General features: G+C 38.4%; 2 protein-coding genes, 2 long non-coding RNA genes, 1 other non-coding gene and 2 pseudogenes across 16 annotated transcripts, besides 9 other annotated features; 3 read left to right on the top strand and 4 right to left on the bottom strand.

The window, feature by feature from the left end:
• Positions 41,444 to 41,966: an enhancer, noted in NCBI's record as "NANOG hESC enhancer chr2:184156752-184157274 (GRCh37/hg19 assembly coordinates)". NCBI's record gives its function as "activates a minimal SCP1, AML or CMV promoter by ChIP-STARR-seq in naive H9 embryonic stem cells {active_cell/tissue: H9 hESC(naive)}" and the evidence as "EXISTENCE:reporter gene assay evidence [ECO:0000049][PMID:30033119]".
• Positions 50,672 to 51,269: an enhancer, noted in NCBI's record as "OCT4-NANOG hESC enhancer chr2:184147449-184148046 (GRCh37/hg19 assembly coordinates)". NCBI's record gives its function as "activates a minimal SCP1, AML or CMV promoter by ChIP-STARR-seq in primed H9 embryonic stem cells {active_cell/tissue: H9 hESC(primed)}" and the evidence as "EXISTENCE:reporter gene assay evidence [ECO:0000049][PMID:30033119]".
• LIN28AP1 (LIN28A pseudogene 1) lies at positions 72,527 to 73,421 on the bottom strand (annotated as a pseudogene).
• Positions 118,576 to 159,651, bottom strand: LOC124906103 (uncharacterized). The gene is made up of 2 exons (XR_007087332.1): positions 155,083 to 159,651; positions 118,576 to 154,764 (listed from the first exon to the last, which is right to left on the bottom strand). It is a non-coding gene; the product is annotated as an uncharacterized LOC124906103 (long non-coding RNA).
• Positions 161,102 to 161,688: an enhancer, noted in NCBI's record as "H3K27ac-H3K4me1 hESC enhancer chr2:184037030-184037616 (GRCh37/hg19 assembly coordinates)". NCBI's record gives its function as "activates a minimal SCP1, AML or CMV promoter by ChIP-STARR-seq in naive H9 embryonic stem cells {active_cell/tissue: H9 hESC(naive)}" and the evidence as "EXISTENCE:reporter gene assay evidence [ECO:0000049][PMID:30033119]".
• On the bottom strand, positions 172,310 to 216,476 carry NUP35 (nucleoporin 35). Of its 9 annotated transcripts, none has more exons than XM_011510577.3 (11): positions 216,364 to 216,476; positions 215,051 to 215,399; positions 213,876 to 213,984; positions 205,533 to 205,703; positions 203,445 to 203,572; positions 200,367 to 200,424; positions 182,341 to 182,482; positions 176,477 to 176,546; positions 175,579 to 175,707; positions 174,338 to 174,502; positions 172,310 to 172,936 (listed from the first exon to the last, which is right to left on the bottom strand). In XM_011510577.3, exons 4-11 carry the CDS (start codon positions 205,690 to 205,692, stop codon positions 172,859 to 172,861), a joined length of 930 nt encoding a protein of 309 aa, XP_011508879.1. In that variant the 5' UTR covers positions 205,693 to 205,703; positions 213,876 to 213,984; positions 215,051 to 215,399; positions 216,364 to 216,476; the 3' UTR covers positions 172,310 to 172,858. The 9 variants fall into 9 exon arrangements, 8 of the variants coding, with proteins under 8 accessions (XP_011508879.1, XP_011508878.1, XP_047299226.1 ...); XM_011510576.4 differs by having other exon boundaries at positions 215,248 to 215,399; XM_047443270.1 differs by lacking the exon at positions 213,876 to 213,984 and having other exon boundaries at positions 215,248 to 215,399.
• Positions 208,729 to 209,497: an enhancer, noted in NCBI's record as "NANOG-H3K27ac-H3K4me1 hESC enhancer chr2:183989221-183989989 (GRCh37/hg19 assembly coordinates)". NCBI's record gives its function as "activates a minimal SCP1, AML or CMV promoter by ChIP-STARR-seq in primed H9 embryonic stem cells {active_cell/tissue: H9 hESC(primed)}" and the evidence as "EXISTENCE:reporter gene assay evidence [ECO:0000049][PMID:30033119]".
• LOC124907917 (uncharacterized) lies at positions 209,033 to 210,073 on the top strand. The gene is made up of 2 exons (XR_007087331.1): positions 209,033 to 209,197; positions 209,283 to 210,073. It is a non-coding gene; the product is annotated as an uncharacterized LOC124907917 (long non-coding RNA).
• Positions 216,477 to 233,981: 17,505 nt separating the features above from the next.
• On the bottom strand, positions 233,982 to 255,243 carry DUSP19 (dual specificity phosphatase 19). Of its 4 annotated transcripts, none has more exons than NM_080876.4 (4): positions 254,831 to 255,243; positions 250,436 to 250,482; positions 246,798 to 246,950; positions 233,982 to 238,559 (listed from the first exon to the last, which is right to left on the bottom strand). In NM_080876.4, the coding sequence occupies exons 1-4, from the start codon at positions 255,054 to 255,056 to the stop codon at positions 238,332 to 238,334; spliced, it is 654 nt and encodes a 217-aa protein (NP_543152.1). In that variant the 5' UTR covers positions 255,057 to 255,243; the 3' UTR covers positions 233,982 to 238,331. The 4 variants fall into 4 exon arrangements, 3 of the variants coding, with proteins under 3 accessions (NP_543152.1, NP_001308448.1, NP_001135786.1); NM_001321519.2 differs by having other exon boundaries at positions 246,798 to 246,832; NR_135688.2 differs by lacking the exon at positions 250,436 to 250,482.
• Positions 244,274 to 244,473: an enhancer, noted in NCBI's record as "active region_16838". NCBI's record gives its function as "activates an Ori minimal core promoter by ATAC-STARR-seq in GM12878 lymphoblastoid cells {active_cell/tissue: GM12878}" and the evidence as "EXISTENCE:reporter gene assay evidence [ECO:0000049][PMID:35858748]".
• KRT8P10 (keratin 8 pseudogene 10) lies at positions 261,428 to 263,194 on the top strand (annotated as a pseudogene).
• Positions 262,297 to 262,865: an enhancer, noted in NCBI's record as "NANOG-H3K4me1 hESC enhancer chr2:183935853-183936421 (GRCh37/hg19 assembly coordinates)". NCBI's record gives its function as "activates a minimal SCP1, AML or CMV promoter by ChIP-STARR-seq in naive H9 embryonic stem cells {active_cell/tissue: H9 hESC(naive)}" and the evidence as "EXISTENCE:reporter gene assay evidence [ECO:0000049][PMID:30033119]".
• Positions 264,066 to 264,567: an enhancer, noted in NCBI's record as "H3K4me1 hESC enhancer chr2:183934151-183934652 (GRCh37/hg19 assembly coordinates)". NCBI's record gives its function as "activates a minimal SCP1, AML or CMV promoter by ChIP-STARR-seq in naive H9 embryonic stem cells {active_cell/tissue: H9 hESC(naive)}" and the evidence as "EXISTENCE:reporter gene assay evidence [ECO:0000049][PMID:30033119]".
• LOC124900540 (small nucleolar RNA SNORA77) lies at positions 269,644 to 269,755 on the top strand. The gene has a single exon (XR_007088731.1). It is a non-coding gene; the product is annotated as a small nucleolar RNA SNORA77 (small nucleolar RNA).
• Positions 283,191 to 283,692: an enhancer, noted in NCBI's record as "NANOG hESC enhancer chr2:183915026-183915527 (GRCh37/hg19 assembly coordinates)". NCBI's record gives its function as "activates a minimal SCP1, AML or CMV promoter by ChIP-STARR-seq in naive H9 embryonic stem cells {active_cell/tissue: H9 hESC(naive)}" and the evidence as "EXISTENCE:reporter gene assay evidence [ECO:0000049][PMID:30033119]".
• Positions 284,232 to 285,197: an enhancer, noted in NCBI's record as "NANOG-H3K27ac-H3K4me1 hESC enhancer chr2:183913521-183914486 (GRCh37/hg19 assembly coordinates)". NCBI's record gives its function as "activates a minimal SCP1, AML or CMV promoter by ChIP-STARR-seq in primed H9 embryonic stem cells {active_cell/tissue: H9 hESC(primed)}" and the evidence as "EXISTENCE:reporter gene assay evidence [ECO:0000049][PMID:30033119]".

Genomic DNA, 288,358 nt, shown 5'->3' with positions numbered 1-288,358 from the left:
TTGGATATGACCCCAACGGCACAGGCAATAAAATCAAAAATAGACAAATGAGATGGCATTAAACTAAAAGCTACTGCACAGCAAAGGAAAAAAAGGGAAGAGACAACTTACAGAATGCAAGAATATTGAAAAGTATATATCTGATAAGGGATTAATGTCCAAAATATAAAAGGGACTCAACTCAATAGCAAGGAAACAAATAGCTCAATTAAAAGATGGGCAAAGGACCTGAACAAATATTTCTTAAAAGAAGATATATATGAATGACAAATAAGTACATGATAAATATCCATTACTAATCATTAGGGAAATACAAATTAAAACAATGAGATATCATCTCCCATCTGCTAGAATGGCTTTTATCAAAAAGATGAATGGTAACAAGTATGGGAGAGGAGGCAGAAAAAATAGAACTCTTATACAGGCATATCTTGGAGATATTGCAGTTTTGATTCCAGACCATGGTAATAAAGCACGTATTGCAACAATAGAGGCACAAGAGTGTTTTGGTTTCTGAGTGCATATAAAGTCATGTTTACAGTATACTGTAGTTTATTAAGTATGCCATAGCATTATGGCTAAAAAGACAATGTACATATCTCAGTTAAAAGTACTTCATTGGCTGGGTGTGGTGGCTCATGCCTGTAATCCCAGCACTTTGGGAGGCTGAGGCAGGTGGATCACAAGGTCAGGAGTTCAAAACCAGCCTGACCAACATGGTAAAACACCATCTCTACTAAAAATACAAAAATTAGCGGGGTGTGGTGGTGTATGCCTGTAATCCCAGCTACTCAGGAGGTTGAGACAGGAGAATCGCTTGAACCTGGGAGGCGGAGGTCGCAGTGAGCCAAGATCATGCCACTGCACTTTAGCCTGGACAACAGAGTGAGACTCCATCTCAAAAAAAAAAAAAAGTACTTTATTATAAAAAATGCTAACAATCATCTGAGCCTTCAGAGAGTCATAATTTTTTTTGCCGGTGGAGGATCTTGCTTCAATGTTGATGGCTGCGAAATAATCAGGATGGTGGTTACTGAAGGTCAGGGTGGCTGTAACAAATTAGTAAAATAACACAACAACAAATTTTGCTACAACCATTGATCCTTCCTTTCACAAAGAATTTTTTTATTATTATAATTTAAGTTCTGGGATACACGTACAGAACGTGCTGGTTACATAGGTATACATGAGCCATGGTGGTTGGCTGCGTCCATCAACCCATCACCTGCATTAGGTATTTCTCCTAATGCTATCCCTCCCCTAACCCCCCCCACACCCCGACAGGACCCAGAGTGTGATGTTCCCCTCCCTGTGTCCATGTGTTCTCATTGTTCAACTCCCACTTATGAGTGAGACCATGTGGTGTTTGGTTTTCTGTTCTCGTGTTAGTTTGCTGAAAATGATGGTTTCCAGTTTCATCCATGTCCCGGCAAAGAACATGAACTCATCCTTTTTTATGGCTGCATAGTGTATGCATGGTGCAAATGTGCCACAGTTTCTTTATCCAGTCTATCATTGATGGGCATTTGGGTTGGTTCCAAGTCTTTGCTATTGTGAACAGTGCCGCAGCAAACATACATGTGTATGTGTCTTTATAGTAGAATGACTTATAATCCTTTGGGTATATACCCAATAATGGGATTGCTGGGTCAAATGGTATTTCTGATTCTAGATACTTGAGGAATCGCCACACTGTTTTCCACGACGGGTGAACTAATTTACACTGTCACCAACAGTGTAAAAGCATTCCTATTTCTCCACATCCTCTCCAGCATCTGTTGTTTCCTGACTTTTTAATGATTGCCATTCTAACTGGCCTGAGATGGTATCTCATTGTGGTTTTGATTTGCATTTCTCTAATGACCAGTGATGATGAGCTTTTTTTTCACATATTTGTTGGCTGCATAAATGTCTTCTTTTGAGAAGTGACTGTTCATATCCTTCACCCATTTGTTGATGGAGTTGTTTATTTTTCTTGTAAATTTGCTTAAGTTCTTTGTAGATTCTGGTTATTAGCCCTTTGTCAGATGGATAGATTGCCAAAATTTTCTTACATTCAGTAAGTTGCCTGTTCACTCATGATAGTTTCTTTTGCTGTGCAGAACTCGTTAGTTTAATTAGATCCCATTTGTCAATTTTGGCTTTTGTTGCCATTGCTTTTGGTGTTTTAGTCATTAAGTCTTTGCCCATGCCTAGGTCCTGAATGGTATTGTCTAGGGTTTCTTCTAGGGTTTTTATGGTTCTAGGTTTACATTTAAGTCTCTAATCCACTTTGAGTTAATTTTTGTAGAAGGTGTAAGGAAGGGGTCCAGTTTCAATTTTCTACATATGGATAGCCAGTTTTTCCCAACACCATTTATTAAATAGGGAATCCCTTCCCCATTGCTTGTTTTTGTCAGGTTTGTCAAAGATCAGATGGTTGTAGATGTGTGGCATTATTTCTGAGGCCTCTGTTCTGTTACATTGGCCTATATATCTGTTTTGGTACCAGTACCATGCAGTTTTAGTTACTGCAGCCTTGCAGTAGAGTTTGAAGTCAGGTAGCATGATGCCTCTAGCTTTGTTCTTTTTGCTTAGGATTGTCTTGGCTATACGCGCTCTTTTTGGTTCCATATGAAATTTAAAGTAGTTTTTTCTAATTCTGTGAAGAAAGTCAATGGTAGCTTGATGGGGAGAGCATTGAATCTATAAATTACTTTGGGCAGTATGGCCGTTTTCACGTTATTGATTCTTCCTATCCATGAGCATGGAATGTTTTTCCATTTATTTGTGTCCTCTCTTATTTCCTTGAGCAGTGGTTTGTAGTTATCCTTGAGGAGGTCCTTCACATCCCTTGTACGTTGTATTCCTAGGTATTTCATTTTCTTTGTAACAATTGTCAATGTGAATTCACTCATGATTTGGCTCTCTGTGTGTCTATTATTGGCATATAGGAATGCTTGTGATTTTTGCACACTGACTTTGTATCTTTAGACTGCTGAAGTTGCTTATCAGCTTAAGGAGTTTTTGAACTGAGATGATGGGGTTTTCCAAATATACAATTATATCATCTGCACACAGAGACAATTTGACTTCCTCTCTTCCTATCATGTGATTCTATTTGATAACTTTTGATTCATAGACCTTCCTTCAAATATGAAGTCTATCCTCTCAAAACTTGATGCTGTCTTATCAACTAAGTTTATACAATATTTTCAAGTTTTTGTCACCATTTCAATAATGTTCACAGCATCTTCAGCAGGAGTAGTTTCCATCTCAAAAATCACTCTCTTTGCATAATCATAAGAAGCAACACTTTATCCATTCAAGTTTTATCATGAGACTGTAGCAATTCAATCACCTCTTCAGGCTCCATCTCTATTTCTACTTATCTTGCTATTTCCAACACATATGCAGTTACTTCTTCCACTAAAGTCTTCATCTTCTCAAAATTATCCACGAGGGCAGGAATCAACTTCTTCCAAACTCATGGTAATGCTAATATCTTCCTTCTCCTGTAAATCTCAAATATTCTTAGTGACATCTAGAATAATGAATTCTTTCCAGTAGGCTTTGAATTTACTTTGCCCAGATCCATCAGAGAAATCACTATCTATGGTAACTGTAGTCTTACAAAATGTATTTATTAAATAATAATACCTGAAAGTCAAAATAACTCTTTGATCCATGGGCTGCAGAATAGATGTTGTGTTAGCAGACGTGAAAACAACATTAATCTCCTTGTATATCTCTATTGGAGCCCTTAGGTGACCAGGTGCATTGTCAGTGAGCAATAATGTTTTCAAAGAAATCTATTTTTCTGAGCAACAGGTCTCAACAGTGGGCTTAAAATATTCAGTACACCATGCTACAAATAAACGTACTATCATCCGCGTTTTGTTGTTCCATCTATAGAACACAGGCGGAGTAAATTTAGCATAATTACAGAACTCTTAAGATTTTCAGAATGATAAGAGAGCATTGGCTTTTACTTAAAATCACCAGCTACATTAGCCCCTAACAAGAGAGTCAGCCTGTTCTTTAAAGGTTTGGAGCCAACCACTGAATTTTTTTTCTCTAGCTGTGAAAGTCTTAGATGATAACCTTCTTCCAATATAAGGCTGTTTCATCTACATTAAAAATCTGTTCTTTAGTGTAGTCACTTTCATCACTTATCTTAGCTACATCTTCTGGACAGCTTGCTGCAGCTTCTCCATCAGCACTTGATGCTTCACCTTACACTTACATGTTATGGATAAGTGTCTTTCCCAAAACTTCATGAACCAGCATCTGCTACCTTTAAACTTTTCCTCTGCAGCTTCCTCACTTCTCTCAGCCTTCTTAGTATTGAACAGAGTTAGGGCCTTTCTTTGGATTAGGCTTTGGCTTGAGGGAATGTTGTGACTGCTTTGATCTTCTATTAAGATCACTCAAACTTTATCCCTATCAGTAATGAAGCTGTTTTGCTTTCTTATCATCTGTGTATTCACTGGAGTAACATTTTTAATTTCCTTCAAGAACTTTTCCTTTTATTCACAACTTTGCTGATGATTTGGCACAAGAGGTCTACCTTTCAGCATATAGCAGTTTTCAACATGCCTTCCTCACTAAGCTTAATCATTTGTAGCTTTTGAGACATGTAACGCTTTATTTTACTTGAACACTTACAGTCCTTGCAGGTTATTAATTAGTCTAATTTTCTGCTGTGTGTCTCAAGGAATAGGAATGCCTGAGGAGAGGGAAACAGGTGGGGGAGTGACCCATTGGTGGAGCAGTCAGAACATACACAACATTTATTGATTAAATTCACCATCTTATATGAGTGCAATTCGTGGTGCACCAAAACAATTACAATAGTAATATCAAAAATAACTCATCAGCCGGGCTCAGTGGCTCACGCCTGTAATCCCAGCACTTTGGGAGGCCGAGGTGGGCGGATCACAAGGTCACGGGTTCAAGACCAGCCTGGCCAACATGGCAAAACCCAGTGTCTACTAAATACAAAAATTAGCTGGGCATGGTGGCAGGTGCCTGTAATTCCAGCTACTCGGGAGGCTGAGGCAGGAGAATAGATTGAACCCAGGAGGCGGAGTTTGTGGTGAGCCGAGATCATGCCACTGCACTCCGGACTGGGTGACAAAGTGAGACTCCATCTCAAAAAAAAAAAAAAAAAAAAACTCATCACAGATCACCATAACAGATATAAAAATAATTTTAAATTTATAGATAGTTCAAGAATGACCAAAATGTAACACAGAGATACAAAGTGAGCACATGCTGTTGGAAAAATGTCACCGATAGACTTGCTCAATGCAGTCTTTGCACAAACTTCCAATTTGTAAAAAAAACATGTATCTGTGAAGCACAATAAAGCAAAGCACGATAAGATAAAATGAATTAAGCTTGTATATTATTGGGGGGAATGTAAATTAGTAGAGTCATTATGGAAAACCTTATGGAGGTTCCTCAAAAAACTAAAAAGAGAACTACCATGTGATCCAGTAATCCCATTTCTGCATCTATATCTAAAGAAAGTGAAATCAATATGTTGAAGAGATCTTTGCACATCCGTGTTCATTGTAGCTATTCACAATAGCCAAGATATGGATTAAACCCAAGTGTTCATCAATGGATAAATGGATAAAGAAACTATGGTCTATATATACAATGGAATACTAGTCAGCCTTAAAAGGCAAGGAAATCCTGTTATTTGGGACAACATGGATAAATCTGAAGGACACTAAGCTAAGTGAAATAAAACAGGAACAGAGAGAGAAATACCTCATGATCTCACTAATCTGTGGAATCTAACAAAGTTGAACTCAGAGAAGTAGAAAGTAAAATGATGGTTATCAGAGGCTGAAGGTGGTGGCGGGTAAGAGGATAGGAATGGCGAGTTGCTGATCAAAGGGTACAAAGATTCACATAGGAGGAATAGGTTTTGAGGTCTTTTGCACAGCAGGGTGACTATAGTCAATAATATTGTATTAAGTATTTCAAAATAGTTAAGAGAGTAAATTCCAAATGTCTCACCATAAAAAATAGGTAAACAATGTGAAGAATATGTTAATTAGCTTGATTTAATCATTCCACATTGTATACATCTATTAAAACATCACACTGTGCCTCATAAATGTATACAACGATTAACCAAAAATAACATTTTTGGATATATTCTTGCAAGTATTTCAGAAATTATATTAGACATTTCTTGATCTGACCAAAGAGGAAACATCTTGCTAAATGAAACACATGTAAATTTAACCTTACAACTAATTTGATGGCGGTACCATCTAATGTTGTTACAACAGTTTAATTTAGGCAGGAGGCAAAATGTACTACAAGACTTAAACAAAACAGAAGATCCTCAAAAACAGTTGATGTTTACACACATGTTTTATAGTATACTATTATAAAAATAATTTTATCTCTCCACAGTATTTTGCATGAATTTTGGCTTGCTATTACTAATAATTTTAGCAAAAATTGGTTATAAAAGCCAAACAAATCTAAATTTGGCTTTTAATAAGATTTTCAATTTGTTTTTAATTTTTAGCATAAGTAATTTTTCCAGATTGAAACAAATTGCATGTGAATATGTAACAGAAGTGACAATTCAGTAAAATACTTTAAAAATTATAAGGGAAACATTTGCATGACTAGAAAATATTTGCATATAATGAATCCCAGTACTAATTTCTACAGAAACTGTGCTCTGGTCCTTATCAATCAAAACACAACCTCATTCTTTATAATATCCCAGCATTGAAAAATATAAAAAGATGATCTTTAAAATGTTGCATGGCTCTAGGTACTGACGTAAGAGATAGTAAAATTGCAATATAAGTGACAGTGCCTTATAAAATGTTAGAATTTTTTCTAATATTTTCCAAAATAAAGATCATTTATCATATTTGAACCTATCACAATGCTTGAGCATGTTATATATAAAACATGGTTCACTCCTGAATGCTTTAAGAATTCCAATAAAAATTTCAACGGCAACTGCGTAAGCAGGTGTGATCCAGTTTAGGTGAATTAAGTAGAACCAGAAAGAAAAAGCCTACGATCAGAAAAAGAAAACACAGATAAAAATAATTCTAAAGTTTCTGTGAATTGGGATCGTAGGAGACAAGGCTAACATCCGAAGGGGCTCGGGGCAAACAGCCCTCTTGTTGAGAAAGTCTGTTCTCATGCTTAGGGATGTTTCTGCTTCCCTGTACTGACCAGGCTCCCGCATGCATATACTGAGTGCCTGTTATGCCTCATAGAGAATCCTAACACTGGGCATACAGGCTGATTTCAAGGAACTCACACAAAAGTGGCAGAGACAGTTATGAGGAGCCCAGAACTACAAAGAGTACAGACAGGGTTATAATGGAGGTAAGTAGAGGAAATGTGATTGCAAAGGGGGCTCTCCCGAGACAATATTAGTGGATCTAAGGTTTACCTGAAGATTCTTGATCTCAACCTTAACAAGCAAGAGTAAGCCAAGTGAAAGAGAAGGATAAAGATGTTCGGGGGATATGCAATGGCACCATGGCAAAAAAAAAAAAAAAAAAAAAAAAAGAAAGATCATAATATGGGTCTTTTGATACGGCTGGCAGTCCAGTGTATACGGGGAAATAAAAAGGGATGAGTCCTAGGTATTTTATTCTCTTTGTACCAATTGTGAATGGGAGTTTGCTCATGATCTGGCTCTCTGTCTATTATTGGTGTATAAGAATGCTTGTGATTTTTGCACATTGATTTTGTATCCTGAGACTTTGCCAAAGTTGCTTATCAGCTTAATGAGATTTGGGGCTGAGCCAATGGGTTTTCTAAATGTACAATCATGTCATCTGCAAACAAAGACAATTTGACTTCCTCTCGTCCTATTTGAATACCGTTTATTTCTTTCTCTTGTCTGATTGCCCTGGCCAGAACTTCCAATACTATGTTGAATAGGAGTGTTGAGAGAGGCCTTCCTTTTCTTGTGCCGGTTTTCAAAGGGAATGCTTCCAGGTTTTGCCTATTCAGTGTGATATTGGCTGTGGGTGTGTCATAAATAGCTCTTATTATTTTGAGATATGTTCCACCAATACTTAGTTTATTGAGAGTTTTTAGCATAAAGGGGTGTTGAATTTTATTGAAGGCCTTTTCTGCATCTATTGAGATGCAGATGAGATCATGTAGTTTTTGTCATTGGTTCTGTTTATAAGCTGGATTACGTTTATTGATTTGCATGGGTTGAACCAGCCTTGCATCCCAGGGAGGAAGCGGACTTGATCGAGGTGGATAAACTTTTTGATGTGCTGCTGGATTCAGTTTGCCAGTATTTTATTAAGGATTTTCACATCAATGTTCATCTAAACACTGCTTTAGCTGTGTCCCAGATATTCTGGTACATTGTGTCTTTGTTCTCATTGGTTTCAAAGAACTTATTTATTTCTGCTTTAATTTTGTTATTTACCTGGCAGTCATTCAGGAGCAGGTTGTTCAGTTTCCATGTAGTTGTGTGGTTTTGAGTGAGATTCTTAATCCTGAGTTCTAATTTCATTGCACTGTGGTCTGAAAGACTGTTATGATTTCCATTCTTTTGCATTTGCTGAGGAGTGTTTTACTTCCAACTATGTGGTCAATTTTAGAATAAGTGTGATGTGGTTCTGAGAAGAATGTATATTCTGTTGATTTGGGGTGGAGAGTTCTGTAGATGTCTACTAGGTCTGCTTGGTCCAGAGCTGAGTTCAAGTCCTGAATATCCCTGTTAATTTTCTGTCTCATTGGTCTAATATTGACACGGGGGTGTTAAAGTCTCCCACTATTATTGTGTGGGAGTCTAAGTCTCTTTGTAGGTCTCTAAGAACTTGCTTTATGAATCTGAGTGCTACTGTATTGGGTGCATATATATGTAGGATAGAGAGCTCTTCTTGTTGCATTGATCCCTTTACTATTATTTAATGCCCTTCTTTGTCTTTTTAGATCTTTGTTGGTTCAAATTCTGTTTTATCAGAGACTAGGATTGCAACCCCTGCTTTTTTTTTTTCTTTCCATTTGCTTGGTAAATATTCCTCCACCCCTTTATTTTGAGCCTATGCATGTCTCTGCACGTGAGATGGGTCTCCTGAATACAGCACACTGATGGGTCTTGATTCTTTATCCAATTTGCCAGTCTGTGTCTTTTATTTGGGGCATTTAGCCTGTTTACACTTAAGGTTAATATTGTTATGTGTGAATTTGATCCTGTCATTATGATGCTAGCTGGTTATTTCGCCTGTTAGTTGATGTAGTTTCTTCATAGTGTTGATGGTCTTTACAATTTGGTATGTTTTTGCATTGGCTGGTACCAGCTTTTACTTTCCATATTTAGTGCTTTCTTCAGGAACTCTTGTAAGGCAGGCCTGGTGGTGACAAAATATCTCAGCATTTGCTCATCTGTAAAATATTTTATTTCTCCTTTGCTTATGAAGCTTAGTTTGGCTGGATATGAAATTCTGGGTTAAAAACTCTTTTCTTTAAAAATGTTGAATATTGGCCCCCACTCTCTTCTGACTTGTAGGGTGTTTTGCAGAGATATCCGCTATTAGTCTGATGGGCTTCCCTTTGTGACCCAACCTTTCTCTCTGGCTGCCCTTAATATTTTTTCCTTCATTTCAACCTTGATGAATCTGACGATTATGTGTCTTGGGGTTGCTCTTCTCAACCACTGCTATTCAACATAGTATTGGAAGTTCTGGTCAGGGCAATTGGCAAGAGAAAGATATAAAGTCTGTTCAGATGGGAAGAGAGGAAGTCAAATTGTCTCTGCAGATGACACGATTGTATATTTAGAAAACCCTATCATCTCAGCCCAAAATCTCCTTAAGCTGATAAGCAATTTCAGCAAAGTCTCAGGATACAAAATCAATGTGCAAAAATCACAAGCATTCCTATACACCAATAATAGACATACAGAGAGCCAAATCCTGAGTCAATTCCATTCACAATTGCCACAAAGAGAATAAAATATCTAGGAATACAACTTACAAGGAATATGAAGGACTTCTTTAAGGAGAACTACAAACCACTGCTCAAGGAAATAAGAGAGGACACAAACAAATGGGAAAATATTCCATGCTCATAGATAGGAAGAATCAATATCATGAAAATGACCATACTGCCTGAAGTATTTTATAAATTCAATGCTATCCCCATCAAGCTACCATTGACTTTCTTCACAGAATTAGAGAAAACTACGTTAAATTTCATATGGAACCAAAAAACCAAAAAAGAGCACGTATAGCCAAGACAATCCTAAGCAAAAAGAACAAAACTAGAGACATCCTGCTACCTGACTTCAAACTACACTACAAGGCTACAGTATTAAAGCAGCATGGTACCAGTACCAAAACAGATATATAGACCAATGGAAAGAGCAGAGTCCTCAGGAATAATGCCACACATCTACAACCAACTGATCTTTGACAACCCTGACAAAAAGAGCAATGGGAAAAAGCTTCCCTATTTAATAAGTGGTGTTGGGAAAACTGGCTAGCCATATGCAGAAAACTGAAACTGGACCCCTTCCTTACACCTTCTACAAAAATTAACTCAAGATGAATTAGAGACTTAAACATAAACCTAAAGCCATAAAAATCCTAGAAGAAACCCTAGGCAATACCATTCAGGACCTAGGCATGGGCAAAGACTTAATGACTAAAACACCAAAAGCAATGGCAACAAAAGCCAAAATTGACAAATGGGATCTAATTAAACTAACGAGTTCTGCACAGCAAAAGAAACTATCATGAGCGAACAGGCAACTTACTGAACGTAAGAAAATTTTGGCAATCTATCCATCTGACAAAGGGCTAATAACCAGAATCTACAAAGAATTTAAGCAAATTTACAAGAAAAATAAACAACTCCATCAAAAAATGGGTGAAGGATATGAACAGTCACTTCTCAAAAGAAGACATTTATGCAGCCAACAAACATATGAAAAAAAAGCTCATCATCACTGGTAATTAGAGAAATGCAAACCAAAACCACAATGAGATACCATCTCAGGCCAGTTAGAATGGCAATCATTAAAAAGTCAGGAAACAACAGATGCTGGAGAGGATGTGGAGAAATAGGAATGCTTTTACACTGTTGGTGACAGGGTAAATTAGTTCACCCGTCGTGGAAAACAGTGTGGCGATTCCTCAAGTATCTAGAATCAGAAATACCATTTGACCCAGCAATCCCATTATTGGGTATATACCCAAAGGATTATAAGTCATTCTACTATAAAGACACATATACATGTATGTTTGCTGCGGCACTGTTCACAATAGCAAAGACTTGGAGCCAACCCAAATGCCCATCAATGATAGACTGGATAAAGAAACTGTGGCACATTTGCACCATGCATACACTATGCAGCCATAAAAAAGGATGAGTTCATGTTCTTTGCCGGAACATGGATGAAACTGGAAACCATCATTTTCAGCAAACTAACACGAGAACAGAAAACCAAACACCACATGGTCTCACTCATAAGTGGGAGTTGAACAATGAGAACACATGGACACAGGGAGGGGAACATCACACACTGGGGCCTGTTGGGGTGTGGGAGGCTAGTGGAGAGATAGCATTAGGAGAAATGCCCAATGTAGGTGGTGGGTTGATGGGTGCAGCAAACCACCATGGCACATGTGTACCTATGTAACAAACCTGCACATTCTGCCCATATACCCCAGAACTTAAAGTAAAAAAAAAAAAAAAAAAAAAAGTGGCACATATACATCATGGAATACTATGCAGCCATAAAAAAGGATCAGTTCATGTCCTTTGCAGGGACATAGATGAAGCTGGAAACTATCATTCTCAGCAAACTAACACAGGAACAGAAAACCAAACACTGTATGTTCACTCATAATTGGGAGTTGATCAATGAGAACACATGGACACAGGGAGGAGAACATCACACCTTGGGGCCTGTCGGGGTGTGGGGGGTAGGGGAGGAATAGCATTAGAAGAAATACCTAATGTAGATGACAGGTTGATGGGTGCAGCCAACCACCATGGCATGTGTATACTTATGTAACAAATCTGCATGTTCTGCACATGTGTCCCAGAACTTAAAATATATAAAAAAAAAAAAGAGGCCAAAAGTGAAAGAAAAGCTTCAATCAACTAGATGCTAAGTGCTTGCCTAAATTAAGGCAGTTGCAATGGGGAAAAAAGAGGAGATGCAATAATGAAGAAATTTTTTTAAAAAGCAATTGACTTTGATAGTTGGTGGCATGTGTGAGCTAAGGAAGGTAAGTCTAGGATGATTCCTTATTTCTGAATTGAGGGAGGAGTAAATAGCAGTTCCACCTATCAAGATAGGGAATAAAGAGAAAAAGTTGGAATTTAATTCACATCAACTTTATTTTAATGGGATCTCATATTTAATTTTGTTCTGAGTTTTCCCACTGAATTTCCAACAACTCTATTATCACTGACTTCATTGGATAAAGTGTCTGTCAAATCTGTATGCTGAGACTCCACAGTAAGCATCCTGAAATATGGAGGGTAAAACATTTGTGGGTTTGTGGAATCACGTTGCTATCAACAATAGGATTGTCCTCGATAGAAAGAAATACAAAAAGCTGCTCTTGCTTTCTCTTTCACCATAACATATATTTTTGGGCTCAAAATATAATCATGTCATCTGAAAGGATTCTGGGTAGAAAACTCTTCAATCAAAATTACTTATTTCTCTAGCTCTGTCACAAGTTTGCAGTGGTTTTGTCACAATGCTGAATTTTCCAAGCAACAAAACCAAAAGGTTACTTACTAAACATTAAGATGCCAACTGTTTTTCTTCCTTTGTTGATTTCCCTCTTGAAACTGTAAACAGACACCCTATTCCCTGAAAACTTGTTATCAGTCAGCTCCTTTCATACCATACTTCATACCATATGCTCCTCTAGTAAGTTGATTCAATCATTCTAAAGGGCAACATCTATTTCTTTCCCTTCTGCTCAAAATCTTTGCAAACTATAAATTTATATAATTCAAGAGCTAGGAAAAACTGCAAGGCAAAAATCCTCTACACATGAAACAGGATCATGGCAAATAAATGAGTGTATCTGTAATTGTGCATTAAAAAGTTTATCTGTAACTGTGCATTAAAATAACCAAACACAGGCATATTTAAAAGGAAATAAAAGAGGCAAGACAAATAATGGCTAGTGATAGATAAGAGTAAACCCTAAGAAATCCTGACAATTATTTCATGTGGAAGTCAATTAAGATTTCTCAAAATGAAGTAAAGATGAATGTGTCTTAAACGTGATAGTGAGTAAAAGAATAATGCATAAAAATATTCCATGTAGCCTGGTTCCATTTACATAAATTTCCAAAACTGTATTGTCTAGGAATGCACACATAGGTGGCTAAACAAGAAAGATAATCAAGGGCATTTTAACCACAGAATTAATTTTGTGATATCTACTCTCTGAGATGAAAGAATATCTGGGAGAAAGGAACTTCTGAAAGCTGTTGATGTTCTCGTTTTTAATCTGGGATGCTTTAAAGAGATATTTGCTTTGTAACAATTCATTATACTATACCTTGATTTTTTTGCACTTATCTGTGTCTTATATTTCATAATAGATATTTTCTTAATTAAACAAATAAAAGAACATAGCACAGATAAGTACACTCAAAAAACGTTTCTTCCTATAGGTCATCATCAAGCTGTGAAAAAGTTCTTACCCGAAAAGTTTATTGGAGCAATTTCAATAGACTCATTCAGAAAAAAAAAAAATAGATAAAGCCATGGAGGACAATATATAACAAAAGAAAATGAGCCAAAGAATTTTTCATTTTTCTGAAAAACATTACTTGCATGAACATTTTTCAAAAAATAGGAAGCAAGAGCCTGAAACTTTATAAGTTTCTCTAATTCTCAACAATGCATATGTCAAACTCTGTTTAATTCTATCACCCCCAGATTGCTGAATTTCAATATTCTGACCAGAACCTCTTGGCCAGATTCTGGTCTGAATTTCAATATTCTGACCAGAACCTATTTTGACCAGAAACAAAATATTTGTTTAACTTAATGATAAAGGGTACACATATACATAAAGGGTATACATAATGATAAAGGGTATACACTTTACATATTTCCTATAAAACAATGTTATTACAGGTTGAAGCCAAGATATGCAATATGTCTTTGTCATCCTGAGTTTCATATTATTCTATTTATAATATAACCAAAAAACCTCAAATTATTTCCATGGAAAATTGTATTAATCATACCATAAAAATATAAACTGTAATAAGAAATTACATTAAAATAATCTTTGAAACATCAAGACCGAAAATGATTATTCCCAGTAAAAAACAGAAGCAAACATCAAAGGATGGTTTGGGCACTTTAGCTTGCCCCTCTACCACACCCCACAATTTCTCTCAGTACTCATCTGTCTCTCCTAAGTAAAAAAGTCAAAATTGAATGAATGAATGAATGAAGGTACAGTTGGTACACAGCTTAAGGCAAGAGATGCAGTACTCTTGTGTACACTGTTTATGTCCTGCTATATCTGAAATTATTTGGTAAGTACACACCAATCGATCTTTATTAAACATGCTATATTTTAAAAATTAATCTCCTCCTCCATATAGTTCAGGCACAAGGTCTAATTTTGAGTCTATTTTAAACTACCCTCTAAAATTATGATAGGTATGATCTGACAGTTACGGTTTATAGAGATCTTCACAAATAAATTCACTAAAACTTCAGTCCTGTGGCTTGGTAATCACCAGATCATAGACAATTCATTAAAGAGTTCACAGATTTAATTAATGAAAATGAACTTGGAAAAGCTTCTTTGGTATTCAAACATATACATCAGTTGCCTACCACGTTTGGTTACAATTTGCCTCCACCCTGCAATAAGGCCCAATATGCAGTGAAAGAAAACACACTTAAGAGCAACCATTTTTCTTCATAGGATTAGTCCATTTTCTATGAACTAGAATATTTCTTTGGTCCAGACGTACCAGATCCGGAGAACACTGAATAATTTCAGGTGACATGAATATCAAAGGCCAAAGGAAAACAGATTCTTAGGGTTAAAAGACACTTTAAAATCATCAAGTCAAATTATCAATTCAACATTGTACCATATTTGAGTCATTCAGCCTTTATGGAACTTAACATTTTTGGAGTTGATTAGTATGTATAGTTATATATGCAGTATGATTCCATTTACATAAATTTCAAAAACTGAGACACTTGTTTGCAAATGATCACTTTAGCATGTGAAGAAGAGATGGCTAGTCAGAGCCATTCCTTCATTAGCCCTTGTTTTGTTGGTAGGCAGGCTACTACCCCTTAAAGCAGCACCAGGGACTGGTTTCATGGAAGACAATTTTTCCACAGATGGGAGACAGATAGTTTCCGGATGAAACTGTCCCACCTCAGATCATCAGGCATTAGTTAGTCTCATAAGGAGTGCACAACCTAGATCCCTTACATGTGCAGTTCACCATAGGGTTCTCATTTCTATGAGAATCTAATGCCCCTGCTGATCTAACAGGAGGCGGAGCTCAGGTGGTAATGCTGGCTGGCCCCTGCTCACTTCCTGCAGTGCTGCCCAGTTCCTAACAGCCCGCACACTGGTATCTGGCCATGGCCCACAGGTTGGGGAGCCCTGCCTTCAAGGCAGGAAGTTGGCCCCTCACTTCCTATCCTATTTTATGGGCTTTCTTCCACTACCTGTATTGAACCACATGGTTCATTGTCTATTTGCCTGTGACAGAGTGAAAACTGAGGTCAAACCTGTAGTACAAAACCTATCACCAATTCAGTGGGTAGAAAGTAAAAAAACTTCCTGACCCATGCTCTGTTCCCCATCTAGCTTCTTTGAGATATTTGAAGAGTCATAAAAGCAACACTTGTTCGTATCTGTATAGCAAACCTTATGTGTGTAACTAAATCTCAAAACGAAGGTGAGAGGTACCTCAAACTCCTAACAGACATGCTGTGATAGACATGACTGAGGTCTTAATAGTAGAACATAATGCCCCTACCCTCAAATAATTTACAGACTAAATGAGGCACAAAGAATTGCAGCTGATAAGAAAAAACTGTGTACTGGATACAGCAGTTGGCTCTACCTGTAGGAGACACAAAGTTTTGATAAGAGAAAACATTTAATTCAAATCCTGAAAGATCTGTAGATATTACAGGTGAATGAGAAGAGAAAGGGCAACCCCAGTCAAAGAGACATGTGCAAAGGCGAGAGGCATGAATCAGCAGGTAAAAGTTAGAATGTTTCCTTTTATCTTCACTTGCTACTCTCCACTGCACATTGATGGTGAGCAGTAACTCCATATAAAAGATCCTGGGACAAACTGATAGAACTGTTTACAGAACAGACTATAAAGTTAAGCACATTTTCAGTGGAAAAAAATAACTAAAAAGTATAGGGGATGGGGGTAGTAAGTGGTAGTAAGTGATCATTTTTCCATTCATATCAGGTGGACAATAGATAGGGCTCCTAAGCAATATTAACTACTTTTGGGTAATTGAAAGTCTTCTGGCCTATTTCTGGAACTTTTCACATATTTGAACTATTGTCTTCCCATTGCCCTTTTCCCTCATGTTTCCCACCTCTCAGTGCATCCTTCAGTCACAGTTGAACACCTCCTCCAGGAAGTCTTCCCTAATCCCAGGTGTATGTTATATGACACTGCCCATTGCTTTCATAGTCCCTTGTACTTCCCCAAGACAGAATCTCTGCTTTGGAATTCTGTTATTCATCTCCTCAATCAAGCAATAAGGTTCACAGGGGAGTTGACCTTATCCTTTCTAGTGTGTATCCAGAGACAAAAACATCGCTTGGCTCGCAGTAGGAGCCCAATAAATATTTATGGACTTAATATTAAGCAATAAGTTAGATAGATAATGTTCCAAGAAAACAAATATTTTAGGTAGAATATTTAATGACAAATTATACAAGTGTTTTTCAATGGGTAGGGAAATATAAAATTCCCCATTAAATTTTTACTAGAATTGTGATATAAATGGAATAAACTGAAACAGAGCTAGAAAATGTATCTTGACAGACAAAACAATTTATTAATAGTAATGCTTAGTAACTTTGCATGTAGATATAAAGGGCTGATATTTAGCTGAAGCATACCTGTAAGATGTTTCAAATGTTTATACCTGGAATTTCCTCTGATTGGTCAGTGCTGGTCAGGTGCCTGTATTACATCAATTGTCTAATATTTTCAATATGACCCCTATATAGACATAAATGAAAAAACACAGATAAGTATCTTCTGAAAAAATTAGTAATGGTCATGCTATAAAGTGATTTGAATCCCATTATTGATTTTTATATCAGTGCTTTTCAAACTACCTGCTTGTGACCCAAGGGAGTTACAGAGACATCACTGAAGCATGGGAAAGTTGAGGCTCTCATCTCAAACCCACAACCCCCTGTCAGAGCAGCTGGGTCACTAGCTGATCTCATCCTCCTGACTCAGTCACCTCTCTCTCAGAGAGCCGAATACAAAGCTGTTTCTTTGCTATTCCTTTCCTTATTAGATTAGGAGGCACTCTGGGCCATGTGTATGTGTGTGTGTGTGTGTGTGTGTGTGTGTGTGTGTGTGTGTGTGTGTGTGTGTGTGTGTATGTTTGTATGTGTGTATAATAAGAGTTGCTTGATTCCACAAGGATGATTACAAGCTGGTAGAACTTTTTTAAACATTCATTTAAATAGATTTATAAATGCAAATAACTATTAACTAACTATAAATTTGCTGCCTTTATACTGCTAATAAAGACTGTCTATACTCATTCATTATTGGAAATGGTGAAGATGTATTTTCTTATTTTGTATCAATCTGCTTTTTTATCCTACAGGGATCATACAAAATTAATAAATTCAGTGTTATCTAAATTTTAAAGCATTAATCTATTACTTTTCCATACTGAAGATCACTATCTCAGAGAAACAAAACTATAAGTAGTAAATACAAGCAAAAATTGTATTTATATATTTCATATCAGATCAAAGAAGTGTTCTCATTTGGGATCCTATAAAACCGAGAGCCCCCAAGAGTTTTTTTATTACAGTGGGACAGAAAGCACCCTAGGGAAAAACCACCTTCAGATCAGCTACTAAGTCAGGCTTAAGTTTTTCCTACTCTCATTTCATCGAGCTATCTGAATTTTTATATTCATTGAAGTAGACCTTTGACTGTCTGCCAAGTATGCTTTTCCTTTAGGGAATCACTTTCTCCATAGTAATCCTTTCATTCATATGATTCATGTGAAGCTGACTCAGCTTCAGGAAGGAACACTTGCCTCAAGCCAGAACAATCAAAAATGCCTCTGGAACTTTTCCTAAAGCTATCTATAAAGGCACTCTAGGATCCTATAAGATCTTTAAATTAAGGATCGTGTACCCTGAAGCTGCAGGGGCGTTTCCCACTATACAAAGTGTGTGCCTGAGAATGAAGCCAACACAGAGAAATGTGGATCTGAGAGATGGTACACAATGTGTTCAACAGTAAGTCAGTAAGAACTAGCATGGACTAGAGAAAGATTAATTAGTTAGTTAGAGACAGAGTCTCGCTCTGTCGCCCAGGCTGGAGTGCAGTGGCATGATCTTGGCTCACTGCAACTTCTGCCTCCCAGGTTCAAGTGATTCTCCTGTCTCAGCCTCCCAAGTAGCTGGGATTACAGGCGCCTGCAACCATGCCCCGCTAATTTTTGTATTTTTAGTAGAGATGAGGTTTCACCATGTTTGCCAGGATGGTCTCAAACTCCTGACCTCCGATGATCCACCCACCTCAGCCTCCCAAAGTACTGAGATTACAGGTGTGAGCCACCCACGCCCGGCTGAAAGATACTTTTTATAAAATGTCTTGGAAGCATCACTTTTGTGGGTTTTTTTTTAATCTATAAAAGGAAGTTTTCTTCTCTTATTAGAATATAATTTTATATGTTTCAAAATGGGAAGGTATCATATTAGCCATCCATAGTGACCATGTAAATATATAAAGAGAAGAGGGAAAATAAATGCCCTCTTAAAGGAAAAGGGCATTTCTGATTTGAACAGCACTGTCATTGAGCAGCCTGCCACAGACATACATGATTAAATCATTCCTTAAGAGCCATTAGTATGGCAAAAACAATTGGTACCAAGGTTAATTTCTTTAGTAACCTTTAAATTTATTCTAGACATAAGTCACCAAGTATATATCAGTAATTATTTGATTTGTAGATGTTTCTGACAAAGCAGAATAAAGAACCATCTTTCAAGATACATGATAAATGAAACAACAGACCCAAAGAGTGACTGGAATATTCCTTCTTAGCCTAAAGTAGGAAAATTTAAAAGTTATTGATTCTCATGGTCAAGAGATTATCGCCATAATTTCCAAAAAACTAAGTTCATGGATCGTGATATCAGTCTCATTTTGATGCAAAGAAGTGAGAAAATACATAAAGCAAACAAATGTGCCAGTGTCGCAAAGTAAACTAATGAACAGAGACATTTAAACAACTTCACAGGTTTTCATTATGGAAAACCAAAATAATTAGCAGTTTCCACTGAAAATGCCTCCTACTTCTTTTACAAATCATTAAACAGAAGCACTTTTGTCATGAAATTACTGTGCAATTCTATTTTTCTTTCATAATGTTCTTTTTCTTTTGCTGTTTCAAAATAATGGCTTAAGTAGCCATTAATGCTTTAAATCTTGTGTCACTTTCACAATTTAAATTCAGAAGATACGCACTCATGTCTGTAGAGGAAACTGTGAAATTAAGGCGGAGCAAAGGCAGAATGTTGAGGAAAAGGGTGGAATGATTAGAAAACTCGCTCTCCAGGATGGAAACCCCACCTTACATGATGTGGTAATTACACATTGCGTGTCTGTATCAAAACATCTCCTGTACCCAATAAATATATACAACTACTATATACCAAAGAAATTAAAATAAGAAATGTTTTAAAAAAGAAAAGAAAACTCATCTTCCAAAGAAACTAGGTTGCATTTTTAACCTAGCTCCTTTTAGGCCTGTACTGCCTTGAGATAAATAAATGATTTTGGAGGCAAAAACTCTTGATTTGAAGTCGCTGTATGTTGTTAGACATTCCTGCAATAGTAAATTTTATCTATCAACTTGACTGGATCGCAGGATGCGTAGATAATTGAGTTAAACATTTTTCCTGAGCATGTCTGTGAGGATGTTTCCAGAAGAGATCAACATTTGATCAGTACTGAGTAAAGCAGATGGCCCTCCCCAAGTGGGCAAGTATTGTCCTATTTGTTGAGGGCCTGAATAGACAAAAAGGTGGAAGGAGAAACTCGCCCTCTCTCTGCCTGACGCTTTAGCTGGGACATTGATTTTCTGCCCTTGTTGTTCCTGGTTCTTAGGTCTTCTGTCTCAGACTGGAATCTGCAGCACTGGCTCTCTGGCTCTTAGGCCTTCAAACTGCACCACCAGTTTTCCAAGTTTTCCACCTTATGGGGTATCTCAGCCTCTATAATTGTGTAAGCCAATACCTTATAATAAGTCTTTCTATATACAGTATATTATCTATAGGTAGGTATAACTATATCTGTCTTCTACTAGTTTTGTTTGTTCTTCTTCTGGTTTTGTTTCTCTGGAGAACCCTGATTAATACAATTCCTGATAGTCAGTATCTATGTTTTTGTTTCTCTTAAGAGGAGATGTGTGCTTAGGTCTGAACAAGCTATTTTTTTTTAGTAACCTAAAAAAAGAACAACTTATTAAAAGTTACATTATAACTCTAAATGTTAATATCACCAAGCCATAGCTTCTTAGCAATTACAAACTGAAGAGATGTATACCTCTTATAATTTCAGAGATTAAACCAAATGATTCATCTGTTTTAAGGGAATCAAAGCAGATACATGATTGTCTGATAGAACTCAAAGTTGACATTACTTTGAGAAATTTCACCTCTTGCAAGCAGTGCCACTAAATGAACGGCATACCATATTCAATTTTGATTGATACGGTAATTGTTAAAGGCTATATTTCAAAGGAGTGCACATGTCACCAGTGTCAGAGCTATGGTTCCCTAGAAATATCTACTGAACAACAACAACAAAGGTATTGCCATTGAGAAAAAAAGCAGAAGTAAAAGCAGTCTTGATTTCCTGGAATCAAAACCCCCTCCCTCACTGTGCCATTACTGCCACTGTCATAATTCCGATCCCCATCCCCATAACTGACCGATCTCAAGTACTTCCAATTGCCTTTCCTGGTTTCTTACACTCAGTCTTGTTTCCCACCGCAGCCACTTTCAATTCTTTCTGCATACAACCACTAGATTCACTGTGGAAAACAGATTGCCTTACTATTATCTGAATCCCTTTGTCAAATATAATATAATATATATAGAATGGGCAATGGTGTAGGACTTTAGCAATTGTATATAGCTCTAAGGCATGTGGTCTTGCATTCAAAGTCTCCCTCTGACTCCATCTTATTATTCTAGCTCTATTTTCTATTCATACTTATTCATCTCTTTACTCCTTACATTTTGCATGTTTGCAGAAGTGCCATAAGATCATTTGCTTCAAATCCTTTTGGAAATGTTATTGGGTAATTTATTAAATAATTATTCATTCTTTTAGGTCCAGCTCCAATGTTACCAACTCTGTGAACCTTTTCTGCTCTCCTCCAGGGAGTCACTCATACCCCTTTATGCCACTGAATTATTTCATACACGCCTCTGTTAAAGCACTTGCCCCATATTCTTGAGAATATTGGTTCCACTTAACTGTGACAGGAACTCGTCACAGGAACTCCGTCATCACTGTGTTTATCTCCAACATCTTACACTTTGATTAGTGGGCACACAATAAATATTTTTGAATAAATGTGTGGTTCCTGTTCTTAGGTAACTAATTATCTACCTCAAAGTGTCATTAGGATCAAATGAAGAGTGAGCAAGTCAAAGGTGCAAGGAGTCCAGTGTTTATTGAGCCTTCACTACCTGCAGGTGCTGTTCTAGTTGCTGGAGAGGGATGAACAACAGGTTTCTTCAGGCCTCTTGGAGTTTATAGGCCATCAGGGAAGAAAGACAAAAATATATATACACAAATACCATATTACTTCAGTTGGCATGGCTAGGACAAGAACCAGGTCTAACTCTGAAGTTTGTACCTTAACAATTGCATAGCAATTTTTATAAGCAAAATCATTCACAATTTGTGGGAAATAATCCCTGATTCTAAATGCCAAAAATAAAGCTGTACTTAAAGGAATATATAATTAATAAATTCATGCCCAACACACTTCCAAAAGCAAATTGAAAGATGCCTTCAATTATAAGAGACAATAAATATTCCATGATATTTCATGGAATTATCCATGTTTCAATAAATTCTCCATGATAAAAAGAAATTACTACATAAAATGATTTTTTCAATTATAACATCACAAATTTTTAAGTGTTAAAAATGTTGAAACAGAGCATGTCTTAAGATTGAAGAAATACAGAAATGACTTAAATAATTATGTGTTAAAGTCTGCAAGAAAGAAGTACAGAGTGCTATGGAGGCATAGAATAAACGACCCTCAATCACTTGTGGGGAAGGGTCAGGAAAGTCATTCCCACTGAGTGCTACATTTAGGCTGGAATCTAAGAGACTGTAAGGGAAGAAAGTATTGGCAATTTTGCCAATGTGGGAAGATGCATCGTTAGTAGAATCAATGACAACTCCATAATGGGCATTAGCAGCAGCTGCACTAGAGCTTATGTGTGGAAGAGCAAACCAAAGTGGAAAACATGAACCTACTTGTATCTGAGTATACAGAACCCTAAGGGATCCCTCAGTGCTATTTAAGGAGGTTTGGATATGTGACCCCAAGCTCTGGAAATGCCAGTTAATTTGGCCATTAATCTGAGATCATCTGTGTTCAAGGGCTGGTAAATCTGGGACCCAGGGTTACATCAAGGTATATTTACCAACACCATTATATTCTAAGACTTAAAGGAGGTTATCCCAGGCTCTTCGCAAAGAATCTCAATTTTCACAATGAGATTTTGATGCTAAGAGTGGGGAGATTGGCCTAATGTCTAACTGATGGATATTTTAATTTTGAAAATTCATTAGTAGTTAGACATGTCCATTTTAAAGTGCATTAATTTTAGGGACACCAGGCATCAGCCTAAATTGCTTTAGTTATGCTCAACTTTACTCTTTCAAACCCTTTTATACAAACCTGTGCCTATTCTCCTTCAAACATATAATAGTTTCCCCCAAACCACAGGGATTTGGGTCCAGAAGAATTCCTGTAACATAATTTATAATCAATAAACTAAAGCCATAGAAGAAGAACACAGCTGGGGAAACAATGTCATAGCTAAATCTGTAAGAAACCTAACACATACTTTCACATTTGTAAAACAATATACTAAGTGAAGATATTAGCCATGCAATATATACACCTAAATTAACGATAATGTGAATTATACCTTTGCATGCTAGAAGTTTTCAGGAGCTCCCTCTCTTGCCACCTCTTTTCTTCAGTATTAACGACATGCTTACAAGTAACTTTTGTTTTGTTACAGAAAACAAATATTTCAAAGCAACTCTTTTTCAATTTATCTGTGTCTACATCTCAAAGACCATCACCTTTTCAATTTTATGACTCAGAATTGGCCCTGTGGCCGCACCTGCTGCCTCCCGGTCTCTCCAGTTTCCAGGCCCAGTCCTTAGCTCACTGAGGCCTCAATCAGTTACCCCTTTTCTTCCTCCTAAGGAGTACTGGGGAGCTTTCCAATCTTTCAGTATCTTTCCCAGTTGTTATAAAAATTCGTACTTCTCCGCCATCAGCTTTACTTCCTTTTAAATATTCCTAACTTCCAGTTGCCTTTTCTCAACTCAGAATTATTGCTCACAATTCAAATGCAAATAAATTCAAAATCTTTTGATTGACAAAAGGAGCTACAAGGTAACCACATCTCACTTTAAATTTTTACTGGAATCTCATGTTTAGGAAGGGATTATTGTATTTCATTCAATCTTGCTACATGTTTGCTGTGCAGGCACTAAATATATGTATAGTTAAATATTCCTGTCCAAATTTAGATCTTACTGAACATCTTCACTTTTGACTGTCTCCAGTTTCATTTAGAAAAAGACATAGATGTGGCATGATCTAGAACAGAAAGTTAAGAAATCCTGGGAGAAAAAATACATGGTAGTATAAAATAAAAAGTTGCCATTAGATGTAGGGGCCCAGGTTTCATATCTGTAGTAAATCTCTATCTACTGTACAAACTATATTCTTAAAAAATTAGAGCAGTTAACAACATGCATTAAACTCCACTATCCAAAATAAGAACAATGTAAAAATAGTTTTAATATGAAACAGTAATTGAACAAAATAGTTGATAAATGTATCTGGGTTTAAATTTCTTTAGATTTTATCTTTAAAAATCCTACCCCATTAAAAAGTGGTCAAAGGACATGAACAGACACTTCTCAAAAGAAGACATACATGCAGCCAACAAACATGAAAAAAAGCTCAACATCACTGATCATTAGAGAAATGCAAACCAAAACTACAGTGAGATACCATCTCACGCCAGTCAGAATGGCAATTATTAAAAAGTCAAGAAACAACAGATCCTGGCAAGGTTGCAGAGAAAAGGAATGCTTTTATGCTGTTGGTGGGAATGTAAATTAGTTCAACCATTGTGGAAGACAGTGTGGTGATTCCTCAAAGATTTAGAACCAGAAATATCATTTGACCCAGCAATCTCATTACTGGGTATATACCCAAACAAATATAAATTATTCTATTATAAAGATATATGCACACATATGTTCATTGCAGCACTATTCACAATAGCAAAGACATGAAATCAACCCAGATGCCCATGAATGATAGACTGAATAAAGCAAATGTACATATGCACCATGGAATACCAGGCAATCATGAAAAGGAAAGAGATCAGGTCCTTTACAGGGATCTGGTTGGAGCTAGAAGCCATTATCCTCAGCAAACTAACACAGGAACAGAAAACCAAACACTGCATGTTCTCACTTACAAGTGGGAGAGGAACAATGAGAACACATGGACACAGGGAGGGGAACAACACACATTGGGGCCTATAGAGAGGGTGGGAAAGGGGGAACATCAGGAAAAATAGCTAATTCATGCCAGGCTTAATACCTAGGTGATGGATTGATAGGTGCAGCAAACCACCATGGCACACATTTACCTATGTAACAAACCCACACATACTGCACATGTACCCCAGAACTTTAAATAAAAATAAAAATAAAAATCTTGATATCAACCTTCACAAGCATTTCATAAAGTTTAGGAAGTTATTTACATATGGAAAAAAATCAACATCATTTCTGTTGACTTATATTATGATGTCTAAAATCAAGTATAAAATATTAAATCTACCATTTGACAGTACATATGAAGACATGTAAAAAGCAGTAGGAAGCTCTCAGGAAAACTACATTTTAGAAGTTAATTCCATGTTCCAGTAACAGATATAAAAAATGAAAATGATGTTAACTTTGAATGTCAAGAGTTCACAGTAAACCTACTAAACTGCTTATTAAAATCTTCACACATCTAAAGCAGTAATATAATTCACACCTCTCTCTATTCTCACCAATTAAAACAAAAAACACTATGCTTAAAGACTTCTCTTTCTTTTTTTCCAAATTGTTTCAGGAAATGATGATCCTGTGTTTCAAATTATCTTAATTAGAACTACTAAGTCAGTCTTCTCTGAAAATAAATCTCTTTTGTCTACTTATCAAAATCTATTTCCTTTTTCTTTGGGGGTATACTTTTCAGAGAAAGTAAAGAACATTAATCCAATTCCTTTACACTCTAAGAATTCTGCTTAACAAAATATCGGTGAAAATTTAACACCATAAAAAAATGAAGATTATACAAATCAAAGGGAACTTGATATTTTCACAAATTGTAAGTGATTTTTAATATATCTATTTAAGGTTATTTGGCCAAGTTATGTGTATTTACTAGGATTTGTTTCTTTATATATTAGGAAATATGGAAAACCATGCTCTGACCAACCTCTAGGAATGTCTCCTACCCTCATTCCTACAGGACTGGGGAACAAAATGTAATAGATCTCCTGCGCCCATGTTACAAGGAGTATCACATTTCTCCTTAAAGATCTTTCAACAACAACAACCGAATTTATTGTAGTTGTTAAAATTAGCCACCTCCTAATTTTTGAAACTGAATTCTCTTCTCACACTTTTCTGATTTTCCTGCTTCCAGGCCAGCCAGATCCTTCAGGCCTACATTGCCTGTACTGACTCCCACCCCCTGTTCTTTCCCCCTAGAGGTAGGTGTTTCCCAAAGCTCACCCACTATATTCCATTCTCAGAGTCTAGTCCCATTGTCACATCTCAACTACCACTTTTTATGCAGATAATTCTCAAATCTGTGTCTTTAGCTCATGATCTCTTTACTGAAGATGTCTTCCTGGCTACCTTCCATGGGTTTCCACTGAGATCTTGCCCACACACTTGAAGCCCAACACAATTATCACCCTCTGACTTTTCCTTTTCTGCTCATGGTAGTTCATTTCTCATTGTTTTGTCCATCAAGTCTCAAACTTGTGTCTCCCTTGCCTGCAGCTTCTTTCTCACCTCCTTAATCCAACCTGTCATTAATTTCTATTCATCCTTCAAGAGTTCCCCCATCTATACCTCTCTTTTAATTTCTATACCTACCATATCCGTTTGGGCTGTAATCATAATACCTAAACTGCTTCAATAACCTCCTACTTGACCATCTCATTTTAGTTTCTCACACATTACAATCAGTCCTGCTCTCCACTATAACATGAATCTCCCTAAAATGTTTTACTCTTTAGTTGTATTTCCAAGTCTTACTTCCCAGTACTATTCAACAGGAGGAAGCACCTGCCTTATTCATATCTACCTAATCCCCGATCTCCTAATCTGTCCCATCTGGTTTCCTTGGAAAGCTCTTTCCATACCCTTTACCTAAATATGAATTACCTTTCAAGGGCCAGCTCAGATTTTACCTCCTCCATGGTCTTTTCTCAAAATACTGTGACTTTTCATTCTTGGAACATATTGAACTAACAGTCTGCCCACTCCTATAGCAGCTCAGTATTGTAAAGCAGAAAAGCACTCAACCAGGCACCATACCCCACCCCACCCCCAGGTCTAAGCACAACTCTGCTATTAAGATGCCTTGGGATGCCCATTACAAGTCATTTTACCTCTCCACCTTTGGATTCTCACTGAAAAAAAGAAAAAAGTGGGAAGGACTAAAAGAGATCTCAGCTTTAAGGATGCAGTGACCCAACTGCCTTATGATACTGGAATGTTATTGTAAATTGAACATTTTCAATAAATCTTGTCTGCAGAAGTGGACCGTAAAGTTCCTTAGAGAGCAGCAATGTTTGCTACTTGTTGATGCATGGTGCCTAATACCATACTTTGCATTTTCTAGGCCCCTAAGAAATATTTTGCACATTGCTGGGTAAGAAACTTGTTGAAGGTAGCATGCTTCCTGAATTAAAAGAACCCAAATTAGAACCCATTGATGTTCATTTTTGGGTTTGATTGTTTAAGTGTACACCAAGCCACCAAGGAACAATTTTCCTCAAATTCTTTCAGAAGAGTAATTATAAATAACTAAATCAAGATTCACCTTTGATGGGGACAACAATGAGAAATGTACTACCATCAACAGAAAAGGAAAAGTCAGAAGGGAAAGTCAGTTTTAAGGGGAAGGTGATAATTGTTTTGGGCTTCAAGTAAGCAGATGACATCTAACCGGAAACTTTTGGAAAGTAGCCAGAAAGGCATCTTAAGTTCACTGAAGAGATCACAAGCTAAGGATCACAAGGACTCTACTGTGGGAAAACTGAATTTTAACCTGATTTTCTGACATTGGATAGCCATATAAATTAACTTCCAATGTGGTCTTGTCTGAGAAATCATGACTGAAAACTCCTGCAATGCTTATTAAGACACGGCGTAAATGGTAAAATACTGTGGAATGTAAAGTTATTGTTATTGTTTCATAAATCCAAATGGTACCCTGCACTTAATTACAGGTCTACAAATGCTAACTTCATCTACCTAGCCCTCCTGCTATGAAAAGTTGTTTGATTGTACTTGTTCATTATCGGTGAAATCATTTAAAGACACATATTTCTAAACACAAGAACTCTGCTCCAAGAGAGAAACAAGTGCAGTCTTCCGCATGGAGAAGCTTTTCTATCAGAATAGGATGAAAAGATCACACCTTAAGCCAGGCAAATCTGAATTTCCACGCTCTTCTGAGATATAGATGCTGATGTTTTGGGGCATTTTAATTTTTGCCAAGACAACCAAGTCATTGAATTTTGGAAAGACAACTGTATAACATGGTTTTAAAAATCAATTTGTTCTAAGAGACTATTTCTTTCTTTCCCGTCAAAGGAATTACATGCATGGGTTATTTCATGACATATAAGAAAACATCCCTCATTTTTATGATGTATATGGCACCACTTGTGACTTTGGTGCTCATGTCTTAAAGACTATAACTTGCTCATAAAAATAAATCAGATGTTTCTGCAGAGTTTCTGCATGTAATGCTGCTGCCGTCTGCTTACCCCCAGTACCTAATGAGGCATGAGACAGGCTCTGAGCACAATCAAGTTGTTTACTTTCCTCTGGCCAATAAAGAACTACAAAAAGGTATTAGAGTTTATATTCAGCTATATCATAGACAAAATGGACACGGCGGGGTGGGCAGAGGAAAGAAAGTTCTTCAACATTAAAATGCTTCCAAGTTTTTTCTATGTAACGAGACAAAAAAAAAGTAAGTGAGGATGAACAAGAATGAATTCAAGCAATGGTGCTATCAATAGCATCAAGATGAAGAACATAATATGTATCAGAAGCAGCTAAAGATGCTATCCTCATGTCTCTGGGATCCTCTTAGTCATCCAAAAACAGCCTTTTCTCTTAACATGAAAGGAAGAACAGTCCTAGAAAAGAAAAGAATTGCCTCTTAATAGACGGCACAAAAAAAAGATAGGAATCCTGTTATGCATACAACCCTAGCTTTGGAAATGTCTTCTTTAAAATTAAAACACTTAAAGCTTGGTTTTGCAAGAAAAATGTCAACTCTGGCAGCAATAACATTTTCATTGTGTCATAATTTAAAATATTCTGGTAATTTTGGGGAGTATTTAAGGGGAAAGTAAGACTACTCTGGCAAAACTTTTACATGTTTATATTGAAAAACATCATTTATTAGCAACCTTGGTGATAATGCAAACCTCTCCCCCTTCCAGGTCTTCAGCAGCAGCAAGGGCAGAAGACCAAATGAGGAAGGGGCTGCCACAATGGTGGATAGTCTACTGCTCACAAAAGCACCTGCTGAGCTTCTCCCAATTCTGGATTCCTGCCATGCAGCAAAGGTGAAGAGTCAGGCAAGCAAGGCCACAGGGCTTCATAAACATTTGATTTACTCATAGTAGTTGCAGCCCTGCTGGTTAGTGAAACAAGCTTATACAGTGTACAAATTTCTCTTAAACATACAGAATCAGTATATCCCTTTATTTACCTTTCAATTTATTTTTGATGCAGCCCCCAATGCAACCCCAGTCACTTCCCTAAGACAGTTCAGAAAACCTCACATAGTTCCACTCTTGAAATACTTTTATTCCTCTGGTGAGGTTTTGCTTACTGAACTACTCATGTTTTAACTGATAGACACTGCCAGTTTTCCAAACTGGTTGTACCAACTCCCACAGGCTACATATGTCAGCTGCAGTTGCTCAACATTCTTGTTAACAGTCTTGTATTTTCAGTCTTTATAATTTTAGCCACTCTGATGTCTGTGTAGGGGTAACTTGTTGTGCTATGTCATCTCCCTAGTAACTGATGATGTTGAACACCTTTCTACATGCTATGGCTTTTGGATAGCCACTTTTGTGAAATGCTCAAACATTTTGCCCACGTTTTTATGGAGCTATTTTTTCCTTACAGATTTGTAGGAGTTATTTACATATTCTAGATACAAGTCTCATGTTTAATATATGCACTCCAGAGATCTCCTCTCAGTCTAAGACTTGCCTTAGAGAAAATACATCTTTTCCTCACCCATTACAAGGTTTGTGGCTGAAAACCCTATAATAATAAACAGATTAACAGTAGAAAAGCATACAAATTTATTTAATGTAAGTTTAATGTGACACAGGGGCCTTCAAAAATGAAGTTCCAAAGAAGCAGAAAACTGCATATATTTTATGCTAAGTCTGATGAAAAAGTGAATAGTTGTGGAGAAACATGATTGGACAAAAAGAGGTATAATCTCACAGTAATTAACTGGGGAGAACATAGTAAGGCTGGTTTGCTTAGATTATTTTCCATGTCTCTGTAGTCCTTAAAGCTAAGAATATTCTTTTCCTCTGAGTGTAAGGAAGACTCCCCATTGAATGAGGATTTTACAATCTATTTTTAGGGTAAGGTCAGTTAAATTTTACAGTCCCCTTCAGGGCAAAAGGGGCAAGAGGAATTCCTCCTAGTTCATATGGACTGCTTCTGCTGTTTCCTCAAATCCCAAAGTGTCTTATTTTGGGGTAGCATGTCCTGAACCCCATCAACTTCAATTAATAGATGTTCTTATCATAGGGAAGTCAAATTTATCAACTATTTCTTTTAGGAATTATGCTTTCTTGTGTCTTGTTTAAGAACTGTCTGCTTACCTCAAGGTCATGAATATATTCTCCTATATTTTCTTCCAGAAGCATTACTTTTCTCTCCTTTTAGATTTAGTTCTATCATTCAGCTAGCCATAATTTGTGTATGGTATCAGTTAGAGAAACAAAGTTTGATTTTTCTTTCCCATATAGATATCGAATTGATTCAACATTATTTAGTGAAAATGCTTTCTTTTACCCTAAGTTAGTTGATAGTGTGTATGTGTGTCTGTTTCTGGACTCTTTTGTTCCATTGATAAAGAAAAGAGTCCAAAGTTGGTAAAGAACTAGGAGTAGATTCTGTTTGACATACCTATTCAGGATAAATCTATCATATAGCCCCACAATTCCATTCTTTTGTCATGAACATACCCAAGAGAAATGAGTATTTATATCCACCAAAAAGATATGTACAAAAATGTTCATTAAATCTTTACTCACAATAGTAAAAAAATACAATCCAAATATTCATCAATGGAATGGGTAAATTATAGTATATTCATATAATGAAAAGCAATTTTAAAAGCTGCATAGCAGATGCACATTATTGCATATCAATAAAAAAGAATAAGTGAACAAACTCTATAGGAAAAAAATCTAATAATCTAATTAAAAAACAGTTGAAAGTCCACATGTCCTCACTCATAAGTGAGAGTTGAACAGTGAGAACACATGGACACAGGAAGGGGAACATCACACACCAGGGCCTGTTGGGAGGTGGGGGGAAAGGAGAGGGGGGGCATTAGGATAAATACTTAATGCATGCGGGGCTTAAAACCTAGATGATGGGTTGATAGGTGCAGCAAACCACCATGGCACATGTATATACCTATGTAACAAACCTGCACATTCTGCACATGTATCTCAGCACTTATAGTAAAATTTTAAAAAAAGAAATGTGTGATTTTTAAATAGAAAATATGGAAAGCTACCCAATATTTTAAAAGTTAACTTAATATTCAAAAAGCTGCTAAAAAATAGGTGAAAGATTTGGGTACGCGTTTCTCAAAAGAAGACATACAAATGGCAAACAAGTATGTGAAAAGATGCTCATCATCATTAATAATCAGAGAAACACAAATTAAAACACAGTGAAATGGCATCTCACCCCAGTTAAAATGGCTTTTATCCAAAAGATAGGCAATAACAAATGCTAGTGAGGATGTGAAGAAAAGGGAACCCTCATACATTGTTGGTGAGAATGTAAATTAGTACAGCCACTATGGAGAACAGTTTGGAGGTTCCTCAAAAAACTAAAAATAGAGTTACCATATGATCTAGCAATTAAATTTCACTGCTGGGTATATACCCAAAAGAAAGGAAATCAGTATATGAACAGATATCTGCACTCCCAAGTTTATTGCAGCACTATTCACAATAGCTAAGATTTGGAAGCAACCTAAGTGTCCATCAACAGGGAAATGGATAAAGAAAATGTCATGCATATACACAATGGAGCACTATTCAGCCATAAAAAAAGAATGAGCTTCTGTCATTTGCAACAAAATGAACACAACTGAATAAAGTTAATAATGTTAAATGAAACAAATCAAGAACAGAAAGGCAAACCTCACATGTTCTCACTTATTTGTGGGAGCTAAAAATTAAAACAATTGAACTCATGGAGATAGAGGGTAGAATGATGGTAAACAGAGGCTGGGAAAGGTAGTGGAGAGGCATGGAGAAGTGGGGATGGTTAATGGAAACAAAAATATAGTTAGTATGAATAAAATCTAGTATTTGATAGCACAACAGGGCGACTACAGTTGACAATAATTTATTGCACATTTTAAAATAACAAAAAGTATAGGTGGAATATTTTTAACACATAGAAAGGATAAATGATTAAGGTGATGGATATCTCATGTACCCAGATATGATTATTACACATTCTATACCTGTATTAAAATACCTCATATATCCCATAAATATATGTACCCACTATGTACCTACAAAAATTAAAAATAAAAAAATTTTTAAAGATTTGCTGGCAAGATGGCTGAATAGGAACAGCTCCGGTCTGCAGCTCCCAGCGAGATCAACGCAGAAGATGGGTGATTTCTGCATTTCCAACTGAGGTACCCATTTCGTCTTATTGGGACTGGTTGGACAGTGGGTTCAGCCCATGGAGGGCGAGCTTAAGCAGGGTGGGGCATTGCCTCACCCGAGAAGCACAAGGGATCAGGGGATTGCCCTTCCCCAGGCAAGGGAAGCCGTGACAGACTGTACCGGGAAGAATGGTGCACTCCAGCCCAGATACTGTGCTTTTCCCACGGTCTTCTCAACCAGCGAACCAGGAGATTCCCTCTGGTGCCTACTCCACCAGAGCCCTGGGTTTCAAGCAAAAAACTGGGCAGCCATTTGGGCAGACACCGAGCTAGCTGTAGGAGTTTTTATGTTTGTTTGTTTCATACCCCAGTGGCACCTGGAACACCAGCAAAACAGAACCATTCACTCCCCTGGAAAAAGGGCTGAAGCCAGGGAGCCAAGTGGCCTGGCTTGGCAGGTCCCATCCTCCTGGAGCCCAGCAAGCTTAGATCCACTGGCATGAAACTCTTGCTGCTAGCACAGCAGGCTAAGTTCTACCTGGGATGCTGGAGCTTGGTGAGGGGAGGGGCACCCACCATTGCTGAGGCTTGAGTAGGCGGTTTTACCCTCACAGTGTAAACAAAGCCACCAGGAAGTTCAAACTGGGCAGAGCCCACCGCAGCAGAGCAAGGCCACTGCAGCCAGACTGACTCTCTAGATTCCTCCTCTTTGGGCAGGGCATCTCTGAAAAAAAGGCAGCAGCCCCAGACAGGGACTTACAGATATCACCCCCATCTCTCTGGGACAGAGCACCTGGGGTAAGGGGCAGCTGTGGGCACAGCTTCAGCAGACTTAAGCGTCCTTACCTGACAGCTCTGAAGAGAGCAGCAGATCTCCCAGCACATTGTTTGAGCTCTGATAAGGGGCAGACTGCCTCCTCAAGTGCCTCCCTGACCCCCGGGTATCCTGACTGCAAGACTCCTCCCAGTAGGCCAACAGACACCTCATACATGACAGCTCTGGCTGGCATCTGGCAGGAGCCCCTCTGGGACAAAGCTTCCAGAGGAAGGAACAGGCAGCAATCTTTGCTGTTCTGCAGCGTCTGCTGGAGATACCCAGGAAAACAGGGTCTGGAGTGGACCTCCAGCAAACTCCAGCAGACCTGCAGCACAGGGACCTGACTGTTAGAAGAAAAACTAACAAACAGAAAAGAATAGTATCAACATCACCAAAAATGGACGTCCACTCAGAGACCCCATCCAAAGGTCACCAATGTGAAAGACCAAAGACAGATAAATCCACGAAGATGGGGAGAAACCAGTGCAAAAAGGCTGAAAATTCCAAAAACCGGGACACGTCTTCTCCTCCAAAGGATCTAACTCCTTGCTAGCAAGGGAACAACACGGGATAGAGAATGAATTTGACAAATCGACAGAAGTAGACTTCAGAAGTTGGGTAATAATGAACTCCTCTGAGCTAAAGGAGCATGTTCTAGCCCAATGCAACGAAGCTAAGAACCTTGAAAAAACGGTTAGAGGAATTTCTAACTAGAATAACCAGTTTAGAGAAGAACATAAATGACCTGATGGAGCTGAAAAACACAGCATGAGAACTTCATGAAGCATACACAAGTATCAATAGCCCAATCAATTAAGCAGAAGAAAGGATATCAGAGATTGAAGATCAACTCAATGAAATAAAGTGAGGAGAAAAATGAGTGAAAAGAAACACACAAAGCCTCCAAGAAATATGGAAATATGTGAAAAAGACCAACTCTATACTTGACTTGGGTACCTGAAAGTGATGGGGAGAATGGAACCAAGTTGGAAAATGCTCTTCAGGATATTCACCAGGAGAATTTCCCCCACCTAGCAAGGCAAGCCAACATTCAAATTCAGGAAATACGGAGAACACCACAAAGATACTTTGCAAGAATAGCAACCCCAAGACACATAATCGTCAGATTCACTAAGGTTGAAATGAAGGAAAAAATGTTAAGGGCAGCCAGAGAGAAAGGCCAGGTTTACTCACAAAGGGAAGCCCATCAGACTAACAACACATCTCTCTGCAAAAACTCTTAAACCCAGAAGATAGTAGGGGCCAATATTCATCATTCTTAAAGAATTTTCAACCCAGAGTTTTATATCCAGCCAAACTAAGCTTCATAAGCGAAGGAGAAATAAAATCCTATACCGAGAAGAAAATGCTGAGAGATTTTTTTCACCACCAGGCCTGCCTTACAAGAGCTCCTGAAGGAAGTATCAAATATGGAAAGCAAAAACTGGTACCAGCCAATGCAAAAACCTACCAAATTGTAAAGACCATAAGGGCTATGAAGAAACTGCATCAACTAATGAGCAAAATAAACAGATAGCATTATGACAGGATCAAATGCACACATAACAATATTAACCTTAAATGTAAACAGGCTAAATGCCCCAATTAAAAGACACAGACTGGCAAATTGGATAAAGAATCAAGACCCATAAGCGTGCTGTATTCAGGAGACCCTTCTCATATGCAAAGACACATGTAGGCTCAAAATAAAGGGATGGAGGAATATTTACCAAGCAAATGGAAAGCAAACAAGCAAGGTTGCAATCCTAGTCTCTGATAAAATAGAATTTAAACCAACAAAGATCAAAAGAGACAAAGAAGGGCATTACATAACGGTAAAGGGATCAATACAACAAGAAGAGCTAACTATCCTAAATAAATATGGACCCAATACAAGAGCACTCAGATTCATAAAGCAAGTTCTTAGAGACCTGCAAAGAGACTTAGATTCCCACACAATAATAGTGGGAGACTTTAACACCCCACAGTCAATATTAGACAGATCAATGAGACAGAAAATTAACAAGGATATTCAGGACTCGAACTCAGCTCTGGACTAAGCAGACCTAATACACATCTACAGAACTCTCCACCCCAAATCAACAGAATATACATTCTTCCCAGAACCATATTGCACTAATTCTAAAGCTGACCACATAATTGGAAGTAAAACACTCCTGAACAAATGCAAAATAATGGAAATCATAACAAGCAGTCTTTCAGACCACAGTGCAATCAAATTAGAAGTCAGTATTAAGAAACTCACTCAAAACCACACAACTACATGGAAACTGAACAACCTGCTCCTGAATGACTACTGGGTAAATAAATCCGTGAGTAGACCAATAACAAGTTCTGAAACTGAGGCAGTATTTAATAGCCTACCAACCAAAAAAAGCCCAGCACCAGACAGATTCATAGCCAAATTCTACCAGAGGTACAAAGAGGAGCTGGTACCATTCCTTCTGAAACTATTCCAAACCATAGAAAAGGAGGGACTCTTCCCTAACTCATTTTATGAGGCCAGCATCATCCTGATACCAAAACCTAGCAGAGACACAACAAAAAAAGAAAATTTCAGGCTAATATCCCTGATGAACATCAATGGGAAAATCCTCAATAAAATACTGGCAAACCAAATCCAAAAGCACATCAAAAAGCTTATCCACTATGATCAAGTCGGCTTCATCCCTGGGATTCAACGCTTGTTCAATATATGCAAATCAATAAACATAATCCATCACATGAACAGAGCCAATGACAAAAACCACATGATTATCACAATAGATGCAGAAAAGGCCTTCGACAAAATTCAACTAGGCATTGATGGAACTAGGTATTGATGGAACATACCTCAAAATAATGAGAGCTATTTATGACAAACCCACAGCCAATATCATACCGACTGGGCAAAAACTGGAAGCATTCCCTTTCAAAACCGGCACAAGACAAGGATGCCCTCTCTCACCACTCCTATTCAACATAGTATTGGAAGTTCTGGCCAGGGAAATCAGGCAAGAGAAAGAAATAAAGGGTATTCAATTAGGAAAAGAGGAAGTCAAATTGTCTCTGTTTGCAGATGACATGACTGTATATTTAGAAAACCCCATCGTCTTAGCCCAAAATCTCCTTAAGCTGATAAGCAACTTCAGCAAAGTCTCAAGATACAAAATCAATGTGCAAAAATCACAAGTGTTCCTATACACCAATGACAGACAGAGAGCCAAATCGTGAGTGAACTCCCATTCACAATTGCTACAAAGAGAATAAAATGCCTAGGAATACAACTTACAAGGGATGTGAAGGACCCTCTACAAGCAGAACTACCAATCACTGCTCAAGGAAATAAGAGAGGACACAAACAAATGGAAAAACATTTCATGCTCATGGATAGGAAGAATCAATATCGTGAAAATGGCCATACTGCCCAAAGGAATTTATAGATTCAATGCTATCCCCAATCAAGCTACCACTGACCTTCTTCACAGAATTAGAAAAAACTACTTTAAATTTCATATGGAACCAAAAGGGAGCCCATATAGCCAAGACAATCCTAAGCAAAAAGAACAAAGCTGGAGGCATCATGCTACCTGACTTCAAACTATACTACAAGGCTCAAGTAGCCAAAACAGCATGGTACTGGTACCAAAACAGAAATATAGACCAATGGAACAGAAGAGAGGCCTCAGAAATAACACTACACATCTACAACCATCTGATCTTTGACAAACCTGACAAAAACAAGCAATAGGGAAAGGATTCCCTATTTAATAAACGGTGTTGGGAAAACTGGCTAGCCATATGCAGAAAGCTGAAACTGGATCCCTTCCTTAAACCTTATACAAAAATTAACTCAAGATGGATTAAAGACTTAAATGTAAGACCCAAAACCATAAAAACCGCAGAAGAAAACCTATGCAGTACCATCTAAAACATAGGCATGGGCAAAGACTTCATGCCTAAAACACCAAAGGCAATGGCAACAAAAACCAAAATTGACAAATGGAATCTAATTAAACTAAAGAGCTTCTGCACAGCAAAAGAAACTATCTTAAGAGTGAACAGGCAACCTACAGAGTGGGAGAAAATTTTTGCAGTCTATCCATCTGACAAAGGGCCAATATCCAGAATCTACAAAGAACTTAAATTTACAAGAAAAAAAACAAACAACCCCATCAAAAAGTGGGCGAATGATACGAACAGACACTTCTCCCAAGAAGACAATTATGTGGCCAACAAACATATGAAAAAAAGCTCATCATCACTGGTCATTAGAGAAATGCAAATCAAAACCACAATGAGATACCATCTCGTGCCAGTTAGAATGGCAATCATTAAAAAGTCAGGAAATAGATGCTGGAGAGGATGTGGAGAAATAGGAACACTCTTACACTGTTGGTGGCAGTGTAAATTACTTCAACCATTGTGGAAGAAGACAGTGTGGCAATTCCTCAAGGATCTAGAACCAGAAATACCATTTGACCCAGCAATCCCTTTACTGGGTATATACCTGTAGGGACCAGCCCTACAGGGTCTGTGGGTTTTTCTCCTCCTGTGCAGAGACAAGAGATCATAGAAATAAAGACACAAGACAAAGAGAAAAAAAGACAGCTGGGCCCTGGGGGACCACTACCACCAAGACGCGGAGACGAGTAGTGGCCCCGAATGCCAGGCTGAGCTGTTATTTATTGGATAGAAGGCAAAGGGGCAGGGTAAGGAGTGTGAGCCATCTCCAATGATAGGTAAGGTGACGCGAGTCACGTGTCCACTGGACAGGGGGCCCTTCCCTGTTTGGCAGTGGAGGCGGAGAGAGAGAGAGGAGACAGCTTACGCCATTACTTCTGCATTTCAAAGACTTTTAGTACTTTCACTAATTCTGCTACTGCCGTCTAAAAGGCGGAGCCAGGTGTACAGGGTGGAACATGAAAGCAGACCAGGAGCGTGACCACTGAAACACAGCATCACAGTCAGGGCCTGACTGATATCAGGCCCTCCACAAGAGGTGGTGGAGCAGAGTCTTCTCTAACTCCCGGGGGGAAAGGGAAGCTCCCTTTCCTGGTCTGCTAAGTAATGGGTGTCTTCTCTAGGCACTGACGCTACTGCTAGACCAAGGTCCGCTAGGTAAGGGGCGTCTTCCAAGACGCTGGCGTTACCGCTAGACCAAGGAGCCCTCTAGTGGCCCTGTCCAGGCATAACAGAAGGCTCACACTTGCCTTCTGGTCACTTTTCACTGTGTCCCTTCAGCTCCTATCTCTGTTTGGCCTCGTTTTTCCTAGGTTATAATTGTAGAGCAACAATTATTATAATACTGGAATAAAGAGTAGTGCTACAAACTAATGATTAATGATATTCATATGTAAACATATCTATAATCTATTTCTAGTACAACTATTCTTATTCTACATATTTTCTTCATTATACTGGAACGGCTCGTGCCCTCGGTCTCTTGCCTCGGCACCTGGGTGACTTTCCGCCCACAATACCCAAAGGATTATAAATCATTCTATTATAAAGACACATGCACACGTATGTTTATTGCGGCACTGTTCACAATAGCAAAGTCTTGGAACCAACCCAAATGCCCATCAATGATAGACTGGATAAAGAAGATGTGGCACATATACACCATGGGACACTATATAGCCATAAAAAAGGATGAGTTCGTGTCCTTTGCAGGGACATGGATGAAGCTGGAAACCACCATTTTTAGCAAACTAACACAAAAACAGAAAACCAGACACCGCATGTTCTCACTCATAAGTGGGAGTTGAACAATGAGAACACATGGACACAGAGATGGGGGGCATCACACACTGGGGCCTGTCAGGGGGTGGTGGGCTGGGGGAGGGATAGCATTAGGAGAAATACCTAATGTAGATGACAGATTGATGGCTGCAGCAAACTACCGTGGCACATGTATACCTATGTAACCAACCTGCATGTCCTGCACATGTACCCTAGAACTTAAAGTATAATAAAATAATAAATTTTAAAAAACAGAAATATTGCTATGTACAACACTGAATCCTTACAGACATAATGATGAATAAAATAAGCCAGACACAAGAGTACATATACGATTTCTTTATATGAAGCTTAAAAACAGACAAAATTAATCTGTGGAAGAAAGTCAGAATAGTAATTACCTCTGGGGAAAGACAGAAGGATATTGACTGGAAAAAAAACAGGAGGGAGCTTTCTAAGGTTCTGGAAATATTCCATATCTTGACTTGGGTGGTGGTTACATGGCACTATAGATGTTGAAAAATTCATCAAGATGTACACATATGATGTGTGCATTTTACTATACACTACTATATAAGTCTCTATCACTACCCGAATTAGTTACCACAAATTCAGCAGCCTAAAACAACACAAACTTACTATCTCACAGTTCTGTAGATAACAAGTCCAGGTTCGCTCAGCTGGTTTCTCTGATTTGGGTTTTACAGGGCAATAATCAAAATGCTGGTAAGCTAGGTTCCAACTGAGAATCTCTGGGAAGAAGCCGCTTCCAAGCTCATTCAGGTTTTTTGTTTGCTTGTTTTGCAGGATCCAGTTCCTTGATTTTGTAGGACTGAGGCCCCCATTTCCTTGCAGGCTGTTTCCAGGAGCCACCCCGTAGCTCATGGGGTCTCTTTCTAGTCCTTGTACATAGCTCCTGCATTTCAAAGCCAGTTACGGTACATTAAATCCTTCTTAGATCCTTGTTCCCCTTCTTTACCATCCCCTCTTTCTTCCTCTTCTACCACGTCTCTGACTCCTGTGCCTTCTTCTTTTGCTTTTAAGGGCTCATGTGATTACACTGGGTTTACCCAGATAATCCAGTATAATCTCCTTAAGGTTCATACCCTTATTTACATCTGCAAAGTCCTTTATGACATGTAACATAATATGTTCATAGGATGTGGGGGTTAGAGTATAGACATATTTGGGGGGCCATTATCTGAAAAACTACAGTTGTCTTCAATAACTTTTTAATATAGTCACATGAAAAGACAGATCTCTTTACCAAAGAAACGAGGAATGAGCCTGTGCAGTTCATTTTTAGCCTAAATTTCTCTCCCATTTGATCTTATTCCAATTATGTCCTTGACTCACTTCGTATTTAGGGTCTCAAGAAAGTAGAATATTCATAGTGTACTCCTCCGTATCCAACTGTATTATAGATATAGATACATAGATATATTACTGATAAATATATGTGCTATGAAACCCACTGAGTTATTACATTTCAATAATAGCATGGCATAAAAAATATTTCTAAGATATAATACAACATTTTTATACATACCAGTCATACCAACCAACACATTTTATATGGTAAGCTATTGAAGTAATTCATTACATTTTCCTTTGGTCAGTTCTGTCAGTTAGCATAACTTCTTTAAAGATTAAAAACAATATTTCACTATTACTTAGGGCACTATGTCAAACAGATTACATAACTGTGTTCTCAAAGAGCAAGCATGTTTAAGAAGTTATTTGGAATATTGACTTATTCCTTCCAATTTTCTTCAGAACTCATCTTTGCAACTATTATTTTTACTTGAAGATTCATGGAGAAAAATTACTCAAACTACTTGATAATTTACGCAGTTTTACTGTCAAAATCTGATGTACTTTCAACTTCCAAAGCACGTATATTCTTTGCTGTTTTCCACATAATACAGCATCAGATAAAGGCATCAGTAATTTTGACTTGATTGCACTGTAATTATTCAAATATCTTTAATTTTATGCTCTGGTCTAATTTCCATATTTGTTATCATTTAAAATTATTATTATAGATAATATACCTAAAGTACTTCCATTAATTGGAAAATGCAATTCTTGAACAATAATAGTCATCACAAAAACAACTCAACATAAAGGCCACAATGGCAATGTAGCTGTATTTACTATCAGCATCGATCATGACCAGCACCATAATCTCAGCACTTAGTGAGTGGTCCCCTCTAAACTTGGCATAATCATTCCTCAGTGGATCTGACCACATCTGACCAATGGCCATTTCAGTTCACCAAGTCATCCTTCCTTACACCTTGCAAATAAGGCAAAATCTCAGGTTGAGATCAATGCCTTAAGAGTACTCACTTCTTCTGAAGCAGGGATTTGCTTTTTGCAGCTGCTCAGCAGGGCTCTGCACCTCTTATCAATCAAGAAGGAGCTGCAACATTTCCTCCCTGCTGCAGGAAACAGTGTCTCTAGCTGAGACTTATCAGCAGGGATTCTAGCAGTTCCACCAGATAAGAAAAGAATTCAGGGTCAAAGAGAAAAGAAAAAGGTATAAAGGAAGCCAAGAGAGGAGACAAAATACAAACAAAGAATTACAGACCCTGTTTATCATAGACCCCTTTGCAGCACAACACAGGAGGTTTCAGCAGGAAACTATTGGGGGTTGAAGAATCTTTGAATATTACACATTTAAAAAAAACTTCAAAAACTATTGCCCCTCATAAGAAAAGAAGCTTTAAGCAGGATGTAGAATAAAAATACTTTAAGTGCTAAATATTTTATTAACTTTGATTTTCACCAAAATGTCCTATATTCCTCTGAACACCAAAACAGCCAAAACCTGAACCAACAATGCGTTGTTTTAAGGTATTATAAAGTCCATCAAATTAAAGATTATCAAATTGCTTTTGTTTAATTCTAACTTACATTTTAGGGTAATTGAACAATAGCATTAAGTCATTAGCAAGCTATTGAGAGCCTGGAGAATACATACATACCTGGGAGACATTGTGAGCTCGGTTCCAGATGACCACAAAAAAATGAGTCACATTTTTTTTTGTTTCCCAGCTCATATAAAATTTATGTTTATACTATACTGTAGTCTATTAAGTGTGTAGTAGCATTATGTCTAAAAAGACAATGCATATGCTTTATTTAAAAATACTTTATTTCTAAAACATGCTAACAATTATCTGAGCCTTAAGAGAGTCTTAATCTTTCTGCTAGTGGAGGATCTTGCTTCAATGTTGATGGTTCCTGACTGATCAGGGTAGGATAGTGGTTGCTGAAGGTTGGGGTGGCTACAACAATTTATTAAAATGATAAAAAAAAATGAAGTGTACTGCAATGATTGACTCTTTCACAAAAGATTTCTCTGTAGCATGTGATACTGTTTGATAGCATTTGACTCACAGAAGAACTTTCAAAATTGGAGTTGATCCTCTCAAACCCTGCTGCTGTTTTATCAACTAAGTTACTTGCTAATTTTTTTTTTCACTTCAGCAATGTTCACAGCATCATTACCAGGAGTAGGTTCCATCTCACGAAACTACTTTATTTGCTCTTTCATAAGAAGCAACACCTTATCTATTCAAGTTGCTCATAAGATTGCAGCAATTCAGTCACATGTTTAGGCTCTATTTACAACTCTAATTCTCTTGCTATTTTCACCACATCTACAGTTACTTCCTCCACTGAGGTCTTCAACCCATCAAAGTAATCTGTGAGGTTGGAGTTAACTTCTTACAAAGTTCTGTTAATGTTGACATACTGACCTACTCCCGTGTTCTTAATCACATATGTTCTTAATGGCATCTAAAATGGTGAATCCTTTCCAGAAGTTTTTTGATTTACCTTGCCCAGATTCAGAGAAATCACTATGTATGGCAGCTATAGCCTTACACTATGTATGGCAGCTATAGCCTTACAAAATATATTTCTTAAATAAGACTAGAAAGTCAAAATTACTCCTTGATCCATGGGATGCTAAACAGATGTTGTGTTCGCATGAGATTGGTTTGGCTCTGTGACTCCACCCAAATCTCATCTTGAATTATAATCCCCAGGTATTGAAGGAGGTACCTGATGGGAGGTGATTGGATCATGGGGGCAGTTTTCTCCATGCTGTTCTTGTGATAGTGAGGGAGTTCTCACGAGATCTGATGGGTTTATAAGTGTTTGCAGTTCCTCCTTCACACACTCTGTCACCTGCTGCTATGTAAGATGTCCCTCTTCCCCTTCTGCCATGATTCTAAGATTCCTGAGCCCTCCCCAGCCATGCAAAACTGTTCATCAATTAAACCTCCTTTCTTTATAAATTTCCCCATTTCAGGTAGTGTCTTTATAGCAGTGTGAGAACGAGCTAATACAGCAGGCATGAAAACAACATTAATCTCCTTCAGAACTTCTGCATGACCAGATGCGTTGTCAAGGAGCAATGATCTTTTGAAAGAAAACTCCTTTTCTGAGCAGATCTCAACAACGGGTTTTTAATATTCAGCAAACCATACTGTGAGCAGATATACTGTCACCCAAGCTTTGTTGATTCATTTATAGAGCACAGACAGAGTACATTTAGCATCATTATTAAGGGCTCTAGGCATCATTATTAAGAGCTCTAGGATTTTCAGAATGGTAAATGAGGATGGGCTTCAACTTAAAGTCGTCAGTTATATTAGTGTCTAACAAGGGACTCAGCCCATCCTTTGAAGCTTTGCAGCCACGTATTGACTTTTCCTCTCAGCTATGAGCCCAGGGTGGCATCTTCTTCCAATAGAAGGCTATTTTGTCTGTATTGAAAATCTGTTATTTAGTGTAGCCACTTTCATCAATTATTTTAGCTAGATTGTCTGGATAACTTATTGCAGCTTCTCCATCAGCACTTGATGATTCACCTTACATTTTTATGTATGGAGACAGCTTCTTTCCTTAAACCTCATGAACCAACCTCTGCTAGCTTCCAACTTTTCTTCTGCAGCATCCTCACCTCTCTCAGCCTTCATGGAATTGAAGAAAGTTGGAAGTTTCCTCTGGATTAGGCTTTGGTTTAGGGGAATGTTGTGGCTGGTTTGATCTTCTGTTCAGACCACTAAAACTTTCTCCCTGTCATCGATAAGATTGCTTATGGCTTTTTATCATTTTATTTGAGTAACACTTTTAACTTCCTTCAAGAACTCTTTGTATTCACAACTTGGTTAACTGTCTGTCTCAAGACACCTAGCTTTTGGCCTATCTCAGCTTTCCACTTGCCTTCCTCATTAAATTTAATTATTTGTAGCTTTTGATTTAAGGTGAGAGATTTGCAACTCTTCTTTCACTTAAACACTTGGAGTCATGGTAGGGTTATGAATTAGCCTAATTTTATACTATGTGTCTCAAGGAATAGGGAGGCCTGAGGGGAAAGAAAGGGAAATAGCCAATGGGTGGAGCAGTCAGAACACACACAACATTTATCAATTAAGTTCACCATCTTTTATAGGCACAATTCATGGTGCCCCTAAACAATGACAATAGTATCATCAAAGATCACTCATCACAGATCACCATAATCAGTATGATAATAATGAAAATATTTGAAATATTATGAGGCATACCAAAACGTGACACAGAGACACAAAGTGAGCACATGCTGTTAGAAAAATATCACCAATAGACTTGCTTGATGTAGGGTTGCCACAAACCTTCAGTTTGTAAAAAATGCAATATTTTCAAAGTGCAATAAAACAAGATAAGCCTGTATTGTGACAGTGCCCAAAGCCTAAGAAAATAGAGATATAAGAGTGCCTGTCTTTGAAAGTGAAGAAAAATGCCAACATTGGGGCAAAAATGCATGCTACCTTTCCTCACCCATTACAGCCAACATTTGTATAGCAATAGACAAAACAAATTTATTTAATCAAAGTTTTACATGATGTGGGAGACTTCAGAAATAAAGTTTTTATTTTTATGTGTAGATTTGATGAAGAATGGACAGCCATGTAGGAATGTAATTCAACAGAGGGTATGGTCTATAAGGTCTGGTCAGCTGAGATTCCTCTTGATCTCTCCGTGTAACATTCCTTCCTCCAGGATGTGGGGTAGGACACTCAAACAAGTCAAAAAACCTAGAGAGGTCACTCCCTTCTCCTTTCTCCCTAGGTCCTTGAAGAGAGTCTAGTTTCTCCTTTCTCCCTAGGAGAGAGAGAGTCTCCTTTCTCCCTAGGAAAGAGAATCTAGTTTCTATGACTCCTTCTGGGGAAAAAGTTCTGGTTTCTATAACTCACTTCAAAGGGAGAAAGAGCAGTGGAAGACAGGAGGGCAGAAAGTCAGAAAGACCTTGCTTCTGAAACTGTTCCCATCTCCTTCAGTTCAAAGTACTCAGCTTGCCGATGCACTGTGGGGATCATGTTCTGAGCCCCCAATATCGACAAAAAGGATTATATATTCCTACGAGAGATTTAAAATTGTCAGTCTGCCAGTTTACTAAACTTAAATTTTTACTATCTCAATCTTCTAAGAAAAAGGCAGATATTTTTTTCTGCAAAAAAATAATAAACATCATATATTACGTAAAAGGGAGAAAAAGTAAACTAGACGAAAACCTATCTAGAAGCCCAAGTTGTACATGAAATAAAAATTCAAGAAATGTTGCCAAAGCTCTGATCCTCAGCTCTGCCAGTGATTAAAATAAAGGTAACACAGGCCAGCGTGGTGGCTCATGCCTGTAATCCCAGCACTTTGGGAGGCCTAGGCAGGTAGATCATGAGGTCAGGAGATCGAGACCATCCTGGCTAACACGGTGAAACCCTGTCTCTACTAAAAATACAAAAAAATTAGCTGGGCATGGTGGCGGGTGCCTGTAGTCCCAGTTACTCGAGAGACTGAGGCAGGAGAATGGCGTGACCCCGGGAGGCGGAGCTTGCAGTGAGCCAAGATGGCACCACTGCACTCCAGCCTGGGCGACAGAGCAAGACTCTGTCTCAAAAAAAAAAATTAAATAAAATAAAAAATAAAGATAACACTACTCTTACCTCAGGATAAATGATGATAGTTTGGTATAATCTTTGAGCTCTGTAGGAGAAAGCAAATTTATATGCTTCTAGGAAGAATAAAATACCATTATTTAAATGAAGGGTATATGTCCTTCATTTAAATGTATTCCTACATTCCTACATTAAATGTATTCCTCTCACAAGTGAATTACAGTGGAAGAATTAAAAAATAATTTAACTACTAACCATGATCTTAACTCTAGTTATTTTGGTCAAACATAATATGCAATTCTACCTGTGAGTAGAATCTAAGTCAGTACTGCAATCTGTACACAGTGGTCATAACATAGTTTTCTACAAGCCACAATAACCAGCAGGTATTAAAACAGAGTTGACACAGTGACTTCACAATCCATGTATCAGAGTGGGAAAAAAAGTTCTATAGCTATAAGACGATCTACAAAGATGTCAAAAAATCTCAGAGAAACTAACCACCCCATCAGCGACGTAGAATTTACTGTTAGGAACACCTGCTCCCTTGTACCAGTCACTAGGAAAAAAAAAAAAAAAAAAAAAGCTAGTAAAAGACAGAGTGGCACAAAGGTATAAGAAGATAAAAAGAACAAAATGCCCCCAAGTTTGTAATGAGAGGAGTTTTCTTCACTTGCTTAATAACAAAGAATACCTTGCCAAATTTCCAGGGTTCATTTTATATTTAATTTCACACACAGGAAACCTTAATTTTGCATAAATTCCATAATTTATAGCTTAGGGCTAAAAAAAAAAAAAAAAAAAAAAAAAAAAAAGGACCCCCTGCCGAACATCAGCCCAGAAAAGTCAGATTTGTCTGAGTGTCAGCATGAACAATGCATCTGAAGGTTAATATTTAATCTCCTCGTCTCTGATCCCTAAAATCATGTGGATAAGGTGAAGTTATTTTGAAATTGCTGAAAGCAAGGTTTCATTCACCATGAAACAGAAGTTATGTTGGGAAAGGCGAAGAAATGAGAAAGCCATGAAGAATCTATAGAGGCTGAATAAATTTGTTGTACTGGCAACATATTAAAGAGGCCAACTAATTCGAAAGCATAAAGAATCTACTTTAATCTTGGCTTTTCACAGGAATAAACCCTTCAGATATTTCGCTTCCTAGGTATTTATGCTGAGCTAACTCAGAAACAACCAAAAGAACAGGAAGGCCACGTAAAAGATAAAAAGAAAAAACGTCAGGCATAAAGGGGAGATGCGGGCTAATTTCAGTCTAAAATGTTTGATTCACTATAAGAAAATGTCTGAATATGTTTTGCTTTCCTTTTAAATATTTATATATAATTATATATTATATATATTTATATATAATTATATATTATATTTATATATAATTATATATTATATATATATATAATTATATATTATATATATATAATTATATATTATATATTATATAATTATATATTATATACTATATAATTATATATTATATATATTTATATATATATTATATATATTTATATATTATATATTGTATTATATATAAATATATATAATATATAATATATAAATATATATAAAGAATTCATGTATATATGAATTCATTTCTTCACAGCACCTATTCCTGAGTCTAGATTGTTAACTTTCCCAGGGTTCCCTATCAAGAGAACTTTCCTTCCTTCTTTTCTTGTAGGTTTCAAATGCCTGATTGTCCATTCTTTCATTTGGTCATGAAAGTAAATATTTAAATCCATCCACAAAAATTCCATGTATTGGAATCAATGATCCCATTAATTGCAAGTTATTCCCCCGTTTTGGCAAAAAAAAAAAAAAAGTGCAATATAAACTGGAGGATTAAAGTACCACATCCACCCAATTTTATAATTCAAAATCATGAGTCAAGCATGAAAAAGTATTCATTTTGGCTTTGGAGAATAACGTAGTTTTGTAAAACCATAATGAAATGAATTCCCAAGACATGAAAAGGAGACGGGTCAAAATAGGCAATCGATAATTCTTTGAGGGTAGATTCCATTTTCAATGTACTACTTAACATCTACCGTAAAAGATGTTGGGCTAAATACATTTTTAAACCTTTTTAAAAAAATTTCTTCAGAGTTTTTAGACGCGAGGATTGAGCTGAAAAATATATATAGCCAATTGCCATTCTAATATTGGTGCTTTGTTGTTTCTTGTCCTTTTGAAATCCCATAATATTGTACTATCTCAGTGAATTTACAAGTGTCACCTTAGATTTACATTTTTCAGAATATTTTCTGCCTCTCCTTCTGAGTTATGAAATCCTTGCTGTTGGCCCTTTAATTTTAAGGTTAATTAGAGATCACATCTTTCTGAGGGTCTGGCAAAATGCACAAGTGTAACCAGGGAAACTAGCCCACAAAGTGCTACATGTACTACACGGCTTCTTGAGGCTACGGGAAAAGAGAATTCAACCAAACACTCAGATTTCACAGCTATAAGCTCAGTTGAGTTCAGTTTGATCTACAAAGAAACTAGATGAAAAAAAAAACACAGAAAGGAAAATCGTTATAAATTAAAGCTATGATTAGAATAGTTTAATTGCACAGTTAAATTTCCAAATATTAGTCAGAGCCTTGCAGTAATGGTTGTGTAATTCCTGCACTTCCTGGGTTATGAGCAGATGTGTGTGTATCTCTGTAGATGGAGACCGTGTCAAACCAATTTTTGCATCTCCAAAGCCTTCCCAAAGCCAAGGACACAGTAAGTGTTCAAAAAATATTTGCTTGAACAAGTACAAGAGTCATAAGACTCATCTCTAATAGAATGTACAGGAAATAAGTCACAGATACAAGGTGGTAACCATTGACTGTGGAGGCAGATTACTCAGCCCACATAATCCCTCAGGGGCCATTTCTGAGGAATGTCTACCAGTGCCCCATTCCCTTCTTTTGAGTAATATCATCTTCCACAACATGCAATCTAAATGGGAACTACTTAGACTGGGTAGTTTGTAAACAAGTTTTTTGCTCACAGTTCTGGAGGCTGAGAAGTCCAAGATCAAGGCACCAGCAGATTGTCTGGTGATGGCTCTGTTTCATAGATGGTGACTTGTTTCTTTGTCCTCACCTGGCAGATGGGCAAGAAAGCTCTCTGGGGCCTCTTTTATAAGGCCATTAGTCCCATTCAGGAGGTGCAGAGCCTTTATGACCTAATGACCTCCAGAAAGCCCCATTTCTAAGACCATCATGTTACTGATTAGGCTTCAAGATAGGAATTTTGCAGGAGGCACAAACTTTCATACCATAGCAGGAACTAACCTCGTCTTCATGATTAATGGCTAAGTTTGTGAAAGAAACCAGAATCCAGCCGAAGGACTTTTCAAATTGGAAATAAAAGGATGTGCTTTACCTGGCTTTCACCTCTTTGCAGTGGAAAAGAATGAAATCAACAAGTATAGAGAAACAAAGACAAATGTTGAAAGAGAAATTTGGGGCTGGGTACAGTGGCTCACGCCTGTAATCCCAGCACTTTAGGAGGCCAAGGTGGGTGGATCACCTGAGGTCAGGAGTTCAAGCCCAGCCTGGCCAACATGGTGAAACGCTGTCTCTACTAAAATTACAAAAATTAGCCAGGCGTAGTGGCGAGTGCCTGTAATCCCAGCTACTCAGGAGGCTGAGACAGGAGAATTGCTTGAACCCAGGGGGCAGAGGTTGCAGTGAGCAGAGATGGTGCCATTACACTCCAGCCTGGGCGACAAGAGCAAAAACTCCATTGAAAGAAAGAAAGAAAGAGAAAGAAAGAGAAAGAAAGAAAGAAAGAAAGAAAGAAAGAAAGAAAGAAAGAAAGAAAGAAAGAAAGAAAGAAAGAAAGAAAGAAAGAAAGAAAGTTGGTGTGGCATAGCTTCTGGTCTGGGCATCTAGTTACACTCCTGCCCTTCCCAGTTTTATGAGTGCATAAATTCACCTCTTGGCCTAGTTAATTCAAATTGAATTGAACTAAAAGAACCTGACTTATAAAATGAGTGACCCCTTCTGCAGCAAAAATACATCACCTGAGTCTCTCCCCAAGGAGAAGCGCTCAGGCTGGAAGTGGGGATATAATGACAGAGGGCATTGCATTTGGAAAGATCACCTGTTGTTGCTTGATTGGAATTTGTTCTCTTTTTGATAATAAATGCCTCCGTGGAGGCCAGAGATTGTGAATATGCTTATACACCCCACACTTCCAGAAAAACCTATGAATAATTTCCTCATTAGAAATAACAGCTTCTAACACACAAGGCATCTGAGTCAGCTGGGAAAGTTATCCTGTCACCCTTTGTCACTATTGCGAAAAATAAAAGGCCATGGGGCAGGCTAGAATTTCTGTAGAAATTTGACCCAATTATGTCTTGAACCTTAAGTTATTCTCTCAGACTAAGGTGGTTACTCATCTCATCATCAGAGCCTACTCTATGAGTTATTGGTTTTATCTTACCACTCAGTAAGCAATTCACCAAATACCATGGTCCACTGTGCCTCCATGCCAGGGTCTGTCCCGCAGACCCCAGCTGCACAACGGATGAATAACATACTCAGACACCAATACTCAGCGAAAGAGCAGGCCAGGGGACCAGGCTGCTGACCAAAAGAGTTGTAGCAGCAACAGCCCTGACTAGCTGGCCCTACCAGCATTTATTCAGCATACATTAAATCACAAAGGCTTTCAGTCAACAACACTAGAGGGTAATTAACCTGGTCACCTTCCCCTTGAGAGAGCCATCTTGCCCACAAATGATCAAAGATTAGTTTTAGGACCACATGAGTAAACAAGCTATTTAGATAAACTCCCTTACATTCCTTTGTTCCTACTCTAAGTTATTTATTCAAGGTAAAGATTAGGCTGCCTTCAGCCAGATCTATTACTGGAGCTTATGAAACCCCCTGGCCTTCCAAGAAGGTTTATTCCTATTTCTTATAGTTATCTTTGACTTGGAACCAACCCAAATGTCCAACAATGATAGACTGAATTAAGAAAATGTGGCACATATACACCATGGAATACTAAGCAGCCATAAAAAATGATGAGTTCATGTCCTTTGCAGGGACATGGATGAAGCTGGAAACCATCATTCTCAGCAAACTATCGCAAGGACAAAAAACCAAACACCACGTTCTCACTCATAGGTGGGAATTGAACAATGAGAACACTTGGACACAGGAAGGGGAACATCACACACCAGGGCCTGTTGTGGAATGGGGGGAGTGGGGAGAGATAGCATTAGGAGATATACCTAATGTAAATGACAAGTTAATGGGTGCAGCACACCAACATGGCACATGTATACATATGTAAAAACCTGCACGTTGTGCACATGTACCCTAAAACTTAAAGTATAATTAAAAATGTATATATAAAATAAATTAAATTAAAAAAATTAAAAAAAAAAACTTTTCTCACAAGCCTGACTGAACTCTCACACCTCCACAGCATGATTCTTCCCTAACTGTCTCCAGCTTGGTATGTTAACCCTCTGTAAAGGTCAGCACCTCCATTTTGCCTTGCCCCTTCTCAGTTGACTATCCTATATTCTGGCTAACTTTGATGATGTCAATTTTATAACATCAAAGCAATAAATGATTAACTTTTCAAGTTTAGACCAAAAAGAAGTGGCATTTTTTTCCTTATCCAGAGGCTATCTGGAAAATAACAACATAATAATAACTGCTATTTACTAAAGGCTAAACACTTGATACACACCCTGCAGTAGTTCTCTCTTGTCCTCACAACAGCTCTGGAAGACAGAGATTTTAAGACCGACAGATGAGGAAATGAGGAGCCAGGAGGTAAATTAATTCAACTGCTATTTTATCCAAGTATATGTCAGGTTCCTGGCACTATTCTTGGCACCCAGCACATATAATTACCTCCTATGCCTGTGACTCACCAATAAACAAGGTATAATGATTTCATCTTATAAATAAAGAAACCAGACTGGGCTCAGTGGCACACACTGTAATCCCAACACCTTGGGAAGTAGAGGTGAGAGGATGGCTTGAGGCCAGGAGTTCAAGACAAGCCTGGGCAACATAGCAAGACCCCATCTCTACAAAAAAATTAAAATAATAAAAATTAGCTGGGCATGGCACCTGTAGTCCCAGCTCCTCAGTAGACTGAGGAGAGAGGATCCCTTGAGCCCAGGAGTTCAAGTTTACAGTGAGCTATGATCACGCCATTGCACTCTAGTCTCTAGTGTGGGCAACAGAGCAAGGCCCTATCTCTAAAAAAGAAAAAGAAAAGAATAAAAAAGATGGGGGTGTCTTAGAGCAGTCAAATGCTTTATCCGAGGCCATACAGCTATTAAATAGTGGGGCGAGGATAGAGGTGTGTGTCTCTCTCATTTCATAGCCCCTGATCTTTTCCCACTACACTATGCTGCACTTCATGAACTGTTTTTGGTTCAACTGCTGAAAGTTCCCTTCATAAACACGGAATGATTGAGGTTTACCCTTCACAAGCTCTCTTTTTATCTTTCTTATGGGTCTATTTTCAGGGCAGGAATAAGTTTTTATTTCGAAAATTAAGTCTCATGTTTGCTTTAGGCCCTTTTATTCTAAAAGGAAGCTTCGGTAAAGGTACAGATGGAAGAGGCATACTAACATTCATTAATTTCAGAGCTATGACTCCTTAGTTATCTGGTTTGTATTACCGTAGTAGTCCCTCCTTACCCACAAGGGTTATGTTCCAAGACCCCCAGCAAATGCCTGCAGGTAGCACCAAACCCTATATATAATTTTTTTGTGTATATATACACATACTTGAAGTTTAATTTATAAATCAGACACTGTAAGAGATTAACAACACTAATATTCAAATAAAACAATTATAACAATATAGTATAATAAAGGTTATGTGAATGTGATCTCTCTTTCTCTTTCTCCCAAAATATCTTATTGTAGTATACCGTAACTGAAACTGTGGGAAGCAAAACCGTGGATAAGAGGGGACTACTGCATAATAAGATGCATGCTTTCTACATTTAAAAATGCCTAAAACTGCCATGCGTTTCATAATCTAATTTCAAGAAAATGTACCTATTATCACCCAGATGAATAAATTAAAATAGTCCCAAGTGTTCTAAGACATCCATATAATCTGCTTTCTGATTATCATCCTCAGTTGAGGTTTTTTTAAGTTCATAACACCAGAACAGGTTTAATTTTAACTTAAATTTGAATTCTTAACGGTTACAACACTATCTTCAAAGAATGCACATGATGCTGCAATAAAAATAAAAGTTATTTTTTAAGTGTAGAAGATAGTCACACACTAGGACTGCAATTAAAGGGAGTAGACATTTCTAAATCTTCTGAAATATTTATGTCATAGAATATTCAAATGCAGGAGAAGTCTGCATACATCACCAGGATACAAAGTCTCAAAACTGATTCAGATTAGTTACATTCTGAATGTGAAAAAGGCTTAGTTCCATACTTTAATAATATTGGAAAAAAAGAGGTATTGGTGCTATTGACCATTAATTTAAAAATCAGATGCGATAGGAAGAGGGAGACCAAAATAACCATTGCCACATAATCTTTCTGCAGAAATGAGGACTACAGTATACATCCAAAATTTCTATTTATTTTAATGTTTATAGCTATAATTTTTTTAATTTTCTTCTATTCACTTTTTTCTGCTCTTTTATGTGAAGCATATTGTTGGTTTTTACTTTACAATTTAGTCCATATGTTATAGAAAATCAACACAGGGCCAGGTGCCCTGGCTCATGCCTGTAATCCCAGCACTCTGGGAGGCCGAGGCACATAGATCATTGAGGTCAGGATTCAAGACTAGCCTGGCCAACATGGTAAAACCCTGTCCCAACTAAAAATACAAAAATCATCAGGGGTGATGGCATGCACCTGAAATCCCAGCTACTCGAGAGGCTGAGACAGGAGAATTGCTTCATCCTGTAAGGTAGAGGTTGCAGTGAGCCAAGGTCATGCCACTATGCTCCAGCCTGGGTTATAGAGCAAGACTCCCCCTCGAAAAATAAAAATAAAAATAGAAAATCAACACAGGATCACGATGAAGGTAGGGGAGAAATGGTCACAAGCTAAAGATGCTGGACATGGAACTGGACGTGAAAACCAATGAATTTTATACTGTCTTCCTTTTGGAGAAAGGGTGTATCAGATTTGTTTGGGAGTTTGTTGCACTAACTCAGATTAGAACACTTAGTTTTTGCTATTGTTGATATTGGTTACAAGTCTTAAAAAAAGAGAGAGAGAAAGAGGGACAATAGACATAGGACAGTCAAGGGAAAATTTTGGTGGACATTTTTCATGCTTTGGGCTCACTAGTACTTTTTAAAGTGCTTCTATCTGAAGAATTTGACACATTTTGAGTCTATGCCAGGAACTTATTTTCCCAGTTTCTCCTGCAGTCAGGGTACAAGGATGATTTGGCTATGATATCAGAATCACCCTTGCGAATATGCTATTCAAATGCAATGTGAAAAGGTAGACATCTCACAGGACATGTTCTATCTGCTAAGGTGAGAGCAGACACATCGAGCTGTCAGAAGTACTGACAGAAGTTCACTGGTACACTTTGCAGTACCTGTGCCTGATGGGAGCTGTGGGGTTGCTAAAAGAGCAGCCCAGTAGTAAACTTTTTTTTTTTTCTGCTTAAATCAGCTATATGTTGTCACATGGGATCTCAAGAACGCACAGAAAGTTTATCAGCTTATGAATTGCTTTTTATAGAAATGCAGCTTTTTACCCCTACCAACCCCTCTTTTTCATACTTCTGCACCCCACCCACATACCCTTCCCAGGCTCTGGTGTCTATCATTCTATTCTCTACCTCTATGAGATCAGGAATGTTTTAGCTCCTACATGTGAGTGAAAACATGTGGCTTCTGTCTTTCTGTGCCTGACTTACTTCACTTAACATAATGTCCCTTAGACTCATCCACATTGCTGCAAAGGATCAGATCTGATTCTTTCTTATGGCTGAATAGCATTCCATTGTGTGTATATACCACATTTTCTTTATCCATTTATCTGTTGATGGACATTTAAGTTGATTCCATATCTTGCTTATTGTAAATAGTGCTACAATAAACACAGGGTACAGGTATCCCTTTGAAATACTGATTTCCTTTCCTTTGTATATATACTCAGAAGTGGGATTGCTGGATCTTATGGTAGTTCTTTTTTTTCTCTACATCCTCATAAGCATTTGCTATTTTTTATAACAGCCATTCTAACAAGGGTGGGATGATATCTCATTGTGGTTTTGATTTGATTGCAACTTTCTAACTCATTTAAAAAGAGAAACACTAAATGAAAATGTTAGCAGTGTTTTTATTTGTGTAGTGGATTTGTAGTAATTCTTTCCCCTAGTTTCTTCTCAATATTCTTTAAACTATTTTGCATTTCCTTGGTTTTAAACATGTATTTATTTTATAAGCTTAAAGATACATATTTTTCAATGTTAAAATGAAAAAACACAAAACCTTAAGAAGGGAAAAGCAGAATGTAATCAGCCTGGAATGACAGATCATTCTGGAGATTAACAGTAAAAAGGTATCATGCAATTTCCCAGCATTTGGATCAGTGAATGAACAGAAAATGGATAAGTGAATGAATGGATGGATGGAGGGATAGATGGGTGGATGGATGAATGGATAATATTGATGTGAATGCATGCATATGATGGACAGATATTCCAATAATGGACATTTTTGAATATGTAATTATCAGAGTGAGACACATATTCTAGTAGAGAAATTCCCTTTCCATTCCTCCCCCTCTCTCATTCCTCTCCAAGTAAGGTCACTGGACTTCCCATCGTTTACAGCCTGTAGAACAACCATTTCCATCTCTCTCAGGATTTTTTCTGCACCTGTATATTGAAACCACACACACACACACACACACACACACACACACACTCACACACACATGGCCATGACCCAAGTATTATCTCCCCAACATGCATGTTCTGGACACTAGTCTCCAAGATGGAAATTCCCTTTAACAGTGATCAAGATTTCAGTTAACTTGCAAAGGTCTGAACCTGATACTGTCCCATTGCCTTCCTATTATCCTCCACTGTTACTGACCCAGCACTGACATAAGAATTTTTCCCACTCTTCTTTCTGTGCCCACACCAACCATATACATTGTTACAAGAGAATATAGTAAGAATATTATTATACTGACATTTTAAAATATTCTGCAAATTTTATCTTTAAAAGATTTTATTTCATAAAAGTATCAAATCATACAAGTAATGAATACTATAGTTCATGATCCCTAACACACAGGGCAAAAATATAATTGAAAAAATATAGAATAAACTGCTGCAGTTCTAGAGCACTGTTCTTATTTTTTTGCTAAGACAGGCAGGTTCATAAGAGGATTCATAAGCCAAGAAATTGCGGGTGGGGTGGGTTCAATAAAAATTCATTTAAAATCAAATTTGCAAGTGAAAAACCTTTGACTTTCTGTGGATTAACATTGGTATAATATCAAGCAAGAGAGTTTACTGGGCCATAATTTTAAGACTCTTCAATGCCTTTGGCAGATATCAAATAATAGCCTATTTAAAGGCAATCCTACTTACTTGAATCAAGGGATGGACTTGAAAATAACATAACTACAACCTCTGGAAAAAGACTTTTAAAATGCTATCCTTTACTAGGACATAGAAATCAGAAAAGAAATACAAAGTAAATTGTATAAATTATGACCTGAACCAACATTAAACTCTTATAAACAAAAAAGTTAGAAAGAAAAGAAAGGGGGTGGTAAGGGAGGGAGGGAGGAAAGAAGGAAAGGAAGAATGAAAGAAGGGAGGGAGAGAGAGGAAGGAACCCTGAAGAGAAATGACCTAAACAATTCCTTAAATATAATTTTAAAAAATTACTCACTAAACAAGTATTTATTAAGATACATCAGAATATATAGAACTGTATAAAATATTAATATTAAATATTAAATTTCAGATTAAATAGTGCATATTAAATAAAAGATACAGGCTCTGTCTTTAAGTATTTTATAATCCAACAGAAGGGATATACAGTCAAGTACACAGTTCAGTATAAATGTATGTGAGAGGTGTGTGGGTGGGCGGGTGGGGAAATGAACAGGTCTACCCATGAAAAGAGAAGGACTAGAGAAGATGAGGTTCTTAGAGTCCTCGTGAGTTGCCCACGCTGAATTTCGTCCCTCAGTCACGTGCCCTTCTGTGACTACAACTATGCCATGAACCACTGCTCACTCTCCTGCTGCCTGGATTTCCTGAACACACATCCTTGACAGCTGCTACCCTATCTACAGGGACCCTACCCCTGGCTGAATTGGGGACAGACCAAAATTCCATTTGAGCACCTCTATTTGTTCTCTACACACAAATTCACTACATACAAATGAATGAATGATCTCAAATTTCCTGAAGTTGGTTAATTAAAGACAATTCAAGGTAATATTGAAACCATGTATAGTGAATGCTAAACATGACTTCTCCCGTAGTACCAGGAAAAAGTAAGCAAATGTTGTATATTCATGATGTCCCTAGTTCTCCATCTTGATGCCTTGTTGTACAGTCTGTGCTACTGTCAAGAATTTATCCTTCCTTCAACTCTCTCTAGTGTTCAAGAAACTTCTAACTAACACTCACCAGAGGTGATACCATTCTATCATCCATGCTTTTCCCTCAAGAAGTTCATTTTTGCCAGTGAGTTCAGTTTAAAAAAAAAAAAGCCCTGAGCCTCTAACAGGATACTTTGTGGTGATCTTTGACAACCCAAATCCCCCAGAACAATCCAGGATCAGTATGGGCTCTCCGGGTTTAGTTTTATATGCAGTTCCCTCCCAGTGAATGTTTCAAATACACATGCATGCATACACACACACACACACACACACACACACACACACACCCCACATAGAAACACATCTTTCAAAGGAAAATATTAATTTTTAAAGACAGTATGGCCTAATCCTATAACAAGGAGCAAAAGGAGTTTTCTTCATTTGAAAGCTCCTTCTCACCATGGGGTTATTGATTTGCATTATTATACAGAATTGTATTTATCCCTTTCGCTCTCCTCTACCCCTCTTCAGCATATGTCCCCTTGGCCTGCCAAGGGCCTCGCTGAAAGTGATAGTCTCTAAATATCTGTCTGTTCTTAACCAAGAGATTAAAATACTACCTTGATATTACTACTTGTAAAAGCTCTTATAAGAATCCCTTATATTCTCCAGGATGAGGCTATCTCATGGGGAAAAACCTTGTTTCTTCAGTTTTACACATATGCATGTATGCCTGTTAATGAACATGGATGGACACACACACACACCCACACAGATGCACATATTAACACATCACTATGAAACTGACTTTGAAAAAATAAAATGGGTCAAAGATTTTGTCAGAGGTTTGAAGAGTATGTTGAATTATTTGGAGCACAGATTTTTCATGGGAGTCCATCAATCTTGGTTTGAAATTTGAAGATGGAGAATGTCACATTTTGTACAAGAAGAGGAAATGTTTCACTATGATTGCTACGGTAAAAGTGTGAAAATTGTAAAAAGTTAACCTTGTCAGGTATATAGAATGACAATATAGAAGCTTATTTCTATATTTTATAAATATGTTAGCAAATGGTAAAAAAAAAATAACTTTGAAGAAAGCAGTGTTACCTTTGATCTATAAAAACAGGAGAAAAAATAATAAATTACAAATGTATTGCTCTAGTTCAGAACCATCATTCTATAAACTTTTTAATCCACAGATGTCTATATTTCTATTGCAATTTTAATTACAAAAGTCTAAACCTTTTTAATTGTATTAAAGTTATAATTAAAAGTTGATTATTTAATTATAATAAAATGGATAAACCTCTAGTTAGACTAATCAAGAAAAAAGAAAAGACACAAATTTTCAATATCAGAAATGAAAAAGGGAATATTACTGGAGATTCTACAAACGTTAAAATAATAAAGTAATATTATAAACAACTTACACTAATGAATTCAACAACTTAGCTTCAATAACAACAAAATCACTGAAAGATACAAACTACCAGAGCCACTAGAGAAGAGATGTATAACCTGAATAGCCTTATATCAGTTAAAGTAATTGAATTTGTAGTTAAAACCCTTTCCTCAAATAGAACTCCTTTCTACAAAACAATTAAGGGATAAGTAATACTAATTCCACACTAACTCATTTAAAAATAAAAAAGAGAATACTTCCTAATTCATTTTGAGAAGAAACCAATAGCTTGTTAGCAAAACTAGACCAAGATGTCAGTTCTCTCCAAATTGACTACAGATCCAGTGCAATAACAATCAGAATCTTAGCACATTGAACAAAAAAAAACTATAGACCAATATCTCTCATGAAAATAGACACAAAATCCTTAATAAAATATTAACAAAATGGATACAACAATATATAAATAGAATAATATGCTATGACCAAGTGATGTTTATCCCAGATATGGTTTAACTTTTTTAATCAATAAATGTAATTCATCATAATTAGTGAGTAAAGAAGAAAAACCATAAAATCATCTTGATAGATGCAGAAAATGCATTTAACAAAATTCAATATCCACTGATAAAAAAAAACTCTCAGCAAATTAGGAAAAGAAGGGAATTTTGTCAACCTGATAGAGTGTATTTAAAAAAAAACTGATTGACATTATTCTTAATAGTAGAAAGCTGTATACTTTCCTCTTGAGACTGGAAATAAGAATGTCCACTGTCACCATTTATATTCAGCACTGTACTAAAGGAACTAGCCTAGGCAATAAGAGAACTAAAAGAAATAAAAGACATACAGATTGAAAAGGAAGAACTACACCAGCTTTATTTGCAGATGGCATGATTATCTATGTAGGAAGAAATCTACAAAAAAAACTCATAACTAATAAGATGTGTATTACAAGATCAATACACAAATATCAATTACACTCTAGCAGGAAACAACTGGAAATCCATCAATTGATGAATGAACAAATAATGTATTATATCCATATAATAGAATATTTTCAACAATAAAAAGGAAAGGGGCTGGGCATGGTGGCTCACGCCTGTAATCTCAACATTTTGGGAGACCAAGGTGAGTCAATAGCTTGAGTCTGGGAGTTCAAGACCAGCCTGTGCAATATGGTGAAACCCTGTCTCTACAAAAAATACAAAAATTAGTGGGGTGTGATACCTGTAGTCCCAGCTTCTTGGGATGCTGACGTAGGAGGATGGCTTGAGCCCAGGAGGCAGAGGCTATAGTGAGCCAAGATTGTGCCACTGCACTCCAGCTTAGGCAACAGAGTAAGACTCTGTCTCAAAAAAAAAAAAGAAAGAAAGAAAGAAAGAAAGAAAGAAAGAAAGAAAGAAAGAAAGAAAGAAAGAAAGAAAGAACGGCTAATGCAGTACAACAATGTGGATGAAACTCAAAGGATTATACTAAGTGAATAAAGCCAGTCAAAAAAGACTACATACTGTATGACTTCATTTCTATGAAATCCTAGAAAAAAACAAAGCTTTAGTAATAGAAAGCAGATCAGTGGTTGTCAGGAACTAGGAAGTAAATAAAAGAGATTGACTGCAAAGAGGCACTAGAGAACTTTTGGGGATGCTGAAATAGTCTACATCATGACTGTAGTGATTGAAACTTAAGTATATAAGTTCATAAAAATTCATCAAACTACACTTAAAATGCTTACTTTTACTTTTTGTAATTACACATTAATAAAGCAGATAAAATTATATTTAATGTCAGTCATTTTTATTAATATTTTCCTTATATTGGTATTTATCTTTCATTTCTAAAATAGAAAGCTATTTTTTTATTTTCTGTCACCATCCCATTCTTCTGAAAATATCATTCCAAAACTTTCTTCTAGAAACTGTCCTTTACCTTCAACAGGGACTCACATTCTATCTTGTGGTTTCTATAAGAACTACTATGCCAGCATTAATTGACCCAGGAGTTGGCAGCTGACCCAACTGGGTCAATGAGTTACTTTCCAAGAGATTCACCTTGACTCTTTATAGTACCTGAAGCTTTAATATGTTAAGTTTGGAAGCCATCAGTAGCCCTACCAGAGAGAACAGTGAAAGGAATCCAGTTTGCTGAGAGAAAAATACTGATGCAGGTAAACTGAGTGGTACAGAGAAAAGTGATGAAAAGTTCTAACATTTTAAAACATATTTTCTCAAAAATTTGTTGTATAATAGTCCTTCTCTGATCACTCATTCCTCTGACTGTATCTTAGAATCTCCTCCCGACAAGAAGTATCTATTTACTTTATACCGATTGGGGTTTTTGCAACATGCAACCAAGAGAGTACTAACTCATACATCATTCAAGTTAGTATGTTTGTATTATGATCCTGCTTAAATACCATGCACATGAAATAAAACCTTCATTAACTGCCAATGAAGGTTTTATTTCACTGGCTATTCCACGTGCATATGAGTATAGACATATAAAAATAAAATGGTAGGCTTTTGATAAGTATTTTTAAATACCAATTTCTACCAACTAATCTTTGAAATGTGTCACAGTTGACATGAACAGAATAGGATATATTATGTATTAAAATATCTTTACAAAATGGATTTGCTGCTCCTGGTCCACTTCTGCTCATGGTTTTGTCTCAATACTCAAATCAAAAGCAAGTTTTAACAAGGACAAATTAAAGTGTACTTTCCTGTCAGGAATCAAGACAAAGAAAATTATGAAAAGCACAGATTCAGGACTGGTATGAAATATAGACATAGATATAGATATTTATTTAATGTCTGTTAGCTTTACATCATCTTTAACAAATATTGAAATATTTAACTTTTTAAAAAACAAAGAGAATCTGAAGTTAGGTTGCCTGGATGTAATTTCTAGTTATCCCACTTCCTACCTGAGTGTCCTTGAGCAATTGCATAATCTCTTTGTTCCTCAGATTCCTCATCTACAAAGTGGGAATAATAATAGTACCTGGTATGTCAAAGACATATTTGTACTCCCATGTTCACTGCAGCATTATTCATAATAGCCAAGACATTGGAATTACATTAGTCTGCTTTCATATTGCTATAAAGAGCTACCTGAGACTGAGTAATTTATGAGGGAAAGGAGTTTAATTGACTCACAGTTCAGCATACTTGGAGAGACCTCAGGAAACTTACAATCATGGCAGAAGGCAAAGAGGAAGCAAGGCACCTTCTTCACAAGGCAGCAGGAAGGATGAGTGCTGAGCAAAGGGGAGAAGAGCCCTTTATGAAACCAACAGATCTCATGAGAACCCTCTATCACAAGAATAGCATGGGGGAAACCACCCCTATGATTCAATTACCTCCAGCTGGTTTCTCTCTTGACACATGGGGATTATAGGGATTATAATTCAAGAGACTTGGGTGGAGACACAAAGCCTAACCATATCAGGAATCAAACCTAAGCGTCCATCAATGAATGAATGGATAAAGAAAATGTCATATATATGCATACACAATGGAATACTATTCAGCCTTAAAAAAGAAGGAAATCCTGCCTGTAATCCCAGCACTTTGGGAGGCTAAGGCAGGCGGATAATGAGGTCAAGAGATGGAGACCATCCTGGCCAATATGGTGAAACCCCATCTCTACGAAAAATACAAAAATTAGCCAGGCGTGGTGGCATGCACCTGTAGTGCCAGCTACTCGGGAGGCTGAGGAAGGAAAATCGCTTGAACCCTGGAGGCAGAGGTTGCAGTGAGCCGAGATCACGCCACTGCACTCCTCCCTGGAGACAGAGAAAGACTCCATCTCAAAAAAAAGAAAAAAGAAGGAAATCCTGTCATTTGTAATAACATGGATGAACCAGAGGACATTAAGTTAAGTGAAATGAGCCAAGCACAGAAAGACAAGTACCATATGATGTCAATTATATGTGGAATCTAAAAAGTAAAACTCACAGAAGCATAGAGTAGAAAGATGGTTACCAGAGGCTAGGGAGTGGGAACATGTTGATCAAAGGATAGAAAGTTTCAATTAAACAAGAGAAGTTAGTTCAAGAGATCTATTTTACAACATGGTGACTATATTTAATAACAATGTATTGTACTCTTGAAAATTGCTAAAAGGGTAGATTTAAAGTGTTCTCACCACAAAGAAAAGTACGTGAGGTAATGTATATGTTAATTACCTCAATTTAGCCATTCCACAACGTATAAATATTTTAAAACAACATATTATACAAAATAAATATACAAAATGTTTATTAGTCAAAACTATATATTTATATTTGAAAAACTATATATGATACTGCTTGGAAAAAACTTGAGAACATTGCCTGGCATGCCATAGTGTTATATAAGAACACTTTTTTTGTAGCAAGATCCTATGTAACTGAGTAATCAATTCATTTATTGCTATAATTTTTTTGTTTTGTAACGAAGTTTTTAATGATTTAAACGCTTCTTAGAGTCATGCCCTTAAACATAGCTTATGTGATTAGTTCCGTTGTTTTTTTGTTTTTTTTTTTTTTGAACAGGCAAAAGCTGGAAGCATTCCCAGAACTGGAACAAGACAAGGATGCCTACTCTCACCATTCCTATTCAACATAGTACAGGAAGTCCTAGCAAGAGCAATCTGTCAAGAGAAAGAAATAAAAGGCATAGAACTAGGAGAGGAAGTCAAATCATCTCTATTCACGGAGGATATGATCCTGTACCTAGAAAACCCTAAAGACTCTGCCAAAAGTCTCCTAGAACTGATAAAATGGCTTCAGTAAAGTTTCAGGACATAAGATCAATATGCAAATCGCTAGCATTTCTGTACACCAATAATATTCAAGCTGAGGGCCAAATCAAGAATACAACCCCATTTACAATAGCCATAAAAAAAAATATCTAGGAATACATCTAACCAAGAAGGTGACATATCTTTATGAGGAGAACTAAAAAACGGTGCTGAAAGAAATCATAGATGACATAAATGGGAAAACATTCCATGCTGATGGATTGGAAGAATTAATATCATTATAATGTCCATACTACCCAAAGCAATCTAGAGATTAAACATTACTCCTATCAAGCTACCAACATTATTTCCCACAGAATTAGAAAAACCATTCTAAAATTAATATTGAACCAAAAAGAGGCTTGAATCTGAAGCAAATAAAAAAACAACAAAGCCAGGCCAGGCGTGATGGCTCTCTCCTGTAATCCCAACACTGTGTGAGGCCAAAGTGGTTGGATCACTTGAGGCCAGGAGTTCTAGACAAGCATGGCCAACATGGGAAAACCCTGTCTCTACTAAAAAATACAAAAACTTAGCTGGGCATGGTGGTGCACACCTGTAGTCCCAACTACTGGGAGGCTGAGGCACAAGAATTGATTCAACCAGGGAGGCAAATGTTGCACTGAGCCAAGATGGCACCACTGTACTCCAGCCTGGGTAATAGAGTGAGACTCTGTATCCAAAAAAAAAAAAAAAAAAAAAAAGAACAAATCCAGAGTAATCACATTACCCAACTTCAAACTATACTACAAAGCTACAGTAACCAAAACGGCATGATACTAGTATAAAAACAGACACGTAGAACAATGGAACAGCAGGGAAAACCCAGGAATAAAGCTGCACACCTACAACCAACTAATCTTTGACGAAGTCAACAAAATAAGCAGCAGGGAAAGGACTCCCTATTCAAAATGGTGCTAGGATAACTGGCTAACCATATATAGAGATTGAAGCTAGACCTCTACCTATAATCATATATAAAAATTAACTCAAGATGGATTAAAGACTTAAATGTAAAACTTCAAATTATAAAAATCCTAAAAGAAATTGTAGAAAATACCCTTCTGGACACTGGCATTGGTAAAAATTTATGACTAAGTCCTCAAAAGTAATTGCAAGAAAACAAAAATTGAAAGATGGGACCTAATTAAAGAGCTGCTACACAGCAAAAGAAACTATCAACAGAGTAAAGAGAGCCTACAGAATAGGAGAAAATATTCTCAAACTATGCATCCAACAAAGGTCTCATATCTAGAATCTCTAAGGAACTTAAATCAACAAGCAAAAAACAACCCTATTAAAAAGAGGGCAAAGAACATGAACAGATACTTCTCAAAAGAAGACATATGAGAAGCCAACAAACATATGCAAAAGTGTTCAACCTCACTAATCAGAGAGACGCAAATCAAAACCACAATGAGATACCATTTCACACCAGTCAAAATGGCTGCTATTAAAAAGTCAAAAAATAACAAATGTTGGTGAGGTTGCAAAGAAATGAGAATAGTTATATGCTGTTGGTAGGAATGTAAATTAGTCCAGCCACTGTGGAAAGCAGTTTGGAGGTTTCTCAAATAGCTAAAAATAGAACTACCATTTGATGAAGCAATCCCATTACAGGGTATATGGTTTAGCTCTGTGTCCCTACCTAAATCTCACCTTGAATTGTAATCCCTATAATCCCCACATGTCAAGAGCCAGACCAGGTGCAGGTAATTAGATCATGGGGACGGTTTCCCCTGTACTGTTCTTGTGATAGTGAGTGAGTCTCACGAGATGTGATGGTTTTATAAGTGTCTGGCATTTCCCCTGCTTGCACTCATTCTCTCTCCTGCCACCCTGTGAAGAGGTGCCTTCTGCCATGATTGTAAGTTTCCTGAGGCCTCCCCAGCCATACGGAACTGTGAGTCGATTAACTCTTTTCTTTATAAATTACCCAGTCTTGGGTATTTCTTCATAGCAGCATGAGAATGGACTAACACACTAGGTATCTACCCAAAGGAAAATAAATCGTTCTACCAAAAAGATACATGCACTTATATGTTCATCGCAGCATTATTCACAATAACAAAGACAAGGAATCAGCCTAGTGCCTATCAATGGTAGACTGGACAAAGAAAATGTGGCACATGCACACTATGGAATAGTGCCATGGGGCAGGCTGGTCTAGACAGCAGGGGGATGTTTTCAGGATTAAAGGTTCCCCCAACCTAGTCCTGAACACATCAGGTGCTGGAGCACCTGTGTTCCCATGAGGGCAGCGTGGGCCATGCATGACTTCAGAAGACCCTCAAGGCTTGACTAAGTACACCAGTTTCATTCTGAACATGCTGCTCTAAAACACATCCCTGTTGAACCACAGCAGGATCAGATATGTGAGCTTCTGGCCTACTGATGCTCAAGAGCCAGGGCATGCAGGGAAGACTCCAGAACTCCTAACTCTTGCTAACCTTACATCTGGGATTCTTACGCCCTCAGCTAAAGAACTCAATGAATTTCAACTTTGAAGAGGTTCTTCTAACACTTGGCCATTTCAACCAGGTTTTGCTAAAGTCCTCTGAAATTGGGGAACTGAAAGCCAATTACTTGGATCACAAGTTGCCTGTGAAATCTGCAAGGACCTGCTGTCGGGGCTCATTAAACCCCAAAGTATGGCACCTTGGCATGCGGACTATTCTGACCCAGAGGAGACTGGAAGGCCTCAGAAGCCAGGTCTTTGTCCTTCCCTCCTGGTTCCTGCCCCCTTTTCTCCCCGAAAGTGAGTCACAGAAACCAGAATTCTTTTTCCCCAAGGCAGGTCATAGAAACCAGAACTCCTCTCTCCCAAAGCCAGCCATAAAACCTAGCAAGGTCACTCTCTCCCTTCTCCCTGGAAGACCCTCATTCCCGAGGGGTCCCGCCCCATACCCAGGGGAAGGGGAATTGTACAGAGTGGCCTTGCTGGGTTTCCCCCACTCCATCCATCACTGTTAGGCCAGATCCTTTGTGTCCAATCACATTTCTGCATGGCTGTTCATTCATCGAACCTAAATATAAAAATACAGGTTTTCCCTGGGTTTAAAAAAAAAAGAAAGAAAAGAAAAGAAAACATGGTATGTACATACTATGGAATACTACACAATAATAAAAAAGAATGAAATCAATCATGTCCTTTGTGGTAGTGGATGCAGCTGGAGGCCATTATCCTAAGCAAATTAATGCAGAAACAGAAAACCAAATACCGCATGTTCTCACTTACAAGAGGGAGCTAAGTATTGGGTACACATGGACATAAAGATGGAAACAATAGATACTGGAGACTACTAGAGCAAGGAGGGAAGTGGGGTAAGGGATGAGAAACTACCTACTGGATACTATGCTCACTATCTGGATAACGGGTTCAGTGGTTCCCCAAGTCTCAGCGCCATGCAATATACCCTTATAACAATCTTGTACATGTATTCCCTAAATCAAAAACAAAAGTTGGAAGTTTTTTTAAAATGAATACAGTTTTTACTGTATTGTTAGCTGAACACTTTAATAATTTTCATGTGTCTGTTTTAAATGTATCTAGTGTTTGGTGTTTTGGGAATTTTTTCTTTTTTTTAGAGAGTACAAGTGCAGGTTTCACATTCATTGTGTCGTGGTGAAGTCTGGGCTTTTAGCATACCCATCTTCTGAATAGCGAACGTTGTACCCAACAGGTAATTTTTTTGAGCCTGACCCTCCTCTTACCCTCCCACCTTCTGTAATCGCCAGTGTCTATTATTTCACTCTGTAGGACCACATGTACCCATTGTTTAGCTCCCACTTATAAGTGGAAACATGAAGTATTTGACTTTCTGTTTCTGAGATATTTCAGTTAGGATAATGGCCTCCAGTTCCATTAACTAAAATATTTGTATATATGTTCATATGTTTGACCTTGCTAACTCCTTGGGGGAAATTTTGACTGTTTTATAATATATTAGAAGTTTTTTAACATCTGAATTTTTTTTTACAGTATGAGTACCAATAAGCCTTTATTTATTCATTGTATTTTCCCAGGGAAAGGAGAAGGAAATGGAAGCGTCAGCATGTGTTAAAAAAATGACTAGAAAATGGGAAAGGAAATACCCAGTACAGCAAAATCAACCATCAAATAAACACACCCCAGTGATGGGGTCACCAAAGCCCAAAGGGGCTCAGTCTCCTGCAGTTCAGGAATGAGGGAAAGGGATCAGGAAAAGAACAGACAGCTACAGGCTTTCCTACCCTCCCTCCCCATAAATTCAAGATTTTACACAAAGCTTTGGTTTCTAGCAGTAAATATAGAGTTATATTCATTTGTCTCCTATTAAACAATCTTGTGGCCACTTTGACATAAGTTTCTGTATAAAAGTTCCTGAGTGACTTGTATATACATTCATATTCTCTTTCTTGGCCTGCTGACCTCAATTTCTACATGGAAGGCCCCCAGTTGCATCTCTCTACTTTAGGAGTAAAAATTAAGTAGGTTTGAGCCATCCAAAATACAGCAGTGTCTTTTTTTTTTTTTTTTTTTGAGACGGAGTCCCGCTCTGTTGCCAAGCTGGAGTGCGGTGGCGCGAACTCAGCCCACTGCAACCTCCATGCGCCTACCCTCCACCGCCTGGCCCAAGCGATTCCCCTGCCCCAGCCTCCCTCCCGAGCAGCTGAGACCACAGGCATGCGCCACCACACCTGGCTAATCTTCTGTATTTTAGCAGAGATGGGGTTTCACCATGCTGGCCAGGATGGTCCCGAACTCCCGAACACATGATCCGCCCACCTCAGCCTGTGAAAGTGCTGGGACCACAGGTGTGAGCCACCATGCCCGGGCTACAGCAGTGTCTTAAGTGTTTGGCATGAATACATCAAGAAATGGTCAGCCCGGCACGGTGGCTCACACCTGCAATCCCAGCACCCTGGGAGGCTGAGGCGGGCAGATCACTTGAGGTCAGGAGCTTAAGACCAGCCTGGACAACAGGACGAAACCCCATCTCCACTAAAAATACAAAAATTAGCTGGGTGTGGCGGGCGCGTGTAATCCCAGCCACTCAGGAGGCTGAGGCAGGAGAACCACCTGAACCCAAGAGGCGGAGGCTGCAGTGAGCCAAGAGCATGCCACTGCACTCCAGCCTGGGCAACAGAGCAAGATGAAGGGAAGGGAAGGGGAAGGGGAAAGGGAAGGGAAAGGATGGGTAATGGTCTTGACTCAGGAAGTTGGGAACAAGGGATGGAGGGTTTTCTTAGCTTCTTCAGGATTTTTGCATACATCGTTTAAGAGTTGTGGAGACTTTCCAAGCATTAAATGTGTATGTGTGTGGGTGTGTAAGTTTTCTTTTGGGGGATGAACAGAAAAGAGGGCAGGATAGAAGACAAGTTTTTAGGACAGAAGATCTGGTCTAATAGGTAATAGGGGAAGGGGAATACAAAACAAAGGACAGTTCAAGATCCCCACTTTAAGAAGAGGGCCCCCCAAACTAATGTTTCAGATCTTTTTGCCTGGTATAGAACCTTCTGTCAAAGATGCTTTAGCTATTTTTCTTTCAATACAAAAAGAAGTTTGTAAACAAAACCCCCAAAGAACACGGAGAAAGACTAATACATTATATTTATACAAACTAGGCCACCTAGCAATCACCAATTTAGTGAAATCCTATAAAGCCCAGACAAATACAATAACTGGGGGGGGGGGGGCAGCATTTAGGGGAGACAAGAACCCAGGATCAGACACACACCACCCAATGCGTTCTATTGCATTTGTCCTGTTTCAACACAGTGAGGTAGGTTTGCGGTGATCTCACAGCATATAAACGAAATCCCCTTTTTCTCCTTTAGCTACCGTGACAATATTAATCACTACTGCAGCAGGGCGGGACGCAGGTCCCAGGCACCACAAAGCCCTTGCTTATGTGTCTACCTGGAACCCATGAATTTTGAAAGGTTAAGGATACCTTACTTCATATATCCATCCCTCGACAGCACAGGATTAAGTATAAGGGTACTGGTCTTAAAACTTATCCTTACCAACTCCAGTTTTATGAGCACACATACCCTGTCGTGCATGGAAGGCCTAGCCTAATCTGGTGAAGAATGGAACTGGGGTGTAAAGCATGTCCTGTGCCCTAGGATTAGTCACCCCTCACCTAATCGTGGCTTCCTCTCTGGGCCTTTCACCTGGCCCAGTCTCTCCTAGCCTCTCTGTACCACCATTTACTGTTTAGACTAATTCCCAATCTTCCAGTAGGAGGCAATCAAGTCATGGGGCAACCCAGTTAAAACCTAGTCTCCCATAAAACATTTTCAAGGCAGAGGGGGTTTCAAGAGGACACTATGGCAGAAAAGCCAGCTCTCATTGGTAGAAATGAGGTAGTTCAATAGGCTGTGCACTCCAAATAATAAATCTCCACAGTGGCAAAAACAACAAAAAGTATAGTTTTAGTCTCTGGTGTGTGATGTTCCCCTTCCCGTGTCCAGGTGTTCTCATTGTTCAATTCCCACCTATGAGTGAGAATATGTGGTGTTTGGTTTTCTGTCCTTGTGATAGTTTGCTGAGAATGATGGTTTCCAGCTTCATCCATGTCCCTACAAAGGACATGAACTCATCATTTTTTATGGCTGCATAGTATACCATGGAGTATATATGCCACATTTTCTTAATCCAGTCTATCATTGATGGGCATTTGGGTTGATTCCAAGTCTTTGCTATTGTAAATACTGCCACAATAAACATACGTGTACATGTGTCTTTATAGTAGCATGATTTATAATCCTTTGGATATATACCCAGTAATGGGATGGCTGGGTCAAATGGTATTTCTAGTTCTAGATCCTTGAGGAATTGCCACACTATCTTCCACAATGGTTGAACTAGTCTACAGTCCCACCAACAGTGTAAAAGTGTTCCTATTTCTCCACATCCTCTCCAGCACCTGTTGTTTCCTGACTTTTTAATGGCCATTCTAACTGGTGTGAGATGGTATCTCATTGTGGTTTTGATTTGCATTTCTCTGATGGCCAGTGATGATGAGCATTTTTTCATGTGTCTGTTGGCTTCATAAATGTCTTCTTTTGAGACGTGTCTGTTCATATCCTTCGCCCACTTGTTGATGAGGTTGTTTGATTTTTTCTTGTAAATGTGTTTAAGTTCTTTGTAGATTCTGGATATTAGCCATTTGTCAGATGGGTAGACTGCAAAAATTTTCTCCCATTCTGTAGGTTGCCTGTTCACTCTGATGGTAGTTTCTTTTGCTGTGCAGAAGCTCTTTAGTTTAATTAGATCCCATTTGTCAATTTTGGCTTTTGCTGCCATTGCTTTTGGTGTTTTAGACATGAAGTCCTTGCCCATGCCTATGTCCTGAATGGTATTGCCTAGGTTTTCTTCTAGGGTTTTTATGGTTGTAGGTCTAATATTTAAGTCTTTAATCCTGAATTAATTTTTGTATAAGGTATAAGGAAGGGATCCAGTTTCAGCTTTCTACATATGGCTAGCCAGTTTTCCCAGCACCATTTATTAAATAGGGAATCCTTTCCCCATTTCTTGTTTTTGTCAGGTTTGTCCAAGATCAGATGGTTGTAGATGTGTGGTATTATTTCTGAGGGCTCTGTTCTGTTCCATTGGTCTATATCTCTGTTTTGGTACCAGAACCATGCTGTTTTGGTTACTGTAGCCTTGTAGTATAGTTGGGTCAGGAGAGGGGCAAGGGATAGCATTAGGAGATATACCTAATGTAAATGACAAGTTAACAGGTGCAGCACACCAACATGGCACATGTATACATATGTAACAAACCTGCATGTTGTGCATATGTACCCTAGAACTTAAAGTATAATAATAAGTATTCCTGCTGTGCAGAACTCAAGCTGCTGCCGACTTATCCCTGAGATTGCTCATGCACCTGAGAATACAGTGCAGGAAATGATGGCCTCAGACTAAAATATACAAAAATACAAAACCAGAATATTTATATTAAGGAAAAAAAAGTTAAACTGCACAAGATACATCATTTGCACACAGCTAGTTCAGTTGGCATCCTGGAGAAAGTGGGACTCAAGGTGCAGTATCAAAGGGAGCAAATAAATAAAATCACATTGGCCTAGAATGGGGCAGGGGTAAGCATAGGAGCAGCAGGTCTGCAGCTGTTCCCCCAAACATCCTTTTTGCCATCATCAGTACCCATTGCTTGGGACAGTTGCCAGCACCCTATCCCAAAAGTGGGTATATGGATACAAGATGTGAAAAAAACACTGCCTTACTCCTGATAGATTTCCTTCCACAGGATGCAGTGGCTTGGCTCCATGAATCTGGTCTTATACTTAATCATTTCACTCTGGCATGGGAATTATTACATATCCTTCTTTAAAGGAAAACAACTTCCCTATCCAGGCCACTTTCAAAAGCTGGAAATTCTGGGGATGGAGCCTCAGATAAAGCATGCAGATTGTAGGGTGATTCCCACCTCCTGGTTGCCCCCAGAACCCTCACTTGTATTTGGACAGAGCACGGTTGGAGTTCCTTTGACTCACCCTTTCCCCCAACAGAGAGAAGAAAGGGTGATGGTGTGAACCCCAGCCTGAGAAACATGGCAGTGCCAACTAGCCCCAATGTACCCTATTCCCACTTTCTCCACTCTGCCTGCTCCTCAAAACTTCCTGATAGCAAAAGAATAGCCTCCACCCATTGTGGCTCAATTCTGTGCCTCCGGGAGCAGGGCAGGGCTGTGGATTTCTTCTTCCTCCCGAAAGTAGGTTGGCTTTCCCTGTGCACTAGGGCCCTGCTGGGCCTTCAGTGGACATGAAGCTACCATATGACTGATGCTCTGGCAGAAGTGGCACTTCTTGGCCTGGGGTGGCATCTTGCATTCCTTGGCATGATGGTCTAGACCTCCACAGTTGTAGCACCTGTCTTTTGATCTGCGCTTCTTGCATGTTCTTCCCCTTTGGCTACCTCTCACTCCCAATACGGAACGCCCCACCAGGTCCGGTGACACGGATGGATTCCAGACCCTTGGCTGACTTCTTAAAGGTGAACTCCACTGCCTCACCCTCCTTCAAGCTCCGGAAGCCTTCCATGGGCAGCTTACTCTGGTGCACAAAGACGTCCACTGGTGGGTCGAGCGCGACCACGGCGCGGGCAGTCACGGACAGTAAGCCGAATCCCATGCGCAAGTTGAACCACTTACAGATGCCCTCACCGTGCAGCAGCTGAGCCTCGTCCGCCGCCCGGGCCGCATCCTCCGGCGCCTCCTCGGGTGCCTCTTCTGCCGCCTTGGCGCAGCCACTTGCAAACTGCTGGGTGGACACGGAGCCTATGGTCGTCGGCTGAGCCCGTGGCCCCGGGCCCCTGGTCAGGCAGCTGCTGGCCCCGGAGAACTCCGAAGACCAACATCTGAATTTACTAGAATCCTGATTGTTAAGTATATACTGTCAGGAACAAATTTTTTATTACAGAGTTCATAGAACAATGCTGAATTTACCAAACTTAGTATTTTGCTGCAACTAGAAGCTCCAAGGGTTAAGAGGAGGCACGGTTGATCTAGCTAATCTCAGATTTAAAAGGTAAGAATGTCCTATTTAGGAGACCCTTCCTTATACACCTATCACTCATTAATTTTCCCAAATAATTTTTGATTAAATAGACATTTTCTTACTTTTATACACAATTCCCATAAAGTATACACAAAAGTCAAAAAATAAATTTTCTTGTCACAAATGGTTAGGTATAGTATTAATCATATCTCATGTTACACAAAATCTGTGAATTTTGCTTGTTCCCTTTACAACTGAACCTACAGACAACTGATTAAGTCCTGTGGGCATCAAGTTGTGGTTAGTTTCTATTCTTCATTTCTAATCTTTTTACACCTTTGAGTCAATTGTGTTATATTTATAAGACATGAGCTTTCATCACTTCTATCAGTACCTTTAATTTTCCTCACTTTCATTCTCCTTCTTGTACTTGTCCATTCTTGTCCAGAAGGTTCAAAGCGGTTGTTTATAGCCATGGCTTCTTTGGGGCCACCAGCTTTAAAGATCACACAAGCTTGGATCTGTCAGGGCCCACCATCCCAACAGATAGAGAATGACTAAAAGTGAAGATAATGTGGGGAAGGTCAATGGAGAGAGTCAAACAATTATGAGAAAAAGACTTCATCCTAGTGTGATCATTTGAACCCCGGAATTCAGACAATTCTATGACCTACTCCTGGAATATTTGGATATATAGTACATAAAAAAATCCCTTTTTTGCTTAACTCTTAACCTTTTATTTTAAAATACAACAGATACAGAGAGTCACACAAAATACCACTCTTGAAATCACCAGCGAAGTCAAGAAATAAAAATTTGCCAATTGTCTCAGAAGCCCCTTGTATTAGTCTGTTTTCACTCTAATAAAAACACACCCGAGACTGGCCAATTTGTAAAGAAAAATAGGTTTAATGGACTCACTGTTCCACATGGCTGGAGAGGCCTCACAATCATGGTGGAAGGAGAAAAGTTTGTCTTACATGGTAGCAGACGAGAGACAATGAGAGCCAAGTGAAAGCAGAAAACTCTTATAAAACCATCAGATCTCAAGAGACTTATTCACTACCAGGAGAACAGTATGGGGGAAACTACCCCCATGATTCAATTATCACCCACTGGGTCCTTCCCACATGTGGGAATTATGGGAGCTACAATTCAAGATGAGATTTGGGTGGGGACACAGCAAAACTGCATCACCCCTCTATGTGCCCTTCCTCTATCTCAAAAAAGTAATCACTATCTTGACTTTTATAGCAATAATTTCCTCATTTCTTTATAGTTTTGCCACCCAAATGTGCATCCCAAGCCACTATAGTTTATTGTTGTCCATTAAATTTTATTATCATTTAAATCCCTTTCATCTATGTGTTCTCCCCACCCTCTTTCTTTACATTTGATCTGTATTCGACCTGTCTGCTTTCCCAGTGAAGTTTGCCAATTACATATTCATGACACAGTTCAGCATGTTCCTCTGTACTCTGTCTTCTGTCTTCTGTTTCCAATTTCCAGCAAATTGGCAGCTAGAGTGAAAGGCTTGATCAGACTCAGGTTCAATGCCTTTAGCAAGACCACAGGTGGTATGGATCTTTAGTGAAATATAATGTCTAGTGGCCTCTTTCAATTGTGATACAAGCAGCTATTGTGGTTCAGTCTCATGTTGTAAGCAGACAATTTCTCCAAAGAAACCCTGGTTTCAAGACGACATATTTGACATTAGGAATACACATTACTACTGAGCTGGTCATTGTTTCTAGAATTCATCTCAGTCTTTCTCTCCATATTCATGAGTTCATGCTGACACTTCGAATTCAAATTCAAAGCTACAGAGTTTTTATTGTTGTTGTTTTAACTCAATCTTTTCTCAAACTTCTCTTTTCTAGTCTCAGTTATCTCTATTTTGCTTGACTTGCTCTGACTCTATTCCAAGCTGTTTCATCTTAGAGTGGGGCACTGTCCTGGAAAAGAATCCTTGCAAGTCTGTTTCAGTGGTGAATCTAGAAGCTAAACGATTCCAGATCCTTCAGCACACACTGTCATTCCCTTGCACTCACCCAATACCAGATTGAACAAAACCCTCTCAGTATTCATTGCTGTTCTCAAATTGGTCTGCTCACTTTATGGTGAACTTCTGTGACTATTTGGTTCTCCTCTTCTCCACTGATTCCTCTGCTCTGTCTCACTGTACAGGTCTTGGGTCAAGTGGTTTGTCTTCATATACTGTCTTTGGTTTGTGGGGATAGCCTGTCTCCCGGTTTTGTGGTAAATATTGTCAATAGGTTTTTAGTGTTGCTATCTAGCTGTCTACTTTTATGTAGGCATTTGGAGACACAACAACGCCTTCACTGCTGCCATATTCCCGGGATCACCCAAACTATTTTAAGTAGATTTTTGCCATTGTAAGTCAAGAGCGTATTGACTAACACAGCCCCCAGTTCTTTTTTTGTTTGTTTGTTTGTTTTGTTTGTTTGTTTTGTTTTGAGACGGAGTCTCGCTCTGTCGCCCAGGCTGGAGTGCAGTGGCGCGATCTCGGCTCACTGCAGGCTCTGCCTCCCGGGTTCACGCCATTCTCCTGCCTCAGCCTCCGGAGTAGCTGGGACTACAGGCGCCCGCCACCACGGCCGGCTAATTTTTTTTTTTGTATTCTTAGTAGAGACAGGGTTTCACCATGTTAGCCAGGATGGTCTCGATCTCCTGACCTCGTGATCCGCCCTCCTCGGCCTCCCAAAGTGCTGGGATTACAGGGGTGAGCCACCGCGCCCGGCCTCACAGCCCCCAGTCATTTATCTCATTAAAAGCTACCTTACATACACTAACATCAAACCATTAAATTAAAAGAAAATAGCATAATGATAATTTTAAATGCTTATAGTAAATATAGACTCTAAATGAATGGCTAAAAGTGAACAATATACTTTGAAATAAACCTTTTTGTTAGCTATTTTTTTATGGTCTTTAGTCCTTTAGTGGGTGCGCCTAACATTTTAAAGAAAAATGTCCAGCAGGAGATTTGCAAGTTTTCTTTAGCATAGGGCCCATGCCCTAGTTCTGTTAATCAATAGATTTGAGAACACAAACTCAAATCATGTTAAATTATTTCCCTAACACAACTGTTTACAGCAGTTATCTCATCTATTGATTAAAGAAATAAACTGAAAACTTACTCTACTGTGATCCGTAGCGTCAATGCTGCAGGTGAAACAACTTTATAAGGAAGTATTCAGGAAGAGAACCTCCTCAGACATGGTTCAAAATCGCTGGCTTTATATTAAGTTATGGTAAGTTTTTAGTACAAAATATGAACTAATTTTGAAAATTATCAGTGTTATTAATGAGGAAATGAGTAACCCACTGGTTCTATTTTATTAAATAGTAATTTAAAGTAACTTGAAATAAATCCAATGATCCTAAAGTCAAGTGCTACTGCCTAGGCTTATCTTTTTTCATTGGGCCAAAAATGGCCACCACTGCTGTTTACAAACAAAAACAGCTTATATTGTGAAAGCTTATAAGCCTCTATCATCTTAAAATCAATAACATTTAAATAATATTGTTGGGTGAAATTGAGAGAAAAGCCCTGCAGTTAACTCACCATCTCTGCTTTAATTTGTGAAGGAAGTTTCATGCTTGTAGGAATTCAATTGCAACAATCATGAGATTATTACTCTCCATTAATATATTTTTCAGAGCTTCTCATAGGCTTTAGTTAAAAGGAGCTACACAGATGTAGGAAATGACAAGATACTGCTTGGTCTCCATCACAACAGAATACTCCAAAGACCTCTCAAACGACACATGTCCCATTACATTATCCCTCGCACCCTTCCACGTTTATTTGTGGTGTTGAGACACTATATAGCTTCTTGTTGACTTTGCCCTTTTTGCTCAGGGCAAACCTCACCTTTTTTAAGATCTCTGCAGCAACTGCTGCAATAAACTGCTGCCTGCTGGGCCATCAAATCGAGATGCCTTGTGAAAAAGAAATGTTTTTTTCTTTTTCAGCTCTTCATTCACATTCCATTATGTGCCATACACAAGACAATTTTTATTTTTAGGCTCGCCCATTATATTAAAAGTAAAGGGCTAATGGTGGAGAGAAAGAACTGAAACAATAGGAACTTTGTAATAGTGGCTTTTTCTAATTGTTGGTTATAAGAAAATGAAATATAAAAATCGTAACTCTTTTTAAGAAAAGTGCAGAAGGAAACGGGGCTTAATAGCAACAAAATGATGTTTTAAACACTTGACTTATTTTCTGCCATTTTAATGTACTGAATTATGTCAAAGACCTTGTAGAAAACTTTAAAAAATCATTTTCTGATGTTACTAAATGAAAACTAATTTCTGCCTATGCATTTGGAACTGTGCCTCGCACAGAGTAAGCAGTCAGTAAATATTAGCTATTATTATTTATATTATTATGACAAACTTAGTTGTATTTTTTTGTTTTTGTGCCTCTAATCTCAGAAGCAGCAGCAGTCCAATCAATTTTGTATTCCGTGTCATCTCACCAACTCAGGCCCTTGCATTCTCCCCCTCTTTTCTCTGCTGGCTATCTCCTCTCTGCTGTAATCCTAATTAGTTCTAATTTCAAGCCCTACTCTTTATCTCCATTCTATCTACCACCCAACTTCTCATCTTCTTTTCAAGACCAAGCTGGCTCTAATTTCTCACCACCTATACACTCCATAGACCACCAAAATAAACAGTTGGTCATAGAAAGAGGAGCTAGCAGTGCCTGAGATGCAATTGTGAAGTTGGATCACTTTCCAGCCAGATGGCAACTAGGACACCCTCTCTAGTGTGAAATGAGTATTGAAGGCCTCTGGCACGCTGCAGCACAGCAATTACCAAGAATTTCACCTGTGGTGACTTGGAATGGATGACAGGTTGAAGGGATGCAATGGCTTCTGTGATATCTTTGGCATTGTGAAGTATGATAGAAATAGTAATTATAAGGGCTGGGGGATCTGTTTGGTTGTTGCTAAGTGTTACTGATGCACCGAAGAGAGAAAATAACAAGCTCCATTCAGCCAATTAGCCACGTAAGGCAAAATGTGAAAGTTAGAAGGCTCCCAGGGCAGTGTTTACAGACACCTTCCTCTCTTATGACCAAAAAACAGACCATGCTAGAGACAAGACCTTCATCCTAATTGTTAGAGAAGTAAGAGTTGAGATAATCCTGAATTCAGAGCCCCAACAAGTCTCCTACATTATCAGGGAAGGAGTGGGACCCCAAGGCTAGGGGTAGAGATATCCAGGTGGATACACTCAAGAACATTGAACTCTCAGACTCTCCAGAACACTCTGGGCTTGCAGAGGCAGCCCCCTCCCTCTTGTTAGACGACGGTAGACCTTACTGCATTGCGTAGACTACGCAGAGACCTCAACTTAGGCAGATGCTACATAAGACAATATCAGCTCTCCTCAAGAACCGTCCATTTTTTTCCTTCTGACCAAGATGAATAGCTAGAGTCACAGATCACTATGGCTCTGGCTAAAGGAATAAAAGGGATTATTCACTGAAAGTGCTGAAGGACGTGGTTAATATGTAGCAGGAGAATCCAGAAAAGCCATTTGTAAGTGCAGCTTCTGGAGGACCCAACATGAGGCAAATATAGACATTTTGCGGATCCCCCAAATCAAATGTGGGCATAATAACTAAGCATATGAGAAGAATCATTGAACTTGGAAATGGAATGATTCAAATCTAACCTTGACTTCCAGTGTCGGTTTTGTTACGTTTTTTTCTTTTGAGACAGACTCTCTGTCACCCAGGCTGGAGTGCAGTGACACGATCTCAGCTCACTGCAACCTCCGCCTCCCGGGTTCAAGCTATTCACGTACCTCAGCCACCGGAGTAGCTGGGATTACAGGCATGTGCCATCACACCTGGCTAATTTTTTGTACTTTTAGTACAGACAAGGTTTTGCCATGTTGGCGAGGTTAGTCTCGAACTCCTGGCCTCATGTGATCTGCCCACCTTGACCTCCCAAAGTTCTGGGATTACAGGCATGAGCCACCACGCCTGGCCCCTACTGCCTTTTTTGTTTTGTTAACAAGAAACAATTTGGCAAGTAGTACATACTTAATAAATGTTTGTTGAAAGAAATAAAGAATAAACATACATCATTTTAAATCATAAAATATTCCCCAAATCAGTCATTAAGGCAATACCTGTTTTTTATAAATTCATATTTTCATGTTCAATTATATGCAGACTAAATATCCTAATTAATGAAAACTAAGAAGGACAGATGCGTCAGGCTCTTCTGACTGCAAGTTTGGTAGGCAGAAAATCACTCGGGCTACCTCAAGAAAGATGGATTTGTTCTCAGGAAACACATGGAAGCAGAGGAAATCGGAATCGCACGGAAACCCTGCTCAGCGTTCAACTGAGCCTCACAGAGGGGGAAATGCAGCGGTAAAATGAAATGCTCTGATACATTTCCAGGCCTGAATTATCTTGCTGCCCCCTCAGCAGCAAGAGGCGGGAGAACATATGCCATGATGACTCAGTCCTCTTTGCCCCTGCTTCTGCTACTCTCCCAACTGACCAACTTCCTCTACATGTATAGCATCTGCTTATTCGTAACTTTGTCTCCTACCTCAGGTCCGTCTCGCCGTGTCTCTTTTTACTTCTGCTCCCACAGCCAAATGTCAGCTTTCCATATATATATCTCTCTCACATCCAAATCCTCAATAAAGTAGAATGTTGTTGGTCAGAAAAACTCTCTCTTTGAGCAGCCTTTTGTACTCGGCACCTTAATGCTGATTGGATAGTTCTGTGACAGATGACCCTTGTCTGATTAGACACGGGAAAGAAGACAGCTGCTTGATTGGTGGTTGATAACTGATGAGTGCATGGATGCCCCTGGATGCAAAAGGGCCTAAGAAAAGCAGCACCTGGCTGGGAAGCTGACCCCCAGCAATAACCCCAGGCCAGGAAATGAGAAAATGAGTTTTCAGTGTATAGTTGATCGTCTCTGCCCGTTTGTTTTAGCTTGTTTGTGTTGCTGTCTGTTCATTAATTTGTTCATTTGTTTTTAAGTGTAGAAGATGAGAGCAGGGGAGCTCCCAGAACAGAGTTTAAGTAAATTAAAGGAAGTTTCTATCTGGAACTAATAAGGATTATGGAGATGAAGATGAATTGTCAGGGCAAAGCAAAATAATTAGGAAAAGACTAGACTAAAACTGGCAGGAGTTTTTGCATCAAACTCTGGTTTTGTCTTCAACTAGTTATATGTTTTGGGGGCATTCTGGGGGGTAGGTACCTATCACAATAATTGCTAAAGTAGTTTAGCAAACAACCCAGGTGCTCACTCACCTCCCGTCCCCCCTCACTCCCACTGCCACTGTAACATGGTTGCCATACCAGAATTCTTCCAGAAGATAGGGAGGCTGTTATTGGAAAAGTGCTTCAGAAGTGATTTAGATAAACCCACTACCACTCCACCACCCTGGTTTACAGTCATTGGACTAGCTGACATCTCAGATAATGCTTTGATTCTTTTATAACTTACGAGTTTCAGAAGTAATAAAAAATTAAAAACTCTTTGGAAGATAATCATGAGACTGTACAGGCCGGGGATGGTGACTCATGCCTGGAATCCTAGCACTCTGGGAGGCCGAGGCAGGTGGATCACCTGAGGTCAGGGGTTCGAGACCAGCCTGGCCAACATGGCAAAACCTGTCTCTACTAAAAATACAAAAATTAGCCAGGCATGGTGGTGGGTGCCTATAATCCCAGCTACTTGGGAGACTGAGGCAAGAGAATCACTTGAACCCAGGGGACAGAGGTGGCAGTGAGCTGAGATTGCACCACTACACTCCAGCCTGGGCAAAAGAGCAAAACTCTTTTTTTTAAAATCTGTAATATAAATTATAAACATAATTTTATAATAGTAAGAAGTTTAGAAACCATCTGAATGTCTATCATAACAGTATAGCTGGATCTCTATGATACATTAAATGAGGGAAAAAATGAACACTATAATACTGATGCAAATATTTATTAAATAAGCAAAACAACAATTTAGAGTTCCAACATTTTCTATATATACATATCTAAATATATTAACAAAGCCTGGAAGGATCTTTGGGGAGTGGAAAGGAGGAAACAAAGATGGGGAAGTGGCCCAAAGGAACTCTATTCTCTCTAGATCAGAGCTTTATGTTTTTAAAAAGGAGAATGTACTCATGCAGTGTATGTATAATTTAGTTAATTTGTAAAGGAAACAGATCAAAATAAGTTATTTGGAGGCTCCTGCCTGACTGGCACACCTGAGCTTCTTAGAGGATATGTCACACCCACAGCCCCTGCTGAAAATTTTCATTCACTATTCCACCCATATTTAGTGAGCACCTGCCATGTACTAGGCTTTGTTCAATCTAGGCAGTGGTGGTGCTGCTGCGAGCAACTGCTCGGTGTTCTTCCCCATATACTTGCTTCTTCTGCTAACTCATCATTCTGCCTCTCCTACTCCATAACTTTGAGTTGCGTGTGGCTTTGGTTTGCTATAGAACCAGCTCCCCACTCTAACACTTTGAAGACAGTGTCATATAGTGGCTAGGCACAGGCTCTGGAGTCAGACTGACTGGGTTCCAGTACCAGCTCTACTACATCTTTTGTCAACTTGTATAAGCTATTTTACTTTTTAGTCATGCCTCCATTCTTTATTTGTAAAATGGAATCACACTGATCCATATCATACAGTTGTGACGATTAATGCATTAAAACATGAAAAAAGCCTAGGACAAGAGCTGACACACAGTAAGCTCTTGACAAATATTAAATGTTATTACCAGTATTTTAAGAGCCAGTCACAAATAACCAATGTCTCAGGTCAATTTTTTAAGAGAAAATCCAATCAGCTCAGTTCATTTGAGGGCTTTACTTCTCCTTCTCATGTTGTTCACATATGGCCACAAGATTATCCCTGACCATAACCTCAAGACCTTATATGATCCAGCTTTGGCTGGTGTGATGGTTAATACTGAGTGCCAACTTGTTTGGACTGAAGGATGCGAAGTATTGATCCTGGGTGTGTCTGTGAGGGTGTTGCCAAAGGAGATTCACATTTGAGTCAGTGGGCAGGGAAAGGCAGACCCACCCTCAGTCTGGGTGGACACCATCTAATCAGCTGCCAGCACAGCCAGAATATAAAGCAGAAAAACGTGAAAAGGCTAGACTGGCTTAGCCTCCCAGCCTACATCTTTCTCCCATAGTGGATGCTTCCTGCCCTTGAACCTTGGACTCCAAGTTCTTCAGCTTTGGGATTCAGACTGGCTTCCTTGCTCCTCAGCCTGCATAAGGCCTATATTGTGGGACCTTGTGATCATGTGAATTAATACTACTTAATAAACTCATAAATATATATAATATCATATATATATATATATATATATCCATCCTATTAGTTCTGTACCTCTAGAGAATCCTGACTAATACAGCTGGCCCCGCCTGACCTCCTCAAGTTCACCTGGGACCATTTGTTAAAAGTAACTTACAAAATAAAAAGAGAAAGAAAATAGAATTCTGACATTCATTATAAAACCTGACTATTGTTCTTGTATTTTCTATTCATGAATTTCTCTCTTTTTTAAATAATCACTTTTTTCTTGAACCATTTGAGTGGGTTCCTGTTCCTTGCAACCAAAGAGCCTAGAATAGAACAATTCCTTCAAGTAAATGGGTCACACACAAAATATCCTCATACTCATTGCTTATGCGCAAGTGTTGTACAAGTGACTTATTATATAGGAATGATGTTCGAGAGAAGTAAAAGCAGAAAGCCAAGTCTTTTTTGTGGTTCAAGAAGAGAAAAGATGCTCTGGGTGGTAACAGCAGAGTGTCATTCAGATGCAAAATCTAACCAACCCTTTGTGTGAGAATCTGTTTTATTACCTTAAGTTCTATTCTGTATTCATTAAATTGAACCCTGAAGGGACTTCGATTTTGCAATATGTCATTAGTTACAATGCTAACCTGAAAGTCAAAACTATATTTTGTTTTAGAGTATTCTATAATTCTAATTTCTCAGAAATTTAAACTGCATTTCTTTGCAGTCTGATAAAGTGAAATTTTTATCTGTTTACTAGGATGATAGGAATGATGTGGGCATCCCCTACCTGTTCAAACCCGCACATAACCTGCTCCATGGCAACTTTGCCCATACTGAAGAAATAAAAACACTTCTCCCTGGAGTCAGCAATTGGCAGCTGCTTTGCCTCAAGGACAAGGTCTATGTCTTTTTTAACTCAATCAGCTCAGCACCACGCCAGTGCCCTGCACAGACAGATGCTCCATAAATGCTTTTGAATCGACTAAGATGGCCAGAAAATGTAGTGTCTTCTCTCCTTTCTTCACCTGCTGCCTAAAGTGAGCTGAGAATTGGTAGGAACATGTTGGGAGAGAGAATGATAAAGGCAGAACTTAGATGCTGAGCCTAGCATTTAGAATAATAATGAAATTTTCTGAGAAGATTCTTCCTAAAATCCACATGTATTCAGATAATCCCACCAGGAAATATTACAGGTGATAAATTCAGCACAATTGCATTTTCCCCAGGTTCCCAGGAACATTTTATCCATCTCAGTGTGGTAGCCAGAAATCAAAAGAAGAGAGTGCAGAATTAACACCTGCACATTTTTAAGGATTTAATGAAATATTTATAGACTATTTCAGCCTTCTAATAAAAGTTATTACCCTTTGGTTGGTAAGTGTGACCTCCAGGGGACAATAACATTCTATTACATCTTAAAATTCTATAAAGTTATTAGTTATCTCCTATGGAAAACAATCCTTTATTGACAAGAGATAGGATGGATAGTCTAATAACTGAAATGATTCCATAAATAAATTTCAACTTGAAAGCTCTGTTGGATACACTTACCAAATCAGAACTTTAACATTTGTTATTACAGGACTCTCAAAATTATAGCTAAGTATTGCTGAATTACATGGGCACATCAGAACCAGCTTTACTCTTGTCTTGCAGGACATGTGATTATGAATTGTGTAAGAAAACTGATCAAAAAGAAATTATATATTTCCTGTCATGACTAATAGTCTCCTCTCATGTCTTCCTTTTAGGTCTATAAAGCTAATAAAATATAAGTCTGAATCATTAACAAAACTCTAAAAAATGAACACTGCTTTTCTAAAAGGAGATAAATTATGTTAAATAGGTTGTTTCCGAATAGATAAAAAGTTTTGAAACATACACTTAAATTTGTACATATGAATGAGATTGAAACATATTATGTGTGTGTATGTATATAGAATAGTCTAATGCTTTTTCATTTGAGATGGAGTATAAATAAAGTAAATTGCACCATCTGCTGGCTATATTTGGAAACAGACTCTAATTCTAAGCTCCAAGGAAAGGAGGTAAGAATTGAGAGTTACCTCCAAATATCAGGAAAAAGGCTACATCCAGCAAACAATGAAAAACATCAGTGCACTTCCATTCAAAGCCTTGAGGGTTCACTAGAAAGCCACTCAATATTGTAGAATCAGTTGCCATCTCAGTCCTACCAAGTGTTTCTGCCCTGGTGCTGGCATTATCAAAACAGTGAAATTCATGTCAGTATTTCTCATCATACACTGCAGACCCAACAATAAATACTAAACTTTAATGTTGGGAAATCCAAAGCCCATTCACACAAACAGAATTGCCAGGCTCACAGCATTTGGAGCTCATATTTTGGTAAAAGAAGTTCGCAACTCATCAAATTTATAAATCTTTTAGCCAGCCAAATTCTGAGTAATGTAGTACATTTGAATACACTTTAATAAAAAGAAGAGAGTCTCCAAATTTGGAACTGGAGGCCTGTTGAGTCCTACCTATGAGCTGAGATTTATAGTTATATTTCCTAAGTTTTAATCCAGCACTCTTAAAAAAGATACATCCATACCACAGCTTTCAGCGACTTCACTAAGTTTATCATTCCAAAGGTAAAATATTGTCCTATATTCTCCTTGCTCACTAGTCCTCTTACTCAGCCTGGTATTATTTTCTCTTTCACTGTTAAATTAGGTGAGTGAGGAGCTTTCCTATCTCAAGATGTCTGAACACTACCCCGTATTAATATTCACTCCCTACTAATTTTTCTAACTTGTTCAATCACTGTTGCATTTGAAATATTTTATCCTTGTTCCATCTACTACACTAAATCACATCTTGAAAAATTCAATTACAAGTTCAGGTGAATGATTTGAACTTGGGTTTTGTTGTTTATGATGCCACTGGAACGCATCAACTGTGCTGCATTCAATACAGGGAGCACATTACTCTTTACACAGTAATAGCTTCTTGTGAGGCTCTGGCTTACTGTAGACCTGGAGCTTATCTGTAAAATCTTTTTCTTTCCTAGTGTATTTTTCATGTTGTGAACCTGAATCATTTTTCTATTCTATTATGAAGTACTAAAGTAACTTGTATCTTGTTGTAAAGAGGAAAATCAACTTATCTTTTGAAGGAGTCCAAGTTTTATATTGAATGTAAACTATTAAATGCAGTTTTCCAACTGGATGTGACAATGTAGGACAAATGTTCTTGTCAATGATTATTTTCAAGGTGATTTAATCTTTCTCAAAAAGCAAGTTATATTTAGCCATTACTTTGGGGGAAAGGTAATTTTTTCAGTTAACATTTCCTCAACCCTGACATTTTCTTGCTTTTATGTATTTATTATTTGAAATCTCTCCATTATTTCAACAGTTCTTTGAATACACAATTCAACCCAACAATTTAATAAATGTTACTAAAGTCTTCTTGGCAGGAGCTTGTAATCTAATAGGGAAAAAATACAAAAACAGCTATTACAGCACAATGTGGTAAGAACAATAGTGGAGATATACTGTGTGCAAAGGCCCTTGTCGCATCCTTTACAGACTGAGAAAGACATCAGGCAAGAAGTGACTTGAGCTGAGCTGGCCCCTGAAGGATGGACAAGAATTTACCACCTGGCAAGGGACAGATGGGGAAGAGATTTCAGGCAAAGAAAAAGCATGTGAAAAACTCAAGATGTGAAAGAATGTGTAAAGTTTCCTTTTTTCCATTCCCAGTTCCTGCGACATTTTAGATGAAAGGTTCCACATGGAGAACTGATTTTCTAATAATGTCAAATATAAACTAAGGAAAGTTTAAATTTTTATAAATGAAATACCTTTTAGTAAACATGTCTTCAAATATAAAATCTTTATTACCAAAAAATATATATTCAACTGTATTTTATAAATGTTTTCAGATTTCTATACATGGTCAGTGGCAGGGAAGGAGGGGTTCCTGAAGGAATAATTAGGTGCCATGGAGTCAAGTTTAGTGTGATTACAAAATAACCTGAGAAAGATCAGTATAGGTATATCCTTGTAGAGTTCGCTGGCAAGAAAAAAAAAAACTAGCTTTGCTTTGTACTCAGAATAATCCACAGTCAGGTTGGATAGCAGGGCTATGACCTTGTCAATGACTTTATTTTCTAAAATAAGATAGGTAATTAGTTGTTCCTTTTGCTTTTATTAGGATAGACACAATTGGGAATTTCTGCATTTATTTTCATAGGAAGTTTCACCTGATTCTTAGCTTGTGGCACCCTGTGCTATTGAAACTGAGATTTAATGATGAGGAAATGAATAGAAACATGGGCTAAATACTCCTGGAAATAAATGCATGCACTTTAGTGCCACTGAGCAATTGGAAGTTTTGACAACTTAGGGCTTCAGGGTCACACGTTTACACTGCAGGAGATCTGCATTTTATTTCCACCAATTTTCCCTATGAGTGTGGGGTCAGAGGACAGAAGTATATGTGTTTCAAACATATGGGTATTTTTTAATTAGGAAAATTTCAAATGTATACAGAAAAATTAAGATTATTATCAACATAATCAAGTTTGTTTCATCTATAACTTCCCTCCTCTTGCCCAGATCGTTTTTGAACCAGTCCCAAACGTCAGATTATTTTCTCTGTAAACATATTAGTATGTATCCCTAAAATATAACTCTTTGAAAACAAGACCACAATACCCTCAAGAGATATTTTTACAGTATTAGAGATTAAACTTTATATAACTTCTATATCCAATTTATGTTATGTAATTACTAAATAACCTCTAGAAACATATATTTTGTCTTTTTCATGAATGAAAAGAAACTTACTAGCTAAACAGATCTTCAATAACAAAGCATTTTTAGACTACATATAGAGTATATATTTATAGGAAGAGAAAGCGTAGTATAACATATATATGCGTGTATACATATTCATTATACATATATATACACATATGTGTGTACATACATGTATATTTATTTACTCTTTATGTAAAATATATCCTAAATGACAAATAGTAACTCTTTAAGAATTTTTCTCAGTGGGACTTAGAATAAATTGGCAGAGTTTATGGGTCACTCATAGAGCAGAAACCAGAACCGTGCTCCCAGAGTGCCAGGAGAATTAGCAGAACCTTAGACGAAAGTGAACCTTCTGAGAAGGTTCTGAGAAGATGTAACACAAGAGGCCAAGAGTTTCAGCCCTAGCAAAAATTCCCACTCTGAGCTTAGTACAAAATGTATAGAGCTACTCTCTTTAAGGAATCAAATGGGATTGGACTGAAGAGCAAAGGATTGCCCCCCAAAAGCTATGAATGCATTAATTCAAGTACTGTGGACAAAATTTATACCTGCTTCAGGTATTCCCATATTTATTTGACTAAAGCTGGAATGGTCATCTACAACAGAAGGAAGCTTCCCTACTGTCTGAAGTCAGTCTACTGTAGAAGTAGAAGTAGAAGTCTGTCTACTGTACCCTGCAAGCTTACACAGTCTATTAAAAAGGGTTGAGAAACACTGGCCTGACATATAAATTCTCCCCTCCCAAAAGAGTTATGAATATGTGTGGATGATAAATTTACATATCATACCCAGTTATAATAAATTGAATTGTACTTTGACCATTTAATTCAATATTAAGTTGGCTAATTTTGAGAAGTGGAGTATTCTCACCTTATAAATTAATATTTAGAACAGATGAAACTGATTGAGCGTTAAAGTAATAGTCCTCTCAGCCCTGCTTTGAGGACACCAGGAAGCTATATAGAAAGTTTATCAATCTGTGAATTGCTTTTTATATAAATTCAGCTTTGTAACTATAGATTATTCAGTAAATCTATAGATGAAACCATAATAATGATTAAATTGTCCTATAGATTCAAAATCTGTGCATATGGGAAAAGAAAGTAGGTGACACCATTTAAAATATCCACTTATGAAAAGTAGTTTTTGAAATAACTGTTACAGAAAAGTAGGAGTCATATATTGCAGAAGTTAGTTAAATGAATCTTGATGGGATGGGAGTCAGTCACTAAATAGGATAAGGATAGCAAGAGGAGAGGGAAGAGAGCTCTGTGTGCTATTAATCTCCCTAACCAGATGTCTTCATCTCATTGGAAAACAGGTACCATGGTGTTTTATGTCAAAAAAAAAAAAAAGTGTGGTTCTTTCTCCATCTTTCTTTATTATGAGCTAAAAAGGGAAAAATTAAAATACCAAAAATGAAATTTTGGAAATCTAACCAAAAAGTCATTGTAGTGTGGTGGAATACATTTTAGATAAAGAATCAAGAGACCTGAGCTCAGCCCTGACACAGATCCTTCCCTTAAAACAGTCAATTTTCCCTGGTGAAAGAATTTCACTCAGCTGTCGGTAACTATGTGGGAACCTAGCTCTCTGGCCTGGCCTGCTTGCTCCACTGAGCCTCCTGCTGGGCCTTTCCATCTGCTTTCTCTATCAGCAGGGCTATACCAAATTAGCGAATTTTATATGTATCTGAATCTCCTCCTTGCAAAGAACCAGGTGAGCCATTAAGGGTGCCATCTGTTTGGGTCTTCTTGTACTCATTCATCAATATTTACTCAATTGAGCATCTACTGTGTGCCAGGAACTCTGTTAGGTGCTGGGAATACAGAAGTAAACAAGACAGACACAGTCTCTGCTTTAATGTGGTTTACAGTTTAACAAGGGAGGCTATTATAATTGTGATATCTGCTACAAAGAAAACTACAAAAATATAACAGAAGTGCCAACTGTAATTATAAGAGCTACAAAGGAAAACAATATGAAGACCAGTGCTTTTGAAACTAAAGTTGCAAATCATTAGTGAGTCATGAAATCAATTATGTTAGCCAAGACCACCAAGCTTTTATTTAATGGAATGAATTGAGATAGAAATAAATAAAAAAAGGAAATATGAGAGTGTATCACATGTAATAAGGGAAAGTACTGTTTCAAGAATTTATACATAGATGAATGCTGGAATGGGATTTAAAAACGTATTTATTCCTCTGGGTTGTGGTGGAAAAAGTTTTAAGGCCATGGATTTAGACACAGCATAGGGACTGTAATAGACACAAGTATGAATGTCTACTCAAACCACAACTACTTCAATAGAGACTACCTCATTCAAGTCTGCATGACCATACTTGTTAATCCTTGAACACATCAGAGTAGTCAGGGAGGGGCTCCTGAGCTAAGCTCAGCTGCATATTGCTAACAATTAATAAGATTTATCTGTAAGGATTTTAGAATTGAGGCACTGGAAGTCTGAGTCCATCTGACACAAGGATTTAAGCTAAAAGATCATGTATCGTCAATGTTGAGATGGCCGTATAGCCTTCTGTGCAAGAGGAATATACTCAGGAAACTAACTGTGAGAAAGAAGAATGGAGAAAACACTGAAAAAGAAGGAGCAAGGAAACTCAGTTCTTGACTTCAGTTATAAAAGCCCAAATCTTCATTTGCTCTTCTCAGATTCATAAGATCTTAGCATTTTTCAGTAAATACCATCCCCCCTTCAGTTGAGCTATTTGAATAGGTTAATTTTTGTACAACTAAGAATCTCCTCTAGGAAAAAACAATTGGCAAAAAGTTTATGTTACCTTCTTTTTAATGTCGGTAACAATGTGTCCAGAAAAAACAAAGCAAGCCGAATAACATTTGTTTAAAGACATCAAGGAAAGAATATTAGTCCTTTAGCCAAGAATGCTCTGCAAATAAGTCCTCAGTCATTTACAGTCTAATGTCTAGATTGAGAATTTTTCAGCCTAAAGACTGCACCTTTCCAAAAGAAGTGATTTTCTACATTGGCTTCACAGTATTCTCAGCGGTACAGTCATCCATTTTTAGATAGAGCAGAGAATCTGGCTCTCTTCCAGGTCACTCTCATGTTAATGACACATCAACAATATCTGAACGAACTAAACTGAGAGATTCAGTGTTCACTTACAACAGAGTCTGTCTGTTGCCTTTATTTTGAATGGCATAATAACTCAAATATGGAGATGCCACTGATAGATGACACCCTTGTGTTCATTCACATTGAGCTTTGTTTGCTACTTGAACTTGATTACAACAGACATCCATTGAGGAATATAAAAACATCCGTGCTCCCTTTAGTCATTCAGGCACATTATGAGTTTCAATGAAACACAGAGGAATCCAAGAATCTGCATCGCCCAGACAGTGCCCTTGAAATGAAGCCTTACCTTTCATTAGAACAAAATGTTATCCACATTAAGAGGAAACCTGGAAATGCGTATGCAGCAGTTGAGGTTTTAATTAGACTTGTCCTATTTTTCCTGTGCCTATAAAATGTAAATCAAAGACATCAAAATTATTAAGTAAAATACAGAGAATGTTGTTTCTTAAGGGTAAAGGATGAGATGGAGTGGGGTATAAATTAGTCCCAAATTTAAAAAGACAAATTTTTCAAGCTGACTTCAGAAAATAATTTCTTTTCAACCTAAAAGAAGCGAAGGAATGTAAGGACACAAAATAAAGAATAGAAAGCCTGAAATCCCAGCACTTTGGGAAGCCAAAGTGGGCCAATCTCTTGAGCCCGAGCCCAGGAGTTCAAGACCAGCCTGGGCAACACGGTGAAAACCTGTCTCTGCCAAAAAAAAAAAAATATATATATATATATATATATATACAAAAATTAACTAGCATGGTGGCATGCACCTGCAGTCCCAGTTACTGGGGAACTTGAGGTGGGAGGATTGCTTGAATCCAGGAGGGATTGGCTGCAGTAAGCCGAGATCATGCCACTGCACTCCAGCATGGGTGGCAGAGCAAGACACTTTCTCAAAAAAAAATAAATAAATAATAGAAAAGTGTAGGAAAGAAAAAGAAATATCAATCTAGAAAAACATATATGTCCAGATGGACCAGCAACTAGTTGCATTAGAGAGACAGCCACAGGCTGTGTAGACCCTGATGCTAATATGCTAATATGACCAAGACTGAATGTCTCCTTCAGGTTAGTCCACATTCTCAGACAAAATCTCAACCCATACTAGCCATCCTCCAACCACATGTAAGGATGTAAAAATAAATGAAAACCTCAATGCTGTTATCAAAAAATAATTAAGATATTGCCCCAAAGCAATATCTTAGTGTATAATAAAAGCCAATTATGGTTAGAGCAAAATAAAGCTTTATAATCTTATTTGTCACTTATTAAGCATCAAGAAGAACCTGAGAAATATCCATAATTGCGTATTATTTTGATGCCCCTTGTTTTTTTCTAATTGATGTATTCTGAAGAAGCAATGGGGAAACCAAGTGCCTAATTACCCTGGTGCAGGACTAATAGTTCAACTAGGCAATGTGGTTCTGCGGAGCCTCAGTTTAAACGGAGGAAAGATCTTTTTAGCCCGGAGTCTCTTTCAGCCCATTTCCTTTTTCTCTTATTCTCAGGATTTATTCTAAGCCTGGTCTGAATGTTATACTATACTCAGAAAAGAATTAAAGGTCTTTGGATTCCTAGTTGATTATAATGAACTCAGTATCCAGTATCAATCATGTTTGATCAATGCTACTACTCAGACCTACTAAAGGCCATTTAACTAAGTCAGGGAAGGGTCTGTGAAACTCAGGCTTGGGCTTTCTTTTCTAGCAGTAGACCTCTTAAGTCGGGTCCGGAAGTGAAACGAAAGCTGAGAAATATCCAATGTCAATCAGATATCATTTTAATATTTATAAGGAGATTAAAAAGAAAATGGAGATTCTAAGCTTTCATCAGGTTCAAACACCTTAAAATTTACTTGGAAAAACATTTTATACCTTAGAATTTCATTAAGTTCAAAAGTCTTTAGAGTTGAAATGATATATACAAGTAATCATCCTGATTAGAGTTTGTAGATTTCTCTAACACACCAAAGAATTAAGCAATGTATAAAACTCAAACAACTCAAATCCAGGGTGGTGGGCTCTGTGATCACCTGTTGGAATTATTGATACAGAAACTACAAATGTGGTTCACTGTGCCCCTCAGCGTCTCCAACAAGAATCTGGACAGTGAGCAGACACAAGTATCTAGTCATAAATAAATTCAATGCTATGAACTAAATGTTCGTGTCTCCCAAGATTATATGTTGAAATCCTAACTTCCGATGTGATGATATTATAAGGTAAGGCTTCAGGGAGGTGATTAGGTCATGAGACCAGAGCCATACAATTAGTGCCTTATAAAACAGATCCCAGAGAGCACCCTCATCCTTTTCTTCATGTGAGAACATGAACCAGAATGTGGCCCCTGACCAAACACCTAAATCTGACAGCAACTTGATTTTGACCTTTGCAGACTTCCAGAACTGTGAGAAATAAAATTCTGTTGTTTAAGCCACCTAGTCTATGATAGTTTGTTACTGCAGCCCCAAATTGACTGAGACACTCAGTTAACTGGGGTGATAACCACCTGACTTAAGGAGTTCACATTTTTCAGCTCCAAGAAGATTTAAAAGTATAGAAAGGTATTTAAGAAAATCAAAACCATAATAATAATATTTTTATGTTAGAAAGTAGTCTAAACATATTTGCCATTTTCTGTGCTTGTTTAAAAATGGCCTATTAGAGTGACAGCCTCATGATTCTAATTTAAAATGTATAACTGAATGATTGACTTAGATTAATAATTTTCAGTCAATGCTTTATACGAAGCATTGAACATATATGTTTACCATATTTTTAAGTTTAATTAGAGAGTTTTTAAAAAACAGTGCTTTGGAAGACTTTATTAAGTCAAAGAATTATTTTTAAAGGAAATAAAGTATATCAAATATATAAAAACACTTGGAAATAAATATGTTTAAATTGAACTAAATATTATTCAAAGGGTCTTTAAATATATGTAACCTTTTCTAGACTTATAAACAAAATAATAAGATATGGAAGCTAAACTTAAGAGGCTAAGAACCAGGTATTACTAATTTTTTAAACTAAAAGTAAACTCTGAATAGTCTTCTCTGAACACAAAAAGTCACACTGAATAACACAAAAAATCACATATCCACATTTTATTCAGGGCTGTAAGTATAGACATTGGGAGGTGCTTATAACCCCGACAACTATTTATATCAGAGTTTAAGAGTGAGCCTCTCATACCAAAGAATGGACAGGGTGATTATGCATGCTTATTTAATATCTCACGTGTAAAACCAATGCTTTCTCTTTATGGGAGTTCAGTCTAATATTCACAAACTGAGGGAAATGAAGCAAACTGAAGTTGCATAGAACATAGTGACTTCTGAGAACGCTAAGTAGCTTAGTGAGGCTGACCATAAAGTACAGTGCAGCACAACTTTAAATCTCATAACATATTTGAACACAGAGATCAGAAATCGAGGAACACAGTTTGTTTTTTGTTTTGGGAGAGGTTTTCTTAGAGCTAGAAGCAACTCTAGAGAGATTACCTGTTTCGTTTTACCAATAGCAGAACTGCCTATGTCCAGTCTAACAGTCAATTAAATGCAAAGCCCAAATAAGCTATAGCTCTGTTATATGTTGTTAAAAAATTTTTCAGTGACTGGAATAACTTTCCCATAGAACACTTGACAATTCTTGATTGGAAGGCAAATACAATTACAGTATCATGATTAACAAATAAAAACAAAGGAACAGCAAAAGGTGCTTGAAAAGATGTTGAGAATAACTAGTTGAGTCCTCCAAGTAGAATGAAAAAGAGCCCTCAGATCTGCCGAACATTAGTGAAAGCAGCTGGAAATTTAAAGAATATTTTCTTTCTCTTTTTCTTTTTCTTTTTTCTTTTTTTTTTTTTTTTTTTTTTTTTTGAGACGGAGTCTCGCTCTGTCGCCCAGGCTGGAGTGCAGTGGTGCGATCTCGGTTCACTGCAGGCTCCGCCTCCCGGGTTCACGCCCTTCTCCTGCCTCAGCCTCCCGAGTAGCTGGGACCACAGGCGCCCGCCACCGAGCCCAGCTAAGAATATTTTCAAACTGGAATAATCTACATAAAGAAACTAAGTACTTGCCACTTGGTAGAAATGTAAATTAATAGAGTCATTATGGAAAACAGTATAGAGATTCCTCAAAAAATTAAAAACAGAACTACCATATGATCCGGCATGCTCACTATTGGGTATACATCCTAAGGAGATAAAAATCAGTATGTCAAAGAGATGTTTGCACTCCCATGTTCATTGCAGCATTATTCACAATAGCCAAGATATCTAATCAAACTAACTGTCCATCAGTGAATCAATGGATAAAAGAAACACAATGGAATACTATTCAGCCTTTAAAAGGAAGGAAACCCTGCCATTTAAGACAATATGGATGGACCTAGAGGACATTATATTGAGTGAAATAAACCAGTCAAAAGACAACTAATGCATTATCTTATTTAAATGTGGAATCTGAAAAAGCCTAAGTCATAGAAGCAGAGAATAGTCTAACAGCTAATTAAATGCAAAGCCTAAATAAGAAGCTATAGCGCTGTTATATGTTGTTTAAAAAATTTTTAACAAAAAAACAGGGAATGGGAATGGGGAGTGCGGATTGAAGAGATTTTGGTCAAAGGTTTAAAAATTTCAGTTAGACAGGAGGAATAAATTCAGGAGATATATTGTACAACATGGTAACAATAGTTAATAACAACGTATGGTATACTTGAAAATGTCAAGAGAATAGATTTTAAATGTTCCCACCACAAAACAAGGTTACGTATGTGAAGTAATTAGCTGTTAATTAGCTTCTTTTATCCATTCCACAATGTACACATATATTAAAACATTCTGAGCTGTGCGTGGTGGCTCATGCCTATAATCCCAGCACGTTGGGAGGCCGAGGCAGGTGGATCACTTGCGCTAGGAGTTCAAGACCAGTCTGTGCAACATGGAGAAACCCTGTCTCTACATAAAAAATTAAAAATTAGCCAGGCATGGTGGTGCATGCCTGTAGCCCTAGCTACTTGGGAGGCTGAGATGGAAGGATCACTTGAGCCCAGAAGGTCAAGGCTGCATTGAACAGTATTTGCCTCACTGTATTCCAGCGCTGGGTAACAAAGCAAGATCTTGTCTCAAAAAAAACCACAAAACATTATGTTGTACACCATAAATATATATATATATAATTTCATCAACTAACAATTTAAAAATAAAAATTAATTTTTAAAAAGAAATTAAGTACTTGCTTCTACATGAAAGGAAGTAAGAAAAAAGGTAGAAAAGGTACTGACACCCCTTGCCCATTCCAGGAAATCTGACAAAGTTGTGTTTTCAAACCTTTGTCATTCAGGTTCAACTTCTACAGTGTTTGATGTATCCTAATAACATTTGTCTCATTATTTACTTAATCTTTTTCTTTACATTGAATTTGGCCTTTTTCTATACAGTAATATTCTTGGGATCAAAACTCTGATGTGTTAGTTATATTATTTTTACTAATACACATTAAAATAAATACATTTCTATTAATTTGTCCTATTTTATCCATGCCTCAGCTGAAATCACCATACATGCGTCTAGTGATAATTATACATTACCACACACAGGAAAACACTAGCAAGTAGAAAAATGGTGCCTTTGATCAGGAATTTCCAAATACACAGAAGTTTTCTCTAGCTCCCAGCAAGAAAAATTTTCTGCATTTGGCCTTCCTCTAAAAGAATTATTCATCCTAAAAGTGTAGTTCAACAAGCATGAGCATTTACTCCATGTCAAGTCCAATACTGTGCCCTGGTGGTACCAAAGACTCATCCTTGCCCTCCAGGAACCTAGAATTTAATGCCAAGGGAACAAATGCCACCCCTACCACTGAAAAAATTACTTATCATATCCTAACAAATATTCCTATCATGACCCAACCTTAGCAACTACTTCCTCTTGTGACCATTTAAAGTACCATTTGAACAAAACTAATTCCTGACAAAACAGACTGGGGAGCATAGAATCAAATGTTCCCCAAAAGGAGCCAGGTCAGATCAATCCTGTTTTTTTATTTTTTGGGTTTCTTATTTTTATTAAATAAAATAGAGACAAGGTCTCACTATATTGCCCAGGCTGGTCTCAAACTCCTGGGCTTAAGCAATCCGCCTGCCTCAGCCTCCCAAAGTGCTGGAATTACAGGTGTGAGTCACTGCACCCAGCCTGGATCAATCCTGTTTGACACATTAAATTCTAAAACAGACCATAAAATAATATGTACAATAGGAGCATCATAGTATGAATGTGTGTATATTTATGTGTAAAATGAAAGTTAGAAGGAAGTACACCAAAATCAAAATATTAACAGTAATTATCTCTGCATGTTGGAATTGCAATGGTTTTATTTTCTTATAATTGTTGTATTGTGCAAATTTTCTTCGATGGGCTTATAATTTTTTGGATATCAGAAATAAAATCTCTCTGTAACTTAATATTTGACTCCCACTTACTTAAGACTTTTTAATCACAGAGATGTGTTTCTTATAAAGGCTACTTTGGAAAAGAAAAATTAGAAAAGCTTTTAAAAAGTTTAATCACTTGTTCTTTGTAAAGGCTTCATCATATATCTTCATATCTTTGCAGTTCCCTCTGATCCAAATGCATTTCCCCTAATTTCCACATGTGAAATTCATACCTATGAATTTCCATGAAATTCAAAGTTAGAAGCAATTTCTTCTTCTGAAATGCTGTAGCACCTTATGTATAACATACATATGACAATCACTTTCTAACATTTTGAACATGAAACGCAGAATCACAGAATTTTAGAACTCAAAGAGATCACCAAGATTAACTCATTCAACCTACTTTGCAAGTGGAGAAATTGAGGATCAATTAAATTATATGATATACTCCAATTTTCACAGTGAGTTAAATGTAGCATCAGGACCAGACTCTTGGTTCCATCCAGGAACCTAGGACCCTATTCTTTCTGTTTACACTGAGTTGTACCTTTTTGGAGCCACTGGTAAACTTTTTTTTTTTGTAAGTTGAATGGAAACTTTGTCAACTAAGAGTCTTACATTTCTTGTCCCCCGGTGAGTTTACCAAATATTTGATGATTATGTCTGGCACAAAATGAGGCAGCTGTGAATTCACTGGGGTTTCCCTTTGTCTTTCTTCTTGCTCTTGTGTGCCCACTGTTGTGTCTCATGAAAAGGAGAAAAATAGTCCTTAAAGTTGATGACATAAATTTGAGTATCAAACATAGGTGAGCACTCCATTTTGAGCAATAAGATAGTTTTTAAATCTGATATTGTCAGCATTGACTTTTTCTGTAGTTTCCTAGTAAGATACGTAAATCTCTTCTCCACCCATCCATTCCCAATTATTTCATTTAAATGTTAATATACTGGAAATACTTCACTTTATTGGCTGCCAAACAATGCTGATTTTGAAATCTAGCAAGCAATTCACTCAAGCATTTTGTAGGAAGTTATCTTACAAATCATTAGGGATCCTCTTAAAGGGATTCCTTCACTTTCATTCAACCCATAATTCCTTACATCATATTTTTACCTCTCTAAAACACCTTCCACACATAAAATCCAGATTTTTTAGCAGTATTTAGATGAACATTTCAAGTTAGCTAATGGTGGTGCAAATTTTCAAACAATAGTTCTGTTTCTTTATAATTGTGCAATCATTTAAAGATTGTATTACATTTCCTTTCGTACAGTATGGGAAATGAGAAAATAAAAACACACACACAACTCTAGTATTATTAATGCAATTGAGGGGGAAAAACGGCAATCTCTAGGTATACTGAAAATAACATATTTTAGCCTCAGTCAGACACTCTTTAGACTTACAGGAGACCTCCTGTGTTTATAATTGTGAAGGAAAAGAAGGAAATCAAAGAATATGTTCAAAAGATTGCAGATATGTTATCAAATATTTTCTGAAAGGCAATATTTTATAACATTGTTTCAACTATCTGGAAAAAGAAACCTCTTTAGAATATGTAAATCTTTCTCAGATACCACTCAGGTTCCAGTAAATCGTTTATTAATTCTCTTTGCCTTTTTGTTCTTGGATAAAGGAACTTCCTTCTGCACCAGCTCTGTAGGCTTTCTTCTCTTTCTAAAATATTGGTTCTTTCCCCGTTTTATTCAGAAGCCAAATGATTAGCTTCAGGCTCATGACTGATTTCCCATTGTTCCATTCACTTTAACCTCTCTCATTGCACCAACAATCTGGACCCCAGAGGGATTTTGTCACAGTTCTCCAATTCTCTTTCTCCCTTGGCAGCAATTTTTTATTTGATTTTCCTTTTTCTTTACTTTCATGAAAAGCAAAATTCTCACTTTAACCCTTTCTTTTAAATTATCCTTTGGTTATAAGAGGCAGAAAGGGCCTTAATTTCTTGAAACTCATGCAACGTTGACAGTGAACACTGGTGCTCATTTCTTTTTGTTATGACCCAGAGAAGTGAAAATGATATTCTTAAAAATGGTGTCACCCTTCAATCTATATTTGAATCTATTCATCATAATGACACACTTTAGTCTGATTCCATCATAGAATAATCTATCTTTTAAATCACCTACAAAGTAAGAACAATCAACAATTAAAGGAAGGCAAAACTGATACCTTCATCTCAAAGAAATATTAATAGTATGGCTTTCAACTAACAAAGTACATTCAATGATAAGACAAACATAGCCATTGAAGTCATTCTGAATAGAGAAATGTATTGTTATTGTTAGTGGTAGCAACAATAAAAATAACAACAGCTACTACTTGTTGAGACCTTTCCATCATCCATACAGTATACACTGGAGATATTTAATCTTCAAGACACTCTAGAGGCGTATAGTTCTTATCCTCCTTTTATATATATACACCTCAGGAAACAGCCTCAGAGAGGTTGCTTAATGCTCAGTATCACGTAGCAGAGCCCAAATTCAAACTCATGTATAACTGGAAGGCCAGGATACAAGACACAAGTCAGACAAATGAATTTTGCATGGGATTCCATATGATCTGGAATCTGTAAGTTTTCACCAAAGATAAGAAACAAAATCAAATATCTTACTTCACTGAAATCACATCAGTACTTCTGGTGCAGTTTCTGAGCCTGTGTTTTGTAAGACAAGACAAGTGGAAATATTTACCAATAACACTCATTTTTGTGAATTGTGAATACAATTATACACAAAAACTGGTTCAGTTAAGGACAAAACTCCAAGGTATTATAAGAAACATCTGATCAATAGTTATCAACACTATTAAGAACTTTATTAGGTTTAAAGTTTACTTACAAACTTTATTTATTTATAACTTTATTTATTAATTATTTATTACTTTTGCCATTAGAAGTAATGGCAAAACCCGCAATTACCTTTGCACCAGTCTAACATTTTTATATTTGAAAATGTTTATATATATATTTGTTTATTCCATAATTCAATCCATATAAACAATTTTTGTTTTATTTAACTCATTCACGTGTATTATCACACTATTTGAAAATTTTTTTAATATTTATATATAAGAAAGGTATCAAGGGTGGACTAAACTTAAAGTAGAAATTTGAAAGCTATTAGTTGTCTGAAGTTCTAATTCTGATTTTCTTTACTTAAATTGGCAGTAAGATGAAATGGATATGAGAGTATTGTTTTGGAAGCAATCCCAATGACTACAGGATAGTTTTTAATCCATAATTAATTCTTTTATTTTACATCACAGAACACAAAGGGTGGGTGGGCATTCACATTATTGCAAACCAACTCTGAAATATAAAATATTATTCTTAATTTTCACCATGATTTTTAAGTTCCTTCTGCACTGTTTACAATTATTAAATAAGAGACTCCTTCTCTGGAGTAAGAGACACATCCCTACAAATTGAGAATATATACCATGGAATACTATGCAGCCATAAAAAAGAATGAGTTCATGTCCTTTGCAGGGACATGAATGAAGCTGGAAACCATCATTCTCAGCAAACTAACACAGGAGCAGAAAACCAAACACTGCATGTTCTCACTCGTAAGTGGGAGTTGAACGATGAGAACATATGGGCGCAGGGAGGGGAAGAAACATCACACACTGGGGCCTGTTGAGGGTTGGGGGGCAATGGGAGGGATCGCATTGGGAGAAATACCTAATGTAGATGATGGGTTGATGGGTGCAGCAAACCACCATGGCACATGTATACCTATGTAACAAACCTGTATGTTCTGCACATGTATGCCAGAACATAAGTAAAAATAAATTAATTAACCTCTTCATTTAAAAAAAGCATAATTTAAAAACTTTTTTCTTCTTTCCCCTGAGGATCTCCAAGTCAACATAGTAGTGCCACTACTCCCTCCATGTCCTTTCTTACTTATATGCCTGTAACATCAGTCCTTTTTTAATAATATGAAAACAAATTTGTGTCTTAAATCTCTTGATTTGGAGAATGATTAAAAACAGCTAAATGTTGAGAAACAGAGGGCTTAGATGGCAGACAGAGCCTCTTTTACTTGCCAAAACATGATTTCCTGTTGCACAAGCAAATGAGGAGGCTTTAAAAGGTTTAACTGATGTCCTGGGCACCTCTGAGCTTAACATGACATTTTGATAAGAAAAGTTTGTAAATAAATGAGATACATAAGGACTATGTTTCCCTGGAAATTCTCAGGGTTTTAAAATCTAACAGATAATGTGTTTTGAGCTTTCATCTAATTCTCCATTCTTGTGAAATGCAGTGACCCTGAACATTGAAGATCTCTCCCTCACCTAGGATTACGAATCTGTCTGGAAACACTAGCCACATATTGCAGCAGATCAGTAACTGGGACACATAAACAGATCTGATGCACCAGACCCACACTGTACATTCAGACTTGTAATCCAAGCCCATGAGACACATGAGAAAGCAAAAGGAGTAAAGTATCAAAAGAGGCCAATGAAACAAAGATGGCACAAGAGCATTGTAAGAACTTTATTGCACTAACAATGAGTTGACAATTCTCCATCTTGAAAAATCCCTGCACATTAATACTATAAGAATCAATCTCATTAGCCTACGAAACAACATTAAAAGAGAGAATTTTTTTCCTATATTCATTGGCCACAAATAACACATTTAATCAGCTGAAAGGGATGTATCTCTATAGAGAAAAAAAATCCTTCAAGCATATCATTCTATTAAACAGTGTCATGCAGAAACTAATCTCAAGATTTTAATAATTTTTTAATGTAAGAGAATCCTTATGAGAGGAATTTTACAAACCAGTGACCTAAAAATAAGCTGGTGGCATAGGGAGCTATATACAAAAGCACTTCAGGAAGGGGGGGCGGGTAAGTGGGCATTGCAGTCACCGTAATAGTAAACTATGCTAAGCGCATAGTTGCCAGAGACCTAAAAATGCTATAGGACTTAGCACTGGACAAAAACAAATGAATATTTTCAGAGCATCTACTATGTTCTAGGTGCTATAGTTGCATTACATATTTGGTCTCTTTTTATCTTAAAAAGCTGTGATATAAGGAGTAGCAGCGGCATCTCTAATGTATAAATGAAAGGCCCAGGATTCAGAAAAGACAAGGCAAGTCACATCTAAGTGTCAAGATTGTTCAAAAGATTCAGAAACAACATATACAATGTTTCTTTATAAATATAAACCACATATAGAAATGCAGATATATAGTACTTTAAGATTTTATAGTTAACTTCTGGTTCAATAATGCCATACAAAGCATACATATTCCTCTTCTCCCTTCCAAAATCCCTTTGAAATAACAGTGAAGGGAGACAAAAAAGAATAAATTCATGGCACTGTGAAATCAAGAGAGGATGCCTTCTACAGATATGACATTCAGATATTTTCACAAACTTCTGGTAGATAAAGAATTATATTTATACAGTCAGCCTTACAAAACTAAAACAGTTCAGCTTACATATATGAGAAGGCTGTAATAGAGAATGCCATTCATTCTGTTGGAACAGATGCACATTCAGGAGGGCTGTAGCGTTCATCTCCAGCTGGAGCCCCAAGAACTTTCAATGAAAAAAACAGTGAAATATTTATTTGGTAAGGACTATTAGTGTGAGTGTTTGGCTGAAGACTTAGAGAAAGCCTGCAAGAACTCCAAAATACTTCAATGAACCTGAAAAGTAAAACAAGAATGACTTCCTCCAAGAAGTAAAATTCCCTAGAGGTCACTGTTATAGGTGGCTTTTGTCCTCCCTCAAATTCGTATGTTAAGTTTCTAACTCCCCAAACCTCATAATGTTCCTATAGTGTTTGCAGATGAGGTCTCTAAAGTGGTAAGTTAAAATGAAGCCATTTGTGTGGGACCTAATCCGATATAGTTGGCCTCTTTACAAGAAGAGCTTAGGAGGCAGATAGGCACACAGGGAAAAACATGTGAAGACAAAGGAAAAAGATGGCCATCTATAAGCCAAGGACAGGGGCCTCAGAAGAAAGCAACCCTGACAAAAACTTGGTCATGGACTTCCTGCCTCTAGAGTTATGAGAAAATTATTTTTTGTTGTTTAAGCCACCCAGTCTGTGACATTTTGCAATGACAGCCCTGGCAAACTAATACAATCTCATATCACCCACAGTAAAACCTTACTTGAAAAATAGTGGGAGTTCCAGGATAGCCTACCAATCTCCACTGATGGACCCTAAAGGGAAGTCTATAGTCAATCATGCCATTCAAGACAGACCTTCTGCAAAGATCCTATACCAGCTATTTCCCTGAATCTTTAAAAATTCTCATTTTAAAGATATGATAGTTCAACAAAAACTCAACAGACATCTAAGGAAAACAGGATGAAATAGAAAAATGTGACCCTGGATGGATTAAAAATAATACATCGCAGAGATGCAATCTCAAAAGTAAAAATTCTAATTAGTATTTTTGGAGTGCTTCAAGCTATTATGAAATGAAAAGCCAGCCTCAGAACAGAGAGCTATTTCATTTGGAATTTAGAAAATCCTTTCTGAGGCTGAGCATCGTGGCTCACTCCCGCAACCCCAGCACTTTGGGAGTCCAAGGCGGGCAGATTGCTTGAGGTCTGGAGTTCGAGACCAGCTTGGGCAACATGATGAAACCCCACCTCTACAAAAAATACAAAAATTAGCCTGAAGTGGTGCTGCATACCTGTAGTCCCAGCTACTCAGGAGGCTGAGGTGAAAGAATCGCTTGAGACAGGGAGACAGAGGTTACAGTGAGCCAAGATTGTGCCACTGCACTCCAGTCTAGGTGACAGAGCAAGACTGTCTTATAAAAAAAAAAAAAATCCTTTCTCAAGACAACAGCCTGCTTTTAAAATCTGCAAAATCTTAATTTTGAACATGGGCAGTTAAATATTGTCTTTGTTCTTTTTGCATTTTTTTCTTATTCTTCCCAAACCAAACCCAGACCAATGGATGCTCAGGGACAACTGAGGTCATCATGTATTTTAAAAAAAAAAAGAAGAAGAAGAAAGAAAGAAAGAAAAAAGAAAACCACTCTTCCTAAATAACTGATTTACTTATAAATGTTTTTTAAACGCTTTAGTCATATTTCACAGTAGTGATTCATTCATTGTGGTCTTCGCATGCCAACTAGGGCTTCCCTGCATCTAAAGATGTACATAAATACCACTGAAACTTTTGTGAATGATTTGTGGAATTTCCAGTGCCTTCCCTATGAGTGTAATAAAGTCTCAAGACTTTTCTGGGTTTTCTCTGATTAACTTCCTACTTCTTCTGAAATTTTGTTCTCTTCTCTGCTTTCTGTGATTCCTATAAGTCTTGTTCACTGGTGTCAACCCAAACATGGAACATGGCCCCATCTCCTGGATTTCTTCCTCATTCTCTCAACAAATTTACATGTCAGCTGTCAGTGACTGACTTCAATAGAGATTCAGAGGTAAGAGCAAGGGAGACAGCATATCAACACTATAGAAAGTTTACAATTGAGTATTAGACATTTGTTTTCTTTAAAAAAAACATTGACTTTTTACAACTCAGATTCAATTTTCCACTCTTTTGCTCAACCATTTTACTCTCTCTCTCTGTTCAAGCTGCAGCACAACTTTAAAAATGTTGCTTCCATTTTATTACAAAGTCCGCACTTACCTCCAATTTCATCAACTGATAGACTTTTAAAATGTGATATATTCATACAACAGACTATTATTAGGCAATAAAAAGGAATGAAGGGCCGGGCACAGTGGCTCACACCTGTAATCCCAACACTTTAGAAGGCCGAGGTGGGCCAGATCACCTGAGATCAGAAGTTCAAGACCAGCCTGGCCAATGTGGCAAAACCCCATCTCTATTAAAAAAAGAAAAAAAATTAGCTGGGCATGGTGCCAGGCGCCTGTCATCCCAGCTACTCTATTCAGGAGGCTGAGGCAGGAGAATCACTTGAACCTGGGAGGCGGAGGTCGCAGTGAGCCAAGATCGTGCCACTGCACTCCAGCCTGGACAAAAACAGTGAGACTCCGTCAAAAAAAAAAAAAAAAAAAGGAATGAAGTACTGACATATACTACAACATGTATGAACCTTGAAAACATTATGTCAAGTAAAAGAAGCCAGTCCCAGAAGACCACATATTCTATGATACCATTTATGTGGAAAGTCAAAAATAGGGAAATCTATAGAGACAGAAAATAGATTAACGGTTGCCTAGGAGTGGGAAAATTGAAGGGAAATGGGAAGTGACTGCTCTATGGACATTGAATTTTGCTTATAAATGATAAAACATTCTAAAATTGATTGTGCTAATGGCTGCAGGACTCTATGAGAATATTAAAAGTGATTGAATTGTACATTTTGAGTGGGTAAAATTTATGGCTTGTAAATTTATCTGAATAAAGCTATTATAAAACGAACAAACAAAATGTACTCGAACCTAGCAGTCCCTGCTGACAATTGCAATCAATATTTTGTGGCCAGAGGGGGTGCAGCAGGTGAGCAACAACCTTTAAAAAAGAGTGTCTTAAAAGGGTTTTTTCCTGTCCAGGAGTATGATATGCAATGATGGCTTCCACATTGATTGATATCTGTGATTTAGTAACATCACCAACCTTCTTTTGGCATACTGATTGTAGTTCATTGCCACCTGTTCTCCACTTATCTCTTGCTGTGATTCCTATTGTTCTGTTCATTCTATTACTAAATAAATCTGTTTCATTTTGTAAGGCTGTGTTTTGGCTCGTACTACACAACAATAAGCCCTTGGAAACTTGGCTCTTCACACTTACTTCTGATATCATTTTAATGGATTTTGGCACACACAGGAAAACTACAGGTAGTCCATTTTCTAAAGGATTATTTTTTCAGAATTGATGAGAAGATATTAAAATCTTAGATAAGGTTTTTTCTTAAATTAAAGTTTCTTTTTGAGCTCTTCAAAACTGTAAGATGATGAGTAAAAAAAAAAAAATTAGTAAAGCCAAAGTATCTCCTCCCATGAGCAGTTATTTCAAGTGAACTAATATTTGAACTGGTCATTTTCTTAGTCATAAAAAGTATGAACAAATATATTTTCAAATTTATGTCCATCAATGTAGGCTTATTTTTGGCTTATATGGGTCCAGGAGGACAAGGAGTAGACCCAGGTCTTTGTCCTAGATCAGGGTTGCCAGAAAAATTAAAATCTGAGTCCATGTGAAGGTGCTCTCAGGACATAGAGGACAATACTAGGTTGCAGAAGGGAAAAGAACTGCATATGAAGCAAGGAATCTGCAAAGGACACACAAAGCAGATGATTGGGTCCCTGCGGCAGAGCCTTGAGAGATTCCCTAAGGTAATTAGATACATGAAGTGAAATGTAGTGGGACAGAGCTTTCCAGGAGCTGCTGCAGCCAGCCTATAAATAGAAAAGTGTTGTGAAGGATACTGGCATTCTGATTCTTTAAGCTTCATTTTTTCTTGAGTACTTAAAATGTAGTAGATTCTATGCCCATGCATATTTCCCAAAATTGTAAGTGAGAATTGGAAATGCAACTCCCAAATCTTCAAATCTGAAAAATTATTCAATCTCAAAACTCATATTCATACTATATATAATAACTTATACCTCTTCCCTCCTGTGACTTTCACATATCAGCTGGAGTTGGGGGAGAGGAGACTAAAGCACCCTCCAGGCACAATTTACCACAAGTTCCCAAATAAACCTTTCACCAACTCACTATGACAAAGCATAGATGAGAGAAATAACAGCATGCCAGGTTCAACCGAGTCCATAGGTGAGTGTAGCTGCTCAGTAAGTGTTTGTTGATTAAAATTAAGGATGACTAAATCCATGCCCAAACTGAGTCCTTACAAAATGCCACCATAAAATATAAATTTTAGAAGAGTTAGTAAAAGACTTCTGAATACTAACTGCAATGGAGATACTACACAAAACCAGTCATATTAATTCCTACAACCCTTCAGAACAAAGAGTCCAACTGAAAGTAAGATACGCTGTAATTATGTTGATCCTGGCTTTTGCAAATTCCCAAAGCACAGATTACTATCCACTAGGGCCATTTAAACCATTTACTCATTCAGTTACTCTGAGGCTTCCAGAATGAATAGGCAACCAGTCATGGTAATTCCATGAACACTTTATGATAGTCCAAAAAAATAAAAATAAAAATAAAAATGTGGGACTCTTTTTGAAGATGTCAAAGAACATAGAAATCTCATTATGTTAGTAATTGTGCATGACATCTCTGGAAGAATTTATTTAGAAAAGAGAGTTTCAGTGTTCTCTCAGTAAATTAAGAAAAAAAGATTTATCAAATTAATATGAAATGCAAATTTCCTGAATAAAGTCTTAATTCTATTGACAGTATTAACCATTTATGCACAATTAATTATTCTCACACAAAGTTCATTTGTGACATTGTTCCATATTTGTAAAATATAAGGAATTTTGGCTGATAAGTTTTCATGGGGATGTCTTCAATAAACCTGCTACTTTTCTAATAGGTACTGATATGGTTTGGCTCTGTGTTCCCACCCAAGTCTCATCTTAAATTGTAATCATGTGTCAAGGGAAGGACCTGTAATCCCAACATATCAAGGGAAGGAGGTGTTTTGATCATGGAGGCGGTTTCTTCCATACTGTTCTCTTGATAGTAAGTGAGTTCTCACAAGACCTGATGGTTTTATAAGTGTTTGGTAGTTCCTCTCTTGTCCATTCTCTCTTCTGCTGCTCTGTGAAGAGGTGCCTGCTTCTTCTTCACCTTGCATCATGATTGTAAGTTTCCTGAGGCCTCTTAAGCCATGCAGAACTGTGAGTCAATTAAACCTCTTTTGTTTACAAATCACCCAGTCTTGGGTAGTATCTTTATAATGATTTGAGAATGAACTAATACAGGTACTTATTGATTATAGGCATTGAACTATCACATATTCCAATAAATAATCATGCATTCTACAAGCTTAGTGAGTATAGGGCAAGATAATGAGAAACAAGATGGGAAAGCTTTTAAGCAGAGAAGGAAATAAAAATGTGTAACTGTGAGGTGAGTATTTCAAAATCAGGCCAATATTTAAGATTAATTCCAACACAAATACAGTAAAATAATTTTTTAATCACAAAAAAGATCAAGTTCAATGTTTGTAATTAATAAAGACAACTACAACTATTGAAGGTGCCAATTTTTTAACTATAGCTAACATAATTGACCTATAAGAGTTATTTGAACAGTTTCTGACACTTTTTTAAAAATCTAATTTTATTAGCTGCTGCTGCCAAGGAAGGCACCAAGTTAAAATGAAAATGTCATACAAAGTGCCCTTCAGCATAAAATCACCAAAATGTTCCATGCTATTAACAAAAAGCACCTTGATTATTCACAGAGAACTTCATTTCAGTGCCTTTGACTGAAAAGGGGTTAACTTAGTGAACAGTGTCCTCCATTTATTGCATACTTTCTCTAAAGCCCTGGACATTTCCAGCTGACAAATACAGACACAGTTTTCATTTTCAGAAACAACATTAGTTTGCTGCACCATTGGGTGAAATCCAAGCATTTAGTCAGGCTTGTTTCCCTTGCTGCCTGGCTTAGCACATGTAATGAGAATTATGTCTTTCACTTCCATGCCAACTTGAATACATTAGAAGAAAGAATAACAGAGTCAGCACTATATCCAGATAGACATGCCCACAGAAAATAATCTAATGTGTCCTTACCCAGGTGGCATTCAACTTCTAAACACTGTAACTAATGGACCACAAAAAGCTAATGACAAACTACAGTTTTACATTAGCCTCAGAAAATTTCATAATTTAAACTATTAAACCCATTTGTCCTCTTTTTTTAACCCATTTGTTCTTTTAAGCAGAATAACCTTAAGATTGCCCAATAATATACTCAACTATTTTTTGCCATTTTGAAAATAAGTTATAAAAGTAACATAGAAAGAAGATTAGACTTTATTTGAAATGTTAAAAGGGTAAAATATCACAACAAACAGAATATAATTTTCTAAAGAACAGTTAGGATCATGAAAAGTAAATCTGGATACCCATAATTTTTCACTTAGTTTTATATATAAATTTTGGACTTCTTTTCAGTAAAGTGCTAGGATGTAGACTATATTATTTTGCATATGTTTTCTAATTTTAGTTTTATAGTCCTAAATGAAGTAGATACTTCATTATCTTAAAATAAGGATTTTAAAAACTGAGCCTTAGAGAAATTAAGTAACTTACATGGATGGTCTAGAATCCAAATTTTCTGCTGAGTTATTTAATCACTAGGCTGTATGACCTCCCTAGGAAGTTTTGTCCTTTACAAACAATGACCACATGCTTCTATCATTTTCATTCTATTATATTAATTTTATTTTATATTATTCTATTTCATTTGTTATAATTTTTCATTGTATTTGATTCCTAGTGCTTATACTCTCCAAAGATAAGATTTTTCTTATAGGAGTTAATATTGATAAACCCAAATTTACACCGTTTCTTGCATTTTGTTTTTCTGAGACAGAGTCTTGCTCTGTTGCCCAGTCTGGAGTGCAGTGGCATGATCTTGGCGCACTGCAACCTTCCCCTCCTGAGTTCAAGCGATTCCCCCACCTCAGCCTCCGAGTAGCTGGGATTACAGGCACGTGCCACCAAGCCCGGCTAATTTTTGCATTTTTTTTTAGTAGAGACGGGCCTTCGCCATGTTGGCCAGGCTGGTCTAGAACTCCTGACCTCACGTGATCCACTTGCCTCAGCCTCGTTGGCCAGGCTGGTCTAGAACTCCTGACCTCACGTGATCCATTTGCCTCAGCCTCCCAAAGTGCTGGGATTACAGGTGTGAGCCACCACACCTGGCCTCTTGCATTCTTGAGCTAACACAACTCTTGCTGTTAGATTAATATTCATTTATTAATTCAGCAATTTTTTTTTTTTTTGGCTACTGTGATAGATACTAGCTATCCCAATGGCCACTCACATGCCCCTTCCCCTTGGCTCACCTCTGCTTTAGAATTTAGATATTTTCAATATTCACTTTCCAGAATTCCTTTCCAGTAGGGGTGGCTATATGACACGGTTCTATTCAATGAGAGGTAAGTACCAGTCAGCTGAGGAGTTTAGAGAAACATCTCTGCTGCCTCATAGAAGTGATAAATATTGCTAGTACCACCCCTTACCTTCTCTTTCTGCTTCACTTGTAAACATAATGCCTGAAACTGAGGCAGCCATCTTATATCCATGAGTCAAAAACATAAGGACAAAGAACAACACACCAAAGCTGGCAGTGCGGATATAGAGAAAAAGTCTTGAGACTTTTCCTTAACCATGTGACAACTGACAACTGAGATTCTTCTAAAGTATCAGTGAAGATTATCTAGTTAAAGGCTCTCTTGGTTGTATTTTCTGTATCCCAGAATCAAAAACCAATTCTTTTTTTTTTTTAAATTATTATTACACTTTAAGTTTTAGGGTACATGTGCACAATGTGCAGTTTAGTTACATATGTATACATGTGCCATGCTGGTGTGCTGCACCCCTTAACTCGTCAATTCTAACTCACCCCGGTGCTGACCATATTCCAGAGGATACAGCAGACGTTCTCATGAAGCTCACATTCTGGAAAAGGCATTCGACAATAAACAAGTAAAGAACGTTAAGCACCATGGAGAACAATAAGTATTCAGGATAAGGAAGTAAAGAGTGACAAGAAGAGACTAAGTGAAGTTTCTCTAAGGAGGTGGCATTGAGCTGAATAAATACGGGACCAAAAAAACATGCTTTGGAGAAAATTATTGCAAGCTGAGGAAACAACATCTACAAAGGCTATGAGACAAAGAAATGCCTTACATATTTGAGGACACACAAATGGTCAGTATGTCTAAAGCCCAGTGAATTAGAAAGAACAAAACGTTGCCACAAAAGTAAGCAATTCAGTTAATATCCATGTAAATTTATTTGAAAGCCTTTTGTTTATCTGGAAGCATTAAACTTCTTAAATCGCCATTCACTTGACTTTTGGCAATTTGCTTCCCTGCACTAAAAGATTTTGTAGAACATTATTTTATCTCAAATATCATTTATCCATGACAACCTTGCAACAGTTTCAAACACACAAACATTCACCTGTTTTTAAGGACAATAATGATACCAAAAACTTTCTTCAAAGTTTGACTTTAGAGATGCAGGAGATGAATAATGATGCTGGCTGGTACCATAAAATCAGCTCTCTGAACAGAGGTCTGTCATTTTTCTCACACTTATTTCTCTAAGATACCATCGATACTAACCTACAGCACTTCTTCTTGGTTTTTCTTTTTAACTGAGTTAGCACCAAAGAAGAGAAAAAATTAAACAATTTCCTCACAGCATGTTCAGAAATTTTGACATCCACATTTAATGATGAACTATGGGATTCCTTCAAGCCACCATCTGTGAGCAGAGCTGCTTTAGGAGCAGCAGTGCAAAGATGTTGGATATTTCACTCCGTGAAGAGACAGCTGGTAGGATTAAAAAAAAGAGAGAGAGAGATGAACTAATCTAATCAATTAATCTGGTTTCCATATTCCTTTGTATTTGCATTATGGAAATAAGCTAAGGATGATTGCCTTTCACCTTGCCTCTAAGAGGGAAAAAATGATAGATTTGCAAAAGAATGTAACAGTCCTACAAATGGAATCGGAGGGAAACAATGTATCAAGTGGCGAGATGGGATTCTCTTTTAAGTATTCTCTTTTCATGCAGTTTGAAATTTTAATATTAATGTGCAGGTGATCAAATAAGTCTTCAGTAAAAGCATCATAAGGCTAAATGTTGAATCAGAGGATAAACGAAGACACATCCATAGAAATAAAAAATATCATATTATGTTTTCCCTTACATTGGATTGAAATATTTATGAAAGTTTCATTCCATCGTAGGAGAAAGTTTTTCTTTACAGAGGAATTTCAACTAATAAATGTTAAAGGAATTGTAATATTAGAATATGACCATTTTGCAACCCAAATGAAAGCATTGATTCAAGCAATAACCATCAATATATAAAACCATTAGGTAACAGGTCGATGGCAAACTTTTCAGTGGGAGGCATCAGGCTGTCACCACCAGAAATCACTGATCAATTTGTGTTACAACTAGTGGGGCCACCTGGCATAGTACCTCCCAATGTGATGAATAGAAAGCATGTATACCCACCTAAGCAATATTCTGACCAAGAAGTTGAATCTGAATCTAATCAAACTCCCAGAACTTTCATTTACAGGAAATAGGTGGAAAGGAGGAACAATTATAACATCGAAAGAAAGCAGATGGGGCACAGTGGCTCAACCCTGTAATTCCAGCACTTTGGGAGGCCGAGGAAGATGGATTACCTGAGGTCAGGAGTTCGAGACCAGCCTGACCAACATGGTGTAAACCCCGTCTCTACTAAAAATACAAAAAATTAGCCAGGCATGGTGGCACGCACCTGTAAACCCAGTTACTTGGGAGGCTGAGGCAAGAGAATCGCTTGAACCCGGAAGGCGGAGGTTACGGTGAGCGGAGATCTTGCCATTGCACTCCAGCCTGGGTGACAGAGCAAGACTCTGTCAAAAAAAAAAAAAAAAAAAAAAAAAAAAAGCGCCAAATCCAGAGCATGAGCATTTTATAGAACATCTATAGCAAGTCAATAGCCTGGAGAAAAAGCTAACAAGAAGAGTGCTTTACGTGAAAAGAGACTTCCGAGGTATGACCCCTCCAAACATGTCAACTTCTTTGAATCCTTATTCTGAAAAATCATTTCTAAGAGACTTTTTAAAATTAGGGAAGGGTAATTCTGAGCTGTGTATAAGGTGATAGCAAATAATTATTTTTAATGTTCATTGTGCTAGTAGCACTGTGGGAAAATAGTTTTGGGTTTTTTTTCCCCTTTAGAAAGGCATACTGAAGTTACAGGGAAGAATTGATATTAGGTTTGGAATTTGCCTTAAACTAAATCAGCAAAGAAGTAGGGGGTAGATGCAGCAAACACAGCAAAATCCTCATAATCGAGTGATGGGTATAGCTTATTGAATTATTTGTCCTATTTTTTCCTATTTGAAAGTTTTCATAATGATTTTTAATGCTTATTAATCAGAGCTTCATTAGGTACTTTGTATGAAAATGTCTTTCTAGGACAAATGATATTAGCAAAAGGCAATTAAAAAGAAAATATATGGCTGTTGAAAATGCAGTAATAAATACAAGCTGTCCTGTATCCATGGCGCACCACAGGTAAAAAGCCATTTGCATTTATATATGACATCTTTTCATTAACTATGTATGAAATGCATCTATTATCAATCCTGCTTAATAAAAGAAATAAAACATTAAAAAAATTAAAGAAGGGCTCAGAACTGATCCTCAGTTCATATCATTTTTAAGAAAAAAAGTCATATCATCGCATTAACATGCAAATAAGTTTTACCCATTTAGAATTTCTTACAGAGCCATATAGCCAACTATCTACAGACTTCCACAAATTTAAACATCAGTCCTTTTTTTATAGCTCTGGAATTTTGTCCGTTTAAAAGGGATCGTTGTAAATCATTGCAGTCTTTTTAGAGAGAAATCTGGCAGTGTATGGCAAAATATTAAAATATTCAAATGTTTACATTTTGAAATCCTATTCCTGGCTCTACATCCCAAGAGGAAATTGTTCAAAAGAATTTTAAAAATAGCTGCGTCATAGCCAAGTATTTATGATAGCAAAACTTGGAAATAATGTCTAACCATTAGAAATACTTAAGTGAACCAACTCATTGAAATACTATGGAAAATATGAAGATTATATAGATATATACAGTAGTGTATATTCATACTATTAAGTTGATGGAAAGTATAACTGTAAATTCACTATGTTTAAAGTGATGTTGTTCTAACACCATTTTAGCTGTGACTGAATATGCGAAGGTCGTGCTATGCAACACTGTAGCTTAGTTTCCTTCAGAGGTTTATCATCAAATTTTATCAAAAGCAATAGATAAATATTAGCTCTTATTCTGATTACTATCATTATTTATCTTATTAGAAGGGCTCAAAAAGAAATGTAAAGAATAGTATGTTTGAGACAAAGGAAAAATAGGTATCACTTTTGTAAAGATTTTTTTTAAAATCCTATATTGTTTAAAATTTAAACTCAAAGGTTAAAGCTGAATCATACACTTCTCAAATTTAGGATGACTTCCTTCTCTAGATGTATTTGATTTACCTAGGCAGTGTCTGTGTCTGACACTTCTGCCAATCAAAATCTGGTAATTAAATTTAACAGTACAGTTAATGTGATAAATTATAGTCAAAGATTTTCTGTTAACCCATTCCTATATTTCTGGGGGAAATAATTGTCTATGATTTATTTATATATTGCTTTATTTTTGCCAATATTAAATTTATATATTTGTCTTCGTGTTCATGAAGTGTGTTATCCTGCAACATTTCTTTCTCATATATTTCTTTTCAATTTTTTTAATGTTTATTTTTTGTAGAGATGAAGTCTCACTTTTTTGCCCAAGCTGGCCTCAAATCCTCTTGCCTTGGCCTCCCAGAGTTCTAGGATGACAGGTCTGAGCCACTGTACCCAGGTCTTTTCATTGTTTTTAATCAAGGTATATTAGCATCATAAAGTGACCTAGAGAGCATTAAATTTTGAAAAGTTTAGAAAAGTTTCCATAAAGATCATTTGTACTTTTTTCTTTTTTTCCAGTTTTATGATTATTAGTTTTTTGAAGGATTGTTATAACTCATCTGTAAAACCATCTGGGCCTGGATGAGTGTATGTGTGTGTGTATATCATAGTGTGTGTGTGTATATAGTATGGTGTGTGTATTTCATAGTATGTATGTCTGTGTTGTGTAGACTTTTAACTACTGATTCAGTTTCTTTTTACATATTTGTACTTATATATTTATACTATAGTTAGATTTTCTATATCTTCATAAACCAATTTGCTAGAAAAGTGTCCATGTTTTCTAACTAGTTTACCAGCATATATTTGTTTATGCTATTCTCTTATGATGTTTAAATCTCTGTCGTATCTGTAGTTCTACCCACTTTTGTTCCTAATATTAATTATACATGGCTTATCGTTATCATTCTTGTCAAAGACTGTCTATTTAATTCATCTTTTAATATAATCAGCTTTTGGCTTTTTGAAGTTCTCTATAATTTGTTTTCTAATTCACCAATTCTGCTCTTTTCTTTACCGTTTCCTTCTTTCACTCCTTTATGTTTGCTCCATTGTTCTAACTTAAGTTGAATACTTGGCTTATTAATTAGTCTTTTTTTTCTATGATAAGCAGTTAAGATATAAGATTGAAAATAGCTTCAAGGCAAAACTTGTTACTGATTAAATATGTGTTCAATTATAGAAAACAAAGATTTATGGTTAATAATTTAAAATGGAGAAATAATAGAAGAATATCAACCATCTAAATTATTTCATAAATATTAGTGAATTGGTGTGATAAATAATGTTAAGTTAGCAAAGTCAGGTGATGTTGCTAACTTGTTCCTCTTGTTAAATAAAGCTCATGAGAAGTGGCAGATAGAAAAGGAGAGTCGAAAATTTGACAGCTATATTGCAAAAGAACTCAACTTAGATAAAAGTCAGGTAAGAAACAATAACAAAATTGCCAAGACTTCTAATTTACAGTGATGGCTTCTCAAACTGCAGGATATTCCACACAGGGCTTCGTTAGTACTCATTAAGTGTCTCAAGCACACCTCTCCCTTGCTTAAATGACTTTCATTAGTACCTGAAAACCCTACCATTAAGTAAAGAGATTTTAAATGAAAAAAAAAAGTTTTCATTAAATTTAATGGAAAAATTATGATATGTTTCATCTCAACACAAGATACCCAAACAATTTTCACAGCTAGAAAAATATATCAATTGAATAAAAATCTGTTTTTATTAGTAATAAACAGCAATTTGGGAGTAAACAAATACAGCTTATATATAAATGGCAATGTTGTACTTCCTTTATTTTCCTTATTTCTGAAACATTTTTTTCACTAATATTTCAAACTTGGGGGGCTCATGATTATTTTGCACTTAAAGTAAAATTATCCCAGAAAAACACCTTTGGGTAAAATACAGATTAAGTATATAGAGGCATAACAGACAGAAGACTCCCAGAAGATACTGCATCTTCATCTCTTGCTTAGAGATGAAGAGAATAGCAGGCAGAAGTACTTTAGGGTATGTACAGAGAGCAAAATGCTTTGGATTCATCCATACATGGAAGGCAATTCAAATGCGATGCATATATTTGGATCTGACTAAAAATTGTTATGTCAAGTAAATTGTCAAATGTGTCATTGCCTGAAATCACAATGTTGAAATGCCCATTTTTATATTATGTTTTTTGGTGGAAAGGTTGTTAGACAATTTTTCAAGTCATTGTCCAAAATATTAGCATTTTGCCAGAGTCATTCTAGCAAAAAGTTGTTCACTGAAGAGTCATTATAGAGGGTAAGTCTGAAGAAAGTTACAAATGGGAAACAGATTATTTACTCAATAAGAATGTATTCAATGCTTACTTGAAACAAGTTGGACTGCTCGTGTAATCTAACCCTTAGGATTATTTAACTACCTAGTTTATCTTTTATTGCGATTTTGCTAAAGGAAATGCCATAGGCTTAACTGCTTTAACCTGAACTATGGCTTTTCTTTGGGAGATTTCTGCAAAACAAAAGGTATATCATTTTGCTACAATTTAGCCTCACTTTTTAGAACAGAGTAACAGCAACTAACACTATTAACCATACAATATCGAGATAAATCTCATATATTGAAAAATTATTGCTACAAACCAAGAGAGTCTCTCTAAAATAAAATTATATTCATTCAGGAATAGGACATTGCTAAGGGAATATGAATGTCATAGTAAACTATGTGTATACTGACAGAGATAAAATAATTTTTTAAAGGAAAAATGAGGGGATTACACAATTGTTTTGAGATAATTTTCTTTGGCTACGAGGATCAATAACAAGGGTGACAGTAGCCCAGGCAGTTGAACCAGCAGTTGCTGGGCAGATGTCCTTACAGAAGTATTTTTTCTTGCAAGAACTCAGTCACTGTTATGGAGACAGCACCAAGCCATGAAGGGTCTGCTCCCAGGACCCAAACACCTCCCACCAGACCCCACCTCCCGCACTGGGGATTACAATTCAACATAAGATTTGGATGGGGACAAAGAACCAAACTATATCACATTCTAAAATAACGGTTCTGGCAGCTGTATAATGAGAGCAAAATAGAGAGAACGAGCATGGATGCAGAAAGAGCCTTCAGAAGATTAGAAAGTGGCCCTGCGAGTGCTAATAAATGGCTGCAAAGAGTAGTTCCTACAGCAATCTATAATAATAGCTGTTGTGTAGGAACCATTTTTTGAAACCCGGAAGTCAATCACTAGGTTAAGAGAGCAGATGCTGAAATTTCTTCACAAATCAACTCAAGTCCTCAGACTGATGCCTGAAATTCACTAAACTAAGAGACTATGATATATGGTCATTCAGGCATAAATGGAGATAACCCAGGCAAAAACAAGAAAGAACAATCCAAGGAAATGATGAAATTATAGCACTTGGTGACAGGACTACAGGACATGAGAAGGAATTATGAACTATAACTCTGAAATGGTCACAGGACTCAGAACAGAGGCCACATAGCTACTAAGCAGCACGTGTCCATTTGGAGGTCTAGATTGTACTTGTTTGAGTTTCCTTATCTGTAAAATGGTCAAAAACAAAAGTTTCCACCTCATGATATTGTGAAGATTAAGTGAGCTAAGAAATATAAGCACTTAGAATAGTGCCTCAAAAATAGTAGGTGGCTCAGAACATATACAAACTTTGTTTAAATAAATTTAAGTGAAATGTCAGGTACTTCCCACATTTTGTTTTGTCTTCCAATTATAGCAATTCCATATGGCAAGCTAGAAAAACTGAAGTTAATATTTACAATGTCTTTTCAATATAAATACTGTTGACAGATGATTTAGCTGCCCCATTTTCTTAACTTTTATTTTTCATCAGTTATTTTATATACACTCAGTTACCTCCTTTAGAAATCTTATCTATTTTGTGGCTCCCTATTGAGTTTAATAAGATATTTACTCTTAATAATGTAATAACTCTAGGTAAAACAGTATGAATAGTTGAAATTTATTTTCTAAGTTAATACTATATTTAAATCTCTAAATAGAGCTCCTTTGCAAGACTAAGGTCAAGTTACAAAATAATCACCTTTGAGATGATGAGTAAAGATATGTAGACCTGAGAGAAAAGGAAACAGCATTCTTACACTCAAAACATTTGGGAAAAATGATAAAAAGAAGCATTTTTATTTGAAGTATGATTCATACTACTCTTCCAGCGATTGCAAATACAATAGAAGTATTTCATTACATTTCAATACCAAAATTATAAATCAAATAGCTATTTGGAGCCATAAGTATTTACCATATATAATCAATTTTTCAGTCACAAGTGCTGGTAGACATCAATGTTAACATTTTTATTCTCTTCCTTTTAAAAATGGCTACATGATGAATATAGTTATCACAAAGAGATTAAGGGATTGAAAACCTTTGAATTGTTACTAAATCCTGAATCCTGTTCTGAACTTGAATTTGCTTTTATGGAAATTTAAAGCACTAGCAGTTTGAGCCCAGTCTCCTTTTTATATAAATGCCATTTATTTCTTGAAACTTGCTTTTAATAATTGCCTAAGTCATTTAAATGCAAGCCGACTTCTTAGCAGGTGCTGAAACTGTGTACCAGGACTGAGGGTAAAATTAAATGACTCATTTCCATTATGATCAAAGCTGAAAACCTTTTCTTGTTATTATGTTGTGAATTCCACCAAATAACTACATAGTCATTTATTGAATTTTTCTTCTTTCAGACATTCACATTCCAAGCTATTGTATAGTAAGTGAACTGGTAACTTTTTTCAATATACTTCAAAATTTTACTGTAAAATGCCCTGCAGCGAAGACAATACTAGCTATTACCTAGCAGTGGGGTGAGCTAGTTTACCCTTTCTAGAGTTTGACATTTAAACAAAGTCCAGAAACATAAATTAAGAACATCTTAAATGATACTATAGATTAATATTCAGCAAAGAACACATTTGCCATTAACTAATTTTGTAAAAAAGTCTGCTTGCAAGAAAAAAATTAACCATCTTTCCTAAACAAGGTATTCTCTTGTGAGTAACCTTCAAATATAATTCCCAAGGTCACAAAGCATCTTTGCTCTTTTTTTGCAAATATAACAGTTTCTATTCCTCTACTTACATCATTCTAATGAAAGAAAAACAGAAACTCTACAACCACAAAAGTAAAACCATGCAATTGCTAAATGGCAAGTGTCAAAGGTCAAGAACAAAATATCTGTAATAAACTCTAAGAATTCTGGTAATTGTTTGCAAAAATATCTACGAAAGATTGATGTGACTATATGATAGTGGTTTGTTAAAGTGAATTTTCTAATCTCCTTTAAAATCTTTCTCAAGATCAGCCTGGTTTTAGATGAAGAAGTATTTTAAGTTATCAAAAACCAGTAAAAACATATTCTTCATATGCTTGGCAAATTGCATTTCTGGTTTCTGGTCCTGAAAAAGAAGACAGCAAGACATCAATCAATTGATATGACAACCCACAGACTCTGTTAAGAGATGAATTAGGGCAGTGTTACGTGCAATACTGACTATTAAAAACAATACAAGCATCCTGGCTGACACAGTGAAAACCCATCTCTACTAAAAATACAAAAAATTAGCCAGGCGTGGTGGCGGGCGCCTGTAGTCCCAGCTACTCGGGAGGCTGAGGCAGGAGAATGGCATGAACCTGGGAGGTGGAGCTTGAAGTGAGCCGAGATTACGCCACTGCACTCCAGCCTGAGAGACAGAGCGAGACTCCGTCTCAAAAAACAAAACAAAACAAAACAAACAAACAAAAAACGACATGAGATCATAGTATAATTTTTGCAGGTAGCTTTCACTTTCTTCTTTTACTTTCTATATTCAATCTGTTGCCATGGGCTATCATTCTTCCATCCTCTCCCTTCCTTCTCTTATTCTTTCTTCTTCTTTCCCAGGTTTTCATTATGTTATGCCTGAGTAATTACGGTATTCTCTTAGCTCAGTGGATCTCAGCTATCATTCTGAGTATCTGTGCAGCTATATCACAGAGTTACAGGTAGAGGAGAAAGTGAGAAAACAGAGGCAATGTGGTAGGTCTCTAAGAACATCAAGTTTATTCATCTTAGTGTTGTGTCCTTTACTCTGGGAGTATGTCCTTCCTGCTGATTTGATGTTAAAATTTCATTCCTGTATGAAACAGTGAAGATAGTATGTGGTAATTTACTGTTTATATTTTGTTGTTGGGGTTTTTAAAATATTCTTTCCTTCAAGATAAATAATTGATAACCATATGTTAGTCCTTAAGAATTTTCTAGGAGCTTTATTGGCTTATGAAATTCAAAATTCTACAAAACAGTATAGCTGATCTCCCTGAGTCTAGTTGCTTCCAAATTCACCATTTGTTAAGGTTGTAGGATGCTCTGCCTAAAACCCAGGATTAGGCCAATCTATTAACATTCAAGAAATTTTAATACCTCTTTGTTGCATTCAACATGTATTTCAACACCCACTGCAGCCACTACAATCTAGCTTTATTGTACATAGGTGTTCACCTGCTCTGGTCAGGCAAGTGTCCTCACTGTCTCCCATACATATTATCCTTCTTTCAGCTCCAGGCTTTTGATCACATTCTTAACCCTTCGGAGAAAGAAAAGATCACTCTTTCTCAAATTTAAATACACTATTCCAAAATAAGTGGTTGTTCATCCTGTTTGCTTGTTCTAGATCTCTACGAGAATCAAATTTCCTGAATTCATTTTCTTGGTAAGTAAGCCAGTTAATCTTCTTCTTATTACTGTCTTCACTATTTCCAGTAGCCTGTGCACCTTCTCAAGGAGACCACCTTTGAGAAGAATTTGTACTAATATAAATTGAACTACGAAAGGTAAAGCCTGGTTTTTTTAAATCTGAGTAGTCATGTTTCCATTACTTTCATTTCAAAAGCTAGCTAGAAAACTAAGATTTTTGCTTATCGCATACATTATCCCATACATATCAGTCTTACAAATACAGCAGTGTTTTGCAGGTTCATAGGTATTAATAAATGAGCCAGAGATGCCCAAAAAATTTTGTTATGAATATGTTGAATATGTTAGGACTAACTGAAGCTTAAATCAACAGACTGTGGCTATATTTAAGGTAACAATCATATTCAATTATTTCTCTCACTATTTTAACTCAAACTCCTTTAACTTCTTCCCATTGCAAAAGAGTATTAAACACTCATCTCTGTATTAAAGACAACACAACTGTGGTATGAAATAGTATCTATTAAAGTATATGGTGGTTCCTTATTGCCAACCTAAACTCATTTAATGCAAAAACTTATTAAATATACAACATTTTGATAAGCATCAAAATTGCTTAAAATTGTTGGAAATGTATAATCCTATAATGTTTGAAGAAAAATGTCAATTAGAACAATAAACCTACTTTGAAGAATCACTATATCGTGTTGTCACTTTTGTACACATACTACATCCAAGTGGCTGGGGCATAGTAGAAACTGCTCTACGTTTAGAGTCAGAAAACACACACACACACACACACACACACACACACACACACACACACACACACACCCTGTGGCAGGATGAATGTGGCAATTTGTCTCTTTTGAGTTTCAGTTTCTTAAATCTGTAAATAGGGGGAAATCAAATACCCTTCAAAAGTTGTTTGATCCTGTCTACAGATATCGTGATGAAAAAAAAAAGACAAAACTTGTTTGAGAATTAAGTGAGGAAATGCCTATGAAAAAAATTTGCAATATTGTTGTGTCACTACAGGGAAGTCTCAATTAAACAATGCTTCATTAAATTTGTGCTCAAATACTGTGACTATAAGCCAAAAAAACAAAAGAGGCAAGCTGCCTGCAGTCAGTATCTCTACTGAAAAAAAAAGTGAACGTGAAAGAAGACACCTTTTACATCTTTAAAACTTGCAACCAATGGTAATATTTCAAGTGACACAAAAATATTTTTATTGTGCAAGTTTCTATTTACTGCTAATTTTAAAATATTATTTCTTATTCCACCCAGTTTAACTGACAGGTTCAACTTTCTCTTTGGCTAATACAAAATTAACGGCTCAACAAATAATCATGCACTGTATTATCACATAAAATTAAAGAGATTTATGCAGAAAATAAAAAATCTAAATTATATGTGATTTTTATAAAAAGTCTCTTTGCATGAGCCATTTCAGTAGATTAAAGAGGTCAAAAGTCAATTTGCAGTAGGCTGAAGAGTGGATAAAGAGGTGAGGAAGTGCAAATGGCAATTATATGCTTTTCTTTTAAGATGTTCCCCAATGAGATACCATCTCATGCCAGTTAGAATGGCGATCATTAAAAAGTCAGGGGCCGGGCGCGGTGGCTCACGCCTGTAATCCCAGCACTTTGGGAGGCCGAGGCGGGCGGATCACGAGGTCAGGAGATCGAGACCATCCCGGCTAAAACGGTGAAACCCCGTCTCTACTAAAAATACAAAAAAATTAGCCGGGCGTAGTGGCGGGCGCCTGTAGTCCCAGCTACTTGGGAGGCTGAGGCAGGAGAATGGCGTGAACCCGGGAGGCGGAGCTTGCAGTGAGCCGAGATCCCGCCACTGTACTCCAGCCTGGGCGACAGAGCGAGACTCCGTCTCAAAAAAAAAAAAAAAAAAAAAAAAAGTCAGGAAACAATAGGTGCTGGAGAGGATGTGGAGAAATAGGAACACTTTTACACTGTTGGTGGGACTGTAAACTAGTTCAACCATTGTGGAAGTCAGTGTGGCAATTCCTCAAGGATCTAGAACTAGAAATACCATTTGACCCAGCCATCCCATTACTGCGCATATACCCAAAGGATTATAAATCATGCTGCCATAAAGGCACATGCGTATGTCTATTGCTGCACTATTCACAATAGCAAAGACTTGGAACCAACCCAAATGTCCATCAATGATAGACTGGATTAAGAAAATGTGGCACATATACACCATGGAATACTATGCAGCCATAAAAAAGGATGAGTTCACGTCCTTTGTAGGGACATGGATGAAGCTGGAAACCATCATTCTCAGCAAACTATCGCAAGGACAAAAAACCAAGCACCGCATGTTCTCACTCATAGGTGGGAATTGAACAATGAGAACACATGGACACAGGAAGGGGAACATCAAACACTGGGGCCTGTTGTGCGGTGGAGGGAGGGATAGCATTAGGAGATATACCTAATGTAAATGACGAGTTAATGGGTGCAGCACACCAACATGGCACATGTATACATATGTAACAAACCTGCAAGTTGTGCACATGTACCCTAGAACTTAAAGTATAATTGAAAAAAAAGGATGGAGGAAGCTGTGATGGAATCTACAGGGAGGCAAGGAGATAAGAGGGAGGGAAAGGAAGGAAGGAGTAAAGAGGTTCTTCAGTTCAAAGTGAGCAGGGAAAAGGGAGCAGAGAAATTTGTGGGATCAGAGTTCAGATTTCTGTCAGACAATGACAACAATAAGAGCCTCACTGTTGCTACAGCCCACACTTATGACTTTTTTTTCTTTAATTGCTTGCCATTTGAAAGAAACTGTCTATTTTTTCACATTGCATAATTTACCAAAATCACAAATGACCCACAAAATGCCAAATTAAAGGAACACTTTCCAATCTATATTTTGCAATGAGGCATTTGACATCTTCATCTTCTTGAATCTTCTTTCTCCATTCTTTTTAAATCTTCTTGAAAGTCTCCTTTTCCTCAGAGAGCAGCAGCCTCAGCTCCCAGTTCCTGGTTCCTAATTCCTGATGCATGCCTGCTCTCAGATTTCATGCCCTGCCTTTTATACCCTGCTCCTTTGACCAAAAAAAAAAAAAAAAATAGTACCTTTCCAGTGCAGAAACCTGGCAGACAGCACCTTAACCAAGCGATCAGAGTTAATGTCACCTGTATGAGGACACATCCACATGATGAAATACTCAGGACACAGCATCACTCCATGGGGGTCCTGCCAAGAATGCAGAACCTCCAACTAATCCTGAGAAACCATCAGGGAAACCCAAAAGGAGAGATGTGCCACAAAGCCACTGGCCTGAGTTCTTCCAAAGCATCACAGTAATGACAGACAGAAAAAGACTGGGGACCATCCCAGACTGGGGAAGACAAACAAGACATGACACCTAAATGTGAGTAAGATCTAGACAAGGAAAAAACACGAGTGGAGCAACTGGTGAGATTTTAGTGCAGTCTATTAATAGGACAGGATCATTGTTAATTTCCAGGTTTTAATCATCGGCCCGTGGTTTTGTGGAAGCTGGGTGAGGGGTATATATTGGAAACTACTGTGCTGTTTTTGCAACTTTTCAAAAATCTAAAATTACTTCTAAATAAAACAAGAGTCCCCTTCTTGTTTCAAAAAAAAATAAAATAAAATAAAAAATAAAGTCTTCTTTTCCTAAGACTCTCCTTGAATCCTTAGGATAGACTTGGTTATGGTGTGGTAACAAATAGGTCAGTGGCCTAACCCAACAAAAGTGTATGTCTCACCCACACTACAAGACCAAGACAGGTCTTGAGGAGTTTCACTATTGATAATCACTAAGGAAAACAGGTTGACAGAGGCTCCATGTCAACATGTTACAGAATGGGGTCCCGATCCAGACCTCAAGAGAGGGTTCTTAAATCTCGTGCAAGAAAGAATTCAGAGCAAGTCCATAAAGTGAAAGCAAGCTTATTAAGAAAGTAAAGGAATAAAGAATAGCTACTCCATAAAACAACCCTGAGGGCTACTGGTTACCCGTTTTTATAGTTATTTCTTGATGATATGCCAAATAAGGGGTGGATTATTCATGCCTCTTCTTTTTAGACCATATGGGGTAACTTCCTGACATTGCCATGGCATTTGAACTGTCATGGCGCTGATGGGAAGTAGCAGTGAGGATGACCAGAGGTCACTCTCATCACCATCTTGGTTTTGGTGGGTTTTGGCTGGCTTCTTTACTGCAAACTGTTTTATCAGCAAGGTCTTTATGATCAGTATCTTGTGCCGACCTCCTATCTCATCCTGTGACTTAGAATGCCCTAACCATCTGGGAATGCAGCCCAGTAGGTCTCAGCCTCATTTTATCCAGTCCCCATTCAAGATGGAGTTGCTCTGGTTCCAATGCCTCTGACAAATGCATTTCAAATCATCAAGCCAAGGAGAAGGGAACCGGCTGACTGGTGTATTGCCTGTGCCGAGAAGTTACACACATCATTTCTGGTAACATTCCATTGGCCAAAGCTAGCAATGTGGTTATAACTTCACGGTGACCAGAGAAATGCAATCCTATCCCATGCCCAAAAGGAAAAGAACAAAAATACTTTTAACTGCCTCTGTAACTACATCCTCTCCTTCTCACTGCAAATATTTCTCAAAATTTGATTCTGGACCTCCTATTTCCATTGTGTATATTCTTCCTGAGTGACTTCATTCACTTCCTATATGACAATGACAACCAAATATACGTCTTGCCCAAACCTCTCCCATAAACTCTATAGACAAATATATCTCTACTTAGGTATCCCCAAAGCATCTTTAACTTACCACCCTTTCCCATTTCCTGTAATGAACTGTTTGCTTTTTCTTCCTATTAAACTATAACTTTCTTTAGATCATAACTGTGTTTTATTTATGTTTGTATCCTCAGTACCAAGCAAAATGCCTGTAATCTAAAAAGCATTCAAGAAAAAATATTTATTGAGTGAATGAATGAATGATGGCCATATTTATGGTGTTTGCATATATTCTTCAAAAGCCTCAGATGGATCATACAAGCCTTAGGATTCAGTGCCTTAAACTGAATGAGTGCCTGCTATTGAGGGATGTGCTTTGAAAGTGAGGTGCTGGGAATGAGGAAATCAGTCAACAAACATATATTGAGCACCTACTATCTGCCATGCACGATTTTAGGCAAGTTTTTGTTTATATCAATAAACAAAGTAACAAAAATTCCTGCGATTTGGGAGAAGAAAACAGTAAAAAATAAGCATTATATAATATAAACATTAAAAAGGAAATTATATGTTAGTGTGAATTAAAGCATGACAAATGGCATGAGGGGTCCCAAAGCAAGAGATAGCAGTGCGATTTTAAATATAATAGAGTGATCAGAGTATATACATCATTGGAACAGTAACATTTAAGCTGATTTGAAAGAAATGAGGAAGTTAGCTGTGTGGCTATCTGGGATTTTGGTTGGCAGGAACCACAAGTACAACAGTTCTAAAGTGGGAGCATTCCTGGGATGTTTGAGGAAGATCAAAGAGAAGAGGGTGGCTGAAGCTGAGTGAGAGAGAAAGGAGGAGCTGAGGTCAGTGAGGGAACAGTGAGAGAAGGGGCCAGATCTTGAAGGCCATTAAAGACTTTGGATTTTGCTCTGAGGGAAATGGACAGCCATAGGACAGTTGTGAGAAGTCCATGATCTGACTTTTTCTCTTTGATGAAAAAAACTGGACAAAATGATCTGACATATTTTTAAAACATGGTTTGGTTGCTGTTATGAGAATAGATTAAAACAGGTTGTATTAATTACCTATTCCCACATAACCAAAATTTTCAAAAATATAGCAGCTTAAAACAATATATATTTGTTGTTAATTCCTGTAGGTCAGGAATTTGGAAGCAGCTAAACTGGGTCATCGTGGCTCAGTCTCTCAGAAGGTTCACATGTCAACTGCGGCTACAGTCTCCTCCAGGCTGAAATGAGGCCACAGGACTCATTTCTGAAATGGCTGACCCATGTAGCTGTGGGCAAGAGGCTTCAGTTCTTTGCTGTATGTTCTCTCCATTGAATTGCTTGAGTGTCCTCAAAGCATGGCAGCTAGTTTCCCACAGAGCAAGAGATCCAAAAGAAAGAAGTCACACTATCTTTGCAACCTGGTCCTCAGAAGACATAACACTCTCATTTTGCCTTATTCTGTTTGTCGGAAGCAAGTCTTTCTATTCCCCCCAACCCCAGCTTTTTCCCCAATTTTCTTCTTTCCTGAGCTTCATTTCTGAGAGAAGTGCTTAAAAAGTGATAGTCAATTTTGTCTTTTTTTTTTAAGAGTTGGTGTCTCGCTAGATTGTCTAGGCTGGAGTGCAGTGACTATTCACAGGCATGATCATAGTGCACTACAGCCTTGAACTCCTGGGCTGAAGGGATCCTCTTGCCTCAGCCTCCTGAGTAGCTGAAACTACAGGCATGCATAACCAAATGATTGCTATTTCTACTCAATCTATTTTTATCACAATTTTGACTTGTATTCACCCTCAATTATTTAAAGAATTAAAAAGTAAATGTAATTGTCTTCAAAGTGTTCAAATGTGGATATATTTGCACCAAAAATATAAATTAAGTGCTAAAAAACTGAAAAATTAAATTATTCCTCATTGTATTAGGCTTCTCTAGAGGGACAGGACTAATAGGATAAGTGTATACATGAAGGAGAGTTTATGAAAGAGTATTGACTCACACGATCAGAAGGTAAAGTCCCACTACAGACCATCTGCAAGCTGAGGAGCAAGGAAGGCAGTCCCAAAATCCCAAAAGTAGGGAAACAGACAGTGCAACTTTCTGTCTGTGGCCGAAGGCCTCAGAGTCCCAGGCAGATCACTAGTGTAAGTCCAAGAGTCCAAAACCTGAAGAACTTGGAGCCTGACATTTGAGGGCAGGAAGCATCCAGCATGGGAGAAAGATGAAGGCCAAAAGACTCAGCAAGTCTAGTCCTTCCAACTTCTTCTGCCTGCTTTATTATAGCCCGCTGGCAGCTGATTAGATGGTGCCCACTCAGATTGAGGGTGGGTCTGCCTCTCCCAGTCCACTGACTCAAATGTTAATCTCCTTTGGCAACACCCTCACAGACACACCCAGGAACAATACTTTGCATCCTTCAATCCAACCAAGTTGACACTCAATATTAACCATTTGGCTCATATTTTCAAATAGTTTATTTCTCTCTTAAAATATTCAAAACTATTTCTTAAAATTAAAAGGTACACATATTAACAGAATCGATTTTTAAATCACAGTTATTTAAAATTAATTTTTTGCCTAACTTTTTGAAAATTTAATTAATATTATTAAATACTTAGAAAAATAGCAGTGCCTGTAATCCCAGAACTACTTGGAAGACTGAGGCAAGAGGATTGCTTTAGCCCAAGAGTTCAAGTCCAGCCTGGGCAACATAAAGTGACCCCCATTTCTTTAAAAAAAAAAAAAAAAAAGAGTTTTTAATAAAATAAATACTTTAGAAAATAAAAGCATCTATAATTCTAATATTCAATGCTAATGTGCTAGCTGCCAATGTGTTATGCTTAAAACATATTACATTTAAGATTGTTTAATTTTTAATAAAAATTTAAGAATACATACATGCAGATAAATGTAATACCTACATTCATACATACCTAAATAGACACACATTGAAAAATAAATTGCTCACCATTGCAAAATATTTCTCACCAACCATGTGCAACCATTGAGAATACCTTACTAACACATAAGTACTTCCAAAATCTCATGCTGGACACCAAGTGAAACAAGAAAATGACACTAGGCACTGTGGGGATCAGCATTCATGCCTTCCGATTGGAAGAATTTGGAAAGTCAATCTGCCTTTCTCCCACTTAAGTGTTTGCTCTGCTCACATTCTCCCCATGCTTTGAAGCAGTGTCCTTCTCCGATGTGAACACCACCACCACACACAAATTTCACAGCATAAGGATGCAGCTGCATTTTGTTTCAAGGACTTAGGTCAAGAGATGTAGGGAAGTCTTCCCTGGGGTTTGAAAAATGAGTTGTGAGAGTGAATGTATTGCAACTGCATTTTACTGTAGGCACTTTATCTCTCTCCTCCCCCATGAAAGAAGAGTAATAAAAAGGATCAGAAAGGCCCTGCTTCATTGCAGCCATAACCCTGTACCCACAACAGGCTGCTGAATGAAAACTAGGCACTCTCATCTGTGCCCAATCAGCAGTGAGTAACAGGAACTTTGGGACCCAGGACCTTCTGGAACAGCTGAAGACTGTCACCTTCAGGTAGAGGGCTGAAAGCAGTATGATTAATAGTATTACACTATTATGGGGAGTATTGTATTTGAAAGAGAATAAAGGGCATGCAAAAGCCTTTGAATAATCTGTCTCCCTTAGTGTCCTAAAATTTCCGTCTCATTGTAATTAAAAGAATCAAAGGAAGGTCTAGCATTAGAAAGAAAATCACCTCTAGTTTTGGCATACTATTTTCTATTTTAAGGTCTTTTTTGTTTTATTTTTAAGCCCTCTGTCCTACTTCCTTCGATCTTAATTTCCCTTAGTCTCTAGAGATGGGTTAATTTATGTAATTACAGCATATCTTCCATTACTTGTCATTCATAGGGGAAAAATCCATAGTTTTGTGTATATCCTGATTTGTGGATATAATCATGAAGAATTTTTATGGCAGTTCAGATCTAAAATTTAGCACTTTCAGGGAAAAACAATCTCTTCCAAGAAGGTGGTATACTTCATACTTAGTCCTCCATTGGGCACATGATGAAACTGATCCCAGATGCAGTTTTTGTTTCACTAAACACAAACTGAAAATGAACATGCTCTTTCATTTGGGAACAAAATTCAATTATAAAGAAACAGAAAATGCAATCTGAGATCAATAGCATATTACAGTGCCAGCATGTGGGATAATTTCAACTGAGTTTAATCTACTGAAATATGTGGCTATATACTGTTTATTTGCTTGTGCATTCCTACATAAGAAGTGACATTTAGTTTAGTTTTATTGGCATACAAAGGGCATATGTAAAATTGAGTAGTATTCAAAAGCATGATATAAAATTCAAAATCAACAAGCTAACAACCCGAGGCAAAAAAAGAAGTGTCTCAATGTGATATATAGATCCTCCTTAAAAATATAATTGGAATTTTAATATTCAATATTCTGATTTTAATGAACGTTTTATTTTTTAAAAGTTGATTGGCAAGAGTACAAAAATGCAGTAGGTCTCTGAGCTGGAAATTAAATTTAAAGATACATGTTTCAATGTTATACATTTGTTTTAAAGGTAGGAAACTTGTATAGATTATGTAATCCACTTCTACACTTTCATGGATGAGCAAACAGAGGTCCAGAGAGATTGAGTGACTTGCTTAAGGTCAATCAGTCAGTTCCTTGGAATAAGAAGTGTGTTCTTATAGCTGGTCAGTTGGGATAGGAAGCTCGCCGATTCGGAATGTCTCTAAGAGCACAGGCTGTGTAACTAGAATCTCAGTTTCTCCACTTACTAGCTAAGTGATCTTTTAAGGTTACCGAATCTCTTTGTCCTCAATGCCCATACTTGTAAAATAGGGATAATTATATTGCCTACCTTTTAGAGCTTCCGTGATGACTAAACAAGTTAATAGATGTAAAGCATTATGAACAGTGCCTGGCACAGCAATGTAAATGGCACCCCCAGAGTAGTGCAGTGTACAGCCTATGCAGCCCTTTACATCTATATATACAGCCAATGTACCAAAAGTATTGTGAATTGGATCCTGAAAGAACAAAAGGACATTAGCGGGAAAACAGTGACATCCAAATAAAGTCTAGGGCTTAATTAATAACAATGCACCAATGTTGTTTTTTGTTTTGAGACAGGGTCTCATTCTGTTGCCCCAGCTGGAGTACGCAAACACAATTCACTGCAGCCTCAACCTCTGGGGCTCAAGTGATCCTCCCACCTCAGCCTCCTGAGTAGCTGGGACTACAGGCACATGCCACCATGACCAGCTAATGTTTGTATTTTTTGTAGATACATGGTCTCCCTATTTTGCCCAGGCTGGTCTTGAACCCCTGGACTCAAGCGATCCTCCTACCTCGTCCTCCCAAAGTGCTGGGATTACAGGTGTGAGCCACCATGGCTAGCTTATTTTCTTAGTTTTCAAAAATGTACTATGATGATATACAACGTTAACTTTAGGGGAGACTGGGCAAGGGACATAAGAGGAATCATTCTACAACATATACATATAAGTAAACATCACATTGCACCATATAAATATATTGTTGTTATGTGTCAATTAAATCAAGAAAAAAAGAGAAAAAATGAGGAAAACGAAAACTTTATACTGTCTTTGAAACATTTCTGTAAATCTCAGATTATTCAAAAAAAAAAGTTTATTTTTAAAAATCTAATACAGATTCTAGTCAGCAAGGCATAGTGGTGCATGTCTACAGTCCCAGCTACTTGGGAGGCTGAGATGGGAAGATTGCTTGAACCCAGGAGTCAAATACCAGCCTGGATAATATAGACTCCATCTCTAAAAAAATTTATTTATTAATTGAAAAGCTAATATAGATTGTTTATGATAGTGTTACTTTGACTTTTACTTTTAGATATCTGGATTCAATCTGAATTTAACTCAGTAGGAAATTTTAATGATCTCATGTTATTTATTTTTCACTTAGGATCACAGGTGAGTCGAGACTGGACTCTTAAAGCAATGTAACAGTCAAGTAGATAATATGGTGTTCAGTAAAAGTTGATAAAGACTTTATCAGTTTTTTAAAATATTAATATCCAAATACTTGGTTTGCACAATAAAACATATATTGGTTAAGCACTAAATCCAATGGTCTCCTTTAAACGGTTACAAGACGCATGAAAAAAACCTGTGTCCATTTTCTTATCTGCGTATTCGTTTACATATTTTACCTAAAAGTATTTTGTTTGCTGTAAATAATTCAAACAACAGAGAGACCTAATGTTTCACTATTTAATAAATATCCTCTTCATGCAGCTTCATTTTCTTGTAAACTAACATAACGCCAGTTTTACAGCCTTCTCAGGAAATTTCTCCCTCCATGTCAATATTCACTTTGATCAGGTGCTAGTTTCCTATCAAATACATTCTTTTGGTGTTTATAAAATAAATTTAGTCTGTTCTTAGGACTCCATCGTTTTGATTTTATAAACAATGATAGAGGAAGTGAAATCTAGGTTTCTGATATCACCAATGTCCCTAGCTATTCAAATTTCTCTTACAAAAGATAAGATTTGAACAACAAAAAAATAAGAAAGCTATCTGGACCCCTAAATTCTTCAGTGTTCTAAAATTCGTTGAAATTTCTTCTAGATTTCTTCTATGTAATTTTCTTCTACGATAATAAACATTGGTGCAGTGTTTCCCAAAGGAGGCGAGATGGACCACCTGTTCAAGATCACCAGAGGAGCATACTGAAACTGCAGATTACCAACTTAGGCCCCAAATCTATTGGTTCAGAATACCTTATGTTACAGCCAGGAAATGTGCATTTTTAACAAGTTTTCTTCAACTCCCAACCTACTCCAAGTGATTCTTACCCACCCTAAATTTTGAGAACCCCTGTGGTTTGGTAAGTCTTAGTTGCAATCGTCAGTGCCTCCCATGCCTTGGTATAGATACAGTAGGATATCGCTAATAACATCGAACAAAGGACTTCTTTGAAATCCTTCACTAGCACTTGGAATGGGACAATAAACTTAAATTTATAGCAAATATAAATTTAATTAGGAGGAAAAGACATCTTGGGTGTTTTTATTTTTTAAATTTTATTGCATAGATTTTAGGGCTACAACATGTTTATGTATATGTGTGTGTATATATATATATATATATAATGAACACGCACATAGTAAATGGATTATTACAGTTTAGCAAATTATAATCTCAGTTACCTTTCTTTTCTCTTTTTTTTTTTTTGATGGTAAGAGTATCTAAAATTTATTCTTTTGGCAAATTACCAGTATATAATACAATATTATTAACTATAGTCCTCACGTTGTACATTTATTATTATTATTATTATTGAGACAGAGTCTCACTCTGTTGCCCAGGCTGGAGTCCAGCGGGGCAATCCTGGCTCACCGCAACCTCCGCCTTCCGGGTTCAAGCAATTCTCCTCTCTCAGCCCCCCAAGTAGGTGGGATTACAGGTGCCCACCACCACACCCAGCTAATTTTTGTATTTTTAGTAGAGACGGGGTTTCACCATGTTGTCCAGGCTGGTCATGAACTACTGATCTCAAGTGATTCGCCCACCTCAGCCTCCCAAAGTGCTGGGATTACAGGCATGAGCCACTGCACCTGGCCCTCATATTGTACATTAGACTCTAGATTTACTCGTTGGGCATAATTGTGACTTTGTATCCTTTGGCCTACACTTTCCTACCTCCCATCTCCCAGCTCCTGATACCACTGTCCTACTGTTTCTACATATTTCATTTTTTAAAAAAATTCCACATATAAATGAGATCATGCAGTATTTTTGTATTGTTTATTTCACCTCACATAACATCCTCTACATTCACCTATGTTGTCACAAATGGCAGCATCTCCTTTTTTAAGGCTGAATAATATTTCATTATATACCACAATTTCTTTATTCATCCATCAAAGGACACTTTAATTGTTTCCATATCTTGGCAATTGTGAATAATGCTGCAGTTAACATGAGACAGCAGCTAGCTACAGGAGCGGAGATTTTATTTCCTTGGGGGTATATTTCCAGAAGTGGGATTGCTGGATCATATTGTAGTTCTAGATTTAATTTCTGGAATTATAACAGTTCTATCATATTTTGGAGATATGGTAATTCTATATTTAGTTTTGGACTATGTAGGAAACCTCCATACCGTTTTCCACAGTGGCTGCACCAATCTACGTTCCCACCAACAGTGTACAAAGGTTCTCTTTTTTCCACTCCTTCCCCAACATTTGCTACCTCTTGTCTTTTTCATAATAACCATCCTAACAGATGTGAAGTAATATCTCATTGCAGTTCTGATTTGCATTTTCTTGATGATTAGTAATGTTGAGAACCTTTTCAGATACCTGTTGCTGTTTTTATGTCTCCTTTGGAAAAATTTATTAAGGTTCTTTGCCCATTTTTTAATCAGGTTATTCATTTTTTTTGCTATTGAGTTGTGTGAGTTCCTTATATATTTTGGATATTAGCCCCTTATTAGATGTATGGTTTGCAAATATTTTCACCCAATCTGTAGGCTACCTTTTCATTTTGATGATTGTTTCCTTTGCTGTGCAGAAGCTTTTTAGTTTGATGTAGTCCCTCTTGTTTATTTTTGCTTCTATTGCATGTGCTTTTGGAGCTATAAGCAAAAAATCATTGCCAAGGCCAAAGTCAAGGAGCTCTGCACCTATGTTTTCTTGTCGGGGTTTTGTAGTTTCAGGTCTTATGTGCAGGTCTTTAAGCCATTTTGAGGTTTTTGTTTTTGTTTTTTTGCATTCCTTAATATAAGGGTCTGATTTTATTATTTTGCCTGTGGATATTTTCTCCCAGCACCATTTACTGAAGAGACTAACCTTTCCCCATGCCATCTCATTGGTGCCATTGTCAAAAATTAGTTGACTGTATGCGTTTGGGTTTACTTCTGGACTCTCTATTCTCCATTGGTCTGTGTGTCTGTTTTTATGCCACTACCATACTGTTTTAATTACCATAGCTTTGTAGTCAATATTGAGAGCAGGTAATATAATGCCTCCCTCTTTTGTGGTTCCATATGAATTTTAGAATTTTTTTTTCTATTTCTATGAAAACTGTCATTGGATTTTGATAGGAATTGCATTATATCTACATATCACTTTGGGTAAATATGAACATTTTAACAACATTAATTCTTCCAATCCATGAACATGGAATATCTTTCCATTTATTTATGTTTCTTCCATTGTTATCAATGTTTTGTAGTTTTCTGTGTACAGATCTTTCACTTCTTTGTTTAAATTTATTTCTAAGTTTTTTATGCTATTGTAAATAAGATGGTTTTATCTCTTTTTCTGAGTTTATTATTAGTATTTAGAAATATCTCCTATGCCCTTGTCTAGACAGAGTATGGTTTCATAAGTTGGAGCATAGGAATTCTTTGAAAACATTCATTTTCTCCAATAACAGCAGAATACACTTATAAAATTTGCATTAAATAGAGATTTAATTAACCTAGGAAGAATAAAGATAGCATAGATTTTTGCATGAGTTCTTTCATTTTTCACTTTATATCCATATGGACCAACAGTATTCTTAGGTCCCCTGGAAATTTGTCTCTATAAATTGTCCAAAACACAAACTATGTTTCTTCACACTATCCCAAATTAGGGTGCCTTTTCACTCGTAGCCCTGTTCTTGTGTAGCTGTGAAATGAATGTTCTGTCTTTGGGAAATTACAGTCAATCTCTACTTCTTGGTAATTCACACAACATTAAAATAGAGCCTTATTATTAAAAAAAATCAATAACTTGTTCAGGATATCAGAAAGTCATAAAAGCTATGGAGAAAAACAAAGCAGGAAAAAAGGATAAGAAATGCCATATTAGGGGTGGAGATTGTAATTTTAAATAGGGTAGTCAAGGAAGGTCCTACTGAAAATGTGTCATTTGAGAAATAAAAACAAATACTGTGAGAGCTTGAATCATGCAGAAATTAGGGATGAGCTTTCCAGAAAGAAAGAGGAGCAAAGGCAAAAGCCCTGAGATCAGAATGTACCCAGTGTGTTTGAGAGACAGAAAACTGGTGCAGCTATGCAGAGTAAGAATGAGAAGTAGTAAAAGATGAGATAAAGAGGTGGGGGAGAGGGGCCATGAAGACTGTAAGAACTTATAGATCAGGATACAAACTTTAGTTTTTACTCTGAGGGACGTAGGTAGCCATTTGAGGGTTTTAAGCCGAGGAGAGACGTGACATAACTTACATTCAAAGCATCACTCTGGTTGAGCTAAGAATAGACTCTAGGGAGACAAAGATGAGAGACTAAAAACCGACAGTGGTAGTGGAGGTAGTGAGACAGAGCTGGATTCTAGGATTTGCTGATGGCTTTCATATAGATTGTCAGAGAAAAGGAGGAATCAATGATGACTCCAAGGCTCTTTGGCCTGAGCAACCATAGGATGTAGCTATCATCAGCTGAGAAGGGGAAGGTTCTGTTTGTACATGTTACATTTGAGATACGTATTACATATCCAAGTGGAGTTGTTGAGTAGGCAATTCACTATAGGAGGTAAAAGTTCAGAAGACCCATTTTCAGGCTGGATATAAAAATTTGGGAGATGTCCACATAGAAATAATAAAATAATATTAAAAACCATGAAACTGAATGAGAACACAAAAGGAGTAAGTGTAGACAAAATAGAGAAAACATTCCAGGACTGAACTCTTAGAGCTTCCAATATTGAGAAGTTGGAAAGATGAGGAGGTGCCAATAACAGAGACTGGGAAGTGGAAGCCAGTCAAGGAAGAGAAAAAAGAAAAGTGATTGCCTGTGTTAAGTGCTGATGAGTCAAGACAGAGGAAGATGAAGAATTATCCATTTTATTTAGCAATATGGAAGTCATTAGTTACCTTCATAAGAGTAGTTTCAGTGGAATGATTGGGGTGAAAGCCTATTGTAGTAAGTTTTAAAAGAACTTGAAGAATGATATTGGAGGTATTTGAGAAGTTTTGCTATAAAGAAAACACAGATATGGGAATGAAGAAGAATGAGATTGTATTGAGAGAACTTGTTTTCGATGGTCAGAGATAAGCCATGTTTGTTTTATGATGGAATAATTGGTAACAAGAAAAAAATTGATTACTCAAAAGAGAGGTGAGAATAGTTGTAATAGGTAAGAGGAGATAGGATCTAAGGTCCTAGTAGAAGAGTTGCCTTTGGATGAATCAGACAGCTCCTCTAATGTCTCAGATGTGAAGACAGAGTATATGGTCACAGAAATTTATAAGTAAATAGATGTAGCGATGAAAACTTGTGGAAATTCCCTTCAGATTACTTCAATTTTCTTAGAGAAAAAGGAAGCCAGCTCAGCTGAGAGTGAGGACTTGGGGAGTGGGGATAAGCACAGCAGATTCACTAGCAAATTCTCAAATTTATACTATTAATGAAATGTGCAAAAAAAAAATTCTATTTTATTTTCTATAACTCCATTTAATATCCTTCTCAATATTCTACCCTATTTGGAAGGAAGTGAGAGGACAAGGACTTATCTCAAAATGGCCAATTGATAGCTCCAGTTTAAACAACCTCTGTAATGTAAAATATTTAGTCAACTCAAAGTTTAGCTCAATTTCAGAGTTGTACTTTTCATCCTCCTCTTCCCAAGCTGACATCTGGGTATAGGGGAAAGCTTACAGAATTCAAGGGATTTTCCCTTCCATGTAGCCTGCCATCCTTGTGCTGGTCTCTACTGTGAGGTGGCTGGTGCAATCCTTAGATATGCCATTGTTTTACAAAGGAATATAAGGTCTGTTATCTTTGCTCAGTAATGGCCTGCTGACACTTCACCTCCACCCCATCCAACTGTCACTGATTCAACCCCTAGTTAAATCTTACTTCCTGTGCAGCTATCTTCATGGAGTTTAGAGGTGACTCCCATTGAATGTCTGGCCTCACCAACTACTGCAGCAAACCACTTTGGGCAAATTCCCAGCAACACCCCCTCCAAACACAGCTGGACTCTCAGAGCCAGGTACGTTGCCTCAGATTCATCTTTGTAGCCACCTTCATCTACCATTGCCATGTATTACTTCACATGTTGACACAGAGCCACCCTAAGTGACAACTTCATATGAACATTCCAAAAGAAAAGTTCAACAAAAGCTACTCTATTTTTGGCTTTCTTGCAAACTTGTTAGCCTGGAGAAGGGAAGTCAGAAACCTATGTCTGATTAATTCTTTTTCACATATTCTGAGACCAGAAGGAACAGGCTTTTTAACTTTCCTTCTGTCAAGGTCTTCCAGAGTATCAAATCTTCCTTCTTTTGGGTGCTAAGCCTAACTGCTCAGCCTAAATGATAGAATGATATCTTTGCTATAATATAAAAGCAAATATGTGAGTCCTCTTGGCAGGATTCTAAACACAGCCTTGGATCAACTTGGAACTAGGGATTACTAAAAATGAAATGTATTAGTTTAATAGTCCTAAGGTATTATCCTTTCCACACCAACAACTAGACACATAATCAGTGCTTTCTAGTTTCTCTGTGTAATTTGGAGAATTGAAAATACCTAACTTTCCACCATAGCGTGACATTAAAAGGGTGATTTTTTTCAAACCAGTATTTCATTCTATGATAGTTTTAGTTATACATGTTTTGTTGTTATCATTGTGTTTTCACTTTAATTCTGCACTGAGGTGATTTCCCAAGGGGTACAATTTTAAAAAATCAAACCAATCAATAAACACGCTTTTACTACCATCTAAACTCTAAACCCAAAATATTATACCAACTGATTATCTTGGGGTTATTTATGCAATCCCTTTTAAAGGTCACTTCTCTAAATTGAAGGCTTTCTATCACACTGGCATTGCCTGTGTTTTGCTCATCATTGTTTAACCTGTAATAAACTGTTTTCCTCTTGGGAGAGGAAAAGCTCATTAATTCACATTAATACACACAGATTTGACAGCCAGTGCTGTTAGGCCTTCAATGCTTATTAATACTTATATACCACAACCTTACTGAGAACTTGTCTTCTTATCTAATAATGCATTGAAAGCATTATATGAAAGCATAGCTTCACCAAACATGCTTGAGAGTTAACATTATATGTAATGGATCAAAAATGTTTACTTTATTGATTGTTCCTCTTCAAGGTTTAGTAATTTCTTAATTACATAGAGTTGATTATGATAGAGGAAGTCAATTCACTTGAGCTAAATGTTTTTTTGTGACATGAGAACATAGATGTTTTTGGCCTAAACTACAAATATATTGAAGGTTAGATAAAATTGTAAGGTAGTAATATTCATGTTTTACAATGGACAAACAAGTATTAAATTCTATAGCAGGAGAAACTTAATGATATTTAGTCGATAACATCCCAAAATTGTATATTTCATTGTAGTTTTATGTTACATTAGTAGAACTTTTCTGCTAATAAAATTATTTTGTGTTTTTATTTCATGCTGAACACAAAAAGTTTGGAAAACATTTTCTAATCACCAATTGAAGATAAACACATGATAATTAAAATTTTATTAAGTTTCCATCTTCTTCAAAATGCTCTAAAAAAACATTAAAATAACTGGTAGTCTTTGTCCTCAGATGCTAACAATTTCTTGTTTTCTGGAACCAGTGATTCCTACTCAATGAAAGTACATCTTTCACTGTTCTGGATTCTACTTAATCTGAGCAGATATTCGGTGAATACATACTAAATACAACCACTACCACACTGGGTGATGAAAGGGATAGGCTTTTTAAAATTTCCTTTCAGTTCTCTAAGAAGCTTATGGCTCAACTACAGAGAAGCTGACACACATTTAACAGTTAAATAATAATCTAATGAATTTCCATTTGAATGTCCTAGCTGTCCTAATAGAACTCATAAAATGGTTTTAAAAATATTTAAGCTGTATTTAAAAGTGACCTGTGGGAAAGCCCTAGCATACAAACACAGAAAACCAGGTAGGTTTTAGTTAAGCAGCTGCCTACAGAGCCAACTTGAAAGCTACCACTGGGAGGAGCACGTCAAACCTAGACCTAGATTTGAATCAAACTCTACTCCTTACTACCTGTACGGCTTAGGGCAAGCTGCTTAACTGCACTAAGTCTCAATGTCCTTGGTTGTAAAATGGGAACAATTATACCTAGGTTGCTTAATGGATAGTAAAAATTTTCCATGAAGTGTCTGACATAAATGGTAGGTGCTCACTAATACATAGCTTAAAAGAGTCCATAAAGAAGAAGGGCTTGAAGGATGGATGCAAAAAAAAAAAATAAGGCATTCTGAATAAAGGGGTTATAAACAAATTCTCAGAAGCAATTTGATCGTGGCATATCTAGAGTGACTGTTAGAGTGAGCAAAAGATTATATTAGAACTAGTGAAAAATAAACTGGAATATACAAGGTAGGGCCATATGTTAAAGGGTTTTGAATTTTAGGTTGAATTTTATCCTTTCCAGTAGTTCTCAAATGTTAGTGTGCATCGGAATCACTTATGCTGCCTTCTAAAAATGCTGATTCCCAGAATCCATGCCCAGAGATTTGATTTAGGTGATGTGGGATGGCCACCTCTGGCAAATATCACAAGTGATCCTGATGCTGCAATTCATGCATGACGTACTACACTTTACCAAGTGAAATACTAAACTAGGTTTATTCTTCATTGAATAACATATAGGAAAAAAAAAGTTATAATTTAAGATCTGTCTTCCAGCTATGTCTAGAATGAATTAAGCATATAGAAAATAAGTTAAACAGCATTATATTAATCTATTCATAAAATTATCAGGAACTGCAAGACAGTCAAAATCATAGTGGAACATGAATGGCAGATATGAAACATATTTCTAGACTAGAACTAGAAGGACTCTGATTAATTAAGAAAATGAAGGCAATACAAAATCCTAAAAACAACCCCAAAATTTCAAACCTAGAAGACTGGGTAAACAGAATGAAAGAAATTGGTAAGAGACACTGATTTGCAAAGAAAAGATGATTGAGTTCCATTCCCAGTATGTGTAGCTTAGGATGGCAGCAGGACTGCCCAACGGACATAAATGTTCATTAGGAGTACTAGAATTCTGAGTCTTGAGGGAGAATATGAGACTAATAATAAAAGATTTAAACATCAACACAAAAAGAAATGTTTAAAGCCCTTAGAATGAATCGTTTCTTCAAGGAGGAAAATAAAAATGAGAAAAGCAGAGGGTCAAAGGAAAAGAAAAATTGTTAAGGAGACCAACAAGCAATTTAAAGAATGTGAACAAAACATGTTCAAATTGACTAATTTTGTATTTATTCTCTCTAAAAACTTTTTAAAAAATAAATTTAGAAAAAAATTGTGATTTTTTTTAAAGAATCCACGTATATTTTATTCAGCACAAATGCAGGTGATACTTCCCCACAAAACTTATAAATTAACAACTGGGACTCTAAACTCATAATTTTCTGAATCATCCACAACTAGCTACTGTATGGAATCCATTCTACAACAGCAGAGGAGAACTTTAATTTGAAGCAGCAAGTTTCCATGCATTACTACAAATGTCCTCTTTTCATTCTCTGATACATACAGTCAAACTGCCTATGAAGCAAATTTCAATTCACCTTATGCTTTAATTGCTAAGAAACGCACTTGGGAAACCAACATTATTCTTAAGACTATAAATGATCCTATCTCTTTATTATATTTTCTCCCATGAAATTTTAAACTCTTAATGTAGTTATATTTAACATGAGTATAAATTGAGTTTTGAAATTACTGTCTTTCAGATTCATCCAGCAGTTTAGAATGTTCATACTTGTTTTATGTCTTGAGGAAAACAAAAACCTAATCTCTAATCTAGAATATTCTGGCAATCTGTATTAAAAGTTAAATTTATAATTTTATAACAAAGTAATATGGTAAAATATGGAATGTCCAAATATAGCAAAGTAATATGGTAAAATATGTAATGTCCAAACATTACATTTTTTTAAAATTCCCCAATGTATGTAAATACAAAGTTTATTCCCAATATACATTTTATAGAGGTGTGTTTTCATTTTTTGAAGCAGAGTTCAATGGGCATTTAAAGCCGGCAGTATCGCATCTTCAAATCTCTCTCTGAATCTGATCTGACTCCCCTGCCTCCCCCTTTCCCATATTAAGACCCTTGTGATCACACTGGGACAACCCAGATAATCCAGAATAATCTCTCCACCTCAAGATCCTTAATTTGATCACACCTGCAAAGTCCCTTGTGCCAAGATAACATATACATATTCTTAGGTTCCATTGTTCTGTCTACCACACTGACTAGTTGTCTACAAACCTTTTCACAGACATTTCCAGGAGATGCATTTTTTATCAGAAGTTTTAGAATCTGATTGCATATGGAGGGTGCAATATCTAGAGACCTAAAGATAGCTAGCGTTACAAGTCAAAAAAAAAAAAAAAAAAACTTTTGTTAAAACAGCCAACAGGAGCCTATTACTTGTGGACCTCATATGTTCAATTGATAGATGTGTTATTCTTTCCATTAACACTGTAACAGTTAAACCTCAAGGAAATGTAGGAGAGCAATATTTCAACAGAGGTGAAAATGGTGGGAAACTTTTTTAGTTGTCAAAATAATTGGGAGGAATACTAGTGGCATTTAAAGGGTGGGGGCCAGACATGCCAGATATACTGCAATATGATCACTAGGACTATACACTTAAAAATGAAATGGCAATTTGCCTGATTTCTGCAAGTGAAAACTTATTTATAATTACTTGGGCCTGGAACCTAACTCCACTTCACATGTAAATACAAAGTATGTCTGGCATTCTTTATGCAGTAACCATATATGTGGTACCATGTAATCAAGGGAAAAATGTATTTGTTCTACCCAGAACTTAGCAAAGAGTTTCTCAATATTTTGGAAAAAATGTCACCATCAATTATGCTCCTTCAATGTATAATACAATACAATGTGCATTATTAACTATTGCATTCAACATGCTTTCTATGTATAGACACACATCATTTGGCCAGGCACGGTGGCTCACGCCTGTAATCCCAGCACTTTGGGAGGCCAAGGTTGGGCAGATCACCTGAGGTAGGGAGTTTGACACCAGCCTGACCAACGTGGAGAAACCCTCTCTCTACTAAAAATACAAAATTAGCTAGGCGTGGTGGCACATGCCTGTAATCCCAGCTACTTGGGAGGCTGAGGCAGGAGAATTGCTTGAAACCAGGAGGTGGAGGTTGTGGTGAGCCGAGATCATGCCATTGCACTCCAGCCTGGGCAACGAGAGAGAAACTCCATCTCAAAAAAAAAAAAAAAAAAAAAAAAAAGATACACATCATTATGTCTTCAAGTGTAATTGTAATTGTGCTCATGGATTTACAAACTGGAATGTATTTATTGTTTTATTTTTATTCCTTTTTTATTTTACAACTAGGGCATTACATTTATTTTCCTAAATTTTTGCATGTAGGTAGGTTAAATTATCTAAGAATTCCGTGTTAAGATTATAAAGGAGAAATAATAACATATTTGTTATACAAAGGGAGGCTTGGGACTGTGCTGGATTTTCAGGGCTATAGCTAGCCTTGATCCTCTCTGTGGTATTGATTTTACGTGGTCTTTGAAAATTACAGATGCTACTTACTGCAGTCACCAAATAAATATGAAGATTGCATTTGCCACTTTTATACTTCAAACAATTTAGTTGGCTGCTTAGAGCTTTAGACTGTTAGACCATGTCTAACAGTCCACAACTTGTCCCTCTACTAGGCCCCAGGGACTTTCCTCCAACACTACTCAGTCTATAATTAAAGGATATGAGAACATTAAGTGATATTATTTTATTACACTAGTAATATAGGGTAATAACAAAATAGGTCCCAATTTTAAAAAAACAGAAACAGAAGTATTATGATGCCAGTTATCTAGAAAACTAAAAGAATTATTTGGTTTGTGTAAAAAGTGTATTTAATCTCAATAAGATATACGCTATGGCCATACAAAGGGGGTTAGATGTGGAATGTTATGCAGTAGGTGACGGTAAAAGAAACAATGATTTACTCTCTTTTTTAAAAAAGTGAATTAATATTTTATATTCTTATCTCCAAATGTGAGGAAATAATTTTCAACCTCTCAGAGAATTTCTGAATTATGTATTCAGTGTTTAGAGGGAAAGATGTTTCCTTTAAAAGGAAATATACTGGATAACCCTAGGTAAGAGAAGATACACACATAATCTAAATGTATGTGGGCTTTTATATAGCCTATTTCTCCTTATCAAACTTATCAAAAAATGGTAATTCAGAAGCCTTGAAAAACAGATATTTACTGTAGTTTTCCTGACAAGTACAACACAGACTAAGTTGGTTTTTTGTTTGTTTGTTTGTTTGTTTGTTTGTTTGAGACGGAGTCTAGCTTTGTCGCCCAGGCTGGAGGGCAGTGGCATGATCTTGGCTCTTCTAACTTCCGCCTCCCAGGTTCAAGCGATTCTCCTGCCTCAGATTCCCAGGTAGCTGGGATTACAGGCACCCGCCACCGCACCTGACTAATTTTTGTATTTTTTAGTAGAGACAGGGTTTCACTATGTTGGTCAAGCTGGTCTCAAACTCCTGACCTCAAGTGATCAGCCCCCCAAAGTTCTGGGATTACAGGCATGAGCCACCGCACCCAGCCAAAGTTGTATATAGCACACATCATATAGAAAGTTGCCTAAAATGCCTCTTGACATTTCTCTCTCCTCCCAAAATGTCACACTTATAGCATTGTTTTCTTCATTAGTCTCTGTATCTTTTCAAATTATTACCCTTCTTACCAGGCTCTTAGGATAAGGTTTTTGCACCTGAGGATGATTGCTTTTCTTAAGAGACCAGCTTACCAAGAATTCTGCCAAATAAAATGCATCTCAAATTTCAAAATTAAGCTTTATTTATCACACACCCCAATTGGTCTGAAAGTCTTTTGCTTCTACTCCTTAACTGTGTCTCATGAACCATCCTACTCAGATGCTCTGGGCCCTTCTGTACCTAATCAGTTTATAATACAACTTGTATCATCTCAAATCAGGAGCCAGACCAGAAGTTCCTAAATCTGAGATTTTCTATGGTGTCTGAGTCATTAGAGTTATTACCAGAGTCTATTTGCATAGGCTATTCTGTGCGTGTTTTCTTCATCTTCAAGCAGTTTTTTTTTGTTTTTCCTATGAACCCTAGACCTAATTTACCACTTCTAAAATCCTTCCAAGATGGACTTTTAACTTCTTCAGGAGCTAGCTACATTGAAACAAGTTAGGAAGCTTTCATTTTAACATTCCCTTTTCATAAGACATTATCTTTTTATTCCTTCACTTTAGACTATTTCAATACTCACTTTTTCTTTGTGTTTTGTTATTGTTGTTGTTGTTGACAGGATCTCACTGTGTCACTCAGGCTGGAGTGCAGTGGTGTGACTATGGCTCACTGCAGCCTTGAACTCCTGGGTTCAAGCCATCCTCTGCCTCAGCCTTCCCAGTAGCTGTGACTACAGGCACATGCCACCATGCCTAATTTATTTTATTTTATTTTTTTGTAGAGACAGGGTCTTGTTATATTAAGTAGGCTTTCTTCATCCTGGCCTCAAGTGATCCTCCTACCTTTCTTTAAAAAAAAAACAAACAAAAAAAACAAATCTATTAAAAACAACTACAGCTACTAATTTGTCAAGGGACACAAACCATAAAATATACAAAACATGTCAACAAAACAAACTGAGAGGGGGGAGTAAAAGAGTTGAGTTTGTGCAAGTGATCAAAGTTAAGTTATTATCAGCTTAAAACAGCCTGTTATTAGTATAAAATGTTTTATGCAAGCCTAATGATAACTACAAAGCAAAAACCTATAGTAGATATACACAGGATAAAAATAAAGAATTCAAAGCACACCATTACCAGTGTAAGGTATCCTAGTTACCATGGGCAAAATCTGTACAGGTCTGCAGCAACCTCAATTCCTGCCTCCTCAGGAAAGAATTCGACTGAGGGGCATAAGACAGAAAAAGAGACTGAGGGCCGGACACGGTGGCTCACGCCTGTAATACCAGGACTTTGGGAGTCTGGGGTGGGTTGATCACGAAGTCAGGAGTTCGAGACCAGCCTGGCCAACATGGTGAAACCCCATCTCTACTAAAAAAAAAAAAAGAAATACAAAGCTGGGCATGGTGCATGCCTGTAATCCCAGCTACTCAGAAAGCTGAAGCAGGAAAATCACTTGCACCCAGGAGGTAGAGGTTGCAGTGAGCTGAGATAATGCCACTGCACTCCAGCCTGGGCAACAGAGCAAGACTCCATCTCAAAAAAAAAAGAAAAAGAGACTGAGGCAAGTTTCAGAACAGGAGTGGAAGTTTATTTAAAAAGCTTTAGAGCAGGAAAGAAAGGAAAGTACACTCGGAAGAGACCCAAGCAGGCACCGAGAAGGTCAAATGCAGCATTTAACCTTGATCCTAGGAGTTTACAGGCTGGCCCACCTCCGGCGTCTTGCAACCTTTTTCCTTGATTCTTCCCTTAGGATGGGCTGCCTGCATGCACAGTGCCCTCCTTATGCTTGGGAAGTGTGCATGTACAGTGTGTTCAGGAAGTTGTACACATGCTCATCTGAGGCTTTCTTCCCTTTTCCAGTGGAGTGACCCTGGAAGGTCATACTCAGCCATTTTGTCACTGAATGCATGTGCCCAGGCTCACTAGCCCAATACCTGAGATTTTATTGGAAGCCCTTTTTGCTTCTCCCTGGTGTCTGCATTCAATTAACACTTTAATGTTAACAGCTTGTGGACCATTAGGAGATTGTCTGTTCCTGGTGCCAGCTGCCAAATTATCATTGTGATAACTGTCAGTCGAACCATCACCTGACATTCCTAGTGGGTGGGGGAGAGCCCTCTTCTGCCCCACTAATGCCTGTCTAACTTGTAATAATACCACTATGGAAAATTATCAAACCACAAAGGATGACAGCAACAGAGGAAGAGAGAAACAAAGGGTCTACAAATTAACTAGAAAACAATTAACAAAATGGCAATAGTAAGACCTCACCTATGAATAATTACTTTGAATGTAAATGGATTAAATTTTCCAATCAAAAGACACAGAGTGGCTGAACGAATAAAAAAACAAGACTTATCTATATGTTGCCTACAAGTGACTCACTTCACCTTTAAGGACTCACAAAGACTGAAAGTAAAGGGATGGAAAAAAGATATTTCACACAAATAAAAACCAAAAGAGAATATGGACAAAATAGACTTTAAATCAAAACTGTAAAACAGACAAAAAAGATCATTATAGGGTCAATTCATCAAGCAGATATAACAATTATAAATATACATGCATCCAACATTACAGCACCTAAATATATAAAGCAAATATTACAATATCTGCAGAAAGAGGCAGACAAGAAAATATTGGACTTGAATTACAATTTATACCAAATGGACCTAACAGACATTTACAAAACGTTTTATCCAACAATTGCAGAATATTCTTCTCATCACCACATAGAACATTCTCCAGGATAGATTATTAGTTAGGTCACAGAACAAGTCTTAACAAATGTATAAAGACTGAAATCATATCAAATATCTTTTCTAGCCACAATGGCATGAAACTAGATAATAATAACAGGAGGAATCTTGGAAAATTCACAAGTATGTGAAAATTAAACAGCATGCTCCTTAACTACCAATGAGTCAAAGAAGAAATTAAAAAGGAAATTTAAAAATATCTTGAGACAAACAAAAATGGAAATACAACATACCAAAGCTTACAAAATGCAGCAAAAGCAGTCCTGAAAGTTTATAGCAATAAAAACCTACGCCAAAATAGGAGAAATATCTCAAACAACCTAATGGGAGAGGCTTCAAGATGTCTGATCAGAGGCATCTACTCGACTCCTCCGCTAAGAAGAACAAAACTAGTCAGTAGTCACACATCAAATAGATCATCCAGGAAAGAACACTGGAATTCAACAGAGAAGTGACAGGAAACACCTAAAGCAAGGAAAAAGAGGGAAGCGCGACAGCCTCCTTGGTGGAGACTGAGATTGGCTATGAGCCAGGAGAGACTCCCCAAGCTTGGAAAAAGATAAGTGAGGGAGCCCCAGCAACCCACATTCCCAAAAGGATTCCTATAATCCTAGCCTCAGGAGAGCCCCTCAACATTCACTAGCCCTGAGGCTAACAAAAGAAGCTCCCTAGAAACTGCACAAAGGCACAGCTCCAGAGAGCACACACTGGATCCCACAAAACCCTGAATCCTAAGCAGTGGCAGCACAGCACCACTTTAAGAGCCTACTCCACACTGGACTGCATACTACCCTACAGCTGGGGTGAGGAGAGAGTCACCAGCAGCAAACCTACCCCACTGCAGAGGGTTTGTCAAGCATTCTCACACACCCTCAAGGACAAATTCCACTGTCTGCAACTGCCACAGCTGCACCAGCAAAGCCCATGCCTCCTAGCTGCCTGCCTAAGACTGCTACCTGCCTAAGTCCTCCCCAGTAGCAGGGGCACAGCACAGCCACTGTGACTTCCAATTGAGCATTCTGCTGGGGGGTCTAGGGTCCATTCCACCACTGCATACCACCGCTAGCATCTATATGCACTACTTGACGATCTAAGAGCACAGCCCAGCCTGGATCCAACCCCCGACTCCAGTACCTGAGCACACTGTCCAAAGCCCTGGGGAATGCCCAGCCAAGTCCACTACCAGTGGCACACCTGAGCACCCCTCATGGGATCTGAGGTCAGGTCCACTCAACCTGCCACTACCACCAAACACACACACCACCCAGATTCATAAAGAAAACATTATGAGATCTAAAGTGATAAACTCCAATATAATAATAGTGGGGACTATCAGCATTAGACAGACAATTTAGATAGAAACTAAGCAAATTAACATTGGATTTAAAGTGGACTTTAGACAAAATGAACCTAATAGACATTTACAGAACATTTTTTTCCAACAACTGCAAAATAAATATTCTTCTAATCAGAACATGAAACATTCTCCAGAACAGACCATATGTTAGGCCACAAAACAAGCCTCAACAAATTTTAGAAAGTCAAAATCATATTAGGTATCTTCTCAGACTACAGTGGAATAAAACTTGGAATCAATACCAAGAGGGACTTTGAAAGCTATCCAAATTCATGGAAATTAAACAACATGGTCCTGAGAAATGATGGGGTCAATGATGAAATTAAGATAAATATTTTAAAATTTCTTGAAACAGAAATTTTTTGAAAAAGAGAATATAGCATATCAAAACTTGTATTTTACAGAAAAACAGTGCCAAGAGGGAAGTTTATAGTAATAAATGCCTACACCAAAAAAATAGAAAGATTTTAAATAAATAACAATGCACTGCAAGGAACCAGAAAAGCAGAAACGAGCCAATCCCAAAGTCAGCAGCAAAAGAGAAACAAAAAATATCAGATCTGAACTAAACAAAATGAAGACTAAAAAAGCAATACAAAGCATCAATGAAATGAAAAGTTTGTTTTTGGAAAAGTTAAGTAAAATTGATAAATCACTAGTTAGACTAACCAAAAAAAGAACACAGTAGATCCACATAAACAAAATCAGAAATGAAAAAGGAGTCATTACAACTGATACTACAGAAATATGGAACATCATCCTAGACTATTAAGAATAACTATATGCTAACAAATTGAAAAATCTAAAGAAAATGGATAATTTCTGGAAGCATACAACCTACCAAGCATTAATTAGGAAGAAATAAAAAACCTGAACAGACAATAATGAGTAGCAAGATTGAATCAGTAATAAAAGGTCTCTCAACAAAGAAAAGCCCAGGACCAGGTGGATTCACTACTGAATTAAAGAAAAATTAATACCAATCCTCTTCAAACTATTTCAAAAAATTGAAGATGAGGAAATCTCCCTAACTCATTCCATGAGACCAGCATTACCTGATACCAAATCAAAGACACAGCAAAGAAAACTATACACTAATATCCCTGATGAACAGACACAAAAATCCTCAACAGTACATCAAAAAGATCATTCAGTATGATCAACTGGAAATTCTATCAGGGATGCAAGGATGGTTCAACATATGCAAATAAATGTGATACATCAAATCAACAGAATGAAGCACAAAAACCACATGATCATTTCAATAGATGCAAAAAAAAAGCATTTGACAAAGTTCAACATCCATTAATATTGAAAACTCTCACAAAAAACAAAAGGTATGGAAGGAATATACCTCAACACAATAAAGGCCATGTATGACAAGCCCACAGCTAACATCATACTCAATGGTGAAAAGTTGAAAGCTTTTCCTCCAAGATCAGAAACAAAACAAAGAAGCCTATTCTCACCATTTCTATTCAACAAAGTACTGGAAGTCCTAGCCAGAGCAATTAGGCAAGAAAAAGAAATAAAAGGCATCCATATACGAAAGGAGTGATATCATCTCCATTGATGACATGATTTAATATTAAGAAAGCACTATAGATTTCACCAATAAACTGCTAGAACTGATAAGTTCAGTAAAGTTTGCACATTACAAATTCAACATACAAACATCAGTAGCATTTCTATACACTAACAGTGAACTATCTTAAAAAGGAAATCAAGATAACAATCCCATTTATAAGAGCATCAAAAAAAGAACTTAGGAATAAATTAAGAGTCAGTTGATTTTTCACAAAAGGACCAAGAACACATAATGGAAAAGGACGGTCTCTTCAACAAATAGTGTTGGGAAAACTGCATAATCACAAGCAGAAGAATGAAATTGGAACCTTAACTCATACCATATATAAAAATCAACTAAAAACATATAAGATTTCAACTTTAAACCTACTAGAAGAAACACAGGGTCTCAACACATGAAAATCAATTAGTATGATTTACCACATTACCAGAATAAAATATTTTTACCATATGATCATCTCAAAAGACGCAGAAAAAGCATTTAACTAAGTTCAACACGGTTTCAGAGACACACTCTCAACAAACTAGAAATAAAAGAAAAATACCTAAACACAATAAAGGCTGTGTATGAAAAGCCCACAGCTAACATCATACACAACTGTGAAAAAAATAAAAGCTTTTCCTCTAAAATCAGGAACAAAACAAGAATGCCCACTCTCACCACTTCTATTTAACATAATACTGAAAGTCCTAGACAGTGCAATTCAAAAACAAAACAAAATATAAAAGGCATCTGAATTGGAAAGAAGTAAAAATATCCCTGTTTGCTAACAACATGATCTTATATAGAAAACCCCAGGCTGGGCACAGTGGTTCACATCTGTAATCTCAGCACTTGGGAGGCCAAGACGGGAGGATCACTTGAGTTTAAGAGTTCAAAATCAGCCTTGTCAACATAGTGAGACCTTGCCTCTACAAAAGAAAAATTTTTAAATTAGCCAGGTATGGTGGCACATACCTGTGGTCCCAGGTGCTTGAAACGCTGAGGCAGGAGGATCACTTGAGCTCAAGAGTTCAAGGTTTCAGTGAGCTATGATCGCACCACTGCACTCCAACTCAGGTGAGAGAACAAGATCCTATCTCTAAAATAAAAAAGAAAACCACAAATACTTAAAAATATATACTATAAATAACAAATGAATTCAGTTAAGTTGCAGGATACAAAACCAACATACAAAAATAAGTTGCCTTTCTATACACTAACAACAAACTACCTGAAAAGGAAATTATGAAAGCAATCTCATTTACAAAAGTACTGAAAAGAATAAAATACTTTGAAATAAGAATAAACCTAGGGAAAAAAGAGGTGAAAGATTTATATACTAAAAACTACAAAACATTGCTGAAAGAAATTAAACAAAAGACAACAAATGTAAATACATCCTGTGTTGCTGAATTGGAAAACTTACTATTGTTCAAATGTCTATACTACTCAAAGCAATTTTCAGATTCAATGCAATCCCTTCAAAATTTCAAAGACATGTTTTACAGAAATAGAAAAAAGGTTATATACTTCATATAGAACAAAAGATTATGAACCAAATCAATCCTGACAAAGAACAAAGCTAGAGGCACTGCATTTCCTGATTTCAAAATATTTTATGAAGCTACAGTAATCAAAAAACAGTATGGTACATGGTACTGGCATAAGGACAGCCATATAGACCAATGGAAAAATAGAGAACTCCAAAGTAAACCTACACATATATGATCACTGACCTTTGGCAAGGATGCAAAGAATACATGTTGGAACAATGATAGTCTTTTTCAACAAATGTGGTGAGGAAAACTGAATATTCACATGTACAAGAATAAAATTGAGCCCTTATCTTACCCTGTATACAAAATCAACTCAAAATGGATTAAAGACTTAAACCTAAGACCTGAAACTATAAAACTCCTAGAAGAAAACATGGGATCAGGACTCCTTGACTTTGGTCTTGGTGGTGATTTTATGGATGTGAACCCAAAAGCAAAATAAATAAGTAGGACTATATCAAACTAAAAATCTTCTGCACAGCAAAAGAAACACTGACAGAGTGAAAACGCAACCTACACAATGGGAGAAAATATTCATGAAAACAACATATCTGATAAGTGCTAATCCCCAGAATGTACAAGGAATTAATAGAGCTCAAAGCAAAAAAACTAATATAAGCCAACAACAACAACAAAAAAATGGGCTAAGGGCTTGACTAGACATTTCTCCTGAGAAGACTTCAGCTTTTCCAGTTTAGAAAGGATAGCGGAAGTAGCGTATCTATTGTAGCTAACATTTGAGCACAAAGACCAGAGGAATGGGAGATTTTCCTTAAGAATGCTTATATATTATATTTCCATCACTGAAGAGCGATTTTTGAAGCTAGTGGTCTTCTAGTATACAGTAAGGTCAACTTATTTTGAAACACAAAAGCACAATAGAGAATTAGCTTCCATCAATATACGTACTATACTGAATACAGCTGGCTTGAGGAAACTTCTTTTTAAGAACATTCTATGAGTGACTGCTAAATCCTATTTCTGATCTTTCTACATGTTGGCCCAAAAGTTTTCCTTTGTCATATTCTCCTATAGCTATAATTTAACCATCACTGATTGGAGCAGTTCTACTGTTCCAAGCTGAAATTCATTGCCTCAGATGGAGGTAGGTCTTACTGAGACACTATTTCATACAAATTTAGAAGACAGTTATGTACTGATGATCAATTAATAAATCTCATGTGCTGTTACTGCTTGAGGCAGCCAAATTGGAATGCTGTAAAAAAATACCCATATTTTTTAAAATACTGAAACATGGGCTTAGAGACAATTATCTTTTTATTCTTCACTAAATTTTCAGCAACGTTAGTTTTAACAAGGACTTGGTTTGTGGGAAGAAAGAGGAAAAAAGAGAAAAATGTAAATGGAGGGTTAGGATTTGCTTCAGAGAAAATTTAGGCTTGGCTTTGCTACAAATAATGTATCATTTTTCCATAAACGAATTAAATAACTTTAAATTTATTTAATTGGTCCAGATCACATTAATCTTGATTTCCTGGGAAAAATACATACATATTAATGCTGAAATATAGTATAAAAGTCTTCTTGAACTGTCAAAATTCAGTGTCTGATATTAAGGATATAAATTACTCAGCTCTACTGCCATGAGGTCAGGAGATCAAGACCATCCTGGCTAACACGGTGAAACCCCGCATCTACTAAAAATACAAAAAAAAATTAGCCAGGTGTGGTGGCAGGCACCTGTAGTCCCAGCTACTCGGGAGGCTGAGGCAGGAGAATGGTGTGAACCCAGGAGGCAGAGCTTGCAGTGAGCCAAGATTGCACCACTGCACTCCAGCCTGGGCGACAGAGCGAGGCTCTGTCTCAAAAAAAAAAAAAAAACTTTGAAAAAGAAAAATATTTTTAGAAAAATGTTTTAAGAAAAATGTTTTGAAAAAGTATTTATGCCTGTTCATTACACTCAAAAAACATTTCTGATCCTTTCTGATAAAAGTAAATATGTATAATAGGGCTGAAACCAAGCCTTAAGAAAGGTGGAAAGGAAAACAAAAAGTAAAGGAAAAGCTGTCAATCTTCCTAAAATCTTAAATACAGCAACTGATTTTTATATCAGATTTTCCAGCTTCTGTATTTAAATTTAACTCTAGTTGTTCCTGGGCAAGATGACTGAATAGCAACAGCTCCCATCTGCAGCTCCCTGCGAGAACAACACAGAAGGCGGGTGATTTCTGCATTTCCAACTGAGGTACCCGGTTCATCTCACTGGGACTGGTTAGACAGTGGGTGTAGCCCATGGAGGGCAAGCAGAAACAGGGTGGGGCGTCACCTCACCCGGGAAGTGCAAGGGTCCAGGGACCTCCCTCACCTAGTCAAGGGACTGTGCTATCCAACCCAGATACTACAGTTTTCCCACAGTTTTTACAAACTGCAGACCAGGAGATTCCCTCATATGTCTATACCACCAGGGCCCTGGGTTTCAAGCACAAAACTGGGTGCCTGTTTGGGCAGACACTGAGCTAGCTGCAGGGGTTTATTTTTCGTACCCCAGGAGCGCCTGAAACCCCAGCGAGACAGAATCGTTCACACCCCCGGAAAGGGGGCTGAAGCCAAGGAGCCAAGTGGTCTCACTCAGCAGGTCCCACTCCCACTCTTAGCTTGCTGGGTTCCAGCAAGCTAAGAACCACTGGCTTGAAATTGTGGCTGCCAGCTCAGCAGTCTGAAACTGACCTGAGATGCTTGAGCTTGGTGGGGGTTGGGAAGTCTGCCATTACTGAGGCTTGAGTAGGCGGTTTTCCCCACACAGTGTTAAGGAAGCAACCGGGAAGTTCAGACTGTGTGGAATTCACCCCAGCACAGAAAAGCGACTGTGGCCAGACTTCCTCTTTAGATTCCTCCTCACTGGGCAGGGCATCTCTGAAAGAAAGCCAGCAGCCCCAGTCAGGGACTTATAGGTAAAACTCCCATTTCCCTGGGACAGAGCACCTGGGAGAAGAGGCAGCTGTGGGCACAGCTTCAGCAGACTTAAACGTTCCTGCCTGCTGGCTCTGAAGAGAGCAGTGGATCTCCCAGCACAGCACTCCAGTTCTGCTAAGGAACAGACTGCCTCCTCAAGTGGGTCCCTGACCCCCATGCCTCCTGACTGAGAGACATCTCCCAGCAGGGGTTAACAGACAACTCATACAGGAGAGGTCTGGCTGGCATCAGGGGGATGACCACTAGGATGAAGCTTACAGAGGAAGAAGCAGGCAGCAATCTTTGATGTTCTGAGGCCTCTGCTGTTGATACCCAGGCAAACAGGGTCTGGAGTGGACCTCCAGCAAACTCCAGCAGACCTGCAGAAGAGGGGACCAACTGTTAAAAGGAAAACCAACAAACAGAAAGCAAGGACATCAACATCAACAAAAAGGACACCCACACAAAAACCGCATCCAAAGGTCATCAACATCAAAGACTAAAGGTAGATAAATCCGAGAAGATGAGGAAAAACCAGGGCAAAATGCTGAAAATTCCAAAAATCAGAATGTCTCTTTTCCAAATGATCACAACTCCTCTCCAGCAAGGGCACAAAACGGGACAGAGAATGAGTTTGACGAATTGACAGAAGTAGGCTTCAGAAGGTAGGCAATAACAAACTCCTCTGAGCTAAAGGAGCATGTTCTAACCCAGGCAAGGAAGCTGAGAACCTTGATAAAAGGTTACAGGAACTTCTAACTAGAATAACCAGTTTAGAGAGAACATAAATGACCTGATGGAGCTGAAAACCACAGCAGAACTTCATGAAACATACACAAGTATCAATAGCTGAATCAATCAAGCGCAAGAAAGGATATCAGAAATTGAAGATCAACTAAATAAAGTGTGAAGACAAGACTAGAGAAAAAAGAATGAAAAGGAATGAACAAAGACTCCAAGAAATAGGGGACTATGAGAAAAGACCAAACCTACGATTGATTGGTGTACCTGAAAGTGACAGGGATAATGGAACCAAGTTAAAAAAACACACTTCAAGATATTATCCAGGAAAACTTCCCCAACCTAGCAAGACAGGCCAACATTCAAATTCAGGAAATACAAAGAACACCACTAAGATACTCCTCGAGAAGAGCAACCCCAAGACACATAATTGTCAGATTCTCCAAGGTTGAAACGAAGGAGAAAATGTTAAGGGTAGCCAGAGAGAAAGGTCGGGTTACCTACAAAGGGAAGCCCATCAGACTAACAGTGGATCTGTCTGCAGAAACCCTACAAGCCAGAAGAAAGTGGAGGCCAATATTCAACATTCTTAAAGAATTCTCAAGCCAGAATTTCATATCCAGCCAAACTAAGCTTCATAAGCAAAGGAGAAATAAAATCCTTTACAGACAAGCAAATGCTGAGAGATTTTGTCACCACCAGGCCTGCCTTACAAGAGCTCCTGAAGGAAGCACTAAATCTGGAAAGGAAAAACCAGCGCAATCAAATTAGAACTCAGGATTAAGAAACTCACTCAAAACAGCACAACTACGTGGAAACTGAACAACCTGCTCCTTAATAACTACTGGGTAAATAAGAAAATTAAGGCAGAAATAAATTCTTTGAAACCAATGCGAACAAAGACATAATGTACCAGAATCTCTAACACAGCTAAAGCAGTCTTTAGAGGAAAATTTATAGCACTAAATGCCCACATCGGAAAGCAGAAAAGATCTAAAATTGACACCCTAACATCACAATTAAAAGAACTACAAAAGCAAAGGCAAACAAATTAAAAAGCTAGCAGAAGACAAGAAATAACTAAGATCAAAGCAGAACTGAAGGAGATAGAGACATGAAAAACCCTTCAAAAATTCCATGAATCCAGGAGCTGGTTTTTTGAAAAGATTAGCAAAGTAGACACACAGATAGCCAGGCTAGCAAAGAAGAAAAGGGAGAAGAATCAAATAGACACAGTAAAAAATGATAAAGGAATATCACCACTGATCCCACATAAATACAAACTACCATCACCTCTATGCAAATAAACTAGAAAATCTAGAAGAAATGCATAAAATCCTGGACACATACACTCTCCCAAGACTAAATGAGGAAGAAGTCGAATCCCTGAATAGACCAATAACAAGTTCTGAAATTGAGGCAGTAATTTATAGCCTACCAACCAAAAAAAGCCCAGGACCAGACGGATTCACAGCTAAATTCTACCAGAGGGACAAAAAGGAGCTCATCCCATTCCTTCTGAAACTATTCCAAACAATAGAAAAACAAGGACTCCTCCCTAACTCATTTTATGAGACCAGCATCATCCTGATACCAAAACCTGGCAGAGACACAACAAAAAAAGAAAATTTCAGGCCAATATCCCTGATGAACATCAATGTGAGAATCCTCAATAAAATATGGCAAACTGAATCCAGCAGCACATCAAAAAGCTTATCCACCATGATCAAGTCAGCTTCATCCCTGGGATGCAAGGCTGGTTCAACATATGAAAATCAATAAACATAATCCATCACATAAACAGAACCAATGACAAAAACCGTGACTATCTCAATAAATGCAGAAAGGGCCTTCGATAAAATTCAACACCACTTCATGCTAAAAACACTCAATTAACTAGGTATTTATGGAACATATCTCAAAATAATAAGAGCTATTTATGGCAAACCCATAGCCAGTATCATACTTAACAGGCAAAAGCTGGAAGCATTCCCTTTGGAAATTGGCATGAGACAAGGATGCCCTCTCTCACCACTCGTATTCAACATAGTATTGGAAGTTCTGGCCAGGGCAATCAGGCAAGATAAATAAATAAAGTGTATTCAAATAGGAAGAGAGGAAGTCAAATTGTCTCAGTTTGCAGATGACATGATTGTATATTTAGAAAACCCCATCATCTCAGCCAAAAAACTCCTTGAGCTGATAAGCAACTTCAACAAAGTCTCAGGATACAAAATCAATGTGCAAAAATCACAAGCATTCCTATATAGCAATAATAGACAAACAGCCAAATCATGAGTGAACTCCCATTAACAACTGCTACAAAGAAAATGAAATATCTAGGAAAACAATTTAGAAGGGATGTGAAGGACCTCTTCAAGGAGAACTACAAACCACTGCTCAAGGAAATAAGAGAGGACACAAACAAATGGAAAAGCATTCCATGCTCACGGATAGGAAAAATTAATATCATGAAAATGGCCATACTGCCCAAAGTAATTTACAGATTCAATGCTATTCCCATCAAGCTACCATTGACTTTCTTCACAGAATTGGAAAAAACTAATTTAAATTTCATATGGAAACAAAAAAAGAGCCCGTATAGCCAAGACAATCCTAAGCAAAAAATAACAAAGCTGGAGGCATCACACTACCTGACTGCAAACTATACTACAAGGCTACAGTAAACAAAACAGCATGGTACTGGTACCAAAACAGATACATAGACCAATGGAACAGAACAGAGGCCTCAGAAATAATGACACACACCTACAACCATCTGATCTTTGACAAACCTGACAAAAACAAGCAATACGGAAAGGATTCCCTATTTAATAAACGGTGATGGGAAAACTGGCTAGCCATATGCAAAAAACTGAAACTGGATCCCCTTCCTTACACCTTATACAAAAATTAACTCAAGATGGATTAAAGATGTAAGCGTAAAACCTAAAACCATAAAAAGCCTAGAAGAAAACCTAGGCAACACCATTCAGGACATAAGCATGGGCAAAGACTTCATGACTAAAACACCAAAACCAATGGCAATGAAAGCCAAAATTGACAAATGGGATCTAATTAACCTAAAGAGCTTCTGGATAGCAAAAGAAACTAACATCAGAGTGAACAGGCAACCTACAGAATGGGAGAAAATTTTTGCAATCTATCCATCTGACAAAGGTCTAATATCCAGAATCTACAAGGAACTTAAACAAATTACAAGAAAAAAACAAACCCCATCAAAAAGTGGGCAAAGGATATGAACAGACACTTCTCAAAAGAAGACATTTATGTGGCCAAAAAACATGAAAGAAAAGCTCATCATCACTGGTCATTACAGAAATGCAAATCAAAACCACAATGAGATACCATCTCATGCCAGTTAGAATGGCAATCATGAAAATGTCAGGAAACAACCGATGCTGGAGAGGATGTGGAGATATAGGAACACTTTTACACCATTGGTGGGAGTGTAAATTAGTTCAACTATTGTGGAAGATAGTGTGGCAATTCCTCAAGGATCTAGAACCAGAAATACCATTTGACCCAGCAATTCCATTAATGGGTATATACCCAAAGTATTATAAATCATTCTACTATAAATACACATGCACACTTAAGTTTATTGCAGCACTATTTACAATAGCAAAGACTTGGAACCAATCCAAATGTCCATCAATGATAGACTGGGTAAAGAAAAAGTGGCATATATATATATATATATATATATATATATAATGGAATACTATGAAGTTATAAAAAAGAATGAGTTCATGTCCTTTGCAGGGACATGGATGACGCTGGAAACCATCATTCTCAGCAAACTAACACAAGAACAGAAAAACAAACACCGCATGTTCTCACTCATAAGTGGGAGTTGAACAATGAGAACACATGGACACAGGGAGGGGAACATCACATACTGGGGCCTGTCGGGGGTTGGGAGACAAGGGGAGGGAGAGCATGAGGACAAATACCTAATGCATGCAGGACTTAAAACCTAGATGACAGGTTGATGGGTGCAGCAAACCACCATGGCACATATATACCTATGTAACAAACATGCAAGTACTGCACATGTATCCCAGAACTTAAAGTATAAAAAAGCAAAAAAAAAAAAAAAAAAAAAAAAAGGAAAAAACATTTTTACTCTAAAACTTTTTCATGTTGAACACTTCTGACAAGTTGCCACAAGATGGAGGTACATCTGAAGTTTGAGTTAGATAAGTTTTTAAAGTTTTGAGTACATGAAAGCTGTTTTCAATAATAGACAATTGCCCGGGCCCAGTGGCTCACGCCTGTAATCCCAGCACTTTGGGAGGCCGAGGCAGGTGGATCACCTGAGGTCAGGAGTTCAAGACCAGCCTGGCCAACATGGTAAAACCCCATCTCTACTAAAAACACAAAAAATTAGCATGGCGTGGTGGCGGGTGCCTGTAATCCCAGCTACCCAGGAGGCTGAGGCAGGACAATTGCTTGAGCCTGGGAGGCAGAGGTTGCAGTGAACCGAGATTGCGCCATTGCACTCCAGCCTGGGCAACAAGAGCAAAACACCATCTCAAAAAAATAAAATAAATAAAATAAAATAGACAATCTATTTAAATGCCACTTGAAATTGTGCTTTAAAACCTGCTGCAAGACTTTACTACATATAAAAAAAAAAACCAACCAGGAAGACATAGATGATTTAAATTTATAAAATATCTTCTGCTGATGAGCCAAGAAATAACCTGATAACTTAAGACATGACCCAAAGGCTCCAGAGAAACCTTTTTCACCAACGCTCCTGAGACCAGCCTGGCCAACATGGTGAAACCCCGTCTCTACTAAAAATACAAAAATTAGCCAGGTGTAGTGGCGTGTCCCTGTAATCCCAGCTACCTAGGAGGCTGAGGTAGGACAATCACTGGAACCCAGGAGGCAGAGGCTGCAGTGAGACGAGATCGTGCCACTGCACTCCAGCCTGGGTGACAGAGCAAGACTCCGTCTCAATAAAAAAGAAAGAAAAAAGTTTGGAGTCCCTTCCCTGTGTCTTTGCCTCTACCCCAGCACACATTGCCCTGATGTTTCTCCCAGTTGGCAAAACTTGGAGATCTTGGAGCTAAAGGATGCATATGTGTCCTCTGGGTCAGAGATGCTTTTTTGTCCCAAGAATGTCCCTATGCCTCAGCCTAGACAATAAGTGCTAGCACAAACAAAATACATGAAGAATTCAGCACTTTGATACTATTTAAATATTCATAGTTAACAAATGTGTCCAAATGTGTCCAGTGATTTACATTGAGATCATCCTTTGCATGTTGTAAAGTTTTAAGTATACTTTTTTATATGACCAAAAAGAAATATTTTATTTGGCTTCATGTTTTTAAAATAGTCTTTTCAAATATTCTTTAATTAGTAGTTAATTAAGGAGCTGTGATTAGAACCCAGGAGATTCATGTAAAATATTTCTCAAGTTCACCTAAGTGGTTTAAAAATCAAATAACCTTGGGGGTTGGGTCAAGATGGAAGACTAGAAGCAGCTCACGCGTGCCATTCTCATGGAGAGGAAACAAAACGGCTAGTGAACACTGACCCTGCAGGCCAACCATCTGAGAAAACACATCAGGATGCATCAAGGAAGCAGGGGAACAGAGAGAGCAGAGAGGAGCGAAGCTGGGCACCAGCCTGTCTGAGCTCAGGGCGGAGGCAGGAGAATCTCTCCAACACAGAAAAGGATCAAAAAGTGAGAGCCCCCTGGAGGACGCACACTCTCCACAGGGACCTGTGCAAGACTGAGAACAGGAGAATCCTCCTGGCTCCCCTGCACCTCCCCCACTGTGCTTTGAGGACTGAGGTTGAGAGACACCAGGACATTTTATAGGGGCAACACTCAAGTCCAAGGGGACCTCGACAAGCCTTGAGCCCCAGAGCAGACCAGCACTGGTGCCACAGACCCAATAGAGGCTATAGTCATGGTGCCTGGGAGCAGTAAGATTACTCCACACCCCCTCGCTGGACAAGGCTTGGTGCCAGCCTCCAGCCCTGCGGAACCACTTCTGCCTGGACTCAGCCAGTGGCTGCAGCCTCTTGTCCTGGAAACACCCAGACAGGAGGGTGGGTGACCCCACCCACCCCTACTACTAGTAGCCTGGTGGGCAGTACTTGCCAGAGCTTTCAGCTCAGGGGTCCCACTTCTGTGTGAACTCAGCCAGAGTTTGCAGCCCCCTATTGCCCAGGAAGCACCTGGATAACAGGGTGAGTGGCCCCAGCCAACCCCACCACTAGAAGCCAGGTAGGCAATACCTGCTATAGATTCTAGCCCAGTGGTCCCTCTTCTGTGTAGACTTAGCTGGTGGGCACAGCCTCCTGTTGTCCCAGGAAACACCTGGATAACAGGGTGGATGACCCCACTCACCCCTACGGCTGGCAGCCAGGCAAGCAATGCCTGCTAGAGCTTCCAGCCCAGCTGTCCCACTTCTGTCTGATTGTAGCACCCTGTTGTCCTGGAAAATACCCAGAAAGCAGGGTGGGTGACTCCAGGAGAACCACACCTGCTAGAGCTTCCAGTCCAGAGGTCCTGCCTCTGCCTGAATTTGCTGAGGGGCACAGCCTCCTGTTGCCCCGAAAATGCCTGGATGGCAGGGCAGGCAACTCCAACCCACTCTCATAAGAAAGGCCATATCCACTAAAGCTTCTAGTCCAGGGGTCCTGCTTATGCCTGGGCAGGCACAACCCTATGTCCCCCCAGGAAGCACTCAGAGAGCAGATTAGGGCTGACCCAGCAAGTATATGGCCTGTCTACACCTGTGACACCTGCCTGAGGGAGCTCCATGGACAAGAACACCGAACAAAAGAAAAGCAGGGGCCAGGCACGGTGGCTCACACCTGTAATCCCAGCACTTTGGGAGGCCAAGGCATGCGTATTACTTGAGGTCACAGGTTCGAGACCAGCCTGGCCAACATGATGAAACCCTGTCTCTGCTAAAAATACAAAAATTAGCCAGGCATGGTGGCAGGCACCTGTAGTCCCAGGTACTCAGGAGGCCAAGGCAGGAGAATCACTGGAATCCGGGAGACAGAGGTTGCAGTGAGTCAAGATCATACCACTGCACTCCAGCCTGGGCAACAGAGTAAGACTATGCCTCAAACAGAAAGAAAGAAAGGAAGAAAGGAAGAAAGGGAAGAAAGGGAAGAAAAGGAAGAAGGGGAAGGAAGGAAGGAAGGAAGGAAGGAAAAAAGAAGGCACAGAGACAGTAATTGAGGGGGGATCCTCCAAGACCCAGGAGCAGACTAGAATTAAGGCCAGTTGACTGAACTCACTTTATACCACAGTGAAACCACAAAGAAGGTTAAAGGGGGGGAAAAAACATCCAAAAGACAGCAACTTCAAAGACTGAAGGAACATCAGCCCACACAGATGAGCAAAAACCAACACAATAACTCTGGTAACTCAAAAATCCAGAATGTCTTCTCATCTCCAGCCACACTAGTTCCCCAGCAATGGTTCTTAACCAAGCTTAAATGGCTTAATGTCAGAAATAGAATTCAGAACATGAATAGAACGAAGATCATCAACTTTCAGGAGAAAGCCAAAACCCAATCCAAGGACTCTAAGGACTACAATAAAATGATAAAGCAGATAAAAGACAAAATGATCCTTTTAAGAAAGAACTACTGAATTGACAGAGCTCAAAAACTCACTTCAAGAATTTCATAATACAACCACAAGTATTAACAGCAGAATTCACCAAGATGAGGAAACAATCTCAGAACCTGAAGACTGCTTCTCCAAAATAACTCTGTCAGACAAAAATACAAATGGTAGGGCGCAGTGGCTCACGCCTGTAATCCCAGCACTTTGGGAGGCCAAGGAGGGTAGATCACGAGGTCAGGAGATCGAGACTATCCTGGCTAACACTGTGAAACCCCGTCTCTACTAAAAATACAAAAAGAAATTAGCCGGGCGTGGTGGCGGGCGCCTGTAGTCCCAGTTACTCGGGAGGCTGAGGCAGGAGAATGGCGTGAACCCAGGAGGCGGAGCTTGCAGTTAGCCAAGATCGCACCACTGCACTTCAGCCTGGGTGACAGAGCGAGACTCTGTCTCAAAAACAAACAAACAAAAAAACAGTAAACAGAAAAAAGCAGGGGTTGCTATTCCAATTTCAGACAAAACAGACTTTCGACCAACAATGATCAGAAAAGATAAAGAAGGGCATTACACAATGGTAAAGTGTTCCACAAGAAGACCAAACTATCCTTATATTAATATATGCACCCAACACAGGAGCATCCAAATTCATAAAGCAAGTTCTTAGAGACCGACACAAGAGACCTAGATAACCACACAATAATAGTGGGAGACTTCAACACCCCACTGACAATATTAGACAGATCACTGAGGCAGAAAACTAACAAAGATATTCCGGACATGAACTCAACATTTGACCAAGGGGCCTAACAGAACTCTCCACCCCAAAACAACAGAATATATATTCTCATCTGCACATGGCACACACTCTAAAATCAACCACATAATCAGCCATAAGACAATCCTCACCAAATTCAAAAAAATTTAAATCATACCAAACACACTCTCGGACCACAGCACAATAAAAATGGAAATCAAAACTAAGAAAATCACTCAGAATCATGTAATTAAATGGAAATTAAACAACTGCTCCTGAATAACATTTGTATAAACAGGAAATTAAGATAGAAATAAAGAAATTAATTGAATAAAACAACATATCAGAATCTCTAGCACACAGCTAAAGAAGTGTTAAGAGGGAAAAGTTGGCTAGGCCCAGTGGCTCACACCTGTAAACCTAGTACTGTGGGAGACTGAGGCGGGCAGATCACTTGAGGTCAGGAGTTTGAGACCAGCCTGGCCACACGGTGAAACCCTGTCTCTACTAAAAATACAAAAATTAGCTGGGCTACTGTAGTCCCAGCTACTCGGGAAGCTGAGGAAGAAGAATCACTTGAATACTTGAATGAACAGATTTAGGAGCTTTCTTGAATGAACCCAGGAGGCGGAGGTTGCAGTGAGCCGAGATTGCGACACTGCACTCCAGCCTAGGCAACAGAGTGAGACTGTCTGAAAAGACAGGACAGGACAGGACAAGACAAGACAAGATAAGGAAACTAAACTTCAGGTCAATATCCTTGATGAGCATAGATGCAAAAATCCTCAACAAAATACTAGCAAACTAAAACCAGCAGCATAGTAAAAAGGTAATCTATAAAATCAAGCAGAGTTTATCCCTGGGATACAAGGTTGCTTCAACATATACAAATCAGTAAATATGATTCACCACATAAACCAGAAGTAAGTATAAAAACCATCTCAATAGATGCAGAAAAGGCTTTCAATAAAATTCAACATCCCTTCACGTCAAAAACTCTCAACAAACTAGTCATTGAAGGAAAGCACCTCAAAATAATAAGAGCCATCTATGACAAACCTACAGCCAACATCATACTGAACGGGCAAAAGCTGGAAGCATTTCCCTTGAGAACCGTATCAAGACAACGATGCCCACTCTCACCACTCCTATTCAATGCAGTAGTAGAATTCCTGGCTAGAGCACTCAGTCAAGGGAAAGAAATGAAAGGCATCCAAATAGAGAGAAAGTCAGTCTATCTCTGTTTGCAGACAATATGATTCTATACCTAAAAAACTCCATAAGCTCTGCCCAAAAGCTCCTAAATCTGATATACAACTTCAGCAAAGTTTCAGGACATAAAATCAGTGTACAAAAATCAGTAGCATTTCTAAACACCAAGAACGTCCAAGCCAAAAGCCTAATAAAGAATGCAATACCATTCACAATAGCCACAAAAGTTATAAAATACCTAGAAATACAGCTAACAAGGGAGGTGAAAGATCTCTACAACAAGAATCATAAAACACTGCTGAAAGAAATCAGAGATAATACAACCAATGGAAAAATAATCCATGCTCATGGACAGGAATAATCAATATTGTTAAAATGGTCATAATGTCCAAAGTAATTTATAGATTCAATGCTATTCCCATTAAGTTACCATTGACATTCTTCACAGAATTAGAAAAAAACTATTTTAAAATTCACGGAACCAAAAAAGAGCCCAAATAGCCAAGGCAATCCTAAGCAAAATGAACAAAGCTGGAGGCATCACATTACCCAACTTCAAACTATACTACAGGGCTACTGTAACCAAAACAGCATGGTACGGGTACAAAAACAGACACAGAGACAAATAAAGAAATCAGGCAGGAGGTTCACCTGAGGTCAGGAGTTCCGAGACCAGCCTGACCAACATGGTGAAACCTCATCTCTACTAAAAATACAAAATTAGCCAGGCGTGGTGGCACATGCCTGTAATCCCAGCTACTCAGGAGGCTGAGGCAGGAGAATCACTTGAACCCAGGAGGTGGAGGTTGCAGTGACCAAAGATCATGCCATTGCACGCCAGCCTGGGCAACAAGAGTGAAACTCCATCTCAAAAAACAAAACAAAACAAACAAACGAAAAAGCTCAGAAATAAAACTGCACACCTACAACCATCTGATCTTCAACAGAGTTGACAGAAATAAGCAATGGGGAAAGGACTCCCTATTCAATAAATGGTGCTGGGGTAACTGGCTAGACATATGCAGACTATTTAAACTGGACTCCTTCCTTATACCATATACAAAAATCACCTTGAGATGGATTAAGGAGTTAAATGCAAAACCTAAAACTATAAAACCCCTGAAAGAAAACCTAGGCAATACCATTCTGGATACTGGCCCTGGCAAAGATTTCATGACGAAGGCGCCAAAAGCAATTGCAACAAAAACAAAACTTGACAAATGGGACCTAATTAAACTAAAGAGCTCCTGCACAGCAAAACAAAACAAAACAACCTATAAACAGATGGTATTAGTCAGGGTTATCTTAGAGGGACAGAACTAATAGGAGATATATATATATCCTATATATATATCCTATATAACCACACAATAATAGTGGGAGACTTCAACACCCCACTGACAATATTAGACATATAAATATATAAATATAAATATATATACATATATATAAATAAAGGGGAGTATATTAAGTATTAACTTACAAGATCACAACGTCCCAAAATAGGCTGTCTGCAAGCTGAGGAGCAAGGAGAGACAGTCGGAGTCCCAAAACTGAAAAACTTGGAGTCTGATGTTCGAGGGCAGGAAGCATCCAACACAAGAGAAAGATGAAAGATGTAGGCTGCGAGGCTAGGCCTGTCTCCCTCCTTTTCTGCCTGCTTTGTATTTGCTGGCAGCTGATTAGATTGTGCCCACCAGATTAAGGGTGGATCTACCTTCCCCAGTCAACCGACTCAAATGTTAATCTCTTTTGGCAACACCCTCACAGACACACCCAGGATGAATACTTTGTATCCCTCAATCCAATCAAGTTGACACTATTAACCATTACACAGATTAAATAGATAACCTACAGAACTAAAGAAAATATTTGCAAACTGTACATCCCACAAAGGTCTAATATCCAGAATCTATAAGGAACTTAAATTAACAAGCAAAAACAACCCCATTAAAAAGTGGGCAAAGGATATGAACGGACACCTTTCAAAAGAAGACATATATACAGCTGACAAGCATATGAAAAAATGTTCAACATCACTAATCACAAAAATTCAAATCAAAACCACAGTGAGATATCATCTCACACCAGTTTGAATGGCTATTAAAAAGTCAACAAAAATGTTGGCAAGGTTGCAGAGAAGAGGGAACACTTACACACTGATGGTAGGAAGGTAAATTGGTTCAGCCATTGTGGAAAGCAATGTGGCAATTCCTCAGAGAACTTAAAACAGAATTACCATTCAACCCAGAAACCTCACTGTTGGGTATATACCCAGAGGAATATAAATCATCCTACCATAAAAATACATGCATACATATATTCATCACAGCACTATTCACAACAGCAAAGACATGGAATCAACGTAAATACCCAACAACAGTAATAGACTGGATAAAGAAAATATGGTACATATATTCCATGGAATACTACGCAGCCATAAAAAAGAAGAAAATGATGTCCCTTGCAGCAACATGTATGGAGAGGCAGGCCATTATACTAAGCAATCTAACACACGAACAGAAAACCAAATACTGCATGTTCTCATTCCATGTGTACTCAATGTGGAAGCTAAACATTGACTACATATGGACACAAAGAAGGGAACAACAGAAGTTGGGAGGGTGGGAGAAGGGAGAGGACTGAAAAACTACCTATCATGTACCATGTTTATTACCCGAGTGACAAAACAATCTGTACACTAAATCCCTGTAACACACAATTAACATATGTAACAACACTGCATATGTACTCCTGGACCTAAAATAGAAACTAAAAACACCTAAATCTCAAAATGTTACAGTTCCACAGAACTGCATTCTAAAAAAAAAAAAAAAAAGTTTTTATCCTATTGCTGTTACTACTTATCTATGTGATCTTAGACAAGGTATTAATGTATTCTGTGTTCTTACCCTCTGTTCTAGTTGCTGTGTACAACAAATCAAAAAATGGATAATCAAATATGGTAATATACATACAAGAGAATATTATTCAGCCTTAAAAAGGAAATTCTGACATACGCTGTAACATATATGAATCTTGAAGATATCATGCTAAATGAAATAAGTCACAAAAATACAAATACTGGAAGATTCCACTTATATGAGGAAGCATAGTCAAAATTTTGGAGCCAGAAAGAATAGTGGTTGCTAGGGCCTGGGAGAAGGGGAGGGGTATTACTTAATGGATAAAGTTTCATTTGTGCAAGATTGAAAGAATTATGGCAATGGATAGTGATGATGGTTGCATATTATGAATGTATGTAATATCACTGAACATCTCTTAAAAATTGTTTTAAGATGAGATGGGTACGGTGGCCCTCACTGGTAATCACTGCACTTTGGGAGGCCGAGGTAGGCAGATCACTTGAGCCCAGGAGTTCAAGACCAGGCTGGGCAACGTGGCAAACTCTACTAAAAAATACAAATTAGACAGGCATGGTGGTATATGCCTGTTGTCCCAGCTACTCGGGAGGCTGAAGTAGGAGGATCACTTTAGCCCAGGAGGTTGAGGCTGCAGTGAGCTGTGATAGCACCACTGCACTCCAGCCCAGGTGAGAGACGCTGTCGCCAAAAAAAAAAAAAGGGGGGGGGGGATGTTAAAATGGTAATTTTAATGTAATATGTATTGTACCACAACAAAAATTATTTTTTTAAAGAAGTAACTGGCCGGGTGCGACGGCTCATGCCTATAATCCCAGCACTTTGGGAGGCTGAGGCGGGTGGATCATCTGAGGTCAGGAGTTCGAGACCAGCCTGGCCAACATGGGAAACCCTGTCTCTACTAAAAATACAAAAAATTAGCCGTGCATGGTGGTGGGCGCCTGTAATCCCAGCTACTCAGAGAATCACTTGAACCTGGGAGGCAGAGGTTGCAGTGAGCCAAGATCCCGCCATTGCACTCCAGCCCACGCAACAAGAGCGAAACTCAGTCTCAAAAATAAATAAATAAATAAACAAACTGGAAGTACTCAGGATGCCCTAAGTCACATGCATTCCAGAAGGTTAAAGATAAACCACAAAAATTCAAAGGACAACCACACTGGTGAAGTTATGAGGGATCCATTGGTCTGGAGCATGCTAGGACTGCCCGTCACTAAAGGATAATTTATTTCACCTTGATCCTCCTACCATTAAAAAGAGATACAGCACTTTATAAGCTTCTGGATTTTAGAAACACAAATTGTAGATAGGAAAACTCCTTTGACCCATTTCTTATGTGGCTTAGATTTTAGTGGGGCCCAGAGTGAGGGAGTTCTGGAGCAAGTTCCAGCTTATAGTACAAATAACTCGACATTTAGGCCATATGACCTGGCAAATCCCATGATGCCAGAGACATTCCTGGTAGACAAGGATGCTACAGAGTCTCTGGCAAGCCCTGATTGCATAAGTCGTAACACAGACCTTTAGGTTTCTGGAGCTCAGTCAGTCTTTCCGCAGCAGATAACTAGTCACTATTTAGAGAGTAGCTCCTCACATCAGAGCACATCAACTATGTGACCAGAGCTATCCATCATGAGCTGGGTATTGTCAGATCCACCAAACCCAAAGAATAGACCAGCATAGTAATAACTCATGTTACATTCAGGATGGTGCCCAAGCCGTTCCTAGGGCTCCCACTTCCATGAAAAGGTGGCCCATGTAACTTACCTCCAAGACACCAGCACCTTTCCCTCAGCTCATGGCTTCGTTGGGGTTCACCACTACTATCAGGTGACAGAGGAGGAAAAAACCCCAGGCTTGGTTCACAGATAAATCAGCTTGGTATTTTACTGTAAACCAAAGACTGACTCCTGTCATATTAGCCTGAGTAGACTTGAAAGACAGTGATAAGGGAAAAGCTACCTAGTGGCCTGAGCTTCAATTCAAGCAATAAACCTGGTCAGCACTTTGCTCATGATGTAACATAAAATTAAATGCTCACCAGCCTTTATGTCATCTTTCTAGGCATTTAGCTTGCTGGAGGTGCATTTTCTAGTCCATTCCTCAGGACACACTCAAGGGAAACACGTTTCCTGAATTCTTGCACACTGATAGTGTCTGAGGAGTTATTTTTATACTTAATCAGTTTTGGTAGATACAAAATCTTTTACTCACATTTTCTTTCTACAGATATCTTAAAGAGGCTATTCTTTTTCCTCCTGACATAGTGCTGCTGTTTTAACTCTTGCTCTTGTAAGTCATTTGCTGTTTTTGTCTAGTCAAACCCAAAGTTTGTATATTGCCATTGGTTGTCCCAGTATAATAATCTCAGGTAGGCAGGTTACTCTTCCAATGTGTAGTTCCAAATTTTTTTCATCAAAGTAGTCATTTGATTTTGTTCTGTATGTTGCATTTTTTCTGTCTCTAGAGTTTGTCATACCCCTACTAATCCTTTTTATCTCTTTTCTTTCTGATTTCTAAAAGTCCTCCATTTTTATCTTTCATTTCTTTTAGGGCATATCTGTTGTTCATCAGCTGTTGTTTATTCTAGTCTTAATTTATGAGTGATTTTCCTCTATTACTAACATTTTCCCAAGTTCTTCAATTTTATTTTTGTTGTTCTTTCATATCTTGTATCATTTTCTAAATGTCTTAAAACTCAATTTTAAGTACTACTCTATAGCTTCTATCCATTTATGGGCATGCCTTTCTGGTGTGCTTTCAATGTCTACAGGGATGTTATTTTCTTCCTTATACTCTTTTTTTTTTTTAAACAAACTTGCATGATTATAGTTTCACGTTATTTTTTTTGAAGTCAGCTTCTCTGAGCTTTTAAAAGGAGGCTTAGTTCAGGGTAACTTTCCTAACATCACAGATATTCCATTTTTGTTGTTTTTATATAGTGTTCAAAAATAGGACAGCTCGCTTTCTGAAATTTTCCTGGATCTTTTAAAATAAATGACAGATACAAAGATGGGTAAGATATGATACCAAGAGAAATAACAAAATATAGCAAACAAATATTTTTTGCCCAAAAGCAAACTTCACAGTCCATAAAGGCCTATGCAAATAAATAAAACACCCCCTCCAATAAACAACCCTTTTAATAAAATGTGTATTAATTCAAATACAAATGCACGACTTTTAAAATGGAATTTAGTAGCCAGTTCTATATTGAATAATTGAGTTCTGCACATTATGAAATAGGATATAAAATATAATCCTAAACTGGAAGAAAAAGACTTCAATGTAAAAGTTTTCAGATGAAAATATACTTTATAAATGAATCTTCATTCATGCCAGTACATTCCTTAGTATTACTTAGTAATACTTCCCAGCTCTTTAGGAGGCCGTGGTAGGTGAATCACTTGAGTTCAAGAGTTCAATATCAACCTGGCCAACATGGTGAAATCCCGTCTCTACTAAAAATACAAAAATTAGCCAGGCATGGTGGCACACGCCTGTAGTCCCAGCTAATTGGGAAGCTGAGGCACAAGAATCACTTGAGCCCAGGAAGTAGAGGCTGCAGGGAGCCAAGATCGCACCACTGCACTCCAGTATGGGTGACACAGCAAGACTCTGTCTCAAAAAAAAAAAAAAAAGGTATTAATTATGTTCAATGGGATACTGACATTGTAATTCCATGTAGAAATATTCTTTTTTGATATATCCTCACGTATTTAGAGTAAAATGACATCTTATCTGGGATGTGCTTTAAACAAAATAAAAGGGAAAGAAAAGAAACAAGTATGGCAAAATTTAATGGTAATTAAAGCTGGTATATAGTGGTTCATACATATTTTCTCTTTCAATGAATACTTAAAGCTTTTTATAATAAATCACCCTTTCAAAAAATGTTCAATACATATTGATATCATTTGGATATCTGTCCCCTTCAAATCTCATGTTGAAATATGGTCCCCGATGTTGGAAGTGGGGACTAGTGGGAGATGTTTAGATCATGGGGGCAGATCCCTCATGAATGGCTTGGTGTCCTCCCTGCAGTAATGAGTTCATGTGAGATCTGGTTATTAAAAAGAGTCTAGAACTTCCTTCTTCCTGCTCTCTTCCTCTCTTTCACCATGTGATATGCTCACTCTTCTTTACTTTCCTCCACAAGTAAAGCATCATGCTTCTTGTACAGCTACAAGCCAATTAAACCCTGAGCCAAATAAACCTCTTATTTTTAATAAATTATCCTGCCTCAGGTACTCCTTTATAGCAATGCAAACAGACTAATACACATATCATTGACAATGTTTATTATCAAGAAACTTTAGGTTTTTTAAAAGAATGCTCGTTTTAGAATACACCAAGAGGACACTCTGTGACAGGACATATACAAACAAGGATAATTAAAATATTAAATACTATCTAAATTAAAAGACCATAATTCAAATTGCTAATTATAATATTTGTGTCGGTAGAAATAACTATAGTTCCCCTTCATGAAATTCACCCCCACGTTCTCATGAAGACTATGACGTCTCACCACAATTTCAGTTATTTAATTTACAATAATCAATGCTGAGTTTTCTGTGCTGAAGCATGCACTGTTACAGAAAGCACAAAATCCTATTTACAGGGATTTTTAGTTTTCTTTAAAATGTATCTCAAGCATCTTTTAAAGTGCGAGCTACAAATAGGTTGTATCCTTAATGAAAAAGGCTTCTTTCTAAAAGAAGTATGAGATAGCTATCCAATACTGCAGGAACAGTTATATAACTAACCGAAGGAACCAGCAGCACTCTGCTAACTCTGTTTTAGTGTAGCAACCTCCTTCTTGGTGTTCTACTACCAGCCAAACATGTACTCCATTGCTTTGGATACAAGACTTTCATCTTTTTTTGGCGTTTGTCTGTCAGAAATAACCTATTAAAAAACACACACAAAAAAAACGGTTAGGTTATTGTTACTTCAGTGTCATAGGCAATTCTAGAATTGCTCATTTAAAAGAGAAACACCAAAATGCATTTATAGCACTAAATTGTAAATTTTTGTATTTTTAGTAGAGACGGGGTTTCACCGTGTTAGCCAGGATGGTCTCGATCTCCTGACCTCGTGATCCGCCCGCCTCGGCCTGCCAAAGTGCTGGGATTACAGGCATGAGCCCCTGCGCCCGGCCTGAATTGTATATTTTTAAAATTAAAATATGGACTTAGAATATCCTTATGCTTTTAAGAATGCCAAAATTTTATTCCTTTGGCAAAGCAAATAACATCTGTTTCTTAAATTAGAAAATTGAATAGCTGGGCGCAGTGGCTCAGGTCTGTAATCCCAGCACTTTGGGAGGCCAAGGTGGGCAGATTACTTGAGGTCAAAAGTTTGAGACCACCCTGGCCAACATGGTCCCATCTCTACTAAAAATACAAAAAATTAGCTGGGCGTGGTGGCACGTGCCTGTAATCTACTCAGGAGGCTGAGGCAGGAGAATCACCTGAACCCAGGAGGCAGAGGTTGCAGTGAGCTGGGATAGCACCACTGTACTCCAGCCTAGGTAACAGAGAGACATTCCGTCTCAAAACAAAAGAAAGAAAAATTGAATAACAAAAGCTGCACTGAATGGGAAATTTAAAATAACAGTAATAGAACCTAAAGAAAAAAACAGTTCTAGAATAATCTCCAAATTTCAGAGGAAGTCAAAAAACTGAACTACCACTATCTGCCCTACTAAAGCACAAGTGTTTCATGTACTGTGTGTTTCAGGACCTGTTTCTGCAGCTGGTTAAGTTCGAACACTTGGCTAGTCAGTAGGAGACAATAATATACTGAATGAGATCATAATACTTCTACCATTCTTCAAAGAACATAATTAACTTCTTTAAGCTTTTTTGAAGTGAGAAATTTTTTTCTGTCTGGAGGTTGGTCAATGTCTTCATTTAAATAACCAAAGCTACTCCAACCTAAGGTTCTGCACTTTGGATACCATCAATTTAGTCATCAATTTAATAAAGTTTTAATGCGCCCTCATGTCAAAGATGCACACAGGATACATTTCGTATGTATGCAAATATAACTTAGAAAAAGCTAAAACAACTTTCAAAAAATTTAAAGGAATGGCAAATAATTTTTTTTTTTTAATTCATGATAACTTTCCAATTGGCCAAGATGTTAACTTTAAAGCAGAAAACTTTTAAAGCGTAAAGGTTTCATCAAGGTAATAGCCTCCACAGGAAACATTTAATGGCATACAAATCAATACAATGAAAAAGTTAAGCATGCTATGCACTCAGCCATTAAAGTACATCTTTTTTTATCCAATCCTTAAAATACCTGATAATCACTAGTAGAGGCTTTGTATGCTGTAGCAAGAGGTCTCATGGTAGAAATCCTAGGAGTACTTCCAGGTTGTGTTGGTGTACCTAGAGTTTTGATTGGTGGTGTAAAGGCTAAAGATGGAGATGATAAAGCACATCTGTCACTGCTTTCCATAACACTCTGGAGAAACAAAGAAATAACTCCTTTGTTTATAAACATAATACATATCATCCAGTATTACATCCTACTTAGAAAATTTAATTAAAAGATAAAGATGAAATACTTTATTTGCTCTAATTAAACTTGCAAATAATTTTAGGCTTGAGAAAATATTTGCTTCTTAGGTAGCATTTGAGATTGAATGCTCAGACAGAAATCTCACTTCAGTGACCTCAAACAATCTCAATACAACTATAGACCACAAAAATAAGAATTTCCTAAAACACTATGAAAAATCAGCAAGGACAAAAAAATTCTTAGGGAAACCTGGATTGGAAAGAATCAAACTCCAGTGCTATTTAGCACTTAGTTACCCCAAATATTCTTCTGGCCTCTGCAAACATTTGTTACAGCACAGTATTATAACTATATAACTACACTGATATAACAGATTTTAAGAATAGGAACCACATCTTGCTTTGTTCATTAATGTGTGTATACTAGCACCAAGCACAATGCCTGGAATGTAGTACAAGTTCACATATACTTAAAGAATGTTCACAATGATTTAACAAGCCACAAAGAACAGTTTAAATTGTACTCTGTACTATTTAATGAGTATATATAGAATAATTTTAAAATAGTTTTAAACAGAAATATTTTGAAACGAAAACCTTTGACATTTAAAAGTTAACTATCAGTTAATGTTAATATGAACTAATTCATTCTGAAATAGTACCATTCCATTTAAGTACTTTAAAGAATCTGGTATCGCTTTGCACAAGAAAGAGAATGGATTAGTAGTCAAGAGACCTAAAATCTAGGCCTCACCTTTAACAACTCTGGACAAGTTACTTAAGCCCTCTCAGTTTCTTTATCTGAAAAATGAAGAGGTGAGGACAGATTACCTCTAAATTCTAAACTCTATGATTAAATACCTTCGGCTTACCACAAAGAGTACTATAAACATCATCACATTTTACAAACTAAGAAAAACAGACACAGTGAAACCAAGTGACACAACGACCAATTTCAATCCTTGGTCTTGTGCTCTTCATATAGATTAAGCTACTTTGCCTACATCACCAATAACTTACTTTGTCAATACATGGTTTTACACCAATCATGATGGATTCTCCAAAAATCCTCCCATCTTTGCTTAAGGCTTTCCGAGCCTGCAGTTTAGATTGATAACGAATATGCATCCAATTTCCTGTATTAGACATCTGCAAAGAATAAAACTGTCTCTTAAAATAGAAAATATATAAAATCTACATCTAATGAATTCTACTAGAAAATAGGAACATGGTAAGATAAATTTACTTCCATTCCGTATTTGATGCCTTGTAAAAAGCTGTAAAGTTCAACAAAAATCGTATTTAGAACAGCTTCAACAATCTCTCAATTCTCTACAATCAACATGTACATATTCTCTGAAAGTAAGATACTTCTCAAAATATGTTTATTGTAAAGAGATCAAAGCAACACTTGCCATAAAGTTATTTAAAACTACTCAATTTGATTTTGTATAGGAGTTAAGTCAATCTCTAGCAACAAAAAAGGATTTGTTACTTATAACTTGTAGCACAAGGTAAGATAATTTTTTAAATTTTAGAGCTATAAAGCTCTAAAAACTCTAAAAGCTCAGGAACTGCCTCCTACTTCTTTTATCCCCAATAAAAGCAGCTCAAATTGGAAAACAGTAATATAATACTTGGCATAATCTATCTTTTTTAAGACTGTAAACTGTTTAAGAAAGGAGGTGAGAGGAGGTGGATTTTCAAACTCTCAATTCTCCATATCTTCTCACTATATCTCTTTTTATCAAAAATTAGGCAACTTCCAGCCTTCCAGACTTCAAAGGATGTATTATATCAAAACTCAAAAAAAAATTTAAGTTTAAAAAAAACCCACAAAATTCAGAAGCAGTTTCTCTCAATTCACAACTTATCCCTCTTTAGTCAAAACTCTGAACTGAAAAAAATTAAGCCTTACCACATGTTTTAAGATATTCCCATACTGTGCAAATTGTAGTAATATGTAGGAAGCAGATGCTTGAGGAAACCTGAAAAAAAGAGTTGTCCAAAGAAAACGTCAGCTTCTACTATCAATGTGAATGCAAATTACTACAAGATAATGTTTCAAGATAAATGGCCCCCAACTGTCTAGAACGTTAACAGGAGAGTGCTGATCATCCTGTTTTCCCCGATATGGGCTAATTCTGTCAGTGACTAGTCACTCAAAAGCAAATACCTTAAAGTTAGTCTTATCCTGCCATTCTTCTCCATCCTCAGATTCTACCTCTGAAATCTCTAAAAATGCTACTCTCGTTGCCATTATCCAGGTCTTAGAAAAAAAACTATAAAGTTGCAGTTCTATATATAATTTATTTCAATATGTGTATGTTAATATGTAATATATTTAGGTATACTACGGTTATGAAAAGATAAAGAATTTTAAATTATAAACGAATCATTATACATTGAGCATCACTTAAAAATTCTGAAATTTAGTATCATAACAAAGAGAAAATTCAGCATCAAAATATTTATGGTATAGAATCACTTAAAAGGACAGTTACCAAAATTTGATTAGCCATATCTCTGCATGAGAAAATTCTAAGTAATTTTTACTTTCTTCTTTATAAAGTTCTGTATGGTTTGGATATTTTACAATGACATATTATTCTTTTATAGTCTTAACAATAAAGCTGTTTTCAATTTGAAAACAATAACCACTACCAATCGCATAGAAATGGCTATCTAACTTCAGTTATCTGAAGACTGAATTAGAACCCTAAAGAAAAAAAAAAATTCGAGTCTCAAAAATAAATCAGAAACCAAACACATTAAAAATCTATGTGAGGCTGGGCACGATGGCTCACACCTGTAATACCAACCAGCACTTTGGGAGGCCGAGGTGGGTGGATCACTTGAGGTCAGGAGTTCGAGACCAGCCTGGCCAACCTGGTGAAACCCCGCCTCTACTAAAAATACAAAAAATCAGCTGGGCATGGTGGCGGGCACCTGTAATCCCAGCTACTCAGGCGGCTGAGGCAGAAGTATCGCTTGAACCTGGGAAGGAAAGGTTGCAATGCGCCAAGATCGTGCCACTGCACTCCAGCCGGGTGACAGAGTAAGACCTCATCTCAAAATAAATTAATTAATTAAATAAAATCTATATGAGTAAAATATTCACTGCAATCAGAACTGAAAATTCATTTGTATAAAATCTGGACATGAAATTTCTAACCACAAAGAAAAACAACAAATAGGTTGGGTGCCTACAGGGCAGAGATCAAACAAAAATGAAAAGAAGAAAGAATGGCTGCAAGTGAGGGAAGTACTTAAGAAATAAAACATAATTCTAAAACTCTTGGACCACTTTGAGTAGAAACTTACATTCTAGTACTCTATAGCAGAATCACCCAAAACAATGAATATTTCATAACCCTAAGTCAGTAGGAAAAAGTTAAACTACCAAAGAAAGAACATATATAATGCATCCTTTAGAGGTACTTCCCCATAAATGATCAAAATAAAATACTTTATCCCTTAAAGGAGAATGCTTCAGTTCTTGAAATTAAAGTCATAGAGGGTTATTAAAACACGAAAGTAAAAAAATAAACAGCTGGGAGAGTTAATGTCTGAAATACGAAAAAATACTAGGAGTGCTTCAAGTAATTTATCTAATTACTGGAAATCTTAAAAGTTAAACCACTACTACTGAGCCTGAAAAACAGATTTAAGAGTGGGTACCTATTTTCAAAAACATGCAGCCAAGCTGGCTCATGCCTGTTATCCCAACTACTCATGAGGCTGAGGTAGAAGGATTGCTTGAGGCCAGGAATTGGAGGCTGCAGTGAGCTATGATCATGCCACTGCACTCCAGCCTAGATAACAGAGAGATTGTCTCAAAAAAAAAAAAAAGCCATTTTATGAGAGACTATAAAAATGTAAATGTAAAAGAAGAAGAAGAAAAAAAACACACCAGCCCAATTGCTATGGATATAGGACTGAGTATGGACTTTCTAGAGAACAACGGAATGCAATGACCCGCTTTTTACCCAAATAGAAATCAATAACACATAAAATCTCTCTGGAAACATACACAAAAAACAGATGGCAATCACTGCCTTAAAGAGGAGGAAAACTAGCTTGGGACAAAAGCAAAAGGGAAAACTTCATTGTACATTCTTACATACCTTTTGAATTTTTAATTTTAAATAAATTGAATACATAAAATCCACTAAACATTTACTATGCACCTTTCTTCCTTCAAGGAGCTCATGTGTTATTTTTATGTTTTTTAATCCCAAAAAATATATAATAGATACATTCCAGTATCAGCATGTGATACAGTTCAGCTGTGTCTCCAACCAAATCTCAACTTGAATGGTATCTCCCAGAATTCCCATGTGTTGTGAGAGGGACCTGAGAGAGGTAATTGAATCATGGTGGCTGGTCTTTCCTATGCTATTCTCATGATAGTGAGTAAGTCTCACAAGATCTGACGCGTTTATCAGGGGCTTCCGCTTTTGCTTCCTCATTTTCTCTTGATGTCACTATGTAAGTACCTTTTGCCTCCCGCCATGATTCTGAGGCCTCCCCAGCCATGTGGAACTGTAAGTCCAATTAAACCTCTTTTTCTTCCCTGTCTCAGGTATGTCTTTATCAGCAGCATGAAAATGGACTAATACAGTAATTGGTATCAGTAGAGTGGGGCATTGCTGAAAAGATACCCAAAAATGTGGAAGTGACATTGGAACTGGCTAATAGGCAGAGGTTGGAACAGTTTGGAAAGCTCAGAAGAAAATGTGGGAAGTTTGGAACCTCCCAGAGACTTGTTGAATGGCTTTGACAAAAATGCTGATAGTGATATGAACAATAAGTTCCAAGCTGAGGTGGTCTCAGATGGAGATGAGGAACTTGTTGGCGACTGGAGCAAAGGTGACTCTTGTTATGTTTTAGCAAAGAGACTGGTGGCATTTTGCCCCACCCTAGAGATTTGTGGAACTTTGAACTTGAAAGAGATGATTTAAGGTATCTGGTGGAAGAAATTTCTAAGCAGCAAAGCATTCAAAAGGTGACTTGAGTGCTATTAAAAGCCTTCCATTTTAAAGGGGAAACACAGCATAAAAGTTCAGAAAATTTGCAGCCTGACAACGCAGTAGAAAAGGAAAACTCATTTTCTGAGGAGAAATTCAAGCTAGCTGCAGAAATTTGCATAGCTAGAAAGGAGCCTAATGTTAATGCCCAAGAGCATGGGGAAAATGTCTCTAGGGCATGTCAGAGCCCTTCAAGACAGCCAATCCCATCATAGGCCTGGAGGCCCAGGAGGAAAAAGCGGTTTTGTGGTCCAGGCCCAGGGTCCCTGTGCTGTGTGCAGCCTAGGGACTTGGTGCCCTGTATCCCAGCCCCTGCAGCCGTGGCTGAAAGGGGACAATGTAGAGCCTGGGCTGTGGCTTCAGAGAGTGGAAGCCCCAAGCCTTGGCAGCTTCCACATGGTATTGAGCCTGTGGGTGCACAGAAGTCAAGAATTGAGGTTTGGGAACCTTCACCTAGATTTCAGAAGATGTATGGAAATACCTGGATGCCCAGGCAAAATTGTGCTGCAGGGGTGGGGCCCTCATGGAGAACCTCCGCTAGGGCAGTGCGGAAGGGAACTGTGGGGTCAAAGCTCCCACACAGGGTCCCTACTAGGGCACTGCCTAGTGGGGCTGTGAGAAGAGGGCCACCATCCTCCAGTCCCCAGAATGGTAGATCCACTGACAGCTTGCACTCTGTGCCTGGAAAACCCATACACGCAATGCCAGCACGGGAAAACAGCCAGGAGGGAGGCTGTACCCTGCAAAGCCACAGGGGTGGAGCTGCCCAAGACCATGGGAACCCACCTCTTGCATCAGCGTGACCTGGATGTGAGACCAGGAAGTCAAAGGAGATCATTTTGGAGCTTTAAAATTTGACTGCCCCTCTGGATTTTGAACTTGCATGGGGCCTATAACCCCTCTGTTTTGGCCAATTTCTCCCATTTGGAATGGCTGTATTTACCCAATTCCTATAACCCCACTGTATCCAGGAAATAACTATCTTGCTTTTGATTTTACAGGCTCATAGGTGGAAGGGACTTGCCTTAACTCAGATGAGACTTGGGACTGTGGACTTTTGGGTTAATGCTGAAATAAGACTTTCAGGGGTGTGTTGGGAAACCATGATTGGTTTTGAAACGTGAGGACATGAGATTTAGAGGGGCCAAGGATGAAATGAAATGGTTTGGCTGTGTCTCCACCCACATCTCAACTCAAATTATATCTCCCGGAATTCCCATGTGTTGTGGGAGGAACCCAGGGAGAGGTAATTGATTCATGGGGGCCAGTCTTTCCTGTGCTATTCTCATGATAATGAATAAGTCTCACGAGATCTGATGGGTTTATCAGGGGCTTCCGCTTTTGCTTCTTCCTCATTTTCTCTTGACACCGTCATGTAAGAAGTGCCTTTCACCTCCCACCATGATTCTGAGGCCTGTCCAGCCATGGAACCCTAAGTCCAATTAAACCTCTTTTTCTTTCCAGTCTCGGATATGTCTTTATCAGTATGAATAGGGACTAATACAGTATGGCAAATCATACTTTCAGAAACAAACTTTATATTTTTGTAGAGTGTAAATATCAGCTTGAATATCAAAAGACCCAAGTTTTTGCTGGAGCTTTGCTAATAATAACTAGATGTGAACGGCTGAATAAATCACTTAATCTGCCTACACCTCAGTTTCCTCACCTGTAAAATAAAACATTATACAATATGATCTCTAAGGAGTTTTACTGTGATAGATATATATACATACAAAATGGAATACTCAGCAGTAAAAAGGAATTAATTAATGGCATTTGCAGCAACCTGAATGGGACTGCAAATTATTCTAAGTAAAGTAACTCACTTATTCTAAGTGAAGTAACTTAGGAATGGAAAACCAAACATCATATGTTCTCACTCATAAGTGGGAGCTAAGCTATGATGATGCAAAAGCATAAGAATGATGCAATGGACTTTGGGGACTCGGGGGAAAGGGTGGGAAAGGGGTGACGGATAAAGACTACAAATTGGGTTCAGTGCCTACTGCTCAGGAGATGGGTGCCCCAAAGTCTCACGAATCATGTAAAGAACTTACTCATGTAACCAAATACCACCTGTTCCCCAAAAACCTATGGAAATAAAAAAGCATTTTTTTTAAAAAAAGGCATTTTAAAGTTTTTTTTGGACCTAAAAATCTATTCAAAAATGTAACAAGGACTGTCATACTGTTTCTATTAATATTCAATACTTTGTGGACCAGAAAGTATCAACCCTGTGACATTGTGTGTGTGTGTGTGTGTGTGTGTGTGTGTGTGTGTGTGTGTGTTTGTAAATGTTCATTCTGTTAATTCAAAACTGGTGAATTCCACTAGATGTAGAGAACCAGTCACTAGAAAAAGGGGAAGGAGTTCCCTAAGTCTAAAGGGACAACTGTGTTCCATCTAGTAAATATGCTTGAGAGAAAATAATTTGGGAAGAAATAAACAGACAAATGATTTAAAAAACTACAAACAAATATCAAACTCTAGTTAATGACATGCATGCTCAAGTGTCAGGGTAATATGTATTGATGTCTACAACTTATTATGAAATGTACCAACAAAAAGAATGAATTGATAGATGGATAAATGACAAAGCAAATGTAGCAAACTGTTAACCATAGAACCTAGGTGGTAGTAATATGGGTGTTTGCTATGCACTTCTTTCCATTTTACTGTATGTTTGATTATATTCATTATAAAATGTTAGGGTGGGGTTTTTAAAAGGCAAATGGTCTGCAAACCTTACCCAAATACAGTCACCCAAGAGTCATCGAGGTGATCTTCTGAAGTCAAAGAATCTCCTTGAGTATAAAAAGGATCCAACTGGGCAGGAGATAATGTCGTCTTTCGTGGCTGACCGATACTTGCTGGACTAAACATACTTTGCCCTATATTAGTATATTTAGCAAGTTAGTTGCCAGTGTAAACACCTCGATTGATTCTAAATCAAAAATCTTAGTTTTAAATGATAAAGTCTAATAAAGTTGGCAATTACATAAACAGTTCAAAACATACAACTGTGGTCAAATAGCAATTTCATGCTACCATACAATTAGAGGAAGTAATAATTGGGCATAGTTTATAATTCTGCAAATGTTTTATTATGTATGATAAATTATCTAAATGTTTTATTAAGCATGTCTGGTTAAGCTGACACCAGAAGGATATCCCAGGCAACCTCAAAGACTTCTGTTGGTTTCATCTTCCAAACCTACCACTTTCATCACAGCACCTCTGCCTTAAGAACATGTAAAAATGTATTACCCACAGAACAAAATCCGAATGCCTTGGCCTCAGCTATACAGTTGCAACCTTACTTTTCCAGTATGCACTAAACAATATCTACCTTACCCCTTAAAATGTGAATGCAATTTTCTTTTATTCAGGTCATTTCTTTCTAAAATGTCTTATCCTTTTATTTCTTATTCTTCAGTAACAGCCACCAATTGAGTACTTCTGTGTGTCCAACATGCCATGCTAAACACTTTATAAAGTTCATTTTATATCAGAAGCAATGTCCAATTAAGGCTATACATTTGAGAGAAGCAAAGACTATTTCCCTTTCATCTTCACAGTAGCAATAATGATTTACTCATTCAAAACATATTTTATCAGCACTTAAATATGCACCAAGCATCAACCTAGGTATTGAAGGTATAGCAGTAAACACATTAGACAAATAAAAACAAAAAATCCATCCCTATTGGAGCCTACATTCTAGCGAAAGAGAGACAAATAAGTAAATACTTAATGTGCTACAAAACTAAAAATCCTACAGAGAAAAAAAAATAAAGCAGAGAAGGGAGACAGGGCCAATTTGTGTGGGTGGGTTAAATGAAAAAGGATTTCACTGAGGTGCATTAAAGCAAAAACCTGAAGGACAAGGGAAGCAAAACAATATTTGAAGAAGTGAACATTTTGTGGAGAAAATAATAAAACAAAGGCCATGAGGAAAGACATGATTGGTCTTAGATGAACGCAAGAAGGCCACTGTTTGCACAGTGAGGGGGATGTGAGATGAGAACAAGGAGATGCGAGCAGAGAGGCAGCAATATGCCGGATCATGAAGAAAAACCTTATAAAGCCACTGTAAAAGCTAAAGCTCTAAGCGAGGTAGAAAACCAACAGAAAAATCTGAGCAAGCGTGACATAACAGGACTAAAACTTTGATAGTAAAAGGTAGCATTTTAAGGGCCAGGCCAGTGGCTCACACCTGTCATCCCAACACTTTGGGAGGCCAAGGCGAGCGGATCATGACGTCAGGAGTTTGTGACTGGCTTGGCCAACATGGTGAAACCCCATCTCTACTAAAAACACAAAAATTAGCCAGGTGTGGTGGTGCATGCCTGTAATCCCAGCTCCTCTCAAGGCTGAGGCAGGAGAATCGCTTGAACCCGGGAGGCGGAGGTTGCAGTGAGCTGAGATAGCACCACTGCATTACACCCTGGGTGACAGAGAGACTCTGTCTCAAAAAAATAAAAAAATTAAAAAAAAGGTAGCATTTTATTAAGTGATTATTACACTTTACGAGTGTAATTTTATTTAATTCTAACAATCCTACAAAAGGTCCAATTAGTCCATTTAACAAATTAGGAAACAGGATAATATTAAATAACATCCAGAAGGTTAGTTGGAATTCCAATCCAGGCAATCGGAATCCAAAGCATGAGCTCTGAGGCAGTAATCTAGTTAACATGTTTATTTCCTGTGGCAGTACTACAAGTGTGGTCTGGAGATTCTTGGCTCCCCCAGGACTCTCTCATGAGATCAGCCAACTCAAAATTATTTTCACAAAAACATGAAGTTTCATTTGCCTTTTTCTCAGTCTCTTATTAGTGTACAGTGGAGTTTTCCAGAGGCAACTTCATGTGATTCAACAGACTCAGGTTGAAAAGAGAAGCAGATTCATGAGAATTCACAGGTATTTTATTAAGCCAGACACTAAAAAGATTTTTAAAACAAAAACAATGTCACTCTTCCTGCAAATCTTTTTTTCTTTAGAAAATAGTTACTGTTCACTTCAAAAAAGATTATGTTTATATGAAATAGCTTTATTTTTAAATGAGTTAATACTTAAATTTTAAATTTTGTTTTAATTTTGAATGCAGTAAATATTGATAGCTATAATCTATATAAACAAAAGCTCTTTAATTTTTAAGAGTATAAACAAGGTAAAAACTACAAAACTAAGACATTTGAGAACCACTGTTCTACAGGTCAATGCGCATGAGTCATGCTCCATTTTTATTGATTTTCTAGAGGCTACTTAACATATTCTAACTATTGTATGTATCTCCTGACTTGCCATTTATCCTTAATTCCCAAATGAGTTGAAAACCATCCTAACTCATTCCAAAGTGTTTATAGTCACATGGATTTCTCCAAGTATGTTCTTAAGAAACAAAAAAGATTATCTATAGAAGGTGGGGGGAAAAGCTACTGTGATAAAAAGCTTGGCTTTGCACTGTGGCTCGTGACTGTAATCCCAGCGCTTTGGGAGGCCAAGTTAGGAGTTCAGGACCAGCCTGGGCAACATGGCAAAACCTTATCTCTACTAAAAATACAAAAAATTAGCTGGGCGTAGTGGTGTGTGCCTGTGGTCCCAGCTATTTGAGAGGCTGAGATGGAAGGATCACTGGAGCCTGGGAGGTGGAGGTTACAGTGAGCCAAGATCATGCCACTGCACTCCAACCTAAATGACAGAGTTTAAGACTCCATCTCGAAATATATCTATAGATATATTTGATAAAAATAACCTGTTAAAGAAGTGGGCAAAGAACATGAATAGACATTTTTCAAAAGACATACAAATGGCTAAGAGGTATATGAAAAAATGCTCAACATCACAAATCATCAGAGAAATGCAATTCAAAACTACATCATCACCTTACCCTAGTCAGAATGGCTATTGTTAAACAAAAAAACAAACAGATGCTGGCGAGGATGCAGAGAAAAGAGAACTCATACACTGTTGGTGAGAACGTAAATTAGTACAACCTCTATAGAAAGCCATATGGAGATTTCTCAAAGAACTAAAAATAGAACTACCATTCAATCCAACAATTTCTCTTACTGGGTATCTAACCAAACGAAAAGAAATAATATAACAAAAAGATAGCTGGACTCATAAGTTTATCACAGCACTATTCACAATAGCAAAGATATGGAATCAACTAAGGGTTCAACAATGGGTGAATGAATAAAGAAAATGTGGTGTATATATACAACGGAATATTATTCAGCCATTTAAAGGAAAGGAATCAATTTTGCAGCAACATGGATGGAACTGGAAGTCAGTATCTTCAGTGAAACAACCCAGGCACAGAAAGACAAACATCACATATGCTCACTCATAAGCGAGTGCTTAAAAAAGTATTCACAAAAATCAGTAGCATTTCTATACACCAATAACATTCAAGCTGAGAACCAAATCAAAAATGTAATCCCATTTACAATAGCCACATATCAAAAAAAAAAAAATTAAAATACCTAGGAATACATCTAACCCAGGAGGTGAAAAATCTCTACAAGGAGAACTACAAAGCACTGATGAAAGAAATCGCAGATGACACAAATGGAAAAACATTCCACGCTCATAGATTAGAAGAATCAGCATCATTAAAATGACCATATTGCCCAAAGGAATTCAACACAATTCCTATCAAATAACCAACATCATTTTTCACAGAATTATAAAAAACTATTCTAAAATTCACAGGGAAGCAAGAAGAGCCCAAATAGCCAAAGCAATCCTAAGCAAAAAGAACAAAGCCAGCAGCATCATATTACCTGACTTCAAACTATGGGACTACAGTAACCAAAACAGTATGGTACTGGTACAAAAATAGGTACACAGACCAATGAAACAGAATGGAGAACCCAGAAACAAAGTCACACACCTACAAACAATGGATCTTTGACAAAGTTGGCAAAAATAAAAAATGGATAAAGGATGCCTTACTCAATAGATGGTGCAAGGAAAACTAGCTAACCATATGCAGCCTGCCTCTCACCATATAAAAAAAATTAACCAAGATGAATTGAAGACTTAAATGTAAGACCTCAAACTACAAAAATTCTAAAAGAAAACCTTGAAAAACCTCTTCTGGACATTGGCCTAGGCAAAGACTTTACAACTCATATCGCAAAAGCAAATACAACAAAAACAAAGATTGACAAGTTGGACCTAATTAAACTAATGACTTCCTGCACACAAAAGAAACTATCAAAAGAATAAATCGACAACCTACAGAATAGGAGAAAACATGTGCAAAGTATGCATCCAACAAAGGCATCTGTAAAGAACTTAACAAGAAAAAAAACATTAAAAAGTGGGCAAAGGACATGAACAGGCACTTCTCAAAAGAAGACATGCAGGTGACCAACAAACATGAAAAAATGTTCAATGTCACTAATCAACAGAGAGACTGCAATTCAAAACCACAATGTGATTCCATTTCACACCAATCAAAATGGCTACTATTAAAAAGTCAAAAAATAGGCCAAGCGCAGTGGCTCACATCTGAATCCTAGCACTTTGGGAGGCCAAGGCGTTTGGATCACCTGAGGTCACGAGTTCGAGACAAGCCTGGACAACATGGCGAAACCCCATCTCTACTAAAAATACAAAAACTAGCCGGGCATGGTGGCGGGTGCCTGTAGTCCCAGCTACTCGGGAAGCTGAGACAAGAGAATCGCTCAAACCCGGGGAGTAGAGGTTGCAGTGAGCCAACATCGTGCCACTTCACTCCAGCCTGGGTGACAGTGAGACTCCAACTTAAAAAAAAAAAGGTCAAAAAATAAGAATGTAAGAATGTTGATAAGGCTGCAGAGGGAACCCTTATATGCTGTTGGTGGGAGTGTAAATTAGTTCAGCCTCAACAGAAAGCGGTTTGGAGATTTGTAGAACTCAAAATAGCAGTACTATTTGAACATCTTGTTGTCTAGTAAGGTCTAGAATAGTGTTCTGGATAAAATATATTCTTCAATAAGCTTAATAGATGTGAGGTGATCTGAAAAATATTTTTCCTAAAGGAAAGTGTACATTAATAGGTTAAATTAGATTAGTTCTAGTTTCTAAATTTGAATTCAAAGGAGTCTAGGAACTCAAATTGTTTAGCAACCCTAAAGAAGTAAGATTTTTGAAATACTTTTTTTTTTGAGACAGAGTCTCACTCTATTGCCCAGGCTGGAGTGCAGTGGCACGATCTCAGCCCACTGCAACCTCCGCCTCCTGGGTTCAAGCGTTTCTCCTGTCTCAGCTTCTGGAGTAGTTGGGATTACAGGTGTGTGCCACCACACCCAGTTAATTTTTGTATTTTTAATAGAGACGAGGTTTCACCAGGTTGGCCAGGCTGGTCTCGAACTCCTGACCTCAGGTGATCCACCTGCCTTGGCCTCCCAAAGTGCTGCAATTCCAAGCGTGAGCTACCATGCACAGCAGATTTTTGAAATTCTTAAGTGATTATATTTTTTCTTTTCAGTTAGAATGATATTATTGCATTGTAGTTTTTACTTGATAACTCTTTTGATCCTGTCCAGGCTGTAGTTTTGTTTTGATATCATTTGGAGGCAAGACATGGACATCATTCCTAGAAGTCTGTTAGACTTGACTTTATAAATTAATATTTGTGCTGTAATTGAAGTTATGTATTACTAACAACAGTTAACTTTTTAAAGTTCTTGTCTATTGTCCCATTTTATTGTTGGAGTAACACCTAAGTCTTGTGTTAAGGTTCATTATAGATGTAATAACTAAGTAATATTTATTAAACTTTTAAAAATTCTCTTTCAGGTAATCTTCAACTATACTGGATAGCTTTTTATTTGTACAAATGTATGGGGTACATGTGGAGGAATACTAAAGTACATCATCCTATAATACATTTAACAATTTACTTCCCTCATCACCACAGAAGCATTTAATAGGTATAGGCTGAGTATCCCAAATCTGTAAATACAAAATCCAAAATGTTCCAAAACGTGTAACTTTTGGAGCACCAGCATAACACTCAAAGGAAATTTCAGATTTTCAATGCTCAACTGATAAGTATAATGCAAATATTCCAAAATCTGAAACTCTTCTGGTCCTAAGCAGTTCTGCTAAGGGATATTCAACCTGTTCAATACATTTCTAAAATAAGTCTGATTTAGAATGAAACATCCCACTTTGACAAGTGCTGTTATATTTTTAAGAATCTACTTATCAACTAAGTTACCAACTATTGCTTTAGTAAGTGGAAGCATATATTTATACAAAAGATACTCTTAACTAATTTTAGTTACTACAAAGACATTCCATTAACAAACTGAAGACAGTAAAAGGCATTTAATCTGAAGCCAATCCAAATTTTCTACAGTCTACAAGTATTACCATTAAGAAGATAAAATTTAGTTATGCTACATCATGTAATAATCTTCAAGCAAGAAATTAAATGAAGGTTCGAATTGTGACAACCGTTACAACCTTTAAAAATAAAACAAATCAAAAATAAGTCTCAAACGAATAAGCAATCTAATTTTTGCCCTGTCAACTACTCTGAAAAATATAATTACTTATACATAATCTAAAACTATTTACATAACTTTAGCATAATTGCCCCCCACCTAGTTAATGTTTAATTGCTCCACTAATTTTACTTCCTTTCAATCAGACTTCTGATGCCCACATGCCATGCTTTGTAAGATGAAAATAAAGTGTGCCTATCAAACCACATCAAATCGGACTGCAATGTGTCTCCCTGAGTAAATCACTATTCAAACATTCTTCCTAAGACTGGATTAAAGCAGAGGGCAAAAGACCTTATTACCCTTTATGAAAATGTCTTCAATTAAAAGAAAGATTCAATTATTTCAAAATAGACCACTAACCTAAATGAAAACAAAAGAGATTAAAAGACTAGTAAATTTTAAATAGATACGAGCCAAATGAAACTTGGAAAAAAGAGGTTCCTGGCGGTGTTAACTTCTTATCATGAAACAAAGTAGCACAATATGTAATAAGGGATTTGGTCTCTGCTCAACAAGAGGAGGAAGACTGGAGACTGAACTCAACCACCTGATTGGTAATTCAATCATGCCTATGTAATGAAACTCCAATAAAAACTGTGGACATAGATGCTCCAGTGAGCTTCCCTAGTTGGTAGTACTCCATGTATATTGCCATACATTGACGCTGGGAGGATAACACATCTCCCTGAAGACAATGGAAAGGAAGCTTCACATTTGGAACCCTTTCCAACGTCACCCTATGTGTCTTCCTTTGGCTGGCTCTAATTTGTTTCTTTTTGCTGTAATAAAACTGTAACCATGAGCACAGCACTTTCAGTGAGGTTGTGAGTCTTTCTAGTAAACTACCAAACATTACAAGCAGCCTTGGTAACCTCTTAATTTATAGACAGCTGGTCTAAAGTGATCATCCCAAACTTAACAGCTAGTATCTGAAGTAAGGATAATCTTATAAGGACTATTTAATCAGACTTTGCAGTATGGCACACACATTATACCGAAAAAGCATATTGAATGGTACAATGTCCAATCAAGCATGGTGAACTGAACCCTGTATTCACTTATAATCCCTTGCAAACCCCTACTGACAGACACTCTAAAAAAGTGTCAGGTTTTGGGGACCAATGATACTGTGAGAAACTCCTGACTGAACTTAAGGAAAACTAGTGTAAAGTATATAATAAGGGCTTACAGACCAGGCCTCTCCTTATCCCAGGCAGCTAGATAACTCTCACTTTCCCAATCCACCCTCAAAAGACCAAAGATTTTGTCTCTGGAGAAAAGGAACCTAAACAGCTCAAAACTCAATGAGTCTGACAGCAGAAGACAACTGTAAGGAGATTAAGTGAAAATCTGCACATTGAAAAGGAGATTTGCCCCTGCCCATATTCAGAACACCAGCTTAGGCATAAGGCTGAGTATTAAAAGATTCTTCTTTGGGAACACTTAAAAGTGAAGCCCAGTAAGATATAAAACAGCTCCTCTCCATCAATTCTACCCTGCTGCCAATACCGAATCCTATGCACACACTTATTCCAAATAGCTTTTAGTGCCTCATTTGATAAATATTTGCTCACCAGCAATGATAGAGGGGTAAAAAAAAAAATACCAAGAACTAGAAGAGACGAGACAATAAGAGCAAGAATAAAAAAGACTGCTATTAACCTCACTGCTAGGACATTTTACCTATGAAAGAACAGAATGCTGTATTTCTTTTCTTTTTTTTTTTTTTTGAGATGGAGTCTCGCTCTGTCACCCAGGCTGGAGTGCAGTGGCTCGATCTCAGCTCACTGCAAGCTCCGCCTCCCGGGTTCAGGCCATTCTCCTGCCTCAGCCTCCCGAGTAGCTGGGACTACAGGCGCCTGCAACCACGCCCAGCTAATTTTTTGTATTTTTAGTAGAGACGGTGTTTCACCTTGTTAGCTAGGACGGTCTCGATCTCCTGATCTCGTGACCCACCCACCTCGGCCTCCCAAAGTGCTGGGATTACAGGCGTGAGCCACCGTGCCCAGCTGAGAGAAGAGAATGCTATATTTCTAAGTACATTCAAAGGACAACAACAAAAAGGTTCCTGGAATTAAAATGACAGAGAAAATAAAAAACTGAGATGGTGGGGCATGGTGGCTCACACCTGTAGTCCCAGCACTTTGGGAGGCTGATGCAGGTGGATCACTTGAGGTCAGGAGTTCAAGACCAGCCTGGCCAACATGGTGAAACCCTGTCTCTACTAAAAATACAAAAAGTAGCCCAGCATGTGGTGCACATCTGTAGTCCCAGCTACTTGGGAGGCTGAGGCAGAAGAATCACTTGAACCTGGGGAGGCAGGTTGCAGTGAGCCGAGATTGTGCCACTACACTCCAGCCTGGGCAACAAAGCAAAACTCCATCTCAAAACAAAAACAAAAGTGCCCACCACCCCCCACCAAAAAAAAAAAGAAAACACACAAAATTTGAGAAAATCTCTCAGAAAGTAGCATACAGATATAAATGATAACATAAAAGGGAAACAATAATTAGAAATCTCTGCAGTAATGCAACACACAAACAAGCAATTCCAAAAAACGGAAAAGAGAAAGCAGAGAGAAAGCAATTATCAAACAAATAATACAGGGAAGTTTCCCAGAACTGAAGAATAAATATAAGCATCTTGATGCAAAGGATCCATCAATTCCCCAGCAAAACAAATGAAAAAGTTCCACACCAAGACACATTTGCAAAATTGAGAATACCAACCATAGAAATATCATAAATTCTGGAAAACAGGTCACGTAAAAATACTCAGGAATCATCATCACAAATGGCTTCCACAGAACACTGGAAGGCAGAAGACAATGGAATGATGCCTCCAAAATTCCAACCTACCCACCTACACTATCAATCAAGTGTGAAGACTAAAAAAAGCATTTCTGACATGAGGTTTTAAATTTTTACTTCTTAAGCAAGCTTTTTTAGAAAGCTACTTAAATATGTTCTTCACCAAAATCAGGACATAAAGAGGGAGGCATGCTTTCTAGGAAAAAGAACTCAACACTACAAACATGCAAGTCCTAGGATGATTGTCATACACCATGCCAAAACAAGAAATCAAGACAGAGGCTAAGAGAGAGAAATTCTCAATTTAAAACAAAGAAAAATGTGCTTGAAAAGTGAGTATACTAAAATAGGTATGTACCATAGCAGCAGAATGTTTGCTTAAAATAAAGGGAACAAACGGCACATAGAAAATTAGACTTAATAGAAAAAAAACAATTATTAACTATTGGAGAATCAAGAGTTTTACAGAAAGAATAATCATATTAATTGGTTCAGCACTGAGCAGTATTTACATAGTCACAGTACAAACACTGACAAAGGAATAAAGTTAGATGTAACTATATTCAGATAATATGAGGGGAAAATACAATATCTTCAATTACTTTAAGAGAAATATAGCAAAATTAAAAACTGAAAATTAAGAATTAGCAATATGATGACGTGGCTGGCTAAATGACAGCCCTCCAAGATAACAACATTCTAATCCCTGAAATCTGCAAATGCTATCTATGTGGCAAAAGGGATCTTGCAGATGTGATTACAGATCCTCAGATGGGGAGATTATCCAGGTGGGCCCTATATGTAACCACAAGTATCCTTACAAGAGGGAAGTAGGAGATTTTACTTCAGGGAAGGCTATGTGATTATGGAAGCAGGGAATGGAATGATATGCTTTGAAGATGGAGGAAAAAGGCATAAAGGAGAATCCAGCTAGATGCTGAGGAAAAAAAAAAAAACAAGGAAGCTGATTGTCCATAGAATCTCCAGAGGTAATCCTATCAACCCCTTGACTTTAGCCCAGTGAAACTGACTTTGGGATAAATGAGAATAAATGTAAAGTGTTTTAAGCCAATACATTTGTGGTAATTTGTTACAATGGCAAGAGTAAACTAATATAGCATCTAATTTGGACATAGTAAATTCCAAAAAGAATAGCTCTAAGATCTGGACTGGCTAGTTCATAATAAGGTTAAAGATCATTGCATTTTGTTGTATTAAAGTTCTATTTAATTTTCCTTTTTTTTTTTTTTTTTGAATGGAGTTTTGCTCTCGTTGCCCAGGCTGGAGTGCAGTGGTGCGATCTCGGCTCACTGCCACTTCCACCTCCCCAGTTCAACTGATTCTCCTGCCTCAGCCTCCTGAGTAGCTGGGATTACAGGTGTCCACCACCATGCTTGGCTAATTTCTTGTAGTTTTTGTAGAGATGGGGTTTCACCATGTTGGCCAGGATGATCTTGAACTCCTGACCTCAGGTGATCTACCCGCCTTGGCCTCCCAAATTGCTGGGATTACAGTAAGTTCTATTTAATTTTCTAAAACCATCTGAATTTATTATTTTGACTAAAACATAAACATTGCCACCACCATAACTAGAGACCACTCAATGGTAGCATAGTTAATCTGACATGAGAGTAAATAAAATTTTGGTGACTAATTAAAAATAAGATTATCCTAGATTATCCAAATAGGCCCAATATAACCAATAAGGTCCTTAAAAGGGGAAGAGGAAAGGAAAATAATAATGTAGAAACACTCACTGGACACTGGGGGTTCTGAAGATGGTAGGGGGACATAAACCAAAGAATGTGGACAGCCTCTACAACTTAGAAAAGAAAAAAAAAATTCTCCTCTAGGGCCTCCAGAAAGGAATGCAGTCCTGCTAACATCTTGATTTTAGTCCACTGAGGCCTACTTCAGACTTCTGACCTCCATAACTGTAACACAATAAATTTGTGTTGTTTTAAGATATTAATTTGTGATAATATGGTTCAGCAGCAATAAGAAGCTACATAGTCTAGAATAAGGATAGTTTTTATTCAGTATTATTAAAGAAAAATCATGCCTTGCCAAGTTGGATGCAAATACACCAATCCTCTTATTTGGTAGTGGATACTGGTGTTGGAATGTCATTGTCTCAAAACAATATTTACATATATTAGTTACCTGTGGCTGCTGTAACAAATTACCACAAACTGGATGGCTTAAAACAGAAATTTATTCTCTCACAAATTATGGAGGCCCAAAGTCCAAAATTATGTTGTTGGCAAGGTGGCATGCCTGCTGCAGACTCTAAGGAAGGATCCACTGCTTGCCGCTTGCCTCCTCCACCTTTTGGTGACTTATGGCATGCTTTGGAAACAACACTCTAATCTCTGCCCCCTTCTGAACATCACCTTCTCTCTCCTCTATATGTTTCTCTTCCTCTTCAGTTTCAAATTTCTTTCTGCCTCTTACCTACAAGGACCCTTGTGACTGGATTTAGGCACCATCCAGGCAATCCAGGATTCTGTCCCCTTCCCTCCTTAACTCTTTAAACTCTCCTTCAGAGTCTCCCCTCTGAAAATCCTTAACTCAATCATATGTAAGTTAACAGTCACAGGTTCCAGTGATTAGGATGTGGACATATTGTATGGAGGCCACCATTCAACTCTCTACAGCTTATATCCATCAATATATTCAGTCAACAAACATTTACAAAGGGCTGGGTATGGCATGGTGGCACATGCCTATAATTCCAGCACTATGGGAGGTCGAGGTGGGAGGACTGCTTGAGCCTGGGAGTTTAAGGCTGCAGGGAGCTATGACTGCACCACTGCACTCCAGCCTGGGTGACAGCGAGATCTTTTCTCAAAAAAAAAAAAAAGAAAGAAAGAAATGCAAAACCATAATGTTAAGTAAAGTTTTACACTTTAGCGGCTCTCTTAGTCTACTGAAAAGCATACATTTTAATTTTCTTATTGTTGTCAAGTGGAAAAGCACAGGATTAATGTTAGGTCCTTTGTACCCAGCTCTGAGATGGGTAAACACTGAAGACACAGGAAAAATCTCTGTCTTGAAGGAGTTCATAATCAGGTAATAAAGACAGATGAGAGCCAAACAGAGAGCTTTAAAAGGAACACATGTAAGGAGTACCTAACCCAAACCAGAAAAAGAAGAGTCCCTTTTGGCCCCCACTTCCAGGAACACTATCAAAACTCTGAGGTCCTTGCATCAACAAAAGCAGCCATAAAGTGCTACTATCACTTAATATCACGCTTAACCTGTTAACAATATGCTAACACAAATGATTCTAGTTAATTAACGAGTGACCTACCATTTTGGAAGAGAGCTAATATATAAGTGAAAGAACTTCTCAAGAAAAAAAGTAATAAAAAATATAAAGGAAGAAGAAAAGCAGAAGAAAACTTAAATTGCAGCAGAAAAAAATATTCAGGGATGAGGATGGGGAAAGTAGAAAAAACACATTCAATGTTCTTTACCAGGGGCAGTAATATACCATGACTAAGAGTTTCTTATATTCTTTAATCCAGATTTCCTATTTTGACTTATGACCAATGTTTTCCTGCACCAGAAATAATATTCTAAAAAAGATCTTAACATCAGTTACAGAATGTTTACAAAATAAAATAAACCCACCAACCTCTTTATTGGATGCAAAAAACAACCTAAGCATAAAGTGGCAGTCATGCCATTATATCCCATGACATCTCTTTATAAAACTTGCCAATCTCAGAAAGCTAAGATTTACTAATCATCCAAAAAAACTTCACTTAACACTAAATACAGGAGCTAAAAAAAAAAAAAAATATATATATATATATATATATATAGCTCTAAATGAAAAATCTAGGTTTTCCCCTCAATTTTCCTGTCAATTCTCTTTTTCTATTTCTTGCCTATCATTGGCCATGCATGATAGGTCTCCACACCTTGTCATCTTTTCAAAAATATTCTTTGTCACTTATACCCCATTAAGACTTTCTATGTGTAAATTCCTTAAAGTCAAAGTAGAAGCAGCAGTGGCTCCCAGTGGCCAATTCATGATAGGTATTTTTCCTATCACAGCTCTTGTATTTTCATATATAGTTTCTACAATTACAAAACCTCACAGAAGTTACTATATTAGAAAAAAATAAGTTAACAAAAAGATATTTATTAACATTAATCATGCGCTTTTCTACTTGACAACGGTAGGAAAATTAAAATGTATGCTTTTCAGTCAACTAAGAGAGCCACTAAAATGTAAAACATTACTTAACATTATGTGTTTTTGCCTTTTTTTTTTTCTTTGAGGTCTCCCTGTCACCCAGGCTCGCGTGCAGTGGTGCAATCATAGCTGCCTACAGCCTTAAACTCCCCGGCTCAAGCGGTCTTCCCACCTTGACCTCCCATAGCGCTGGAATTATAGGCATGTGCCACCATGCCACACTCAGCCCTGTTTTTGGATTTTCAATGTCCCTGGGATCACTTACTGACTCAATTATTTCTTTGAAACAAGGTCTCACTCTGTCACCCAGGTTGGAATGCAGTGGTGTGATCACTGTTCACTACAGCCTTGACTTCCCAGGCTCAAGTGATCCTCCTAACCCCAGCATCCGAGGTGGCTGGGACTACAGGTGTGTGCCACCATGCCAGGCTAATTTAAAAAATTTTTTTTTGTACAGACAGGCATCTCACTATGTTGCCCAGGCTGGTCTCAAAACTCCTGGACTCAAGTGATCCACCTGCCTCGGGATTACAGGCATGAGCCAGTGGCACCTGGCATGACTCAAATAACTGAATAATCACTATTTCTGCGTGTAACAAAGCATCATCATCCACCTATTTGTTACAGTTTGATCAGCTTAAGGCTGTTCAGCACTAATTTTCCTAGACATTCAACCTCAGTTACATGGCTGAAAAGACTAGGGTGACATTCTAGATGTTTGATCATGACATACACAGTAGACAGACTTCTAAAAAGGCCTCCAAGATTTCTTTTTTTTGGAGACAAAGTCTCGCTCTATCACCCAGGCTGGAGTGCAGTGGCTCGATCTCAGCTCACTCCAACCTCTGCCTCCCAGGTTCAAGTGATCCTCCCACCTCAGCCTCCCAAGTAGCTGGGATTACAAGCGTGCACCACCATGCCTGGCTAATTTTTATATTTTTACTAGAGACAGGGTTTCCCCATATTGGCCAGCCTGGTCTCAAACTCCTGGCCTCAAGTGAGCTGCACTCCTCAGCCTCCTAAAGTGCTGGGATTACTGGCATGAACCACTGCGCCCAGCCTAAAGAGGCCTCCAAGATTTCTGTCCCCTGGTTTGACTGATTGGTAATCCAATCAACCAATCCAGGTACTGCCGTGAAGGAACTTGGCAGATGAACTTAGGGTTACTACTCAGCTGACTTTAGAATAAGGAACTATCTCAGATTATCCTCATGGGCCTGATAAAATCGAATGAGCTCTAACCACCAGCAGAAGGCAGAAAAGTAAAGTTAGAGATATATGAAGCATAACAAAGGACTTGATCTGCCATTGCTATATCTGAAGATGGAAGATGGAGAGCCATGAGCCAAGGAGTGAGGGCAGCCTCTAGAAGTTAACATCTTAAGGTAACAGCCAGCAAGGAGAGGGACCTCATTCATTCCTATAACCACACAGAACTAAATTCTGCCAACAACTTGAAGGAGCTTGGAAGCAGATTCATACCCAAAGCCTCCAGACAGAAACACAGCCCTGTTGACATCTGAGCTCTAACCAACAGCCCAGATATCTGACCTCTAGAAACCAGAAGATAATACGTGTATTGTTTTAAACCACTAAGTTTGTCGTAATTTGTTATGGCAACTACAGAAAACTAGTACAGATTTTGGAACAAGTCAGGTGCTGCTGTTAACACCCAAGTAAAAATGTGGAAATGGCTTTAGAAATCAGGCAGTGGGTAGAGGCTGGAAGAATTCTGAGCATCGTGATAGAAAATGACTAAGTTTCCTTGAAGAACATTTTACTAGAAATGTAGACTTTAAAGACACGGCCAATGAGTGCTCACAGACTGCCTCAAGAAATTCAGACTTGGAGGATTCAAAGGATCCAATTTGTATTGGGTGTTCCTTTTGTTATCCATTCTGACAATACCTGCCTTAACCAGAGTGTTTAATACATTTTACATCATTGTTAATTTGGTTAGTTTTTTTGCGTGCTTTTTTTTTTAAATTTTTATTTACTTTTTTCTTGAGATAGGGTCTTGTTCTGTCACCCAAGCTGGAGTGCAGTGACAAAATCAGCTCCCTTGCAACCTCGAATTCCTGGGCTCAAGCAATCCTCCTGCCTCAGCCTTCCGAGTAGCTGGAACTACAGGCACATGCCTGATTTGCTTAGTTTAAAATCTACTGTCTTGCTATTGTTTCTTATGTTCCATCTTTCCCTGTTATTGTATTATTTCCCTTCTTGCCTGCCTACTTTTTCTATCACTATCATCTCTCACCTAGATTGCTACAAGTAGCCTCCTAACTTGTCTCCTTGCTTCTAAGCTAACTTTTACTCCCAAACTAGTTGAACCCAGCAACAGTCTCATCCTTATTGTCTTCCACCTTTTCTGGGTAAAGACCAATTGTGACAATAACCTACAGGGCCATGTAATACATCTGCCCCCATTACCTCTCCTCTCTGACCTCATTTTCCACTATTCTCCCCCTCACTTACTCCATTTCAGTCACCATCCCCTTATTCTTCCTTGAACACCCCAGACACACTGTTCCCTCCGTCTAGAATACTATTCCCTACCTCCCTCACTTACAGACTTTTGAGTAAAGTTTACTTGCCCCCTAACTATCAGTGGTAGGTGGAATAAGCTGGGTAGGTCCCCAAATGATGTCCATGACCTAATCCCTGGAACCTGTGAATGTTACATTACATGGCAAAGGGAATTAAGGTTGCAGGTGGAATTAACCCTGCTAATCAACTGACCTTAAAATACAAAGATTATCCTAGATTATCTAGAAGGGCCCAATGTATTCACAAGGGTCTTTAAAAGAGAGAGGGAGATATGACTACAGAAGAATGGTCAAAGAGTTACAAAGTTGCTGACTGTGAAGATGGAGGAAGGGAACCATAAGCCAAGAAACATTAAGTAGCCTCTAGAAATGGAAAAGGCAAGAAAATAGATTATTGCCAGCTGGGCGCGGTGGCTCAAGCCTTTAATCCCAGCACTTTGGGAGGCCGAGGTGGGTAGATCACAAGGTCAGGAGTTCGAGACCAGCCTGGCCAAGACGGTGACACCCCATCTCTACCAAAAATACAAAAAAAAAAAAAAATTAGCCAGGCGCAGTGGCGAGCACCTGTAATCCCAGCTACCCGGGAGGCTGAGGCAGGAGAATCACTTGAACCCAGGAGGTGGAGGTTGCAGTGAGCCGAGATGGTGCCACTGCACTCTAACCTGGGCGACAGACCAAGACTCCATCTCAAAAAAAAAAAGAAAAATAGATTTTTGTCTAGAACCTCCATAAATGAACACAGCCCTACCAATGTCTAGATTTTAGCCCACCAAGACCCATTTCAAACTTCCGACCTCCAGAAATGAAAGATAATGAATGTGTATTGTTTAAGCCACTTTTATGTTTGTGGTAGTTTGTTATGGCAGCAACAGAAAACTAATACATTACCCTATTTAAAACTCTAAGTCTCTACCCCCTCCCCCCCTTTGCTGCTTAATTTTTTCCTCCACAAAATGTAATACCTTCTAACAAATGTTATAATTTACTTGTTTTGTTTATAAATGTAAATTCTGCAAATAAATGTAAGTTCCATAAAGGCAGGGAATATCTATTTTGTTTACTATTTCCCAGAGTACACAGTTAGGTGCTCAAATATTTGCTGAATAAACATTTGATGGGATTATACACATATGACGACATATGAAGAACTGTGCTAAGCATAATGATGATTATTAAAAAGCCATTAATCTTAAAGAAAAACTAGGTATATAATCAGTGGTTGCTTCTATTCAACGGCATTTAGATTTATAACTATGCATTAACATCTCTCAAAACACCTTTATTATTCAGTGTCTTAACTATTCCTTTTCATCCCAATTCCAATGGCTTTTTTATTGACAAGTTTTAATAACTAAGGAGATACTTCAAACATCTATTAAGTATACAATTTCTTAAAAAGACATTCTGAATATTCACCCCACCATACCTTTAGGGTGATTTGATTCAGAAAATAATCAATATACAAAGTATTTCCTTCCTGAAAGAAGTTATAGATTTTGGAAAATCTCCAAGTTTGAAATATAAAATAAAAAATTTTGGCAGTTACCAACAAACATTTTATATTAAATTCATTCGAAGAATAGAGAAGTATTTGGTGTCAGAGTTGTTTACTCCGTGATCACACCACTGCACTCCAGCGTGGGTAGCAGAGCCAGACCCTGTCTTTTAAAAAAAAAAAAAAAAAGAAAGAATCACTTACCTGTTCCAGGAGTAGATGTAACTCCAACAAGAGGACTCTGCATTACTGAAATGTTTGGCTACACAAACAGAAGAAAGTGTTATGGTAAAAATGCAAAACATAAATACAGTAAGTGTTAAAAGGCTTCATTCAATGGATAACTGAATTTTTATCATGTGCTAGAGATGCCTCTAATTAGCTCAAAGTACAAAGGCACTCTTTTTTCCCCATAAGTTAAACAGTATTAACCTAAAATTTACTAGATCCCTTAGTATTTGTTTAAAATAAGAAAAGTCATATTATGTTAAAAAAAAAAAAAAAGACTATCTTCTGTAAAAGGTGACATGTTAACTATTTGTTTTTAGTTTCTAATGTACAATATTTGAAATAACAGAGATAATGGTAATTTTTAAAATGACCAGGTTCATACAGAAAAACAGAAGGGTGACAAAATTTGATTTTCAACAGATACTTAGAAACCATGAAACACTATAGATTCAAATCAGTCTAAACAATAAAAGACAGCATATCCCTACCACTACCAGTAGAAAGTTCCAAAACTGGTAAATTATCCATTTTAGTTCCTTTAAATATAAGAAAATTAAGGATTAAAATAGTTTAAAATCCTTCTAAAACAAAGACAATATCCAATCAATAAATGAGAACAGAATCTCTCTAGAACTCAATAAAGATTTTTTAAAACAGATTCTAATTAAACTAAGGAAATCTCAAATAGCTTCATTTAGCAACCAGAACTAAATGCTGAGAGAATGTTGGGAGAGATATAAAATTTATTCCTCAATTATTAATGCCAATTCTTTCATGATTAGAAAGCAAACTGAGCAAATTCCAGGGGGCATAACTAATTTGGGCTCTAATCTAGCAATAATATTCTTACCAACTTTCAAATCAAAAACATTCTCTATAAATTATGACCCACGAGTCTTTCAAACATTTTGAATACAGCAATATCTGTAAGCCTTTGTCTGTATCATCAGAGAAGTAATAAAACCTTGCACAAATTTAGAAGCCAGTGGTTCTTGCAACAAACAATTTTTTAATTTTTTAGTTTTTATTATTTTATTTTTGAGACAGGGTCTCACTCTGTCACCCAGGCTGAGTGCAGTAACACGATCACAGCCCACTGTAGCCTGAGCTTCCCAGGCTCAAGCAATCGTCCCACCTCAGCCTTCTGAGTACCTGGGACTATAGGTACACACCACCACATCTAGCCTTTTTTTTTTTGTATTTTCAGTAGAGACAAGAGTTTCGCCATGTAGCCCAAGCTGATCTCAAACTCATGGGTTCAAGCAATCTGCCCAAAGCCCAGCACAGTGGGTCACACCTGTAATCCCAGCACTTTTGAAGGCCAAGGAAGGTGGATTACTTGAGCTCAGGAGTTCAAGACCACCCTGGGCAACAGGACAAATCCCATCTCTACAAAAAATACAAAAGTTAGCCAGGCATGGTGGTCCACATCTGTAGTCCCTGCTACTAGGGAGAAGAGGTGGGAGGATCACTTGAGCCCAGGATGTCGAGGCTACAGTGGGGCATGACCATTTCACTGCACTCTAGTCTGGGTGATAGAGCAAGACCCTGTCTCAAAAAATAATAATAATAAATAAAAATACATAAAAATCAAGCAATCCGCCCACCTCGGCCTCCCAAAGTGCTGGGATTACAGGCATGCACCAACACGCCCAGCCTTCATACCAAACTAATCATAAGCTTTACTTATCAACCTTTAGAAAACCATCCCAGACCAGGATATCTATCCATTAGGAACAATAAATTCCATACGTGTAATTTTACCATTTCTAGTAGGCACATTTTAAAAGTACAAACAGGTGAAATTTAGTAATATTTAGCCAAACACATCCAAAACATTATCATTTCAATATGTAATCAACATAAAAAAATAAGATACCTTACATTCTTTCTAAGTCTTCAAACTCTGGTGTGTATTTTATACTTAAAGTGTATCTCAATAAAGACTAGCTATATCTTTAGTATCAATAGCCACACTTAGCTAGTGGCTCCTGTTGGACAGGAAGGCAGGTCTAGAAGTGTTGGGAAGAAACAGTAATCTGTTTACCACAGTGAATGAATTTTGCTTTACTTGACAAGTAAGCCTAGTATGCCAGACATATCAAGCCTATAAATAGCACGAATCCACTGAAAAATGCTTTCTAATATTCTTGAACTCTCAACTTCACTAAATACAATTTAGGGAAAGGCATAAAACATATATCTAAAGCAAACAGCAGACATATCTTTATATAAAGAACTTACCAACTTAACTGATAAACTTTGTTTATATGTCCTACTAAGCACAATAATAATAGGAAACAACACTTGTGTCTATGAAGCTACTAAATTTTCTACTTAAAAGAAAAGTCGGCCAGGCACAGTGGCTCACATTTATAATCTAGCGCTTTGAGAGGTCAAGGTGCAAGGATCACCTGAATCCGGCAAGACCTCATCTCTACAAAAAAAAATACAATTAGCCAGGCATAGCAGCACGTGCCTATATCCCAATAGGACAGTTGAGGCAGGAGGATTGGTTGAACCCAGGAGTTCAAGGCTGCAGAGTTATGACTGTGCCGCTGCACTCTAGCCTGGGCAACTGATCAGGACCCTGTTGGGGACCCTAAAAAAAGAAGAAAATAAAGACAAGTCCATACTACTTCTCAGCTGACGAGTGCCCTAGATCTAGATGAAACTCTAAATTTTCATTTGTTCTTTCACATAATTTTTAAATATTAAATATTAAACTTCTTAAACAATCAGAATGATTTAAACCATAGTCACATTCTACATGTATATTAAGTAGGTTGGAGCTATGGGCAGGTGGATAAGGCATACCTATAAACACCTGAGAATTACCTATGAGAGAAAATCTAGAGTTCTACACTGTTAAGTACAGTTCATCATCAACACAATTTAAGTAGATTCTATGATGTGTTTAATGTTTATTCTGTGCAACACAGTTACATTAAAACAGACTTCAGGGAAACATTTCAAAGTATTGACTCTCACTGAACAGACACATAAAACCATGATGTTGTTCATTGGGGATCAAAAGGGTATTTATATTACCTGTCTTCTTGAAGTTAAAGGTGTTGATCCAAGTCCTGGGCTAGAAATGTCATCATATATACTTCTAACTGGTGGAGCGCCACTTTTATCTTTATGAGCTGGTACAACTGGTTGTGGTGGTGACCCACCTACAGTGTACAAAAAAAAAAAAAAAAAAAGGGATTCTTCTTTTTGGTAAGATTTTTTAAATTTATATTTTTGAAATACTGACTTAAAATCTTGTCTGTTAGTTCTTTTCAAACTTTAATATGCTGAACAGTCACCTGGGGACCTTGTTAAAATTCAGACTCTGATTCAGAAGGTGTAGGGTGAAGCCTGAGATTATACAGTTCTAATAAGCTCCCAGGTAATGCCAATGCTGCTGATCCATAGACTGCACTCTGAATAAAAGGATTCAGAGTAAGTAGTTAATGAAAATCTTAGTTTTCAGAAAACACATGTAACTTTTGCTCACTCTACAAAACGCTTAACATTTAAATACAAAACTTGATCCCATTTCTCACTTGAAAGTAGGTACTAAACAGCTCCAGTCTGTAGATTCCTGAATAAATACAATTCCCTATGTAGAGTTTGACTATCTAGATTAAGTAGATCCCATTCATGTTTCTCACAGTAGAAATATATTTAAGTACATAATAAAGATGTAGTAAAAGGACCAAGTTCTGTGACATAAAGATGTCTTTATCGATCAGAGAACATGCAATGTCAAATAGTGATGCAGCCCAGGCCATCGGTAAGACTAATGTCTGAGCCTGGACTGTACAGCTTAAGCTATTTAGAGCACAGTCTATGGAATAAGACTAACCTGAGGTTTATAGCGCTCGCTCACTTACTAGCAAGTGAGCTTCAGCAAATTACTTATTGCATTTAGCCTCAGTTTTCTCTTTTTAAAGATGGGGATACTATTACCTACCCTTTAAGATTGACAAAATAATGATTAGCATACTGCCAGGCTCATAAGCAATCAATATACGTTGGCTACCATAATAAAATAACACATTTGAAATTTAATGTTTAATGTTAAATGAATTACTTCAAATATAATTTATAATTCTCCCTGATAAATCCTAAATAATAAACCATTTTAAAGCAAAAATACTTTAAAGGGCAATTAAGGTAAAAAGAGTTTTCACTTGAACTACTACTAAAGGATATTAGCTCACAATTAGAATTCAACACTTCTGTATCTAATTCTCACTACTCAGTTAAAACTTCGAAGTCATTTTTTAAAGTATTTCTTTGCTAAAGGAGTTCTGTAATAAACACAGGCTGCATTTACAATACTTTGCCCTGACAATCACAAATTCTGTGTATAAAACCTCCCCCCCAAGTTTCCTTAAACACGCTATATGTGAGAATCTCAATTCACTAAGACTAAAGGCAGAATTCGTATCTACATCTTCAAGTTACACTTCTTTTGACCGATTATTTCCTATTCTTGTATCTTAAGATGAATTACTTTAAATGAATTCAGTTGAAGCTAAATGATGGTATTTCATCAACTCTGTGAGGCACTCTTCCCCCACCACACTCTGACATCTCCGACACAGAAATTTTACAAAAAATGGCATCTTAGCATTGTGTCATATTTAGGGTTATCTTTCCTAGTGGTACTTAAAAGCCAATTCAAAGGCATCTTAGAATGAAAAAAACATAGAATACATTTTAGTGGCTCTAGAAATTATAGCTTATACTTCTTACACCTCTATTCCAAGAGCCTTAAAAGCTTTGCTTTATAATAGACACATTGCTTAATTTTTTTTAATTAATGTATTGATGAGGGTGAATGCTGCACCACTACACTTTTAAAAATTCTAGCACAAGCTTGTCCCACCCATGGCTTGAACACCGCATGAAGCCCAGGATGGCTTTGAATGTTGCCCAACACAAATTGGTAAACTTTCTTAAAACATTTTAAGATTTTTTTTGCATTTTTTTTTTTTTTTAGCTCATCAGCTATTATTAGAGTTACTGTATTTTATGTGTGGCCCAAGTCAATTCTTCTTCCAATGTGGTTCAGGGAAGCCAAAAAATTGGACATCCCTGTATCTAGCATGTCTATAAAATTATTTTAAGCAATTCACCTACCTGCAAGTAAAGGTGATCTCATTTCCATTACTCCTACTGAAGGGCCACTAATTGATCGAGGTTGTGGAGTCACCGGAGCTGGCAAATCCCCCATTAAAAATCCAGGTAAGAACTGGGCATTAACTCCTGGCTTTGGAGATGTGGGTGAACCCAGCATCATTGGTTCAGATCCTACATGAATCAAAAAATAAATTAAGGACTTTTCTGTTACAGTTTCTGTTACATGTTGATGACAAAAACATGCAAGAATCTAACATAATTTTGCAAATTTAATCAAAACTTTTAGATATAATAGAACCATAGTTGAATTTATTATTTTAAAAGCCAACAAAAAATATTTCTAGAAAAATGTAAAGTTATCTTGTATTCACTTTTTTTTTTTTTCTGAGTCCGAGTCTCACTCTGTCACCAGGCTGGAGTGCAGTGGCGCAATCTCAGCTCACTGCAACCTTCACCTCCTAGGCTCAAGCGATCCTCCCTCCTCAGCCTCTCAGTAGCTAAGTCTACAGGCCTGCACCACCACGCCCAGCTAATTTTTGTATTTTTTTGCAGAAATGGGGTTTCACCATGCTGCCCAGACTGCTCTGGAGCTCCTGAGCTCAGGTGATCCACCAGCCTTGGCCTCCCAAAGTGCTGAGATTAAAGGTGTGAAGCCAGTACACCTGGCAGCACAATATTTATCTGTGACAGCTATTTTTGTTTACATTATTTCAGGGGTTTAAAAATCACACTAATAACTTCTTTCCATTTCCGAATCAGTTTGGACTATGTAACAACCAAAAACAAGGACAGGCTGCACTACTTATACATACAAAGCTTAGCATATCAAACACAATGGGTTAAGCTTGCTAAATTGTTTCTTTTTCTTCCCCATAAAAAGTTCATCATTATTGTGATAAAACCGTAACCATGCATATATTAGAGCACTTACAAAATAACAGTGATAACTAGCACCCTAACTCAGAAACATGTTGAAAAGAGTCGAAAACTTATTTTTGTATCTTTTTTCTTAATCATTAGTTTAAGTCAAGAATAATCACAGCTGGGCATGGTGACTCACGCCTGCAATCCTAGCACTTTGGGAGGCCAAGGCAGGAGGATCACTTGAGCTCAGGAGTTCAAGACCAGCCTGGGCAACACACTGAGATCTCATCTTTTTTATTTAAAAAAAAAAAAAAATTAAAGAATCATCATTAAATATCCCCCTAATATAAAGCCAACTTAGAGAACTGAAACCTCACAATTGATACAAAATAAATCCTCACAATCTATAGAGTAGATATTATTTCCCTTATGAAGATGAGTGAGCTATATAATTCTAATTTCAGAGCAAAATAGCAGAATAAGGAAAACAATGGGCTATGGAGTCAAAGATGTGGGTTCAAGTTCTCTCAGTAAAAGGGAATAAGCATAGCTAGCATCCACTAACAGAGCTTTTGTTAGAATTATAGCAAGTATAGCTTGACCTGGTACCTGATACACAGGTGCTCAATAAATACGAATTATTATTTTCTACAAATATTTTATAATAGCAAAAACTGAGTAAAGTATAAATGTAGAATTTGCAATCTCTGCTTATGAAAATAATTTTCAACTAGGTGACAAGCCTGAGTGTGACTCATTGCACTCAGAAGGGTCAAATGTTTGCTATGTTATTTGTATGGTTTTTTATTAACTATTACTTAACTTCTAGATGGCCTTAACAATCTGTTTCTTAATATCCGAAAGCTGCCAACTATTTAGTCTTCCTCTTATTTCCCATTATATTAGGCCTAGATATTAACAATACAAGTGTATAAAAGACAAAAAAAAAAACAAATTCAATAAATGGATAAAGCAAATGCTAAAACAAGGTGTGAAAAACTCTAATTACATTGTAATTATTTTATAAAGTGCTAGTTACTATGTTACATGGCACTGTAGAAATATTTCGTAAGAAGATCCACTAAAATCAAACCAAAAGTCTAAACAAAAGCATATTCTTAACAGATATTCAGAATACCATATTAAACGCAAAGTTTTTGGTAACATTCACTACATTCACTCCCCCTCCCTAAAAGAAAAAAAAATTATAGCAAAATAAAGTAAGAATTGGCTTAAGAAAAGTTCTGATGTATCTGGATACATACAGACACAGTAGAAGGCGCAAGCCTCTAATCCCAGGATTTTGGGAGGCCGAGGCAGGTGGATCGCTCGAGCTCAGTTCGAGACCAGTCTGGACAAAATGGCGAAACCTTGTCTCTACCAAAAATACAATAAGTAGCTGGGAGTGGCGGCACACTGTGGTCCCAGCCCCTGGGAGGCTGAGGTGGGAGGATTGCTTGAGCCCGGAGGGGGAGGTTGCAGTGAGCTGAGACTGCACGACTGCACTCCAGCCCAGGTGACACGGCTGTGTCAAAAAAGAGGAAGGGAGGGAGGGAGAGAGGGAAGAAGGAAGGAAAAGAAAAAAGAAAGCACCAGACAGGAAGGAGGGCACAATGGGCTCTTAATCAGGACTGTCACCAACCACCCCTCAGGCTAAATTTCACTTAAAGCAAACTTAAGGAAAAGATGCTGCATGTCCTCAATTCCATTTCATATTCTGTGCTCCCAAAAGATACGTACTCAGCTAGCAGTTTGTTGAAGTCAACCCTTAGTTTTACTACACCAGTGGGCACCTGGAATATCTGCAAAATGTGGACTTAAACATTAATACTGGCTAATGTCAGATTTCTGGCAAGGCAATATACAGGGATTGGTTTACTCACATTTGTAACCCCAATAAATATGCACTCCAAAATGTTTTTGTTGAATAGAAAAATTTGGAACTGGAAATGAAGAGTTTTTGATCTCTAAAATACATTAAAAATAAATACCAAGACGACATCTATATATAAATTTTAATGCAGAGTATCTGCATTATTGACATTATGCATTTAGTTTTTTTATGACAGACTAAAGTAGTTCAAGTTACTCTATTCTCAAAAAGAACTTATTTTACACCAAACATGGCAAGCATTACATACCCTTCAAATCTAAAGACTCTTTCCACACCATATATATTACATTTGCTCTCTTTTCCAAGCTCAGAAAGTTATAACCTAACTTTTCAGGTAAGTCTCTATGACAGTAAGACGGTTTATTTTCCGTTCTAAAATTTTCGACGATTCTCACAAGTCGCAAAACTCAGCAGGAAAAAAAGAAATCCGCGTGCTGTTAAAGTGGTAGATTTTTTTCAAAGACGACATATTTCAACGAGGCTCCGCAATGAATAATGGGAATGAATCTTTAAAAAAATTCAGATCGTGACTTACTAGAGAAAAATACCTCCTACAATACTTAAGAGTCACTTTCCCCAAATAAAGGCGGGAAATATCGTGCGAACTCCTAGCTTGCTGTTAAGGTCAATATCTCAATGATTACCAACCACACGGTTGATTAAATGTTGCACGATTCAAGCTTCCATTAATAACAAGATTCCTTTGGCAAAGCCCGGGAGAGAGGAGTCAAAACAGGAACTGGAAGCACCGGTGATCAAGAAGCAGTGGACTGCACCCACACACTTCAGGGCACCGCCCACCCACGTGTACCGCGGTCAGTTCCTCCCAGGGATGCTTCTGGGGACCAGCAACCAGCTGGGAATCCAGCAACCAGCATCGCGTCTCGGGTATCAGAAGGAGGTTAAGGTATGGGCCAGTCTAACGTGGCTGGCGTGTGGGGGCACAAACACAGCTCAGTCACCGCCAGACGGCCTTTTCTTCACCCTCCCAGGGCCCTCAGCTTCCCGGCGCCACCTTTGTAGCAGTATGGAGGCGACGCGTCGAGTAGGGGACCGACTATGAACTTGGGGGCACCCAAGGATTCCCTCTCCGCGACTGAAACCAGCAGACGAGAGCCTGACGACTGCCTTTCAGTCTTGCCCGCCTCCAGGCCCAGAGCATGGATGGCAGTGCCAGCAAGGAAAAGCAATATTTCACTCACCTAACGCGGGCCCCTGAGGTTCCACTGCAAAGGCTGCCATTGCGTCGGCAACTACACTTAAAACCAGTACCTTCCCAATTAATTTTCAAAAATGGCGGAAACGCTCCCCACGGGTAACGGCGTGCTACCTTATGGGGTTGCGTAACTTCCGGACCTGCGCTATGCTTAAGTTGTAGGCGCCGGAGCCATTTTGGAATAGGGCAAAGTCTTTGCGCTGAGAATTTCCGAGGAAAGGGTTTTTGCACCGGGAAGGTGGCGAACCAGCGTATGGTTCTGTGAATGCTTTTCATCCGGGAATGCTTCCTGATTTGTGGGTACTTAAGTTACATAGAAGCACAGATTATTTTACTCACGGTTTCATAATTAGCGTGAGTTGACCCAGTGCTCTATCATCGGTCAGCTTTTCTGAGTAGCACCTGGAAAAGTCAGCTTGATGAAAACAGTTGGTGCCTCTTTGCAATGTCGATTTCTGGACTTAGTACATGACGCTTTTTCCTCAAAGCATGTTTTCTACTATCCGTATGCCATTTCTTTTAAATTTTGTGTTATGTAGACAATTTTACATTAAAGCGTAACTCATACGCCGTTTTGTTGCATATTAAAACATACAAAAATATAGCTAACGAACGCATAAAGTACACATGTAAATAATGGAAGATAATTATACGCACCCACGAACCCTCCACACCGCGGAATCTTGCGTGCTTCTGCATGTGCCATCCCTGCCGTCCACGTCCCCTCACTTTGCTGCTTTTCTTTAGGGCATAGTCATACGTAAATCACATACACATATTCTGCATATGTGTGTGTAAAAATATATTGTTTAGTTTTGCTCAAATACTAACTTTATAAAATAATGTGCTACATATGTATAACTGGGGACGTTCTCTGCTCCATACCATGAGGATTATTTCCAAAATATCCACCCATGCTCAGCTATTTCTTCTAGGACTTCCTAAAATCTCAAATGGAGGAAGAATTTTGTCTTTGGAATGAGGCAGTAACAATTCCAGAATTAAATGGTAGGTTCACAGAAATCAAATTTTAAAACCACTCACAGATCGAATTGACTTTTTGAAAATGGGTGTGTGAATTGAATTGTGTCCCTCAAAAATTTATGTTCAAGTCCTAACCCTCATACTTATGAATATGACCTTATTTGGAAATCGGGTCTTTGCAGATGTAATAAAGTTCAGATAAAGTCACATTGGAGTACCACAAGCTCGGTTAACTAAACCAGCACAAATGTATCTCTTACAGTTCTGGAGGCCAAAAATCCAAAATGAGTATTGTAGGGCTAAAATCAAAGTACCAGAAGGACTATTTTCTTCTGGAGGCTCCAGGGGAGAATCTATTACCTTGCTTTTTCAAGCTTCTAGAAGCCACTTATATTTCTTAGCTTGTGCCACCTTCCTGCTTTTTCAAAGCCAACGATGTAGCATCTTTGGTCTGTCTGACACTGCTTTGTTCAGCTTCTGCCATCACATAGCCTTGTGATGACATTTAGGACCCACCCAGGTAATCCAGGATAATCTTACTATTTCAATATTCAGTAGAGGTGATTAAGTTAATAATCACATCTTCAAAATACCTTTTGCCATATAAGGTAACATTCACAGATTCTAAAGCTTAGTGTATGGATATCTTTGGGGAGTAGTCAGCCCACAACACAGGGCAATCCACTTTTTAGAATTAAGCTACCAAGAAAGGTATATCAATGTATAAATTTCTACACACATTGAGGCTAGATGTGGTGGCTCACACCTGCAATCCCAGCACCTTGGGAGGCTGAGGGGTTGATCACTTGAGTCCAGGAGTTTGAGATAGTGAGACCCCACTTCTCTACAAAATAAAAAAGAAATTTCTATACAAATTATGATCTAGCCAAACAAAAGAACACTATACAACAACTAAAATGAATTAGATGGATTTGATATGAGTGTAAATATTAACCTAGAAAGACCTCTGTGATAGATATAATGAAAAAAAGTAATTTGAAAACATGCATGCATATACGGCACCATTTTTATTTAATAACGGGTTTATTTAGGAACAGATGCAGAGAAAGAGAAAAGAGTGATACTTCTTTAAATAAAAGAAGATGTTGAAAAAGATTTGCACCAGCCGGGCATGGTGGCTCATGCCTGTAATCCCAGCACTTTGGGAGGCCAAGGCGGGCGGATCACGAGGTCAGGAGTTCCAGACCAGCCTGGCCAACATGGTGAAACCCCATCTCTACTAAAAAATACAAAAATTATCCGGGCATGGTGGCACATGCCTGTAATCCCAGCTACTTGGGAGGCTGAGGCAGGAGAATCGCTTGAACCCAGGAGGTGGAGGTTGCAGTGAGCCAAGACCATGCCACTGCACTCCAGCCTGGCGACAGAGCGAGACTCTGTGTCCAAAAAAAAAAAAGAAAAGAAAAAGAAAAAGATTTGCACCAAACTATTAACAGTAAAGTAGAAAAGGGTTTGTAAATTGGAGGATTTAAGAATGGCCTTTACACATGTATACATATGTAACAAACCTGCACGTTGTGCACATGTACCCTAGAACTTAAAGTATAATAATAATAATAATAAAAAGAATGGCCTTTAACTTATTTTATACAATTTTGTGGTTGATGACAGGTGTTATTGCTATTTTATTTATTTATTTATTTATTTTGAGATGTAGTCTCGCTCTGTCACCAGGCTGGAGTGCAGTGACACGATCTCAGCTCTGGCACTCCACTGCAACCTCCACTGATTCCCCTGCCTCAGTCTCCCGAGTAGCTGGGAGTACAGGCGCATGCCACCACACCCAACTCATTTTTTTTTTTGAATTTTAGTACAGACAGGGTTTTACCATGTTGGCCAGGATGGTCTCGATCTCCTGACCTCATGATCCACCTGCCTCAGCCTCCCAAAGAGCTGGGATTACAGGTGTGAGCCACCGCGCCCAGCCCTATTTTCTTTACTTTTTAAATTAAAAACTTTTTTCCATTAAGACATTTATTTTCTTTTCTTTACCTGCATTTCAATCTTTTACCCTTTCAACAGGCTCTTTCCTTACCAAGCTATAAAGAAGCCCAGAATTGAAACCCTCCCTAGGCCTTGCTCCTCCACCTACCTACCATGTGCTAATTTCTCTCTCATTTCATTTTTTCAAAATCTCAAAAGAAGTGTCTATAGATTTTAGTAAATTATCTGTTTCCCTATCTTTACTATTTTGATTTTTAATTAATTGCAGATTGGCTCCTGTGTAATGCTCTTCCGAAATAAAACTACTGACCCCAACTATTTTTTTTTTCTAATTGCCAAATTAGACCTGCCTCCTTGACATCTGCAGTATCCAACAGCTTTGACAATCTTTTCCTAAGTACAAGTGTTTTCTTTATTTTTGGTGATGCTACACTTCCTATTTCTCATAACTTCCTACTCCTTTTCTGGTTTTTCAATAATTGATCCCATTTTTTTTCTAACCTGGGAATATTATTGATGTTCAAGCCTTTGCTCTCTCCTTTCTTTTTCAACTCTTAGTGGTCTCCCTTGGAATCCTTATCATTGTCACCCTGTGCAAATAATTTTTAATAATCTATACCCAACATCTCTAAAGCCAAATGCCACTTTTCCAGATGCTTGCTGCACAACCTACCCGTACATCAAACCTCAAAAGCAAGCTCATCTTTTGTCTTTTTCTTTCCATCTCTTAGAAACTCAAAATTGAATTCATAGTGCATTAGCAGAATTTAGAGTCAGACGAACCTCAATTCAGAGCCCAACTCTCTCACTAAAACCTATATAACTTGGATTTGTATTTGATTTCTAGATTATATTGTTTGTAAAATAGAAACAATACCTACTTTGAAAAATGGTTATTCTTAGTACAGTGTCTGCTCCACTTTGTTTTTTCTGACATTCACCTTCTCTACCATCAAACATTGAGATATTCTTTCTGCCTCTTCAATTCCTATACAATTGCAGTCAACTCCTTACATCTCCCTGCCTTCAGTTTCTCCCACCAAGCCTAACACACCAGTAGCCAAAACTTTCTTTTTTTTTTTTTTTTTTGAGACGGAGTCTCACTCTGTCATCCAGGCTGGAGTACAGTGGAGCGATCTCAGGTTACTGCAACATCTGCCTCCCGTGTTCAAGAAATTCTCCTGCCTCAGGCTCCCGAGTAGCTGGGATTACAGGTGTACACCGCCACACCCGGCTACTTTTTGTATTTTTAGTAGAGACAGGGTTTTGCCATGTTGGCCAGGCTGGTCTCGAACTCCTGACCTCAAGTGATCTGTCAGATTTGGCCTCCCAAAGTGTTGGGATTACAGGCATGAGCCACCGTGCCTGGCCCAAAGCTTTCTTCTTCATACACATTACCCAGCTGTCTGAAAACACTCACTGAGTTCCTATTTTCTACAGAAGCCTCCTTTTCTTCAGCCTCCACAAGACTCAGGTGTGCAGCACATGTCATTTAGTAACATCCTTCATTATACTATATACATTGTCACCTGGACAGCAAAGAAGGAAAAAATCAGAATCTCTCATGGTGGGAGGGTAGAAGCATCTCTTTAAGAGACTTCCATAGGAACCCCTAAAGGCAATACACATTGTTACCCTACTTTCACCCTGGGGTAACTGAGATCCTTGGCTTCAAAAATAAAATCCCAGGGTGGGGTGGCATGTACCTTTTAGTCCCAGCTACTCAGGAGGCTGAGGCGGGAGGATCACTTGACCCCAGGAGTTCCATGCTGCAGTGAGCCATGATCCTGTTACTGAACTCCAGCCTAGGCCACAGAGCTGGACCCTGTTCCCTGCCCACCCCCCTCCAAAAAGAAAAATTTCCTTCACCTCCTCATCCTAACCTTTTGCTCCAATCAATTCTCTCATTATTCCCTGTTGAAAACCCTCATTCTCTTGTGAACAGCTCTTCACATTGTATTTCTTGCTCACATCAACCCTCTGCCTAGCATCCCTTAGCTTTCCACCCCAATTTGCAAAGTCTTGTGTTTCTTTCAAGTAGCAGCTCAAGCCTCTTTCTGTCATGTAAACCTGCCCCAGCCATGCCAACTCTGATTCGTCTTATCTCTTCACCTCACTTTGCTGTAAGATACTTGTTTTGTAAGTTTTCTTTTCAGCCCCACTAGATGGATTTTCTTGAGGCCAGGGACCATAACTTTTCCTATTTTGTATTTCCATTATTTTTCAATTAAATGTATGTTGAAAAATAAATGGTTACAGTAGGTAGCTATTCAGGCATAAACAGAGCAAGAGAAGGTGCCCCCTACCCCAACCAGGAATGTCAGGCGGTTGTTAAACTCTCTCTCTAAAATAATTGATTGCAGCCAGTGCCAGGAAAAGGCAGTTTCCCAGTAGATAGAAACACCTAAAACTGGTGATCGGCAGCTTCCCGATAAGATCCAAGGAGTTGGGAAAGTGGGCTCAAGCATGCATATTAAGAGGCAAAATGGAGGAGTTTAACTGGTATCTGACCTCCTAAGGACATTCAGCTGGTAAGGGAAGAACACTTCCAGTGAGCATGCGTACAACTCCAGTAAACACATTGCGCATGCTTACCTCCAAAGTGCTAACAGGCCTCTCACTCCAAGGGAGGAATCAAGGGAAAAGGGATGCAAGATGCCAGAAGTATGCCAACATGTAAAACCCTACGTCCAAGGTCAAATGGGGCACTTGTCCTCCAAGATGCCCGCTTGGCCCTCTTCCAAGTGTACTTTACTTTCTTTTCATTCCTCCTCTCAAGTTTTTCAACAAACCTTCACTCCTGCTCTAAAACTTGTCTTGGTCTCTTCTGCCTTATGCCCCTTAGTCAGATTCTCTCCTGAGGACACAAGAATTGTTGTTGCAGACCCGTATGGATTTGCCGCTGACAACATATTTTGGTGCTGTGTAATTTGGATTCCCACCACTGACAACAAAATGATTAAACATTAATTACAAGCTGTAAATAAACATTAAACAAAGGATAATTATCTGACATAACTTATTTAATGCAATTTTGCATGTTTGCCAATTTTAAAAATCATAACTGCACATTAGTTATATTAAGTGCTTATTATAAAATGAAGACCTGTTTATAGTTCTAATTACCCTTTTTTGTGTAAAATGAGATCTTCAAAATGTGGATTATCTTGAATGAGAAACATTTGTACTTTTTTTATTTCTTGTTAAACTGCAATTTTAGAAATACTGCATGTTCACTATATTCCTCTGTAGATGAATATTATCTTGATTACAATACTTTTTTCTCTACCTTCTATTCTGAACGCACTAAATAAACTGTCAAATGGAACCTGTTTCCTATTTCTGTTCTGAATTCCTTCCTCCCAGGACATCAGATTTCATCATAGTGCTATTTTTGTAGACCATTGATTATCAAACTTAGGTGGGGAGCCCTTTCTTCAACAAAGGATGGTGCAGATGCTTAATAAATACAACTGCCCAGTTGGGAGGGGAGGAACAGAAAGAGTACAAGGGTTCTTGCCCCCTAAACTGCCAAGTATCGCAACTCCAGGTGACTCTTGAAATACTTGGTTTGGAGTACCTAGGGCTACAGAGAGCTCAACCTGAAAATTAGCTCTGAGCTATATTTCAACTTTCTTCTAAACTCAAATTTTGAAAAAGTCAGAAATATGTAAAATCTCACATTTTAAAAATTTTTCAATAAGTTTAATATATCCACACCAAACTGCTTGTATATCTATCATATATACTGAATATTCATCAACCTATTTATAAGTGTCCAACAATATGCAGTGTTTGTATATAAATACAAAATCAACTTGTTACTCTTAAAAGCCCACTCTCAGTCTATTCTATAAAACAAAAACAAATAATTTTTTAAAATTGAAGTGAAGAAAAAAGATTTCCACCTTTAGTAAGACTTTAGAAAAAAGATGGAGTTTGTCATCTTCAGAAAGAGAGCAAGGGGAGAGAGCATCTTATCACTCATGCTCTCACCGTCTCAGCCTTCAGCACCTGGTGTAGCATGGGCTACCCCTCACTTAATGATGTCACATAAAGCACACAGAGGAACCATGACTTCCTGGATACCAAGGACAAGTGATCTCCAAAGACCCTTTGTGATGTTTACAATGTAGAGATCTGGCTGGGCATGGTGACTCACGCCTGTGATCCCAGCACTTTGGGAGGCTGAAGCAGGAGGATTGCTTGAGCTCAGGAGTTTAACATCAGCCTGGGCCACACAGTGAGACCTCGTCTTTAAAAAAATCAGACATCATCTTTAAAAAAATACAAATTTGGCTGGGCACAGTGGCTCATGCCTGTAATCCCAGAAATTTGGGAGGCCGAAGCGGGTGGATCACCGGAGGTCAGGAGTTCGAGACCAGCCTGGCCAACATGTTGAAACCCCGTCTCTACTAAAAAAGTACAAAAATTAGCTGGGTGTGGTGGCAGGCACCTGTAATGCCAGCTACTCGGGAGGCTGAGGCAAGAGAATCGCTTGAACCCAGCAGGTGGAGGTTGCAGTGAGTCAAGATCATGCAATTGCACTCCAGCCTGGGCAACAGGAGTGAAACTCTGTCTCAAAAAAAAAAAATACAAATTTACTCTTGTTATTTGCATTATCTGACCTCTATAAACAATCATGACCAAAGCCATGTCTTTATACATTTAAAAATAAAATATTACATGTGAAAATGCATGAAGTTTTTCTGATCATTTTACTATAGTAAACAACTGGCAGAAAGGAAGTAGCTAAACTTCAAAAGAAACATCAGTTTACTTCATTCACCTGTTGTCGTTAAATCAATTAAATGATTCCTTTCACCTGCAGGAAGTGAAAAAACTAACTTTAAAACTTACATAACTTTCAGGTGTAATTTTATTTCCTGCTCTTCTATTTGAACTATCAGGTAGTTTGATCAGATGTTTAAAAGAGGAAGTTCATAGCAGGCAAAATTGACAACTTTGAATAAAAAATGCTATGGATTTTAGGAAGAGCTATATCAAGGATTTGCCTTGAAATAATTTGCTAGGGTAGGGAGGGCAGAAAGAGAGGAGGGATGATGTCTAGGGGTATACATTAAACCAGAAAAGCCATGAGTCAATAAATGTTGATGGTAACAAATTATGCTATTCTTTGTTTTTCTTTTTCTTTTTTCAGAGTGCTAGAACTCAATGCTATTGTCTATAATTTTGTGTATGTTTGTTATTTTCCCTAATTAAATTCTTTTTTAAAAAAAACATCAATAAGCCTAAATTCTAGAGTGTTCAAAAGTCATACATTCTGTCTCAGCTTATGTGAAAAATGAGAGAAAAAAAATCAATGAAAAACGCTGGGCATGGTGGCCTCAGCCTATAATCCTAGCCACTCAGAAGGGTGAGGCAAGAGGATCACTTGAGGCCAGGAGTTTGAGACCAGCCTGGGCAACTTCTGGGGACCCAAGAAATAAAAATAAAAAATTTTGCCAGGCATAGTGATGCACGCATGTAGTCCCAGCTACTTGGGAGGCTAAGGTAGGAGGATAACTTGAGCCCAGGAAGTTTGAGGCTGCAGTGAGCTATGATCACACTACTGCACTCCAATCTGGGTGATAGAATGAGACCCTGTCTCTTCAAAAAACAAAAAACGAAAAAAGGAAAACATGAATCTTTCCTTGCTTGATAATGCCTTTGTTTAGAGAATCAGCGTGTTGTTGACTACAGGTGCAAATCTTGACTTCAAATACTTAATAGACATGTGACATTAACATCTCTAAGACTCTGTTTTAAAAATCTGAATAGTGTGAATAATTTTACCTACCTCATGTAATACATTGACTTATTTACCCAGCAATAGATATATATTAAATATAATATATTCAACAATTGAATTTTAGCCTAATGGTCTTATCTGTCATTCAGCATACGATGTAGCCTTTGATAAACTAATTTGGCTTCTTCCCCCATTAATCTGCCAAACAAGTCTTTCCAAAGTCACCAAAGACCTCTGATATGTTTTGGATCTGTGTCCCCACCCAAATCTTATATTGAAATATAATCCACAGTGTTGGAGGTGGGGTCTGGTGGGAGGTGATTGGATCATGGGGGTGGATTTCTCATGAATGGTTTAGCACCATCCCTCCTGGTACTGTCTTTGAGATAGTGAGTTCTCATGAGATATGGTTGTTTAAAAGTGTGTAGCATGTCCCACCTCACTCTCTTGTTCCTGCTTTCACCATGTGAAGCACCTGCTCCTGTTCTCCCCTCCACCATGAGTAAAAAGCTTCCTGGGGCCTTCCCAGAAGCAAATACCACTATACTTTCTATACAGCCTGCAGAACTATGAGCTAATTAAACCTCTTTTCTTATAAATTACCCAGTCTTGGGTATTTGTTTATAGCAATGCAAGAACAGACTAATACAACCACCATGAGGCTAAATCCAATACATTTTAGGTTCTAACCTTTTGTAACTTCTCAGTGTGAGTTCTTGAACACTCTCTTTGTAGCCTTCAGTTTCTCTGGCAATATACTCTCTTGAGTTCCCTCCTGCCTCTCTCACCATATGACCATGTCTTTTCTTGACTCATCCTCCTCTACCTAGCCACTAAAAATTGTTCCCATAGCCAGGTGCCAGTGACTCACACCTATAATTCTAACATTTTGGGAGGCTGAGGCAGGAAGATCGCTTGAGCCCAGGAGTTCGAGACCAGCCTGGGCAACATAGCAAGACCCTGTCTCTATAAAAATAGTAATAATAATAATAAAATTGTCCCCCAAGGCTTTATCTTATGATCTGGCCTTGCCCTACACTCTTTCCTCATATGTTGTCATCCATGCACATTGCCTACAATGACTCTCAATTCATATCGCCAGCCCAGATCATTCTGTGTGGTACAAATTTATGTATCCAATTACCTACTTGACATATCTATTTGACTTGGATATCTCAAAGGTACTTCAAAATCAAATTTAAAAAGCCAAACTCATGGTCTTTTGTATAAAACTTGAATATTTATCTCAGGGAATGGCACCACCAGCCATCTAGTTATTAAAGCATGAAACCATGGATGGTGTTGAAAACCTCTCTTTCCAACACAAATTCAATGCCAAGTCCTGTGAATTCTACCTCCTAAATACCATTTAAATGCATCCATTTTTTTTTCAATTTTTACTGCTTCAGCAAAATCTCAGTTTCATCACCTGAGACCTGGACCTAGCTTCCTTAATGATCTTGCTTTCCCTCCCTAATCCACTCTCCACAGTGCAGTCAGACTGATCTTTTTAAAGTAATATTCTGCATAAGTTTCTCTCCTGCTTAAAACTTTTCCATTTTGCTGGGTGCAATGAGTCACACCTGTAATCCTAACAGTTTGGGAGGCTGAAGTGGGATTGCTACAGGTAGTCCCACCTGCTTGGGTGGCTAAGACAGGAGGATTGCTTGAGCCCGGGAAGTTGAGGCTGCAGTGAGCCCTGATCATGCCACTGCACTCCAGCCTGGGTGACAGAGCGAGATCCTATCTCAAAACTTTTCAGTTTCTTTCACTGTTTAAAAGGCCAAAATCCTAGAGCTTCCTACAAGCCCCTGCTTGATGTAGCCTAACAGTCCAGCCTCATCTGACACCACCTTATCACTTCTGGTTCACTGCTCCAGCCATTCAGCCCTCTTTCCATCACTCCAATGTGTCATGCTCCTTCCCAACCCTGGGTCTTTACCTATTCTCCTCCCTCAGTTTTGGAAGACCTGCAACAACCCACTCTCCCTCACTTAGTCAACGCCTACTTATCTTTTCTAACCGATGGTAAATGTCACTCAAAAGTCAGGAAAGCCTTCCCTCATAACTAGATGAGGTTACTGTTTGAGTTATATATTTCTGTACTTTAAAAAATAATCCATATCTTCCCTCCCAACTAGATTATAAGCTCCATGAAGTCAAGGACTTGTGTTTTTTTCATTAAGCCTTTTAAAAACTTTATTTTTGAGATATTTATAGATTCACCAGCAGTTGTAAAAAACAATGCAGAGAAATCTCATGGCCCCTTACCCAGTTTCTCCCAATGATTACATCTTGCAAAACTAAAGTACAATGTCATAACCAGGATATTGAACAGTGATACATCAAGTTAAAGGACATTATTATTACCATGTTGCCCTTTTATAACCCCACCAACTTCCCTCTCCTGCCACCATTTCCTTAATTCCTGAAAATCACTATTCTGTTCTCCATTTCTATAATTTTGTCATGTCAAGAATGTTATAGTAGTGGAATCATACAGTATGTAACATTTTGGGGATTGACTTTTTTACTCAGCATAATTCTTTGTAGATTCATTCGGCTTGACGCACACACATCATTAGTTTGTTCCTCTTTATTACTGAATGGTATTCCATGGCATGGATGCATCACACTTTAGACAGCCATTCACCCATTGAAGAACATCTGGGTTGTTTCCAGTTCTGCCTATTACAAATAAACTGTCTATAAACATTCATGTACACGTTTTTGTATTAATATATATAATCATTTATCTGGGGAAAATGCCCAGGGGTATAGTTGCTGGGTCACACAGTAGTTGTGTATTTAGCTTTTTTAAAAACTGCCAAAATCTTTTCCAGAGTAGCCGTACCATTTTACACTTCCACCAATAACATATAAGTGATTCCATTTCTCTATATCCTTGCCAACATTTGGTGTGTCATTATCTCTTAGCCATTCTGGTGGGTATGTAGTGATATCTCATTGTGGTTTTAACTTGCACTTCCCCAGTAGCTATGATGTCGAACATTTTATTATGTGCTTATTTGTCATCTGTATATCCTCTTCAGTAAAGTGTCTCTTCATACATTTTGTCCATTTCCTAATTGGGTTGATTTTTTTTCTGACTGTTGAATTTTGAGAATTTTTTAAATATATTCTAGATGCTAATCTTTTGTCAAATACACGGTTTGCAAATATGTTCTTCCATTTTTCATCTTCTTAACAAGGTCCTTCAAATAGCAAAGTTTTTAATTTTGATGAGGTCCAATTTATAAATTTCCAATTTATAAATTTTTGCTTTTGTGGGTCACAAGTTTGGTGTCAAGTCTAAGGACATTTTGACTAGCCCTGGAACCCAGTGATTTTCCTTCTTTTTTTTTTTTTTTTTTTTTTTGAGATGGAGTCTCACCCTGTTGCCCAGGCTGGAGTACAGTGGTGCAATCTTGGCTCACTGCAACCTCCATCTCCCGGGTTCACACCATTCTCCTGTCTCAGCCTCCCGAGTAGCTGGGACTACCAGCACCTGCCACCACGCCAGCTAATTTTTTTGTATTTTTTTTTAGTAGAGACAGGGTTTCACTGTGTTAGCCAGGATGGTCTCTATCTCCTGACCTTGTGATTGATCTCCTTGGCCTCCCAAAGTGCTGGGATTACAGGCATGAGCCACCGCACCTGGCCAATTTTCTTTGATTTTCTCCTAAAAGTGTTTTAGTTTTCCTTTTAAGTCTATACTCCATTTTTGGTTAATTTTTGTTGAAGGTATGGGATTACATAGAATTTCTTTCTTTTTTTTTTTTTTTGGCCTATGGAAATACAGATGTCCAATTGCTCCAGCATCATTTGTTAAAAAGGCTACCTTTCCTTCATTGAATTGCTTTTGCACCTTTGTCAAAGATCACTTGAACATATTTATATGGGTCTACTTCTGGATTTTTTTGTTCTGTTCCATTGATTTAAGTGTCTGTCTCTTTGCCAATACTACACAGTCCTGTTTACTGTAGCTATATAACCAGTCTTGAAACCAGATTACTTTATTCTTCTTTTTCAAAATTGTTGTAGCTATTTTTGTTTCTTGCCTTTCCGTATACATTTTAGAATAATCTTGTCTGTATCTGTAAAAAGTCTTGCTGAGGTTTTCATAGGAATTTGATTAAAGCTGTGTATCAATTTGAGGTAAATTGATACCTTTACTACACTTAATTTTTCAATACATTAACAATTTTCTACATTTATTTAGATCTCTCTTTATTTCTTCATTAGCATTCTATAGCTTTTGGCATATAAGTTCTGTACATGTTATATTAAATTTACACCTAAATATTTCTTCACTTTTTTTTTTTAATTTTTTTTTGAGATGGAGTCTCACTCTGGCTAGAGTACAATGGCACAATCTTGGCTCACTGCAACCTCTGCTTCCCGGGTTCAAGCGATTCTCCTGCCTCAGCCACCAGAGTAGCCGGGATTATAGGTGCCCACCACCATTCCCAGCTAATTTTTATATTTTTAGTAGACATGGGTTTTCACCATATTGTCCAGGCTGGTCTCGAACTCCTGACTTCAGGTAATCTGCCTGCCTTGGCCTCCCAAAGTGCTGAGATTGCAGGCCTGAGCCAACGCGCTCGGCCTCTTCACTTTTGTTTTTTTGAGTGAGTGTAAATCATATTGTATTTTTAATCTTAGTGGTTGTGTTTGCTGCTAGCATGTGGAAGTACAATTGCATTCAGTTTTTTTGTAAATTCTTTGGAATTTTTTATGTAAACAACTATGCAGTCTGCAAAAGGAACTCTTTTATTTCTTCCTATCTGATCTGTTGCCTTTTATTTCCTTGTTTTGATTTATTACACTGGCTAGGAGTTGCAGCAATATGTTGAAGAAGAGCAGTGAGAACACACATCCTTGCTTTGTTCCTGATCTTAGGAGAAAAGCATTTAGTCTTTCACCATTAAATATAATATTATCTATAAGGTTTATTTTATTTTGTTTTTTATTTTTATTTATTTTTTTTTTTGACATGGAGTCTCACTCTGTTGCCCAGGCTGGAGTGCAGTGGCACAGTCTCGGCTCACTGCAACCTCCATTTCCCGGATTCAAGCAATTCTCATGCCTTAGCCTCCCGAGTAGCTGGGATTACAGATGCCTGCCACCACACCTGGCTAATTTTTTGTATTTTCAGTAGAGACGGGGTTTCACCATGTTGCCCAGGCTGGTCTCAAACTCCTGACCTCGTGATCCACCCGCCTTGGCCTCCCAAAGTGCTGGTATTACAGGCGTGAGCCACCGTGCCCGGCTATTTTTATTTTTTGAGATGGAGTCTTGCTCTGTTACCCAGGTTGGAGTGCAGTGGTAGGATCTTGGCTCCCTGCAACCTCCAACTTCTGGGTTCAAGAGATTCTCCTGCCTCAGCCTCCCAAGTAGCTGGGACTACATGTGCGTGCCACCATGCCTGGCTAATTTTTGTATTTTTCGTAGAGACGGGGTTTCACCATATTGGCCAGGCTGGTCTCGAACTCCTGACCTCAGGTGATCCACCTGTCTCTGCCTCCCAAAGTGCTGGGATTACAGGCGTGAGCCACTGTCTGCAGCTATAGAGGTTTTTTGTAAATGCTTTTTATCAAGTTGAGAAAGTTTCCTCTCTATTCTTATTTTTCTGAGAGTGATGAATTGGTGTTGAAGCTTGTCAAATGTTTTTTTCGGTATTAATTTACATGATTATGTGATTTTTCTTCTTTTCCCTATTAATATGGTTAATTATACTGATTTATTTTCAATAGTTGAGACAACCTTGCATCTCTGACATAATCCACTTGGTCATGCTACGTCATTCTTTTTATAAATAGCTGAGTTTTTTAAAAAGCTGTCTCCTACAGGAAGGAAGAGCTAAATTCTTTTTTCTAATATTTTGTTAAGGACTTTTGTATCTGTATTGAAGAGTGATCTTGGCTGTATTCTTTCTTTGCCTGTTTTGGGTATCAGGCTAATACTAACTTCATAAAACGAAATGGAAATCGTTTCCTCCTCTTCTGTTTTCTGGAAGGGATTGAGTAGATTTGGTGTTGCTCTAGGTACTACACTATATATACATAACTGATCACACTCTACTACTGTTATTTTAACTATTTCAAATAAAATATGGAAACTTTTATGCCCTTTTATCCTTCCCCATTTGCAATATAATTGTTTTAGATATTTCCTCTACATACAGATAAAAACACATCAGACTGTTACCATTATGGTTTAAACCCTCAAACTTAATGTAGTAACTCAAGGTGACATGGAAAGCTTATTCTATTCAGTCATATTTTGTTTGCAAAGTTATTTCTTGTTCCAAGAATTTTTTTCCTATATCATTTTGTCTCTGTTTAGAGAACTTCTTTTAAGCTATTATTTTAGAACAGGTCTGCCGGCCACAGCTTTTCTTCATTTTCCTTCATATAATAATGTCTTGAGGACAGGCACAATAGCTCACAACTATAATCCCACCACTTTGGGAGGCTGAGGCAGGCTGATCACTTGAGTCCAGGAGTTCGAGACCGGACTGGGTAACATGGTGAAACCCTGTCTCAACAACAACAACAAAATACAAAAAATTAGCTGGATATGGTGGCACATACCTGTTGTCCCAGATACTTGGAGGCTGAGGCAGGAGGATTGCTTGAACCTGGGAGGCAGAGGTTGCAGTGAACTGAGATCATGCCACTGCACTCCAGCCTGGGCAACAGACATCCTATCTAGAAGAAAAAAAAAAAAACAAAAAACCAAAAAGCAAGAATGTCTTGATTGATTTTCCCTTAATTCCTAAAGACTATTTTTTCTGGTTGTAGGATAAACATTTGAAAAATATGATGCCACTTCCCTTTGGCCTCCATGTCTTCTGATAAGAAATCCACTGTCATTCAAATTGTTTTATACAGACAGGGCCAGGCGCAGGGCTCACGCCCGTAATCCCAACACTTTGGGAGGCCGAGGAGGGTGGATCACCTGAGGTCAGGAGTTCAAGACCAGCCTGGCCAACATGGTGAAACCCCATCTCTACTAAAAATACAAAAAGTTAGCTGGGTGTGGTGGCAGGCGCCTGTAATCCCAGCTACTCAGGAGCCTAAGACAGGAGAGTCACCTGAACCTGAGAAGCAGAGGTTGCAGTGAGCTGAGATCGTGTCATTGCACTCCAGCCTGGGCAAAAAGAGTGAAACTCCATCTCAAAAAAAAAGAAAAAAAAAAAAAAGAGTCTGCAGTATCAAAGAGCCACATACTTCAGCTTGCGGTGGCGGACAAGGTATAGCTGTTCTTATTTGCTGAAAGAGAAAAGACCACAGAATTGAATACCAGTGATTTCCCGTTTTCTTAACTCTACTGAAAAGGTAATTTACTTTTTTTTAAGGAAAGCTTTTATGACTCTTCATTTTTCTATAATTAATGAGAATTGTAGTATATATTATTACTTATTGAAAGAGAGTCTTTGTTATTATAAGAATATGGTTTATGTTGTGAGAAAACATCATTCCTGAGCTACCCATGATATAGAAATCTACTTCAACTTTTAAAAAAACTGAGTGCCTACTATTAAGCCACATTATCTCATTTAATCTTTAAAAGTACTCTATGAAATATCTTTTTTTTTTTTTTTTTTTTTTTTTGAGACGGAGTCTCGCTCTGTCGCCCAGGCTGGAGTGCAGTGGCTCGATCTCGGTTCACTGCAAGCTCCGCCTCCTGGGTTCACGCCATTCTCTCGCCTCAGCCTCCCGAGTAGCTGGGACTACAGGCGCCCGCCACCTCGCCCGGCTAATTTTTTGTATTTTTAGTAGAGACGGGGTGTCACCGTGTTAGCCAGGATGGTCTTGATCTCCTGACCTCATGATCCGCCCGCCTCGGCCTCCCAAAGTGCTGGGATTACAGGCATGAGCCACCGCACCCGGCCTGAAATATCTTAAAAAGTTAATTTGCCCAAGTAAGCAGTGAAGTCAAAATTTAAATTGACAATCTGACTTTGGAGCTTAGACTCTTATTTCAGAAAATATTCCATTTCTTTTTATAAAAGCTGTATATAAACAAATCTCTTGTGGTGAGACATTAACTGTTTTGATTTACTCCTTACAGTCATAAAACTGCATTAGCAATAATTACAACTACAGTTGACCCTTGAACAACATGGGATTAAACTGTGTGGGTCCACTTACATGCAGATTTTCTTCCACTTCTGCCACCCTGAGGCAGCAAGTCAGCTCCTCTGCTCCCTCCTTCTCCTCAGCCTACTCTCCACAAAGATGATAAAGAAGACCTTTATATGATCCACTTCCACTTAATTAATAGTAAGTATATTTTCTCTTCCTTATGATTTTCTTCATCATTTTTGTTTTGTTCTTGGGTTTTTGTTTGTTTTGAGGCAGGGTCTCACCCTGTCACCCAGGTTGGAGTGCAGTGGCATGATCATAGCTCACTGTACCCTCAACTTCCTGGGCTGTAGTGATCCTCCTACCTTATCCTCCCAAGTATCTGGGACCACAGGCATTTGCCACCATGCCTGGCTAATTTTTTGTATTTTTAGTAGATATGAGGCTTCATCATTTTGCCCAGGCTGGTCTCAAACTCCTGAGCTCAAGTGATCTGCCCACCTCAGGCTCCCAAACTGCTAGGATTACAAGCATGGGCCACCATGCCCAACCTATGATTTTCTTAATAACATTTTTTCTCTATCTTACTTTATTGTAAGATTATGGAATACATATAACATACACAATATATGTGTTATTTTTGTATGTGCCTGGTGGTATATACCTACAGTCCCAGATTCTTGGAAGGCTGAGACAGGAGGATTGCTTGAGCTCTGGAGTTTGAGTCTAGCCTGAGCAACATAGCAAGACCCCATGCCCTGGAAGAAAAAAGTTATACATGGATTTCCTACTGTGGAAGGAAGGGTTGGCTCCTCCAACACCCACCTTGTTCAAGGGACAACTCTTATTAAGTAAATTCACACATTTGATAGAAGAACTGAATTGTGGAAAGAGGAGAATGAGACTTTAGAGAATGCAAGCAATTAAACAGACTTCCTATCCTACTAGAATGATATTCAAGTAGAATGATACTCAAGTGGAAAGAGTGAAGGCAAGTTGCATTATTGGTGTTCTTTACTTTTAACTTTGAAGGATTTATCACTGTATAGATAACAAGCATCAACAAAATCAGATTTGTATGCAGTATTCTTACATTAAATACCATTTGTATTGATAGTTAGATTCTCAATAAATATTTCTACAGTATTAATTGCTATAGGAAGATGGTGAAATAGAACTCTCTAGCAATCATCCCCACTACAGAAACACCAAATTGAACAACTATCTACACAAGAAAACACTTTATAAAAAACAAAAGTCAGGTGTGCTATCAAAGTACCTAGTTTTAACATCATATCAGGGAAAGAGGCACTGGAAAGGGTAGGAAAGACAGTCTTGAATTGCTGATACCACTTCTCCCCCATCCCTTGGCAGTGGCCGTGTCACCTCAAGAGAGAATGTGTGTGCTTGGGGAAGAGAGAGCACAATGACTGTGGAACTTTGCATTGGAACTCAGTGCTGCTCTGTTACAGCAGAAAGCAACATAGGGCAGGATTCAGTTAGTGCCCACCAAGAGACACTTCCCATCTGGCTAGGGCTGGTCTAGCCAGATGGGAAGTGTCCAACCCACTGGTCAGAACCTGAGTTTCAGCTAGCCCCACCACCATGGGCTAAAGTGCTATGGGGTCCTAAATAAACTTGGAAGACCATCCAGGGCGTAAGGACTATGATTCCAGGGCAAGTCCTGGTGCTGTCCTGGGCTCGAAACCAGTAGAATTAGGGTGGTGCTACATAGTGAGACACCAGCTGGGGCTGTCAAGAGAATACTTGCATCACCTATCCTTTAACCCTAAGCAGTGCAGCTCATAGCTTCAAGAGATTCCTTCCTTCTACTTGAGGAGAGGAGAGGGGAGAGTAAACAGGACATTGTCTTGCAACTTAGATGCCAGCTCAGCCACAGTAAAATAGGGCACCAAGCAGAGTCCTGATGCTCCCATTTCAGGACCTAGCTCCTAGACATTTCCAGACACACTCTGGGTCAGAAGGAAACCAACTTCCTTGAAAGGAAGAACCCAGTCGTGGAAGGATTTATCACCTGCTGACTAACAAGCCCTTGGGCCTTGAATAAACATCAGTGGTACCAAGGCAGTAATCACCATGGGACTTGGGTGGAAACCCAGGGCCATGCTGGCTTCAGGAATGACACAGCACATTCCCAGCTGTGGTGGCCATGGAGAGAGACTCCTTCTGCTTAAGGAAAGAAGAGGAAAGCATAAAGGGGACTGTGTCTTGCAGCTTGGGTACCAGCATGGCCACAGTTGGGTAGAGCGCAAAGTGAACTCCTAACATTCCTGATTCCAGGCCTTGGCTCCTGGATAGCATTTCTGGGCCCACCCTGGGCAATAGGAGAGCCCACTGCCCTAAAGGGAGAGAGTCAGGCCTGGCAGCATTCACCACAAGCTGACTGAAGAGCCCCTGGGCTTTGAGTGAACTGCCTGGTAGTAGCCAGGCAGTACTCACTGTGGGCCTGGAGCAGTGGTGGTCATGAGGAGCGACTACTTCTGCATGAGCAAAGGAGAGGTAATAGTAGGAAGGTGATGATATGGTTTGACTTTGTGTCCCCAACCAAATCTCATCTTGAATTGTAATCCCATAATCCCCATGTGTCGCATGAGGGACCCAGTGGGAGGTAATTGAATCACAGGGGCGGTTTTCCCCCATACTGTTCTCATAATAGTGAGTGAGTTCTCATGAGATCCGATGGTTTTATAAGGGGCTTCCGCTTCGCTTGGTATTCATTCATTTCTCTCCTACCACCATGTGAAGAGGTGTTTTCCGCCATGGTTTTAAGTTTCCTGAGGCCTCGCATGCAGAACTGTGAGTCAATTAAACTTCTTTTCTTTAAATATTACCCAGTCTTGGGCAGTTCTTTATGGCAATGTGAGAACAGACTAATACAGAAGAACTGTGTCCCATGGTTTGGCTGCCAGCTCAGCCACAGTAGAAACACCCTCCACCTATAAAGACTCTCATAGACTGAAAGTAAAGGAATGGAAAGATATTCCATGCAAATCAAAACCAAAAAAGAGCATGAGTAGTGGCTATATTTATATCCGACAAAATAGATTCCAAGATAAAATATATAAAAAGAGACAAAGTTACCACATAATGATAAAGGAGTCAATTCAACAAGAGGATATTACAATCATAAGTGTATATGTACCCAACACTGGAGCACCCAGATACATGAAACAATTATTATTAGAGCTAAAGAGGGAGATACATCCCAATACAATAATAGCTGGAGATAAGAGGGAGATACATCCCAATACAATAATAGCTGGAGACTTGAACACTCACTTTCAGCTTTGGACAGATAATCCAGACAGAAAATCAACAAAGAAACATTGGATTTAATCTGCACTGTAGACCAAATGGACCTAATAGGTATATACAGGACATTTTAGCCAACAGTTGCAGAATCACATTCTTGTCCTCAGTACATGGATCATTCTCAAGGACAGACCATATGTTAGGCCACAAAACAAGTCTTAAAAAATTCAAAAAAGCATTGAAATCATATCAAGTATTTTTCTGACCAGGAATGGTATAAAACTGGAAGTCAATGGCAAGAGGAACTTTGGAAACTACACAAACACCTGGAAGTTAAATAATATGCTCCTGAATAACCAGTGGGCCAATGAAGAAATTAAGAAGATAATTTAAAAATTTCTGGAAATAAAAGAAAATGGAAACACAACTTACCAAAACCTATGGGATACAGTGAAAGCAGTACTAAGAGGAAAGTTTATAGCAATAAGCACCTACAACAAAAAAGTAGAAAAACTTCAAATAAAAAACCTAACCATGCATCTGTAACAACTAGAAAAGCAAGAGCAAACCAAACACAAAATTAGTAGAAAAAAAAAATAGTAAATATTCAAGCAGAAATAAATGAAATTGAAATGGAACAAATACAAAAGATCAATAAAATAAAAAGTTGTTCTTTGAAAAGATAAACAAAATTGACAAACTTTTAGTCAGACTAACACTCTGAGTCAGAGTTCCCTTCTGACCCAGAGTGTGTCTAGAATAACAGAGAGACTAAATAAACAAAATCACAGATGGAGGAGACATTACAAGTGATACCCCAGATATTCAAAGGATCATTAGAGACTACTATAAGCAACTGTATGCCAATAATTGCAAAACATAGAAAAAATGAAAAAATTCCTAGAAACATACAACCTACTTCGAATGAACCATAAAAAAATCCAAAACCTGAATAGACCAATAACAAGGAATGAGATCAAAGCCATAATAAGAAGTCTACCAGCAAAGAAAAGTCCAGGACCTAGTGGCTTCACTCCTGAATTTTATGAAACATTTAAAAAAGGACTAAAATCAATCCCACTCAAACTATTTTGAAAAATAGAGGAGGAAGCAAGATTTCCAAATGTATTCTATGAGGTTAGTATTACCCTGATACCAAAATCACACAAAGACACATTAGAAAAAAGCTGGAAGCATTCCCTTTGAAAACTGGCACAAGACAAGGATGCATTCTCACCACTCCTATTCAACATAGTATTGGAAGTTATGGCCAGGGCAATCAGGCAAGAGAAAGAAATGAAGCGTATTCAAATAGGAAGAGAGGTAGCCAAATTGTCTCTGTTTGAAGATGACATGAGTGTATAGTTAGAAAACCCCAACATCTCAGCCCAAAATCTCCTTAAGCTGATAAGCAACTTCAGTAAAGTCTCAGGATACAAAATCAATGTGCAAAAATCACAAGCATTCCTATACTCCAATAAAAGACAAACAAAGAAAATAAAATAAAATAAAATGGAAATACCTAGGAATACAACTTACAAGGGATGTGAAGGACTTCTTCAAGGAGAACTACAAACCACTGCTCAAGGAAATAAGAGAGGACACAAACAAATGGAAAAATATTCCATGCTCATGGATAAGAAGAATCAATATCGTGAAAATGGCCATACTGCTCAAAGTAATTTATAGATTCAATGCTATTCCCAACAAACTACCATTGACTTTCTTCACAGAATTAGAAAAAAACTACTTTAAATTTCATATGGAACCAAAAAAAGCCCATATAGCCAAGATAATCCTAAGCAAAAAGAACAAAGCTGGAGGCATCATGCTACCTGACTTCAAACTATACTACAAGGCTACAGTAACCAAAACAGCATGGTCCTGGTACCAAAACAGATATATACACCAATGGAACAGAACAGAGGCCTCAGAAATAATGCCACACATCTACAACCATCTGATCTTCGACAAAGCTGACAAAAACAAGCAACGGGGAAAGGATTCCCTATTTAATAAATGGTGCTGGGAAAACTAGCTAGCCATATGCAGAAAACTGAAACTGGTTCGCTTCCTTACACCTTATACAAAAATTAACTCAAAATGGATTAAAGACTTAAGTGTAAGACCTAAAACCATAAAACCCCTAGAAGAAAACCTAGGCAATACCATTCAGGACATAAGCATGGGCAAAGACTTCATTACTAAACACCAAAAGCAATTGCAACAAAAGCCAAAATTGACAAATGGGATCTAATTAAACTAAAGAGCTTCTGCACAGCAAAAGAAACTACCATGAGAGTGAATGGGCAACCTACAGAATGGGAGAAAATTTTTGCAATCTAGCCATCTGACAAAGGCCTAATAACCAGAATCTACAAGGAACTTAAACAAATATACAAAACAAAAAAAAACCTTCATCAAAAAGTGGGTGAAGGGATATGAACAGACACCTCTCAAAAGAAGACATTTATGCGGCCAACAAACATGAAAAAAAAGCTTGTCATCACTGGTCTTTAGAGAAATGCAAATCAAAACCACGATGAGATACCATCTCACACCAGTTAGAATGGCAATCATTAAAAAGTCAGGAAACAACAGATGCTGCAGAGGATGTGGAGAAATAGGAACACATTTACACTGTTGGTGGGAGTATAAATTAGTTCCACCATTGTGGAAGACAGTGGGGCGATTCCTCAAGGATCTAGAACCAGAAATACCATTTGACCCAGCAGTCACATTACTGGGTATATACCCAAAGGATTATAAATCATTCTACTATAAAGACACATACACATGTATGTTTATTGCAGCACTATTTACAATAGCAGACTTGGAACCAACCCAAATGCCCATCAATGATAGACTGGATAAAGAAAATGTGGCATATATATACCATGGAATACTAGCAGCCATAAAAAAGAATGAGTTCATGTCCTTTGCAGGGACATGGATGAAGCTAGAAACCATCATTCTCAGCAAACTAACACAGAGACAGAAAACCAAACACCAAATGTTCTCACTCATAAGTAGGAGCTGAACACATGGACACAGGGAGGGGATTATCACACACTGGAGCCTGTCGAGGGGTGGGGGGTAAGGGGAGGGATAGCATTAGGAGAAATACCTAACGCATGCGGGGCTTAAAACCTAGATGACAGGTTGAAGGGTGCAGCAAACCACCATGGCACATGTGTACCTATGTAACAAACCCCCAAGTTCTGCACATGTATCCCAGAACTAAAAGTATAATAATAATCAAAAGGACACATTAAAAAAGAAAACTATTGGCCTACATCCCTGATGAACATTGATAAATACCCAAAAGAAAGGAAATTCATATATCAAAGAGATATCTGCACTCCCATGTTTATTGCGGCACTATTCACAATAGCCAAGATTTAGAAGCAACCTAAGTGTCCATCAACAGATGAATGGATAAATAACATGTAGTACATATATATAATGGAGTACTATTCAACCATAAAAAAGAATAAGATCCCGTCCTTTGGAAAAACATGGATAGAACTGGAGGACATTATGTTAAGTCAAATAAGACTGGCACAGATAGACAAACTTCAAATGTTCTCACTCCTTTGTGGGAGCCAAAAATTAAAACAGTTCAACACATGGAGATAGACAGTAGAATGATGGTTACCAGAAGCTGGAAAGAACAGTGGGGGCATGAGGGGAAGAAGTGTGATGGCTAATGGGTATTAAAATATAGCTAGATAGAATAAGATCTAGTATTTGATAGCACAACAGGGTGACTACAGTCAACAATAATTTATTGTACATTTTAAAATAACTATTACAAAGATATAACAGCCTGTTTGCATGAGCGTGGGAGGTGGGTGCCACACTATGTACAAATAATCTCAATGCAGTCATAGTTAGAATGTAGGGTAATTTAATCTGACAGTAACTCAGCATCTTCTCTTACCTTAAATAAGGTATTCTATTGAATTTTCATTGACAATCTGTCCACAGTGATGCCAATTATATGCTCTTACTTTAGCTTTTCTCTTTTGTGTTTTGAGACAGAGTCTCGCTCTGTCACCCAGGCTGGAGTGCAGTGGCGCAATCTCAGTTCACTGCAACCTCTGCCTCCCAGGTTCAAGCGATTCTCCTGCCTCAGCCTCCCAAGCAGCTGGGACTACAGGCGTGTGCCACCACGCCCAGCTAATTTTTTTTGTATTTTTAGTAGAGACAGGGTTTCACCGTATTGGCCAGGCTGCTCTTGAAGTCCTGACCTCGTGATCCTCTTGCCTCGGCCTCCCAAAATGCTGAGATTACAGGCCACCGCACCCAGCCGGCTTTTCATTTCTTGAAGAGACGGGAACAACAAATCTTCATAGATCTAAACTAACTTACATTTTAAAATATAAAATTGTGTGTCTTCCCAACATTTTTTTTTTTTTTTTGAGTCAGAGTCTCACTCTGTCAACTAGAAGTGCAGTGGTGCTATCTCGGCTCACTGCCACCTCCACCTCCCAGGGTCAAGCAATTCTCCTACCTCAGCCTCCTAAGAAGCTGGGATTACAGGCACCCACCACCATGCCCGGGTAATTTTTGTATTTTTAGTGATGGGGTTTTGCCATGTTGGCCAGGCTGGTCTTGAACTCCTGGCCTCAAGTGATCCATCTCCTTGGCCTCCCAAAATGTTGGGATTACAGGCATGAGCCACTGCGCCTGGCCACCAACAGATTTTTTAATTCAGAATTTGACAGCAAATAAGTGTTACATCTTTTAAAACAAATAGCTTCAAAGAAATATATTAATGGGAAAATATTAAACATATCATTTTTATTAAAGTATATCAACACCTAGAAACAATAAAGGGTACATGATGAATATGTATAAAAACAAGTAACTCAAAGCTTTACTTGAAATAGAAAAGTCTAACTATAAGTTATTTTTTGTGTGCATCAATTGAAACAAACCATAAGTTTGTTGATTATAATGTCATTTTATGCATTGCAAGAATATACAACTTCAAAGTCTTCTGGTTTAAATTCCTAAATAACTACAGGGTAACTAAATATGTTCAGGATCCTTCAGGCAGAAAAATCAACTATTTAGAGTCACCTGGAACAAATAAATAAGTAATCATGCCACATTTCTGTTGTTTTTAAATTTATCATGGTTTTGCTTATAAAGGTATTGACTCATTAGGTTAACTCTGTAAGATTATAAGATGATATTCTGATTTATACTTGCTACATTTATGACTACTTGGAGAAACAACACTTGAAGGGGACCTTCTATATACATTTGAACAATCTGAGTTACAAATAATCATGCTGACAAATTCAGGTTTCCCCACTACCACTGAAATTATCAGAGTCTAAGCTGAAAAAAAAAAATCCAAGTATTGTATTCATACATTTTAATCAAGGTTCAATAGGGAAGAAGGGAAGAAAAAGTAAAATTGCAAACAAAATGTTAAATACTGTACTCCACTTCCTCTGAAATATTTGTCTTTTGAATTAGTATACTGGTCTAAATTTTGCCTCCAAAAATCTAAGAAGAATATTGTTTGGGTTTTTCAAAAATCTACATACTTCTTGAGTGTTCTATTCAAATTTTATGTAATCAGAAACCTATTTTAAGGCATAAAATTAGAAAAAAATTTAAAAATTATTAACTTCAATTAACCTCAAATAAATAGAATTGTATTGTATGCTCCACTGCCTTTGTTCTACTCAGCTTTTTCAGTTTGCGGTTTAAAGCCTCCATATTTCTTTTCAATGTTTAAAAAGACATGCTGTTTTCATTTTCCCTTTCCTTTAAAAAATGGCAGAATAATCTATTGAAAAACAAAGAGGCAAAAACTCCTTGAACTATTTTTCCTCTCCTTTAAAACAGACCTATATTTGGTGTATGTATCTTTTAAGTTTGCAGTATGTGAGAAAGAGGACCGTAATCATAAAGTTCTTTTTTTAAAATAACTAGGAATGACAGAGTGATTTATCCCCATGGGAAGTGCAATAAACATATTGTATAGTATATATGACCTTATGCTTTACTTGGTGCCCCTAAAAGACTGAATTATATTCATTGATCTATTTTAATACAGCAAACTACAATTTAACGTTAAAACAAATTTGATGCTCAAAGCACTTCTGTAGAAGATACAAAAGATAAATGTTTGAATCTTACCCAGATCACTATAGGCAACAACTAAGCATATAAACTACAGACATAAATAATACACAATCCAGGCCAGGTGTAGTGGCTAACACCGTAATCCCAGCACTTTGGGAGACCAAGGCGTGTGGATCACTTGCGGTCAGGAGTTCGAGACCAGCCTGACCAACATGGTTGAACCCTGTCTCTACCAAAAAAAAATACAAAATTTGCTGGGCATGGTGGCACATGCCTATAATCCCAGCTACTTGGGAGGCTGATACAGGAGAATCGCTTGAAGCTGGGAGGCAGAGGTTGCAGTGAGCCAAGATCACGCCACTGCACTCCAGCCTGGGCAATAAGAGCAAAACTCTGTCTCAAATAATAATAATATCATTAAGAGCAAAACTCCATCTCAAAAATAATAATAATACATGAGCCATTATGAACAAATTCTATCAAGGCTTCATGTGACATTTAATGGCTGAAAACTAAACAGGATTTAGCAAAATAAAATGTATTTAAATACATCCTTTCTTATGAAAGGAGAAGGCTTATCCAGTGATACTGACCATAGAGAGAACCTATACATCAGTCTCATATTTAAGAGGGTTCTGCCTGCCTTGGTTGGCTTCAAAGAGCTCACTGTACGTTGATTATATTTAGACTGCTTCTTAGCAGAAGCAAAGAGTTTATAACAGTTCATAACATCACAAGTGATGGCATCTTGTCACGGTGTAAGCAATCTCAAAACATAACTTGCATTTATCACTTCTACTTTTTGCTCATGACAGCATATGAAAGCCTGCCTTCTCAAATGCACAGATGTGTTCAATATGCACTTTCCATCTATGCTTGCTCTTTATAATGTATATTTAAGAAGAGCTCAAGACTTTTAAAAATAAAACCTACATGGCAATGATATCTTCTAAGTCATGAAAAACTATGTGGAAACTATCAGGCCAGGCGTGGTGGCTGATGCCTGTAATCCTAGCACTTGGGAGGCTAAGGCGGGAGGATCACTTAAGCCTAGGAGTTTGAGATCAGCCTGGGCAACATGGCAAGACTCCTGTCTCTACAAAAATAAAAATAAAATTAGCCAGATGTGGTGGCGCACAGCTGTAGTCTCAGCTACTCAGGAGACTGAGGTGGGAGGACTGCTTGAGCCCAGGAGGTAGAGGCTGCAGTGCGTTGTGTTCATGCCACTCCACTCTAGCCTAGGTGACAGAGCAAGACCCTGTCTCGAAAAAAAAAAAAAAGAAAAGAAAAAAGAAACTGTCTTAATTAATTAATTTTAAGTATACCATATTCTGAAGAAAAAATCAAAATCTTTAAGCAAATTTATAATGTACAGAGCTCAGTTCTTCAAATACGGAGACATTAAAGAAAAAAGAACCTATTCAAAGGCCAAAGATAAAACTGTAAATGATTGTGGGTCTCCTAAAAGTATATTTAAAGTTTCTTACAAAACCATAACCCTTCTCCCCTAAAAAATATGTTCTCTGGTAGAATACTGAAGTAGAAAACAGACCACTAAACAATGATCTTGCAGTATCAAACATTTTCTCAAAAAATTATGACATAGGATCAAAAAAACAGAATGCTAGGCACCCAAGATAAAAAGCACAAAATGTAAGAGAATAGATCACCTGTTCAAAGAACCAAAGCTCACAATAACGTATGACAGAACACCTATACATTAAAAAAAAAAAGAAAGAAATGCCGATAACAGAATTGAAAAAAACAAAATGAGGTCGGATGCAGTGGCTCACGCCTGTAATCCCAGTATTTAGAGAGGCCAAGGTGGGTGGATCACCTGAGGTCAGGAGTTCGAGACTGCCTGGCCTATGTGGTGAGACTCCATCTCTACTAAAAACACAAAAATTAGCTGGGCATGGTGGCAGGCACCTATAATCCCAGCTATATGGGAGGCTGGGGCAGGAGAATCGCTTGAACCCGGGAGGCAGAGGTTGCAGTGAGCTGAGATTGCGCCATTGCACTCCAGCCTGGGTGACAAGAGCCAAACTCCATCTAAAAAAAGAAAAAAAAAGAAGAAGACAAAATGAAAAGTGTATATTTTTCATAAGAGAACATAAGAATTTTGTGAATATTGTAGCCACTGTGTAAATATTGTATAAACCTTCAGATACTGGTTATCTCTTTTGGGAGATTTAAGGTATTCATTTTTAATCTTAAAAAGATTCTTTAAAAAGAAATATACTTCCCTTTGAAATAGTAAGTTAAGTAGCATTTCAAGTTTTTCTTTCATAAAAACAGTTGCTGGAACAGAAAAATAGGCTTCATTAAATGATTCTCTCCATGCTCTAAATACACATTTTAAATTTAAACCTTTTTCTTCTACAGAAAGCAATGATTACTAACACTTTGTTATTTTCCCTTAGCAATTTAAAAAAGCATTTAATCACACATTATAATAACAAAGAGAAAGTAATGACATTTGAAATTTACTTATACAGTAGGTCAGGACAATCAAATTGACCTCCATTTATGCATAAAAAAGGCAAGAGAAAAAAGGGAGTTTTGCTAGTCTACTCTCCAAAAAAGGGAAAAGATGGCTATAGAAGTCAATTCAGAAACTACAGTTGTCCATTGTCTGCTACAATGCAACTCATGAACTGTTCTCCTGTATTCTGTCACACTTATTGCTTTCTTTGCCCTCTTGATATGTACGAAGCTGCTCCATGAAGCCAGAATTTGGACATATGGAAGGTCTTGCATTTTTCACCAAAGAAAAAGCACTGGTAAATGAGGTTTGTTCAGAATTCATCAGGAAACCTATTACAATTGCAGCAGCCCTGGAAACGCCTGCATTACAATGAACAAGAACCACTCCATCCTACAAAAAAAAAAACAAACAAAAATCTTCATTATTCATTTGAGAAAGGTTATTATATCAATTGCACATTCTTATACTACTTGAAAGTATAAAGTAAATATTCAGTTTTATTGATTTATTTGATTCAATTTATTTGATTATTGAAATAAAATTCATTACCAGCAACAAATGGAAACTCAATCAATCAATCAATCAACCTGTACCTCCCTTACCTACTAACCCATGATTGAAATGCTTTAATGATGTTTGGAATTCTGAAACAGTATCTTTCATTAAACTAAAGTAATCCAGTAAAGAACACATTAAAACCTAACAACTTAGTAGCCAAATGTATCAGTAAAGTACACATAAAAACCTAATAACTTAGTAGTCAAATGTATCAGTAAAGTACACATGAAAACCTAACAACTTTGTAGCCAAATGTATCAGTAAAGTACACATAAAACCTAACAACTTAGTAGATAAGTGTATATAAATAAGAAAAAAACCACAGGAAATATATGTGGAAACATAAAATAAAATCATAACTATAAGCTAAACAGAAAGCCAGAAATACTCCAGAGTATACTTAGTGTTCTCATAAATAAGCTAGTGTCAATGGCTTGCAAATCTGTTTAAATAATCAGCAAGGAAAAAATTTTCTACCCTTGCACATATTTTATCCTGGCAGAAAGTTACTTAAAAATATTTAAACTTACGATGTAGTAAAATGTGACACAAATAGCTCATAACAATGTGAAGTGGAAAAGGTAATCACATACCAGCATGAGGTCAATAAATGAAAAACATTTCAGGTAACTTGCAAATGATACTTTCCAAGTGAAAAGAGACACAGTGCAAGACCAATGCTGATGGGGGCAATATTGTATTAATAATGAATGTGATAGATCTGATGGGACAGCATTGATACAGCTTGGCCTATCTGAAGCTTTTAAAAAGTTAATGATCTAAATGAAATGTGGTGAACTGTGAGCACACCCTCCAGAATTAGACATTTTAGTTACTTCATTTCTTGATTCTTTATTTGGTACAACACAAAAAAAGACGAGAGCAGGAGGGAAAAAATATACTACTGAAAACCCTCTACCCAAAGCACATATTAACAATACTATTGTTATGACTCATTGGATTATTTTACTTCTGCAAGGCAGTTTTCCGATTCAGACATCTGTTGCAAAACTCCTTTCCTTGATCTGCTGTAACAAATTTGCAAGTGCATCTCTTTTCAAGAAAGCCAAATGATTAATAACAAAATTAGTTAACATTTTGAAAATCCTCATATAAAAAAGGAAAATATCAATTGTTTTCTTTTTTCACATCTTACATTACTATGGGATATTACTCTTTTCTATAGATATTTATGACTCATTTTCAAACTTCAACAGTTTCTATATAAGAAAAGCAAAACACAAATATTCACTATACACCTTGGGAACTTTTCTCATTTTGTAGCAATAGCCCATTTTTACAAAACTTAAGATGTTTAAAAATTATATTAAAGTAACTGATGAAAATTATTAATGAACTTCATTTAGCATAAAACAAATTAATTAGATACTCCAAAGAAACTTGCAATCATAACCTTAATAAGCAAGAGATACCCTTCAATGTCACTTTTAATATTTCCTGCTTATATACTAGTCGGCTTTACTTTATGATGCATACATAGGCTTTTGAACATGAAACTAGCTTTATTTTCAGTCTTACACATTGTGCATCCAATTTTAGCTAATGTTTTCAAATGATATTATTTTCTTCTTTCTACTTTATATAATAGCTGTTTTTCTACAGCTTTTCAATTTACCTACTTTCTACTTTTGATTATTCCTTAGGTATCATATTGTCCTTGAAAGTATTTCCAGAGAAATTATTGGCTTTATATCCCTTTTCCAGAGCTCAAAATAGTAACAAACAATTTATAAACCACTTTTTTTTTCCTTTGCACTTGCTGTTGTCCTATGCCTAGAAGACCTTTGCTCTTCTTGGTACAGCTAATTCTGACTTCTGTTCTAAGACTGCCTCTTTCCAAGTGAAATGAGGGTATGAGGAATGTCTTAACCATCTTTGTATGCCTAGTATTTAGTGCAATTCTTGGCATATAGTAGTTATTCCATAACTTTTTGCTAAGTGAATACATTTGTTCTGCATTTCTGAAAGGAAAGTGTTCTTTCAAAAATTCAAAATCACCATTTTGCTATGGGCAAGTAGTAACCTATAGGCAGATAGTAATTATGCTATGTTATTTCCATTTCATAGAGTTGTCTTTGTTCTTGTGCTATTATAGTTTTCAACTAGATTTCAAGCTCCTTGAGGGCAGCAATGTGTATCCCTCACATCTTCTCAGAATAAGTAATTAATAGTTGTTAACAGTAACTGAGCCAGGCCCAGGTGTTTTTCCTTATATTTAACTTCCATTAAAACTTCGGCATGGCCAGGCACAGTGGCTCACACCTGTAATCCCAGCACTTTGGGAGGCTGAGGCGGGTGGATCACAAGGTCAGGAGTCCGAGACCAGCCTGGCCAACATGGTGAAACCCCATCTCTACTAAAAATACAAAAATTAGCTGGGCGTGGTGCTGGGCACCTGTAATCCCAGCTACTTAGGAGGCTGAGGCAGGAGAATCACTTGAACTCAGGAGGCGGAAGTTGCAGTGAGCTGAGATCATGCCACTGCACTCCAGCCTGGTTGACAGAGTAAGATTCTGTCTCAAAAAAAAAAAAAAAAAAAAAACTTGGGCAGAAGCACTATTCATAATAGCAAAGACATGGAATCAACTCAAATGCCAATCAATGATAGTCTGTATAATGAAAATGTGGTACATATACCCCATGGAATACTATGCAGCCATAAAAAGAATGAGATCATGTCCTTTGCAGGGACACAGATGGAGCTGGAAGCCATTATCCTTAGGAAACTGACGCAGGAACAGAAAACCAAACACTGCATGTCTCACTTATAGGTGGAAGCTGAACAACGTGAACACATAGACACATGGAGCGGAACAACACAAACTGGGGGCCTGTCGGGGTTAGGTGGGGTAGGAGGAGGGAGAGCATCAGGAAAAATAACTAATGCATGCTGGGCTTAATACCTAGGTCATGGGTTGATAAGTGCAGCAAATCCCCATGGCACACGTTTACCAATGTAACAAACCTGCACATCCTGTACATGTGCCCCAGAACTTAAAAAAACCTTGGGTATAATGTGATAGTCTGCAAGTGCTTGACAGCCACCTATGATGAAATAAGAATTTTGCAGTGGAATGAAAATCAATTGTCACTAAAAATATACTCCTTAGTTCAGCGTTTGGGTGGGGTGGGGGAGTAGCCAAAATCTCTCAAAGAACTAAGCAATGTCTTGGTTTATATTCAGGCACAACCTTCTTATCCTGCAGAGGTCTGGTAGCAAACTGGACAACACTTTGAGGAGCACAGGTCAGAACAGTCCACTCATGACTATCCACAGTAGTAGAGGGGAATGTAAATATGACAAATACAAAAAAGTGATGGGTAGACTGCTTTGAAACAAAATGGAAGAAGTAAAGCAAGAGAATAGGGTCTGGTGGCAGGGAACCTAAGGCTGTTTTACTCCGATTTCCCAGAACTAAATTCAAAGGAAAACCCTAACTTTCCACACCTAAGTAACAAAAGCACCGGGGGCTACTGCCTTTGCAAACCCCTCACCTTTTCTGCATGCAGATGGGAAATTTGCTGTCCACAACCAATCAGACTAATTGCAGGCCAAGTCTTCGTTTGCATAGAAGTATAACTTTGTAACTTCACCCTAGCCTCTCACTGGTTGCTTTTTGCAACCAATCAGATGTTTGCACAGGAGCGTGACCTTTGTAACTTCACTTCAGCCTCTGGTTGGCTGCTTTCTCCAACCAATCAGACTGACTGCAGGATACCACTTCATTTACATAAGGTGAGCATGAAGTGGCCATTGGGAAACTTCTAGTGGGTATTTGGACCCAAGAAGATTCTGTATCCTGTCCCTTGGGCCGCTGCTTGGACCTGCTCCGACACTGTGGAGTGTGCTTTCACTTTCAATAAATCCCTGCTTTTGCTCTTTTGTTGCTTCATTCTTTCTTTGCTTTGATGGGCGTTTTGTCCAATTATTTGTTCAAAATGCCAAGAACCTGGACAACTTGCAGTCATGACCCTCTACTTGTAACAGAAGCATCTAAAAACTTCGTGAATTTAGGTACTTATTTAGACCCATAATGTCTCTCTAATGAACTTTTACTTCTATTGAACAAAAAACTACAAACAGCTTACATGTCTCATAGCAGGAAATAAGATAAATTATAGAATCACCAACTACCAGAATACTGTGCAAAAATTTTAAATGATTTGAATCATCAAGTATAAAAAGCAGGCTATACAGAGGGGACTAGGGCCAGAGACAGGACCAGGAAGGAACTGAGGACCAAGAAGTGCAAATATCAGTACCCAGGACCAAAGTGGCCGCCCAGAGTTCCCGATCTCACATGTGATAGCACCCCGTCAGCCCTCCCCTCCTGAGCAGGGATCCAAGAATGTGCCAAGAGGCCTGCTGGCCTCAGCCGGGTGGGCCTGTACATAGGGTCCATGTGCAATAGGGAGGGAAGTCTTCTATTTTTTGCTGCCCCCTCCCAGCCCGCTGTCTGGGACAGGGGGAGAAGGTATTTTCAAGATAAAGCACAGGTACCACAAATAAAGTCATGAAGTTGCCCTCCCAAAAAAAAGGCAGGCTATAAAAGAATATAAACTGTATGATACTATTTTTATAAAAATACATATATAGGTCTAGAAAAATATATCAAAATGCTAACAATGCTTATATCTAAGTGTGGAAGTGTCTTAATTTTCATCTGCATTTTCCATTTTTTCTACAAAGAACATGGACTACTTACGTCATGTTTTTAAAATCACATCTTATAAACAATGAACATGAAATATCAAATACACATTGTTATACTTTGTACCTTTTGTACATAAAAAGAGGGGACAAATAAATTTAGTTCCTAAAAGGACTCTTTGGGCTATAGAAGTTACCATTACTGTTCTTCTCAGGTGTATTTCTGTCCCTTTAGGCATAAAGGAAGGACAGAGAAGCCAAATAGAGTTTTGCAAGTACAGAGGGAAATGAGTAAAGACTTAGGAAATGGAATCCATTCCATTTGGCAACGGTATGCAAAAAGATGAAAACAACAAACTATAGCCTAGAAAGGTAGTTTTGAAACATGTAATTCACTGAGTAATTAGATTTAACAATACTTGAATATAAAATAGACAAAGGCATGAAGAGATCTTTTCTTAAAAAAAATGAAAAAAATTCAAGAATTTTTATTGCTAAAACTAAATATATATTAGCCTTCCAGGCATGGTGGCTCATGCCTATAATCCCAGCACTTTGGGAGGCTGAGGCAGGTGGATCACTTGACGTCAGGCATTTGAGACCATCCTGGCCAACATGGCAAAACCCCGTCTCTATTAAAAATACAAAAATTAGCCAGGCATGGTGGTGCGCACCTGTAATCCCAGCTACTAGGAAGGCTGAAGCAGGAGAATCACTTGAGTGCAGGAGGTGGAGTTGCAGTGAGCTGAGATTGTGTCATGGCACTGAGTTTTCAGGGCAGGGAAATATTGGCTGAGGTTAGGATTCCAGTATAAAACACAAGGCTTGAGAGGGTAGAACATATTTCTGAAATCTAATTCATCTTATCAGAAACATTTTCTGCAGCTCCTCAGATTCCTGTGGTGCCGCCATCTCACAGACCCTCTCAGCATGCTCCACCTCGGCTACCACCTCCATGGCTGACTGCTCTCCCCTGCTTTCACTTTTGCCTGTCAAAGAAGGAGCTCTTCTTCCATGGTGTCCACAGTATAGACAGGCGTACTCTGAGTTCTGGATTTTCTAATTCTCAACTTGGTTGAAAAGTTGTATTACTGGGTGTTAGATTTGGCTTCGAGGTGGCTGCTGAAAGAGTGGAATGTTATAACCTAGAATTGTGGGGTTGGTTATATCCCCACTGGCAAACTTTGACCAATGGGAAACAGGAGCTGACAGGAAGCCAGGCAGATAAATCCTCCCTTCCAGGCTGGGTTGAGGTGCAGTTTCTTTGTACTGCCTGTCCAGAGGTATTTTGGGTGGTAGAGTAGCTGTACCTGCTGAATAGCCAACAGTCAGCTCACTGTGAAATGAGCCCAGCAGGGTAAACGCATCACTTTGTATTGCTTCTCGTCCCACCTTGAATCACTTTCCTTTCTTGCCACTCTCACTGCCTAGAGATTGTACCTCTCAAATTAAGCATAAGCTCTAAATCCTCATCTCAGGCTTTATTTTTAGGAAACCCAAGCTAAAATCCACTCTAATTTACTGGCCCAAATTAAGGCAAACTTTATTTTTTAAATTTATTTAAAATTCCAAGCTTATTAGAATATTCAATCTCTTGCTTTTCTTTCTAGATATGATTAACCTCTCTAATTTTTACTTGCAACATTTACATCTCTTCTAATGTTAATATGAATATGGATGATATCTATACTTTGCCATCTCTGGCATATTCTACATCTCCTTAGAGAAGGAGCCAATACAGAAACATCCTTTTTATTTTTAAAACTATTAACTCACACACTGGAATGTTACAATCCAGAGCCTGTAAATTTTTTAACAAGAAAACAGAATGGCCAATATTAGGCTTTGAATTAAAAAACCTCTCCCTTGGCCAGGTGCAGTGGCTCATGCCTGTAATCCTAGCACTTTGGGAGGCTGAGGCAGGTGGTCTGCCTGAGCTCAGGAGTTCAAGACCAGCCTGGGCAACACGGTGAAACCCTGTCTCTACTAAAATACAAAAAATTACCCGGGTGTGGCAGTGTGCTCCTATAGTCCCAACTACCTGGGAGGCTGAGGCAGGAGAATCACTTGAACCCGAGAGGCGGAGGTTGCAGTGAGCCGGAGGTTACAGTGCACCGAGATCACACTACTGCACTCCAGCCTGGCGACAGAGTGAGACTGCATCTCAAAAAAAAAAAAAACAAAAAAAAAAAACACAAAAAACAAAAAACAAAAAAAACCTCTTCCTTTGCTTCCATCCAAATACAGTCGTGCATCATTTAACAATGGTGATGCATTCTGAGAAATGTGTTGTTAGGCAGTTTCTTCGTGGTGTAAACATCACAGAGTGCACTCACACAAACCTAGAATGGTATGGCCTATTGCTCCAAGACTACAAACCTGTTCAGATGTTACTGTACTGACTTGTAGGCAACAGTAACACAATGGTATGTATTTGTGTATCTAAACATACATAAACATAGAAAAGGTATGGTAAAAATACATTATTATAATCTTATGGAACCACCATCATATATGCAGTCCAAACATCATTATGCAGTGCATGACTGTATCTGCTATTAAGTAAAGTTGATGAACAGTAGAATTGAATAGTTTTATATTTTCTGGGTAGTCTAGTAGGAAGGCACGTAGAACAGTGCTGGGCACCTAAGGCATTCAATAAATATTACTAAATGAAAGGAAAGAAGGGAGAGAGGAAGAGAAAATGGGAAGGAGAAAAGATAAAGGGAGAGAAGGTAGGCCAGAGTTCAATTAAACCTGATTGTAATCCTGTCATTGTTAGGTGTTCCAGAAGAGTTATTTCTCTCTGTAAATGCTTCTACTTTCCCATCTACGTATCTTACATAAAGTCTGTAAGAATTATTTGCTGACTAAAAATGATGACATTTCAAGGAATAATTGTTGATAACAGCCAACCTAGAAACTTTGCCTGTCAGAATGTTGACTTCAATAACAAGCCTGAAGTACTATATGACATTGGCTATTGGTCTTCTAACTTCAGAAAACCAACAGACAGTTTCTGATCAGCATTTTCATACAATCTAAGTAAAGCAATACACATTTAGTCCTTAGAGTGCCTTAAAATTTTACTGCTAAAAATGCATAGTTTCACAATAACTATCTCATTCATTAAAATCAAATGCATATTAATCATCATAAATACACTAACAAGTCTAGAGCAGTCTCTGTTTTATAGTCTGAATTAATGTTGAAACTAAACATCTCATTGAAAAAAGAGCAATTAACCAAATAATTGTAGGAAATAATGAAATATTGTTAGAAGGGAAATTTCATAATTGTTTTTTAGAGATTCATTATAAAAATAATAAAGATTGGGTAATGGATCCACACTTTCAAATTTCTGCTTCTGCAGAACTATGGATCAAAACAAAACTCACTTTTCTTTTTGCTTCTTCAATAAATTCAAAACATTCTGGAAAATAAGACAGGATGTTGGTTTCAGGCAGATCCAATATAGAAATGCTCTTATATGTAAAGTCACTGAGGAAAGCATTTTCAACTCCATATGCAACATTAAGAATATGAGTCACCTTAAAGAGAAAGAAAAAAGATGATTGTTTTAAATCCCATGAATTAGGTTACCTAAAAAGAGACTGGGGTGTTGATATCTATAACAAGAAAGGTAAAAAATTTAAATGCGACTCACTTGAATGATAATACTGCTTCAATCCCACACCAGAAGTGCTCCTTCTACTATATGTTTTCTCTCTCTCTCTCTCTCTTTTAACTTATTATTATCATCATGCAGAGACAGGGTCTCTTTCTGTCACCCAGGCTGGAGTGCAATGATGCAATCATAGGCCACTGCAATCTTGAACTCCTAGGCTCAGGTGATCCTCCTGCCTCAGCCTCCCAAGTAGCTGGGACTACAGGCGTGTACCACCACACCCAGCTAATTTTTTTTTTTTTTTTTTTTTTCAGAGAAGAGGGGGGCGGGTCTCACTTTTTTTGCCCAGGCTGGTCTCGAACTCCTGGCCTCAAGTGATGCTCCCACTTCCGCCTCCCACAGTGCTGGCATTACAGGTATAAGCCACCACACCTGGCCTATATATTTTCATAGCCCTGGACTTGCCCTATTATAGCTCATGCCATTTAGAGATTGTTTTTCTCTTTCACTGCACTAGAAACTCCATGAGGGTAGGGACCATGTTTAACTTAGTGTTATAAGCGAATGAGCAGTGAGTTTAGCAGAAAATGCTTAAAATCTTTGTTGAATTAATCTGTGAATATCCATATAAAAACTTAAATAGGAGAAGTGTATCAGTGGTATACAACTTCCCTTTCAAGAATTATTTCCCTATTTTCCTTCATATTCTTTACTTTATAAAATGGTTCTCCAGGATGACTGCACATTAGAGTCACCTGATGAACTCTTAAAAACTATCAATAACACAGGGTCTCATACCCAGAGATTCTGATGAACCAATCTGGCTGAAAAGTAAGGGGAGGTGTGGTTGTAAAATATTTTCTTTCAGATGGTACACTTGAGCAACCTCCTCCTCTTGCATCTATGTATTTGAGCCCCTTTTCCTAGAGTCCACCAACCATGTGGAAGAAAGCCAGGCAGACAGTCCATTAAGATAATCCAAAGGCTGAGAATCACTTGAACCCAGGAGGTAAAGGTTGCAGTGAGCCACGATCATGCCACTGCACTCCAGCCTGAGCAAATGAGCGAGACTCTGCCTCAAAAAAAAAAAAAAAAAAAAAAAAAAAAAAAAAAAACCTAACAACCTTGTCCACATCTGTACTTCCCCTCTGCCTTCTGATTACAATGAAGGATGTGCTCGTGCATCTTCGATAAGGCTCATTCCAGAACCTGTGCTTGGAGTCACAGTGCTTCCTACTTTCTTGGCATCTCCCTATAGTCATAATTCTTGCTTTTCTGTATCTTCAATTCCTTCTTCTACCATCAGCCTTAAAACATGCTCAAAGCTCTCCCCTCCCCCTCCTCACCTATGGCTCCTCTCTCTCTTTTTTTTTTTCCCTTTGCCATCACTTCCTCACTTCTCAATCTTTTGCAATATGGCTTTGGCCTCCAATTCAAATGAAACTGTTTCCACCAAACGCACTAACAACCTCTCTGTCACCAAGTCCCATGGATATAATTTAGTCCTAATCGTACTTAAACTTTTACAGCATCTGACATTGCTGACTCTCTCCTCCTTAAAACACTATTCTCTTTAGTTTCCATGACACCATCTTTTTGTTTTACCTTCTTTGGGCCTCTTTTAGATCCTCCTTTCCCACTGCGGACTCTTCTTTGTTTGATCATTCCATATAGGGTGATATTCCTCAATTTATCAGTTCTGTGATAAGATTCTGTCATAGGCCCTCTTCTCTCTTACTTTACACTTTTCCCCAGGCAGCTTCATCTATTCTAATGGTTTCAGTAACTACTTAAAAGCTGAAGATTCCTAAATCTATATATTCACCTCTATTCTGAACTTCAGACCCTACATATCCACCCACCTAGATGATCCACATCACCCAAAACCTAACATGTTCAGAACTGAGCACACTGTTTCTCCTTCAAAGCCTGTTCCTTCTACGTTGCTTTCAATCTCATGGAACGATAACTTTACTTAGTTACCAAAGAAAGCTAGACATCAGCCTTGACTCCTCCTTCTCCCTTAGCCCCACTCCCTATCCTGCCTCATAAGTAATCAAATTTTAAGAATTCTACCCTCTAAAAAACCCCTCACATCTATCTAATTCTATCTCCACTAAATCTTAATCTCAGCCATTATCATCTTTTCCTTAGATTACTGCAATAGCTTTATAACCAGTTTCCCCCATCTCTAACTTGAGCAACCCTCCAATCGATTTTCCACACTGCTTCTAATGAGAAATCTTTCTGAACTGCAAATTTGACCTTGTTACATCTCTGGGTAACTTCTCAGTGGCTTTCCATAGTCTTTTGGATCAAGTCCACACAACTAACTTTGGCTTACATGGCCTTTTGTGATCTGGCTCATGCTTACCTCTCTCTCTGGCCTTGTCTCTTGGTGCCCTTCTTTCTCACACTCTCTATTCCAGGGTCACTGAACTTTTCTGTCCCTGAAAGCATCCACCTTTCTCTTGCTTCTGGGCCTTCACACATATCATTTATTCTGTATGAACACTTTACTTTCTTTTTTTTTTTTGAGATAGAGTCTTGCTTTGTCGCCCAGTCTGGAGTACAGTAGCAAAATCATAGCACACTGTAACCTCGAACTCCTGGGGTCAACCAATCCTCCTGCCTTGGCCTCCCAAAGCCTTGGGATTACAGGCTGTCTACTCCTTTCCTAGCCTCTTCAGAGAAATACTTCAATATCACTTCCTCCAGGAAGTCTCCCCTGACTCACTTATCCCCCCAAAAACAAACCAAACCAAACATGGGTTAAGAGCATCATCTCCTATGCACTTCTACAGCACCCTGCACTTCCCCATCAAAGCACACAAACGCTGTTCGGTAGCTGCTTGTCTCTCTTCTCTGTCTGCCCCTTAGGTCATACGCTTCAAGTGAACAAGAATCTCTTGCACTCCTTCACCTACAGCAATTCCATGACCTGAAACAGTACTCAAAAAAATGGTAGAGGGCTAAAAATCCTTTTGAGTAAATATGTAATAAATCACATCAGTTGTATGGAGTAGAGTGGCTGGAAATGGCATTACAGAAGACGTGGTATGTGAGTTGGGACTTAAGGTATGGACAGGTCTTGGACAAGCAGAGATGAGGGAAAGTCTATCCCACACAGAGGAACTACATAAACACAGGCAAGAAAGACATGCCTCCAAGGTCAGGTTCATGAGGGTACATGAAGGAGATCAAGAAGAATGTAAAACTGGAAAGACAGATTACAGATCCACATATTTGAATTATGTGCCAATTATTTTTCAACTCTATTGAAATGATAGCCAAAATGTTACCAAATAAACTCCATAATATACCAAAGATGGACCAATACAGTTTTTCCTAAATAAAACAATTAAAATATTCTGTGTATATGGTGCCAGACTTAAAGCATTTTTTTACCTTATTCTTTTTCAGTGTATCCAAATCATGAGCAGCATCTTGTGACCCTAGAAGAAATAAATGATACCACCTTGAACACAAATATAATCATCTTGAACTTTTATATAAATTTCTACAGCAATTCTGTTATTAAAAAAAAAAGACCAACAACTTGGAAGGACCTTAGTCCAACTTTCTGAAGGGCAATTTGATAACAGTCATCCTACATAAACTCCTGGACTCTGAAATCCTACTTCTAAAAATTTGTCCTAAAAGTTATAGATGTTGCAAAGATTAGCTGTAAGGATGTTCACCATAGTATTGTTTGTAATATAAACAAAACAAAAACAAAAGAACACTAAAAGCCCAATAATAGCTGTTGCATTAAATAAAAAATGGTATAATTGTGTAGTGAAATACATACAGCCATTACCACCATTAGAAATAAGAAATGTAAGCCTGAACAACATTGTGAGACCCTGTCTATAGAAAAAAAATTTTTTTTAATTAGCCAGGCATGGTAGTGCATGCTTGTATTCCCAGGTATTCAGAAGGCTAAGGCAGGAGGATCCCTTGAACCTAGGAATTCGGGGTTACAGTAAGCTATGGTTATGCCACTGCACTCCAGCCTCGGTGACACAGCCAGAAGAAAGAAAACAAAAGAAAAGAAAAGATAAGAAAAGAAAAGACAAGACAAGACAAGAGAAGAGAGAGGGAGGGAGGGAGGGAGGGAGGGAGGAAGGAAGGAACGAACGAACGAACGAACAAAAGGGAAGGGAAAGAGAGGGAGAGAGAGAGAAAGAGAGAAAGAAGAAATGTGGTAAAATATGTATAGCATGGAAACATGTTCTTGGCCAGGAGTGGTGGCTCCTGTCTGTAATCCCAGCACTTTGGGAGGCTGAGGTGGGTGGATCACTTGAGGTCAGGAGTTTGAGACAAGCCTGGCCAACATGGCACAACCCCATCTCTACTAAAAATACAAAAATTAGCTGGGCATGGTGGTGCATGCCTGTAATCCCAGCTACTCAGGAGGCTGAGGCACGAGACTTGCTTAAACCTGGGAGGCAGAGGTTGCAGTGAGCCAAGATCGTGCCACTGCACTCCAGCCTAGGTGACAGAGTGAGACTCCGTCTCAAAAAAAAAAAAAAAAAAAAAAGAAAAATGTTCTCAATGTATCTGGTTATAAAAGCAGGTTACAAAATACCATCATCCATTTTTATAACAACAAAAAATATGTATATGCTTAAAAAATGGAAAGGAGGTATACATAGAACAAAATGTTAACAATGGGGTTGCAGGTGATTTTTTTTTCTTCTTTATGCTCATTCTGACTTTTTACAATAAACATCTCTTTATTTTGTAACTTAAAAAAGGATATTACAAAAACCACACACCCACAAGATGACTTTGTGCCAGCTGGTTTGGGAACACCCAGTAGCTTAGAGCAAATGCTGTTGGTCTGCAGGATCCCACCCACACTCCATGTATCACTAGGGCTGTGCCCTTCTACAATCTCTTTCTGTCACAGCCGGCTTCCCAGATCTCCCACACTTGGAAACTGGCTCTAGTTAATAAGCAAGTTCATATGGAGAATAACTAGTCAAAATAAAGTGAGTTTCACAGTTTAAAGATTTCAAGTATTTTACTTTCCTGAATTAGGTTCTATTTCATAAACTTTTTTTTTTTTTAAGTTACCCATCTGGGAATTCAGCCAACTTTTATTATGTGATTTTAGGTGGCTGAAAGGCCAGCAAGTATGCTGTTTGGCCAATATCCTCTTGATAATACCAAGCTTACAGGTTCGCTACTGAGCTCACATTCAGCTTTATTATACTTAAAAGTTAGCCTATCAAAATATTAACATTTGTTAAAGCTGAATGGTATATACATAATTGTCTATTAGTTTCTGTAATTTTCTATAAATTTGAAATACTTCATAATTTTTTTTAAAATTCTGTTTTCTAATGTAGAAAGCCCTAACCAACTCCAGAGGAAAAAATAGGTTCAAATAATTGAAATTTGGTGGTTTAGTCAGGCGTGGTGGCTCATGCCTGTAATCCCAGAAATTTGGGAGGCCAAGGCGGGCAGACTGCTCAAGCCCAGGAGTTCAAGACCAGCTTGGGCAACATGGTAAAACCGCATCTCTACAAAAAGTACAAAAAAATTAGCCAGGCATGGTGGTGTGCACCTGTATTCCCAGCTATTCAGAGGCTGAGGTGGGACGATCGCTGGAGCCTGGAAGGCAGAGGTTGCAGTGAGCCAAGATCGTGCCACTGCACTCCACCCTGGATTTATTTTGAGACCCTATCTCAAAATAAATAAATAAATAATAAATAATTATCTGTCTATATATAATGTTCAAAGCCTAGGACAAAAATGCTGTCTAAAATCTTTTCTCCATTTTTAAATGGTTCGAGGGCCTATGTAATATTTTTTAAATGCAGTCACTTTTTAGAGTTTACGAACTAAAAAAGATTACATTTTTACAACTCTTCATTTTCTTTATTCATCACCCAAACCAAAAGTTGTTTGGCATGCGATGCTGGGAGGAAGCTGTGTCGCTTTGAGGAGGTGAAAGAAGCTCTTAGAACCAACCTGCAAACAACCCCAGTCTCCCAGACGTAAACTAAGTCTGGTCAGAAACAACTCTTTCAACATTCATGTAGAAGAACTGCGGGTGGAACCACCCATGGATCCTTTAGGAATGAGGCACTTGTAATTAGGCAGAAAAAGGTGAGCTTTCAGAAGGGAGGAGGTTGCTCCTGATGAAAGTATCCCATTCCAGAGAAGACCTTATTAGGGCTAGTTTCAGAAGTTCCTCCCAGGACTCTCCCACTATCCTGGGGAGGTTTCCAACCCCAATCTCAGAACACTACCTTGATCAGTTCACTTTGGGTAAGTCCACAAATAATAGTAATAAGCAAAGTTCATGAAGACCCTAAATTGGTGAATGATATATGAAAATTCTACCATAATTATTCCAAGCCATGATTACTACAGTGGAAGCCAAAATAACTGAAAAATGTGCCAGGACGTATTTTCTTTCCTAGATATGGTGAGCAGGGCCTAGGTGAACTTTTCAGATTACCTAAATAACTCACTTTTTCACTGTAAATGTGACAAGAATATGGTACAGTTTTTCACGGGACTGTAGAAACTAGTTAGAGACATTTATTTGGTGAATTTAAAGACAGCCTATGTAACAATTCATATAATATTTAATAACTTATATGTACACTGCAATTGATTTGCATCAAAAACCTTTTACAACAACCTCAGGAGGATCCTATGACATAAGCAGATACTGTTACTTCATCTTTACAAATGGCTTTTTGGAGGACCAGAAAGGATAAATGGCTTGCACCAGCTAATCTAGTAAATTAGAGGCGGAGCAGGATTGAAAACTTGGTCTATGTGAGGCAGCCTAGTATAACAATGGACAGCAGGAGTCCATCAGACTTGGGCTTGATGCATACGTCTGTTATTTACCAGGTGTGTTACCTTGTGTAAATTACTTCACCAATTTTAAATCCTGGTTTCTATTTGTAAAACAAAGCTGATAATCCCTACTTCACAGGATTCCTCAAAGGAGTAAGACACTAGGTGAACAGCACCTGGGCTATTTCTCAGTCTTCTCTCTATTCAAGAATGCCTTAGCTGCATAGTGATAAGTCATTTAGTCTTTCCAAGTCTTAATTTCTCTATTCATAAATAGAAATAATTCAGACGTACTTGAAAACATTCTTGACTATTTTTTTAAGAACACCATACCATATTCTTGCCAAATTAACAAGTTTGCACTTTTATAACCTTGCTTCATTTGCTATTTGTGAACTATGCTTGTATAGGGGCTCAGTATTTCCATAATACGAAATAAATCATAAGATCTTAAGATCTCCTTCTCTTAAACACTCCAAAAACAGACACCATGAACAGACGTGGCCACAGGAGGCATGTATTCCGCACGGTCTGTAAGAGCTGCGCAGGCCAGCAAGCACAGGACTATTTCGAGTATTAACTTTTCTATAACTTTAACCATTGTCACTTGTAGTTCTGCCTGATACAAACATTCTTTTTTCATTCCTTTTTTTTCAAGCTGTATTTTTTATAAGCCAAGAAAACACAACATCAATGTGTTATTCTCCAGAGAAGTTAGAGAAACGGGAAGAAAGCTTTTCTAAAATTCAAATATGCAGTGCCAAGTGCTACGAGAATAGCATCTATGCTTCTTATGGGTACACTGTGAGGCAGAAACGGCTCTAGCTGGCTAATGGAAGTTCCATATCCAAAAAAGGAAACAGTTCAGCTTTTCGGCAGGATAGCTGATAATACAGACTATTACGCATAAAGGGGGAAAATGAGAACGTAATCTGGCTAAAAGGACTCAATGATCTAGTGGCAAGTCGATATACTCACCTAGGAGCAACCATGGCTTAATAACGCCAACTTGCAGGTCCGAGCTAAGGTCCTGCACATAACCACAACCACCCCCACTGCTCGGCTCTACTTCTTCCACAACATGAATTCTGGCATCTTTCCATGTTTCTATAATTTTCTTTCCAGTTAGCGTTGTCACCCTGGTGCATTGCTTCCTGAGATTATTCCGGGAGAATGCTTTAATTTCCTGGTTAAGGGAGTACATTACATGAGCAGTGGCTGGGAACAAATACAAACAAATCCAGCAGGCATAGAAAACGGCTGAACTGCTAGTCCCTTATTGCCCAGGTAACAAAGCCAGCCTCAGAGGTGCTCGCCCATCCAGGTAACCGCAGCAGCCACAGACCAAGAGACTGAGTCGTCCAGCTCCGTTTATCCCAGCGATGCAATGTAAGGCGAAATTTGATTGGTCATTGAGACACAAGTGCCGATTGGATGCTGTTTCTTCTTCCTGTCAGCCAGAAACCTGCATTTTCCCGAAAGGCTCGAGGGATCCACTGGGGAAGATTTCTTATTGTTGCTGTTTAAATTTAGCTTTCTAATACACGCAGAATGGTAAAATATAAGACTTCGTTGGAGAGAGGAATGATATGTCCTGGTTCTTTAAAGGCAGTGATTTTCTGATATATTCTGTTAGTGTCACTTACGGCAGTGACCATGGACGATCCGGGCTGACCTGTGTATCGCTCCCGCTTGAAAGAGACCGGCGGAGTCACCTTGCAAATCACCCTATGTCCCAAAGCCTTTCCTGCCTGTCTGCTTTTAGGCTAGTCCAGGAGGGCTAGAGCAGACGTTAAAAGTTATTTCTCGCTTCCTGTATCCTTCACACCTTCTGCTTTTGCTGTTAATGCAAGAGGAACGTTTACTAGATAAAGTTGTTGTGCGTATTTGTGAGGCAACAATTTAAATAAACTGGGAAAAAAGATATATTTTTTAAAATTTATGCTCATATATGTAGATTGACAAGAGCTTAAAATTTATTTATTTTCTGACTTTCAGCCTACATTTTCATTTCATACAGTAAATATACATCCTAAATAAGAATTGCAGCAAGTCCATCCATACGAAGAATTAAGAAAATCAATTGTGTAAGCATCCAAATTTGTAAAACAGATAAATAAATTATAGAACGATGATTCTGATTACCAAAAAAAAGTTTTGCAAAAGAAATCACAAGATTCCTTTAAAGAGAAATTTTTCAAACCCCTATTAAAGTAAATGTAATTTTAAATGAATTTCAACACAATGTATAAACACATATATAAAATGAAGAAGTTGCACTTATGAAAACTTTTCTTCCAATACCACATATTAAAATTTGTGTTGTTGTTGAAACTTTCTGACATAAAAAAATTCAACTGTTATGGATTGACTATTTCTGTCCCTTCAAAATGCATATGTTAAAGCTTTAAACCTCAAGGTGATGGTATTTAAATGGGACTTTTGGGATGTAATTTAGGATTAGACTAAGACCCTAGGGTAGGGTCCTCATGATGGGTTTAGTGGCTTCAGGAGAACTGAAAGAAATCTGCCTGCTCCCCTATATGGACCAAGGAAAGACAGTATGAGGACATAAGGAGAAGCTGGCTGTCTGCAAGCCAGGAAGAGAGCTTTCAGCAGGAACTGAATAGGCCAGCACCTTGATCTTGGACTTCTCAGCCTCCAGAACTGTAAGAAAATATATTTCGGTTGTTTAAGCAACAAAGTTTATGGCATTTTGTTAGAGCAGCCTGAGCAAACTGAGATATAAACCAAACTTCTCCCTCTTGAAAAAGGAATAGGCCCAGTACAGTGGCGCATGCCTGTAATTCCAGCACTTTGGGAGGCCAAAATGGGTGGATTGCTTGAGCCCAGGAGTTCGAGACCAGCCTGGGCAACATGATGAAACCCCAACTCCACTAAAAAATACAAAAAATTAGCCAGGTTTGGTGGCACGTGCCTGTAGTCTCAGCTACCTGGGAGGCTGAGGTGGGAGGATCACCTGAGCTAAGGAGGTTGAGGCTGCAGTGAGCCATGATCATGCCACTGTACTCCAGCCTGGGCAACAGAGTAAGACCTTGTCTCAAAAAAAAAAAAAAAAAAAAAAAAGAAAAGAAAAGAAAAAGAAAGAGAGAGAAAAATATATATATATATAAGCTCAGGCTATCTACAGGATGTCCTAAAATGAAAAACTGAAGAGATTATTTGCATCATTTAAACAACAATCACAGGCTCATCAAAAAACAACTCTAACCATAAATCAATCCATATATTTATCATAATAATGATCAAAAAAATAAGTACTATTAAGCATTCACTGCATGCTAGGCACTGCGCTTATAAACAATTTTAGATTCTTAGTATTATCCCTTAGCTGCTTAACAATGCTTTACACACATTATCATATTTGACCTCACCCCTATTTGTGATTAGAATCACAAATAAAACCTATGTTTGTTTCAGTCCAGTGCCTTATCTTTTATTTACTGTAGAATACGGCCCTGCTTCCAAAATAATTACAGTTAACGAATATTTACTGAGCATCAGCTATGTGCCTGGCACTGTTATAGTCATTGGAAATACAGCAGTGAATAAAAACAAAGTCCCTTCTTTCATGGATCTTATATCCAAGTGGAGAGAGCAAGAAACAAATATACATATAACCATGTTCGGTCATAATTTAAATGCTAAAAAAAGAAAAATCAAGCAAAATAAGGGAACAGAGTGAGAGGGCAGCGTGTTATTTGTTTTAGGGTGGTAAGAGAAAGCACTTCTGATACAGTGAAAATTGAACAGAGACTTGAATAAAGTGCAGAAGCCAGCCCTGTAGATATATGGGGGAATAGCTTAATAGCCAAGTGTCTAAATCTTCTGACAGATTTGGACTGTCTATGCCAAGTGCTGAAACAGGAGTGCACTAGTAGGAGATGGAGAGGTTCAAGAAACACCTGGGTAGCTAACTTGGCTTTAAGGGAGTGAATTAGGGGAAAGAGTTGGAGGAGATGTGGACAGAGAGAAATGATAATAACTTTGGCTTGTATTCTGAGTGATAGGAAGCCACAGGAGGGAACTAGGGAAAGGAGTCATATGATGGATCCTGTGTTGTGCTACCCAGATCCTTCTTCAATGAATACCTATTGTCTCCACTACCGGGTGTACTATTGGCTGACTGGTAACAATCCCTTCAGGGACTGCTGCAGCTGCAGAGGGCTGCTTTGCCGAGGTTGTGTCCCTTATGGAATAGACCACATCCATGGCTGATTGATGAGGGAGCATAAAGATCTGTATGTTAGCCCAATTTGAAACAACTCTGAGGAATCATTCTAGCTCTAAAAAGCTAACACGTGGTTGGCTAAGCCTGTCATTGGATCTGTATAACCACTTGACTTCTCTATCTGCCCAATTCTGCTTTCTTCTTCCCTTCCACAAGTGTTGATCCCAAGGGCACTCTTCGAAAAGTCTTGCATGCTAAACTCCACCTCAGTCAGCTTCCAGGAAACTTAATCTATGACAAGTGACATGACATTGCTTATGCCATAGAAGGGTCTTCCTGGCTGCTACAAGGAAAGGGAGCAGGATGGAAGCTCCCTTTCCTGCTTGTTGTTAGGAGACTACTACAGAGGTCCAGATGGAAGATGACAGTTGCTTGCGCTAGAACGGCAGCAGAGGGAAGGTAAAAAGTAGTTAGATTCTAGGGATACGTGAGAATCATGCCAAGAGAATCTGTTAGTAGATTGATGTGGGGTGATTCAGATAATTCCAAAGTTCTTAGCCTAAGCAACTGAAGAATAGATTTGCCAGTTACCAAGAAACAGGTGATGTGAATATGAGAAGAAGTTTGTGACTTGTTAAGTTTAATACTCCTATTAGTCAGCCAAATGGAGATGTCAATTAGTCAGCCAAATGGAGATATCAAGTGGGCAGCTATACATATGAATCTGGACTTCATAAGAGAGGTATCTGCTGGAAATGCAACTTCTGGAATAATCAGCTTAAAGATGCTATATAAAGCCATGGAGCTGAATGAGATGGCCTGGTAGTGAGGGTTGATAGAGAAGCCCCATGTATACCAAAGTGACTAAGAAGGAGAGGTCAGGGAGTTGAACGAAAATGAATGAGAGAGAGAGTTCTGAGAGTACAAGTAAAGAAAATGTATTAAAGTACACAATGTGATCAGCTGTGTCATATGCTGTTGATAGTGTTGAGTAAGATAAAGACTGTGCACTATAATGGATTTAAAGACTCCTTCAACAAGAACAGATCTATGTCCCAGGAATATACAAACAGTATCTGATTCAATCCACATGATAACCTAATAAAATAGGCATCCATTCTCTTTTTATAAAGAAGGACATTTAACTTGGAACCTAAGGACATAGCCTTTGGTCACACAGTCCAGATCTGTTAGGTAACAGATCTGAGTAACAAGGTTGAACACAGTTCTATCTTACTCATGAGCCCATATTCTTTACACTACATCATTCTGTAGAGGATGGGTAGAGTTGTTGGTTATACATTGATAGCTGCAGTCCCTGCTGGTAATACTAGAATATTAATGTCTGCAGTAACATTGATTGCTAATATCCTGACACCTAGATGCTATCCAACTCATATCAACATTTTGCAGAAGAACCAAGGTGCAGAAAAGTAAACTGATTTGCCCAAGTTCATATCCCTTGTAATCCCAGGTCCCTTGACTCAATATACAATGCTCGTTCCACTGCAATGTACGGCTTTCCAAAAAGTCCCTTAAGGGCAAAAATCCTTTACACAAAGCTAGCTTAGAGTGCTGGCAGGAGAGAAATGAGAGGCAAAATGTTATTAGACCCAGGCCAGAGGGAGAAGACAGCATTCCACCCCTGGGGAAGGCATTTCCCAGGCTGAGACATGAATGGTAATAGATTGTCCTGCAAGAAAGGGCACATCCTTACAAGGGCTTGGGGACTTGGATCTGAGGAAAAGGGGAAAGTGTGAAGTGAATACACCCTAGAATATGTTCCTGTGTTCTCCATATAATTCTTCTCTCCTAACAGATTTAGAGTGTCTATGTGAAGTGCTATGCTAGGCATTTTCTGAGCATTACCTCTAATCCTCATAAAAATCTCACTTTTAGATAAAGTGGCTAAATCGAAATGAAGTAGTAAGCAGTGGATCTTTTGTATTTAGTCTCAGGTCTGTTGAATTCTTTAATTTTTTAAGATTTTTTTGAGACTGAGTCTTGCTCTGTCGCCCAGGCTGTAGTGCAGTGGCTTGATCTCAGCTCACTGCAACTTCCACCTCCTGACTTCAAGCTATTCTCCTGCCTCAGCTTCCTGAGTAGGTGGAATTACAGGCAAGCGACACCATGCCTGGCTAATTTTTGTATTTTTTTTTTTTTTTTTTTAGTAGAGATGGGGTTTCTCCATGTTGGCCAGGCTGGTCTCGAACTCCTGACCTCAGGTGATTCGCCCGCCTTGGCCTCCCAAAGTGCTGTGATTACAGGCGTGAGACACCGTGCCCAGCCACTGGTCTGTTGAATTCTAAGATCCACTTTTATCCCACTACATTACATGCTCTGACATGTTACATAATAAAATCTGCCATGGGAATATGTAATCCTCATTAATTAAGATGTGACTTATATGGGTAAAAATCATTCATAAATAATCAAAGATCCTCCTCTTTGCATTACAATTTCTAGCCTGAGTTAATAATCTCAATTCTGCACTTCACTAAGAACATGCAGACACAGCCTGAAATGAATATAGAGAAAAACAAAATTCGGCCAAGCACAGTGGCTCACACCTGTAATCCCAGCACTTTGGGAGGCCGAGGTGGGCAGATCACTTGAGCTCAGGAGTTGGAGACCAGCCTGGGCAACATGGTGAAACCCAGTCTCCGCAAAAAAATACAAAAGAAGTAGTTGGGCATGGTGGCACGCACCTGTAGTACTAGCAATTTAGGGGGCTATGGTAGGAGGATTGCTGGAGCCCAGGAAGTCAAGGCTGCAGTGAGCCAAAATCGTACCACTGTTCTACAGCCTGGGTGACAAAGAGAGAGACCTTGTCTCAAAACAAAACAGAACAACCCATGAAATTCCTTTCATGATTATGGCAACTGCTTCCTGTGTGATCCTTTAGAAGACTTTTTAAAAATTTCAATTAAAACAAGTTTGAATGTAAATTTTCTTCATGAATACAATTCCTCATTTATAAATTTGTTACTGGAGTATTTTGATTACACAACATTTTTTGCTTATATATGTGTGGTTTTGTATAAATATAAATATATATATTTGAGATGGAGTCTTGCTCTGTCGCCCTGGCTGGAATGTAGTGGCGTGATCTTGGCTCACTGAAACCTCAACCTCCCAGGTTCAAGCGATTCTCCCACCTCAGCCTCCCAAGTAGCTGGTATTACAGGTGCCCACCACCATGCCTGGCTATTTTTTTTGTATTTTTAGTAGAGATGGGGTTTCACCATGTTGGTCAGGCTGGTCTCCAACTCTTGGCCTCAGGTGATCCACCTGCCTCAGCCTCCCAAAGTGCTGGGATTACAGGCGTGAGCCACCGAGTCTGGCCTTAGTTATTTGTATTATATTGATAATATAAGAAGTCGACCAAGAAGCAGCTTCTCCACTCCTTCTGGAAACTCCACCTGGTTCAACCTGCCTGCCTCCACTCCTGCCTCCACCATGTCCATCAGGACGACCCAGAAGTCCTACAGGGTGTCCACTTCTGGCCCCCGGGCCTTCAGCAGCCATTTCTACACAAGTGGGCCTGGTGCCTCCATCAGCTCCTCGAGCTTCTCCCAAGTGGGCAGCAGCAGCTTCCGGGGTGGCCTGGGAGGAGGCTACGGTGGGGCCAGTGGCATGGGAGGCATCACCACCGTCACTGTCAACCAGAGCCTGCTGAGCCCCCTTAACCTGGAGGTGGACCCACACATCCAGGCAGTGCACACTCAGAAGAAGGAGCAGATCAAGACCCTCAACACTAAGTTTGCCACCTTCATATACAAGGTACAGTTCCTGGAGCAGCAAAACAAGATGCTGGAGACCAAGTGGAGCCTCCTGCAGCAGCAGAAGACGGCTCGGAGCAACATGGACACATATTCCAGAGTTACATCAACAACCTTAGGCAGCAGCTGGAGACTCTGGGCCAGGAAAAGCTGAAGCTGGAGGCGGAGCTTGGCAACATGCAGGGGCTGGTGGAGGACTTCAAGAACAAGTATGAGGATGAGATCAATAAGCGTACAGAGATGGAGAATGAATTTGTCCTCATCAAGAAGGATGTGGATGAAGCTTACCTGAACAAGGTAGAGCTGGAGTCTCGCCTGGAAGGGCTGACTGACGAAATCAACTTCCTCAGGCAGCTGTATGAAGAGGATATCCCGGAGCTGCAGTCCCAGATCTCAGACACGTCTGTGGTGCTGCCCATGGACAACAGCCACTCCCTGGACATGGACAGCATCATCAATGAGGTCAAGCGCAGTACGAGATCACCAACCGCAGCCAGGTTGAGGCCCAGAGCATGTATCAGATCAAGTATGAGTAGCTGCAGACGCTGGCTGGGAAGCACGGAGATGACCTGCAGCATACAAAGACTGAGATCTCCGCGATGAATCGGAACATCAGCTGGCTCCAGGCAGAGATTGAGGGTCTCAAAGGCCAGAGGGCTTCCCTGGAGGCCGCCATCGCAGATGCGGAGCAGCGCGGGGAGTTGGCCGTTAAGGATGCCAGCGCCAAGCTGTCTGAGCTGGAGGCCGCCCTGCAGCAAACCAAGCAGGACGTGGTGCTGCAGCTGCATTAGTACCAGGAGCTGATGAACGACAAGCTGGCCCTGGACATTGAGATCGCCACCTACAGGCAGCTGCTGGAGGGCGAGGAGAGCTGGCTGGAGTCTGGGATGCAGAGCATGAGTATCCATACAAAGACCATCAGCAGCTATGCAGGTGGTCTGAGCTCGGCCTATGGGGGCCTCACAAGCCCCGGCCTCAGCTGTGGACTGGGCTCCAGCTTTGGCTCTGGCGCGGGCTCCAGTTCCTTCAGCTGCATCAGCTACACCAGGGCCGTGGTTGTGAAGAAGATTGAGACCCGTGATGGGACGCTGGTGTCAGAGTTCTCTGACGTCCTGCCCAAGTGAACAGCCACAGCAGCCCCTCCCAGCCTGCCCCTCCTGTGGCTGCACCAGAGCCCGTGAGGGGGGCGGCTGTGCAGAGTAGCACAGAGAACGGGAGACCCACCTGAGCCTCAGCCCTAGCCCTCAGCCCGTCCGCAGGGGAGTTTACTACCTGGGGAGCCCCCTTGCCCATCCATGCCTCCAGCTACAGAACAATTCAAATTGCTTTTATTTTTTTCCAAAATAAAACCTCAGCTAGCTCTGCCAAATACATATATATGTATATAGTCATACAAACAGAGATATAGAAACTTTCTTTTTTTTTTTTTTTTTTGAGACTGAGTCTCGCTGTGTCGCTCAGGCTGGAATGCAGTGGTGTGATCTCTGCTCACTGCAGCCTCTGCCTCCTGGGTTCAAGCGATTCTCCTGCCTCAGTCTCCTGAGTAGATGGGACTACAGGCACACACCACCATGCCTGGCTAATTTTTTGGATTTTTAGTAGAGACAGGGTTTCACCACGCTGACCAGGCTGGTCTTGAACTCCTTACCTTGTGATCCACCTGCCTCAGCCTCCCAAAGTGCTGGGATTACAGGCATGAGCTACCGCGCCCAGTCGAGATATACAAACTCTCTGCATTTCCTTTCAAATATCAATTCCTTGCATGTCTGTGCTAATATTTAAGAATCTCACATTTCCCAAAACAAGTGAGATATTTTCAAGCTCAGTGAAATAGAGCATGGGATGCACTCTATTTCTACTTTTTAAAAATTCCATATATCACAATAAATAGAATTCTAAATTTTTAAATCCAGAAATTTAGAATTTCTAAACCCAGAAATTTATAGTTCTATTCATTGTGATACATGGTATTTTTAAAAAGTAGTCTCCACATACTGTCACAGGATCCTTAGAGTGTCGCTCTTCCAGCTGTAAACCTCTGTGGTCGGTGATGCCTTTGCCCAGGATTTTCTCTGGCCTGCCGGACTCATTCTGCCCACTTGACCTGGCAGGCTGTGCTCAGCTCGTGCTACCAGACTGGATCCCATGCCTCGGAAGAGACTGGAGCCAGGCACAGAGCAGTGAGGGGTGCGTCAGTGAGCAAGTAGGGGGTCAGGCCACTGTGCACAGCCAGGCACATCGGCTGCTGCAGTGGGGTAGTCAGCTCCAGATGCCAGCACAGACTCTGGCTTCATGCAAGCCTGTGGCTGGATCAGATGCATCACAAGCGGTTTCCACTGTGGGCACCTGAGGACGAGGGGAATACGGTGGTGCCCAGAAGCTTGAAGATGCCAAAAATTACAGAGCCCCAAAGAGGGTGTCACAGCCCTGGCTTGGGGAGACCCTAGGTCTGAACACCCCAAATGGCGGCAAATCTTCTCCCCTTCTTGTCACCCACAACTTGGCAAGCAGGCAGTGGCGGGGGCGCGTAGTGTTTCAGCCCTGTTTGTGTTATAGCTCTTTCAGTCCCACCATTTGGTGGGTCCTGAGTTCTTGTCCTGTGTCCAGGAAGAATGAGGTACATGGACAATTGAAGGGTGAGCAAGGCAAAGAGGTGCTTTATTGAGCAACATTAAGCTCTCAGGAGACCTGAAGTGGGTAACTCCTTTCTGCAGGCAGGTTGTCCCATTGAATCTGCAGCCCTTAGCAGAGATGAGACCCAGAGTGGGTAGCTCCTACTCGCAGACAGGTCATCCTGTCTCTGAGAGTCTGGCTGAGTCCTGGGGTTTTTATGAGCTTCAGAAGGGAGGAAGTGCATGCTGATTGGTCCATGGGCAGCCATGGGTGGGACCAGAAAATGCACCATAAGTTCTCACTCCAGGCTGCAGACTCTACCTGGAACTGACAGCCCAGCCCTCATGCTTCAAGGGGCCCCTGGCTTGACGGTGGAGCTTCACCAGGGACCTGCCCCTTTCCACCCAGGAACCTGTCTGCCTTCTGCCATCAACATGCTATCCACAGTGCCCAGGCTGTTAGTGCCCAATGGTGCCTGCAGGCCCACGCCAAGCTTCCCTCAGCACCCCCAACCTCCTTCCCATGATTGTCAGTACCCAAAGTCCCAAGAGGGCTAAGGTGGCAGGGGGCTGGCATGTCAGCACTGGCCTGAGCACGTGCACACCTGGCTGGGTTGTGACAGCACCCAGGCTTGCACTAGAGTGGGCACCAGGAGCAGACAGAGGCCAGACAGTAGGAGGCCAGACAGCAGGCACTTCTGAGCTTGTAAGAACCCTTTCTGGGTTCAGAGCCACAGCTGTGCAGCTGCAGCTGTGCCTGGGAGTGCGGTGCTCCTGCCTTGCCAACTTAGTAGAGGGCAGGGCTCACACCTGTTCCTGGCTCATGCTGTCCTGCAGAACACACAACCCCGGCCACCACCCCCTATCCCTCCTGCAGCCAGCATCTTTACAGCTGCTGCTCCACATGGGCCATTGCTGCCATCAATATTTATCTAATTATTTTTCTACTTCACTTCAAAAAACAAATCATGTTAAAATTGAATTTTCAAATTAGGTATATGCTAGACATGCAGGTTATCTTTATTGCAGCCACTTATGCTTTAAAACCATAGAATCAACCAACAAACATTTCTGGAGCATCTGCAATGAGCTAAATACTCCATCAAAGACTATCAAGGTGCAAAAAAAAAAGGCATTTCATTGAATTTAAAATGCCATTGATTATGAGACACTACTATTTGATGTACCATGAAAAAAAAAATAAATAAACATTACGAATTGAACTGTATTAAAATGTTTAAGACATTATTGATTAAAAGATACACCCTCATTTTCAGGAAGTAATAATGTAAGAAATGTGCATTTTAGAATTGATACAATTCAACAATTAAAAATAGATTCTGACATTCAAGTGTTTACAATTCCATTTGGAAGAGGAAAAAAATCAACCCAGAAAAAAAAAAGTCACAGGTATTAGCAAAGTATAGAAGTTAAAAATAACACATACTTGTGGGGAAACATCTGAGCTTTAAGAAGGGTGCATGTTGGAAATAAAATTTACACAGCATGGTCGATCTAGATTATGTAAGCTTCAAAAACCAGATGGAGATTTTTGGGCTTATAGTGTTTTATAAACATTAAGAATAACATGATAAAAAATATTATACAAGCTGAAGAAAATAAGTTAGAGGACCAATCAGGAAAGTAAGATAGTAATGCAGGTACAAGGGATTTGACAACTTGAATCATGTTGAAGCCCATAAGAATGATGACCTATAAAGTACTTTTAAAAAACACAATTTTTGGCCAGGCACAGTGGCTCAAGCCTGTAATCCCAGCACTTTGGGAGGCCGAGGCGGGTGGATCACGAGGTCAGGAGATCAAGACCATCCTGGCTAACATGGTGAAACCCTGTCTCTACTAAAAATATAAAAAATTAGCCAGGCATGGTGGTGCGTGCCTGTAGTCCCAGCTACCTGGGTGGCTGAGGCAGGAGAATAGCGTGAACCCAGGAGGCAGAGCTTGCAGTGAGCCGAGATTGTGCCCCTGCACTCCAGCCTGGGCGACCGAGCAAGATTCCGTCTCAAAAAACAAACAAAAAAAAATACAATTTTAAAAATTTTTTGTAAAGACAAGATCTTACAGTGTTTCCCCTTGCTAGTCTCTAACTCCTAGCCTCAAGTGATCCTCCTGCCTCAGCCTCCCAAAATGCTGGGATTACAGGCCTGAGTCACCAGGCCCAAACAAAAGCCAATTTTTAATAAAATAAATGAGAACTTATTTTAAAAAATTTATTTGGGGATTAAAGAAAAAGGCTCATCAAAAATGACTTGACAATTTCTAGCTAGGGAAATCTGGACACTAGTGTTATAAGGACTATGAGCTGTGTTTCTCTAGGGTGCTGAGGAGCCCAACTTATCTATTTAGTGCTTGCCACATTGTAAGCCTTCAATAAATATTTCATGGATGGATGAATAAGTGAGTGATAAAGCCAGGATATCTGAGTTGAGTTGAGGTCATTCACATAAAGATGATGGTTGAATGAGAAGATATGAACTTCTCAAAGGAGCCAGTTTCCAGAAAGCCCAGGAAAGGACGATGGTTTAGGGAACAAAATTTGGAGTCTTGAAAACAAATGAAACATGAAAAAAAAACAGATAAAGAGAAGTTATAGAAACCAGTGAAAGCCTGGACCATGTATTCAAAGGTAAATAGAATTTCAAAAAAAAGAAAAAGTTATTCCATGTTGTAGAAAGTTACAGAGAAGTCAGAATACAGAGAATGAAGACAAGTTAAATTGACATGATACAATGAGATCAGCTGATCATTTTTCATAGAACAGCTTCAATAGGGTGGTAGAAGAGCTGCCAAATTAAAGAGCTTGAAAAGATACGATGGCATATAACTAGAGGCAGCTGGAGGTTGTGTCTGGAAACTGCTAGAGTGTCCATGACAGAAAATTCATTTCCAGAGTGTCATTTTCAGATAATGTTGACCTCCCTACCTTCTTCTAGAAATCTATCCTCCTTCTTTAAAATGCTATTTTTAATAATACTTATTTATATAAAACATATATGACTTTTTAATTTAAAATAATGAAAAGCTGGGAAGAAATATGATCAAATTACTTTAAAGAATCAGGAATAATATGGATAATGTGAACGAAGTTAATAAAATCCTAGGATATTAAAAATAATAGGGAACATGTTTTGAAGTTTAAAAGAAGTACTTTTATGTCAACTAAAAGGATATGGTGGGTAATGAAGTTATTGAATGCATTGTCTTATGTACTGGTAGAGACAGCAACAGAATAGTATCCAACAAGCTGAGAAGATGTTTGGATTATACATCAACTAAGGAAAGCATCCCTATTTCTGGATTTGTAATTGATGAATTAGAAAGCTATAGCACTGTCCCTCAAAATTTATTGTAGTGTCAGTATTATTTAGAATAATCAACTGGTCCAATACAATATGACATGTCTCTTTTTTAATCTTGAATCCTTTCTTTTTCAATTGAGTCAGGAGTCCCCTGTAACTTTTTTCTTGGAAATGTTCCTAAAAACCTGTATATTTTCCTGGAGCTATTTATGTAGATATTTTATAAGGATGAATAGTTAAATGCTAGAAGCACTAGAGCTATACATAAAGGTGAAACGCTAACTCTTTTCAAACAATGGTTATTTAAAGACATATTAATTAACCTGGATGAGGCTATGTAGAGTGAAAAGATGTTTTTTCTGATTTCTGAGGGGTCTCTCATTCTACATTAAAAATCTTTTACTTCCTGAGACAGATTTAAAAGATTAAGATTTTAAAACTTTATATGTATTTTTAAAGGCGTGGATCTAATTATTAATACATTGATAAATAATATTTCATTTGAGAATAAGCCATATTAGATGGACAAATTTGGGGGAAAAACTTCACAAGTTATTCAGTACTGAAATTCTAGAAGGCAGTGTGATAAGAGTACTAAAATGAAAGCAAATCAAGGTTATATAATCAGCTTTTTTGCTGACCTACGTTTTGTATTTTGTTGATTTTATCTCTAAAACTACATGATGCCTAAGTTTGAAAATGGCAGCAAATACTGAGAAATCATATGTGACTTTTTTTTTTTTTGAGGCAGAGTCTCACTCTGTCACCCAGGCTGGAGTGCAGTTGTGCATCTCTGCTCACTGCAACCTCCGCCTCCCGAGTTCAAGCGATTCTCCCGTCTCAGTCTCCTGAGCTCCTGAGTAGCTGGGATTACAGGCGCGTGACACCACCCCGGGCTAATTTTTGTATTTTTAGTAGAGACAGGGCAGGGTTTCATCATGTTGGCCATTATGGTCTCGAACTCCCAGCCTCAAGTGATCTGCCCACCTCGGCCTCCCAGAGCTCTGGGATTACAGGTGTGAGCCAACCCACTTCGCCCATACATGGCTATTTTTAATGAAAAGATTGTGAAAGATGATTAGTTTTTTTATAGTTGTACTTTTTGTGTACTCTTTAGCTATTATAGGTTGTTTGTTTACTAATCAGATGTGTTAAAATCACTGTCTTAAAAAAGCAGAAAACATGTATTTTGTTTATTTTATGTATATTTCTTGTGATTCTATAAAACAAGTCAAAGTACATGGCTTACTTTAAAGATGTGTTTAAATACATATGCAGTAATTAGTCTTGAAAAAATTAACTCTGGTGCATGAGAAAAGATTTCTTTTCACACAAGAAAAGAAATAGATGAATGATGGCATGTAGCTTCAAAGCTAAATGTGGCTAAATCATTGGTGTATTTAATCACTTGCATGATGGAGAAAGCATTATTATTATTACTATTATTATTATAGTTATTATTGTTTACACTACTGAATTCAGTACCCTGCGTTGCACCCTATACACAATGAAGCCTTTGAAGTTTCCAAGGAAAATAGAAAAAACTCCAAATTGTGGAGGAAAAAAGATTTCTTATTGACTAGTTCAATTATTCAAAAGAATTGTTATTATGATGTTTTGCATTTGATTTAAAACGATGGGGGAAGGAGGGTTGTAAACCAAACAGAATAAGCCATATGTTGATAAGTATTGAAGCTGGGTGACGGATACCTGGGAGAGGGCTTAATTTTACTATCCTTTCATTTTTTGTTTGAAAATTTGAAAACATCCATTATAAAATGTAAAGAAAAAGGTAAAAATATTAAAGCAAATTAACTTTATCAGAATATATGCCTTTGTGATCTCGGCAAGTGATCACTGAAATGTTAAAACCTTTATTTTCTTTGCAGACTCCCTCAGCATCCAGCGGGTGCTTTTTCGGTCTGCCAGTGAGCATTCCATGGTGCTGTGACCATTTTGACCTCTCTAGGGTGATGCAGCTGCCTGGGGACACAGAGGGTAAAAAATTCCTGAAGAAAAAGAAAAGTCCAAGTGGAAAAAGGAAACAAGGCCAGGCGCAGTGGTTCATGCCTGTAATCCCAGCACTTTGGGAGGCCGAGGCGGGTGGATCATGAGGTCAGGTGATTGAGACCATCCTGGTGGCTAACAGGGTGAAACCCCGTAAAAATACAAAAAATTAGCGGGGCATGGTGGGGAGCACCTGTAGTCCCAGCTACTTGGGAGGCTGAGGCAGGAGAATCATTTGAACCCGGGAAGCGGGGAGGTTGCAGTGAGCCAAGATCGCGCCACTGCACTCCAGCCTGGGAGACAGAGTGAGACTCTGCCTCAAAAAAAAAAAAAAAAAAAAAAAAAAAAAGGGAAACAAAAGAAAGAAGGAAGGAAGGAGGGAAGGAAGGGGAAGGGAAGGAAGGAAGGAAGGAAGGAAGGAAGAAAAAGAAAGAAAGAAAGAAAGAAAGAAAGAAAGAAAGAAAGAAAGAGGGAAAGAAAGAAAGAAAAAAAGAGAAAGTACTTAATTAGCCAGAGAGGGAGAGAGAAACTAGGTAAATACCTATGCCCAATATTGAGTGCTTTGGGAAAAATAACTCAAGAACTTTTTGTAATATTTTCTGAGTTTGTTTTTTACTTTTTTTGTATTTCTACTTTAAGAAGCAGTGATGTCTAAGAAACATGCTCTCATTTATTTTACTTGTTAAGTATGTTGTTACTCTTTAAACTTGATTCAGACTACTTTATGGTGTTTTTAAAAAGTGGTTTTTATATCATCATACAATATTACATTTTAAAATGTCTAAGATGTGCAGGCCCTTCCACCACCAAATGTCAGCACTACATGGAATTTTATTATTATTTTACAAAAAGAGGAACAACATAACTTTATTGTGCATGTGTTCACGAGCTCTTGTGCATCTGTGTGTAATAATATAGCTATTTATGTCTTAGCATGGATGACTCTAACTTGCAAGCTGTAGAGTCACACAACGTGTGCTCATCTCCATGGTAACCATTTCTAAGATAAATGCACTTCTGAACAATGGTCCCAAAATAGCCTATTACCCATTTTTGTAGATTTCCACTGTGGCAGCAAAAAACAATTTTGTAAAACCTTGATCCATTCTTTAACCAACAAAAATAGAGACAACAAACACATATCCAGATCTGCAGAGAAAATATTGTTAAGTGTAATGACATTTTCTACAACAAACTCAGGATTTCGTGGATCTGATTTTTATTTTATGAATTATCTATACTTAATGTCTCTCCTGCAACTTTTTGACTTCCTACATTTAGCTATTTATCTGTTCTGAGATTTCTTTTCTTTTTTTTCTTTTTTTCTGAGACAGGGTCTCACTGTCACCCAGGCTGGAGTGCAGTGGCAAGATCATAGCTCATAGCAACCTTGAATTCCCAGGCTCAAGGGATTCTCCTGCCTCAGCCTCCTAAATAACTGGGACTATAGGTGCACACGACTGTGCCTGGCAAATTTCTTTTTTTTTTTTAATTTTTAGAGATGGGGGTGTTACTATGTTGCCCAGTCTGGTCTCCAACTCCTGGGCTTATGATCCTTTTATCTTGGCCTCCCAAAGCATTGAGATTATAGGTGTGAGCCACCTTGTCAGGCCTGAGATTTCTTATCTGTAAAATGAAGGGGAAGAAATTATCTCCAAGGACTTTTTTAGGTCTAAACTTATGATTTTATGATTTCTCCACTCAAACCATTATGAGAAGGGAAGCAGGGGAAATAAAAACAACTGAAACTTAAGTTAGGCAATCTTTGCCCCTTGTTAGGTTAAATAAAAGAGACTTTTAAAACTATTTACCGGGCCGGGCATGGTGGCTCACGCCTGTAATCCCAGCACTTTGGGAGGCCGAGGTCGGTGGATCGACTGAGGCCAGGAGTTCGAGACCAGCCTGGCCAACATGGTGAAAATCCCCCGTCTCTACTAAAAATACAGAATTAGTTGTGTGTGGTGGCACATGCCTGTAATCCTAGCTACTCAGGAGGCTGAGGCAGGAGAATCGCTTAAACCCGGGAGGCAGACGTGGCAGTGAACCGAGATCGCTCCATTGCACTCCAGCCCGGGTGAAAAGAGTGGGACTTCATCTCAAAAAAAAAAAAAAAAAAAAAAAAAAAAAAAAAAAAAAAAAAAACAAATAAAACTATTTACCATCACAACTGGATTGCATTCCCATAAATTCCAAATAATTTAGTCTTTTTTTCCTATTAAAGTTGACAGCATTTTCTTAAAGTTTAGAATATCTTAATTTTCCCAGTGAGAATAGATTGAAAAGTGTTCTCACAATGGGGAAAACCACTTTCTGTAATTTTAAAGATGCTCATCCTTCACATACCCCTCCACATTGGCTCTGCTGGGGTTTTGATGTCAGACTCCTCTAAGAAAGCAGGAAAGCCTTTGTGAACCTCAAATGAACAGGGGCAGAATAGATGTCAATGAAGAGAATGGTAAAAAGCAGAGCTGATTCTACCCAGCCCTCTTCAGCTCCTGGGAAATGGAAAGCTGACTACTTGGGTTTGGTAGCTCTACCACTCCCCCTAACACTGCAACTCCCAGTGCCATTAAATTATCTATGTTCCAAGATTTAGAGGGATAGGGAGAAGATAGGCCCTTTTTTTAAAAAATTTTATTTTATTATTATTATTATTATTATTATTATTAATTATTTTGAGACGGAGTCTTGCTCTGTCTCCAGGCTGGAGTGCAGTGGCGCTATCTCAGCTCACTGCAATCTCTGCCTCCCAGGTTCAAGTGATTCCCCTGCCTCAGCCTCCTGAGTAGCTGGGACTACAGGTGTGCACCACCACACCCGGCTAATGTGTTGTATTATTAGTAAAGACAGGGTTTCACCATGTTGGCCAGGATGGTCTTGATCTCCTGACCTCATAATCTGCCCACCTCAGCCTCCCAAAGCACTGGGATTACAGGCGTGAGCCACCACGCCCAGCCCCTTTATTTTTATAAGGGTAAACCTTTTTTCAGAGCAGGCTTTGGCAGAATTGTGACACCATCTTTTTCCTTTGAAAGCAATCCTTATTGACCGCCCAACTCTGAGCACATTTCTTTGAAATGGTTTCCTGCCTTTGGAGTGCCACATCTTCTCTCACAGCATTCCTGAATGCTGATAAGTTCTCTCCTTCTGCTCTCTTCAGGGAAGGAGAATGTTATGCCTGTCCGTGTAAGAGACCACCTGAGCAGGCTTAGTGTGAGCAACAAGGCTGTTTATTCACTTGGGTGTAAGTGGGCTGAGTTTGAGAAAGGAATCAGCGAAGGGTGGTGGGATTATCGTTGATTCTTATAGGTTTGGGATAGGCGGTGGAGTCAGGAGCAATTATTTGCGGGCGGGGGATGGATGTTACAAAGTACATTCTCAAGGGCGGTGAGTGTGTATTGTCACAAGCGTGGGGAAGAATGTTACAAAGTACATTCACAAGGTTGGGGAATATCACAAAGTACATTATCACAAGGGCGGGGGAATGTCACGATGGCTCGACCATGGTGCGACCAGCTCAGAGGACCTTACAGAGAACTTCCTCCTTCTCTTATCAGGGCATAGGGAACTTCTTACAGCACATTCTGGCCAGACCAAGACTATCGCTGTTATTCTTTTCCCAACCCCAGACCCCACCAGACCCACCCCTAAACAGACTAACTCCTCTTACACCTTCCTCCTCAATACAAGGCTGCCTACTGACCTAATCCGTGCTAACAAAGGGAAAGGGGGGTCTGGAGCATTTGCATCTACCTTTTGGACGTAAGTATATTTAAAAAGCCACCCTCTGCAGTCAGTGCCACTACATTTTTTGGCTAAAGCAAAGAATGTTGGGGACTTTAAAACAGTAGAGCAGCACCATAGAATGCCTATGAATGGGATGGTTTAGGCAATGGGCTCTTCAGTGCATGGTTTCCATCAAAGTGCCACAGAAGATGTAAAACAGCTCAAGTGCAACTTTATTTTGGTTCCCATAAATTAGTCTGGATTTTGTACCTCAAATGTCCAACCCAATCAGTCATTGTCCACAGGCCAAGTGGGACTTGAGATCACTATGCCTGTCTTGTCCTGATCCCTTGTCAGACCAAGAACGGATATACCTCTCAGAAGGCCCATTTGTCTGAATTACATAATCTTTTTGGTTATGACCCTAGAACACTTTAAAGAGGCAGATATACATTACTAAGACCTGCCTACCTACATTTTCTTTCATTGGCATATAATTCCTACGAAATTTCTTGGTGTAGGTTTACTATATAACTCCTGTAACTCTTTCCTACTATGAGAATTTAGATTGTGTCTGATCTATGTTATTATTAAAAGCATTTCTGTAATCCCTGGGTGAGTATTACTGTTGACAAGACAGGTAGCACAAGTCCTGGTAGCTTCATGCCTGCCAGTTCTTAAAGAAGAGCAAATTACTTAGAAGAAAAACAAAGTGATTCATTCAGTAAGTGGTTGATTTTTCTCTCTTTCCACATGGTGACTCAGCAAAATGAAAGCATTGGGTACATTCTTACTTCTCGAAGAAACCAGGATTTAGGAAGCACTACTCATATAATTATGATATCACATGCTGTTAGCTTAAGTTCAGTTTGATAGACATGTTTTACCCCTTGGTTTGGCTATTGCCAAGAGTGTCACTTTGATATTTGTTCTTACCATCTCTTCTTTTTAAAATGTTGATAAAAATTACCATTAAGAAATGTGAAAATGTCTAGCTTTCAACACCTGTAGTCCCAACTATTTGGGAGACTGAGGAGGGAGGACTGCTTCTGGCTAGGAATTCAAGGCTACAGTGAGCCTGTGAATAGCTGGTGTATTCCAGACTGGGCAACATAGCAAGGCCCTGTCTTTAAAAAAAAAAAAAAAAAAAAAAATTGGCCGGGCGTGGTGGCTCACGCCTGTAATCTCAGCACTTTGGGAGACCGAGGCAGGCAGATCACAAGGTCAGGAGTTCGAGACCAGCCTGACCAACATGGTGAAACCACATCTTTACTAAAAATACAAAAATTAGCTGGGCATGGTGGCGTGCACCTGTAATCCCAGCTGCTCAGGAGGCTGAGGCAGGGAAATCGCTTTAACCCGGGAGGCGGAGGTTGCAGTGAGCCGAGATCTCACCACTGCACTCTAGCCACTGCACTCCAACCAGGGCGACAGAGCAAGACTTCGTATCAAAAAACAAAAAAAAAATTGTGCTGGGAGTGGTGCTGTGCGTTTGTAGTCCCAGCTACTCTGGAAGCTGAGGCACTAGCATCTCTTGAACCTGGCAAGTGGAGGTTGCAGTGAGCTGAGATCACACCACTGCACCCCAATTTGGAGGACAGAGCGAGATTCTGTCTCAAAACAAAAAAAAAAGAAAACAAAAAGAGTTTCTATTATATTATTTTTTATTCTAATGTATTATTTTAGCATAAATAAGAGTTCTGGTTTAGATTACGGACAAAACCTTTACATTCAGGTTTGGAAAAATGTCATTAAGTGTCAAAGCTGGGTGATCATTACATGGGAAGTTAATATACTCCTCTATTTACTCTTTTCATGTTTGAAATTCTCTGTAATAAAAATGTTTTTTTTGTTTGTTTGTGTTTTTGACTGCAAGTTCTGCCTCCCGGGTTCACGCCATTCTCCTGCCTCAGCCTCCCGAGTAGCTGGGACTACAGGCACCTGCCACCACGCCCGGCTAATTTTTTGTATTTTTAGTAGAGACGAGATTTCACATAAAACGTTTTTTAAAAGCCCAGATGCAATGGCTCATGCCTGCAATCTCAGCACTTTGGGAGGCCGAGGTGGGCAGCTCACCTGAGGTCAGGAGTTTGAGACCAGCCTGGCCATCTCAAACCCGCCCCTATTAAAAATACAAAAATTAGCCAGGCAGGGTGGTGCAGGTGCCTGTAGTCCCAGCTAGTTGGGAAGCTGCAGCAGGAGAATTGTTCGAAACCAGGAGGTGGAGGTTGCAGTGAGCACAGATCGTGCCACTGCACTCCAGCCTGGGAGACAGAGGCAGCCTCCGTCTCAAAACAAAACAAAACAAATCAAAATTAAAAAAAAAAAAAACCCTTCCCACTAAAGGTAGGAATACCTCTTGAAATGAAAAGGACATAAGAGAAAAAGAAACAATTTCACATGAATTAAGCTAATCTGTCTCCCATGAAGAGAAGGAAAAAAATTCCTTATTTCTAGTACAGTGTTTGATTATATTTTCACATGACCTCATTCCACAAAAAATCTGAGGCAGTTTAACTAACTCTGATAATTGTAGTCAAGTCCATTGCTTTGTGTCAAGCTGATATTTAACATTAAATAATGATGGTGGTGGTGGTGGTGGTGATATTTACCTTATATTAACTTTTTTCTCACAAAAACAAAAGCAGTATGAAACAGATGCCAGTTGTACATCCGTGGAATGGGAGTTTGCCAGCTAGCACTGAAATCAAGAGAAGAGGTATTTTGCCAACGAGAGAATATTGTCAACACTCAAAGACATTAATGTCTAGGTATTTGAACGCTGAACCAATACCAAATATTTTTAGAACCTGTTGCTTCTTTCATTTTTGTGACCCTTTCACATATCTTATGCTTCTTCTTCATGTTAAGTTTTACTTCTTAGGAACAGGGTATGGTATGAATAGGGTGTAGCAGCAACAGATTTCCAAATGTGCTATTTTACACAGAGCAGTCTTGAAAGCTGAAAAGCTGGCTGGGCCTACATTAGCAGCCAGTTTCTGAGACTAAATTTACAATATTTCTGCAATCATTCTGAGGCAGACTAACTATGGCTTATGTAATGTGCAGAAGCCACAGGATTTCTTTAAAACACTGTACATTTCATTAAGGAAACATCCAACCCTTTATTACTTATAACAATAAGAAAAAGGGATATGTAGACAAATGATAACTTGCAGACCATTAAAAGACTTTTTGGTAATCAGCAGTTTCCATTTCTTCTTTTATACAAAACTGTTTAGTTAAGGTGTTCAAATGAAAGCAAAACAAAACAATTTGAGTCTCATGTTTTCAGTTCTCCTTCCCACCCTCTGTTGGAGGTGCCAAAGGTCTTGGCAGCCAGAGGGAGGCAGATAAAGAGAGAACTTGAGTAAATGATCTACAGTGGAATATTTAGTCCTGATAAAATGTTGATAACAGAGGCTACCCTATTACTGTCATGGAAAGATTGCCATAGGGTAATGCATTGAACTCATTAGGAAAGAGGCTCTTTTACAGATCCAGATGACATTCTAAAAAGCTTTAGGTTTTTTTGTTTGTTTGTTTTGAGATGGAGTCTCACTCTGTCTCCCTGGGTGGAGTGCAGTGGCGTGATCTCTGCTCCCTGCAACCTCCACCTCCCAGGTTCAAGCAATCCTCATGTCTCAGCCTCCTGAGTAGCTGGATTACTGGTGCCCGCTACCATGCCCAGCTAATTTTTGTATTTTTAGTAGAGACATGGTTTTACCATGTTGGCCAGGCTGGTCTCAAACTCCTGACCTCGGGTGATCCACCCGCCTCAGCCTCCCAAAGTGCTGGCATTACAGGCATGAGCCACCGCCCCCGGCATAGAAAGTTTTCTTTTTAACATTTATGCCAGGTTAAACCCGGATGCTTAGCACATGATTACCAGGGTATACAATCGCTCCTGTTATGCCATTTTTGATAGACTCATTACAATGCATAGTGGTTTCAAATCTAGGGTCTCTGGAGCTTTATATGGTCTTAACGAAACCATAAACTATTTAAAATTGTACTACAATATTTGTATATATTTTATGGATAGGATGACCAGCTTCAGCAGGGGGATCCATTACTCAAAGCTAATTAGAGGCCAGGTGCAGTGGCTCACGCCTGTAATCCCAGCACTTTGGGAGGCCGAGGCAGGTGGATCACGAGGTCAAGAGATCTCGAGACCATCCTGGCCAACATGGTGAAACCCTGTCTCTACTAAAAATACAAAAAATTAGCTGCGAGTGGTGGCACATGCCTATAGTCCCAGCTACTTGGGAGGCTGAGGCAGGGGAATTGTTTGAACCCGGGAGATGGAGATTGCAGTGAGCTGAGATCGCGCCACTGCCCTCCAGCTTGGTGACAGAGCAAGACTCTGTCAAAAAAAAAAAAAAAAAAAAAAAAAAGCTAATTAGAAACCTTGTAACCAAAAATTAATTTGGCCAACACCAGCATAAAGAAAAAATGATTTCAGCTTTGTTTTTATTTCTTCTTTGACTCCATGGGGAAAATGAATAAAGATGAGTGGCTCACTTCATTCCTTTATTCTGATTCAATTCACAGGCTTTAAGTCTTTCACTGTCTTTTAAAACAGGAGGGTGCTCTAAGCTAATTCTGTTATTTCCAGAATTGCACATCCAAAGTTCTCTTCTGATGTTTGGAAGTCCCATAGTCTGTAATGTAGTAGCAGGTGCATTTTTAGCCAATGTATTATATAACAGAACTACTAGCACTTTTGGCTAATATATTAGATAACATATTTTTATTTAAATCAACTTACAAATGTTTTCTGCTCAAGTAAAACAATTCTATAATTAAAATGTGACATAAGAAAGTATACATACATATGTAATGCTAAAGTTTGCTTTAATGTGTTCCTAATATTTTACATGTAGAATCAACTATATAAATAAATTGGACACTAATTAGGAAATGTGGGTTTCCTCTCTTCACAAACTAAAAGTAAATTGTTCATCCTTTCATTTCAAATATAGCACAAATGAAGACCATTGGGAATATAAGAAATGTAAAAAGTAGTTGTAGAAAATGTGAATAAACTCTGATTCTAAAGGTTTGTGCAAAGAGTAATGAGTTGAAGCAATTAAAAATAATCTATGAAATGGTAAAACTTTAATGTGCAAACAATCCAGGTGGGGCAGTGTATGTTCACAGTTTTAAAGAAAAACATGATTTTATAGTAGCAGCTTAGTTTGTATGACTGTACTTAAGTAACACTGGCTTTTTTTTTTTTTTTTTTTCAGACAGGGTCTCACTTTGTCACCTAGGGTGAAGTGCAGTGGTGCGATCTCAGCTCACTGCAGTCCCTACCTCCCAGGCTGAAGCTATTCTCCCACCTCAGCCTCCCAGGTAGCTGGGACCATGGGCACATGCCACCACGCCCAGCTAATTTTTTCTTTTGTATTTTTAATAGAGACAATCTTTCACCATGTTGCCCAGGATGGTCTCAAACTCCTGAGCTCAGGCAATCTGCCCAACTCGACCTCCCAAAGTGCTGGCATTACAGGTGTGAGCCACTGTACCTGGTCAGAATTTAAATTTTTTAAATTATTGTTATTATTCTTTTGTAGAGAGGGGATCTTGTTATGTTGCCCAAGCTGGTCTCGAACCCCTGGCCTCATGTGATCCTTCTGCCTCTGCCTCACAAAGAGTTGGGATTGCAGGTGTGAGCCACTGCACTTGGCCTGGATTTTAATTTAAGTGGGACTACAAAGTTGAATTTAAACATCAGTGAACAACTGACTTATTGTAAACATTTAGATTTCAGCAATGTCTTACTGGGGAAAATAATCTTATAATGAGTTTATAATACTTTAACATAGTATATATTTTTATAATAAGAAAAAAAATGTCCTTAACATTTGCACATAATCAAGGCTTAGAAGTATAACGATTATGGTGTGTACTTAATGTGAAATGGTGAAAACGTCATTTTTGGAAGTTATTACTTTGAAATAGGAGTTTGTCAAGCACAGCAATTTAATACAATTAGGTAGATTTTTAATTCTGTTTTGGTTGAATGCTAAAACACAATGTGTTGGCTATTTAAAGTAGACCATTATTCTCTAGTCACTACTCTCATTTCTTTGCCACTCTCTCCCTCCATTACACTCATGTAAAAAAAGAAAAATCCATAACCCTCTATCTTCTCTGGGCCTGAAGCCATGTACTAACATAGAAAATCACAAAACTGGGCAGAGTGGAGTGATAATAATAATAACAATAACTTTAAGAGTAGTAATAAAAGGCAACATTTATAGCTAGTATAACCACATATGAGACAATGCTAAAAATAATCTCATATATTCCTCATGACAATCTAGTGAGGTAGGTACAATTATCCCCATTTATGGTGAAAATCTGAGGATTAGAGAGCTTTATTCATATGTCCAAGGTCACACTACTGTAAGTAGCAAAGCCAGGTTTTCAACTCTGTTAATCTGACCCCAGACTCTAGGCTTTTTTACTGCTAACCATTTAAGTGCATGACACCAAGCACAAATGAATATTTAACATTTTCTGATGTATGACCTCCCTCTTAGGATTGTGAAATATTTCTATTTCATTGGAGAAATAGAAGATATAAGAAAATGGGAAATTCTCATCTTCTCAAAACCAATTCTACTGACCTACATCAGTGCACTCCAGTGGAGCTCTTCCCCTTACCAGCTGTGACCTTAGACACTCATCTGTTTAATAGGAATGATTATGGGTACCTACTTTGTTGGGAACAGGCCCCCCAAAATCTGGCCATAAACTGGCCCCAAAACTGGCCGTAAACAAAATCTTTTCAGCACTGTGACATATTCATGATGGCCATGACGCCCATGCTGGAAGGTTGTGGGTTTACCGGAATGAGGGCAAGAAACACCTGGCATACCCAGGGCAGAAAACCATTTAAAGGCATTCTTAAACCACAAACAATAGCATGAGCAATCTATGCCTTAAGGACATTCTCCTGCTGCAGATAACTAGCTAAACCCATCCTTTTATTTTGACCCATCCCTTTGTTTCCTGTAAGGAATACTTTTAGTTAATCTATAATCTATAAAAACAATGCTTATCACTGACTTGCTGTCAATAAATACATGGGTAAATCTCTGTTCGAAGCTCTCAGCTCTGAAGGCTGTGAGATCCCTGATTTCCCACTCCACACCTCTATATTTCTGTGCGTGTGTCTTTAATTCCTCTAGCACCACTGGGTTAGTGTCTCCCTGACCAAGCTGGTCTCGGCAAGCAGCGCCCATACGTGGGGGCTCGAATCCAGGTCGAAGGATCACCAGAGCGACAGTTGGAGAACGTGGAACTAAGCTGGAGGACACCCGAGTACTCTTAAAGCAGTCCCCATGGTCAGTAAGAAGGGGAGCTCGGAGGCATCAAGGTAACAATGGGACAAGGGTGGACTCTGGTTCATTCCACCTTGGAACCTTTTCACACTGATGATGAGGAGGAAGGGGAGTATAACGAAGTAACAGAAGAGGTTACAGAGCAGGTTTGTTTGCCAGCTAAAGCTAAAGCGGCAAAGGAGGGAGAGGTTCATCCTTACCCTTCTGCACTCCATCCTTATTTTGAAGAAAAAGAGTGGCCTGACCCTCCAGATGCTTCTTTTCCAGAGGACACTGGGTGAAAAGTAGTTGCCCCAATGACTGAGCAGCGCCTCCAGCGACCGCTCTCAGTTCTATTCAGGTGGGAATCCAGCAAGCTAGAAGAGAGGGTGATATAGAGGCTTGGCAGTTCCCTGTTAGAATACACCCCCCAGATCAACAGGGGAATATTATAGCTACGTTTGAGCCTTTTCCTTTTAAATTCGGGAAATGCCATGAGGGGCCCGTCCCAGGCCCCATTCCAAACCAGGGCATTTCCGGCTCAGGCCATTCCCTCACCCCTGTACAATGTCTGTCCCCCGCCACAGCCAGTAGTGCCACAGTAGATTTATGCTGCACAAAACCTGTGAGCCTTCTGCCTGGGGAACCCCCACAAAAGGTCCCAACAGGAGTCTGTGGACCCTTGCCAGCGGGGATGATAGGATTACTTCTAGGAACGTCTAGTTTAAATTTAAAAGGGGTACAAATACAAACAGGAGTCAATGATTCAGATTACAATGGGGAAATTCAAATTGTTATATCTACTTCTGTTCCCTGGAAAGCAGAGCCAGGAGAACGTATAGCACAGCTCCTGATTGTGCCATATGTGGAAATAGGGAAAAATGAAATTAAACTAACAGGAGGGTTTGGAAGCACAAATAAACAAGGCAAAGCAGCTTATTGGGTAAATCAAATTACTGATGAACGTCCTACCTGTGAAATAACTATTCAGGGAAAGAAATTTAAAGTTTTGGTAGATACAGGAGCAGACATTTCAGTCATTTCTCTACAGCACTGGTCATCCACGTGGCCCATTCAACCTGCTCAATTTAACATAGTTGGAGTTGGTAAAGCCCCTGAAGTATATCAAAGTAGTTATATTTTGCAATGTGAAGGACCTGATGGACGACCTGGGACTATTCAACCAATTATAACTTCTGTACCTATAAATTTATGGGGGAGAGATTTATTACAAGAATGGGGAGCACAAGTTCTAATTCCAGAGCAATTATCCGATGGAGAGATTCCGGGAGAAATCCGAGGACCCCCCAGTTGCAGCCATGTAAAGGCTGACACTAAGGAGGACCCCAACTGTCATGAGCAACACCCGTCGAACACAGCCACCCACCTGGGGACAGATGAAGAAACTGTCACAGATGGCAGAAGAAAACCTGAGGAAAGCAGGACAACCAGTCACAATGAGTAATTTAATGGTAGCTATGATAGCGGTGATCACCATTGCTGTGTTTATTCCTTCGACAAGGGCTGACACAGAGAAAAATTATACTTATTGGGCATATTTATCAATCTTGGCTGGCAATAATGCCTGGATGTAATCACTCTATGACACAGTTACACATGCTTTCTGGTCTCAGTATGTACCATAATAAATCTGCTCCTATAATTGAGGGATACCGTCCTCAAAAACCTATTTGTAAACAGGATTGGACCCAGTCAGAAAAAATGAATGTACTTGTTTAGGAAGACTGCATTGCAGAACAGGCAGAGGTGCTGCGCAATGATTCCTATGGAATCATTATTGATTGGTCCCCTAAGGGGATGTTTAGCTTGAATCGCACCTCTCAGTCTGTGTGCCACGGTCACACTATGTTCAGCTGGTCTGAACAAAACGGTCAGATGGCAGAAATGATAAGAAGTACGCAAGAGTTCCTATATCTGGAATCATGGCGGTATAGTGGTACCTTAACCTCAAATGATATGGCCCATTATAGGAGCTACACATAAGGATTTGTGGAAATTATTAATAGCTGTTAATAGGATTAAAATTTGGGAAAGAATAAAAAAGCATCTAGAAGGACACTCTACAAACTTGTCTTTGGATATTGCAAAATTAAAAGAAAAAATATTTAAAGCATCCCAGGCACACCTGACCTTAATGCCAGGAACTAGAGTGCTTGAAGGAGTTGCAGACAGATTAGAAGCTAGTAACCCATTAAAATGGATAAAAACTCTTAGAAGCTCTGTGATTTCAATGATTGTGCTTTTAATCTGTGTTATTTGTCTTTGTATAGCCTGCAGATGCAGATCCTGATTCCCGCAAGAAGTAGCTAACTGTGACAAAGCTGCTTTTGCTTTTATCGCTTTGCAAATCAAAGAAGGAGGACATGTTGGGAGCAGGCCCCCCAAAATCTGGCCATAAACTGGCCCCAAAACTGGCCATAAACAAAATCTCTGCAGCACTGTGACATTTTCAAGGTAGCCATGATGGCCACGCTGGAAGGTTGTGGGTTTACCAGAATGAGGGCAAGGAACACTGGCCCACCCAGGGTGGAAAACTGCTTAAAGGCGTTCTTAAAGCACAAACAATAGCATGAATGATCTGTGCCTTCAGGACATGCTCCTGCTGGAGATAACTAGCCAAACTCATCCTTTTATTTTGACCCATCCCTTTGTTTCCCATAAGGAATACTTTTAGTTAATCTATAATCTATAAAAACAATGCTTATCACTGACTTCCTATCAATAAATATGTGGGTAAATCTCTGTTCAAGGCTCTCAGCTCTGAAGGCTGTGAGTCCCCTGATTTCCCACTCCACACCTCTATATTTCTGTGTGTCTTTAATTCCTCTAGCGTCACTGGGTTAGAGTCTCCCCGACCGAGCTGGTCTCAGCACTACTTTAAGAGTTTGCTATGAAGATGAAACATATTAATACATGTTAAGACACTTGGACAGGACATGACACATTGAAAGTGATCAATAGATGTTAGCTAATATCATATCTTGTCTCCTCCCTGCACTTCCCCCCGAAACCAATCAAAAATCAGTCTGGACATATATCATCTGCTTCCCATCCATCTCTCTTGTTCTATCAGGGCCTCGGCTCCTTTGCTTATTCCTTCTTTCTCTATTGAATCATAAACCTCTCCCTCTCTACTGGATAATCTGGCAACTTTCATTGAAAATAAACAAAAACCTTCCCTTAACCCTCTAGTTACTGCCCATCTCTTGTTCCCTTCACAATCAAAAGTCTCAAAAGGCTTATCTACATATGTTATTTTCACATCCCTTTCTCCCATTCTATACTTAATTAATCTCTTCCATTCTGCTGAAACTATTCTTCTCAAAGTACCAAAAACTTACAGGTTGCCAAATTCAATGAGTACTTTTCTGTTTAGTTTACTTCTTATTCCATTTCTCAGCAGTAGTCAACTGGGTTGACCACATCGTCTTGAAATACTTTCTTCCCCTGGCTCCCGAGATGCCATTTACTTATGATTTGCTTCTACCTCCTTTCACACATGTCCGTGTGAAGAGATCACCAAACAGGCTTTGTGTGAGCAATAAAGCATTTTAATCACCTGGGTGCAGGTGGGCTGAGTCCGAAAAGAGAGTCAGTGAAAGGAGATGGGGTGGAGCTGTTTTACAGGATTTGGGTAGGTAGTGGAAAATTACAGTCAAAGGGGGTTGTTCTCTGGCTGGCAGGGGTGGGCGTCACAAGGTGCTCAGTGGGGGAGCTTTTGAGCCAGGATGAGCCAGGAGAAGGAATTTCACAAGGTAATGTCATCAGTTAAGGCAGGAACCAGCCATTTTCACTTCTTTTGTGATTCTTCACTTGCTTCAGGCCATCTGGATGAATATGTGCAGGCTTGGGCTCAGAGGCCTGACATTCCTGTCTTCTTATATTAATAAGAAAAATAAAACAAAATAGTGTTGAAATGTTGGGGCGGTGAAAATTTTTGGAGGTGGTATGGAGAGATAATGGGCGATGTTTCTCAGGGCTGCTTTGAGCAGGATTATGGGTGGCGTGGGAACCTAGAGTGGGAGAGATTAAGCTGAAGGAAGATTTTGTGGTAAAGGGTGATATTGTGGGGTTGTTAGAAGAAACATTTGTCGTATAGAATGATTGGTGATGGCCTGGATACAGTTTTGCATGAATTGAGAAACTAAACAGAAGATACAAGGTCTAAATAAAAGAAGGAGAAAAATAGGTATTAAAGGACTAAGAATTGGGAGGACCCAGGACATCCAATTAGAGAGTGCCTAAGGGGGTTCAGCGAAATTACTTGCTTGGTTGGTGAGTTTTTGGGAAAAGACCATTAGTCCGTTTTACCTTTCCTGAAGATTGAGGATGGTAAGGGGTATGAAGGTTCCACTGAATACCAAGAGCCTTATAAACTGCTTGGGTGATTTGACTAGTAAAGGCCAGTCTGTTATTGGACTGTATAGAGGTTGGAAGGCCAAACTGAAGAATTATGTCTGACAGAAGGGAAGAAATGACCACAGTGGCCTTCTCAGACCCTGTGGGAAAGGCCTCTCCCATCCAGTGAAAGTGGCTACCCAGACCAAGAGGTATGTTAGTTTCCTGATTCGGGGCATGTGAGTAAAGTCAATTTGCTAGTCCTGGGCAGGGGCAAATCCCCGAGCTTGATGGGTAGGAACGGGAGGAGGCCTGAACAATCCCTGAGGGGTAGTAGAATAACAGATGGAACACTCAGAAGTGATTTCCTTGAGGATAGATTTCCATGATGGAAAGGAAATGAGAGGTTCTAAGAGATGGGCTAGCGGCTTGTAACTTACATGGAAGAGGTTATGATATGACGACAGAATATAATGGGCCTGTGAGGCTGGAAGGAGATATTTTCCTTGGTCCAAGAACTATTTGCCTTGTGTGGGAAGAGACTGATAGGTGGAAGTTTCAGTGGGGGAGTAGGTGGGAGTGACCGATAAGAAGAAGAAAAACTGGCCATGAGGGACAGAAGTTGGAATGCTAGCTGCTTCTTTACCTCCCTTATCAGCATAAGCGTTGCCCAGAGCAATGGGACCTGATGCCTTTTGATGGCCCTTGCAGTGAATGACTCCAGCTTCCTTTGGATGTAAAGCAGCCTTGATGAGAGTTTTTATTAAAGAGGAATTAATGATGGAGGACCCTTGTGTAGAGAGGAAACCCCTTTTTTGCCCATATAATGGCATGGTGGTGCAGGATATGGAAAGCATATTTAGAGTCAGTATAAATATTGACACGTAGTCCTTTTGCAAGACTGAGAGCTTGAGTTAAGGCAATGAGTTTGACTTGCTGAGAGGTAGTGGAGGGAGGCAGAAAGTATATGCATCAGGTGTGAGGAAGAAAATGATTTTGGAAGTTATGAAAACTGTAGAGAGTGAGTTGGATACAGTTTGTGATTTTGAGGGCCTCTAAAAGTATTAAGGCAGCAGCAGCCACCGCACGCAGACACGAGGGCTAGGATAAAAAGGCTACAGCACACAGTCCCAGCTCTTGTGTAAGAATTCTGACCACATGGCCCTGCACTTTGGCTGTGTGTGATGAAAAAGGGTTGGGAGGAGACAGGGAAAGCTAGTGTGGGAGCAGCTTCTAGGGCTGTTTTTAAGGAATGGAAAGAGGAGTGGCAAAAGGATTTAGGATCTATGGGGTCAGCTAGGTTTGCTTTTGTGCGTTTACATAATGATTTAGTCAGGGTGGTAAAACTAGATATCCAAAGGCGGAGTATCTAACCATGCCTAGGAAGGAAAGGAGTTGTTGCTTTGTAGAAGGAGTTGGGGTTTGGGAGATTAGCCAGACACGATCCGTAAGGAGAGCATGTGTATTTTCATGAAGAATTATGTTGAGATAGGTAAAGGATGAGGAAGAAATTTGGGCTTGACTGATGTAATGGGGGCTGTCTGTGAAGCCTTGTGGCAGTACAGCCCAGGTAATTTGCTGAGCCTGATGGGTGTCAGGGTCAGTCCAAGTGAAAGCGAAGAGAGGCTGGGATGAACGGTGCAAAGGAATAGTAAAGAAAGCATGTTTGACATCCAGAACAGAATAACGGGTTGTGGAGGGAGATATTAAGGATAGGAGAGTATATGGGTTTGGCACCACGGGGTGGATAGGCAAAACAATTTGGTTGATAAGGCGCAGATACTGAACTAACCTGTAAGACTTGTCCGATTTTTGGACAGGTAAAATGGGGGAATTGTAAGGAGAGTTTATAGGCTTTAAAAGACCATGCTGTAACAGGCGAGTGATAACGGGCTTTTAATCCTTTTAAAGCATGCTGTGGAATGGAATATTGGCATTGAGTGGGGGTAAGGGTGATTAGGTTTTAATGGGATGGTAAGGGGTGCATGATCGGTCACCAAGGAGGGAGTAGAGGTGTCCTATACTTGTGGATTAAGGTAGGGAGATGCAAGGGGAGGATGTGAAGGATGCTTTGAACTGGGGAAAAGGGTGGCAATGAGATGTAGCTGTAGCCTAGGAATAGTCAGGGAAGCAGATAATTTAGTTAAAATGTCTCAGCCTAATAAGGGAACTAGGCAGGTGGGGATAACTAAAAAGGAGTGCATAAAAGAATATTGTCCAAGTTGGCACCAGAGTTGGGGAGTTTTAAAAGGTTTAGAAGCCTGGCCATCAATACCCACAACAGTTATGGAGGCAAGGGAAACAGGCCCTTGAAAAGAAGGTAATGTGGAGTGGCTAGCCTCTGTATTGATTAAGAAGGGGACGGACTTAACCTCCACTGTAAGAGTTACCCAAAGTGTCTATGATGGTCCAGGAAGCTTCTGAGGCAATTGGGCAGCATCAGTCTTCAGACGCTAAGCTGATAAGATCTGGGAAGGAGTCACTCAGAGAGCCTTGGGCCAGAGTTCCAGGGGGTCTGGGAGTGGCTGCCAGGTAAGCTGAACAGTCCAATTTCCAGTGGAGTCCTGCACAGATGGGACGAGGCTTAGGAGGAATCCCAGGCTGTGGGCATTCCTTGGCCCAGTGGCCAGATTTCTGGCACTTGAAGCAAGATCCTGATGGAGAAGGTCCTGTAGGAATGCTTGACTTCTGCAAGTTAGGCATTTTGAAGTTCTTGTGTGCTGGAGATGTGGCTGGGGTTTCTCTCACAGTGGACATAAGGAATGGCAACTCAGAAATACATTGCTACTTGGCTGTTTCTACTCTATTATTGTACACCTTGAAGGCTAGGTTAATTAAGTCGTGTTGTGGCGTTTGAGGGCCGGAATCTAATTTTTGGAACTTTTTTTTTTTTTAATGTCAGGAGCTGACTGGGTGATAAAATGCATATTGAGAATAAGATAGCCTTCTGGGTCTAGGGCTGTAAAGCATCTCAGGGTTGCTGCCAAATGGGCCATGAACTGGGCTGGGTTTTTCATATTTGATGAAAAAGAGCCTAAACGCTAACTGATTTGGGAGAGCATTAACCTTGACTACGCCTTTAGCTCCAGCCACCTCTTTAAGAAGAAATCATTGGGCAGGTGGGGGAGGGCTAGTCGCGGAATGAAACTGTAAGCCGGACTGGGTGTGAGGAAG

This window comes from Homo sapiens, chromosome 2, assembly GCF_000001405.40.
Source record: "Homo sapiens chromosome 2, GRCh38.p14 Primary Assembly".
In the NCBI taxonomy this organism is placed as follows: domain Eukaryota; kingdom Metazoa; phylum Chordata; class Mammalia; order Primates; family Hominidae; genus Homo; species Homo sapiens.
The sequence above is the reverse complement of the archived record's forward strand: the minus strand, read 5'-3'. Positions and strand labels throughout refer to the sequence as shown.

Coding starts and splice junctions, on each gene's coding strand:
- NUP35 (XM_017003308.1), bottom strand. CDS start 210,212: ATGGCACATGCAGAAGCACGCAAGATTCCGCGGTGTGGAGGGTTCGTG. Junction 205,704..210,163: donor GCGGTGTGGAGGGTTCGTGG/GTGCGTATAATT, acceptor TGATTCATGTAG/GATCTGAACCAATGATGCTG. Junction 203,573..205,532: donor GAGATCACCTTTACTTGCAG/GTAGGTGAATTG, acceptor TGTACACTGTAG/GTGGGTCACCACCACAACCA.
- DUSP19 (NM_080876.4), bottom strand. CDS start 255,056: ATGTACTCCCTTAACCAGGAAATTAAAGCATTCTCCCGGAATAATCTC. Junction 250,483..254,830: donor TAAGCCATGGTTGCTCCTAG/GTGAGTATATCG, acceptor TATTTCTTCTAG/GGTCACAAGATGCTGCTCAT. Junction 246,951..250,435: donor ATACACTGAAAAAGAATAAG/GTAAAAAAATGC, acceptor TTTCTCTTTAAG/GTGACTCATATTCTTAATGT.